Raw genomic sequence first — 288,358 nt, 5'->3', positions numbered from 1 at the left:
CAGATTTACACTAGTTATTGTACACGAGGTATTTGAACCCATAACCCCAGAGCATGAGTCTGGGTCTCTCGATTACAAAGAACAAAGAACAAAGAACAGTACAGCACAGGAACAGGCCCTTCAGCCCTCCAAGCCTGCGCCGCTCCCTGGTCCAAACTAGACCATTCTTTTGTATCCCTCCATTCCCACTCCGTTCATATGGCTGTCCAGATAAGTCTTAAACGTTCCCAGTGTGTCCGCCTCCACCACCTTGCCTGGCAGCGCATTCCAGGCCCCCACCACCCTCTGTGTAAAATATGTCCTTCTGATATCTGTGTTAAACCTCCCCCCCTTCACCTTGAACCTATGACCCCTCGTGAACATCACCACCGACCTGGGGAAAAGCTCCCCACCGTTCACCCTATCTATGCCTTTCATAATTTTATACACCTCTATTAAGTCTCCCCTCATCCTCCGTCTTTCCAGGGAGAACAACCCCAGTTTACCCAATCTCTCCTCATAACTAAGCCCCTCCATACCAGGCAACATCCTGGTAAACCCCCTCTGTACTCTCTCCAAAGCCTCCACGTCCTTCTGGTAGTGTGGCGACCAGAACTGGACGCAGTACTCCAAATGCGTCCAAACTAACATTCTATACATCTGCAACATCAGACCCCAACTTTTATACTCTATGCCCCGTCCTATAAAGGCAAGCATGCCATATGCCTTCTTCACCACCTTCTCCACCTGTGACGTCACCTTCAAGGATCTGTGGACTTGCACACCCAGGTCCCTCTGCGTATCTACACCCTTTATGGTTCTGCCATTTATCGCATAGCTCCTCCCTACATTATTTCTACCAAAATGCATCACTTCGCATTCATCAGGATTGAACTCCATCTGCCATTTCTTTGCCCAAATTTCCAGCCAATCGATATCCTTCTGTAGCTTCTGACAATGCTCCTCACTATCTGCAAGTCCTGCCAATTTTGTGTCGTCCGCAAACTTACTGATCACCCCAGTTACACCTTCTTCCAGGTCATTTATATAAATCACAAACAGCAGAGGTCCCAATACAGAGCCCTGCGGAACACCACTAGTCACAGGCCTCCAGCCGGAAAAAGACCCTTCCACTACCACCCTCTGTCTTCTGTGACCAAGCCAGTTCTCCACCCATCTAGCCACCTCCCCCTTTATCCCATGAGATCCAACCTTTTTTACCAGCCTACCATGAGGGACTTTGTCAAACGCTTTACTAAAGTCCATATAGACGACATCCACGGCCCTTCCCTCGTCAACCTTTCTAGTCACTTCTTCAAAAAACTCCACCAGGTTAGTGAGGCATGGCCTCCCTCTCACAAAACCATGCTGACTATCGTTAATGAGTTTATTCCTTTCTAAATGCGCATTCATCCTATCTCTAAGAATCTTCTCCAACAACTTCCCCACCACGGACGTCAAGCTCACCGGCCTATAATTACCCGGGTTATCCTTCCTACCCTTCTTAAGTAACAGGACCACATTAGCTATCCTCTAATCCTCTGGGACCTCACCTGCGTCCAGTGACGAGACAAGGATTTGCGTCAGAGGCCCAGCGATTTCATCTCTCGTCTCCTTGAGCAGCCTTGGATAGATTCCATCAGGCCCTGGGGATTTGTCAGTCTTTATATTCTCTAACAAACCTAACACTTCCTCCTTTGTAATGGAGATTTTCTCCAACGGTTCAACACTCCCCTCCGAGATACTCCCAGTCAACACATCCCTCTCCTTTGTGAATACCGACGCAAAGTATTCATTTAGGATCTCCCCTACTTCTTTGGGCTCCAAGCATAATTCCCCACTTTTGTCCCTGAGAGGTCCGATTTTTTCCCTGACAACCCTTTTGTTCCTAACATATGTCCAGTGAGGCGGTGGTGTAGTGGTATTGTCACTGGACTAGTAATCCAGAGACCCAGGGTACAGGCCTGGGGATCCAGGTTCAATTCCCACCATGGCAGATGGTGAAATTTGAATTCAATAAAAATCTGGAATTAGAAAGTCTAATAGCGACCATGAAACCATTGCCGATTGTCGCAAAAAAACCCATCTGGTTCACTAATGCCCTTTAGGGAAGGAAATCTGCCGTCCTTACCCGGTCTGGCTTACATCTATCTCCAGACCCACAAGAATAACAGTCCAAACAGGGCTCACAAAAGAAATTAAGGATCGTATTAAATCCATAGAGGAGTCAAAAAAAGTTGAACAAATAGCAAGCCCGAGTATTGGGAGCAGATTAGAATTCAGCAGAGGAGGACCAAGAGATTGATCAAGAGGGGAAATATAGGGGGCGATTCTCCCAAAGAAATTCTAAGTGCTGAATTGGCAGGAAAAACGGTGTAATTCACAATTATTTTTTCAGTGGAAGTTCAGACTCGAATCTCCCACACTCTGTGCATTGCAGAGGTCACAATCATGATTATCATTAAAAGTTTGGGGGGCAGGGCCTATTCACGCTGGAGTCTAACAGCTCTGGAACTCTGCGCACGCACAGTGGCTTCGATCTGTCAGTCTTCCCGTTTGCTGGCCAGCCCGGGACCCCCGCAGTTGAATGGACTTACCTTGCATTAAGTTGATCTTTCTCTACACCCTAGCTATGACTGTAACACTACATTCTGCACTCTCTCATTCCCTTCTCTATGAAGAGTATGCTTTGTCTGTTTAGCGCGCAAGAAACAATACTTTTCACTGCATATTAATACACGTGACAATAATAAATCAAATCAAATCAAATTGAATAAAGGGTTGAGTGAGAAGGAGGAATTGATGGAAATTAGTATTACTAAAAAAAAATGCTGGAGAAATTAATGGGACTGAGAGCTGATAAATCCCCAGGGCGTGATGATCGATTTCCCAGCGTACTAAAGGTTGTGCCAATGGAGATAATGGATGCGTTGGTTGTCACCTTCCAAAATTCTGTAGATTCTGGAAAAGTCCTAGCAGATTGGAGAGTGGCAAATCATGAAACCCCATTATTTGAAAAAGGAGAGAGGGAAAAAAAACTTGGAATTATAAACCGGCAAGCCTAACATCAGGAGCAGGGAAATTGCTGGAGTTTATTATGAAGGATTTTTCTCTCGGACACGGAATTAGACAAAGCCAATCTGGATTTATGAAAGTGAAATCATGTTTGACAAACCTGCTGGAGTTTTTTGAGGACAAAACTAGCAAAATAGATAAGGGAGAACCAGTGGACGTGATGTATTTGGATTTTCAAAAAGCTTTTAATGAAGTCCCACATAAAAGGTTCATGAGCAAAATTAAAGAGCACAATCTTGGGGGTGAAATATCGATTGCGGATTGAGAATTGGTAGCAGCCAGGAAACAGAGAGTAGGAATGAATGGGTTCTTTTCGGAGTTGCAGGCACAGTTGGGTCCCACGGGGATCAGTGCTTGAGCCCCGACTATTCACAATATGTATCAATGAGTTGGATGAGGGAACCAGATGCAATGTTTCCAGGTTTGTTGACGCCATCGCTTGGTGTCGTTTAAAGATATGGTTCGACAAGGCCTGTATTCACTGGAATTTAGAAGAGTGAGAGAGGATCTAATTGAAATGTATAAAATTCTGATAGGGCTGGACAGACTTGATGCAGGGATGTTGTTTCCTCTGACTTTGGCAGGGGTGGAGGAGTGGAGGGGTGGCGCAGTCTAGAACAAGGGGGTCACAATCTCAGGATAGAGGCTGGGCCATTTAGGACTGAGATGAGGAAAAATGTTTTGAATCAGAGGGTGGTGAGCCTGTGGCATTCTCTACCACAACAAGCTGTGGAGGCCAAGTCACTGAATATATTTAAGAAGGAAATAGATATATTTCTGGACTCTGAAGGCACCAAGGAGTATGGGCAAAGACGGGGAGTATGGTGTTGAGATAGAGGATCAGTCATGATCATACTGAATGGCGGAGCAGGCTCAAAGGGCCAAATGGCCTACTGCTATTCCTACTCCTATTTCTTATGTTTCTATGAAGGCAACCTGCACCAAGGAATGAGCTGTTGACCTGTGCCCACATGGTGCAAATTCAGATTGCTCAAGCTCATTTCATGTTAGACGAGTACAGCTGGCAGTGGGAAACTCTGCTGATTAACTGAAAATGAAAAGATTAACCTGTAAACATTCCTCTATTTGCTGATGTTAACGAAAGATAAAACTGGAGCACAAAGTGGGACTCCCACCATTGCTAATAATGGTAGAGTTAATTTGACCACAATGTTATAGCTGATTCCACCCTCCATTCTCCCATATTCGAAATATAATATAATATTGCGTCATTCACCAAGATTTCTTTACTGTATAAAATACAGTTAAGTATGAAGAATATAATCTTTGTCTTCGTTGCCCATTATGTGTGCTGTGAGCTTAATCGCTGGATGCGTTGTCGTCAAAAATCAGAGCTCGATTATAATAAAAATCATAGAATGATTGAAAGAAGTAATACCAATGGAGGCCATTTGGCCCACCAGGTTTTTGCCAGCTCTTTGTGAGACCCATGCAATTAGCCTCACTCCCTTGCTCTTTCCCCACAGTCCTGTAAATGTTTCTACTTAAAATATAGATCTAATTTATTTTTGAAAGTTATAATTGAATCTGCTTCCATCCTCTTTCAGCAGTGAATTCCAGATCAGAACAACTCATTGTGCAATTTTTTTCCCTCCCGTTGCCTCTGGTACTTTTGCCAATTAATTTAAATCCATGTCCTGTGGTTAAAGACCCTTCTACCACTTGAATGGCAGGCTTTGAACTACCCTGGCGAGAGTGGTCCTTGCTAAATAGGTTCAGAACAGGCCAGGGCTGCTGTGCAGTGAACCCCCGCCAGTGGGGCCTCAGTACAAACATCTTATGCACTTGTGGAAATACATAAACAATGCTGCATATTACTGAGGAGGGTCCCCCCTCCGCAGATTAAGTGACGGACTAATCACCTTAAACTCAGCAAATCAGGAGGCCATCGCTTGGCTTCAGGGATTTGCATTCACTAAATAAAATAAACCACTGGAAACAGTTTCCCTTTATTTACTCTATCAAAATGCTTCATGACTTTGAATACCTCTGTCAAATTTCCCCTTAATCATTGAAACAGATTGACAGAATTGGAGAAGGGTCATTTAGATCCGAAACATTCTCTCCATAAATGCTTCCAAACCTGCTGAGTTTATCCAGCCTTTTCTGTTTTTAATTTCAGATCTCCAGTATCTGCAGTATTTTTCCTTTGATAGAACCATAGAATCCCTACAGTGCAGAAGGAGACCGTTCGGCCCATTGAATCTGCACCACTCTCTGATAGAGCATCTTACCCAGATCCTATCCCCATAACCTCACGTATTAACCCCATTGCTGCCCCTAACCTACACATCTTGGGGCACTAAGGGGCCATTTAGCATGGCCAATCCACCCTAACCTGCACATCTTTGGACTGTGGAGGAAACCGGAGCACCCGGACGAAACCCACTCAGACACAGAAAGATACAAACTCCAGACAGTCGGTCGCCCAAGGCTGGAATCGAACCGGGTCCCTGGCGGTGTGAGGCAACAGTGCTCACCATTGTGTAACCATTGTGCCCTTTGCTCCACTGAAAACAACCCCAGCTTTTCTTGTCTCTCCACATAACTGAATGTTTTTCTCATTGGCACCATTCTAGTAAAATCTACTCTTCAGCGTCTCTCAGGCGTAACATCCTTCATAAAGTTTCAGGAACATTATGAAGGATGGGCAGCACGGTGGCACGGCGGTTAGCACTGCTCTGCCTCACAGTGCCAGGGACTCAGGTTCCATTCCCGGCTTGGGTCACTGTCTGTGTGGAGTTTGCACGTTCTCCCCGTGTTGGTGTGGGTTTCCTCTGGGTGCTCCGGTTTCCTCCCACAGTCCAAAGATGTGTGGTTTAGGTTGATTGGCCATGTTAAATTGCCCCTTAGTGTCAGGGGAATTAGCAGGGTAAATACGGGGATAGGGCCTGGGTGGGATTGTTCAGCTCGATGGGCTGAATGGCCTCCTTCTGGATTGTAGGGATTCTATGATTCTAAGTACGGTGCTCATAAATGGGTTCAAGATGCCAGTGTTTTATAAAGATTTACCTTGACCTTGTACTGTATGGGGGATTTTTAATCCCCCAGAATTGGATTTGGGTTGATGGGATGTTCACATTTCTGAAATCTCAATCCCACATTGAAGATTCTCACTTCAGTTTTTATCATAGCAGTGACAGGAAGTGGGGAGATGGCAGAGAATAGGCAACCAATCTGCTCCCAGGAAGTGGATTCATCATTTAGATATTATAATGGCAGTGTATGATCTTGGTTTAACATGTCTCTTCCATGCTCTACTCTGCAGCTAAAGTGAGATGAGGACAGCTTCATGAAAGAGAATAAAATTTACTAGGATGCTACTGGGACTTGATGGTTTGAGTTATATGGAGAGGCTGGATAGACTGGGACTTTTTCACCTGGAGCATAGGAGGCTAAAGGGTGACCTTATAGAGGTCTATAAAATAATGAGGCCATAGATAAGGTAGATAGTCAACATCTTTTCCCAAACGTAGGGGAGTCTAAAACTAGAGGGCATAGGTTTAAGGTGAGAGGAGAGAGATACAAAAGGGTCCAGAGAGGCAATTTTTTCACACAGAGGGTGGTGAGTGTCTGGAACGAGCTGCCAGAGGTAGTAGTAGAGGCGGATACAATTTTGTCTTTTTAAAAACCATTTAGACAGTTACACGGGTATGATGGGCATAGAGGGACATGGGCCAAATGCAGACAATTGGGACTAACTTAATGGTAAAAACTGGGCAGCATGGACAAATTGGACCAAAGGGCCTGTTTCTATGCTGTAAACCTATATGACTCTAAGTGCTTTAAGATACTGCTTGGGGCCAGGATTGGGCAGGAATATTCCCGATGTGGAGATGCCGGCGTTGGACTGGGGTAAGCACAGTAAAAAGTCTCACAACACCAGGTTAAAGTCCAACAGGTTTATTTGGTAGCAAATACCATAAGCTTTCGGAGCGTGCTGCTCCTTCGTCAGATGGAGTGGTATGTTGGAGAACAGAGAACAGAGACCAATCCATCTGACGAAGGAGCAGCACGCTCCGAAAGCTTATGGTATTTGCTACCAAATAAACCTGTTGGACTTTAACCTGGTGTTGTGAGACTTTTTACTAGGAATATTCCCTCCAGACCCGGCAAGCTTACCTGATTTCTTGCCCATCAACCTCGGATTGGTAAACCTCACCAGTGGGTCAGACAACAAGATTAGTGACCACCCCCATGATCAGACTACCAGCCCTTTCCTCGGGATTGGGATCCCCCCATTATCTGATTCCCCACCTCTCCCACACCCCACAACACTCTCAAACCCTTTCTGCTTCTGGGCTACAACCTCCTCTGGGGCATTATGCATTCAACAGAGAGACAGACTTGTCAGTTGAACTACCTTCTGGACCAGGAACCTATGGGGGAAAAATGGCGTGCAATGTGGAGTTAAATTTGACGAGTCAAAATGTCCTGACTCTATGCTCCCCACCCACCACCCACCCACTCACCCACTCAGAAACCTTACCCCAGTCAAATTTGGGGCTTATGACTCCATTTCGAAAGACAAGAATCCTGGATGCCTTTTTAAGAGCCTTCTGACATCGTCCTACCACCTGCAAAGATTTGTGTACATGCCCACAGGCACACTGTTGCTGCAACTCCTTTAAAATTACACCATTTAGTCTATACTGTAAACACCTTTGTTAGAGTCAAAATAATGAGAACATGGATTTATACTTCACATGCAAACATTAAGTTCTATTGCATGCCTCCAACTCGGCTTCATTGGGGTTCCTCTCACCTCGGACAAGGGTCATCTAGACTCGAAACGTTGGCTCTATTCTCTCCCCACAAATGCTGTCAGACCTGCTGAGATTTTCCAGCATTTTCTGTTTGTGCTTCAGATCCCAGCATCCGCAGTATTTTGCTTTTATGTTAGGGTTCAACGGTCGTATTCTTGTCTCTAAGTCAGTAGGTTATGTCCTGAGCATATAATCTAGGCTGGCACTTAGTGTTGTACTGAAGAAGTGCTGCATTCTTGGAGATGTTTCAAATGATCTGCTGAGCCAAAGGTCCATCTGCCCTCTCAGGCAGGTATGGAGATCCTATCACATTATTTGAAGAAGAGCTTTTCTCTCTCTCTCTCTTTCACTCAATTCTCATCCTACATGAGGCAGACTAAGTACATAGTCATCTTTGTTACTGGAACTTTTTTTTTCCTGAAACAGGTCACCAGCCTATGGAGACTACAACCTGAGGGGTACCACTCAGCATCAACATGGCTGAACATCAATTCTTGGAGTGAGACTAGAACTTGGAGTTTCTGGCTCAGTGCTGAAGGACTGGCAGATATAATATACATTCCCTTGCTACCCACCGCGCCACAAGACCATCATCAAACCGATTAGCTGCTCATTATCTATTGCTTTTTGTGGGATCTTGCTGTGCACAAGTTGGCTGCCATGTTTCCTACATCACGACAGTGACTACACTTCGAAAGTGCTTAATTGAGTAAAACAATTTTGAGACTTCCGGAAGTTTTTATTTCGTTTTTGCGTTGAGTAATTCAGCATGAAGAATTACTTCAAAATTAAATTTTTTTTTGTAAGTGCCAATTGAGGTTCCATCTTCCATCCCTGTAAAAAAAAATGATTGCCATCGCACACTGATTGCAGAATTTGCAGGAGAAACAATGTATGCAGCATTTTCTGGAACGGGGTCATGCAGCAGAGGCGAATGCAACACTCCACAGAGGTCTTAATGATACAGAAATTTGAAAAAGGTTAATACCCACTGCACTTAGCGAGTACAGTGCTACATTAGTGGTGGCTGTACTGCACTCATCAACTCACAATTTATAGCACAGGAGAGAGGAATTCAGTCAGCACTAAGTAGGTCTCGATTTTGATCTTCTGACATTTGATAACAATAATAAGCAAATAAATCCCAGAGGTATTGTCTCCACTGCAATGGAACCAGAGTGAAGATTGTTGGAGGCCCCATCTTCAGTGCTGAAGGACTGGCAGATATAATATACATTCCATTGCTACAATCCATTTATAATCCATCCAGCCTAAGTGAACAGGGTTCAGCGGTTAATCTTGTCTATATGTAACTCACATAAAACAGGCAACTACAGTCAAAGAAAAAGTTATCTGAGTTTTTAAAGACTAGTCATTCCTGCCGGCTTTCATTTTTAGATGCTTTTGAACTACATTTAAATGGAGGGCGGTATTACCTATAATAACAATGACTTAAAAACCCTAAGGCACTTCACAATGCATTATCAGACCAAAATTGACACAGAGACAAGAAGGACGCATTTGGTCTAAGAAGTGGATTTTAAACAGCGTCTTTAAAGAGGAGGGCGAGGTGAAGAGGTGGTGAGGTTATGAGAGAAAGTTTCTCAGTTAGGATCTAAGTAGCTGAAAGCACAGCCACTAATGGTGAGGCACTTGAGGGAAACACAAAAAGCCAGAAGCATAGAAAGTTCACAGGGCTGGAGAAGGTTACAGTGATAAAGGCAGGGGGAAAGGGGAAGGTGGCGTAATATTTCTGGTGGGATAACAGCCCAGTCACAGTCAGATGGAATGTCCATTTTATATCACAGTCAGATGGAATGTCCATTTTATATCACAGTCAGATGGAATGTCCATTTTATATCCCTCTAACATTGCCCTTTGTAACACCTTAAATCATCAACTGGACAAAATAAGCTCACTTGTGGCACTAAAATTGAATTCAATAATTCTGGTAATTCGTGGACTGTCACCAAGAGTGGGGAGATGATGGCCCAGTGGTATTATCGCTAGACAATTAATCTGGAAACTCAGTTATAATGTTCTGGGGACCCAGGTTCGAATCCCACCACGGCAGATGATGGAATTTGAATTCAATGTAAAAACATGTCTGGAATTAAGAATCTACTGATGACCGTGAAACAATTGTCGATTTTTGGAAAAACCCACCTGGTTCACTATTGTCCTTTAGGGAAGGAAATCTGCCGGCCTTACCTGGTCTGGCCTACATGTGGCTCCAGACCAGAATGGCTGACTCTTAACTGTCCTCTGAAATGGCCACTCAGTTCAAGGGCGACTACGGATGGTCAATAAATGCTGGCCCAGCCAGTGACACCCATGTCCCACAAATGAATAAAAGAAAATCAAAAATGATTGTGAAAGAGCTTCTAAACTGCTATTAACATCCCAACTGGCTTATTGATGTTCTTCAGTAACTCTAATCTACACTTGATGGTTGTCTCTGAGTGGGTTAGTAAACCAGGTGGCACCGAATACATCCTAACATCGCCACTGGGAAACTAGGATGTGGCTTTGCCAGGAGATACCAGACTTTTTAATGGAATATTTTCTCAGTGCTGAGAAGATTATAAACAGTTGAGGAGCAAAGAGATTTGCGTACCCATATATACAAATCACTAAATGCTAGTGCACAGGCTCAAAACCTCATGAAAAAGGCTACCAGACTGTTGAACTTTATCACAAGAAAAGGGTGGGATTCAAAAGTTCAGATGTCCTGCTTCAGTTGCAGAAAACATTAGCCAGACCCCGTCTGCATTATTTAGTTCAGTTTGGAAACCGCTTGTCAGGAAGTATAGATCAGCCTTAGCAAAGATACAGCACCAGAATTATGTCACGGCTTAACGGGTTAAATTCTGAGGTCAAGTCGCATAAACGTGACTTGTATTTCCTGAGTTTTGAAGGTGGATGGATGATCAAATTGTGGGATTTAAAATTATAAAAGGATTCTCCAGGGTAGATGCAGAAAAGCTGTTTCCTCTGGTAAGGGTGTCCAGAGTAAGTAGTCTCACAACACCAGGTTAAAGTCCAACAGGTTTATTTGGTAGCAAATACCATAAGCTTTCGGAGCGCTGCTCCTTCGTCAGATGGAGTGGAAATGTGCTCTCAAACAGTGCACAGAGACACAAAATCAAGTTGCAGAATACTGATTAAAATGCAAATCCCTACAGCCAACCAGGTCTTAAAGGTACAGACAATGTGGGTGGAGGGAACATTAAACACAGGTTAAAGAGATGTGTATTATGAGACAATACACATCTCTTTAACCTGTGTTTAATGCTCCCTCCACCCACATTGTCTGTACCTTTAAGACCTGGCTGGTTGTAGGGATTCGCATTCTAATCAGTATTCTGTAACTTGATTTTGCGTCTCTGTGCCCTGTTTGAGAGCACATTTCCACTCCATCTGACGAAGGAGCAGCGCTCCGAAAGCTTATGGTATTTGCTACCAAATAAACCTGTTGGACTTTAACCTGGTGTTGTGAGACTTCTTACTGTGTTCACCCCAGTCCAACGCCGGCATCTCCACATCAAGGGTGTCCAGGACAAGGGACACAATCTTAAAATTATAGTTAGAATATAGTTTAAAATGTATTTATTTATGAGTCACAAGTAGGCTTACATTAAAACTGCAATGAAGTTACTGTGAAAATCCCCTCGTCACCACACTCTGGTGCCTGTTCGGGTACACTAAGGGAGAATTTAGCACGGTCAATGCTCCTAATCAGTACATCTTTGGAGTGTGGGAGGAAACCGGAGCACCCAGAGGAAACCCACACTGAATGGGGAGAACATGCAAACTCCACACAGACAGTGACCCAAGTCAGGAATCGAATCCAGGTCCCTGGCGCTGTGAAGCAGCAGTGCTACCTACTGTGTCATCGTGCTGCCCATCAAAGTGAAATCAGGAAGCATTTTTTCACACAAAATGAAGGGGAGATTTGTAACTCTCCCCCAAATGGAACTTTCAAGACTGAAATCAGTAGTTTTTTTTTAGTCAGGGATATGGACCAAAGAAGGGTGAATGGAGTTGAGATACAATCAGCCATAGTCCAACTGAATACGAGCTCTTAGTTTCTCTCATCAACTCTTCTTAAAAAGTAGTTTGAAACCTGGTTGAAGATTGCCCCTCATGAAGCAGCTTTGGCCCATAACCCAGAGGTTGCTGAATTAAAACTACCCTCTGCTATTTATGTTCTTGGCTGACATGGAGTGTAACTGCTGGTTGGGCTGAATGGCCTGTTTCCATGGTGTGTACACTCGATTTAACTCTATCTATGAAATTGGCAATTTTCCAATCCAAGGAAAGGGAAGCCGCACTGATTTTCCTCTACCCACGCTCAGAAGCACCAAAGCCAATTGTAATACCATTGCCCAGACATGGCTGAGGTCAGCTTAACTCTCCTGAGCTGAGCCTGGCAACTCCCTGACCTATATGATTCTTAATAACACATCAAGGGGTGCATTAACAAACGGTGCCATGAGAGGGGGTAGCATTGCTCATGCTTGCACACACTGCCAGGTAACAGGAGCTCCAGGGAGTTTGGTCCTTCGGGGCTTCTGACCAGGAACTGAAGGCAATACAAGTAAATGTGGCCTTGAAGCTGAGTGTCTGTAATATCATATCATCAATACTACAGACATGTTTACAACAGTAAAAATATTGAACCTACGGTGTGAATTAGATATAAAGTCGATGCTCAGATGACGAGAATCTGAAATATAAACAGATAATGGTGGAAATGCATAATTTAGTAGAATTAATTCGGGAGCTGCTCTGATTTTGATTTGATTTATTATTGTCACATATATTAACACACAGTGAAAAGTATTGTTTCTTGTGCGCTATACAGACAAAGCATACCCTTCATAGAGAAGGAAACGAGAGTGCAGAATGTAGTGTTACAGTCATAGCTAGGGTGTAGAGAAAGATCAACTTAATGCAAGGTAGGTCCATTCAAAAGTCTGACGGCAGCAGGGAAGAAGCTGTTCTTGAGTCGGTTGGTACGTGACCTCAGGCTTCTGTGTCTTTTTCCCCACGAAAGAAGGTGGAAGAGAGAATGTCCGGGGTGCGTGGGGTCCTTAATTATGCTGGCTGCTTTGCCGAGGTAGCGGGAAGTGTAGACAGAGTCAATGGCTGGGGGGCTGGTTTGCGTGATGGATTGCGCTACATTCACCACCTTTTGTAGTTCCTTGCGGTCTTGGGCAGAGCAGGAGCCATACCAAGCTGTGATACAACCAGAAAGAATGCTTTCTATGGTGCATCTGTAAAGGTTGGTGAGAGTCGTAGCTGACATGCCAAATTTCCTTAGTCTTCTGAGAAAGTAGAGGAGTTGGTGGACTTTCTTAACTATAGTGTCGGCATGGGGGGACCAGGACAGGTAGAGGCGTTGGCATTTATTACAACATTCTACCATGTCTTTAACCTACAACTGCTTTCCATAAGCTTTTCCTAGGGTTCAGTGTCATGTCTGGCAGCTCCCAACATGTGAGTTATGTGCTGCTGGATTGCCAACTCTAGTTGGACATATTCCTGGAGATTTTATCACATGATCCCCCCCACCTCCACTTGCCCTCTCCACGTTTGCACCATTGCCCACCTGACTCAGGGGGCACAACCTTCCCACGGTCAATCAGAAAGTGGACGAGCGCTACATTTCCCTAATTGATGTTTCTTGATTTCAGACAGACAATTTTTTATGACCCTCATCTCCAACATTTTAACAACTAGTCAAAATGAAAAGAAGATATGCACACAAATGGGGCTGATTCTCTGACCTCGTTGTGCCGTTAGCAGATCACACTGATCCCAGAGAATAGTGTGCGGGCCTAAAAATCAATTTCGCACCCAGCGCCAAACAGTTTGCGATTCTCCCGGTCTCTTTCTAATGGCACAAACTGAAAAGCAGTTGTAGGTTAAAGGCATGGTAGAATGTTGTAATAAACGCCAACGCCTCTACTTTCTCAGAAGACTAAGGAAATTTGGCATGTTAGCTACGACTCTCACCAACTGTTACAGATGCACCATAGAAAGCATTCTTTCTGGTTGTATCACAGCTTGGTATGGCTCCTGCTCTGCCCAAGACCGCAAGAAACTACAAAAGGTCATGAATGAAGCCCAATCCATCACGCAAACCAGCCTCCCATCCAATTTTCTCTGTCTACACTTCCCGCTGCCTCGGCATAGTCAAGGACCCCACGCACCCCGGACATACTCTCTTCCACCTTCGTCCGTCGGGAAAAAGATGCAAAAGTCTGAAGGATGCAGGGTCGATTAGCATATTTAAAGTGGTATTTAAATATGCAAAGCCCATTTGAATCTCAGTGCATCTCCAGCCTTTGGGCACAGCACAATACGCCAAGAATCGCGATTGGTCTCCGCAAGTGGAACCCTGGTGCGATGATCATACTGAGGGGCTCAAGGACCATTGAAGCCCCTGGTGCTCGGGGGCTTGGCTGGACAGTGCCCATCAGGCACACCGAACAGCCCTTCAATGGTCACCGGACAGCCTGGCAGTGGCCACCAGGCACCCTGGCTAGCTGGGCACTGACAGTGTGCGGGGTAGTGCCAAAGGAGTGGGCCTGAGTTGGGGTTATGACGGGGGAGGCGATGAAGAGGGACTACGCAGTGGGACTATGATGGGAGGGCTACGTAGGGGTGGATCATATAGGGGTGGATCATGTTGAGGATCATGATGGGGTGGATCATGCCAGGGGACATCTTGGGGGGGGCATGTTGGGGATCATGATGGGGGGGGCATGTCAGGTGTCAGACAGGGGACCCATTGGGAGGTCCCAACACTCCAGTGCCAGGGATCCATGTCAATGAGGGGTTGGAGGAACATGCTGCCAATGAAGGGGGAGGGTCCCAATGTCCATGGGGGGAGGGGTTCTTCCAGTGCACTATGAAATCAGGACGCCCGAGCGCGCTGAAACCGAGCTCACCAACATGTTTAGACCCCACCACCCCCCAGTAACGGCACAAAACTCCCAACTCTCCAAAAAAATGACCGAGTGTAGGAGGATTGAGGTGTGGAGCATGCCTGAAAGATTGGCATGGATCACTCTGTATTGGCATGGATCACTTTTGCCGTTGTGACACTAAGTAGTTTTTTTGGGAGAATTCTGCCCAATGTTTCCTAATATTCGGGGGTTGCCTCAAGCAGCATCCACAGATTGATCTTTCAATCCTTGAGACTCCAGGAAGATTGACAACCCCCAGCTCAAGACAGCTGGTCTTAGCGAGTCTGAAATCAAAATAGAAAATGCTGGACAAACTCAGGGAGCCTGGCAGCATCTGTTGAGAGAAATAAAGTTAATGGGCGGGATTTTCCAGCCACGCTCGCTCCAAAACCGGAAAATCCCACCCAAGGTCAATGGATCTTTCTATGGTCCTCCCCTCGCCCGCTACGACTCCCGTGGCGGACGGAATGGGAAAATTTGCCTCAATGTTTTCGGTGTAAAATTCCCTTATAAGAACGGAATGTCCTTCAGGGAAGGAAATCTGCCATCCTTACCTGGTCTGATCTACATGTGACTCCAAACCCACAGTTAAGTCTTAAATAGTCCAGCAATTCAGTTCAAGGGCAATTTGGGATGGGCAATAGATGCCAGTGATGCCCACAACTCCCACTACAAATAAAAAAAAGCTTGTATTTATATTCTATAATGTACTTGGAAAATATTTTCCCACGATAAAGGAGCAATATAAACATAAATTGTTGTATTCCTTTCTCTTATCGTGTATTTATCTAATGATATTCACCTCAAATATTCCATCGGATAGCAAATATCACATTCAACCCACTCTCTGAAGGTGCCTGCATTTCTCATTGGATTCAGTAGTGGCTGTTTTGTCTCTATGGCCCCAGGTTTTGCTTTCCCTCCCCCTCCCCCTCCCTGTTAGGTGGGAACACCAAATCTATCTATCACTTTCATAATCTTAAAGGCCCCTATCTAGTTCCCTCTTCTCTTCATCAGAGAATTACTTTTGGTACCACTGCTGTGAAGTGCCGTGGGCCTCTTTGGGCGCTATACAAATGCAAGTGCCTGTTGGATTTCACACAGCACCGACACCCTGGTGTGCAAAATGGAAGATGAATTTTTGGCGAAGGGTAAGCCCAGGATGGGGTGCAAACCAAAAGAGAAAATGCCGGAAAATCTCAGCAGGTGTGTAAGGAGACAAGAGAGCTGACGTTTCGAGTCTAGACAACCCTTTGTCAAAGCTAAAAGGCTTTGTCGAAGCCTTATCTTGTCAGCTTGGATCTAGTTTGTGTCTCTTATGGGGACCATGAATTGGATTCAACTGGATTTTGTATTTGGAGTGAGATTTTCCGGTCTCTCTGCTGCGTGCTCCCCGCTGGCGGGAGGTGGCGTGCTGTTTGCTAGCGACGGGATTCTCTGGTCCTGCTGCTAGCTCACGCTGGCAGGAAACTGGTTCAACAACCAGCTCTTCATCCAGACACACGGAACAGCCATGGGGACCAAATTCGCACCTCAATATGCCAACATCTTCATGCACAGGTTCAAACAAGACCTCTTCACCGCACAGGACCTTCAACCGACGCTATTCACGAGATATATCGATGACATTTTCTTCCTTTGGACTCATGGTGAACAATCACTGAAACAACTATATGATGACATCAACAAGTTCCATCCCACCATCAGACTCACCATGGACTACTCTCCGGAATCGGTTGCATTCTTGGACACACACATCTCCATTAAGGACGATCACCTCAGCACCTCACTGTACCGCAAGCCCACGGATAACCTCACAATGCTCCACTTCTCCAGCTTCCACCCTAAACACGTTAAAGAAGCCATCCCCTACGGACAAGCCCTCCGTATACACAGGATCTGCTCGGATGAGGAGGATCGCAACAGACACCTCCAGACGCTGAAAGATGCCCTCATAAGAACAGGATATGGCGCTCGACTCATCGATCGACAGTTCCAACGCGCCACAGCGAAAAACCGCACCGACCTCCTCAGAAGACAAACACGGGACACAGTGGACAGAGTACCCTTCGTTGTCCAGTACTTCCCTGGAGCGGAGAAGCTACGACATCTCCTCCGGAGCCTTCAACATGTCATTGATGAAGACAAACATCTTGCCAAGGCCATCTCCACACCCCCACTTCTTGCCTTCAAACAACCGCACAACCTCAAACAGACCATTGTCCGCAGCAAACTACCCAGCCTTCAGGAGAACAGTGACCACAACACCACACAACCCTGCCACAGCAACCTCTGCAAGACGTGCTGGGTCATTGACACGGATGCCATCATTTCACGTGAGAACACCATCCACCAGGTACATGGTACCTACACTTGCGACTCGGCCAACGTTGTCTACCTGATATGCTGCAGGAAAGGATGTCCCGAGGCATGGTACATTGGGGAAACCATGCAGACGCTACGACAACGGATGAATGAACACCGCTCAACAATCACCAGGCAAGACTGTTCTCTTCCTGTTGGGGAGCATTTCAGCAGTCACGGGCATTCGGCCTCTGATCTTCGGGTAAGCGTTCTCCAAGGCGGCCTTCACAGCACATGATAGCCAAGTTCCGCACACATGAGGACGGCCTCAACTGGGATCTTGGGTTCATGTCACACTATCTGTAACCCCCACAACTTGCCTGGACTTGCAAAATCTCACTGGCTGTACTGTCTGGAGACAATACACATCTCTTTAACCTGTGCTTAATGCTCTCTCCACTCACATTGTCTGTACCTTTAAGACTTGATTAGCTGTAAAGAATCACATTCCAATCATTACTCTGTAAATTGAGTTTGTGTCACTGTATACCCTGTTTGTGAGCAGATCTCCCACTCCACCTGACGAAGGAGCAGCGCTCCGAAAGCTAGTGGCGTTTGCTACCAAATAAACCTGTTGGACTTTAACCTGGTGTTGTTAGACTTCTTACTGTGTTTACCCCAGTCCAACGCCAGCATCTCCACATCAGGAAACCTGGGGGCAGGGGTGCGCTGCCGGTGGGACTGAAGAATCCCCCCCAGCGTGAACAGCCAGAGAATTTCATCCTTGGTGTTTGGAGCAAGCAAGGAATGGATTTGAGTTTGCCTGGTCCATTCTGAGCGCTGGCTTTGTAACTTTAAGAATGGAGTGAAAAAATAAATAAAAAGCAGACGATTTCGGGTTCGCCCAGTCCATTCTAAGCATTGGTTTTGTAATAATGGGAGTATTTTTTTTAATGAAGACCAATTGAACTGGTGTGCATTCGCAGCAATGTTGTTTGCAACAGAAAAAAGCAACGAGGCTGAAGAACCGTGGCGTTATGATTCGAAACAAAGGCTATTTTAAATTATGTTTGTGAGCGATCATTCGGTGTAAACAGTTGTGGAGGGTCAGTCACCCTCTCTTGCCTGTCATCCTGCCAGCACCAATCGTAGCCCTAGGGGCAGAGCCAGGTTTTATCAACAAGAAAGCATCGCCAACCAATGCAGCAATCGTGAACAGACCGAGCATTTTCCTGCGGCGAAGACGAGGCATTTTTGTTTTAAACAAGATTAACAGTAAAGTACATGCTGTAACAGGACGTTTATTCAGAAATATAAATGGCCTGGATTATTGAATGGTATCTGGTTTCGGTTTTTCCCCCCCTCTGGGGCAACATTCCATCTCAATGTTTCATTTTATCCTCGACCCAGGTTCAGAACTTGGTTACAGAATCTGGCAGCCGTGGCTGCGAATCGCTGCTTTAAAGAATCAAGTCGTTTTTAAAAAAAATACACACACAGCTATTGTCTCGGGGTTGAAATTAAGAAGCGGACAGGGTGAAACAGACAAAGATATGGCGGAACTTAAACAAAAAACAATTCAGAGAAGCCAGATAGAGAGGGGGTTGAGACTTGGGGGCATTTCCTCTGAACGAGAGGGGCTAGAACGTCAACAAATCATCTAATTCTCATTAAATTGGATCACTTAAATCAAACGGAGGTGGGAATTTTGCCCCCCCTGGATAATGTAATTATAAGAGGGGCAAAACTTTGGGGTTTATTCCAGCAACAGAATAAACCCCAAAGTTTTGCCCCTCTTCTCATAAGGGGGGTGGGGGGAGAGGGGGAAAAGACCCCAGGATCAGAATAGAATAATGACCGGCGTGTCCTGAAATTAAATGAGGTTTAATTCCGATCAAATGGTTAATTTTAAAGGCTGGGGAGAGGGTGAAGATTCTTCCCCCTCCCACCCCGCACTGATCAAGCATGCAGCCTGAACCCAGTGCCCCCACGCTGAAGGTGGGTTTAAATTCACCACACACTGCATTGAAAGGCAAAGTAACAAGAAAATGGCAACATTTCAGGACCCAGATTGACAGCTTCCGGCTCGCCCACTTGTTTACCCACAATCCCCTTCAAAAGAATGTATAAAAAAAAATTTTTAGTTTGTAAGATCTACCCTAGCATTTTAGTCAGAGAGAGGCAGTGCGGTCTTTAGCTCCTCTGATCACTCAGAGTGGCCCCACGTTCTCATGTGTTCTTTCCCAGCCAGGATGGAGGGTGCAAGTCAGGGTGCAATGATGCTACAATGTCTCTCCCCACACTTGTCAGTAACACTCTCTCCCCCCCTCTGTCCTTGATAGTACAGATGTTTTGAGATTGAATGGGGCTCCATCTCACCTTCCCACAACTTCTTCCCCCCTTTCCCCAAAGGCACTGGCTCGTAATGGGTTAAAGCTGCTCCCCCTCCCCACTGCTCTCCAGTACCTTGGCCAAGGCTCATTGTTTATGAGTGGGGCTATTTGGCCCTGGCAGGCATCACAGACCAGCCCCACTGCCAAGCTCAATCAACCTCCACACACACATATACAGAGAATCATAGAATTTCTATGATGTGGAGTTGCTGGTGTTGGATTGGAGTAAGCACAGTAAGTAATCTCACAACACCGGGTTAAAGTCCAACAGGTTTATTTGGTAGCACGAGCTTTCGGAGCGGCGCTCGTGCTACCAAATAAACCTGTTGGACTTTAACCTGGTGTGAGACTACTTACTATAGAATTTCTACAGTGCAGACAGGCCATTCAGCCCATCGAATCTGCAACAACTCTCAGATAGAGCGTATTACCCTGGCCCAACACCCCTCCTTCACACCTTATCCCCCCAGTCCTATCCCCGTAAATCCCCCTAACCCGTACATCTTGGACACTAAGGGGCAATTTAGCACTGCCAATCCACCCAACCCGCACACCTTTAGACATAGAATCATAGAATCCTTACAACGCAGAAGGAGGCCATTCAGCCCATCGAGCCTGCACTGACAACAATCCCACCTAGGTCCTATCCCCGTAACCTCTTGTACTTAACCTGCTAACCCCCCGACATTAAGGGTCAATTTAGAATGGCCAATCAACCTAACCCGCACGTCTTTGGACTGTGGGAGGAAACCCATGTAGACAGGGGGAGAAAGTGCAAACTCCACACAGACAGTGACCTGAGGTCGGAATTGAACCCAGGTCCCTGGCGCTGTGAGGCAACAGTGCTAACCACTGTGCCACCCTGCCAACATGTTCCAGCAAAGGTTAGGGAGTGGGACTGCTGGCTAATTTAAAAGAAAAAAGAAAGGTTTGCATTTATATAGCACCTTTCGTGATCACCAAAGTGTTTTCCAGTCAATTAAATAAATAATTTATTCTGTAAATGTGGTCATTGTTGGAGTGGAGGAAATTCAGCAGCCAATTTGTACACAGCAAGATCCCATGAGTAGTAATGGGTTAATTACCACAGAATCAGTTTTTTCTGATGAAGATGGAAGGATAAATATTGGTCAGGGCGTGGGGGTGACTTGGGGAACAAATGTTCTGTTGCTTTACCTACAATGACCACATTTCAGAAGCATTTCATTGGCTTTAAAGCACTTTGGGATGACCTGAGATTGTGAAAGGTGCTATATAAATGCAGATAATTGTATAAGGAAGAGCAAGGGAGTTCTTCCCAGCTCCCGGCCATTACCTATCCCACAAACAATACTTAAAACAGATTAGCTGATCATGACCACATGGCCGTTTGTGGGAGTTCGAACATTTTTGCTTATTCAGTTGTGGAATGTGGGTGTCAATGGCGAGGGCAGCGCCCGTACCCATCCTTAACTGTACTGGAGAAGGCGGTGATGGGCGAGAGTCATGGACTGTGCAAACTGTTTGCCATACTTCCCCACATTGCAACAGTGACTGCATTTCAAATATACTTCATTGCTTGTAAAGCACTTTGGGACATCCCATGGTTGTACAAGGCACTACATAAATGCAAGCTCTTTGTGCAATATGTCTTTTTATTTAATGGGGGTGAAAATGGAACTGCAAAGGAAAGCTGGGGGCATAACAGGCTGCCAATTCGACAAGATCCCCCTTCAAGTTATTTGCGTAAACCAATTTCACCTCCAGTTTTTTCCAAAGGAAGAGGACATATTGATCAATAAGGGGATCAGGGGTTATGGGGAAAAGGCAGGAGAGTGGGGATGAGAAAAAATATCAGCCATGGTTGAATGGCAGAGCAGGATTGATGGGCTGAGTGGCCTAATTCTGCTCCTATGTCTTATAGTCTTATATTCATTCGCTGTGTTCACTGGTGGTGATAGTAAAGTAGTATCAGGAATAGAAGAAGGCCATTCAGCCCCTTGAGCCTGTTCTGCCATTCAATTACAATCGATCACAGATGCTCTGCACCTCAAATCCACTTCCCTGCCTTTGCTCCATATATCTTTGTCACCCTTACCCAACAAAGATCTACCTGAAAGCTCCAAATTTCCCCCAGCACCCACAGCTGTTTTCTACCGAGAGATTTCCAGATTTACTCCCCTTTGTGTGATAACGTACATCCTGATTTCATTATTGAATGGTCCAGCCTAATTTTACAATTACATTCCCTGATTTTTAATCCCCCACCAGAGGAAATGGATTCTTGTTACCTGTCTTATTGAATCCTTGTATAGCAGCCAATCAAGAGACTACTTGAGGTGCTGAGAAAGCTTTCGTAATTACATCTAAAATGTACATTGTGATATTCTTTGGAGCTTCTCTGTAACAGCATTATTTTGTAAGTGCAGTGTAACTTCTTTTACCTGAGCCACAGTCCCAGTGAATATAAGCATAGAATCCCTACCATGCACAAGGTGGCCATTCAGCCCATCGAGTCTGCACCAACTCTCTGACAGAGCATCTTACCCTGGCCCAACGCCCCGGTCTATCCCCATAACCCCACACATTTACCGTGGCTAATCCATCTGACCTACTCATCTTGGGACACTAAGGGGCAATTTAGATATGGCCAATCCACTGCACATCTTTGAAGTGTGGGAGGAAACCGGAGCTCCCAGAGGAAACCCACGCAGACACGGGGAGAATGTGCAAACTCCGCACAGACGGTGACCCAAGCCAGGAATCGAACCCAGGTCCATGGAACTGTGAGGCAGCAATGCTAACCACTGTGCCATTGTGCTGCCGTAACACAGGTGGAGCGGGAGTATCTGCCAGGAATGTGCCTGCTGGGGTTTCCCAACATGCTACTACTTAGCCATCTGGGCAAGAAAGTCTTCTGTTGAATTCTTGTTCTGTACTGAGCCAGCTGATTCCAGTCGGCAAATGGTCGCAGAGCTGAAAGGATAAGAAAATAAATTCATTGTCCACAAACAACAACAATTGCCTTCATGTAGCGCCTATGCCTTAGCAAAGCCATTCCAAGATTCTTCAAAGGGACATTATGAAACAAAAAGCGGCACAGTGGTTAGCACTACTGCCTCGCAGCTCCAGGGACCCGGGTTCAATTCTGGCCTCGGGTCATTGTCTGTGTGGAGTTTGCACGTTCTCCCCGTGTCTGTGTGGGTTTCACCCGGGTGCTCCGGTTTCCTCCCACATTCCAAAGATGTGCAGGTTAGGTGGATTGGCCATGTTAAATTGCCCCTTAGTGTCAGGGGATTAGCAGGGTAAATATGTGGAGTTAAGGGGATAGGGCCTGGTTGGGATTGTTGTCGGTGCAGACTCAATGGGCTGAATGGCCTCCTTCTGTACTGTAGGGATTCTATGATTCTGTGATAAACTTAGCATTAGGCCACAAGGATATATTGGGACACATGATCATGGGTGTAAGCAGGTTCTTATTGGAGGAGAGAGAGCAGGTGCAAGGTGGAGACATTATCAAGGGGATTACAGAACTTAGGACCAAGGCAGCTGAAGGCATGGCTCCCAATGATGGAGGGATTAAAAGCTATTTCTTATGTTCTTATGTTCTTATTTTAAAATCCAAGAATTGTTGAGGTGGGGATAATGCACTTCTTAGCACGAGTACAAGGGTGATGGGTAAATGGGACTTGTGGCAAGTTAGGAAACAGGCAGTATTAACCGTCTAGAAAGCAAATATGTCTGTATGTTAGGTGAGAACAAGGAACAGGCTGAGCCGTGAGGTCCCTCATGTCGAAATCGCCTGTTGACTCTGCTTTCCGGGTTGACATGTGAGGAATAGTCAGTCATCAAAGAGCAGTTTGTATAGCTTTAGGCGGCAGGGTGGCACAGTGGTTAGCGCTGCTGCCTCACAGTGCCAGGGATCCAGGTTCGATTCCTGGCTTGGGTCACTGTCTGTGTGGAGTTTGCATGTTCTCTCTGTGGGTTTCTTCCCACAGTCCGAAAGACATGCTAGTTAGGTACATTGGCCATGCTAAATTCTCCCTCAGTGTACCCGAAGAGGCGCCGGAGTGTGGCGACTAGGGGATTTTCACAGTAACTTCATTGCAGTGTTAATGTAAGCCTACTTGTGACACTAATAAATAAACTTTTCCCATGGTTTATTTTCAGGAGCAGTGCAACGAGGAATATCAGTCAGAAAATGGATGCAAAAATAATTCACTATCACACGACTGTATCAAATTATCCAAACATATCGACAGGCAACAGAAACTTTGCAAGCACTGTTTGCACCACATCATTTCTAGCTTGCCACCCAGTGGTGCTTCACACGACTCAGTCCTGCTGATGCAAATTAGCTTGTTCATTCCATATTGCAGCGAAGCAGAAATTTGCATAAATTGCATCCCGCAGAGCACTACTTACTAGCATATGTTGTGTGTGCTATCAGAAGACACGTTGACCTGTGAGGCTCATTCACACAATCCAATTATTTATGTCGTTTCCAATCAAACAAATTGCTAGGTTAAACATTGTTGTTAATACATAACTGATTCCGAATTGTTCATCGTCACACTCTTTTCTTATTTGACTTCCTAGTGCCACTCACCATGGAAGAAACCAGACAAGCAACCCCCTCCCAATAGGGAAGTTGATGGCCTAGTGGTATTATCACTAGACTATTAATTATTTTCTTTTATTGTTCATTTATGGGACATGGGCATCGCTGGCTGGGCCAGCATTTATTGCCCATCCCTGAGGGCATTTAAAAGTCCACCACATCGCTGTTGGTCTGGAGTCACATGTAGGCCAGACCAGGTAAGGACAACAGATTTCCTTCCCTAAAGGACATTAGTGAACCAGGTGGGTTTTTCCTGACAATTGGCAATGTTTTCATGGTCATCAGTAGATTCTTCATTCCAGATTTTTATTGAATTCAAATTCCACCATCTGCTGTGCTGGTATTCGAACCCGGGTCCCCAGAACATTAGCTGAGTCTCTGGATTACTAGTCCAGCGAAAATACCACTCCACCACCGCCTCCCCATTTCAGAAACTCAGCTAATGTTCTGGGGACCCGGTTTCAAATCCCACCAGGCAGATGTTGGAATTTGAATTCAACAAAAAAAATCTGGAATTAAGAATCTACCTATGACCATGAAACCATTGTCAATTGTCGGGAAAACCCATCTGGTTCACTAATGTCCCTTGGGGAAGGAAACCTGCCGCCCTTACCTGGTCTGGCCTACATGTGTCTCCAAAGCCACAGCAATGTGGTTGACTGTCAACTTCCCTCTGAACAAGGGCAACGAGGGATAGGCAACAAATACTGGCCCAGTTGGCGACGCTCACCCACAGATGAATAAAAAAAAGTGTTGTTGTGGCACCGGATTCATAATGGCAAATGAAGGCATTCTACAGATCTTCACCATATAACTCTGAGCAAGGAGTTCATCAAATGGAGAATTGCCAGCACAGGCCTGTGTCCTATTCATAGGTGACAGCGCCACCTTGGAACGTTCACGCCAACCATCCATATTTTATGGGTTTCCCACTTTAAGTCCACTGAGTATTTTCTGATGGAAAGCAATGCAAGATTGAGATGCTTTGCCACAAGATGATGGGAACAGGTGTGGACCATTCTGGCCCCGAAGCCAGTTTCCCCATTCCATTGAATAATGATTGCTCTGTAACTCCATTTACCCACCTTGATCCAAGTCCCCTGATACCCTTGCCTAATATAGAGATACTGATCTCGATCTTGACAGCTTCATTTGACCCAGAATCCACCTTTTCAGGAAGCAGGTTTCAGATTTCCACTATCCTTTGTATGAAAATGTTTCCAGATTTCACTTGACCCAGCTTTATTTTAAGATTGTGCCCCATTGTTCTGGAGAAGTTGATACGGTTCGGGTGGCACAGTGGTTAGCACTGTTGCCTCACAGCGCCAAGGACCCAGATTCGATCCCCGGCTTGGGCCACTATCTGTGCGGAATTTGCACATTCTCCCTGTGTTTGTGTGGGTTTCCTCCGGGTGCTCCGGTTTCCTCCCACAGTCCAAAGATATGAAGGTGAGGGTGCATTGGCCATGCTAAATTCTCCCTCACTGTACCCGAACAGGCGCCGGAGTGTGGCGACTCGGGGATTTTCACAGTAACTTCATTGCAACGTTGATGTAAGCCTACTTGTGACAATAATAAACTTTAAAACTTTAAAGCTTTAAACTCGATTCTGGCCTTGGGTCACTGTCTGTGTGGAGTTTGCACATTCACCCCGTGTCTGCCTGGGTTTCCTCCGGGTGCTCCGGTTTCCTCCAACAGTACAAAGATGTGCAGTTAAGGGAAATTGGCCATGATAAATTTCCTCTTAGTGTCCCAAGATGTGTAGGTTAGGTGGATTAGCCATGGTAAATATGTGGAGTTATGAGGAATAGGGTGGGGGAGATAGCCTGGGTAAGATACTCTAAGAAGCCTCACAACACCAGGTTAAAGTCCAACAGGTTTATTTGGTAGCACAAGCCACAAGCTTTTGCCTGATGAAGGAGCAGCGCTCCGAAAGCTTGTGGCTTGTGCTACCAAATAAACCTGTTGGACTTTAACCTGGTGTTGTGAGACTTCTTACTGTGCTTACCACAGTCCAACACCGGCATCTCCACATCATAAGATACTCTGTCAGAGAGTCAGTGCCGACTTGATGTGTTGAATGGCCTCCTTCTGCACTATAGGGATTCTATGATACAGAGTGTTGCATCTTTTAAGGGACAAGTATTAGAGAAAGATACAGTGTTTTGAGAAGAGAGCAGAAAACTTCTGCATTGTTCTAACAAAGAGCCAAGTAGCCTCCTTTCATTCTGCAAATATCTGTGTCGCCTCGAGATAACTTCAGCAAAAACACTTCTGCGTATTCATAACCACTTCAGAAACTCTGCCCCACAACATGCATCCGTCAGCCTATTGTAAAGGAAATGGAGGCACCCAGTACCTCAGTAAGAGACACACCTTTCCAAGGGCCAGGTGCCTTAGTTCTGATAAGTGGGGGACACTGCCAGTACTCGAGAATGGGAGATCATACTGGAGAATAATTTGTATTTTATTTATTTCAAATCAGTGAACAGCTGAGGTGCTAAGAATTATAGCCCACAATATAAAACAAACGCAGATCATGATCAGAGATTGCTTCAAACATCACAGTGCTAAAACAGATCATTCAGACCATCGCGTCAGCAGCAATATTTTACTTCTATTGAATCTAACCCCACACTGCTGCTCATTCCTCATTATCCCTCTTACATTTCCTGAAGAACTTATGGATTTGTGGCAGAAAATTCCACCTTTTAACCATCCTCTGTGTTAAAAAAATAACCTCCCCTTTAATCTTTATGTGATAATCTTGAATCAATGTTATTTTATTACTTCAGACTACTAATACATTTTTTAAATTAGTGTCACAAGTAGGCTTACATTAACACTGCAATGAAGCTACTGTGAAAATCCCCTAGTCGCCACACTCCAGCGCCTGTTCAGGTACACCGAGGGAGAATTTAGCATGGTCAAACCACCTAACCAGCACGTCTTTTGGACTGTGGGAGGAAACTGGAACACCCAGAGGAAACCCATGCAGACACGGGGAGAATGTGCAGACAGACCCCGCACAGACAGTTGACCCAGGCTGGGAAGCGATCCCGGATCCCTGGCGCTGTGAAGAAGCAGTGCTAACCATTGTGCCACTGTGCCTTGGACGATGGATCTATATGTCCTATATCTGTGGACCTATATCCATATGGACCTATATCCATATATATATGGATCTATACATATTTATACCATATATACTTATCGGTCAGTTGTTTAACGAATGATTGCTTCATTTAGCAAAATTATTGCAATGAAAATGGACAACTACATAAAGTTAGTAAGTGCAAAACAAGTTTGCATCCACTAAATTGTTTGACAAACTGAAAGATTATCACAATTTGATAATCAACTCAAAGGGCTCCACTCCGGGAAAGGTTCCTTGTGAAAATATTTTTGACTTTTGCTCTTCCTTGAACGCAAATGTTGTCTGTCGTTGGGTCCCACAAGCACCCGGGCCTCTCCCGAGTGACCAAACTTTATGTGCTCTGAGTAGACAGAAGACTGATTGGCTAAACAACAGAGCCAAGTCAAATCCAGCAGGGTGATAGCGACAGCAATCGGGAACAGCAACACTGACTGGTTATTTCCCAATTGCAGCTCGGGGACTCTGAGAAAATCTTTGGGCCCCTTTGACTTCCTACTTGGCCGTTGAGTATGATTTGAAATTTGTAAATTCCGCTGAACAATTTGACTATCGACCTACCATCCTCCCATTATAAATGTAACATTCAGAAAAATAGGCAAATGAACCTGAGTTCAAGGGTGAATTGGGTTTAACAAACAAGGTGAAAGACATCTACAGATCTTAGACTCAGTGGTGAACATATCTGATTATTCTGCATGGCAAAAACCAGTAAACCAAAGCAAAGTTGTCCCATTTAAGCGATGAAATGCTCCCTCTAACATGAACTGGTTCACCTGTCCTAATATATGGCTCTATGTCACATTTTAGAACATAGAACATAGAACAGTACAGCACGATGTTGTGCCGAGCTTTATCTGAAACCAAGATCAAGCTATCCCACTTCCTATCATCCTGGTGTGCTCCATGTGCCTATCCAATAACCGCTTAAATGTTCCTAAAGTGTCTGACTCCACTATCACTGCAGGCAGTCCATTCCACACCCCAACCACTCTCTGCGTAAAGAACCTACCTCTGATATCCTTCCTATATCTCCCACCACGAACCCTATAGTTATGCCCCCTTGTAATACAAAGACAAAGAACAAAGAACAGTACAGCACAGGAAACAGGCCCTTCGGCCCTCCAAGCCTGTGCCGCTCCTTGGTCCAACTAGACCAATCGTTTGTATCCCTCCATTCCCAGGCTGCTCATGTGACTATCCAGGTAAGTCTTAAACGATGTCAGCGTGCCTGCCTCCACCACCCTACTTGGCAGCGCATTCCAGGCCCCCACCACCCTCTGTGTAAAAAACATCCCTCTAATATCTGAGTAATACTTCGCCCCTCTCACCTTGAGCCCGTGACCCCTCCTGAACGTCACTTCTGATCTGGGAAAAAGCTTCCCACCGTTCACCCTATCTATCCCCTTCATAATCTTGTACACCTCTATTAGATCTCCCCTCATTCTCCGTCTTTCCAGGGAGAACAACCCCAGTTTACCCAATCTCTCCTCATAGCTAAGACCCTCCATACCAGGCAACATCCTGGTAAACCTTCTCTGCACTCTCTCTAACGCCTCCACGTCCTTCTGGTAGTGCGGCGACCAGAACTGGATGCAGTACTCCAAATGTGGCCTAACCAGCGTTCTATACAGCTGCATCATCAGACTCCAGCTTTTATACTCTATACCGCGTCCTATAAAGGCAAGCATACCATATGCCTTCTTCACCACCTTCTCCACCTGTGTTGCCACCTTCAAGGATTTGTGGACTTGCACACCTAGGTCCCTCTGTGTTTCTATACTCCTGATGACTCTGCCATTTATTGTATAACTCCTCCCTACATTATTTCTTCCAAAATGCATCACTTCGCATTTATCCAGATTAAACTCCATCTGCCACCTCTCCGCCCAACTTTCCAGCCTATCTATATCCTGCTGTATTGCCCGACAATGCTCTTCGCTATCCGCAAGTCCAGTAATAGCTCCATCCACCTGAGGAAATAGTCTTTGAACGTTCACTCTATCTATCCCCTTCATCATTTTATAAACCTCTATTAAGTCTCCCCTCAGCCTCCTCTGCTCCAGAGAGAACAGCCCTAGCTCCCTCAACCTTTCCTCATAAGACCTATATTTTGTTTGACATCACGTTGGCATGATTTACCACAGGCTCACCTAGACATGAACCTGTCGTGAGGGTCTACCCAGGGAGGAAAGGGAAGTAAAGCCCCCTGGCGGAGAGGGACATAGCCAGGCAGTGGCCTGGCACTGCCATGCACCTGCGCCAAAGGATGGGCCCAGTGGGAGCCTGATTGGAGGGGGGGGAATTAATTGATACACAGTGGTGGCTGGGAGCAGATGGAGGAGCAGAGGATGCCAGTGATGGCCGCTGGAGGGCAGTGGGGGGAGGTGGTTGCTGGTTCCGGTTGTGTAGGGGAGGGTGCAGAGAAGGGACCAATGATTGGGGGGCTAAGAAGGGGCCAATGATTGGGGTGGGGTAAGAGAAGTGCCGACTCGGATCGAGGGTGGGGACGGGAGTCCCTGAGACCTCAGTGGTGGGCTGGGGCGGAGGGGGGGCGGGGAGGGGAGGGGGTGGTGGGCTAGGGGGGAGGGGGTGCGGGAGGTTTAAACATATTCTGATCGGGAAGCCCTTTCAAGATGGTGCCCCGATCTCAGTGTGGCCAGGCTTTGCCAGCATGTTCAGGCTCTACACCCTCCCCCCTCCTCACAACATGACAACATGAAAATGCCCCCTTGATTTTCTTTGGCAGATTGTCATTAGATCCTGAGCGAAAGCTGGCGAGGTTCTCCAGAGAGAAGCATGCCTGTTTCCTTGCTGGCAATAACACACTGCCAATTTTTAGTAAGATTCCCCCCACTGGGTGGAATTTTATGACCCCTCCCACTGGTGGGATTTTCTGTTCCTGCCAAAGTGAATGGACCTTTGAACTGCTCATTCTATTTTTCAGTCCCGTCGCAACAGGGCCCGACAATTCCACCCGTAAACTCTGCTTCCCTCTCCAGAGATTGCCTTCTGGCATCTGCTGTGTTTTCCTTTTAACTTGTTGCTGTTATTGTTGTTCTGCCTCTCCTCCTGCAAGCCATTCAATAAAACCTATTCCTTGGTAATAATCTAGTATTTTTTTTATTTATTAGTGTCACAAGTAGGCTTACATTAACACTGCAATGAAGTTACTGTGAAAATCCCCTAGTCGCCACACTCCGGTGCCTGTTCGGGCACACTGAGGGAGAATTTAGCATGGCCAATGCACCCTAACCAGCACGTCTTTCGGACTGTGGGAGGAAACCGGAGCACCCGGAGGAAACCCACGCAGACACGAGGAGAATGTGCAGACTCTGCACAGGCAGTTACCCAAGGCGGGGAATTGAACCCAGGTCCCTGGCTCTGCGAAGCAGCAGTGCTAACCACTGTGCCACCATGCCACCCCTATCTTTATGTAGTTCCCGTCAAATATTGGGCACGTTGCGACATTTAGGATGCTGTAGGAATTAAGCTGCTGTTGTTGTTGATATAAAACAGCAGATTATAAGTTAGAGGAAGTCACTGATTTAACTATAAAGTATTAGCAGATCACACTTTAAACATTGCATTCTTAGTTATGGCTGTCACACTACGTTCTGCACCCCCTCCTTCCCTCCTCTATGAACGGTATGCTTTGTCTGTATAGCGTGCAAGAAACAATGCTTTTCACGGTATGTTAATAAATGTGACAATAATAAATCAAATCAAATCAAATCAAAACCATTGCAGATCATGGGGAGTCAAGGCAGCAACTTGGGGATAAGACTTCACCAAGACCTCCAAGCCAATCCTTAATTCCAGAGATTTGAAATATGAAGAAAGCCTGGAGAAATGTCGGCTTTTCAATCTTCCCAAGGACTCTGATGGAGCAGAGCTCCGTGTTGTCCAATATGTGAGCCACATGTGGCTAATTGGGAACACAAATGTGGCTAATTAGATTCCTGATTAGTAAATAAAAAATGAGCAGCAGGCATCAATGTTAAACACATGACTTACACTCATATTTACATGCTATTTGCATGTGAACTATGGCTGTCCTGAGTGGTTGTCATTGGAAAGGATAGACAAAAAAAGAGTGTACAAGTGTTTTTTGTCATTGTGAGAGTTTGACTTCCTTGTTTACTGGCTGGTGACAGATGTTTGTTACGTAAATTTGCACACACATAAAGTACAGTGGCACAGTGGGTTAGCACTGCTGCTTCACTGCACCTTGGACCCAGGTTCAATTCCCGGCTTGGGTGACTGTCTGTGTGGAGTTTGCACATTCTCCCCGTGTCTGTGTGGGTTTCCTCCGGGTGCTCTGGTTTCCTCCCACAGTCCAAAGATGTGCTGGTTAGGTGCATTGGCCATGCTAAATTCTCCCTCAGTGCACCTGAACAGGTGTACCTAACCAGCATGTCTTTCGGATTGTGGGAGGAAACCGGAGTGTGGCGACTGGGGAATTTTCACAGTAACTTCATTATAATGTGAATGTAAGCCTACTTGTGACACTAATAAATAAATTTTAACTTTTACTTTACAGTTACCTAGTTTATGTGAGTATATGTAAGGTGTGTTTTGTCACAAGGTATGCCTTTATTTTTGGAAACATGATTCCTCAACCTTCAGCTGACTGGAAATTTTGCAATTTGAACTAAGACATAGCAAATTGCTTAAAAATACAAGGCCACATTTCAAAATGAAGGCAAGAAACAAACAAATCACCCTCAGTGGCATGTAAAGAGAGAGACATTTCCCATTGAAACACCTAACTGTCTAAGGAAGAGACATTAAAAATGCTCGGCATTGGACATTGAAACGATGGCTGCCACAGGCAGACACCCAAAACCTCTTGGAAATAGACAATGGGTGAAGTATTTCGAAGCAGGACAGCCCGGCCCCTGGGAAGAGATTGCAGGTAACCGTCGGGAAAGTCTGCAGCAGAGGAAACAGGCTGTGCTCTCTCTCTCTCTCACTCTTTTGTAATGCGAGTGTCGCTCGGTTCAAGAAGCCAACTCTGCCAGAAACTGACCTGCGAATTGAGATCTCATAATCATTGCAACACCTTCTCCATCTGACCACATCCAGTTAACCTTAATTAGCTGCAGCATTTAAAATCTATGCCTCAAGGACAATCAGGTGACACTGAACTATATATTCTTTTATTTTTTTTATTTGGACTTTAACTCCCCTTATGTGTGTGTGTGTGTGTGCTTGTGTGTGTGGGTGCATGTGTGTGTGGGTGCATGTGTGTGTGGGTGCATTGTGTGTGTGTGTGGGTGCATGTGTATGTATGTGCTTGCATGTGTGGGTGCATGTTGTATATGTGCTTGCATGTGTGGGTGCATGGTCGCCTCACTATAGGAAGGATGTGGAAAAGATTGAAAGGGTGCAGAGGCGATTTACAAGGATGTTGCCTGGATTGAGTGGCATGCCTTATGAGGATAGGCTGAGGGAGCTCGGTCTTTTCTCCTTGGAGAGACGTAGGATGAGAGGAGACCTAATAGAGATATATAAGATGTTGAGAGGCATAGATCGGGTGGACTCTCAGAGGCTTTTTCCCAGGGTGGAAATGGCTGCTATGAGAGGACACAGGTTTAAGGTGCTGGGCGGTAGGTACAGGGGAAATGTTTGGGGGAAGTTTTTCACACAGAGGGTGGTGGGCGAGTGGAATCGGCTGCCGTCAGTGGTGGTGGAGGCAAACTCAATAGGGTCTTTTAAGAGACTCCTGGATGAGTACATGGAGCTTAATAGGATGGAGGGTTATAGGTAGGCCTAGAAGGTAGGGATATGTTCGGCACAACTTGTGGGGCCGAAGGGCCTGTTTTTGTGCTGTAGTTTTTCTATGTTTCTATGTGTATGTGGGTGTGTGCCACGTGTATCTGGATGCATGTGTGTATGGGTGCATGTGTGCATGCGTGTGTGGGTGCATGTGTGTGTGTGCGCATGTTTGTGTAGGTGCATATGTGTGTGGGTGCATGTATGTGTGAGCTTGCGAGTGTGGGTGCATGTGTATGCGGGTGCATGTGTGCGTGTGTGCTTGCGTGTGTAGGTGCGTGTGTGTCTGGGAGCATGTGTGCATGCATGTGTGCATGCATGCTTGCATGCTGCAGAGGGCTGAATGCTTGAGGTTGCATTTTTATCATTTTCCTTGGGTTCAGCGGTTAATAAATTTGCTCTTTCTTTGACTCAAGAAAATCCTGTTTGCTTGGCTCCTTATTGCTCACAGCTTCAATAATAAATACATTCTGATCTGGGAGAGACACAATAAAAAGGCCTCGTGAAAGAGAAATGCAATCATTGTAGTGACCAGCCAAGGAGGTTGATTCGAGGGGAACCAGTGCACCCCCTTGCTCACCCAGCCATAAGAGGTTTAAAATGAGCTTTTGTTGAATCATAGAATCATAGAAACCCTACAGTGCAGAAGGAGGCCATTCGGCCCATCGAGTCTGCACCGACCACAATCCCACCCAGGCCCTACCCCCACATATTTACCTGCTAATCCCTCTAACCTATGCATCTCAGGACTCTAAGGGGCAATTTTTAACCTGGCCAATCAACCTAACCCGCACATCTTTGGACTGTGGGAGGAAACCGGAGCACCCGGAGGAAACCCACGCAGACACGAGGAGAATGTGCAAACTTGAAGCTGGGATGCTCTGGCCACATTCCTCAGAAGCACCTTGGGACGGTTTACTCAATGAAAGATGCTGGACAAATGCGAGTTGCTGTGGTGCCGGTTTTACTGAAGCTTTTGTGCAGTGCTTGGGCCAAATGAGAGGAAGTGACTGGCACATTGTGGGTGGCTGTTTTCCTTGCTTTTCATTCTGATTTCCCTTGCAGCCAGATTGTTACAAATCTGTATACCTCCCACAAGGTCTCCTAATTCCAATTTCTTCTAATAAATAGCCTGTGTGGGAGAGCCGGCAGCCAAGAATCATACCATCAAAACTGAATGTTGGCACAGGCTTGAGGAACTGAATGGCCATACCCTGACCCTAATATTTCTAGAAATTAACTGAATGTTTCTCAAACAGAAATTTCAGAGACGCAGAATTTTTCTCTTTTGCAAAAAAATAGCCAACAATGAAAGATGAAGAGGCAACAGATATTCTAAACAAAATCATAAAATTCCACACAGTTCTATTAAATAAGGTTATTAATAGGAATTATACACCTAATTTACAGGGCTACAGCATTTGCTGACTAATAGGGGAGGTGGTGGCATCGTGGCAGAAACCCAAGGTCACGGGTTCGAATCCTACCATGGCAGCTGCTGGAATTTTGAATTTAATAGAAATAAATCTGAAATGTCTAATGATGATTATGAACCATTGTCGAGTGTCTTAAAAACCTATCTGGTTCATTAATGTCCTTAGGAAAGGAAATTTTTGATTTGATTTGATTTATTATTGTCACATGTATTAACAGACAGTGAAAAGTATTGTTTCTTGCGCGCTATACAGGCAAAGCATACTGTTCATAGAGAAGGAAAGGAGAGAGTTTAGAATGTAGTGTTACAGTCATAGCTCGGGTATTAACAGACAGTGAAAAGTATTGTTTCTTGCGCGCTATACAGGCAAAGCATACTGTTCATAGAGAAGGAAAGGAGAGAGTTTAGAATGTAGTGTTACAGTCATAGCTCGGGTATTAACAGACAGTGAAAAGTATTGTTTCTTGCGCGCTATACAGGCAAAGCATACTGTTCATAGAGAAGGAAAGGAGAGAGTTTAGAATGTAGTGTTACAGTCATAGCTCGGGTATTAACAGACAGTGAAAAGTATTGTTTCTTGCGCGCTATACAGGCAAAGCATACTGTTCATAGAGAAGGAAAGGAGAGAGTTTAGAATGTAGTGTTACAGTCATAGCTCGGGTGGAGAGAAAGATCAACTTCATGCAACATGAGTCCATTCAAAAGTCTGACAGCAGCAGGGAAGAAGCTGTCCTTGAGTCAATTGGTACGTGACCTCAGACTTTTGTATCTTTTTCCCGACGGAAGAAGGTGGAAGAGAGAACGTCCGGGGTGCGTGGGGGTCCTTAATTAACCTGCCTTATCTGGTCTGGCCTACTCCAGACCCACAGCAATGTGATTGACTCTTATAATGACCTCTGAAATGGCCGAGCAATCCACTCAGAAACAATACTTTTCGCTGCATCTCTGTACATGTGACAGCAATAAATCAAATCAAAAATCAGTCAAGGGCAATTAGGGATGGGCAATAAATGCTGGCCCAGCCAGAATTAAAGAATGATGATCCTGTATTGATCACACCTCCAGTCCCGTGCACCCTGGCAGAATCTTACCTTGCTGCTTTATATTTTGTGATACTGTCTGCTTGCTTCTCCTGCTAACCTTTCTTTCATAAAAGGGCTGTCCTCCACTGTCCTCCTCTGATCTAGCTTCTTACTGCATTGATGGTGGCATAGTGGTAATGTCATAGGACTAAAAATCCAGAAGCCCAGGTTACTGTTCTAGGGACACTGGTTCAAATCTTACAATGGTAGCTGATGGAATTTAAATTCAATTAATAAATCTGGAATGCAAAGCTACTCTCGGTAATGGTGACCATTAAATTTTAAATTGATAAATTCTTGATTTCTCAAGGAATTAAGGGCTATGGGGAGAGAGCGGGTAAATGGAGTTGAAATCAACCATGATTGAATGGTGGAGTGGACTCGATGGGCCGAATGGCCTTACTTCCGCTCCTATGTCTTATGGTCTTATGGTCTTATGGAAACCAAGTCACATCCCAACTTCTCCAGGTCGCCCTTTCCCAGGACCCAACTAACTGTGGCTCCTCGCATCTGTAACCTCCCCCTTCCTCCTACAATCTAACAATCTTTAAAACTCTAACTCATTATCGCTACAGCATAACAACCTGCTTTACTCCGTCTCTTCCTAAGTTTTACAAACATAACTGTGGCTGTCAGAGACACCGCCTCATTATGAGAACCATTTTACGTGAGTATGCATTTTATATAATTGCTCAATTATCTGGAAATATTTAATAGTAGGCACCTGCCACAAGCTCAGTGGGGAATTGTTTGTAGTTTGTCTCTCTCTCTCCTCCCCTTGAGGCAGCAAGCCTTGCTGCAGCACAGTGCAACACCAACTCCACATATTCTGAGAATTCTGTATTTCTCCCATTTACATTCCCCACATCCTCAATCCCTCCATTTGCTTCCATGCCTTCAATGGTTTGGACCCTAAACTCTGGAATTCCTTCCCTGAAGGCAAGTTCTTCATCGCTCTCTCCCTTGCCTTCTTTGCAATTCTCCTTACATAGAAGAAGATAGGAGCAGGAGGAGGCCATTCGGCCCTTCGAGCCTGCTCCGCCATTCATCACAATCATGGCTGATCATCCAACTCAATAGCCTAATCCTGCTTTTTCCCCATAACCTTTGATCCCATTTGCTCCAAGTGCTATATCCAGCCGCCTCTCCATTCAATGTTTTGGCATCAACTACTTCCTGTGGTAATGAATTCCACAGGCTCACCACTCTTAGGGTGAAGAAATGTCTCCTCACCTCCATCCTAAATGGTCTACCCTGAATCCTCAGACTGTGACCCCTGATTCTGGACTCCCCCACCATCGGGAACATCCTTCCTGCATCTACCCTGTCTAGTCCTGCTAGAATTTTATAAGCCTCTATGAGATCCCCCCTCATTCGTCTGAACTCCAGCGAAACAATCCTAACCTAGTCAATCTCTCCTCATACATCAGTCCCGCCATCCCCGGAATCAGCCTGGTAAACGTTCGCTGCACTCCCTCGAGAGCAAGAACATCCTTCCTCAGAAAAGGAGACCAAAACTGCACACAATATTCTAAGTGTGGCCTCACCAAGGCCCTGTATAATTGCAGCAACACATCCCTGCTGCTGTACTCAAAACCTCTCCCAATGAAGGCCAACATACCATTTGCCTTCTTTACCGCGTGCTGTATTTGCATGATTACCTTCAGCGACTGGTGCACAAGGACACCCAGGTCCCGCTGCACACTCGCCTCTCCCAGTTTATAGCCATTAAAATCTAACTCTGACATCTGTCCTAAAGTTCCATTATTTATCTGATTACAGTCCAGCAACTTGACTATATTGGGGGTGTTATATAAATGCAGATTATTATTGTTTTTGTTGTTGTATTCCTTCAGTATCTTGCTCAAGATTTTACTCTTTGTGTGAGTTAACTTTCAAACCGTTATCTGGTTGTTTATGGTATTAGTGGGAGCTTGCTTTGCACCACTTTGGTGGCACGGTGGCCCAGTGGTTAGCACTGCTGCCTCACAGCGCCAGGGACCCGGGTTCGATTCCCGGCTTGGGTCACTGTCCATGTGGAGTCTGCACGTTCTCCCCGTGTCTGTGTGGGTTTCCTCCGGGTGCTCCGGTTTCTTCCGACAGTCCAAAGATGTGCGGGTTAGGTGCAGTGGCCATGCTAAAAAAAGTAAAGTTAAAGTTTATTTATTAGTCACAAGTAAGGCTTACATTAACACTGCAATGAAGTTACTGTGAAATTCCCTGAGTCACCACAGTCTGGCGCCTCTTTGGGTCAATGCACCTAACCAGCATGTCTTTCAGAATGTGGGAGGAAACCGGAGCACCTGGTGGAAACCCACGCAGACACGGGGAGAACCCAGGGACTTGGGTTCGATTCCGGGTTTGGGTCACTGTCTGTGTGGAGTTTGCACATTCTCCTCGTGTCTGCATGGGTTTCCTCCAGGTGCTCCGGTTTCCTCCCAAAGTCCAAAGATGTGCGGGTTAGGTTGATTGGCCATGCTAAAATTGCCCCTTAGTGTCCTGAGATGCGTAGGTTAGAGGGATTAGCGGGTAAATATGTAGGGATATGGGGATGGGGCCTGGGTGGGATTGTGGTCGGCGCAGACTCGATGGGCCAGATGGCCTCTTTCTGCACTGTAGGGTTTCTATGATTCTATGATTCTAATGTGCAAACTCCACACAGACAGTGACCCAAGCCGGGAATCGAACCCAGGTCCCTGGTGCTGTGAAGCATCAGTGCTAACCACTGTGCTACCGTGCCACCCTCAGTATACCCAAATAGGCACTGGAGTGTGGCGACTAGGGGATTTTAACAGTATCTTCATTGCAGTGTTAATGCCTACTTGTGACACTAATAAATAAACAAACTTATAAAAAATATTGGAGATAGGGAATGAAAAGGCTGTTTGACTAAAAATCAAAGGGTCTGTTCCCTTTCCAATTAGTGAGGGAAGGTCATAGAATAGAATAGAATCATATAATCCCGACAGTGCAGATGGAGGCCATTCGGCCCATCGAGTCAACACCAACCACAATCCCACCCAGGCCCTGTTCCCGAAACCCCACATATTTACCCTGCTAATCCCCCTGACACCAGGGTCAATTTACCATGGCCAATTCACCTAATCTGCACATCTTTGGACTGTGGGAGGAAACCAGAGCACCCGGAGGAAACCCACACAGACACGGGGCGAATGTGAAAACTCCACATAGACCGTGACCCAAGGCTGGAATTGAACTCGGGTACCTGGCGCTATGAGGCAGTAGTTCTAACCCCCAAGGTGGTGCCCCCGAGGTGGATGTGTCAGATAGCCAACGGTGCGAGCATGAATAGAAGGGCTATTCGGGAAAGAAGGGCATGTGTGAAAATCCCCAGTAAGAAGTCTCACAACACCAGGTTAAAGTCCAACAGGTTTATTTGGTAGCAAATACCATAAGCTTTCGGAGCACTGCTCCTTCGTCAGATGGAGTGGTCTCTGTTCTCAAACAGGGCACAGACACAGAAATCAAATTACAGAATACTGATTAGAATGCAAATCTCTACAGCCAGCCAGGTCTTAAATGCACAGACAATGTGGGTGAAAATCCCCAGACAGGGTTGGCAACCTTAAATAAAGAGTGAAAACCCTCAGGTGAGGAGGATGTGGAGGACGAAAGCACGTAGGAGGAAAAATGAACCTGTCATCGTTTGAAACTAATTTGGAAATCCTCATGGAATTGACTGGCACAAATTGAACTGGGAATTAAAGCCGTGGGAGTGGGAAGAATGTGGATCTTTCCTGAGAAAGAAACAGTTTTTAAAAAAAAGACAAGTAAGCATGTCGAAGACTATACACACTGCGCGTTCAGGGATATCGGAAACCTTTTTCAAAACAGATGCTCCTTCTGAACTCAACACACTCCACGGTTGGGAAACTGATGTAATAAACCACAGATTTTCTGGTGTAATTGTTGTAACTAATCATCTGAGTCATCATATTGTAATCAATTGCTGAATAGATAAGAGATAATTTACATGTTTGTCCAGCACAGGGTAACACAATGAGAATTCAAAAAAGAATTCAGGCATTGTTTGATAAAGATGGCTTGTCCCATGCAAAAAAGTTTGAACAAAGAGATGAAAGGTTATCGGGGGTAGGGAATGTAGAGCGACCTTACTGAATGTCAGAACAACCTTGAGGCATCAGTTATGGCCGACTCCTACTCCTAATTTGTATGTTTGTATGTTTTCTCAAGAAGCAAATGGGGCACGGCACCATTACCACGATTATCTTGGAGCCTCAAAACCTGTCTGCTGGAGTGGTCAATTGACAGGACCCTTCTAAATTGTATTAGTTGCATCTTGTTGGAGTTGGAGCATTCTATACAACTGCAGAGACAAACATTAAATTGAAATTGAATTATCTGCAACACAGATCTGCCTTTAGTTTTGACTCTGGAAACCAGCCAGGCTGCAGTTAAAATGGAGTGAGTGATTTTTAAAAATCGGTTCATGGGAAATCAGAAGCACAAAGGGACTTGGGAGTTCTTGTTCAAGATTATCTTAAGGTTAACATGCAGGTTCAGTCGGCAGTTAGGAAGGCAAATGCAATGTTAGCATTCATGTCGAGAGGGCTAGAATACAAGAGCAGGTACTTCTGAGGCTGTAGAAGGCTCTGGTCAGACCCCATTTGGAGTATTGTGAGCAGTTTTGGGCCCCATATCTAAGGAAGGATGTGCTGGCCTTGGAAAGGGTCCAGAGGAGGTTCACAAGAATGATCCCTAGAATGAAGAGCTTGTCGTACGAGAAATGATTGAGGACTCTGGGTGTGTATTCATTAGAGTTTAGAAGGATGAGGGGGGATCTTATTGAAACTTACAGGATACTGCGAGGCCTGGATAGAGTGGACGTGGAGAGGATGTTTCCACTAGTAGGAAAAACTAGAACCAGAGGGCACAACCTCAGACTAAAGGGACGATCCTTTAAAACAGTGATGAGGAGGAATTTCTTCAGCCAGAGAGTGAATCTGTGAAACTCTTTGCCGCAGAAGGCTGTGGAGGCCAGGTCATTGAGTGTCTTTAAGACAAAGATAGATAGGTTCTTGATTAATAAGGGAAACAGGGGTTATAGGGAAAAGGCAGGAGAATGGGGAGGAGAAAAATATCAGCCATGACTGAATATCGGAGCAGACTCAATGGGCTGAGTGGCTTAATTCTGCTCCATGTCTTATGATGTGGGCATCACTGGCTGGACCAGCATCTATTGCCCACCCTTGAGGGCATTTAAGAGTTAACCACATTGCTGTGGGTCTGGAGTCACATAAGGGCCAGACCAGGTAAGGACGGCAGATTTCCTGAGTTCACATTAGTGAACTAGATGGGTTTTTATGACAATAGCTTCATAGTCGCCATTGGACTTTTAATTCCAGATTTTGTTTTTATTGAATTCAAATTTCATCATCTGCCATGGTGGGATTTGAACCTAAGTCCCCAGAGCATTACCCTGGGTCTCTGGATTACTAGTCCAGCAACAATACCACTACACCACTGCCTCCCACCTGTATTACACACTTAATTCCCACCCCATTCAGACTGATGAAATTTTAAATCTGCAAATCGGGCTCAGATGGCAACATCGGTGCCTCATAACTTGAGGTGGAGATTCCAGCGTTGGACTGGGGTGGGCACAGTGAGAAATCTCACAACACCAGGTTAAAGTCCAACAGCTCTTGTTGAGGCCTCAGCAGGGGAGAAGTAACGGCCTTGTTGATTGGTCAAGCCTCCCAGAAAACAGCAGGCAGGGCCAGAAGAGGCACAGCCAGTGAAGCCTGTGGTTCAGGGGAAACAGGAGTGCTTCTATTAGGAAACCTTGGCACTCCCTTGGGAGTTCCGTCCTTAGGACCTACCCGACTGCAGGGGCCATTCCTGTCACCTGAATTCCTGTTCCTGCCTCATTTCTTTCTGGATTGAAAATGGAAAATGCTGGAAATATTCAACATCTACGCAGAGAGAAAGTTAACTTTTTCTGATCTGTGACCTTTCATCAGATTTATTTCAGAATTCGAGAATCCATAATGGGTTTGATTTTCTTCTGAATTCAGGCGGAAGTCCAATCCAGAATGTGGAAAGGTGAGTTTGTGGCTCGCCCGGTCTCACTGGCTCCACATAGCATCAATCCCACCCCCCGATTAAATTTAAGGCCAGCACCTATGCGATCACACTGAGGAGAATGTGCACACGGTGTTTGGAGCCATACTGGTGAGTGAAGTTTAGAGCCTTTGGTGGTTGCAGGGTAATGCCTTGGTGCAGGTTATATCTGCAAATGCAAAATTAGCCAAAGATTTAATTTACGTGAGTGCCATCATTCAGAAAGAACACATTGTAGCTAGGAATTACTCCACTGGAGAGAAATGAGTTCCTACCACAATCCTTGCACAGACTGGACCTGTCTCTAATACTGTCCAGACCAGAGATTTTGATTTGATTTGATTTATTATTGTCACATGTATTAGTATACAGTGAAAAGTATTGTTTCTTGCACGCTGTACAGACAAAGCATACCGTTCACAGAGAAGGAAAGAAGAGAGTGCAGAATGTAATGTTACAGTCATAGCTCGGGTGTAGATAAAGATCAATTTAATGCAAGGTAAGTCCATTCAAAAGTCTGATGGCAGCAGGGAAGAAGCTGTTCTACAGTCGGTTGGTACGTGATCTCAGACTTTTGTATCTTGTTCCTGACGGAAGAAGGTGGAAGAGAGAATGTCCAGGGTGCGTGGGGTCCTTAATTATGCTGCTTACTTTTCTGAGGCAGCGGGAAGTGTAGACAGAGTCAATGGGTGGGAGGCTGGTTTGCGTGATGGAATGGGCTTCGGGTTCTCAGCCGGAGCTGTGGCATAAAGAAAGGAATGGATACCATCTGCAACCCTCCAAAAATGTTGCATTCCTGACACTCTGACCTTTTGTACATCCTCCATTTCCTTCATCTCAACATTGGTAACCATGTTAACAATCATCTGGTTAACCTGGGCCTCTCCCAGAAGATCATGTCAGGAGGGGATTATCTAAATACAGTGATGCACGAGGTATCTTCCATCAGCATCTGACAAACACGTGACCTCTACCACCTAGGAGGACAAGGACAGCAGACGCATGGTAACACCATGACTTGTAAGTTCCCTTCAAAGTCACACACCATCCTGACTTGGGACTATATCCCCCATTCCTTCACTATCCCCGAGTCAGAATCCTGGACTCCCTCCCTAACCACACTGTGGTGTACCTACACTACAGAGACTGCAGCAGTTCAAGAAAGCAGATCACCACTACCTTCTCAAAGGCAATCAGAGATGGGCAATGAAAAATGTTTGCATGAAACATCCATGAAATAATCAAAAAATGTTGTGTTGAACAAGCTAAGTGAAGCATTTGGTCTTTTTCTGACAGTAATTGTTTGTATTTATATTTGTTGTTAAGAATGCCTTTATAGCATGGTGTCTAGAACATCAAAAATAATCATTAAAATGACCACAACTAGATCTGCAATGAAATGAGGGATTGTGTATCACCAGCTCCATGTCACTTGGTTACAACATCACCTTGGAATGTTAGCATTCATTCCAAGAGAACTAGAATACAAAAGCTGAGATGTACTGCTTTATAAGGCTCTGGTGTGACCATACTTAGAATATTGCGAGCAATTTTGGGCCCTGCATCTAAGGAAGGATATGTTGGCCTTGGAGAGGGTCCAGAGGAGGTTCACGAGAATGATCCTGAGAATGAAAAGCTTGACATACAAGGAGTGTCTGAGGACTCTGGGTCTGTACTCGATGATGGGGGATCTTATTGAAACTTACAGAATAATGAAAAGCCAGTGGAGTGGACGTGGGGAAGATGTTTCCATGAGTCGGAGAGACTAGGATCCGAGTGCACAGCCTCAGGGTAAAGGGAAGACCCTTTAGAACCAAGATGAGGAGGAATTTCTTCAGCCAGAGGGTGGTGAATCTATGGAATTAATTGCCACAGAAGGCTATGGAGGCCAAGTCATTGAGTGTATTTAAGACAGAGGTAGATATGTTCTTGATTGGCAAAGGGATCAAGGATTATGGGGAAAAAGTGGGAGAATGGGGTTGAGAAACTTATCGGCCATGATTGAATGGCGGAGCAGACTCGACGGGCCGAATGGCCTAATTCTGCTCCTACATCTTATGGAAGGCAGCGACATTCTTTGGAGTGTCCCTTTAAGCTGTATCAGCAGCTATCTCTCCACCTTTTTGCCAACAACACTTGTGCTCATTGATCTACATTGGCAAACACCTCTGTGTTCAGATCTTTCCATGGCCTAAGCCTCTCCCTATCTCCAAACCGTACCCACGCCCTCCAACCTTCTGAGAACTCGCAGCTGTGTGGAAGTGCTGGAGATAGTGCCCCTCTCCCTGTGATAACAGAGGTGCTATCGGAGAGGGGCTCTCACAGCTGCTATTGCTTTGTCACTGAGCTCAAGCTGGTGGTTGTCTGATAGCAATTCACCTCCTGAGCTCATTGTGTGAGGAATGTGAGCAGCAGAAAGAGACTCAATAAGCAGTAAAGGAAACACATTCATTTATTGCCACATTCCCCCAGTAAAGTGTCCAAATCAATACTCCACATATACACTCAATCTCCCTGTCTTTAAATAAAGGGCTGTTCTTCTCACTTTACAAGGAATAGTGAGGTGAGTCTCATAGATGCAGATAAGGGGATGCCAAATAAATACACGAGGGAGGAAAGAAATAGAATGGCATGTTAAAAGGGTGCAACGTGGAGTGACAGGAATCTCACGTAGAATATATTATGCACTGTGCTGTAAATAGTATGGGAAACTACAGAAAACAATGATCTTTTCCCCTATTTTCTCCCTTCCTGCTTTCTTGCCCCATGAAGGTGCTGACTCTTGCTCAGGTACAGGATTATATAGAATTTATAGCACAGCAACAGGCCAATCGGCCCATTGGGCCTTTGCAGGAGTCTACGTTCCAAACAAGTCTCCACCCACTCTACTTTTCCTGACTCTAATCATATTGCCTGCTGTACCCCCAGCTTCAGCCCCTCACCGAAATGGCAACGCAATGTGTGCCTGAATGGAACGGTCAGAATTTGTCTGGATGGCTTCTACTATTTCTCTGTGAGTCTGTGCCATGGGGTGAGGGGTCATGCCCTCACAAGTGCCACTCCTGCCTGGCCAAGTGTTAGATGATGCACATGGCCAAATTGGGGGTGCACATCCGGTGCTTTATTATGGCCCTTTGTGGGGACATTTCTCTTCTATGTTTCAACCAGAGGTATTAGTTAACCTACTGCAGTATTAGTCCAAAGATGTGTCGGTTAGGAGGATTGGCCATGGTAAATTGTCTCTTCATAGAATCATAGAAACCCTACAGTGCAGAAGGAGGCCATTCGGCCCATCGAGTCTGCACCGACCACAATCCCACCCAGGCCCTACCCCCACATATTTTACCCGCTAATCCCTCTAACCTACGCATCCCAGGACTCTAAGGGGCAATTTTTTTAACCTGGCCAATCAACCTAACCCACACATCTTTGGACATCTTAGCGTCAGGGGGATTAGCAGAGTAAATCCCTGGGGGTTATAGGGATAGGGCCTGGGTGGGGTTGTTGTCAGTGCTGACTCGATGGGCCAAATGGCCTCCTTCTGCACTGTGAATCTACAGGCTTTGTATGACCATCTATAGAATATAACTACATGTGACTGAGATAAAGAACATTAACTAGCTAGTGGATGGGTGTGCCTTTAGCTGCCTAGGGTCTAAACTCTGAAATTCCATCATTAAAACTCTCTGCTTTTCTACCTCTCCATGTCCTTCTTTAAGACACTCATTAAAACTTAACTCATTGATCAAACTTTTACTTATCTATCCTACTGTGGCTGGGATTTTCTGCACCCTCCCTCCGATCCCCCCCCTTCCAATCCGCCCCCCCTTTCAATCCTTCCCCACTCCCCCCACCCCCCCACCCCACCCTTCCCTCCCATCACCCATTGGAATTTCCGATGGCAGAGATGGTTTGCCATTGGCTGCCCACAATGGCCATTTGAGTTACTGGCCAGCCGCACCACCGGGTAACCTGCTGAAGGGGGGGTCGCCTTTGGCGAGACCGGAATATCCCACCAGCTGGAAGACCCGGAAAATCCAGGCCTATGGCTGGAATTCTCCGCCTGTTCATGCCCTGCTGCTGCTGTCGGTGAGGACGGAAAATTTGACGCTCTGCCAAATCTCTGTTCACTGCAGTGGGACCAAAGATGCCCGCTGGTGTGAAGGGCTGGGGAATCAAACCCTGTGTCTATTCGAGGCTCGGGTCAATTCCTGTCTGATTATGCTCCTGTGAAGTCTTCTAAAGAAAGGAAGAAAATTATTTACGTGTATAAAGCGTGTTTTGCAGCTACGGGACATCTCAGAGTGCTTTGCAAACGGTGAAATATTTTTTGAAGTGTAATTCCGGTTGTAATGTAGGCACAGTGAGCTTTGCCACAAAAAGAGCAGAGGAAGTAAACCAGCCACTACGGCCCTGTATTCACCTCCACATCAGTGAAGATACACCAGAAATCAAGCACAGAAACAAGGAACAGAAACATGTTTCCTGTGCAGACACAAAGACGACAGTAAAATTCTTTGATTTGAATGACCCTCACAGCACCAGGAACCCTGGTTCATTTCCGGCCTCGGGTGACTGTCTGTGTGGAGTTTGCACATTCTCCTCGTGTCTGCATGGGTTTCCTCCGGGTGCTCCAGTTTCCTCCCACCATCCAAAAGTGTGCAGGTTAGGTGGGTTGGCCATGGTAAATTGCCCCTTAGTGTCAAGGGGATTAGCAGGGTAAATATGTGGGTTACGGGGCCTGGGCGAAACTGTAGTCTGCACAGGCTCAATGGGCCAAATGGCCTCCTTCTGCACTGTAGGGATTCTATGGTGCAATGATTCTAACTTGGGGAGATGATGATGTAGTGGCAATGTCCGTGAATTAGCAATCCACAGGCCCAGCTAATGCTCTGGGGTCATGGGTTCAAATCCCACCATAGCAGAAGGTTCAAATTCAATTAATAAATCTGGAATATAAAGTAACAGTGACCATGAGGTTATCATTGATTGTTGGAAAAACCCACCTGCTTCATAATGCCCTCAAGGGAAGGAAATCTGCCGTCCTTACCTGGTCTGGCCTACATGTGACCCCAGATCCATAACAATGTGGTTGACTCTTAACTACCCTCTGAAATGGCCTCGCAAGCCACTCAGTTCCAGGGCAATTAAGGATGGGCATCGAATGCTGGTCTATGCCAGTGATGCTCACATCCAATGAAAGAATAAAGTGGTTGCAGGGGGGGGGAAGCCAATTTATAAACAGCTAGAAATCTCCATCAAACAACGGCGTGATAATAATCAGCTAATCTGATTTTGTGGTCTCGATTGAGGAATGAATATTGGCCAGGACACGCGGGACAACTCACCTGTTCATCTCTGAAATCATGACATGGGATATTTTACGCTCAGCTGAGAGAGCAGGTAGGAACTTGGTTTACCATCTCATGCTGAAGGTGGAATTCCCTCAGTGCTGAATGGAATGTCAGCCTTAATGTTTGTATTCAAGCACTGGAGTTGGACTTGAACGGTAAGAAGTCTCACAACACCAGATTAAAGAAACCTGCTGGACTTTAACTTGGTGTTGTGAGACTTCTTATTGTGCTTACCCCAGTCCAACGCCGGCATCGTTGGACTTGAACCCAGAACTTTGTGACTCAGAGGCAAGAGAGCTACAAACTGAGCCATATAAGATGCTCTTGTTACATTAAAGGCACAGCATAAATGCAAGTTACTGTTAAGTGTGTGGCAGTTAGAAGAAATTAACAAAATTATGGACCACTCAATATTTTACCCCTCAAGCCAAGATTTTCATTTTTAATTATTTACTTGCTATTTAAATAAGGTGAGGACCAAATAATGGGCTCTATTCATGCATGTCAACTGTCAACAGGGAACGTTTTAAAAATTAACCTTGGGAATTAGTGCAGGCTTTCTCACGGATTGTAAATATTTCCCATCCACATGTAGCAGAATGAGGAAAGACAGGTCTAAAAATATCACCAGTGCTGCACCTACGAGCTGTTTATTCGACACAGCTGTTATCGCCCAAGGCTCCAGTGCAGTGCCTATTTAAGTCGCAGTGCAATCTCCGTAACAGCTCACATAACATAAGAAAAGGGCTGTGAAGTATGAAACATTGTGATTGATAAGCTTCCCTTGTCACTTAATGAGTTAAAATAAAAGTTAGGTCCAAGCTGGAACACTTTTAGAAAGACTTGTAGAGGGTGCGGAGGAGCTGTACTGGAATAGTAATTTGCCTGACAGTGCCTCATCAAAGATCAACTACCCAATGAAGTGAATATTGCCTCCCTACCAAAGCTAAGCTGACCACCGTAGACCTACACAATCTACCGTTTGTGGGCGACTGCAGTGCCGTTGCCAACTCTGCACCAGATTTTCAAGTCACCCTCGATCTCTTCAATTCTGTATACAAGAGACACCACATGTCCTTAAAAGTTGCCAAAACTCAAACACATATAAAAGATTTCAAATAGATCTCACAACTGAAAACCGGACACTATGAGTCACTGAGGCCATCAGCAGCAGCAGAATTGTATAACTCCACAATCTGTAACCTCATTGTATATCCCATTATCATCAAACTGAGGGATCAACCCTGGTTCAATGAAGATTGCAGAAGGGCATGCCTTAATTAGCACCAGGCATACCAAAAAAATGAGGTGTCAACCCTGGTGAAGCTACAACACCGGACTACTTTCATGCCAAACAACAGAAGCTACATGTGTTACAAAGCAGAGGCTGATTCCCCCCTCTGCGAACTAACACCAAAGTACCCAAAGAGGAGTACCTCACCTCATAATCTGTAAAAAGTGTGTGTGAAGTGGTGTGACCTGCTCCTCAGCAACTTCTAGTGATTAAATGCAAAATAAATCCCTGACACTCTCTCTCAAATTAACACGTAACAAGTTATTTATCTAATAGTGAACAACTTTACTAAACTAGTAACAAACCAAATAAAACAAGACTCTAATGGTTAGCTAGTCCAATAAATACAATTCCCACTCATTAACAAAAAATGGAATTTAGTTACTCTCCAAATTGCAACCAGGTTTTGCGTCTTCCGGAATATTCTGGGCCTTCTCTGCTGATTCTTCTGTCTGGAACTTCTGTCTTCTTTCTTCTTTGGTACCTTTGCTATGTAGATGGTGCTTTGAGCTGAGAGCTGTCACAGGTGGCAGTTGCTCTCTGCTTTTGTCCCACTGCCGCCCCTTCTTTTATACCTGTGATGATGTATCAATATTTCCCACAATATGATTGGTCCGAGGTTATCAAAACCATCAGATTTAAATTGAATAGCTTATTGGTATCTAAGTGCCTAATTCAAATTGATTGGCTGAATTCCAAAAATTCAAAAGCCTGTTGTCTTGGTAACGCTGCTGCTTGGCCTTTCAATACAAATGTTTCCGTTTGGATCCCTATGGACTTGCATTCGTTTAACTTTCTAAGGACAGAAAAAGCACCACCTTTTAAAGGTTTCTCCCTAGCATTCTACAATTTTACAAACACCAATTTACAATTACTCTGCCAAACTTCACAACATATGTGATAGGCAGAGTTTAAAATTAAAGTTTAAAGTTTATTTATTAGTCACAAGTAAGGTTTACATTAACACTGCAATGAAGTTACTGTGAAATTCCCCTAGTCGTCACATTGTTCGGGTCAATGCACCTAACAAGCATGCCTTTCAGATTGTGGGAGGAAACTGGAGCACCCGGAGGAAACCCACGCAGACACGGGGAGAATGTGCAAACTCCACACAGATAGTGACCCAAGCCGGTAATTGAACCCAGGTCCCTGGTGCTGTGAAGCAGCAGTGCTAACCACTGTGCTACCGTGCCACCCATGATTCCAGAATCAACAGATCATATCTAAGCTCTGCAGCCCCGTCATATCCAGTTGTGAATGGTGGTGGTCAATTAAACAACTCACTGGAGGAGGAGGCTCCACAAATATCCCCATCCTCAGAGATGGGGGAGTCAAATACATCAGTGCAAAAGATAAGGCATTTGCAACAATCTTCAACCAGAAGTGCTGAGTGGATGATTCATCTCAGCCTCCTCCCGAGGTCCCCAGATTCACAGCTGTCAGTCTTCAGCCAATTTGATTCATTCCACATGAAAGAAACAGCTGAAGGCACTGGATACAGCAAAGGCAACGGGCTCTGACAACGTGGGAGCAATAGTACTGAAGACCTGTGCTCCAAAATCAGAGATGAGGAGGAATTTCTTCAGCCAGAGAGTGATGAATCTGTGGAACTCTTTGCCGCAAAAGGCTGTGCAGGCCAGATCATTGAATGTCTTTAAGACAGAGATAGATAGGTTCTTGATTAATAAGGGGATCAGGGGTCATGGGGAAAAGGCAGGAGAATGGGGATGAGAAAAATATCAGCCATGATTGAATGGCAGAGCAGACTCGATGGGCCGAGTGGCCTAATTCTGCTCCTATGTCTTATGGTCCTAAAACTTGCCGCATCCTTAGCCAAGCTGTTCCAGTACAGGCATATATCCGGCAATGTGAAAAATTGCCCTGGAACAGAGTACATGAAAAGTAGGACAAATCCAACTTGGTCAATTAGTGCCCCATCAGTCTACTTTTGATCATCAGTAAAGTGATGGAAGGGGTAATCGACAGTGCTATCAAGCAGCACCTGCACAGCAATAACCTGCTCACAGGCATTCAGTTTGGGTTCCACCAGGGTCACTCAGTTCTTGACTCATTACAGGCTTGATTCAAACATGGACAAGCGAGCTGCACTCCAGAGCCACCGTAAAAGTGACTGCCCTTGACATCGAGGCAGCGTCTTACTGAGTGTGGAGTCAAGGAGCCCAAGCAAAACTGGAGTCAATGGGAATGAGAAGGAAGACTCTCTAGTTGGAAACATACCAGGCACAAAGCAAGATGGTTGTGATTGTTGGACATCAAGCATCTCAGTCCAAGGACATCTCTGTGGGAGTTCCTCAGGGTGGTGTTCGGGACCCAACCATCTTCAGCTGCTTCATCAATGACCTGCCTTCCATCATAAGGTCAGAAGTGGGGATCATAGAATCCCTACAGTTCAGAAGGAAGCGATTCGGCCCATCGAATCTACACCAACTATTCACTTTAATTTTCCATCTTTAAAGTTGATTTAAAGTTTGAAAGTTTATTTATTTATTAGTCACAAGTCGGCTTACATTAACACTGCAATGAAGTTACTGTGAAAATTCCTTCGTCTCCACACTCCGACCCCTGTTCGGGTACACTGAGGGAGAATTTAGCACGGCCAATGCACCTAACCTGTACGTCTTTCAGACTGTGGGAGGAAACTAGAACACCTGGAGGAAACCCACGCAGACACGGGGAGAATGTACAGACTCTACACAGACAGTTACCCAAGCCGCGAATCGAACCTGTCTCTGGAGCTGTGAGGCAGCAGTGCGGACCACTGTGCCACCGTATTTAATCCATAGAATTCCAGTAACATTACCACAAGGCACATTGCACTGTTGCTATGGGGGAGGTATTTCACAGGGCTTCTCTCTCTCTCTCCCATTTGGTTGTGGAAATTCAAGACCTGAAACCAAAACGCAGCCTTCCGGAACACCAGACACTTCTCTGTGGTGACTGAAGGCTGCTCACTTCACTTCTTCACAGTTCTGTCCCAGCACAGAGCACTCTCTCCAGGAAGTCTTATGGTCACAGATAACACAGCTCCCAGTCTGGCTTTATATATGGGTTTTTCTCTTTCACCTTTTCCCATTGTCCTTATCCTTATTTAAATTTTACCTTTCCCAGGATAAAAAATCTTTTATGTTCTGCTTATGGCCACCACCCTTTGAATAAAACAAAATGTAATAACTTTGCCTTATTTATTTATGACGTTTTCCCAACTGTAAACTCATATTTTAATTTAATAACTGAAAACAATAACCTTCTTAAAATGGAATAAACTTTTAGAAGACTTTCAACAAGGTCTCACATAACAGACTACAATGCAAAGTTTGCATATCTCTATGCAAAGTTAAAGCACATGGGATTGCAGGTAATCTATTGAAATAGTCAGCAGATAGGAAGCAAAGAGTTGGAATAAATGGGTCTTTTTCTGATTGGCAGTCAGTGACTAGCGGGTTTCGCAGGGATATGTGCTGGGACCCCCAACTGCTCACAATACATATACATTAATGATTTGGAAGAGAGAACTGAATGTATTACCTCCAAAGTTGCAGATAATACAAAGTTGAGTGGGAGGGTAAGCTGTGAGGAGGATGCAGAGATGCTTCAGCATGATTTGGACAGTGTATGGGCATATGCATGATAGATGCAGTATAATGTGGATAAATGTGAAGTTATCCACTTTGGTAGCAATAATAGGAAGACAGATTATTACTTGAATGTGTGTAAATTGAGAGAGGTGGATACTCAGCGAGACCTTGGTATTCTTGTGCATCAGTCGCTGAAAGTAAGCGCGCAGGTACAGCAGGCTGTAAAGAAGGCAAATGGCATGTAGGCCTTCATAGCGCGAGGATTTGAGTATCGGGATAGGGATGTTTTGCTGCAATTATGTAGGGTGTTGGTGAGGCCACACCTGGAGTATTGTGTCTAGTTTTGGTGTCCTTATCTGAGGAAGGGTGTCCTTGCTATAGAGGGAGGACAGCGAAGGTTTACCAGGCTGATTCCTGGGATGGCAGGTCTGTCATATGAAGAGAGGGTCTGTACATTTAAGACCTGGCTGGCTGTAGAGATTTGCATTCTAATCAGTATTCTGTAATTTGATTTCTGTGTCTGTTTGCACTGTTTGAGAACAGATACCCACTCCATCTGACGAAGGAGCTGTGCTCCGAAAGCTTATGGTATTTGCTACCAAATAAACCTGTTGGACTTTAGCCTGGTGTTGTGAGACTTCTTAATATGAAGAGAGACCAGGTCGGTTAGGATTATATTCACTGGCGTTTAAAAGAGTGAGAGGGGATCTCATAGAAACTTATAAAATTCTAACAGGGTAGATTCAGGAAGAATGTTCCCGATGGTGGGGGAGTCCAGAACTAGGGTTATAGTTTGAGGATAAGGGGTAAACCTTGTAGAACTGAGGTGAGGAGAAATTTCTTCACCTAGAGGGAGGTGAATGTGTGGAATTCACTACCACAGAAAGTAGTTGAGGCTAGAATGTTGTTAGATTTCAAGAAGAAATTAGATATAGCTCATGAAGCGAAAGGGATCAAGGGATATGGGGGGGAAGGGGGATCAAGACATTGAATTCGATGATCAGCCATGATCAAAATGAGTGGCGGAGCAGGCTCGAAGGGCCGAATGGCCTAGACTTGCTTTGAGTTTCAATATCTCCTAATGCAAATTTCTACCCATGTCTTATTTAACTGCAGAACACCAAACTGGCCCTATTCACTTTACATGCCTGCCTTTAACACCTAGCCTCTTTGATGTCCTCAACTTTGTAGAGACCCAGTCCCGAGCTTAATCAAATTAGTTACACACACAAACACACACACACACACACGCACATACACACACACACAATCCTGCTTTATAGAATATCATAGTAGATTCCAGAAATATTAAAAAATAACATTTTCTTCACAGTGTCAAGTGCTATTTTACCATGGAAACTGTCTTAGGTAAGTCTGATCCTTTTTTCAATGTTCACACATAAATACAATGGTCATACTTCAGTCCGTCTCCTCCTTCCTGGGAACTCCTTTGGGATCAAGTATGATTTGTTTCCACTCTGGTTAATGGGTTCCGAGATGGCTGATAATTCCAAGGCCTAACCTTCAGATTCTGCCACATGCAGGGCAGGTGATGAATGGAGTCTCGAGTAGGTGGCTTGTTTGGAGGTTTGTGTTCTCTCCTTACTTAACCTGACCTCTGCACATTCCCCACGACATGTTCATAGAATCATAGAATCTGTGCCTTCCCAAATTAACTTTCTCCATTTTGTTTGTTCACAATCAAGGGACCCCCATGAGTCAGCGGGTTTGCCTCACCTCTGCAGGAATGCATTGAGGACACCCCTAAAGTTTTTCTGCTATCCTCCTGGGCACGTCCTACATTCCCATGTTCCTATCAACACTCAGATAAGTCTTTATGTGACAAACTTGCTTTTTCCCAGGATGTCATCAATGTTGCTATAGAATCATAGAAACCCTACAGTGCAGAAGGAGGCCATTTGGCCCATCGAGTCTGCACCGATCACAATCCCACCCAGGCCCTACCCCCATATCCCTACATATTTTACCCACTAATCCCTCTAACCTACACATCTCAGGACACTAAGGGGCAATTTTAGCATGGCCAATCGACCTAACCCGCACATCTTTGGACTGTGGGAGGAAACCGGAGCACCCAGAGGAAACCCACGCAGACACGGGGAGAATGTGCAAACTCCACACAGACAGTGACCCAAGCCGGGAACCGAACCCAGGTCCCTGGAGCTGTGAAGCAGCAGTGCTAACCACTGTGCTACCGTGCCGCCCCTATGAACCGGCCAGCAAGAGTCTCCAAAGGGCTGGCTTTCCTTTCATAACTTCTCCTGTTCATGAGGCACTCTTGCCTCCTTCCTTACAAAGGCACACCTGAAAACAGTGTTGATGCCTGTGTGGAACATCATAGTAGAACGACACTGGTGCTTTGCCACATTGTTAAACTGCACCTGAGATCTATGACTTTCTCCAATTCTGGCCTTTTGTACACCCCCAGCTTCCATGAGGGAAGGTACTTGCCTGATAGGGATCCAGATCATAAGTTCTGAAATTCCCTCCCTAAACCTTCCTGGCTTTGTATCTCACTCTCTGCCTTTAAGACACTTATAGAATCATTGAATCCCTACAGTGCAGAAGGAGGCCATTCGGCCCATCGAGTCTGCACCAACCACAATCCCACCCGGGCCCTAACCCCGTAACCCCACACATTCACCCTGCTAATCCCCCGACACTAGGGGCAATTTAGCATGGCCAATCAACCAAGCCTGCACGCCGTTGGCCTGTGGGAGGAAATGGGAGCACCCGGAGGAAACCCACACAGACACAGGGAGAACATGCAAACTCCACACAGACAGTGACCCGAGGCTGGAATTGGACCCGGGTCCCTGGCACTATGAAGCAGCAGTGCTAACCACTGTGCCACCATGCCACCCAAAACATATCGTCTTAAAACATATCTCTTTGTCCAAACTTTTGATCACATGTCCCAATCTCTCTTCATCTGTTTTATTCCTTCATGGAACATGGGTGTTGCTAGCTAGGCCAGCATTTTTTATTGCCCATCCCTGATTGTCCTTGAGAAGGTGAGGGCTGCTGCCTTCTTGAACCACTGCAGTCCATTCCTTCTGTCTTAAAGGCACTTTTTTCCAAAAATATATTCTGTTCATAGAATTTGTAAAAGTATATCACAAAAATTTCAACCTGAACGTTATAGAAATTGACATAAAACTTGACTTGTCTCCAGAGAATGTGTTTCACTCATAGATGTCTCAATACAATTGTAATTCTTTTGATAGTTACAACACACATTCCATGTCATGCACACAGCCTGGGGGCAAAACATTTCAAATTGAAAAATTACAAAAAGTGCAAAGAATTCAACTTTACTTCACACGGCATGTTCCTCTCTGAGGTGATTCAAGACGATTTCAATACTCGTGTGTTCATAGTCATTGTTATACATACAGCCAATGAGGTTCCACAAATTTTCCAGCCCCTTGGTGCACTGTGGGTGAAAGGTCTTCGTCAACGACCTTCCCCCATTGCACTTTCGTGGCGGCTTCCCCAATTTTAGTGTGTCCCTCAGCACGTAGTCCTGGACCTTGGAATGTGTCTTTCTACAACACTGGGTCAAGGGCAACCCTTGGCACCGAAAGACCAGCACGCTTCGGGCAGACCAAAGAGCATCTTTCACCGAGTTGATGACCCTCCAGCAGCAGTTGATGTTTGACTACCCCCGGTGTGCATCCCTGAAAGCTTGTTGAGCCAGGAATCCTGATTCAGGGAGCTGTTCAGGCCAAAAAATAACCACGGCATCCTTTTCCGAGCCTGCTTTGCAAAGGCACAAAGGAGGTGAACAACAGTCTCTTATTGTGGACAGTCACCTCACGAGCAACGTGCAGAGGGAGTGAGACTCCGGGCAAGTAAGAAGATCTGACGGGGAAAGCCTTTCTCACCACCAGCCAAGCTAGGTCTTGGTGCTTGTCTGAATGTCAAAGACACTACATAGTTGCAAGTTGCCCTCTGACTGCTTTAATATCTGAAATCGTCCCTGGAGAAACCCAGAGCCCCCGAACCATTTCCAATGGAGACCTGGCGGCTTTGGGAGAGGAGGATGCTGGGAAGGAGGACCGAGCTGGCAAAAGAATGATTCTGTTTGTGAGGAAACCCGAAGAAGTTCTGTTTGCGTTAATAATCACACTAAACCCGACTGAACAAAAACAAACAGGCATTTAAATCACAAAGCAGGCCAAGATTTGCATCTTTTTAGCCGCTATTAAGACTGTGAAATGTCATGTGGTGATGACAACAGCCTGCTACTTGTGGCACTTCCAATGGCTGGGGGCCTCCAAGAGATTACACGATTCTTGCATTTAAATTGCTTTTGATTTACCAATGGCAGGAAGGAAGTGGTTTAGGGACAAAGAGAAAGTTTTTGATGTAATGCACTAAAGTTAAAGTGGCTGAACAAATTTGAAATGGCGAATATATATATATAGAAATACATCTATAATTAATGTTCAAGAGATTAATTTAATACGGTGCTGAAGGTTTTCAGGTTGAATCACTGGTCTGTAATGAATCTTACTTGAGTGTTGCAATTGGCAATTTTCAGTGCATTTGGGCTAGGGAGGGGAAGGGTTAGGGAAGAGAAGAACGAGTGAGGGATCCTTCCCCCCCCCCCCCCCCCCCCACCCCCCAACCTCTGCTGGTACCTAAGAATGCCCGTCTGCATCTGTGATATTGGGTGAAATCAAGGTCAGTTACTCCACTAAGATAAAAGCAAAATACCGCGGATGCTGGAATCTGAAACAACAACAGAAAATGCTGGAAAATCTCAGCACAGCATTTGTGGAGAGAGAATAGAGTCAACTTCTCGGGCGGGATTTTCCAGCCACGCTTGCCCCAAGACCGGAAAATTCTGCCCGGGATCACCAGACCGTTGCATGGTCCCATGGTTTGTGTGGCTTTTGCTACCAAATAAACCTGTTGGACTTTAACCTGGTGTTGTTAAACTTCTTACTGCACAACCCCCACCACCTGCTACAATTCCCATGGCGGGAGAGATGGGAAAATTCCGCCCTTCGAGTCCGGATGACCCTTTGACAGAACTCTGACAAAGAGTCATCCAGACGTCAAGCTCTGTTCTCTCTCCACAGATGCTGCCAGACCTGCTGAGATTTTCGAGCATTTTCTTGTTTTGTTTCAGTTACTCCACTGTTGACGAACGTTCGAGGTCTCAGTGCATGAGATGGATGTATGAAGAAATGAAGAAAGCCCACATGGATGGAAGACGAGAGAGCTCTGGGTGCCTGTCCATATAAACAGGCAAGAAGAAAATCATGTGTTTGGAGTGGATACGGTGGCTCAGGAAATATTTATGGCCCAACAAAGTTTGAACTAGATCTGTTCTTAGCCTACCAAGAACAACATATATGTAGTGCTTTTAATAAATACTGTATCTCGAGGCACTTTACAACTGTGTAGCCCAACAACAGGGCTTATATTTATATAGCACCTTTAACACAATTAAATGACTCAAGATATTTTACAGGAGTGTACTCCAACAAAAATTAAATACTGAACCAAAGGAGGAGACATTACAACAGGTGATCATAAGTTTGGTCAAAGAGAGAGTTTCAAGGAGAATTTTAAACTGTGAGAAAGAGAGAGAGAGAGAGAGAAAAGTAGTGAGGTGGAGAGATATAACAAAGGAGTTCCTGAATTTAGCATCCAGATAGATGAAGACATGGCCCCCAATGGTGAGGTGAGAGAAACGGCAGTTATGTACAAAGGCCAGAATAGGAAGAATCCAGAATCTTAAGATGGGTGTAGGGTTGGAGGAATTTACAGTGATCCATGGCGGAGGGGTTGAGGGAGGGGAGGGGGATTTAAAAAGGAGATAAATGTTTAATAAACTAAAAATATTCACATTTCATTAACACCTTATGTCAAAATAATAAATATTTTTTGAAATGCAGTGATGGGCAAGACACATCTGGTAATAACAATTTCACAAATGGCCACTGGATGAATGACCAAATTAACATTTTTGGGCGCTGTTAAAGGAGGAATGTTGACCAGACACTGGAATTCATACAGTACAGCTGCGTAAAAGGATTCTTTTCATCTTTCCCTGCCACCCCTACTTCTTTGGACAGTGACCTTTAACCTGTGCCCTCCAGTTACCAAATCCTCTGGCAATGGAAAATTGTTCTTTATTTACCAAAACCTTTCATGATTTTTGATTAATCATTTAACCTTCTTGGTTTATGTTATGTATTTGTATTAATCCTTTTTAGCTGACTGAAGCTCTGTTGATTAATATATTCAGGTATTCACCAGAAGTGACGTCACATGTCATAAAAACCCATCTAGTTCACTAATGTGAACTAAGGAAATCTGCTGTCCTTACCTGGTCTGGCCCTTATTTGACTACAGACCCAGAGCAATTACCCTCGGGATGGGCAATAAATGCTGGCCCAGTGTGGTGAACCATAGTTGGTTACCACTATGAGTGCTGAGCCATGGATGGTCAGCACTATGGGGTTTGTAGATATGTTACTGTAATTACTGTTGGTGTTAGGGTTGGGCTGTTCTACCTGTTGATATTGTTCTGTGGTACACTCCAGTTGGCTCCGCCTACCAGGGGAAGTATAAAGGTCACAGCACTGCCTGGAGACCCTTTAGTCTGGGATTGTATTGTATATAGTGTGCTCCATTCTTGTCAGTAATAAAAGCCTTTATTTCCCGGGTACAATCTAGCCTCCCGAGTGATTTAATCGCGCATCAATTTTATTACTGACAAAATTTTGAAAACCATGGAGCAAATGTTGAAACCCGATCGGCTTACACTAGATCCACGTGTGGCAGGAGCGTCGAACACTTTTGACCATTGGTTAAAGTGTTTTCAAGACTACATCGATGCCTCAACAGCCATTCAAAACGACGCCGATAGACTGCGGGTCCTCCACGCGAGGGTAAGCGACACCGTATACTTAGCAATCCGCGATGCCCAAGACTACAAAGGGGCCATCGAACTACTTAAGAAGCGGTACAACAAACCTCCAAACGAGATCCATGCTCGACACCTTCTAGCCACTCGACGGCGGCATCCCGGCGAAACGACAGAACAGTACCTGGGTGAACTCCAGCAGCTAGCCAGAGCCTGCAACTGCAAGTCAGTGTCGGCGGCCCAGTATACGAGCGACTTGATCCGCGATGCGTTCGTGGCGGGAATCGGCTCGTCGTACATTCGCCTCCGGCTGCTAGAGCAAGGTAATCTAGACCTCGCTAAGACAGTAGAATTGGCTGACGCTATGGAGACAGCCTCCAGAAGCCTAGAAACGTACCCCACCGACCACGTGGGAACATCGTGGCAAGTACAGCCACCGACTCTACTTTAGTCAGCGGCTCCGAAAAACTGCGCGATTGTGTTCCCAACCTCGGACCTGACGATGGCGGCAGCCCCAGGAGGCCCGCGGTGTTACTTCTGTGGATTGGCGAAACACCCTCGGCAACGATGTCCAGCCAGAACGGTATTGTGCTCAGCATGCGGAAAGAAAGGGCATTATGCCAAAGTCTGCAGGACCAAACCACCCTCCAAACGTAGCAGTGCGGCGTGTGATTCTCCTGAGCCTGTCTCCTTGTCTCCAGCGTCTTCGAGGTCTTCCACCACGTGCGATTCCAGAGCGCTGCCATTCCTGACGATGGAGACGCAAGACATGTGCGACCTGCAGGGGCCGCCACTTTTAGCGCCACCGACCACGTGTGATCCATGGGCGCAGCCATTTTGGTCGGCACCAACCGTGGACGACCAGCAGGGGTCATCATCATCAACCATCTCAGCTGCCTGCAGCGGCACCCAAGACCCAACGGTGGCGTCAATCATCCTGGACCAGGCCAAGCCTCACAGACTCGAAAAGTCCATGATGGACATAGAGGTAAATGGACGCCAAATTCATTGTTTGTTTGACAGCGGGAGCATGGAGAGCTTCATTCACCCTGACACCGTGAAACGGTGCGGTCTCCGAGTGCGGACTGTCAGACAGACAATTTCGATGGCGTCGAGGTCCCGGTCTGTTACCGTGCTAGGGAGCTGCGTGGTCAATCTGACGGTGCGGGGCACAGTTTATGAGACCCAGCCAGTGATGCCCACATCCCATCAACTAATATTTTAAAAATCGCTCCTTCGACTTAGGGGTGGCACGGTGTACCTGGGACACGGAGAGTAAAAAAATGGATCTTTATTTACAGGTATGTGTTCTCTGACATGGTGGCTCCTTCTCTGCCTGTTTCTTGCGTTAGTCACTTATCATGCCACCCCCCCCCACCCCCCCCCCACCCCCCCCCCCCCCCCCCACAGTCCAAAGACGCGCAGGCTAGGTGGAATGCCCCTCAGTGTCAGGGGGATTAGCAGGGTAAATAGGTGAGGTTATGGGGGATAGGGCCTGGATGGGATTGCGGTCGGTGCAGATTCGATGGGCCGAATGGCTTTGTTCTGCACTGTAGGGATTCTATGATTTCTATGAAGCTTAGGTTCAACAACAACTTACGTTTATAATACTGCACCTTTATCACAGATCGTCTTATAGAGGCTAAAGCTCATGTTGCTGCCTTCTGCAAAGGAAAAATCAAGGAAGCTGCTGGAAACATGTTGTGAAGTGAGCATGCTGGAAACCTCCATTAGTAGAGAAAGTGGCAGGAGTTTCCGGTGTCGTGGGAGTCTTTGATGGAAATGTGCGATGGAGCTCCCATACTGAGCACCTTGACTATTTTGTGCAGGTAAATAAAATAGCTGAAGATATTAGAGTGCCCACTTTCCTGAGCGTGATGGTGGGGGTGTTGGGGGGGATGGGGACATTTTTGCAAGCGTATTTTTTGCCAAAACCCTTGGTGATGACGTATTTTAATCCCTACAGCAAGCTTGTGATGCATCGCCTTATGGTGTAGGAACAGTGGTCTCCCACATCATGTCATTGGTTGAAGAAAGACTCATTGCTTTTAGGTCTCGAATGTTGAGCAAGGCTGAAAGTAGCTATGCACAAATTGAAAGGGGATCATCTTTGGGGTAAAGAAATTCCCTCAGTCCCTGTGCGGGAGAGAATTTACATTCCTGGCAGATCAGCATCCATTAACTACTATTTCTGGACCACACATGGGGATTCTGTCACTTTCAGCAAGCAGAATGCAAAGATGGGCATTGCTTTTGTTTGCACATACTTATACCATTAAATATCGACAGTCAACATGGCAATGCGGATGGACTTTCAAGATTACCACTGTCAGGTAACTCATCAGACTATTCAAGAGGGAATATCTTCCACTTTGACCAAGTAGGCAATACACCTGTCAGTTTTAGAGAAGTGAGGATGCATACTTGGAGAAATCCGATACTCACAGAAGTGATGCGTGTGGGATTACAAGGGAAGACCTCAGAATTAACACCTAATTTGAAGCTGCAATACTCCAGGAGATTGGAGCTGTCAGTATAGTCAGTATGTCTTCTACGGGGGCTCAGAGTGATCATTCCGCCACCACTGAGAAAGCAAGTTCTTCCTGTGGCCTGGACTAGATGCGGACATTGAAGAGAAAGCCAGAGCATGTTCCTCCTGTGCAAAGGTAAGAAACCTGCCACCTTCAGCACCGCTGCATCCAGGGGAATGGCCTGAAGAGGCTTGGCAATGGGTGCATGTGGACTTTGCAGGACCTTTTGAAGGACGTGTGTTCTTGGTAACAGTCGATGCTCAAACCAACCGAACAGAAGTCGCTGTAATTAAATCTACTTCATCGAAGAAGACTATCAAGAAGATAGGAGAAATATTTAGTCAGTCTGAATTCCCTGAACAACTGGTCAGTGATAACAGACCCCAATTTGTCTCACAAGAATTCAAACTTTTCTTGCAAAAGAATGATGTTCAACATGTTAAGTCCGCACCATATCATCCTGCTACCAGTGGACTATCAGAATGTTTCATCCGAACTATGAAACGTAGCTTGAGAGCAACCAGGGAACAAGGTTCGCTGATCAACATCTTAGCACCTTCTTACTAGTGAAAAGGAATATCGCACATTCAATGACCAAGGCCTCTCCTGCATTACTAATGATGAAGAAACAACTACAATCAGCATTAGACCTGTTGAAACATCTGAAAACTAAAGAGATCATACAACAGCAAAAACAAGGACAAATGGAACGGCAGCAAAGCGGAGAGTTTTCCACCAAGGACAAGGAGTTTTGGCGAGGGATTACTCCACAGGAGAGAAATGGGTTCCTTCCACAATCCTTGCACAGATTGGACCCGTCCCTTATACTGTCCAGACCAGAGATGATGTTATCCGGAGGAGACATGTGGACCAGCTGTTAGCTGGGAAAACCGATCCGCCAGAATTGGAACCTGGGGAGAATCCAGGTTCAAACGTACAAAGTCTTGACCTGAACCTGCCTACAACCCCGACACCAACAGACACTGCTGAGGAAAGCAGCACTTCATCAACTGATCAGACACCGAGACAAACTCTGGTTCCTACGTCAATGCCAATCAAACCAACCACCAATGATGGTAGTGGAAAAATGAGAATGCCAGAGTTACCACAAGTGAAAAGAAATCGGGAGAGATTCACCGTCAACTGTTCCGAGAGCGATGACCTCCAGACCATCTGACTTATTGATAGTGACGGACTTATTGATTATTGTTCATGTTGAACTTGTTTTGAACTTGTTGGAGTCATTCAATTTAAAAGGGAAAGGAAATGTTTTGTATTTGTATTAATCCTTATTATCTTACTGAAGTTCTGTGGGCGGCACGGTGGCACAGTGGTTAGCACTGCTGCCTCACAGCACCAGGGACCCGAGTTTGATTCCCAGCTTGGGTCACTGTCTTTGCAGAGTCTGCACGTTCTCCCCGTGTCTACATGGGTTTCCTCCAGGTGCTCCAGTTTCCTCCCACAGTCCGAAATATGTGCTAGTTAGGTACATTGGCCATGCTAAATTCTCCTTCAGTGTACCCAAACAGGTGCCGGAGTGTGGCGACTAGGGGATTTTCACAGTAACTTCAATGCAGTGTTAATTAATGTAAGCCTACTTGTAACAATAGTAAATAAACTTCAAAACTAATGTATTCTTGTATTCACTGGAAGTGCCATCACAAGTCACTAGCGTAGGAAACAGGCAGACAAAAAGCTGCCATGTAAGAGAAAACACACCTATAAGTAAAGCTTCATTGTTTTGACTCTCTGTGTCCCAAGTACAGCGTAAATCCAATATACAAGAGTTCTAGAGAGAACAATCCCAGTTTCTCTGGTCCCACCACATGACTGAAGTCCCTCGCCCATTGTACAATCCTGGCAAATTGTGGGTTTAAGTTCCACATTAAGATTAAGGACTGGAGTTCCCAGTCCAGTTATGTAGTGCTGGGTGTGTGCTGCGTTGTCCATTTGCTAAAGTGTTAATCTCACTCCTGACTGCTCTCTAACAGAAGAAATAATTACACTAGAAGATAACAACGTTCTTCAAAATAACTTGAATTATCACCCCTGAAGTTCCTCCATTTTACACGAAATTTGGACTTGGTTCCTCAGGAAATCCTACTTGAGTTGCAAACTTCCTCCCATGTTACGCCACATCACAATTACTTGTAACAAATAAGCTTGGAGTGCATGCACTACTTACGCTGGTATGGTACAAGGCTAGGACCGTAAAGGACCTGGAATTATGTCAACTGAGACACTGGAGTATTGAGGAGAAGATTCACCAAGATCCTGATTCTAGAGTACTGTCCAGCTGAACCTGCTGGCAGGGTATACACATGGATATCAGTTACAAATAGGGTCATGGACGATTGGGTACTTAGCCTCACTATGGTCAAATTGTCTGCTGGCATTGACCACTGTGCTGGGGCACAAATACAACAACAGAGACTGAGTCAGCACCTTCAGAAAACAAGGGGAAGAGAAAAAGTAAGAAAGGAAGAAAGTGAGGTATAAGGAAAGATTTGCATTTAATGTACCCGCTCTTTTTTGGTAATGCACTGGCAATTTCTCTAAATGTATGTCCCCTTTCGGTTCCTTTTGCACAGTAACTTAAAATGAGCAAATGTGCATGGGCTGCATGAGTGCTTTCAGGTTGCTGCACAACCACATAACAGTCCGAAAGACATGCTGGTTAGGTGCATTGGCCAAGCTAAATTCTCCTTCAGTGTACCCGAACAGGCACCTGAGTGTGGCGACTAGGGGACTTTCACAGATTTTCATCCGCACATCTTTGGACTGTGGGAGGAAACCGGAACACCCGAAGGAAATCCACGCAGAATGAGGAGAATGTGCAAACTCTATACAGACAGTGACCCGAGGCTGGAATTGAACCCGGGTCCCTGGCGCTCTGAAGAAGCACTGCTAACCACTGTGCCACCTTGCCGCCCCTTGTTAGTCACGGCTGTGATGTGGGAAACACAGCAACCAATTCGTGCATTCAAAATGGTGGTATAAATTACCTTATTCATCTGGTTGTAGATATATCGGTGGTCTTGTATCACAGTGATGGTTTTCCTCCCAGAAGCTGTGTGTTCAAGTCCCACGCTAGGGCTCTTTGGCCACGGGAAGAGATTGTATTCATGGCACAGTTCAACAGGCTGATAATCAGCCTGGGAATGCTTCCAACATCTTCCACAATTCCCCAAAGGGAAGAACAAGTCTGTTAAGAAATGATTTTTAAAAATTGCTTGAAGGATAAATATTGGCTAAGGAGTTGGGATAACTCCCTTGCAATGCTGCCAAATCCATCTGAGAAGGCAGTCAGGGCCTCAATTTAATGTTTCATCTGAAAGACAGCACCTCTGACAGTGTAGCCCTCCCTCAGTACTTCTCTGGGGGGGGGGGTCTCAGCCTTGATTATTTGGTTAAGACCCCAGCACGAGATTTGAACCAACAACTTTAACGTGAGAAGACATCTGAAGTGCTTCACAGGAATGTAGTCGGACAAAAATTGCCACCAAGCCACAGAAGGATTTATTGGAAAGACTTGACTCAACATCAATTCCTGCAAAGGCAATTCCTAGAAAAAAGTACTGAACGGGTCAAATATGGTACAAAAATAAATGCAGTGAAGTCTATGATACTCTTGCTGATATCCTTTGCTGTCATTGTAAATGTAGGAGCACGCGGTGGTCTTGCCTTCAGCTGCCTGGGCTCTCAGTTCTAGGATTCATAGAATCCCGACAGTACAGAAGGAGGCCATTCAGCCCATTCTGCAATGAGAACAATCCCATTCTGGCCCCATAACCCCACATATTTACCCTGCTAATCCCCCTGACACTAAGGGTCAGTTTAGCATGTGCAATCTACCTAACCCACACATCTTGGGACACTAAGGGTCAATTTAGCATGACCAATCAACCTAACATGCACATCTTTGGAATGTGGAGGGCGGGGGGACGGAAACTGGAGCACCCGGAGAAAACCCACGCAAACACGGGGAGACTCCGCACTGTCATCCAAAACTGGAATTGAACCCGGGTCCCTGGCACTGTGAGACAACAATGCCAACTGTACCACCCCCTTGGAGGACTCCATGCTTCTTAACTCCCTCCTCCCACTTAATTCCCTCCTCACTCCTGCCTGCCCTCTTATTTCTTCCCTTCCCTTCTGCCCTCCTTAATTCCCTTCCTCTTAACTCCCTCTCCTCCTCTGAGACACTCTACAAAAACTTGCCCCTTTTTTGATTGGCCATGCCAGTCTTTGGACCAGTTGGGTGTAATTTTGCTTTCTCACACTCAGGGGGGGGGGGGTTGTTGTTTTTTTCTAAGATGCCAAGGGCGTTGCATGAACATATTCACGGTGCGAAATATATATATATATAAAAACAGAGGAGCCTCTTTTTTTTAGCGAAATCACCCTTCCCAGCCGCTTCGATCGGCGCTACGTCGGCGAACCGTAGAATTTATTCTCTGCGGCCATAGTTCTCGGAATGAGCAGCGCTTGCGCCTTGGTAATGGTTGCAATGCATTGAGAGAGGGACGGGACTCCCCCTCCCTCCCTCCCTCCCTCTGTGTGTGTGTGAGAGACATGGGGAAACAATGTGTCGGAGAGGAGATGCTGTGGGTTACTTTGTTGTAACTAGTTTTCAGAAGCACATCGGGACGGGCTGGGAATTATGAAGGAGATGGTTGGAGGTTGCTGCGTGTGTTCTGACGAGAGGGGATGGGCTGAGAACCCTTTGGTTTACTGTGACGGGCATGGTTGCAATGTTGCTGTCCATCAAGGTAAAGGGGAGAGGGGGAGAGAGAGAGAGGAGGAAGAAGGCATATTTTTTTTAAAAAGGCTTGCAAGAGGATGTGGTGCAGTTGCTTAACTCCTTAATTTCACACCTTAGAAATTCAACCCCCCCTCACCAAATCGACAATGTTTAAAAAATGCCAGTGATAGCAACATCTTCAAACCAAGAAGTTGCAACAATTAATCCGTCTTTTTTTCCTCCCTATGGCCGGAGGAGGCCACTTGTCAGTCACGTAGACTTGCTTGTGTGTGTGTGGTTTTTTTTGGTCACGTTTTATATTTGCTAATGCTTATGTTTAAATATTTTATATTGTGATCTGTATTTGCGAGCCTATGTTTTTTTAAAAAAATGCAATCTAACTTTTTTCCCCCTCTCTCTGGCGTTTGATGTACTTTTAAGTGCGCCACATTGACCTGTGTGTGATTAATAATCCGTTAGCAGAACTATCAATAGGCGGAGTGCTGGGTGTTCAGTGGGGAGTAACATTGAGGGAGCTTCTTGTTCACCTACACTTGTGATTGACAGGTGACGTTGGTTGTTAGTTGCTGGGATCGCTGTTAGCAACTACTTGTGCTACTGTTTATACAACCATCCAGAAGCTCTAACTTCAGTCCAGTGGGCTGCTGCTTCAGTGCACCACTTAATATGGTATTAAACTACATCCAGTAGAAAATCCCCAGGCTCAACCCCCCCCTAGACTGGCAGAGTGAGCCAAAGTGGCATAGTATGGGTGGCACAATGGTTAGCACTGCTGCCTCACAGGTTCGATTCCTGGCTCGGGTCACTGTCTGTGCAGAGTCTCCCCGTGTCTGTGTGGGTTTCCTCCAGGTGTTCCCATTTCCTCCCACAGTCCAAAAAGATGTGCTGGTTAGGTGTTTTGGCTGTGCTAAATTCTCCCTCAGTGTACCCGAACAGGCGCTGGAGTGTGGCGACTAGGGGATTTTCACAGTAGCTTCATTGCAGCGTTAATGTAAGCCTACTTGTGACTAATAAATAAACTTAGTCTCCTCAATAACATGACTCTGGGTTACAAGGGGTAGCGAAGAGGGAGGGCATTTATATCTTAAAGCATGCTTAAATATGGTTAAACATCTCACGATATGCTGCAGGAAGGTAATTAGACAAAACAGTTGGCACTGGGCCAAGGAAGATGACATTAGGACAGGTGACCAAAAGCTTGGTCAAGGAGTCAGGTTTTAGTGAGTGTCTTAAAGGAGAGAACATTGGGGGAGATTAAAGTGGGACTTCCTGAGCTTGGGGCCCAGATGGCTGTAGTCAAGTTCACCAGTGGGAGGAGGAGGAGGGAGGTGGGGGATGCACATGAGACCAGAATAAGTGGAAGGTGGTGTATTTAATGGGTTGCAGAGTTGGAGGACTGAGGCTGTGGAGGGACCCAAACGTGAGAAAGTAAATTTTAAAATTGTGCATCCCGTTGTGTGTGTGTAATTTGGTTTGTCTGTCTATATCCTCCACAGTTGAATAGCTTGCCAACTCACTGTCCATGCATGTATGGGAAGATGACTGTCTGGTAACTGATTACAACTGGCGGAGACATATCAGACTCGAACGATAGTTTCTCCCCAACTCTCCTCATGATGCTATCTTGTTGCAGGCTGGGGTAATCAGTCCTGGAACTCTCCAACTCTGTACTGTACCGACCAAACAGCCAGTGCCGGACAAAGATGTTTAAAAATAAATAATGAATTAAATAAAATTAATCTTGCGATCAGGAACAGAGTCAGGTGTTTGGATTATGAAAATGTGCAGGTGTTCTTGGCGTTGGGCCAGAAGGCTTCTGTTATCGTACTGTTTATACATAATGTGTGTGCGAGCACAGAGAGAAGGTTAAAGGGTCATCACCAAAGGTACTGCAGCTAGGGTGGGGGTGCTACCAGCAACTCTACGCCAGCACCCTTGAGGAGAGGGAAGGAGATGAAAATGTAGGGTGTGCTGCTCTGACTTGTTAAAAGCTTGTTTGTGTATTATTGTGTATTTATGGTTGCTTTCCCTCTGTTTCTATTTGCAGCTTGTTATGGAATTGTTCACGTCCCAACTGGTCCGTGGTTCTGCAGGAAGTGCGAATCTCAAGAGCGAGCTGCGAGAGTGGTGTGTATTTATCAAATTCCCTCAATTCTGTTCACTTTATATTAACCCTTGAAAACAAAGGGTTCACTTTGTGATGCGTTACCTGTGATGGTTCTAACGTGGAGCTTATGGTGTAGGTAACTTATAAAGTTGGAACTCGAATACAGTTTAGCCGCACTATTGGAATGAAGTGGTCTAATATTGAGCTGCCCTTGGGTTGAAGAGTTGATAAAGCAGACAAAGTCATCAGTCCTGCCCACTGACCTTGCCAGAAGTACACATAGGAACATAGGGGTTAGGAGCAGCAGTAGGCCATTTGGCCCTTAGAGCTTGCTGTACCATTCGATAAGATCATGGCTGATTTGATTGTGGTGTCAACATCACTTTCCTGTCTCTCGCCCCTACTGTTATGGCGGCACAGTGGTTAGCACTGCTGCCCCACAGCGCTAAGGACCTGGGTTCGATTCCCCGGCTTGGGTCACTGTCTGTGCAGAGTCTGCATGTTCTCCCCATGTCTGCGTGGGTTTCCCCCAGGTGCTCCAGTTTCCTCCCACAGTCCAAAGATGTGCGGGTTAGCTGAATTGGCCATGCTAAATTTTCCCTCAGTGTACCCGAACAGGCACCGGAGTGTGGCAACTAGGGGATTTTCACAGTAACTTGATTGCAGTGTGAATGTAAGCCTATTTGTGACTCTAATAAATAAACTTTAACCCTTGTTATGTGGAATCATTGACTGATACGCCACAGAAGGAAGCCAGATGACCTACTGGGCTTGTGCCAGCTCTTTGAAAGAGTTATCCAGTTCATTTTGTTCCCCTGCAATTTTTCCCGTTGAAGTATTTATCTAATTTCCTTTTGAAAGTTTATTATTGAATTTGCTTCCACCATCCTTTCAGGCAGTGTATTCTAAAGCATCGTATTTCACTGCTTAGAATAAATTCTGTTCATTTCCCCCTCGTTCTTTTGCCATTATATTAAATTGGTGTTCTCTGTTTATCGTCTTTCTGCCACAGAAAGCAGTAACCGAACCCCCCTGTTTTTGAATACTTCTATTAAAACTCCCTTGTTGAAGAACAACCCCAATGTTTCTCATCTCTCCAAGTAACTGCTGGATTCTGTGGGATTGGCTGTAGCTGTGTTATTCAGTGGTGTAGGAGGGAAGGGCACGAGAGTGGGACTCGCTGAGTCGCTCTTGCAGAGCCGTGACAAGTGCTCAACAGATTCACGTGGCCTCCTCCTGTGCTGCGAACATTCTGTGATTCCGTTTGCCCCTTTCCCATCCCCAACTCTCATTGATGGAGCTTGCTGACATTCACTGGTTAGGCATCACAGTTTAGGTGTGGCACTGGAGTATTGCCACTGCTTGGTTGGTGAGTTACTGAGAGAACTGACAGCACACTGGTCATTTTATATCCTTGTACATTAAACGTTGTTATTATAAGAGAATAGAATCCCTACAGTGCAGAAGGAGGCCATTTGGCCCATCGAGTCTGCACTGGCCACAATCCCACCCAGGCCCTATTTCCATAACCCCACCTATTCACCCTGCTAGTCCCCCTGACACTAAGGGGCAATTTAGCATGGCAAATCCATCTAACCCGCACATCTTTGGACTGTGGGAGGAAACTGGAGCACCTGGAGGAAACCCACGCAGACACAGGGAGAATGTGCAAACTCTGCACAGACGGTGACCCGAGGCCGGAATTGAACCCGGGTCCCTGGCGCTGAGAGGCAGCAGTGCTAACCACTGTTCTGTTGTTGTGATATCTGTAAGTACTGCTGACTCCTACTGTGACTGTAATTGTGCATGTACATGTTGGCCTGGTGCTGCTGTATGACCTTCCCTACATTTCAAATTTGGCGCATGAGGCAACTATAAGAAAGGATGGAGTATAGAGAGAGAGAATTTCACTTCAAAGCTAAGTGCAGCGAGACTCCCAGGAATGGGACGGAATCAAAGCAATCCTCCATTTTTTTTTTTAACAAGGCTTTATTCAATCCAGAAACTTGGGAATGAGAAATGGACTGGGATGTGGAAAGGATAGGCTGGGGAGATATAATTTGTCCACTCCTGGAAGTCAGAGGGTTCACATCCTATTGGAATTTTGCCTGGCATTAGCAAACAGAGGGTGATATAGTGGCTGCCACCAGTGCCACACTTTTTTTTCCCACTCAGATTTCCACTCCATCTGACGAAGGAGCAGCGCTCCGAAAGCTAATGGCATTTGCTACCAAATAAACCTGTTGGACTTTAACCTGGCGTTGTGAGACTTCTTACTGTGTTGCTGACTGGCCAGCATTTTGGTATTTATGGCATTTGCTACCAAATATACCTGTTGGACTTTAACCTGGTGTTGTTAAAACTCTTACTGTGTTTACCCCAGTCCAACGCCAGCATCTCCACATCATGACTACCAGTGCCACAGAACAGGGATGGATGCAGCTTCGCCAATGTTCCCTGATCACATTCAGCAGAGGCAAAGCCAGTCCTTGGCACCTCCTGGTTACCACTACTTGGACCGCGGAGTTGTAGTATAGGAGCAAGTTGCGCAGCTCAGCGCACAATTTATATCCTGATAGCAACATTAGTACAAAAAAAAATACAAATACAATTGTTACACAGGAAACGGAGCCTATGAGAAACAGATCAGAATCTATTCAGATCCTGTGGCCTTGTGCTTTGTAGTTTAAAGGAAGTTGTGTTTTTTTTTTCATTCATCAAAGCGAAGGATGTTGGGGCCCAGGAAGTGGAACGTTTTCCACCTGCCCGCAATAACATTGCCCTGGGACAGTTTCTGCAGAGCCATGATTATTGAGCAAGGTTGACACTTGCATTTCCTGCACAAAACATCCTTATGGGTTTTGAGTGAGTGAGACGGACTCAACCAAAACTCTGCTGCCCATTTCCTAACCCACACCAACTCCTGTTCACCCAGTATACCTGTCCTCGCTGATCTATATTGGCCCCCAGACCTTGCATATTTCAAATTGAACTATTTGTGCTTTAGATTGAAATGGAGTTATCGTTGTATAACCTGCTTGTCGTGTTCTGAATGTTTCGAGTCTCCTGTTATCTGTCAGATGAGTCATTTAACCCCTCTATAAAGAGGATGCTGCCGTCAACTGAAAGCCTTTAATTTGTACAAGGTACAGTTCCCACAGGTGATGACAGTCTTTTGGTATTGTGCTCAAGTGGCCATGCTCCAAGCATTATTCTGGCTGGTGAATGTTGGCAGGGGGCTCAGCAGTTGACGAAGGGAGGTGTGGGGGCTGTGAATAAATATGCCCACGTCACACTCTGTCCTTAGCTGAAGTAGGGACAGTTTTCTCCTGCTGACTCTGCGTAGCCAACACCTCAAATGAAGCAAGATTACTCATCGAGGGAAATTTTAACACAGCCTAAATGCATGTGTTGGAATGTTTCTAGAAACTATCTCACTGTGTTTACGCAGTCAGTAATTGAACATGAACAGAGGAACTTCCATCTTTGCCTTACTCCTGCCCGCTCTCCTGCTTATTGCATAAAAAGAACACCTTTTATGCAATAATAGTCATTCAGTAACATTCAGGAGTTGGAGCCCTGATTGATTTTTCTCCATCTCTTCCAGTTGAAGTAAAGCTTAGGGCACTTCCAACATTCCTGGTGCCGCATTAACTGAGCAACGGCAAAGGATCAATCCTGAAACCTCCTTGATTTTCTTTAGCTCCAAGTGAGAGTTGGGTTGGAAGCTGCACTCAGCCATTGGGAAAGGTTAGCTGTTTCAGTGCGATTCAGGAATTGGATGGGCTCCACATAAACACTCACAGGAGGTCCTGAGAAGTCTGTGTGTTTTCTTTTTCTTCAGTTCTCCGTCTGGGGGCAGCTTCGACCCACAGCAATGAAACCTCCACCATAAGGCATGGAGACAGGTTCTTCATAGAATCCCTAAAATACAGACGAAGGCCATTTGGCCCATCAAGTCTGTACTGATCACAATCCCACCCAGGCCCTACTTCCATAACCCCACACATTTACTCTGCTAATCCCCCTGACACTAGGGTCAATTTAGCATGGCCAATCCACCTAACCCGCACGTGTCTGGACTGTGGGAGAAAACCGGAGCACCTGGAGGAAACCCACGCAGACACGAGGAGAATGTGCAAACTCCATGCAGACAGTGACCCGAGCCGGGAATTGAACCCGGGCCCCTGGCGCTGTGAAGCAGCAGTGCTAACCACTGTGCCACCGTGCTGCCCGCCAAAGTTCTGAAGCCACCCTGCTCAGAATGGGGATTCAACACCATGCTGTTGGCACCTGTCTAATCCACACTGGTTGCCAGGTGCAGGAGTAGGCCAATCAGCCCATTGAGCCTGCTTCACTATTCAATAAGATCCGATCTGAATGTGACCTTGCTATCCTGATACCCTTTGACACCCTTGTCAATCAAGAATCTGTCTAATTCAGCCTTATAAGTATTCAATGACCCAGCCTACACCACTCTCTGGGGAAGAGAATTCCACAGACTCAACTGTCTGAGAGAAAAAAAAATCTCATCTCAGTCTTAAAAGGGAGACTCCTTATTCTTAAACTGTGTCCTCGAGATCTGGTCTCTCCCACAAGGGGAAACATCTTTTTGGCATCTACCTTGTAACGCCCCCTCGGGATCTTGTATGTTTCAATAAGATCACCTCTCATTCTTCTAAACTCCAGCAGGTACAAGCCCAATCTGTCCAACTTTCCGATAACGTAAACATCCCATTCAAGGCCTTCTCTGAGCTGCTTCCAATAATTTTTATTTCTTAAACAAGGAGACCAAAACTGTACACAGCGCTCCAGATGTGATTTCACCAACACCCTGTAGAACTGCAGTAAAATATCCCTACTTTTATGTTCCATTTCCCTTTCCAATAATGACAACATTCCATTTGCCTTCCTAATCGCTTGTTCTACTCATATACTAACTTTTTGTGATTCCTGTACTAGATCCTCTGTCTCACGGAGTTCTGCAACCTCCCTCCATCTAAATGATATACTGTTATTCTATTCTTCCTACCAAAGTCGCCAAGTTCACGTTTTGCCACATTATGTTCCATCTGCCAAATCTTTGCTCACTCACTTAATCTCCTTATGTCCACTTCACAATTTGCTCTCCTACCTATTTTGGTGCCATCAGCAAATTTAGCAATCATGCATTTGGTCTCTTTGATCATTGATATAAATAGGTGAGGCCCCAGCACCTATCCCTGTGGCACTCCACTCGTTCAACCTTGGATTTGATTTGATTTATTATTGTCACATGTATTAGTATACAGTGAAAAGTATTGTTTCTTGCGTGCTATCCAGACAAAGCATATCGTATATAGGGAAGGAAAGGAGAGTGCAGAATGTAGTATTACAGTCATAGCTAGGGTGTAGAGAAAGATCAACTTAATCCGAGGTAGGTCCATTCAAAAGTCTGATGACAGCAGAGAAGAAGCTGTTCTTGAGTCGGTTGGTACGTGATCTCAGACTTTTGTATCTATTTCCCGACGGAAGAAGGTGGAAGAGAGAATGTCCAGGGTGCGTGGAGTCCTTGATTATGCTGGCGTGTTTCTGAGGCAGCAGGAAGTGTAATCACTGTCAATGGATAGGAGGCTGGTTTGAGTAATGGACTGGGCTTTATTCATGACCCTTTGTAGTTTCTTGCGGACTTAGGCAGAGCAGGAGCCATACCAAGCTGTGATACAATCAGAAAGAATGCTTTCTATAGTGCATCTGTAGAAGTTGGTGAGAGTTGTAGCTAACATGCCAAATTTCTTTAGTCTCCTGAGAAAGTGGAGGCGTTGGTGGGCTTTCTTAACTATAGTGTCGGCATGGGTGGACCAGGACAGGTTGTTGGTGATCTGGACACCTAAAAACTTGAAGCTTTTGACCATTTCTACTTGGACCACATTGATGTCGACAGGGGCATGTTCTCCACTATGCTTCCTGAAGTCTTGGTGTGTGTTGGAAAGGTTTGCAGGTTGATACACAGGCTGTTTGGCTGGGTTTTAAATCTCTATATACATGTATGTTGCCTATCTACTTCATCAGCTGGCTAGATGTTTCACAACTGGGGCCAACTGCTTCACATTAAGGTCAGAATGCCCTAACTCATTGAAAAATGCTGCACTTGAAAAGGCTGTTGGCAATTGTGTTGAAAAGCAGAGATGTTATGTTAAACTTGTATCAAATAAAGATATCGCGGGCTTGGAGAAGGTGCTAAAAGGAATTGACAAGGTGCTACAAATAAATGAAAGTTTATAACTATCAGGAAAGACTGACTGGTTTGGGGCACCTTGGAAAGGAGAAGGTTGAGCTGATACAAATTTTCAATGTTGTGAAAAGGTTTGAAAGGGTAGACATAGAGAAAAAGTTTTCACTTCTGGGTGAGTCCAAAACTTGGGGCCAAAAGTAGAAGATAATCACTAATAAATCCAAGAAATGATTGAAGGCAAATTTCTTCAGCAAGAGGGTTGGTTAGAACATAGAATGTGCTACGTGCTGTGGCATGGTGGCACAGCGGTTAGCACTGCTGCCTCACATCGCCAGGGACCCGGGTTCAATTCCCGGCTTGCATCACAGTCTGTGTGGATTCTGCACTTTCTCTCTGTGTCTGCGTGGGTTTCCTCCGGGTGCTCCGGTTTCCTCCCACAGCCCAAAGATGTGAGGGTTAGGCTGATTGGCCGTGATTAATTGACCCTAGAGTCAGGGGGATAAGCCGGGTAAATCCGTGGGGACAGGGTTTGGGTGGGATTGTGGTCGGTGCAGACTTGATGGGCCGAATGACCTCTTCCTGCACTGTAGGGATTCTATGAGTCCGGTCATGATGGAGGCTCCAATGTTCTTTCCATCATGTGACTGATCAGGAATCTCTACCACTCTTCCTGCAGTCATTGGCGTACAAACATAAATGTCAGGTGCAGGAGTAGGCCAATCAGCCCATTGAGCCTGCTTTGCCATTCAATAAGTTCTGATCTGAATATGACCTTGACTCCACTTTCTTTGCTATCCTGATACCCTTTCACACCCTTGTCAATCAAGTATCTATCTATTTAACTCAGCCTTAAAAATATTAACCCAGCCTACACCACCCTCTGGGGAAGAGAATTCCACAGACTCAACTGTCTGAGAGAAAAAATAATCTCATCTCAGTCTTAAAAGGAAGACTCCTTATTCTTGAACTCTGTCCCCTGGTTCTGGTCTCTCCCACAAGGGGAAACATCTTTTTGGCATCCATCTTGTAACGCCCCCTCGGGATCTTGTATGCTTCAATAAGATCACCTCCCATTCTTCTAAACTCCAGCAGGTACAAGCCCAATCTGTCCAACTTTCCGATAACGTAAACATCTCATTCAAGGAATCGAGTGAACCTTCTCTGAGCTGTTTCCAATAATTTTTATTTCTTAAATAAGGAGACCAAAACTGTACACAGTGCTCCAGATGTGACCTCACCAACACCCTGTAGAACAGCAGTAAAATATCTCTAGTTTTATATTCCATTCCCCTTTCCAATAATGACAACATTCCATTTGCCTTCCGAATCGCTTGTTCTACTCATATACTAACTTTTTGTGATTCCTGTACTAGATCCCTCTGTCTCACAGAGTTCTGCAACCTCTCTCCATCTAAATGATATCCTGTTATTCTATTCTTCCTACCAAAGTACCAAAATAGCCACGTTCACGTTTTGCCTCATTATATTCCAATTGCCAAATTTTTGCCCATTCACTTAACCTCCTTATGTCCACTTCACAATTTGGTCTCCTACCTATTTTGGTGCCATCAGCAAATTTAGCATTTGGTCCCTGTGATCATTGATATATATAGTAAATAGTTGAGGGCCCAGCACCTACCCCTGTGGCACTCCACTCGTTGAATCTTGGATTTGATTTGATTTATTATTGTCACATGTATTAACATACAGTGAAAAGTATTGTTTCTTGCGCGCTATACGGCAAAGCATACCGTTCATGGGGAAGGAAAGGAGAGAGTGCAGAATGTAGTGTTACAGTCTTACCTAGGGTGTAGACAAAGATCAACTTAATGCGAGGTAGGTCCATTCAAAAGTCTGATGGAAGCAAGGAAGAAGCTGTACTTGAGTCGGTTGGTATGTGACCTCAGACATTTGCATTATTTTCCCGATGGAAGAAGTTGGAAGAGAGTATGTCTAAGATGCGTGGGGTCCTTGATTATGCTGGCTACTTTGCCGAGGCAGTGGGAAATGTAGACAGTGTCAGTGGATGGGAGGCTGGTTTGCCTGATGGATTTGGCTTCATTCACAACCCTTTGTAGTTTCATGCGGACTTGGCAGAGCAGGAGCCATACCAAGCTGTGATACACCAGAAAGAATGCTTTCTATGATGCATCTGTAGACGTTGGTGCGAGTCGTAGCTGACATGCCAAATTTCCTTAGCCTCGTGAGTAAGTAGAGGCGTTGGTGGGCTTTCTTAACTATAGTGTTGGCATGGGGGGGACCAGGACAGGCTGTTGGTGATCTGGACACCTAAAAACTTGAAGCTCTTGACCATTTCTACTTGGTCCACATTGATGTAGACAGGGGCATGTTCTCCACTATGCTTCCTGAAGTCTTGGTGTGTGTTGGAAAGGTTTGGAGGTTAATACACAGGCTGTTTGGCTGGGTTTTAAATCTCTATATACATGTATGTTGCCTATCTGCTTCATCAGCTGGCTGGATGTTTCACAACTGGGGCCAACTGCTTCACATTAAGGTCAGAATGCCCTAACGCATTGAAAAATGCTGCACTTGAAAAGGCTGTTGGCAATTGTGTTGAAAAGCAGAGATGTTATGTTAAACTTGTATCAAATAAAGATATCGAGGGCTTGGAGAAGGTGCTAAAAGGAATTGACAAGGTGCTGCGAGAACTGAAAGTTTATAACTATCAGGAAAGACTGAACAGTTTGGGGCACTTTCCTTTGGAAAGGAGAAGGTTGAGCTGATACAAATTTTCAATATTGTGAAAGGATTTGATAGGGTAGACATAGAGAAAAAGTTTTCACTTCTGGGTGAGTCCAAAACTTGGGGCCAAAAATAGAAGATAATCACTAATAAATCCAAGAAAGGATTGAAGGCAAACTTCTTCAGCAACAGGGTTAGTTAGGACATGGAATGTGCTACCACAAGGGATTAAGACAAATAACATAAGCATCCTGAGGGAAACTCAGTTAATGAGGGAGAAAGACATTAAAGGAGTTAAGGTTGGATGATGAGGTGTGGGTGGAGACTTGTGTGGAATGCATGAGAGCGCCAGCAATTCCCCATTCCCCTCCACATCACACAGCAAGTTGAGCTGGAAATATATTGCTGTTCCTTCATCTGGCACAAAACCCTGGGAATCCCGAATAGAATCATAGAATCCTGACAGTGCAGAGGAAGGCCATTTGGCCCATCGAGTCTGCAACAACTCTCCACCAGACCATCTTTCCCAGGCCCTCTGTTCTATCCTGGTAATCCCATACATTTACCTGGCTAATCCCCCTAACCTACACATCTTTGGACTTTGAGGGGCAATTTAGCAGGGCCAATCCATCTAACCTGCACACCTTTGGATTATGGGAGGAAACTGGGGCACTGTGGGAGCACTGTTACCACATGGATTGCAGGAGTTCAAGAAGGCGGTTCACCACCACCTTCCTGAGGTGGCAATAAGTGCCAGTGACACTTAAATAAGCATTGATCGGTTGGGCCAAAGGGCCTGTTCTGTGCTGTAAATAAATGTATTGTTGATGCAGAGCTTTGAGAAAGTGACTCTTAACCATCTTCAGTGTTCAGGTAAGTGTGTGTGTGGCAGCAAAACAATTAGACCAGTAGCTAAGATCACCAGCTTCTTGTGCTGTAGTTTCCATGAACTCTGACACATTGGTAATGGAGATATTGATCCGCACTTGTCCAAGTCCCACGATGCTTTCTGGGACTGGGGTCGTCGCAGTTCTTACAACTGGGAAGCAGGAAGCATTAGCCGAGTGGAAGAAATGGACTGAAATTGTGGCATTGTTTTGTCGAGTATAGGCACCTTAATTGATTGTAATCTTATGCCATGAATTTTTTCAGTGAGAAAATAGATGCTTTGAGCATTGAAAGTTGCTGCATGAATGACTCTTTGTTGGTACCTTTCCCAGTAACAAAAAACAGAGTGAAACAGGCTAGGAAGCTCAGTTTCAGCGACTGTTTGTGATGGCCTCTGTCAGAAATAACCTGTGAGCAAGATACTCAAACCTTGGGGTACGTTGCTCCTGAATCCATAAGGGAGATACTGGGACAAACAGATGATCAAAAACCTGGTTAAAGAAGTAGGTTTTAAAAAGCACCTTCAAGGAAGAGAGAGAGGGGGAACATTCTAGGGAGGAATTCATAAGCCTAGGCCCCAAGTAGTTCACAGAATCCATATAGTGCAGAAAGAGGCCATTTGACCCATCGAGCCTGCACCAACAACAATCCCACTTAGGCGCCACGTATTTACACTGCTCGTCTCCCTGCCACTAAGAGGCAATTTAACACGGTCAATCAGCCTAACCCGCACATCTTTAAACTGTGGGAGGGAATTGGAACATCTGGAGGAAACCCACGCAGACACGGGGAGAATCTGCAAACAGGCAGCGACCCAAGCCGGGAATCAAACCCTGGTCCCTGGCGCTGTGAGGCAGCAGTGCTAATCATAGAATCCTACAGTGCAGAAGGAGGCCATTCAGCCCATCGAGACTGCACCGACCACAATCCCACCCAGACCCTATCCCCTTAGCCCATGCATTTACACTAACCAGTTCCCATGAAACTAAGGGGCAATTTAGCAGGGCCAATTCATCTAACCCGCACATCTTTGGACTGTGGGAGGAAACCGGAGCACCCGCAGGAAACCCACGCAGACACGGGGAGAATGTGCAAACTCCACTGTGCCACCATTCTGCACCCTTATGAAGGCATAGCCATCAGTGTTGGAGCAGTAGAAATCAGGGATGCTGGTGGACAGTACAACAGCAGAAGACATAGCCCAATGCACGAGTCCCCTCAGAATCTTGTATGTTTCAATAAGCTTCTTCTAAACATCAATGGATATAGAACCCAACCTGTTCAAACTTTCTTCATAGGATAAACCCTTCAACCCAGATGGTCAGGATTGGAGGGAGGAATGCAGCATTCCTTAAAGGTTGTAGGGCAGCAAGAGGTTACAGAGCCGCAGTTTGCCTCAACCTCTGAAGTTTTGTACCTTTTCCGCAAGTGTTAAGATTCCAACCCTGCTCCCGTAATTCATTCCAGAGACCGAACTCCGTTTGTGACTCCGCAGCTGTGCCTGTAACATATCAGGAGTGGAAACTCTTAACGGGAGGATTTTAGAAGCCGAGGTTATGTTTTGTAATTTGAAACTTTTAAGTCCTCTGGCATGACGTTGAACTTTGATTTGAAAACACTCATTGACGGCTGCCAATTATTGTGGCAGTCAGTTTATCTGACTGGTTGCAGGCGCTTAATCAAAGAGAAAAATCTCCGACCTGCTTTCAGCAAACATCTTGAGCTTCAGTTGTATAATGACAGCACCATATGTGGCACATGTTGTGAATTGCTGTTATGAGGTCGTGAACAATTCTGCCTTCCAAACAAAAATACTTGCGTGCTTTTTTTTTACATTGTTTGGCTCCCGAATGACCGGGTAATCTTACTGAAGCACCAGGTCATTTGATATAATCATTGCTTAAATGTACTGCTGGTTGCTCCTTTGATCGGGCAATTGGAGATGTCCTATTCATTGATCCTGAGAATCATTGTAAGCCCCCTGAAACACGCACTTTATTTCACACCCGCCGGGAAATCTCAAAAGTCTCTCAAGTCAAAAATAATTTTATCCAAGGGGTTTTCAATTGGAGGGGATTGGCTGAAAATTCAAATCAACTCAACATTTTAATGCTGATTAATAATGCATGGAACATTTGCATGAATTGACACATCAGAGGGATTCCATTAGCTGGAACTGTCACATTGTTTGAAATATTGTGGGGGGAATCAGTGTCAACCTCTTCCATATTCTCCTGGCAGCAGTGACGCGCCCTAACGAACGCTGCATTCCAAGTGACCCTTCCTCACATTGAGTGGGAATTTGACTGTGAAACACTGTCACTGTCAGGCCAAATCCTGCTTTAGACTGACTGAGATGTGCATGTTTTGTAATTAGGGTCCTGACGGCAGTCCCTTCTCCCAGGTTTAGTGCTCTCGGAGTTGAGAGGGTTGGCTTACGAGGAGAGACTGTGTGCTCTGAGACTACACTCATTGGAATTCAGAAGAAGGAGGGGAGATCTTAGATGATTATGAAGGGAATAGATCAGATAGAAGCAGGGAGATTGTTTCCACTGGCGGGTGAAACTAGACCTAGGGGGGGCATGGCCTCAAAATAAGGGGGAGCAGATTTAGGACTGAGTTGAGGAAGAACTTATTCACCCAAAGGGTTGTGAATCTGTGGAATTCCCTGCCCAATGAAGCAGTTGAGGCTACCTCATTGAGTTCTTTAAGGCAAAGATAGATAGATTTTTGAACAGTAAAGGAATTAAGGGTTATGGTGAGTGGGTGGGTAAGTGGAGCTGAGTCCACAAAAAGATCAGCCATGATCACAATGAATGGCGGAGCAGGCTCGAGGGGCCAGATGGCCTACTCCTGCTCCTAGTTCTTATGTTCACTTGGGTCACAGAATCATAGATTCCCTACAGTGCAGAAGGAGGCCATTTGGCGCATCGATTCTCCTACAGAGCATCTTACCTAGACCCTATCCCTCAACCCTATGTATTTACCCTGCTAATCCCCCTAAAGGACACATCTTGGGACACTAAGGGGCAATTTAGCATGGCCAATCCATCTAACCCACACATCTTTGGAATGTGGGAGGAAACGGGAGCACCCGGAGGAAACCCACGCAGACACTGGGAACGTGCAACTCCACATAGACAGTGACCCGAGGCTGGAATCGAACCTGGGTCCCTGGTGCTGTGAGGCAGCAGTGCAAACCATGTGCCACCGTGCCGCATGACTGAAGTCGGCCATTTTATTTCCGACTGGTTCTTAGTGCCTTGGGTATGGTATGTCGTGCTGCATTTTCCAGCTAAGTTATTGGGGGAAGTTGCTACAATTTTTTAATTGTTAAAATAAATGGAATGTCATTGCAGTAAGTTGTAAGCAAGAAAGTTTCACCGTGTCAAATCAACAGAGAATAAATAACCAAACAGAGAGCAGCAGAAGGCCATTTATAGAATCATATACCTACAGTGCAGAATGAGGCCATTCGGCCCATAAAACCTGCACCAACAACAACAATCCCACCAGGCCCTATCAGCATAACCCCATGGACTTGCCCTACTAATCCCCCTGACACTGAGGGGTAGTTTAGCATGGCCAATCAACCTAACCCGCACATCTTTGGACTGTGGGAGGAAACCGGAGCACCCGGAGGAAACCCACGCAGACACGGGGAGAATGTGCAAACTCCACACAGACAGTGACCCAAGCTGGGAATCGAACCTGGGTCCCTGGTGCTGTGAGGCAGCAGTGCTAACCACCGTGCCTTGATCTGATTGAATGGCGGAGCAGGCTCGAAGGGCTGAATTTGCCTTCTAATTCTTACGTTCCACAGCTGACAAAGATGAACAGCATTGGCCTAAGGTGGACGGACACGTTCTGCCACCACCTGTTGACGGAAGAGAATATCAGATTTCTCCTACCCTTTGTGTGTACCAACTGCTCCCTGACGTTGCCCCTGAATGGTCCAGCTCGAATGTAAACATTATGTCCCCTCGGACTTCATTTCCCCATCAGAGGAAATGGAATAGATAGAGAGAAACCATCAAATCACTTCAATATTTTAACACTAGAGGAGACCACGCAGTATCTTCTACACACAAGGAAATAAAAGCCAATCTTATACCTGCTCTGATGATTTGAATCATAGAATCCCTACAGTGCAGAAGGAGGCCATTTGGCCCATTGGGTCTGTACCGACTCTCTGAAGCAGTCACCAACCCAGGCCCTAACCGCGTTACCCACGTGTTTTACCCCGCTAATCCCCCTAACCTACTCATCTTGGGACACTAACCTAACCTGCACATTTGCCCTTCTAATATCTAGTTTTAAGTTTATATATTAGTGTCACAAATAGGCTTACATTAACACTGCAATAAAGTTACTGTGCAAATCCTCTCGTCGCCACACTCCGACGCCTGTTCGTGTACATTGAGGGAGATTTTAGCATGGCCAATGCACCTAACGAGCACTGTCTTTGGAGTGTGGGAGGAAACCAGAGGACCCGGAGGAATCCCACACAGACACGGGGAGAACATGCAAACTCTGCGCAGACAGTGACCCGAGCCGAGATTCGAACCTGGGACCCTGGTGCTGGGAGGCAGCAGTGCTAACCACTGTACCACCGTGCCGCTGTATCTGATGTCGCCCTCAGTCATTCTGATTTTTAAAAAACGTGATTTTACAACTTCTTGAAATCGGGATTTGATCTCATGACCTTTGGGTTGCTGATCCAGGATCATAACCATTCGGCTACTGTTCTTCTAAACATACATAGAATTTGTCCTCTATCGCGACAGAAGTTGCTCAATTTCTTAAACATCACCTGCATTATAACAGCAATGACACTCTCAGTAACTTCATTGCGGTGTGAATGTCAGCCCACTTGTGACTAATAAATAAACAAACTTTATAAACTCTGCAGCATTTTAAGGAAGTGGAGGTGAAAGGTGGTGTTTAATTCTGAGTTTTGTGTTTACGGTGGCACAGTGGTTAGCACTGCTGCCTCACAGCGCCAGGAACCCAGGTTCAACTCCCGACTTGGGTCACTGTCTGTGTGGAGTCTGCACGTTCTCCCCGGTGTCTGCGTGGGTTTCCTTCGGGTGCTCCGGTTTCCTCCCACATTCCAAAGATGTGCGGGTTAGGGTGCATTGACCGTGGTAAATTGACCCTCCGAGTTTTCTGAGTTAAATTTTCCTCCGGTGTTCCGGTTTCCTTCCACAGTCTGAAAGACATGCTGATTAGGTGCGTTGACCCGAACAGGCGCCGGAGTGTGGCGACTGGGAGAATTTCACACTAACTTCATTGCAGTGTTAATGTAAGCCTTACTTGTGACTAATAAATAAACTTTACTTTTTACTTTACTTTTAGTTGCAAAGCAATACTCCTCAGGATTCTATTGGGCACACACCGCTGTGTTCTTGTCTGAAGCAATGGGGAAACGATAGCGTACATTTATCTGCCACATTTTAATGTGGATAACCGTCACACAGAGAGCTACATCAAAAATAAAATGGACACTGACACACCCAAAGGGGGTACAGTTAGAAAGTGTGACTAAAGTTTGGTCAGAGATGAGTTTTAAGGTAGACCCTAAAAGATGAGAGTGAGAAAGGAGTTTAAGGATGGAATTTCAGTCTGGGCCGAGGTGGTTAAAGGCACAGAAAAATCCGGAGTCAAAAGAAAGAAGGTTCAAAGTGGGAGTATAGTCGGGCTGGAGGGACTCTGTGCAGATGGGTTGTGGTGAGGTCAATTGTAACCAGGATGAGAGTTCAAAAGCTGAGGCGTTGGAGGATCTGGGGAAGCAATGTAAGTCAGGGAGTGAGGAGAAGGGCGGGCACAGCTTGGGACAGGTTAAGATATAAACAGCAGTCGAGTGTTGGCGCACTGCTCAAATCCGACATCGGATCCGAGTGCCGATATCCCACATTCATGTCGAGCAAAAGCTCACCCGTGACCTGAGAAAAATGGCAACAGCAGCTGCTTTCCCTTGCCTCTCGTAGAGCTGTCTGTTTACGTTACAGTCAAGTCTCCAGAGCTTTGAATGTGGTGTTACAGATTAACCACTCATTTAAAAAGTAATCTCTGGGAAGTCGCAAGGCGAGTATTTTTAAACTGGAAGGGTCTTTGCCAATAATATGTTTGTCCTCAACGGGACCAGTCACCCTCGCTGAAAGTAAGTGGAGCACCGGAGCTTGGTGGAGATGGTCGACCGAGCGGAAGAGATATTCGCTCTTGAGGGCAGATGGGAAATATCTCTTTGTAATCGTTTCTATTTTATCTACGATTGTGATTTCTGTACTTTTCTACCCTGAACTCTCCAGGAGCACTGGCTCTTTCTGAATTCCTGCCCAACAGCCAGTTGTTCATGTGTCGGACGAGAGCGTGGGTCAAGCTATTCTGTCCTGGAGGGCGTCACAGCTGAGCCCAAGCCTGTTCTGTCCTATCGTCCCCGCAGCGGCAGGGTTCAGCACTTGTTTAGTGCCATTCGGTCCTCGGCATGTTCCAAAATATTTCCGTCCAATAAACTGTACCTGATAGGTTGCCACTTCTATAATATAGGCACTTTGCACACATCCCCTAGGCAGCAAGGAGATGAATGGGCCAGTTAATGTTTCAGCAAAGCTGGATGATACTAGAACAATAAACAGGTAGAAAGGAGCTTGAAGGTTTCTTCTGTCCCAATGTCTGTGTAGTTCAGTGTCAGTGTTTGTCTGAGTATACTACTTGGGGCATTACATTCTCCAATAAGGCCATGGGTATATTTACATTCATTTGAACAGGTGGAAAGAAACTTAAAATCTTCTTCTGTCTTACTCTCTCTCTCTGTTGGCTCAGTGTCAGTGTTCGTTTGAATATTTTCCCAGGGTGGAAATCATAAAATCTCTACAGTGCAAAAGGAGGCCATTCGGCCCATTGAGTCTGCGCCCACCACAATCCCACCCAGGCCCCACTCCCGCAACCTCACCTATTTACCTTGTTAATCCCCCTGACACTAGGGTCAATTTAGCATGGCCAGTCAACCTAACCCGCACATCTTTGGAGTGTGGTAGGAAACCGGAGCACCCGGAGGAAACCCACGCAGACACAGGGAGAATGTGCAACCTTCACACAGACAATGACCCGAGGCCGGAATTGAACCCGGGTCCCGAGTGCTGTGAGGCAGCAGTGCTAACCACAGTGGTTAGCACTGCTGCTTCACAGCTCCAGGGACCTGGGTTCGATTCCTGGCTTGGGTTACTGTCTGTGTGGAGTTTGCACATTCTCCTCGTGTCTGCGTGGGTTTCCTCCGGGTGCTCCGGTTTCCTCCCACAGTCCAAGGATGTGCGGGTCAGGTTGATTGGCTATGCTAAAAAAAAAATTGCCCCTTAGTGTCCTGGGATGCGTAGATTAGCGGGTAAAATATGTAGGGATATGGGGGTAGGGCCTGGGTGGGATTGTGGTTGGTGCAGACTCGATGGGCTGAATGGCCTCTTTCTGTACTGTAGGGTTTCTATGAAAAATGTCAATTACTAGGGGACCTGGGGAACATTTAAGGTAAAAGGGGGAAGGTTGAAAGGAGATGTGAGAGGCAGGTGTTTTTACACAGAGGGTGCCAGGGATGCGCTGCCAGCAGAGGTGTTAGAAGCAGAAAGGCAACATTTAAGAGGCATCTTGACAGATACATGAATAGGCAGGGAATAGAGGGATATGGACCGCATAAAGGCAAATGGTCTTTAGTTTAGAAAGGCATCATGTGTCAGCACGGGCTTTGTGGGCCGAAGGGCCTGTTCCTGTGCTGTACTGTTCTTGGGACGTTTTACCAAGATAAAGGTATTATTTAATATGAGCTATTGCTGGGGATTAATATAAAAACAAACTTCTACAAATACCTGAAGTGACCGCTTGAGTTCTAAGCTCCTGTTCTGGGTTGGAAATCTTTGTAATCTTGAAAATATAATGCAAAATCAGGTTTCCTCTTGCTCCATTTGAAGAGCAATGTGTGTGTCTGTGATTACCCATGTTTGCATTGACAGTTGTTCAGTCAGTGCTGTTTTTAATTGTCCCCTGTCCTGATAGCAGCTTCAACTGAGCAATAGGATTGGCCTCGATTCCTGGCTGCACCAAAGGAGCTCAAAGCAATATCCAATTGAACCATGTTCTTTGTTTCCAGCGCTGCGAACTCTGCCCTCACAAAGATGGTGCCCTCAAGAGGACAGACAATGGAGGTGAGTGGCAAACTGTGACAATTATAATGGCAATTCCAGCATGAAAATGGAGCATTCATAAAATATAGATGGTGCTAAAAGTCATCAGAAGTGCAGAGCGATGAATATAAATATAGTTTCATCAATCATTTTAGTTTGTGACTAATCTAGTCAGATCAAAATAATCTTGTTACTGTGTTTTGCCCCTCGCTCTCTGTCCCTCCTCAAGTTCGGAGAATAGTTAAACTCAATCCTGCTGTAACTTGTATGAATCACCCCCTCTCTCGCACACGGTACTATTTGGGATTTATTTTGTAGCCCTTTCCCAATGCAGCACACTTGTTGCTCTTTTTTACTTTCGGCCTAAAGGTGAGGGGTTTGAGCTCAGAGACAGTGCTAGCCCCCCATCTCTTTCTTAGCCTATTTGAGAATGTTATTGGGAAGGCTGGCCTATCTCAGGTTCCCCTTTATAATGGAATGATCAGCCCTCCAGCTACACTTTTCTTTGCCTTTTCCTCTGCGGAAGTAGCTGGCCTCACTTGGCAGCTGCCCACAGAGCTGAGATTGGAATTGGGAGAGCTGACTGTGAGGACTGGGCAGATGTGATTCCTGTCGCAAAAGTGGCCTTACCAGCATTCACCAGCTCAATCCCTGGGCCCCTATTCTCCAAGTACAGGAAGGTCCCTGGATCCAAGTACGACTCTGCCATTGGATGGCGGAGGGAGGAGGGAGGAGGGGGGGGGCGGAGGGACTGAGAGGAGGAGCATAATCGCGAACTTGAGATTCATGGTTGTTGAATGGTACAGAACCTGAGTGTTGCTGAAAAAAGGGACATGTCGAAGCTTTGTGTCTTGCGCTCATCAGAACACTTCAAGAGGAACGGTGGCACAGTGGTTAGCACTGCTGCCTCACAGCGCTAGGGACCCAGGTTCAACTCCCGGCTTGGGTCACTGTCTGTGTAGAGTCTGCACGTTCTCTCCGTGTCTGCGTGGGTTTCCTCCGGGTGCTCCAGTTTTCTCCCACAGTCTGAAAGATGTGCGGGTTAGGTTGATTGGCTGTGTTAAATTGACCCTAGTGTCGGTGGATTAGCAGGGTAAATATGTGGGGTTACGGGAATAGGGCCTGGGTGGAATTGTAGTCAATGCAGATTCAATGGGCCGAGTGGCCTCCTTCTGCACTGCAGGCATTCTATGATTCTGTGAATAAATGGAAACTACAGTAACCCATCTGGTTCACTGATGTTCTTTAGGAAAGGAAATCTGTTGTCCTTACTTGGTCTGGCCTACATGTGACTCCAGACACACAGCAATATAATTGTCTCTTAAATGTCCTCGGGGATGGGTAATAAATGTTGGCCCAGCCAGCGATGCCCACACCCCATGAAAGAATTTTTAAAAAACAAATTGTTCCCTTCATATTAGTGTTCTTGCGAAATGTCCTGATGAGTGCCAGATGAAAAGCTTCGACATGCCTCTATTTTCAGCAATAAACACCAGATTGAGCAAGGCCTTGTAATGTGTCGTATCTACACCCCACTATGCACACTACTCTTCCATGAGTTGATGACCACATTTGACTGCACAGGTGCAGTAGTATACTCGCTACGCCACTGGACTAATAATCCAGAGACCCACGTTCAAAACCCGTAATGGTAGATACTTGGAATAAAAAATTGAATCAGTAGTAGCGACTGTTAAACGACCGGGTTGTTGCTAAAAAGTCCATCTAATTCACTTGCGCCTTTTATAGATGGAAATCTGCCACCCATACCTGGTCTGGCCCATGCCAAGGGAGCTGAAATTAAAATAGAAAATGCTGGAAAAACACACAGAGTCATAGTCATAGAGGTTTACAGCATGGAAACAGGCCCTTCGGCCCAACTTGTCCATGTCACCTTTTTTTTTAAACCCCTAAGCTAATCCCAATTGCCCACATTTGGCCCATATCCCTCTCTACCCATCGTACCCATGTAACTGTCTAAATGCTTTTTAAAAGACAAAATTGTACCCGCCTCTACTACTACCTCTGGCAGCTTGTTCCAGACACTCACCACCCTCTGTGTGAAAAAATTGCCCCATCTGTGGAGAGAGAGAGAATGAGAGAAACAGTGTTAATGTTTTGAGTCCAAATGATCCTTTTACAGAGACAAGTTGAATTGCTCTTGCCAAGAGCCAGTGTGGGACTGACGGGCCAAATGGTCTTCATGCTGTGTCCATTCTGTGTGTGACTTCAGTTCCACAGCAATGTGGTTCTAAGTGTCCTTAGAAATGGCCATACAATTGTTTAGGGATAGACAGTAAATGCTGGACTTTCCAACAATATCCACATCGTTTGAACGTAGAGAAAATCTAGACCAGTATCCCCCCAAGTCTGGAAGATGATGGAATTGAACTGTTTGAGATAATTAAAGGATGGGGCAGGAATTTCTCTGGTGGAGGGAGGTAGACCGAGGGGCATGACCTTTCCAATTAGAGCCAGGCTGTTCAGGGGTGAGGTCAGGAAGCACTCCTCGCTACAAAAGGTCGTCGAAATCTGAAACACTCTCTGTCAAACGTTGTGAAGATCGATCAACTGAAAATTTAAAAACTGTGATACATTTTTGTTAGTCAAGAGTATTAAAGGATACAAAAAACCAAGGCAGCTTCACTGGGGCGGCACGGTGGCACAGTGTTTAGCATTGCTGTCTCACAGTGCCAGAGACCCGGGTTTGATTTCCGGCTTGGGTCACTGTCTGTGTGGAGTTTGCACGTTCTCCCCATGTCTGCGTGGGTTTCCTCCGGGTGCTCCAGTTTCCTCACACAGTCCGAAAGATGTGCAGGTTAGGTGGATTGGCCATGCTAAATTACCCCTCAGTGTCCTGGGATGCGTAGATTAATGGGGTAAATATGTGGAGTTATGATGGGAGACTTTAATGATGTTGTGATGGGAGACTTTAATTTCCCAAACATAGATTGGAATATCCCGAGGGTAAGGGGATTGGATGGGGATGAGTTCGTTAGGTGTGTTCAGGAGGGTTTCCTGACACAGCATGTGGACAAGCCTACAAGAGGAGAGGCTGTACTTGATCTGATACTGACCAATGAACCTGGACAGGTGTCAGATCTCTCAGTGGGAGAGCATCTTCGGGATAGCGATCATAACTCTATCTCCTTTAGGCTTGCATTGGAAAAAGAGAGGATCAGGCAAGCTAGGAAAGTATTTATATGGAGTAAGGGGAAATATGAAGACATTAGACAGCAATGGCAGTTTTTCAAGGAATGTCTTGTCTAGAGTTCTACAGGACAACGTTCCGAGCAGACAGAGAGGTGTTGGTCGGTTAAAGGAACCATGGTGCATGAAAGCTGTGCGGAACCTAGTCGAGAAGAAAAGGAAAGCGTACAAAAGGCTCAGAGAGCTTGGCGAAGATAGGGATTTAGAAGAGTATACGGCTTGTAGGAAGGGACAAAAGAAGGAAATTAGGAGAGCCAGAAAAGGTCACGAGAAGGCCCTGGCAGGTAGGATTAAGGAGAACCCTAAGGCGTTCTATAAATATGTGAAGAGTAAAAGGATGAGACGTGACGGAATAGGGCCTATAAAAGGTGAAGGCGGGAAAGTCTGTACGGAACTAGTAGAAATGGCAGAGGTGCTCAATGAGTATTTTGCCTCGGTTTTCACAGAGGAGAAAGACCTGGGTGGATGTACTGCGGGCATGCGATGGACTGAAAGGATTGAGTATGTGGACTTTAAGAAAGAGGTTGTGCTGGAATCTTTGAATGGCATCAAGATAGATAAGTCGCCGGGTCCGGATGGGATGTACCCCAGGTTACTGTGGGAGGCGAGGGAAGAGATTGCAGAGCCTCTGGCGATGATCTTTGCGTCGTCGATGGAGACGGGAGAGGTGCCGGAGGATTGGAGGATTGCGGATGTGGTTCCTATTTTCAAGAAGGGGAATAGGGATAGCCCGGGTAATTACCGACCGGTGAGTCTAACCTCAGTGGTTGGTAAACTGATGGAGAAGATCCTGAGGGACAAGATATATGAGCATTTAGAGAGGTTTAGTATGCTCAAGAATACTCAGCATGGCTTTGTCAAGGGCAGATCGTGCCTTACGAGCCTGGTTGAGTTCTTTGAAAATGTGACTAAACACATTGACGAAGGGAAGGCGGTAGATGTGGTTTATATGGATTTTAGCAAGGCGTTCGATAAGGTCCCCCATGCAAGGCTTCTGGAAAAAGTGAGAGGGCATGGGATCCAAGGGGCTGCTGCCCGGTGGATCCAGAACTGGCTTGCCCAAAGGAGGCAGAGAGTGGGTATAGATGGGTCTTTTTCTAAATGGAGGTCGGTCATCAGTGGTGTGCCCCACGGATCTGTTCTGTGACCCTTGCTGTTTGTCATTTTCATAAATGACCTGGATGAGGAAGCAGAGGGATGGGTTGGTAAGTTTGCCGACGACACGAAGGTTGGTAGGGTTGTGGATAGTCTGGAGGGATGTCAGAAGTTACAGAGGGACATAGATAGGATGCAAGACTGGGCGGACAAGTGGCAGATGGACTTCAACCCAGATAAATGCGTCGTGGTCCATTTTGGTAGGTCAAATGGGATGAAGGAGTACAATATAAAGGGAAAGACTCTTAGTACTATAGAGGATCAGAAGGACCTTGGGGTCCGGGTCCACAGGACTCTAAAATCAGCCCCGCAGGTGGAGGAGGTGGTTAAGAAGGCGTATGGTGTGCTGGCCTTTATCAATTGAGGGATTGAGTTTAGGAGTCCGGGGATTATGATGCAGCTATATAAGACCCTCGTCAGACCCCACTTGGAGTACTGTGCTCAGCTCTGGTCGCCTCACTATAGGAAGGATGTGGAAAAGATTGAAAGGGTGCAGAGGAGATTTACAAGGATGTTGCCTAGATTGAGTGGCATGCCTTATGAGGATAGGCTGAGGGAGCTCGGACTTTTCTCCTTGGAGAGACGAAGGATGAGAGGAGACCTAATAGAGGTGTATAAGATGTTGAGAGGCATAGATCGGGTGGACTCTCAGAGGCTTTTTCCCAGGGTGGAAATGTCTGCTACGAGAGGACACAGGTTTAAGGTGCTGGGCGGTAGGTACAGGGGAGATGTTGGGGGTAAGTTTTTCACACAGAGGGTGGTGGGCGAGTGGAGTCGGCTGCCGTCAGTGGTGGTGGAGGCAAACTCAATAGGGTCTTTTAAGAGACTCCTGGATGAGTACATGGAGCTTAATAGGATGGAGGGTTATAGGTAGGTCTAGAAGGTAGGGATGTGTTCGGCACAACTTGTGGGCCGGAGGGCCTGTTTGTGCTGTAGTTTTCTATGTTCTATGTTATGGGGATAGAGCCTAGGTGGGATTGTGGTCGGTGCAGACTCAATGGGCCGAACGACCTCTTTCTGTAATGTCGGGTTTCTATGATTCTATTTCTATAATTTTCACAGTAACTTCATTGCAGTGTTGATGTAAGCCTACATGTGACTAATAAATAAACTTTACTTTTTTTAATGATATTATTGAAAAAGATTGAAGAACTGAATCACCTACTATTCTCCTACTGGGTACAAGACAAAACTAGTTTCTCCCCCAGTGTGGCGATTGGATTATGTTAACTGACGCAGGTCGATACAGATCATAGAATCCCGACAGTGCAGAAGGAGGGCATTCGGCCCATCGAGCCTGCACCTACAACAATCCCACCCAGGCCCTATTCGTGTAATTCCACGCATTAATCGTGCCAAGATGTTGCACAGCTGTACGAAATGGCTGTTATTGATGGTCTATAGGGGCTGATCCAATGGGGAAGAAGGAGAAACCGATTTAGAGAGCGGAGAGGAAGTGGCAAGGGGCTCACTCTGTAGCACTTCTACCATTCACTCAGAAAGTTATGATATCAAACCCCAGGGGAGGCAGTGGAGTAGTGATATTGTCACTGGGCTAGTAATCCAGAGACCCAGGGTAATGCTCTGGGAACCAGAGTTCAAATCCCACCATGGCAGATGGTTAAATCTGAATTCAACAAAAACGTGGATGGCCGTGAGACCGTTATCAACTGTCGTAAAAACCCATCTGGTTCACTGATGTCCTTTAGGGAAGGAAATCTGCCATCCTTACCCGTCTGGCTAACATGTGACTCCAGAGCCACAGCAATGTGGCTGATTCTGAAATGCCCTCAGGAGTGCCCAGCCAGTGACGCCCACACCTCATGAACAAATAAAAAAGACTTTAGACAATATTTTAAGGTGGAATCTAGTGCCCCCCTCAGTGGGGTGTTTAGTGGCCTGGGCCATTTAGTCAAGCTGGGATCGAGATGCTGCCTTGAATAAGTCCAAGGTAGGAAGGCTCATGGGCAGCTTTCCTGCCCTGCTGCCAATTGAAGATCTAAACTGGGCAATTAATGCCCACATGAGGGTCTCATCCTGTTGCTGCCAGCCAATCGCTGGTGATGGAGGCTCCATTGCAGGAAGCTGGAACACAAACCGATGGCTTTGTTTGCAGGTTCCAGGGTGAAGGCGTGGGCCGGGTGATCCTGGACCTTGGTAGGTTGCATTACCAGCAGCGACCACTTGTGGCATTGCAGAACAGTGCACAGCTGCCAGCCTCTACCTGGAGGATGGGATTCCGGCCAGCTGGGTCCTTTGATCACGGGGTAGGTCCGCCACTGCCCGGTTGAGTGTATGATTGCACTTAATTCAGCAGAAAGGAAGCACAGTGGGGCTCTCGCTGGCTCTCCAGCCTATGGGTGAGAACCCTGTCGCCTACATTAAATTGTGCCCATAATCTAGGCTGACACTTGTGGTGCCAGTACTGAAGGCATGCTGCATTGTCTGAGGTGCTGTCTTTCAGATGAGATGTTTAAATATGTGCCTCTCAGGTGGACATAAACAGCATTATATTATTTATCTATTTTCACAAGTAGGCTTACATTAACACTGCAATGAAGTTACTGTGAAAATCCCCTAGTTGCCACACTCCAGCGCCTGTTCGGGTACACTGAGGGAGAATTTAGCACGGCCAACGCACCTAATCACGTCTTTCAGATTGTGGGAGGAAACCGGAGCACCCGGAGCTAACCCACACAGACATGGGGAGAATGTGCAGACTCCCCACAGGCAGTGATCTAAGCCGGGAATCGAACCCGGGTCCCTGGCACTGTGAGGCAGCAGTGCTAACCACTGTGCCACTGCCAAGAAGAGCTGGGAGAGTTCTACCCCACGCACTGATCAAGGCATAGTGCTCAATCATAGAAAGAAACCCTACAGTGCAGAAAGAGGCCATTCGGCCCATTGAGTCTGCACCGACCACAATCCCACCCAGGCCCTACCCCCATATTCCTACATATTTACCCACTAATCCCTCTAACCTACGCATATCAGGACACTAAGGGCAATTTTAGCATGGCCAATCAACCTAACCCGCACATCTTTGGACTGTGGGAGGAAACCGGAGCACCCGGAGGAAACCCACGCAGACACGAGGAGAATGTGCAAACTCCACACAGACAGTGACCCAAGCCGGGAATCAAACCCAGGTCCCTGGAGCTGTGAAGCAGCAGTGCTAACCACTGTGCTACCATGCCGCCAATCAACAACACAAGACAGGTTATTTGCTTCTGTGATGAGCTGGCATTGCTGTTCTGTGGGAGCTTGCAAAGATTGGCTGCCACATTTCCCACATTGCAACAGTGACTACATGTCAAAAATAAAACTACCCCATTGGTTGTAAAGCACTTTGGGAAGCCCTGAGGTTTTGAAAGGTGCTATCTAAATGCAAGTTATTTTCTGAACAGGTAAAATGAGTACAATGCCTGTCTTCATGCTGCTTTTTCTGTCTCCTTTCTGTAGGTTGGGCCCACGTAGTCTGTGCTCTGTACGTACCAGAGGTACAGTTTGCCAATGTTATCAGTATGGAGCCCATTGTGCTACAGTATGTTCCCCACGAACGCTTCAACAAGGTAATGGCGCCATGCTCTCCAAGCTGAGGGCTGTGGTGATGCTGTAGTGTCATGCAAGGATGATGCTGTTTCCGTGATCCGTAAATGATTTCCATTTGCCGCAACTCTGTAAAGAAAAGTCCTGGGCCACTGTTAAAAAGCAGAATCACAGAATTGTTACGGTGCAGAAAGAGGGCATTTGGCCCATCGTGTCTGTACTGGCTCTTCAAAAGACCATAAGACATAGGAGCAGAATTAGGCCACTCGGCCCATCGAGTCTGCTCCGCCATTCAATCATGGCTGATATTTTTCTCATCCCCATTTTCCCCTTGAACCCTGATCCCCATATTAATCAAGAACCTATCTATCTCTATCTTAAAGACACTCAATGACCTGGCCTCCACAGCCTTCTGCGGCAAAGAGTTCCACAGATTCACCACTCTCTGGCTGAAGAAATTCCTCACCTGTTTTCAAGGATTATCCGTTTAGTCTGAGCTTGTGCCCTCTGGTTCTAGTTTTTCCTACTAATGGAAACATCCTCTCCACGTCCACTCTACTCAGGCCTCCCAGTATCCTGTAAGTTTCAATAAGATCCCCCCTCATCCTTCGAAACTCCAACAAGTACAGACCCAGAATCCTCAACCGTTCCTCATATGACAAGCATCATGACTTAGTGCCATTCCCCTGCCTTTTCCCTGTACCCCTGCACATTGTTTCTATTCAAATGATCATCTAAAACCTTCTTGAATGTAGTGGAATTTAAAAATATCCCACCCCTTCAAATCGTTGGTCTGTTGAGTGTCCCTGCCTCTTAACAGACTGACTAACTCTAAATTCTTGTCATTTTTTTTCCCTCCTCACTTGAATGTGCTCATTCTTGGAATGTGGTTGAATGTAAGTTACAACTTTGCTGTTCTCTTTGTATGTGAAGTCTCGATGGTGATTGGAGCTAGACCATTTGGCCCATTGTGCTCATCCAAAGAGCTATCCAGTTAATCCCTGTTTCTTCTGCGTTGTCCTGCAAACCTTTCCCCTTGAAGTATTTGTCCAATTCTTTCTTGAAAGTTTTTATTGACTTGCATAAATAACTTGCATAAAAAAGTATTTTGTCATCTTGATTCCCATTCCTGTTACCAATACCCTAAATGTGTGACCTTTGGTTACTGAACATTCTGTCACTGGAATCTATTTTGTCCAACTAAATCTGACCCTGTCCTTCCTGATGTACATTTCCAGCACTAACCATTGGATAGTGAACTCTGGACAAAGCTCCTTCCCCTAACCAAGGAGCTTCAGCAAACAGTAGTTTTCTTTTATGACATCTCACTGAGATAGGTTTTCACTGCTGAAGCCATTCATTGCACAAGGACCAGTGGTTGGCTCAGCTCCTGACTACACCTATCGAAGGCCATGCTTTCAGCTGCTAAGGCCCGAAGAGCAAAGAACAGTTCAGCACAGGAACAGGTCCTTCAGCCCACCAAGCCTGTGCCGACACATGGCACCTTTCTAAACTAAAGACCTTTTGCCTCCACGCGGTCCATATCCCTCTATTCCCAGCCTCTTCATGTATCTAAGCTCTGCAATTCCCTCTCTAAACCTCTTTCTTTTTTAAACCGACCTCTTTGATTGCCCTTTTGAACACTTGCCCTAACACCACCTTGTAGGGCTCCTGCGAAGTATCTTGGGATATTTTACGATGTTGAAGGTGTTATATAAATGCAAGTTGTTGTTAGATGACGACGACGACACCACCCCCCCCCCCCCACTTCCTGGACCTCCCTCCCTAACAGCACTGTGGGTGTACCTACACAACACGGACTGCTCACCACCAGCTTCTCGGGGGACAATTAGGGAAGGGGAATAAACACTGGTCTAGCCAGCGAAACAAAAATACTTTGAAAGAATTTAAAAGATGATCACTGACAGTTTTGTAGTGACAGTGAGATATGGCGGAGACGCTACTAGGGCCTCTGTTTTAAAGATTTAAGTTATTGGGTGCGTGACCTTCAAAGCTACTTGTTAGCGACCAGTAGTATGACTGGAAATGTCCTGGTATACGTTGGGAACATTTCTCGCTGATTACCTCAGTTTTATTTTAGTGTGGGAATGAAGTCTGATGAGTTGAAGTTAAGGGCAGCAATTCGATTGCAAGGGAATGAAATGCATTCGAGTCTTCCCAGGTCAAGTGTAGAGTGAGATATGAAGTTAAGCTGCTGGTATTCTATGGTAAGCTCCCCAGTAATGTACCTCAAAGCAGTGCTCGCCACTGTACCAGTGAAACTGAGAGAGAGCCTTGCAATTCTACAATGCCGTTTTTAAAATTCAGAGCATTGCAAAGCACTTTCCAGCCAATTAAAGTGTGATAGGAAAGGGATGGCAGAGTGGTTAAGACTGCTGCCTCACAGAGCCAGGGACCCGGGTTCAATTCCCGCCTCGGGTCACTGTCTGGAGTTTGTACATCCTCCCCGTGTCTGTGTGGGTTTCCTCTGGGTGCTCCGGTTTCCTCCCACTGTCTGAAAGATGTGCCAGTTAGGTTGACTGGCGATGCTAAATTGACCCTGGAATCAGGGGGATTAGTAGGGCAAATATGTGGGGTTATGGGAATAGGGCCTGGGTGGGATTGTGGTCGATGCAGACTCAATGGGCCGAATGGCCTCCTTCTGCACTGTAGGGATTCTATGATTCTATTCTATGAAGGAAATGGTAGCAAGTGTGAGTCTCTTTCGTTCCCCGTGATCTTGTGTTCCTGATGATCTAATGGTTGAATTGAGGACAGTTTAATGATGTAGCTATTCTCGGGTGTAAGTACTGATGAACCTTCTGCCCAAGGAGCTGTTGAGCACAAGACAGACAAAGGCTGCTTTACAGGCCCAGTGGCATGACTGGAAATGAAACTCGTGGGTGTGTTGACGGAAAGGAATTGAGAATGGGTGGCATTGTGGTTAACACTGCTGCCTCACAGCGCCAGGGACCCGGGTTCAATTCCTGGCTTGGGTCACTGTCTCATTCTCCTCGTGTCTGCGTGGGTTTCCTCCGGGTGCTCTGGTTTCCTCCCACAGTCCGAAAGATGTTCAGGTTAGGTGGACTGGCCGTGCTAAATTGCCCCTTTGTGTCCCAAGATGTGTTGGTTAGATGTATTAGCCATGGGAAATGTGTGGGGTTACGGGGATAGGGTTGGGGGAAGAGGGCATGGGTAAGGTACTCTGTCGGAGAGAGTCAGTGCAGGCCCGATGGGCTGAATGGCCTCCTTCTGCACTGTCGGGATTCTATGATTTGATTCTATGAATTAAGGTGTTGATTAACAGTTGTCATTCCCTCTTCTCTTTGGTTTTTAGACCTGTTACCTCTGTGAAGAGCAAGGTCGGGAGAGCAAAGCAGCCACGGGAGCCTGCATGACCTGTAACCGGCACGGGTGTCGACAGGCCTTCCACGTCACTTGGTGAGAATATTTTTGGAAAATCTCTAGAATCTTTTTCACCTCACGAAGCCCAGTTTTTACCCCTCGATGTAAAGCTGATGCCTCCAGGCACGGTTGAACTCCACAAGAAGTACAGAAATGATGATACATTCCTGAAGAGTAGGAACAAAGAGCCACACAGGGTAGATAGAGAGAGATTGGTGTCACTTGTGGGAGAATTGAAGACTCAAAGGTTCCATAAATACAAGATAGAATCATAGAATCCCTACAGTGCAGAAGGAAGCCATTTGGCCCGTTGAGTCTGCACTGACTTTCCCACAGAGCATCCCACCATGGCCGTGTGAGAGTGTATAACCCCATAACCCCACACATCTTTGGGCACAAATTTAGCATGTTCAATCCACCTAACCTGCATATTTTTGGACTGTGGGAGGAAAACCGGAGCACACGGAGGAAACCCACGCAGACACGGGGAGAACATGCAAACACCACACAGACAGTGACCCAAGACTGGAATTGAACCCGGTCCCTGGCGCTGTGAGGCAGCCGTGCTAATCACTGCCGCCCTTAGATTGTTATTGTGAAAGCCAATGGGAGTTTAAGGAGAAATTTCTCTACTCGGAGTAGTTAGAATGTAGAGTCTCTACCGCGGGGAGTGGTTGAGGCAAATAGACTAGATGGTTTCAAAACGAAATAAGATGCGTACACGAGAGTGTGATGGAATATAAAGATTTACTGAACTGCTGAAATGACCCGGATGAGATAAGAAACTGAATTATTAGCGTCTGTGCAGACTAGTTTGGCCAAATCACTTGACCCTATGTTGTACAGTTTTATTATTCATATAGTATGCCATCAGTGTAGAAGGAGGCCATTCAGCCCATTAAGTCTGCACTGACTCTCCAACAGAGCATCCCATCAAGGTCCTTTCCCTATAGCCCCATGTATTTACTCCCCTAACCTACACAGCTACACAGCTTTGGACGCTAAGGGGCAGTTTAGCATGGCCAATCCACCTCACCTGCACATCTTTGGAGTGGGGGAGCAAACCGGAGCACCCAGAGGAAACCCACGCAGACACGGGGAGAACGTGCAAACTCCGCACAGACAGTGACCCAAGCTGGGAATTGAACCTGGGTCCCTGACACTGTGAGGCAGCAGTGCTAACCACTGTGCAACCTAATCTTGATATCTCAGGATTCATGGGGAAGACGCTGACCTTTGCTGTCATGGAACTGGCTGTCCGTATTAACTAGCTCCACCTGGCCTGACAAGCCAGGTTCATGTAGAGTGGTGGACCCGTTCACTCCTTTCACACTCCAATCTGACAACCCCAAGCCGATGTGTCCCCTTTAAATATTCAGATTGGGTGACCCCTTCAGTTCAAAGGCAGCACCACCACCCATGGGTAGGATAAGGAGAAAGGTTCTGAATCCACCCCATCTGGAATTGGCACCAAACCCCTTCTAGTTGGCACCAACTGGAACCACATCAACCTGGAGACAACAGGCCCCCTACCCAAGGGAGTCCGAGTTACTATGGCAACCTACATTTTTACCTGCGTGCTGTAGTCTGGAGCTATGGATAGCGATGCAGAGGCTCCGATTTCTTTCCATCACATGGGCTGACCAGGAATCTTTCTCCCTCTTCCCGTTGGCGTACGGTGGAAAGGTTTCCAAGTTGGTAGCTGTTCGGCCGTGTTGTGAACTTGCCCTCCTTGACCATTGAGTCCTGGAGTAGGAGTTGAACCCCGGGTTTCTAGCTCAGATACTCACCATCCACTGACGTCCTCTCTGATTGGGCTCCAGTGATGTAATTGGCTCCCGGCTCTGCTATTTTAACAGATGTTTTGAACAAGGGGAGCAGTGGTGTCTACCCCAACAGGCCAGAGCTGCCGGCAGCTGGAAGAAAGGCCAGAACAGCACCTGTCATTTGCATTGTGCAGCCCCACATAGAAGGCTTAGGCCTCCCTTGCCCTGGGGTTGCCTCACCCAGCACTCCTATTCTCACTGGCTTCATTAGCTCTTGGGCCCACAACTCATAGAATCCCTAGATACAGAAGGAGGCTATTCAGCCCATTAAGTCTGCACCGACTCCGATGGAACATCTTACCCAGGCCCACCCTATTCTTGTAACCCCACATATTTACCCTGCTAACCTCCTTAACCTACACACCTTGGAACAGTAAGGGGCAATTTACAATGGCCAATCCATCTCACCCGCACATCTTTGGGCTGTGGGAGGAAACCGGAGCACCCGGAGGAAACCCACGCAGACACGGGGAGAATGTGCAAACTCCACACAGACAGTGACCTGAGGCCAGAATTGAACCCGGGTCCCTGGCGCTGAGAGGCAGCAGTGCCAACCACTGTGCCACACCTCAATTTTATAACTTTTACGCTCAGCAATCACAGTTACATGACACGGTAAATCGAGCCCAGAATCCTGTAAATCAGATAGGATCAATGATGGAGAAAGGAGCAGCAGGTTGCAGTGCCATGAAGGGAGGTTGGAGGCAGCTCCACAAATCATAAAACATCAAAATAGATCTGGCTCTCCATACTTAACATAGAAGCAGGAGGAGGCCACTCGGCCCTTCGAGCCTGCTCCGCCGTTCAGTTTGATCATGGCTGATCATCGAATTCAATATCCTGATTCCCACTCTCCCCCCCCCCCCCCCCCCCCCCCCCCCCCCATATCCCTTTAGCCCCAAGAGCTATATCTAATGTCTTCTTGAAATCACACTATGTTTTGGCCTCAACTACTTTCTGTGGTTGTCAATTCCACACATTCACCATCCTCTGGGTGAAGAAATTTCTCCTCGCCTCAGTTCTAAAAGGTTTACCCCTTATCCTCAAACTATGACCCCAGTTCTGGACTCCCCCACCATTGGGAACATTCTTTCTGAATCTATCCTGTCTAAACCTATTCGAATTTTCTAAGTTTCTTCTAAACTCCAGTGAATATAATCCTAACCGACTTAATCTCTCCCCATGACAGACCTGCCATCCCAGGAATCAGCCTGGTTAACCTTTGCTGTAGTCCCCCTATAACAAGGACATCCTTCCTCAGATAAGGACAACAAAACTGCAGACAATACTTCTGCCCCCTTGGTGCTTCCTCAATTTTAACCATTCCGCCATTGATGACCGTGCCCTCGGCTGTCTATGCCCCAAGCTCAGAATCCTTGCCGAGAGCGCTCTGCCTCTCTCCTCTCTCCGCCTCCACAAAGATGGGCAGCACGGTGGCACAGTGGTTAGCACTGTTACCTCACAGTGCCAGGGACCTGGGTTCAATTCCAGCTTCGGGTCACTGTCTGTGTGGAGTTGCACCGTTCTCCCTGTGTCTGCGTGGGTTTCCTCCGGGTGCTCCAGTTTCCTCCCACACTCCAAAGATGGGCGGATTAGGTTGGCCATGCTAAATTGTCTTAAGAGTTCAGGGGTTTAGCAGGATAAATGAGGTTTACGGGGATAGGGCCTGGGTGGGATTGTGGTCAGTACAGAGTCAATGGGCTGAATGGCCTCCTTCTGCACTCTAGGGGTTCAATGTACCTTTTTAAGCTTTGCTCACCTGTCCTAATGTAGCTCAGGATCAAATTTTGTTGGGATAGCTCCTGTGAAGCACCTTGGGATGTTTTACCATATTTAACGCCGCTATATAAATGCAGGTTGTTTACTTGACCTCCGAACTAGTCCTTTCGTTTCTCCGCAGTTGCCTTCATACCAGCCTCTCCCCACCTGTCCCCCTGTTCTGTCACCCAGACAGATACTAAGTACGAGCCCACTTCAGGCCTTGGGAGTTAAAAATGAACCTTATTGCTCCCTTGCACAGAAGGATCTCTCTTCCCTGGTAATTAGTATTTGAGCTCTGCAATCAGATCCAGCACACAGCAACAGGTATGGAAAGTTTAAGCGTGGAATTAATTAGAGTTAATTGAGGCCCTGTGGGCCCACAGCACAAACCCATCCTTCATTCAGCTGCAGATTAGTGATGGCGGGTGATTGACCAGTGCAGGGAATTAAAGAGTGTCGCACTGGCAGGTTGGGCAGTGTTGGTGCCCCGAGGTCAATGCTGAGGTACGTTATTGGGAAACTTAATTCCTCAACTGGTCTGGGCATGATTTACATCTGTTTCATTCCCGAGCATACAGTCGCTTTTCTTGCGCTCCAGCAGTGCGATCGCCCGCGCTCTCTGCGCCCGCCCGCGCTCGCCACGCCCACCTGCGCTCTCCGCCCACGCCTGCCTGCCCGCGCCGCGCCCGCCCTCCAACACCCACGCCGGACCCAGCATCCGCACCCGCCCTCTGTGCCTGCCCCATGCCCTCCGCGCCCACCCTCCGCGCCCGCCCTCCGCGCCCGCCCCCCCTCCGCGCCCCCCCTCCGCGTCCGCGCCCGCCCCCTGCCCCCCGCGCCTGTCGCCCACCCCGCAGCCGCCCCCCCCCCCCCCAATATCCCTTTAGCCTCAAGAGGTATCTGTAATTTCTCATTGAAATCAGACAACAGCTACATTCTGTGGGAGTGAATTCCACACATTCACCAGCTTCTGGGTGAAGAAATGTCTCCTCACCTCAGTTCTAAAAGGTTTACCCCTGACCCTCAAACTATGATCTCTATTTCTGGACTCCCCCACCATTGGGAACATTCTTTCTGAATCTACCCTGTCTGACCCTGTCAGAATTTTATAAGCTTCTATGAGTTTAAAAGTTTATTTATTTATTAGTCACAAGTAGGCTTACATTAACACTGCAATGAAGTTATTGTGAAAATCCCCTAGTCGCCACACTCCGGCGCCTATTCGGGTACACTGAGGGAGAATTTAGCATGGCCAATTCACCTAACCTGCACATTTTTGGACTGAGAAGAAATCGGAGCACCCGGAGGAAACCCACACAGACACGGGGAGAATGTGCAAAGTCCACATAGACAGTGACCCAAGCTGGGTACCTAACCCGGGTCCCTGGCGCTGTGAGGCAGCAGTGCTGACCACTGTGCCACCCTCTCACTCTTTTAAACTCCAGTGGATATAATCCTAACCGACTTAGTCTCCCCTTATATGACAGATCTGCCATTCCAGGAATCAGCCTGCTGAACCTTCACTGTGCTCCCTCTATAGCAAGGACATCCAAACTGCACGCAATACTCCAGATGTAGCCTCACCAATGCCGTATACAATTGCAGCAAAACATCCCTATCCCTCTACTCAAATCCTCTCGCTATGTCGGCCAACGTACCATTTGCCTTCTTTACTGCCCGATGTACCTGTGCACTTACTTTCAGCGACTGATGCACGAGGACTCCAAGATCTCGTTGAATATCCACCTCTCTCAATTTACACCCATTCAAGTAATCCAAGGAACTGTGATGGGAATCTTCTGCCTTTAGCTGTCAGTTTTCCAAGTGTTACACATTTCAGCAATGATAGTGCATCAATTTGTCTGCACCTACTTAATGATAAACCCCAGTTTCAACCGCAGCATGCATTTATATAGCGCCTTTCTAAGGTAAAAAAATGTATTCCGAGCAAGGCCGATCATTTAACCAGAGAGTATTGCTAAGTTGGCAAAGGGATATCTGTCTGTCTGGATCTGTTGATATGAGACTTACTAACTAAGATAGAAGCCTATGGAATTGAGGGCAAATTACTGACCTATCTGGGAAATTGGCTGAGTGGCAGGCGACAGAAAGTAGGGATAATCGGTACTCAAATTACTGGGATGTGACTAGTGCTGTTCCAGAAGGATCTGTGTCCAGGCCTTAATTGTTCACATGATTTATTAACACTTTGGATAATGGAATAGAAAGACATGGATCCAAATTTGCTGATGACACAAAGTTAGGCGACATTGTGGACAGTGTAGATGATGGCGTAACATTACAAAGGGACATTGCTGAGGAACATTGCACAAAACTGTGGCAGATGGATTTCAATCTGAGCAAGTGTGAGGTTATCCACATTTTGGACTGTAAAAGTACAAGTCAAGGTACTTTTGTAGATGGTATGAAGTTAGATACAATAAATGTCCAAAGAAACCCGAGGGTTCAGGCACATAGATCTTTAAAATGCCACGAACAGGTGCAGAAAATAATCAAGAAGACTAATGGAATTCTGGCCTTTATATCGAGAGGACTGGAGTATAAGGACGCAGGAGTTGTGTTGCAGCTACACAAAACCCTGGTTAGACCCCACTTGGAGTTCCTGTGTGCGGATTTGGGCACCACGCCAAAGGAAGGCCTTGGAGGGAGTACAGCATAGGTTTACAAGAGTGACAAAGGCTGGATAAAAGTTTTGACAAAGGGTCGTCTGGACTCAAAGTCAGCTCTTTTCTCGCCTTACAGATGCTGCCAGACCCGCTGAGATTTTCCAGCATTTTTTCTCTTTTGGTGTACAAGAATGATACCTGCGGTTCCACTGTGAGGAGAGATTATACAAATTAGGCCTGCTTTCCATAGAATTTAGAAGGTTAAGGGGTGATCTGATCAAAGTCTTCAAAATACACTAACAGGAAAAGACAGGGTAGATAAAGGGAAACTGTTTCCACTGGTTGGAGATTCTAGAACTAGGGGACATCGTCTAAAACTTAGTGCCAGAGTGTTCAGGAGAGATGTTAGGAAGCACTCCTAAAGAAAGAAGAGTGGTGGAAGTTTGGAACTCTCCTCCACAAACGGCAGTTGATACTAGATTAGTTGCTCATTTTAAATCTGAGGTCGATAATTTTTGGTTAAGCAAAGATATTAAGGGATATGGGCCAAAGGCAGGTACGTGGAATTAGGCCACAGAGCAGGCATGATCTCATTGAATGGCAGAACAGGCTCGAGGGGCTGAATGTCCTGTGTCTACCGTTCTATGTCTTTGTGGCCTAATGTAGTCTCCCTGAGAATCCTGATAGGTTCATGTGTTATCTCCAACCTCCAATTTGTCTTGGATCACAGCTCCCTGAGTCAGGGATCCTCTCCACATCAGCCCTCACCTTCCCACTACCTCAACCCTGTTACTAGATTCCCTTCCTTTGTTTCTCCATCTTCTTCCAGGTGCATCCACGCACCTGCCCTAATTCTCCTCCGTTCACACAAACATGTGAACTAGGAGCCGGAGTAGGTCATTCGGTCCCTCGAGCCTGCTCCGCCATTCAATGAGATCATGGCTTCTCTGCGTATGGCATTAACTCCGCATTCCATCTACCTCTGATGACCTTTGACCCCGATGTTAATCAAGAATCTATCTACCTCTACCTTAAGACTATTCATTGATCCTGCCTTCCTCCACCCCTCTCTGGGGAAGAGAATTCCAAATATTCTTGATGCTCTTGAGAGATTTTCTGTTCAGCATCTGCAAATCACCATCTTGGGACATGGGGAAAGCGGCTATCGGGTTTATTTTCTGATCACGCTCCTGTATGGTGTCCCGACATTGTTTTGCTGCATTGAGGTGCTATATAAATGCAGGTTATTCCTGGAATGAATGCATTTTTGTTCAGGGTACTATGTGGTTTTCAACAACACAGAGTAATTGAACTTGTGAAAACTTTCTTCTTAGCAATTTAATCACTCGTGGAGGATCTCGCTCACTTGCGAGGTTGCTCTGTGACGTTCGTTTTGGAGACCGTTCCACAACAAGCAGTGAGGGATCATGATCTCGGACTTGCTAAAGAGCCACCGAGTGTCCGGTTGACCTGGGATGTTCTGTGGTTTGGTGTTTTGTGAAATCTAGATGTGTAACTGACATGTGATTATCTTTTCCTCAGTGCTCAGATGGCTGGCCTGCTGTGTGAAGAACAGGGCTCTGAGATTGACAACGTGAAGTACTGCGGTTACTGCAAATACCATTTCAACAAAGTGGTAAGCCCACAGTTACATTTTCTCTTTCCAGCTTTCTCCTTTGCCCCTTTCCCCAATCCTCCACTCTCGAAGATTTGACTGACTGCTGCTGTAGGTTCCACAAGCATCCTTCATTCACTTGAACAAGTGGCCAATACTTTCAACTTGGCTATGAGTGTTGCCAAGAGATTAGTCCTCTGGTCCATACTTCCATCTAAGTTTACTGGATAGTAATTTCGAATGAGAATTTTCCTTCCCTAGCCCAGCAGTGTTGATACCAAGTGCAGTAACCCGACTTGTAGGAGGCGGTGGTGCAGTGGTATTTCCATCATAGATCCCTACAGTGCAGAAAGAGGCCATTCAGCCCACCAAGCTTGCACTGACGACAATCCCACTCAGGCCCTACTCCCGTAACCCCATGTATTTACCCTGCTAATCCTCCTGACTTGCGCACGGCCAATCAACCTAACCCGCACATCTTTGGGAGCGTGGGAGGAAGCCCGTGCAGACACGGGGAAAATGTGCAGACTGCACACAGATAGTCACCCGAGCCCAGAATTGAACCCAGGTCCCTGGTGCTTTGAGGCAGCAGTGTTAACCATTGTGCCACCGTGAATCCAGAGATCCAGGGTAACGCTCTGGGGACCTGGGTTCGAATCCCACCTTGGCAAATGGTGAAATTTGAATTCAGTAAAAATACAGACTTTCACGATGAGCATGATGATACCATTGTCGATTGTCATAAAAACCCATCTGGCTCACTAACATCCCTCAGTACTTCCCTTAGGGAAGGAAATCTTCTATCCTCACCTGGTCTAGCTGGCTTGTGACTCCACATCCACAGAAATGTGGTTGACTGTTAAATGCTATCTGAAATAGCCTAGCAAGTCACTCAGTCCCGGGCAAACAGGAACGGGCAACAAATGCTGGCCCAGCCAGCGAAGCCCACACCCTGTAAATTATTTTTTTTTAAACTTGGCTGAGATTTAGGATTTAGTGTGATGCAGTCTTGACCTGTTTGGCTAAGCTTTCAAAAACCATTGGAAGAACACATGGGGGGCTTCTTTACATTGTCCTGTTGTTCTCATACATTCCCTTACAGGAATGAACTCTTCCAAGTGTGTGTCCTTCTTGCTGTGGCACTGTTCTGGAGAAAGCCTTGGCATTTGGCTGAAACTCACGAAATATCTACCTCGTTGTGAGCCCAAGAGTGTTAAATGCACATCATTGTTTGGATAGATGGTTTTCGGTATGCTCTGTGATCCAGTGGCAACAGCATCTGGCACTGGATGAGCAGACGTTTTCTCCAGCTAGATATTGAGAAGGCTGAAGCCTTCAGTCCCCGCCACAGATTCCATTCCCTGAGTCCATCCCTGTCCCTGGCACCTGTCTGATGCTGACCCAAACTGGCACATTTTCCCCCGACATGAGCTTCTGCACACTTAACCTGCCCCATCACTAAGGCCACTTGCTTCCACCTCCGTAACGTCATCCAATTCTGTACCAGTCTCAACCCGTCTGCAGCTGAAGGCCTATTCCAGGCCTTTTGTTGCTTCTCGCCTTGTCTGTTGCAACACGATCTCAGCGATCTCCCACATCCTATCCTACATTAACTTAAAGTTAAAGTGAAGTTTATTTATTAGTCACAAGTAAGGCTTACACTGCAATGACGTTATTGTGAAATCCCCCAAGTCGCCACACTCCGGCGCCTGTTCGGGTCAATGCACCCTAACCAGCACGCCTTTCAGAATGTGGGAGGAAACCCACGCAGACACAGGGAGAATGTGCAAACTTCACATGCACAGTGATCCGAGCCGGGAATCGAACCAGGTCCCTGGCGCTGTGAAGCAGCAGTGCCAACCATTGTGCCACCGTGCCGCCCACTTGAAGTTGAACTTGAAGTTATCCAAAACTCTGCTGCCCTTTTCTTAACCTGCTGTAGGCTGCATTCCCCTATTACCCGTGCTCACTGATCTATTGGCTCCTAAGTATGGAATCTCAATTTTGAAATTCTCATCCTTTTTCAAATCCCTCCATGGCCTCATTTCTCCCTGCAATCTCCTGAAACTCTTTGATACATCTGTATTCCTCTAACCCTGGCCTCCTGAGAGTTCCTGACATTGACTGTTCCACCATTGGCAGCCTTATCTTCAATTGCTAGGCCTGCAGCTCTGGAATTCCCACCGTAAACCTCTCCACCTCCTTCCCATTATTCCTCCTCCATGATGCTCACTAAAACCTACATCTCTGACCATTCCAAACAGACCCAATATTTTCTTGCATGGCTTGGCAGCAAATTTTGTTTGAAAATGTTCATGTGGAGCACCTTGAGACATTAAACTATGTTAAAAGGCGCTATATAAATGTAGGTTATGTGGAATCTTTACCATAGTAAAACATCCCAAGGCTCTTTTTAAGGACTGGAATGATGGAAATCGACACACAGCCATGTTAGGACAAGTATCGGAAAAGCTTGACCTTCAGCCGCTGAAGGTAAGCGTGCAGGTCCAGCGTGGGTTTCCTCCGGGTGCTCCGGTTTCCTCCCACAGTCCAAAGATGTGCGGGTTAGGTTGATTGGCCATGCTAAAATTGCCCCTTAGTGTCCAAAGATGCATAGCTTAGAGGGATTAGCGGGTAAATATGTGGAGATGTGGGGGTAGGGCCTGGGTGGGATTGTGGTCGGTGCAGACTCGATGGGCCCAATGGCTTCTTTCTGCACTGGAGGGTTTCTATGATTCTAGGCGGTAAAGAAGGCAAATGGTATGTTGGCCTTCATTGCGAGAGGTTTCGAGTACAGCAGCAGGGATGTGTTGTTGCAATTATGATGTGGAGATGCCGGCTGGGGTAAGCAATTATACAGGGCCTCGGTGAGGTCACACCTGGAGTATTGTGTGCAGTTTTGGTCTCCTTTTCTGAGGAAGGATGTTCTTGCTCTCGAGGGAGTGCAGCAAATGATTACCAGGCTGATTCCGGGGATGGCGGGACTGATGTATGAGGAGAGATTGACTAGGTTAGGATTGTTTTCGCTGGAGTTCAGACAAATGAGGGGGGATCTCATAGAGACTTATAAAATTCTAACAGGACTAGACAGTTAGATGCAGGAAGGATGTTCCCGATGGTGGGGGAGTCCAGAACCAGGGGTCACAGTCTGAGGATTCGGGGTAGACCATTTAGGACGGAGGTGAGGAGACATTTCTTCACCTAAAGAGTGGTGAGCCTGTGGAATTCATTACCACAGGAAGTAGTTGATGCCAAAACATTGAATGTATTCAAGAGGCGGCTGGATATAGCACCTGGGGAGAATGGGATCAAAGATTATGGGGAGAAAGCAGGATTAGGCTATTGAGTTGGACGATCAGCCATGATTGTGATGAATGGCGGAGCAGGCTCGAAGGGTCAAATGGCCTCCTCCTGCTCTTATCTTATATGTTTCAATGTTAAGAGATAGGTTTTACCGAGCATCTTAAAAGGATGAAGGAGATGCGGGGATCGTTAGGGAGAAAATCCCAGAGATTGGGGCCCAGACAGCTGATGGCAGGGCAAGGTGGGGGGGTCTTGCAAAAAGGGATGTGGAGTTTGCCACAGATCATGGGGCTGGGGGTGCTACAAAGGTTGGAGGAGACAGGTCATGGTGGGGTGATGAGAAAGTCTGAGACACAGGGTCTTGCTGCTTGTGCAGTTCAGCTGAATTGCTGGAAGCAGATTGACTCAGTTGGACTGTCCATATAGCTGCATAATGGGCTTATCTAAGCTGGATCCACACTGAGTGTGAATCCCGTTTTGGGTTTGGTGATTTAACATTCTGCATGGCCGGGTTCACTGGTCTGATTTCCAGCCTTTGAATGAACAGATCCCAGCCAGGACTACACTTGGCTTCACGATATCTGTGTGCAATGGAGGTGACCGTGAAGCTCCTGAGGATTTATTTTACCGTTGGTGCTTATACACGAAAAATGGTACGTAGACCGTGCTCGTTCTTCCTGTGTAAGTCGAGAGATTGAGTCAAATGTATATTAAGCTCTGCGGGGAGGTATAACTGTTGATAGCATTTTCATCTGTTCTCCTGCCATACTCCCCAACACATGTCAACTCTCCAGCATCGATCACAGAACTGGGAACAGAGGCAGCGAAATGATGATTGTTGCCTCTCAGGAGGACAATTGAACTTCAATGAAGCCTGAGTTCAGCTAACTTGGCACTGAACAGGGGAGTGAACCAGGGACCTTCTCGAGAAGTGCATTTGGCGTCTCCGCTGAATGGAGTGTGTACACAAGACCCCTGTGCAATGAATGAGCTACTTATTTGCTGCAGGGTAGATTGATGAACGCGTGACTTGGCGAGAGTGATTGAGGGGGGCGGGGGGGGGGGGGAAACAGGGAGTGGAGCAAAGTGACTTGGGATCATACATGGGAGTGTTTTTTCAAAGTATCTGCTGGAAGATGTGGCTGTCTTGAGATTAATGACTGCCATACCCCACCATCTGCAGGGAAACCTGTTCATTCTCTTGAAGCTTGTATCTGAGTCCATTTATTATCTTTGAATTCCAAAATGCCAAACCATTTCCTATTCACTTCGTACAGATTACCAGATGGCTGAGTGTTAAGAGGTCTGCAGCACAGATACAGGAGATTCAGCATAACTGCAGCAACAAGGCTTTTCAGGTCAATTAACAACATATGAACCTCGAAGATTTTGTGTGACAATGCACAATTGTATTTTTTTCTCCTTGGATTTTCATTCCCCCACTTTCCCTCCCCTCTCTCTCTCTCTCTTTGTTGTGACAACACTCTGATGCCTTGATGCCTGACAATGGTTAAATATAATTAAGGTGGCACAGTGGTTAGCACTGCTGCCTCGCAGCGCCAGGGACCCAGGTTCAATTCCGGCCTTGGGTCCCTGTCTGTGTGGAGTTTGCACATTCTCCCCGTGTCTGTGTGGGTTTCCTCCGGGTGCTCCGGTTTCCTCCCACAGTCCAAAGATGTGCATGTTATGTTGATTGGCCATGCCAATGTGTCAGAGGGGTTAGCAGGGTAAATATGTGGGGTTACGGGAATAGGGCCTGGTTGGGATTGCGGTCAATACAGACTCGATGGGCCAAATGGCCTCCTTCCTACTGTAGGGATTCCATGATTCAGTAAACACATAGAATGTGCAGCACAGCAACAGACCATTCGGCCCAACATCTCCATGCTGTTATTTATGCTTCACTTGTGTCTCTTCCTGTTCATCTTCATCTCATCCTACCAGCAATATCCCCTCATTCATTTCTCCCACATGCTTCCCTTTCAATGCATCTCTACTATTCGCCCCAGTGATCCGCGTTCTAATCCTTTCCTGGCTACAGAAGTTCCTCATGTCTACCCTATCAAAGCTGCCCTTTCATAATTTCTATTAGATTGGTTTCCCTTTCTTTCCAGCGGGGAAAGTGAGTTCAGTCTTCCCTGAATGTTATAACTCTCAGTTCTGGTATCGTTGCTGCAAATCTTTATTCAGTATTTCTATTTATGGGCCCAGACTAGTGGGTACGGACAAGCTAACCACCTACAGTTGGCGTTACATCCCAGTGCTCTCCAAAGCTCCAGGTGTATTTCAGCCAGGCGTTACTGCATGATGATGAGGAGCCGGAATCCTGGCTGATTTGTGTATTTTCCCACTCAGGTCTTGGTGCTTCCAATGTCAGACACAATCCTGTCATTCTGGCAGTGACCAGACCCTCCTGCCCTCTGTGGTTGAGTTCTTTATTTAAGAGTGCTCTTACCAACTGAGTTACAAGTGCTATAATAAGCCTCGGTTATTCTGCAAATGTGCAAATCCTTGCCCCACTTCTCTGTAAGCGTCTCATTACCGCAGGAAGTAGTTGATGCCAAAACATTGAATGTATTCAAGGGGCGATTGGATATAGCACTTGGAGCGAATGGGATCAACGGTTATGGGGAAAAAGCGAGATTAGGCTGTTGAGTTGGATGATCAGCCATGATCGTGATGAATGGCAGAACAGGCTCGAAGGGCCGAATGGCCTTCTCCTGCTTCTATCTTCTATGTTTCTATGAAGCTGGAATGGGATCATATTGGGTCCATTGACTAGAAATGTTAGCAAGATGTTCCCACTTGTCCAAGACAGAAAATCCATATCGTCATGTTTTGATGAAGCTCCGCGTTTTGTGGAAGATAGCGTGAAAAAAAACATTTTTCAATGTTACCTCAAATATAGAGAGACAATCACTAAAGGAAGACCTGCATTTCTATATCACCTTTTGTACCTTCAGGGCATCTCAAAGCACTTTTCGGACAGCACGGTGGCACAGTGGTTAGCACTGCTGCCTCATGGCGCCAGGGACCCGGGTTCAATTTCTGGCTTGGGTCAATGAGTTTGCACGTTCTCCCCATGTCTGCGTGGATTTCCTCCGAGTGCTCCAGTTTCCTCCCACAGTCCGTAAGACGTGCTGGTTAGGTGCATTGGTCGTGCTGAATTCTCCCTCAGTGTACCCGAACAGGTGCCGGAATGTGGCGACGATGGGATTTTCACAGTAACTTCATTGCAGTGTTAACTTGTGACACTAATAAAAAAAAAACTTTTGAAGTGTAGTCACTGTTATAACGTAAGAAATGTGGCAGCCAATTTGTGCACAGCAAGCTCCCACAAACCATGATGTGATAATGAGATTATAATCCACTTCTGGGGGTTAGCTGAGGGATAAATTTGGGCTTGGACAGCAGGCTGAACTCCCTGATCATTTTGAAAATGATGCAATGTGATCTTTTGGTCCAGTTGGGAAGATAGCAGGTCTCCGTTTGATGCACCAACAGAAAGAAAACACCTGTTGACAGTGCAGCACTCCCTCAGTAGTGCAATCCAGTGTTCACCTGAATTTTACATTCGAGGGACTTCCCTGAAGTTGGGTTCAAACCCACAATCTTCTGACTAGACTCGAGTGTGCTACCAGGCTGATAATGTTCACTTTACGACAGAAATCCTAACTTTTCTTGGAGGGGGTTAATTGGATAACTCTTTCAACGAACTGGCACAGGCTTGATGGGCCAAATGGTTTCCTTTTGCGATTCTATGATTTTAAGCATCGGGAAATATTCACTCGCGCGGTTGTTTTAAAATAGGAGTTTGCCGTTGCCACCCTCATTGGCTGGATGTGTTGGCGTCAACCTCGGTGTTGGAGGGGTTTGTGGAGACGGGAACCATTCAGACCGTTTTGTTTTGGTAATTGTATTTTTTTGGCTGGCCTCTGTTTCCTGTATTGCTACTGAGGCTGAGGTAAGCCGGTCTGTTTGTAATCCTGTCTCTGTGATGGTCCTCATTGCTTCTTCAAACAGGGGTGATGCCACATGAGTGTTGTATCACTGCTCGACGCCAGATCCATGATATAAACGGGATATAAGTTGCATGCATTTTCTGTTCTTTCAGCGTCACTTACGCCATCATAACCATCCAGCCGGACACCCAGAGCTACTGAAAATACAAACTCTGGTTTGGACAGTGCAATGAAGCCATATGGAGTAGGATGTTGATTGGTTTAAGACTCTGCTATGGTTATTTGCTGGTAGTCAGGGTGGGGTTTGGGCGCTGCAGTTGGTTTTTGGAGAGCATTACAAAGTCGGGGGGGGCGGGGGGGGGGGGAGAGAATCAGCCAGGGTACCTGCTCCTGATCCCTGAAGCCCTTCAGCAAATGCAGGTATGGGGTAGAGTGAGAACAGCCTGCTTAAACCGTTGCCACACAATGAATGACTATCCCAGTGAGGCAGTAAGAATGTGGCCACAGCACATATAACTGAACCTCAGAAACAATGGGTGTGCTAAAGAGAGCAGGGAATTTTTTTAATAGAAAAAAACCTTCACGAAAGCAGTTTGCTGTGTTGGATTTATTTTGGTGGAAAAAAAAAATCCCTAGATTTTTATTTAACTTTGAACTTTTTTAAATTCCGCAGAAGAAATGTCGGCATTCGGCTAACACTGCCTATGACCAAGGCCTCAGTGATTCATCTTCCCATTCTCAAGATAAGCAGAGCTCCCTATATGACAAACAGAGAAAGGTTTGTGTAAATCTTGTACTAATCTCTTGCTAGGACAACTCTAATGAAGGATGGAGGGTAGCGTATGTAGTCAGTAGCGTTGCATCAGTTGTAAAAATGAGAGACTGAATTTGGGGATGGAGAGCTAGGGACTTGCGAACAGGAGTTGCCTCTGATAACTACCATGTGTCCCCGATTGGGTATTATACATGTGGAAACTTTGAGTGAGGGAAGGATTCATGTCAACTGAGACCCATCACGCATCCGCGTCTGACCCGAACAGTTTTCCAACGCTCGTTATCAGGGTTATATCTTTAAGAGAGAACATTGAAAAGGAAAATAATAACAGATGGAATAATAGTCCAGCATCAAGAGTCCCTGCCAGTGCATGCTATTTGTGTTTGGAGAGAAGGTGTTCGTGTCTTGTTTCACTTTTTTGCTGTTTTATGTTGTTTGCGGATCTGCCAAACAAGGCGGGAATGTTACATACGGTGTGTCAATTATTCTACAGACGTGAATCTGTTTAATTGGCCTATCCCTTTATTACTGTAAATCAGCACGGCCTTTGGTCAATTAGAGGCTATTTGCTGCTGCTGATTTTATAGTTTTTTAATACTTTCAAGATGACACTTGTTCACTCAGATTTTTCCAGTTTGGTTATGCTTTTTTAATGATATATATATATACATATATATTGGGTTTTTAGCCAAACCAAAGCAAGTACGACATGCAGGTTTAAGCGTAACACTTGAAATTTGGCAGTATTGTACTGGCAGGATGACATTGGATGCAAGAGTTCCAATCTGTTTCCTTATTTGTGTGGATCTTGCTGGTAATGTACTGGTGTCATAACTATATTTACGATGCAATACAAGAAGAAATTGGAAGAAGGGCAGTGTCATTTTACGATTTCCTTTTACTGGCCAGGAGCTAAAAGATCAGAAGTGGCCACAACACAATTGCTCTCTGACCCTCGGAATTAACGAGGGGATACAGATACCAGTATTTGTCTATTTCAGTCAGTTGCCTTTAGGACTGTAGTGCCTTGGGTGTGGCCTCAGATCCATCAGCTCAAGTTAGCAGTCAAGCCATGTTCTAGAACGTGGTTCACCCGTACACAACTCCACCACGCTGGTGTGGAAAATGTATGTTGAACGGCAAGATTGACTATTAATTATTTCTATTTGAATGTTCCCAACTACATGAGGAATATTCATCCTTTATTAAGATGTGCATAAACCTGACAATATCCCAATACAATTGATGATATGAATTAAGGCCCACCTGTCAGGTGCAGAATGAATATAATCCTTCAAGAAAAGAATTGCATCAGATTGACGCATATTTTTGAGTTTGAAAGATTGTGCCTTCATCTTGCACTTTCTGCCAACATCTCAAACTGTGAATGAATAACTTCCGGTTATGCTTTCTACTCAGTATAATAAAGTCAAAATAGTCTGGCAATGTTGGAACCCATCCAAGGTGTGGGGGGGGGGGGGGGGGGGGGGTGCGGGAGATCTTTTATTTTGATGCTGTTTTCATTCAGGTCTGTGTATAAGCTTCACCCAGTGTGTTGGTGATTGTGGTAATGGCTTGCCGATTGTATGAGTGATTTGGTGTGGTGATGGTGTTGGTTGTTGTAATAATGCCTTCTGGCTTTCTGATGTGTGGTCTTGCTGATTTATGGATTGTAATTGTTGTAACAAAATAAAAGCAAATCACTGCAGATACTAGAATCTGAAACCAAAAGGGAAAATGCTGGAAAATCTCAGCAGGTCTGGCAGCATCTGTAAGGCGAGAAAAAAGCTGAGGTTTCGAGTCCAGATGAGCATTTGTCAAAGCTTTGACAAAGGGTTGTCTGGACTCGAAACGTCAGCTCTTATCTCGCCTTACAGATGCTGCCAGACCTGCTGAGATTTTCCAGCATTTTTTCTTTTGGCAATTGTTGTATCGATGGCATGTGCCAAATTGATAATTAATTCATCTACATAGTTGTCATGATGAACTGATTTGTGTCAATGATGTCCTTGGTTTTATGGTTCTTTTTTGCAGTACGGTGATCTAGGTGGTCTGTTTACCTCACACTGCGTGACTGGGCTCCTGGATTTGCTTAGTTTATACGGGCTTGGGTTGGTGTTGTTTAATTTTGTTGGACATTGTTGTGTTCCCAGTACTTCACTCCATCTTGAGAACTCTGTCTTTGAGTAATGTTGAATTATTGACTCAGTTATTTTCTTAAATACAGCAGAGGGAACAGCTTTGATTTTAAATTTCTCATCCTTGTTTTCAAATCTCTACATAGCCTATTATTACTAAACGTTTTGAGCCCTACAGCGCTCAGGCAACTCTGCGCTCTTCCAATTCTGGCTTCTGGCGTATCCCTGATTTTCCCACCTCTGTTGGCAATGTGCCGTTTCGGCGCTAGGTTTTGGAATTCCTCTGTAAACCTTTCCGCTTCCTTCTCCACCTTTTAAGATGCTCCTCAAAGCAGCATATTTGTTTTGCAATAAATAGTGGATAATGTCTTGAAACATCTGCTTGCAACACACCGTGGGGAAGAGGCCACAATTGCATTGCGATGCAGCTAATGAAAGCAGATTCATTCTCGAGTGCCTCAGCTTGTTCACAATGGGAGGACAGTCCATCAGAGATCAAATTGAGTTTCCTCTCCTCAACATCCTGCCCCGCAATCCGTCAAATCGGATTTAAAACAGTGACAGGCATAAAATGGAAAATATTAAAACTGAGACACACCTTCCTTAATTCATAGGGTTCAAATCTGGGTTGACTGAGTTGGGAACTGGGTTGCTGAGTGTGTAACTCATCCTATATAGACCAGGAAGATAGAGCACCAAGTATCATGGTGGCACAGTGGTTCACGCTGCTGCCTCACAGCTCCAGGGCTCCAGGTTCAATTCCGGCCTTGGGGCATTCTTTGACCAAGCTTCTGGTCATCTGCCCTAATATCACTTTCATAGAATCCCTACAGTGCAGGAGGAGACCGTTCAGCCCATCAAGCCTGCACTGACAACTGTCCCACCCAGGCCCTATCCCCTTAACCCCATGTATTTACCCTGCTAATCCCCCTGACACTAACGGGCAATTTAACATGGCCAATCAACCTCATCCACATATCTTTAGAGTGTGGGAGGAAGCCCACTCAAACACGGGAAGAACGTGCAAACTCCACGCAGTCACCCAAGGCCAGAATTGAACCCGATTTCCTGACGCTCTGAGGCAGAAGTGCTAACCACTGTGCCACCGTGCCGCTCCTGTGAAAAGGCACTGGCTGAATTGTTTTGTGTGGCTCAGGTACAAGGTAATGTTCCTATGAAGTATCTTGGCATGTTTTTACCATGTTAAAGGTGTCGTATAGAAATTGCATTGAAGGTCCCCCCCCCCCACAAAACCAGGATACATGTTCCCTTTTCACTTCCGCCCCAAAGTAGTGGGAAGTGTTCGCGGCTATGTAACGTTCCTTGTGATTATCATTTGCCCAACGGCCTGGCACAGTGGTTAGCACTGCTGCCTCACAGCGCCAGGGACCCTGGTTCGATTCCTGGCTTGGGTCACTGTGCGAAGTCTGCACGTTCTCCCCGTGTCTGCGTGGGTTTCCTCCGGGTGCCGGTTTCCTCCCACAGTCTGGAAGACACGCTGGTTGGGCGCATTGGTCATGCTAAATTCTTGGGTCACTGTGTGGAGTTTGCACGTTCACCCTGTGTGCTCCGGTTTCCTCCCACAGTCTGAAAGACATGCTGGTTAGGTGCATTGACCCGGAATGTGGCGACTAGGGGAATTTCACAGTAACTTCATTGCGGTGTTAATAGAACATAGAACATAGAACATTACAGCGCAGAACAGGCCCTTCGGCCCACGATGTTGCACCGACCAGTTAAAAAAAAAACTGTGACCCTCCAACCTAAACCAATTTCTTTTCGTCCATGAACCTATCTACGGATCTCTTAAACGCCCCCAAACTAGGCGCAATGTAAGCCTTACTTGTGACTCATAAATAAACTTTACTTTGATATGACTGCTAACTAGTCAGGAGTAAGAGTTCCTAGTGCATGTTAAATGCATGTTCAAAAGAGCAAAGTGGCCTGGTTATTTTTATTCAAGAAGCTGTTTGAAGATAATTATTCACAAAAAAACCCTGCCAGCTATATGGTTTACTGCACTCCAACCATCAACTGTAATCTCTCTTGTAGGAAAATCAGTTTGTTTTTGCAAAGGCAGCTGTGAGTTGAGGAGGGTGTGTCTCAGTTTTAATATTTTCCATTTTATGCCTGTCACTGCTTTAAATCCGATTTGACGGATTCCGGGGCAGGATGTTGAGGAGAGGAAACTCAATTTGATCTCTGATGGACTGTCCTCCCATTGTGAACAAGCTGAGGCACTCGAGAATGAATCTGCTTTCATTAGCTGCATCGCAATGCAATTGTGGCCTCTTCCCCACGGTGTGTTGCAACCAGATGTTTCAAGAAATTATCCACTATTTATTGCAAAACAAATGTGCTCTGCTTTGAGAGTAAACCTGGGTTGACTGAGTTGGGAAGTGGGCTGCTGAGTGTGTGTAACTCATCCTATATAGACCAGGAAGACGGTCTGTCACGGCGGCACAGTGGTTAGCACTGCTGCCTCACAGCGCCAGGGACCCAGGTTCAATTCCGGCATTAGGTCACTGTCTGTGTGGAGTTTGCACGTTCTCCTTGTGTCTGCGTGGGTTTCACCCGGGGTGCTCCGGTTTCCTCCCACAGTCCAAAGATGTGCAGGTTGGGGTGGATTGACCATGCTAAATTGCCCCTTAGTGTCCCACAAGGTGTAGGTTAGATAGATTAGCCTTGGGAAATGTGTGGGTTTGTGGGGATAGGGCGGAGGAGTGGGTCTGGGTAACGTACTCTGTCAGAGTGTCGGTGCAGACTCGATGGGCCGAATGGCCTCTTCTGCATGTAGAGATTCTATACTTCTTAGACTCTAAGATCCCAAATTTAGTCCAGATCTTGAGTTTGTAGGTCACAATAATGGAAGCAAGGGGGCATTAAAAGAAACATGACATTGGTGACTAAAGGGAACGTTCAGTTTATTTTGGCTGCAGAGCACAAGACCATAAGATGTAGAAGCAGAAGTAGGCCATTTGGCCCATTGAGGCTTAAGGTTTGGGTTGTTTGAGAGCGTGGTTAATAAAGCAAAGTACATCCTGGGCTTCATAGATTGAAGTATAGAACATGGAAGCAAATAAGTTATTATACAAAGTACTGATTCAGCCTCAATTGGAGTAATGCATCCAGATCTGGGCACCAAACGTCCGGAAGGAGGTGAAGACATTCGAGAGGGTGTGGAAAGAGGCAACAGAATGGTTCCAAGGATGAGGAACTTCAGTCATGTGGGTAGATTGGCAAAGCTGGGACTGTTCTCCTTGGAGAAGATAAGGTTGAGAGGAGATTCCATTGAGGCATTCAGAATCTTGAGGAGTGTGGATAGAGTAGAGAGGCAGAAACTGTTCCCATTGTTGGAAGGATTGAAAACCAGAGCACATCTTAGGGCGGCGCAGTGGTCAGCACTGCTGCTTCACAGCTTCAGGGACCTGGGTTCGATTCCCGGCTTGGGTCACTGTCTGTGAGGAGTTTGCACGTTCTCCTCGTGTCTGCGTGGGTTTCCTCCGGGTGCTCCAGTTTCCTCCCACAGTCCAAAAATGTGCGGGTTAAGTTGATTGGCCATGTTAAAAATTGCCCTTCGTGTCCTGAGATGCGTAGGTTAGAGGGATTAGTGGGTAAATATGTAGGGATATGGGGGTAGGGCCTGGGTGGGTTTGTGGTCGGTGTAGACTCGATGGGCCGAATGGCCTCTTTCTGTACTGCAGGGTTTCTATGATTTCTATGACATCGATTTCAGGTGTTTGGCAAAAGAAATAACGGTGACATGAGGAAAATGGATTAGCGTACCTTTAGTGGTAGTCACTTTCGGTACAGACTCGATGGGCTGAAGGGCCTTCTCTGCACTGTGTGGCTCTGAGGAGAAACCTTTTTACACAGCGAGTGGTCAGGATCAGGAATACACTGCCTGAGAGTGCGGTGGACGCAGGGTCAGCTGAGGCTTTCAAAAGGAAATTGGATCACGATCAGAAGAGGAAATATTTGCAGGGTTGTGGGGAAAAGTGAGAGAGTGACACGAGGTGAATTGCCCTTGCAAAGACGCAGCACGGACACAATAGGTCAATTGATGACTTCCAGAGCTGTAACGGTTCTACAATTCTACGATATTCCCAGTTTAGATCACTGCTCGGTGAGTGTACACATGTTGAGGGCAATATTGGGGTTGGCGATGATGACAGCACAGGCCCAGATTCTTACATATGTGAAGAGCGACGGTGGGGGGAGTCCAGAACCAGGGGTCACAGTCTGAGGATTCGGGGTAGACCATTTAGGACGGAGGTGAGGAGACATTTCTTCACCCAGAGAGCGGTGAGCCTGTGGAATTCATTACCACAGGAAGTAGTTGATGCCAAAGCATTGAATGTATTCAAGAGGCGGCTGGATACAGCACTTGGGGCGAATGGGATCAAAGGTTATGGGGAGAAGGCAGGATTAGGCTATTGAGTTGGACAATCAGCCATGATCGTGATGAATGATGGAGCAGGCTCGAAGGGCCAAATGGCCTCCTCCTGCTGCTATCTTCTATGTTTCTATGACCGTTGGTGTCCAAGTATATCGCCAGGGACAAGGGAGGCAAAATAAAGCTCATATTTGTGTCGATTCTGGTTTGGAATATATTGTGCAATCTCCATTGACGCGACCTCTGGCACCTGACCAGCTGCTCTGTCATTCAGACTTGCTGCAATCATTTATTTTTTTTTAAATGTGTTTAATTCTGTACCAAACTTCCCACGCTCCAGCATAAAGATTCCTCCCTTTCAGCTGATAGCATGACTCTGTGTAATTAGCTTCACCCAGCCAGTGCGGCCTCACATGATATGAAGCTCTCAAGGTTACACTCAGCAGAATTAATGGCACCAGTGGAGGGTAAAGCCTTAGAAAAGTAAACTAGACGACCAAATCCTAAACTAAATCCACAATCCCTGGGAGCACGCACAAGAGTAACACTGAGTTCAATGGAGTGGAAAAATGGTTTGTGGTATAAGCCTGCGGTTAAATTTGTAGTCAGTAGTTCTAATGCACCATCTGCCTGTTCTTTATACAAATGTACAAGTTTCTCTGGTAGATTAGATTCAAAACCAGAGCCTCATAACATGCATTTTTGTGTCAGCGGATGCAGATTATTTTTGCTGTGGTTTACATCTCGGGAACCAGGATTGCCACATGATCAGTCCTGTCTCTACCCGAGCTTATCTGCTGCTGAGCCTTTTTAGGTTCCAGACTTGGCAATGCCACTACTTCCCCAGCTTACCTGGAGCTCAGCCTGAACTCCGTTATTTGTATTCTAACGAGTATCAAGTCCTACTCGCCCATCACCCTGTTTTGAGTTTTCAGAATTGACTGAGGGCGGCATGGTGGCACAGTGGTTAGCGCTGCTGCCTCACAGCACCAGGGACCCGGGTTCAATTCACTATCTGTGTGGAGTTTGCACGTTCTCCCGTGTCAGCGTGGGTTTCCTCCGGATGCTCCGGTTTTGATTTGATTTTTAAAAAAATTTGATTTATTATTGTCACATGTATTAACATACAGTGAAAAGTATTGTTTCTTGCGTGCTATTCAGACAAAGCATACCGTTCATGGAGAAGGAAAGGAGAGAATGCAGAATGTAGTGTTACAGTCCTAGCTAGGGTGTAGAGAAAGATCAACTTAATGCAAGGTAGGTCCATTCAAAAGTCTGACAGCAGCAGGGAAGAAGCTGTTCTTGAGTCGGTTGGTACGTGACCTCAGACTTTTGTATCTTTTTCCCAAAGGAAGAAGGTGGAAGAGAGAATGGCCGGGATGCGTGGGGTCCTTAATTATGCTGGCTGCTTTGCCGAGGCAGCAGGAAGTGTAGACAAAGTTGGGAGGCTGGTTTGTGTGATGGATTAGGCTACATTCACAACCTTTTGTAGTTCCTTGCGGTCTTGGGCAGAGCAGGAGCCATACCAAGCTGTGATACAACCAGAAAGAATGCTTTCTATGGTGTATCTGCAAAAGTTGGTGAGAGTCATAGCTGACATGCCAAATTTCCTTAGTGTTCCGAGAAAGTAGAGGTGTTGGTGGGCTTTCTTAACTATAGTGTCGGCGTGGGGGGACCAGGACAGGTTGTTGTGATCTAGACATCTAAAAAACTTGAATATCTCGACCCTTTCTACTTCATCCCCGTCGATGTAGACAGGGGCATGTTCTCCTTTACGCTTCCGGAAGTTGATGACATTCTCCTTAGTTTTGTTGACATTGAGGTAGAGATTATTGTTACTGCACCAGTTCACCAGATTCTCTATCTCATTCCTGTACTCTGTCTCGTCATTGTTTGAGATCCGACTCACTACAGTGGTGTCATCAGCAAACTTGAAAATCGAATTGGAGAGGAATTTGGTCGCACAGTCGTAGGTGTATAAGGAGTATAGTAGGGGACTGAGAACATGCCTTGTGGGGCACCGGTGTTGAGGATGATCGTGGAGGAGATGTTGTTGCCAATCCTTACTGATTGTGGTCTGTGAGTTAGGAAGTTCAGGATCCAGTCACAGAGGGAGGTGCCGAGGCCCAGGCCACGGAGTTTAGAGATGAGTTTCATGGGAATAATAGTGTTGAAGGCTGAGCTGTAGTCAGTAAATAGGAGTCTGACATAGGTGTCCTTGTTATTTACATGTTCCAGGGTTGAGTGCAGGGCCAGGGAAATGGCGTCTGCTGTGAACCTGTTACAGCAATAGGCAAACTCTAGTGGATCCAGGTTGTCCGGGAGGCTGGAATTGATTCGTGCCTTTCGAAGCACTTCATAATGATGGATGTCAGAGCCACCGGCCAATAGTCATTAAGGCACGTGGCTTGGTTTTTCTTAGGTACCGGGATGATGGTCATCTTCTTGAAGCAGATAGGGACCTCAGATTGTTTCCTCCCACAGTCCAAAGATGTGCAGGTTAGGTGGATTAGCCATGCTAAACTGCCCCTTGGTGTCAGGGGGATTGGCAGGGTAAATATATGAGGTTACAGGGATAGGGCCTAGGTGGGATTGTTGTCCATGCAGGCTCAATGGGCCAAATGGCCTCTTTCTGCTCTGTAGGGATTCTATGATTTGGCTCCCAATCCATCAATGCCACCATTTAAAAATTCTCATCCTTGTTGTCAAATTTTTGTAAAGTCTTGTCCCTCGCCCCTCTCTCTCTCTCTCTCTCTCCAACCGCCCCCCCTTTCTCTCTTTTTCTTCCTCGTGCTCTCTCTCTCTCTAACGTCCACCAACCCTACAAATCTTTGGCATCTGCTCCACAAATTCTGGCTGTCTCTGCATTCCTGATCTTCACTGTTCTGCCAGTGGTGGCTCTCTGAGGCCCAAAGCTCCTTAAACCTGTTCATTTCCCCCCTCCTTTAAGGTGCCCCTTGAAACTTCCCTCTTTAACCAAACTTTTTGGCTATCTGTCCCAATAACTCTTTGTGTCTCAGTGAAGTTTTGCCTGCTAACATTTCTTTGAAGAGCCTTGGGACATTTCACTATGTTAAAAGTGCTATGTAAAAGCAAGTTGTTGTAAAGAGTGCAGTCTCAGCATGTCAAAGTCAATGGGGTGAAATGAACTTTTTAAAAGAGAAAATAAAGGGATAGTGCCTCTTTGCTGTGGCTCAGTGGATGAATGCATCACGTTGTGTGGCACTGGATTGTTCAGAGGAGACCAGGGAGCTTCAGATCCAAGGACTTCACTAAGCCTGGATTAAGTTGCAGAAATAGTTGGACCATCATGCCAATACTTGCATTGTGTAGTGCTTGTTGCACTGAAAGTACTCCAGTTCTCTGCTCACTAAGGTAATGTAACAGAGAGAAGGCCATTCAGCCTCTTGAGCCATTTGAGGCTAACTTGTGCCTCAGATCGATTTATTCCCCTTGATCCATAAAACCATAAGACATAGGAGCAGAATTAGGCCACTCGGCCCATCGAGTCTGCTCCGCCATTCAATCATGGCTGATTTTTTTTCTCATTCTCCTGCCTTTTCCCCATAACCCCTGATCCCCTTATTAATCAAGAACCTATCTATCTCTGTCTTTAAGACACTCAATGACCTCCACAGCCTTCTGCGGCAAAGAGTTCCACAGATTCACCACTCTCTGGCTGAAGAAATTCCTCCTCATCTCTGGTTTAAAATTTTGTCCCTTTAGCCTGAGGTTGTGCCCTCTGGTTCTAGTTTTTCCGACGAGTGGAAACATCCTCTCCACGTCTACTCTATCCAGGCCTCGCAGTATCCTGTAAGTTTCAATAAGATCCACCCTCATCCTTCTAAACTCCAACGAGTACAGATTCCGTAATGCACCAAAATCTATTGATTCAGTCTTAAATTTCAGGTGACTCAGTGTCAACTGACTTATGGGGGTGCAGGTTCCACATGTTCACTGGTCCTTGGGTAATAATGTACTGGCTGAAGATTCAGAGCCTTGAGAGGTGGGGATGGTATTGTCTGGGGGAGGTGGTGGTGCAGGGGTTGAAGTGATGCAGGTTTCTATGTGCAAGGTGCATGCTTGGATTGGTCCGAAGTCTATTGATTCAGACACTGCAGCAACCCAATCGCAGCTCCTGGCAATGGGTGGCAAATAATTTTCTTCTCAAGACAGACCCTCCTGTTGTAGTCCTGGCTTTGCAGCCAAAAGGTTTCATCTCCGTGTGGTTTGCCCTGTACATTTCATGTCATGTGACACATCATAAGGGCAACTTCAAACAGCCTTGAGCAGTGTGACCACATTAAAGCAATATTTGTCATGGTAACTTGAAGCATGCAACAGAGGAAAATAGTATTTTTTTTAAAAATGGAATTAGTACAGGAACTAATTAAGAATGGAATTGCTATCTTTGCGAAAGTTGCTAGTGAGTTTAAGCTACGTGAAACTTGCTTCTGGGGTAAATTCACCGAGGTAGAGTTTTAAAGTTTACTTATTAGAGTCGCAAGTAGGCTTACTGCAATGGAGTTACTGTGAAAATCCCCGAGTCAGCACACTCCGGCACCTGTTTGGGTACACTGAGAGAGAATCGAGCATGGCCAATGCACCTAACCAGCACGTCTTTCGGACTGTGGGGGGAAACGGGAGCAGCTCACCCAGACACGGAGAACGTGCAGACTTCGCACAGATGGTGACCCAAGCTGTGATCGAACCTGGGTCCTTGGCGTTGTGAGGCAACAGTGTTAACCACTGTGCCACCGTGGCACCCACCAGAGAGTTCTGCCTTTGGAAACAATCAGCACTCAAAAATATACTTGAAGTGGTATTTTTACTCCTGATCTACATTCTGTTCAAGCATAAGTTGCACAATTTTCTTCCTGAACTAGCCCAATCAGACAGCATGATAGAATGTAACTGTTTATTTTGTAATCCTTGCATTAAAACATATTCCTGGATGCAATTGAGAATGGTAACCCTGTTTACTTGCATCAATACAGATAAAAACAGCATTTCTATTAGTATCTAGTAGTTGATAACCTGTGAATAACTCGATTTTAAATCACTAAGTTACTTAAAGACTAGATTGAGTCAATTGCCAGCTTCATCGATGCTGGCGCGGTGGCACAATGGTTAGCACTGCTGCCTCACAGTGCCAGGGAGCCCGGTTCGAATCCCGACTTGGGTCACTGCCCGTGTGGAGTTTGCACATTATCCCCATGTCTGCGTGGGTTTCCGCCGGGTGTTTCCTCCCACAGTCCAAAGATGTGTGGGTTAGGTGGATTGGCCGTGCTAAATTGCCCCTTAGTATCAGGGGGACTATCCAGGGTAAATGCATGGGGTTATGGGGATAGGTCCTGGGTGGAATTGTGGCTGCTGCAGACTCGATGGGTCGAATGACCTCCTTCTGCACTGTAGGGATTCTATGATTCTATGAAAAGCAGCCAACATAATCAAGGAACCTGCACACCCTGGACACACTCATTGGCTTCTTAGTAAATTAGATACTTTTTATGTTTAAAATGTTACTATGGAACTCTGCCTTAGAACAAGGTGGAATTGGGATCAGTGAATATTTTTAAGGAAGGGAATCAAAGGTTATTAAGGGTAGATGGGGTATATGGAACTCAACATGAACAGATCAGTCATGATCTTATGGAATGGTAGAACAAGCTTGAGGGGCCGAATGGCTTACCTCTCCTACTTCGTACGTACGTATGTTCGTATGTTTTTAAACATACCCGCTAGTGTGTGTGACAAATGGCTCAAGTTGGAGACCTCTAATGGGTGGAAGTAGTGGGATCTTGCCATCCTTCTTACTTTGAGCTGGGATTATGGGTGAGACTGGATTCCAGCGTGATGTTTATCAAACGAGTGTTAAAAGATTTCAGAAAGTCCATTTGCGTGTGATGTAACTTGCACTTAAAATTCTGTGACCGTCTGGTGAAGTAAATCCTAGCCAAAGCCTGGGTACCTTTTTTTTTTCAAAAATCAATCTCTCATTGCCAATCATTTCCATCCCGAATTCCCCTCCCCACCGGCCCTGACACATGTCGCCTGCCCAGGTGCTGCCCAAACATATCCCCTTGTCACCGATGATGAGCCAGTGATATCATCCAATTACATTTTTTAATTAAAGTGTTTGTCGGGGATGGAGAATGTTGCCCACAGCGCAACTCACTCAGCAGCCCTCGTGATCAGAATATGTTAGGTTCAAGTCGAGGGCCAGAGGGCATAATCTCATTTGACACGCTATACCGAGGAGGTGCAGCATTATCACTGATGTAACGATGGGGATGCCAACACTGCAGGACTGCCCTGGAGTCTCCCAGAATGAGAGGCTAATCTCCAGGACGCTGCTGTGAGTAACCCTGGAGAAAAATGGTGTTTTACTGTTTTTCTTTCCTGATTTTTACCGTAAAATATTGGATGATTTGATTTATTACTGTCACATGTATTGGAATCCAGTGAAAAGTTTTGTTTCTTGTGCGGTTATACACTTCCCGCTGCCTCGGCAAAGCAGCCGGCATAATTAAGGACTCCACGCACCCCGGACATTCTCTCTTCTACCTTTTTTTCCGTTGGGAAAAAGATACAAAAGTCTGAGGTCACGTACCGACCGACTCGAGAACAGCTTCTTCCCTGCTGCCGTCAGACTTTTGAATAGACCTACCTCGCATTAAGTTGATCTTTCTCTACACCCTAGCTATGACTGTAACACTACATTCTGCATTCTCTTGTTTCCTTCTCTATGAATGGTATGCTTTGTATAGCGCGCAAGAAACAATACTTTTCACTATGTTAATACATGTGACAATAATAAATCAAATCAAAGGTATATAGACATAACATAGCATTCATAGAGTACATAGGGGAGAAGGAAAGGAGAGGGTGCAGAATATAGTGTTACAGTCATAGAAAGATCAACTTAATATAAGGTAGGTCCAATCAAAAGTCTGATGGCAGCAGGGAAGAAGCTGTTCTTTTTCAAAGTTTTAAAGTTTATTTATTAGTGTCACAAGCAGGCTTACATTAACACTGCAATGAAGTTACTGTGAAAATCCCCTAGTTGCCACACCCCGATGCCTGTTCGGGCACACTGAGGGGTAATTTAGCATGGCCAATGCACCTAATCAGCACATCTTTCGGACTGTGGGAGGAAACCAGAGCACCCGGAGGAAACCCACGCAGACACGGGGAGAGTGTGCAGACTCCACACTGACAGTCACCCGAGGCCGGAATTGAACCTGGATGCCTGGCGCTGTGAGGAGGCAGTGCTAACCACTGTACCACCATGCCGGTTGGTACGTGATTTCAGACTTTTGTATCTTTCCGTTGGAAAGAATGTGCCCGGGGTGCGTGGAGTCCTTGGTAATGCCGGCTGCTTGTGCGAGGCAGTGGGAAATGTAGACAGAGTCAATGGATGGGAGGCTGGTTTGCGTGATGGACTGGGCTATGTTCACAACCCTTTGTAATTTCTTGTGGTCTTGGGCAGAGCAGAAGCCATACCAAGGTGTGATACAACCAGAAAGGATACCTTCTATGGTGCATCTGTAAAAATCGGTGAGAGTTGTAGTGGACATGCCAAATTTCCTTAGTCTTCTGAGAAAGTAGAGGCAATGAGGGAGAAAGACAGTTGACCACCTGTCCGACAAAGGGCAGTTGGGACTGTAGCTGAGTCTCGCACTGTAACCCAGTTTAGAAGTATTGTCCTGATGACTGCAGCAGCCTATGAATTTGGAAGCCAAATTTGAACAAGAATACTGGGGTTATGCTGCAACTGTACAGGACCTTGGTGAGACCACATTTGGAATATTGTGTGCAGTTCTGGTCACCTCACTATAAGAAGGATGTGGAAGCACTGGAAAGAGTGCAGAGGAGATTTACCAGGATGCTGCCTGGTTTGGAGGGTAGGTCTTATGAGGAAAGGTTGAGGGAGCAAGGGCTGTTCTCTCTGGAGCGGAGGAGGATGAGAGGCGACTTAATAGAGGTTTATAAGATGAGGAGCCCCACTGAGGGAAGCAAAGAGCGGGGGAATCATTGGGGGATAGGAAGCGCCAGTTTCAAACTGCTTTTTTCATTTACTGCAAATGAAAGAGTTGTAATAATTTGCTTGCCAAAGATACTCTCTGCAAAATAAGGCAGCTTCCTGGATCAAACAGTAACGTGTCAAACTGGCACCAACATGTAGCAGGAGCCTGTCAACATTTAGGCTTGGATTGGATAAGTGGCAGTATCATTCGCACCACAGAAATGCCAGGCAATGACCATCTCCAAGATATAACCACCTCACCGTGGCAGTCAGTTGTATCACCATTGCTGAATCTCCCATCTTCCACATAGAATCACTACAGTGCAGAAGGAGGCCATTCGGCCCATTGAGTCTGCACCGGCCACAATCCCACCCAGGCCCTATCCCCATCACTCCATGCATTTACCCAAGTGAGCCCCCCTGACACTAAGGGGCAATTTAGCATGGCCAATCTACCTAACCCGCACACCTTTGGACTGTGGGAGGAAACCGGAGCGCCCGGCGGAAACCCACTGCGGTTTTAGAACATAGAACAGTACAGCACAGTACAGGCCCTTCGGCCCACGATGTTGTGCCGGGCTTTGTCCGAAACCAAGATCAAGCTATCCCACTCCCTATCATCCTGGTGTGCTCCATGTGCCTATCCAATAACCGCTTAAATGTTCCTAAAGTGTCTGACTCCACTATCACTGCAGGCAGTTCATTCCACACCCCAACCACTCTCTGCGTAAAGAACCTACCTCGGACATCCCTCCTATATCTCCCACCATGAACCTTATAGTTATGCCCCCTTGTAATAGCTCCATCCACCCGAGGAAATAGTCTCTGAACGTCCACTCTATCTATCCCCCTTCATCATTTTATAAACCTCTATTAAGTCTCCCCTCAGCCTCCTCCGCTCCAGAGAGAACAGCCCGAGCTCCCTCAACCTTTCCTCATAAGACCTACCCTCCAAACCAGGCAGCATCCTGGTAAATCTCCTTTGCACTCTCTCCAATGCTTCCACATCCTTCTTATAGTGATGAGACCAGAACTGCACCCAATATTCCAAATGTGGTCTCACCAAGGTCCTGTACAGTTGCAGCATAACCCCACGGCTCTTAAACTCAAACCCCCTGTTTATAAACGCTAACACTAACAATAAACGCTAATGTTTTCTGGGGAACTTAACTCACCAAAGCCTTAACTGGACCAGCCGCACGAGTATTGTGGCTATGAGAGCAGGCTAGAGGCTGGGAATTCTGCAGTGCCGATAACTTTCCTCCTGACTCTCCAAAGCCTGTCCACCATATATGACAAACAAGGTAGAAGTGTGATGGAATATCCTCCACTCGTCGATGGACCGAATGGCCTCTTTCTGTGTTGTAGGACTTTAATGCAACATTGTCTTATCAGGCACTCTAAGCATTTCATTATTTCTCGGGTTTAAAAAAAGCAAACCTGCAAGGTTTAAAAGTATATATTTTTACGAGTCTTTTTTTTCCCTGACACCTCTCGTTCTTCATTTTTGAATGAAATCATTGTAATCACAGGTTATACACAAACCCTGGATGGTTTCCAAACATTTAAACGCTGCAGGAAATTTCCCAGGCAACCGCAGTGTAGTGCCAAGCGATTTATTTTTAGCGAGCAGCTGTTGTGATTTAGAAGTGGTTCTGTAAAGATTGTGTGTGTGTGTGTGCGTGTGTGCGTGTGTGTGTGTGTGCGTGTGTGTGTGTGTCGATGTCCCAGTGCTGTGGATGCTGCTGCAGCTCGCCAGTTGCTGTGTTGGCCACTGTCCAGAGCGCTGCGTTTCTGGATAAAGAAACCTCTCCTCTCCTGGTCTTATCCCTGACCACGACCAACAGGAGAAACACCCCCTGCCTCCTCTCTGTCCTCCACTTATACACACACACCCGTGTCTAGCAACAGCAGCCTGGAAACCTGATCTACAGAAATTGGCTGGGATAACGGGATAGGCTCTTGATTCATGGCAGCCTTGCAAGCAAGTGAGCTCTGATTGATTAATATTAGCAGGGGTCCCGCAGGCTCTTTAACCCTTCTAGTGCTGGATGCCTTTCTCTGTTTTAGTCGATTCCCAGCGTGGGTCACTGTCTGTGCGGAGTCTGCACGTTCTCCCCATGTCTGCGTGGGTTTCCTCCGGGTGTTCTGGCTTCCTCCCACAGTCTGAAAGACGTGCTGGTTAAGTGCCTTGGCCGTGCTAAATTCTCTCTCCGTGTACCCGAACAAATGCCGGAGTGTGGCGACGAGGGGATTTTCACAGTAGCTTCATTGCAGTGTTAATGTAAGCCTACTTGTGACACTAATAAATAAACTTAAACAAAGGCGCATTATTGACTGGGACTGTCAGTGAGCTGTTTGTAGCGGGCAACATTGCCAAACCGGTTGCTCTTCCCAACCCTCACGTGCGCACGCAGTCACGCGCGCACACACAAGCAAGCGCTCGTGCACACATGCGCACGTTCATGTACGCATGCTCGCTCGCACGCACGCTCGCACGCACTCTCGCACGCACGCGCTCTCATGCACGCACGCACGCACGCACTCGCGCATGCATGCACACACAAACTTTCTAGTAGGAACACTGATGAACAAGATTGAGGACGAGAATCTTGACTGATTTTCAGCCCCATTCCCCTCATTTTCCCAACCCCAGTGCCGCTGTAACCCAATTAGAAACAGTTTAGCTGAAATCTGCTCATTTATAAGGAGTAACGCCTGGGTCGGCTAATGTTCCTTGTACCCCAGACTTTTTTTTAAAGTTTAATTTATTAGTGTCATAAGTAGGCTTACATTAACACTGCAATGAAGTTACTGTGCAAATCTCCTAGTCGCCACATTCCGGCATCTGTTCAGGTACACAGAGGGAGAATTTAGCATGGCCAATGCACCTAACCTGCACGTCTTTTGGAGTGTGGGAGGAAACCGGATCATCCGGAGGAAACCCACGCAGACACGGGGCGAATGTGCAAACTCCGCATAGACAGTGACCCGAGCTGGGAATTGAATCCAGGTTCCTGGAGCTGTGAGGCAGCAGTGCTAACCACTGTGCTAACCACTGTGCCACCCCATTTTGTCGTGATGATGTTGCCTATTCTCTGAGCGTGTTGCAGTGGTACTTTACAGGTCAGTGAGATTTAATTTTCTTGCTTTTCCTCCAGAAGGAAAGACTTGCATTTATATAGCACCTTACACGGCCTCAAAGAATTTTTACAGCTGGTGAAGTTCAGTCACGGTCGTAGTGCGGGAAATGTGAGAGCCAGTTGGTGCACAGCAAGCTCCCAGAACAGCAGTGTAAGATAATGACCAGATTATTTGTTTTATGGATCATAGAATCCGACAGTGCAGAAGGAGGCCTTTCGGCACCAACAACAATCCCACCCAGACCCTATCCCCGTAACCCCACATATTTACCCTAGCTGGTCCCCAGCTAGGGTAAATATGTGGGGTTACGGGGATAGGGTCAATTTAACCTGGCCAATCCACAAGGGTCAATTTAACCTGGCCAATCCACCTAACCTGCACATCTTTGGACTGTGGGAGGAAACTGGAGTACCCGGAGGAAACCCACACAGACACAGGGAGAAAGTGCAGACTCCGCACAGACAGTGACCCGAGGCCGGAATTGAACCTGGGTCCCTGGTGCTGTGAGGCAGCAGTGCTAACCACTGTGCTGCCCGTGCCGCGATGTTGTTTGAAGACCTCCCATGCCACTAAGATGTGTTCTGCGAGGGCTGGTAACTCTCCTGTCCCTCCCCAGATGACCGCTTTCACCTATAAACTCAGACACTTGAGTGAAGAGCAGGTCACATTACATTGTGAAGCTGGATTCAGCCTCCATTTAACAAGCACTTTCTGGCAGTCAGAAAGCTGGCTCACTATTTAGCCAAAGGCATTAACCCAGCCTCATCCGCTGATGACCTGGAAATCTTGAATCCCACAGGCAGCGAGAGCTGTAGCTGATCTTCCCCCCCTCCCTAACGGAGCCCAATTATAGCTCCATCGCTATGGCCCTGGCTACCATCTGCTAACTGGTCTAACAGCAAGATTGCATTTGTGTAGCGCCCGAGTTCCAGCAGCGGCTCAATTGGTAGCACACTCCCTTCCGAATCACAAAGTCCGGGTTCCATTCCTACTCTTGGGCTTGAGCACAAGAATTAAGGCTGGCCCCCCAGTGTGCTGCTGAGGGAGTGCTGCACTGTCGGAGGTGCCATCTTTTGCAGGAGGCATTAAACCAAGGTACCTGCACGGATGGAAACAACAGATCCCGCGACACTATTTCAAAGAAGAACAGGGGAGTTATCCCTGTTGACCTGCCCAATATTCAATCAGAAATAGATTATGTTATCATTATCACATTGTTGCTGTGGGCGCTTGCTGTGTACAAATTGGTTGCTGCGGTTCCTACAATACATACAGTGCTGGTTGCGGTCAAAGTTACTTCGTTGGTTGTGAAGCACATTATGTAGTCATGAAAAGCGCTATTATAAATGCAAGCCTTTATTTATTTTTTTCATGACACAAGGGAACATCTCAAATTGCTTTTGCAGCCAATACAGCATTTTTGAAGCATAATCACTCTGTATCACGGCAACCATTGGGCACCAACCCTGCCTACGGAACCATTCGAGGAGTGCTGAAAAAATTCCGCCCTCCATAGGGTTAAGAATCCTGCTTTTTAGTTGTGGAGTGTGTGTGTATGTGTATATATTCCTTGTTGAGTCATCTGCTGAGTGACTCAACCTGCAGATCCATTAATCAGCGCTTAATGCGCAATGCAAAGTTCATTATAGCACAGTCATAATCACGGCTGATTCTGGCTCAGGGCAAGCTGCCAGAAATAGCAGTGTGTTCTAATTACTCTAGTAGGAGAGAGAGAGGTGACCATCATTTTGTTTGTTTCGTGGCTTCACTGTGCCAACTTTTAGTTAAAGGTCTCCTCGGATAACGAATAGGTTTTGGTCGTGGGGGGGAAAAGAAAATTGGGTCTAAAATCAGCCGATGCTTGTGTGTTATGTGAGTAATGCCTGGGGTGGATTAGGGAAGAGGGGTCTTGTCAGCATTGGCTCAAGCTGTCAGTGGCACGAACAAATATCTAATCCGCACAACCTGAGCACTGAACTTTCTAGGTCTTCAGATGGGAAGCCAGTACTGCGAGCTCCCAGTCTGTCTTGTGAACGCAATGAACAACTTGCCATGCAAGTGTACCTGTGAGTCACTCAACTGGCTGGCTGCCTGTTCCTTGGGTCATGTGTTGATTTGCTATTTATTATTACTTAACATTATTTTAACGCAGAAGTTGTAGAATGTGGTGCCTGTCACCACAATCTTCTGTTGGACAAGGCTGACTCACTTGTGTAGGGGCGGCACGGTAGCACAGTGGTGCTACCGTGCTGCTTCACAGCTCCAGGGACCCGGGTTCGATTCCCGGCTTGGGTCACTGTCTGTGCGGAGTCTGCACCTTCTCCCCGTGTCTGCGTGGGTTTTCTCCGGGTGCTCCGGTTTCCTCCCACAGTCCAAAAGATATGGGCGGCATGGTGGCACAGTGGTTAGCACAGTGGTTAGCAAGCTAACAGTGGTTAGCTTGGGTCACTGTGCAGAGTCTGCATGTTCTCCCCATGTCTGCATGGGTTTCCTCCCACAGTCCGAAAGATATGGGTGACACGGTGGCACAGTGGTTAGCACTGCTGCCTCACAGTGCCAGGCACCCGGGTTCGATTCCCGGCTTGGGTCACTGTCTGTGCGGAGTCTGCACGTTCTCCCCATGTCTGCGTGGGTTTCCTCCGGGTGCTCCGGTTTCCTCCCACAGTCCGAAAGATGTGCGGGTTGGGTGGATTGGCCATTTTGAATTGCGCCTTAGTGTCAGGGGGATTAGCTAGGGTAAATGAATTGGGTTATGGGGATAGGGCCTGCGTGGGATTGTGGTCGGTGCAGACTCGATGGGTCAAATGGCCTCCTTCTGCACTGTAGGATTCTATGATCTATGTGCTGGTTAGGTACATTGGCCATGCTAAACTCTCCCTCCGTGTACCTGAACAGGCACTGGAGTGTGGCGACTAGAGGATTTTCACAGTAACTTCGTTGCAGTGTCAATGTAAGCCTACTTGTGACACTAATAAATAAACTTTCACCAATGTAGAAAGGTTAGTGAGCAGAAACCCCAGGCAGGGCGTAAATGCATACTCCCACAGTCTGGGGCAAGTGTCCAAATGTCTAAGGTGATGATGTATAAAGAGTGGAAGCTCAGATTACAGTTAATTTTACTCACCTTGCTCCAGAAGCTGTAATGTTTACAGGAGTGAAGTTCCATCACATTGCTGCCTCCTTCATTCTTCGAGTGGGTTCTGAACGCGGCAACTGGTCTTGGCCCAGTTGTTTCCTCACCTATTATTGACAAATCTATCTTCAGCAGGTGCTCACACAAGTTGAGAAGATTTGCCCTCTCTGCCCAAGCTCTGGGTTGCTAAACTCAATTGTGCTGTTTCCTCGAAGATTAGCTAATGCAGCACAGAGAGGGTTGACGAGGGAACCTTTTGGTCTATATGGCTTAGTGCCACACCACATATCTACTCACCGGCCTACATTAAAGTCTCAATAGTCTTGAAGTAAGCTCTTGCTTTGAGATTAATTACATAGACTTGTACAGTGGCAGCATAGAAATAGGCCATTTGGCCCATATAGTTGATGCCAGAGTTTATGCTGCGCATGCGCCTCCTCTCAGCCCTTTTCCTCTAACTGGTCAGCACATCCTTCGGTTTCTTTTTCCCTTTTTTGCCCTGAAATGAATCTTTGTTATTTGTCTCGGACACGCTTTGCAGCAATTTCCACATTCCCGGTACTCGGTGCGTAGTTTCTCCTGAATTCCCAATTGGATGTGTTTGCAATTGTCGACTATTGATGACTCATTCTGGCCTCACACCCCCACCAGAGGGAATATCGACCCCATTAAACCTCTGAAATAGTTCGCAAACTTCTCTTTGGTCTCTCCTCTTCCCAATTTTCGAGAGCAAAGAGCCCCAGCCTGTTCAATCTTTCCTGATCAGCAGAGCCTGTCAGTTCTTTATTGCTGTGACAGCGGTAAAAGGATATGCCCAGCAAACTGTGCCAGACTGTACATGGCTATCATGTCTGAGTTTCTCTGCCCTGGTAGTGCCTGATTTTTCTGTCGGCTGTGCCTCAGTGCGCAGCACTCTCACCTCTTTTGAGTCATGATGTGGAGTTGCCGGCGTTGGACTGGGGCAGGCACAGTAAGAAGTCTCACAACACCAGGTTAAAGTCCAACAGGTTCGTTTGGTAGCACGAGCTTTCGGAGCGCTGCCCCTTCATCAGGTGAGTCCAGAATTTGTTTCACAAACAGGGCAGAAACAGACACAAACTCAATTACAAGATAATGGTTGGAATGCGAGTGTTTACAGGTAATCAAGTCTTCACAGGTGCAGACAATGTGAGTGGAGAGAGCGTTAAGCGCAGGTTAAAGAGATGTGTATTGTCTCCAGCCAGGACAGTTAGTGAGATTTTGCAAGTCACAGGGGTTACAGATAATGTGACATGAACCCAAGATCCCGGTTGAGGCCATCCTCATGTGTGCAGAACTTGGCTATCAGTTTCTGCTCAGTGATTCTGCGTTGTGTGTCGTGAAGGCCACCTTGGAGAACGCTTGCCCGAAGATCAGAAGCTGAATGCCTTTGACTGCTGAAGTGTTCCCCCGGTAAGAGTTTTAACAACACCAGGTTAAAGTCCAACAGGTTTATTTGGTAGCAAATGCCATTAGCTTTCGGAGCGCTGCTCCTTCGTCAGATGGAGTGGATAGGAAACATTCCTGCCTGGTGATTGTCGAGCGGTGTCCATTCATCCGTTGTCGTAGCGTCTGCATGGTCTCGTCAATGTACCATGCCTCGAGACATCCTTTCCTGCAGCGTATCAGGTAGGCAACGAGTCGCAAGAGTATGTACCGTGTACCTGGTGGACGGTGTTCTCGCGTGAGATGATCGCATCTGTGTCGATGATCCAGAGTGTTGTGGGTTCGAGTCCCAGTCCAGGACTTGAGCACAGTGGTGCTTGAGCACAGCACTGCTGCCTCACTGCGCCAGGGACCCGGGTTCAATTCCGGCCTCGGGCGACTGTCTGTGTGGAGTTCGCACATTCTCCCCGTGTCTGCGTGGGTTTCCTCCGGGTGCTCCGGTTTCCTCCCACACTCCAAAGATGTGTGGGTTAGTTTGGCCATGCTAAATTGCCCCTAGTGTCGGAGGATTAGCAGGGTAAATAAATGGGGTTACGGAAATAGGGCCTGGGTGGGATTGTGGTTGGTGCAGAATCAATGGGCCAAATGGCCTCCTTCTGCGCTGTAGGGATTCTATGATTCTATCAAAAATTTCAAAGCTGACAGTCCAGTGTAGCACTGAGGGAGTGCTGCACTTCCAGAGGTGCCGTCATTCACACGAGCCATCAAACTTCTCTCTCAGATGGTCGTAAACAAATCCCATCGTACTGCTTTTGAGAAGAGCAGGGGAGTTATCTCCAGGGTCCTGGTCAGTATTTATCTTTCAGTAAACAATGCAAAAACAGATTAACTGCAAGCTATCGCATTGCACTGCCAGCCCCCACAAACAACACAAATTGCCTCCCACACTTAGAATCATAGAATTATAACCCCATGCATTTACCCTAGCTAGTCCCCCTGACACTAAGGGGCAATTTAGCATGGCCAATCCATCTAACCCGCACATCTTTGGACTGTGGGAGGAAACTGGAGCACCCGGAGGACATTCTCCCCGCGGACACAGGGAGAACGTGCCATCTCCTCACAGACAGTGACCCAAACCGGGAGTCGATCCCTGGTGCTGTGAGGCAGCAGTGCTAACCACTGTGCTACTGTGCCGCCCATTTCCTACATTACAACAGAGACCACACTTCACAAGTACTTAATTGGCTGTAAAGAGCTGGGGGACATCCTGTGCAGTAAGAAGTCTCACAACACCAGGTTAAAGTCCAACAGGGTTTATTTGGTAGCACAAACCACGCAGACCAGCTGCAAAATATTGCCAAGCAGACGGGACAAAGGAACTACGCCAAATGTGACATCCTGTGGTCATGAAAGGCACTATATAAATGTAAGTTTGTCTTTGATCTTAACTGTTCTGATTAGGGTGTGGTGCATCCATGGTTAGACAGGGATATTATAATCGGACCACCCCTGAACGATTCCTGCCCGTTGTCACAGGCGGAGGAGAAGATTCAATTTTCATTGCTCACATTATTCTTTCTCTTGATGGTTCTAAGCAATAGCTAATTTCACCTGGCTGTGAATGTAGCCCAATCCATCACGCAAACCAGCCTCCCATCCATTGACTCTGTCTACACTTCCCACTGCCTCGGAAAAGCAGCCAGCATAATTAAGGACCCCATGCACCCCGGACATTCTCTCTTCCACCTTCTTCTTGGGGAAAAAGATACAAAAGCCTGAGATCGCATCCCAGCTGACTCAAGAACAGCTTCTTCCCTGCTGTCATCAGGCTTTTGAATGGACCTACCTTATATTAAATTGACCTTTCTCTACACCCTAGCTATGACTGTAACACTACATTCTTCACCCTCTCCCTTCTTTCTCCCTGTGTACTCTATGAACAGCATGCTTTGTCTGTATAGCGTGCAAGAAACAATACTTTTCACTGTATACCAATACATGTGACAATAATAAATCAAATCAAATCAAGGTAGAGGGGCAGAATCTTTTGCTATTCTGAAGTGCAATGAGATTATAAACATTTTGTGTTTCTGCATGGTACAGAATTGCTGTAAATAGCGAGCAGAACAGTTCCTTTACCACTCAGTGTTTTGGCAGGCTATTTGACTATGGAGCCATCACAACCAAGATCAGGAACCCAGCCAGTTCCCACTTGTTGGTCATAGAGTTTTCCAGACAGGGACGAGGAGTTGGAACTGACATTTCTTTCCCTCCCATGTCGAGGGAACCTTGAGCTTTGTGGTCGTCCCGTTGCCTCTGCCCTGGTTGATTTATTTTGTAGGACGGGGTGAGAAACATTGTGTAAACTTGCACAGACTTCCCTTGTGGCATTTCTTGTGACAGTCCAAAGATGTGCAGGTTGGGTGGATTGGCCTGGCTAAATCGCCCCTTAGTGTACCGAAATGTGTAGGTTAGATGGATTAGCCATGGTAAAAATGTGGGGGTACAGGGAGAGGGCCTGGGTGGGATACTCTGTCAGAGAGTTGGTACAAACTTGATGGGCCGAATGACCTCTCCTGCTCTGTAGGGATTCTATGATTTGGCTTTGGGTCGCCAGTGGATTTTCTGGCCCTTCCCGTCGCTGGGATTTTCGGTCCCGTTGAAGACCCCCCCCCCCCACTGGGGTCAACAACACAAATGGCCGTTAACGTCGGCAGGACTGGAAGATCCCATCAGTGGTCAATGGTGAGACGCCTCCGTCAGAAAACCGCTCGCACGGGTACTGGAAAATCCCAGCCTGTGTCTCAGGCTCAGATAGAGAAAAGTCACCAACGATCCCGGTCACTGTTTGTTAACTGGCTAAAAGGTCATGATGTGGCGATGTCGGAGTTGGACTGGGGTGGGCACAATAAGAAGTGGCTAAAAGGTGATGGAGGTTGAGATAAGGATGGTGCTGAGTGGGATGTCGGGGTCAGTGTTGGGCCCTCTCCTGCCTTTGATTGTCCATAAAACGGGACTTGTAGACTCTTTGCAAACGAGTTTAATCCCTAAATGAGACGGAGCGGAGGAGCTTTTTCAAAGAGGGTTTGACAGGATTCACACTTGGGTAGGTCAGAGACAAATGAAATTCAATACAGATAATGCAAATCATCTCACACACACATCATGGGCATTGAAGAATGTTAAGGGAAATTCTGCAAGATGTCAAAGCAATGTTTTAAATAATGTATTCTCGGGATGCAGGTGTGGCTGGCATTTCTAGCTAATCCCTAGTTGCCCTGAGAAGGTGGTGATACAACCAGGTGACTTTGTGGGCCACCTCCTTTTCCCACCTGTCCTGCTTGTAGCTGTTCCTACCGGGGGATCTGCTGTCATGACCTGTCACACTTGTCAGCATTGTGCCATCACGCATCATCTGCAACCACTCGGTGACTTCCAGCATCCAACTATCCCGAGGTCGACCCCTCTTTCTGCTGCCTTCCACTTTGCCCTCCAGATGGGTTCTCTGTAGCTTTTCAGCTATTTGAATAGAGCTGAATGCTGACATCTTCTTTACTGGGTGTTCATAGAATCCCAGCACGGTGGCACAGTGGGTTAGCACTGTTGCCCCACAGCGCCAGGGATCTGGGTTCGATTCCCGGCTTGGGTCACTGTCTGTGCAGAGTTCAACGTTCTCCCTGTGTCTGCATGGGTTTCCTCCGAGTGCTCCGGTTTCCTCCCACAGTCCGAAAGACGTACTGGTTAGGGTGCATTGGCCGTGCTAAATTCTTCCTCGGTGTACCCGAACAGGCGCCGGAGTGTGGCGACTGGGGGATTTTCACAGTAACTTCATTGCATTGTTAATGTAAGCCTGCTTGTGACACTAATAAATAAACTTCATTTTTTACAGTGCCGAAGGAGGCCATTCGGCCCATCAAGCCTGCACCAACAACAACCCCACCCAGACCCTAACCCCATAACTCCACGTATCTACCCTGCCATTCCCCTGACACTAAGGGGCAATTAACCATGGCCAATCAACCTAACCTGCACATTTTTGGAGTGTGGGAGGAAAGTGGAGCACCCGGAGGAAACCCACGCAGACACGGGGAGAATGTGCAAGCTCTGCACAGGCAGTGACCCGAGGCCGGAATTGAACCTGGGTCCCTGGCGCTGTGTGGCAGCAGTGCTAACCACTGTGCCATTGTACCATCCTACTTCTAGATTTTTCTTTTCGCTCTTGTAATTTCAAGCATCGCTTCACTTGTCTTGTGAGGAATTTTTAGCATAGATCTCAGCATCCAGATTTCAACGACACCTATTATCTTCCACAGATCTTTACTTGTTGTCCAGGTTTTGGAGGCAGACAGGAATGTGGCTGGGATGTAGCATCCTGAATTGTTTTCCTTGTTACAAGCTTGAGTTTTCTTGTTGTTAACACATTCTTCACCTTCACAAAAATTACTTGACGATCTCTATCTCTATCCAAATTGTCAGGATGGCCGAGTGGTCTAAGGCGCCAGACTTGAGCAGTGTGGTTGGTTCCCTTGTGTTGTCCTGATGAATTCTGGTCCCTTATGCCTGGAACTTGCTGCCGGGGGAGGTCGTGGAAGCGGATACGGTAATGGCTTTGAAGGGGTGCCTTGACAAATAGATGAATAGGATGGGAATAGAGGGATATGGTCTCCGGAAGGGTAGGGGGTTTTAGTTCAGTCGGGCAGCATGGTCGGTGCAGGCTTGGAGGGCCGAAGGGCTTGTTCCTGTGCTGTAATTTTCTTTGTTCTTTGAAGTTTGATGCTGCATCGAGCATCTTCTGGTATTGTTTGTCCTGTAGAGCCAAATGTAGCTATCTGTTTGAATGTGACGCCATCCATTTAGATCTTCACTCCAGTTTCTCCTGATGTTTTCCCTCCGACTGCTATTGTTTTTGGTGTTCACACTTGATCCATGTTCTAAACGTTGAGATTTACCATCTTCTGATTCTGCGAATAGCGCCAAGTCATCTGGAAGTGCATCGACCGCTGAAAATGAGTTCTTTGTGCAGACTGAATAGGCCCCATCACAGAGCAGTTAACCACTTTGATTTGATTTGATTTATTATTGTCACATGTATTAACATACAGTGAAAAGTATTGTTTCTTGCGAGCTATACAGACAAAGCATACCGTTCATAGAGAAGGAAATGAGAGAGTGCAGAATGTAGTGTTACAGTCACAGCTAGGGTGTAGAGAATGATCAACTGAATGCAAGGTAAGTCCATTCAGAAGTATGACAGCAGCAGGGAAGAAGCTGTTCTTGAGTCGGTTGGTACGTGACCTCAGACTTTTGTATCTTTTTCCCGTCGGAAGAAGGTGGAAGAGAGAATGTCCGGGGTGCATGGGGTCCTTAATTATGCTGGCTGCTTTGCCGAGGCAGCGGGAAGTGTAGACAGAGTCAATGGATGGGAGGCTGGTTTGCGTGATGGATTGGGCTACATTCACGACCTTTTGTAGTTCCTTGCGCTCTTGGGCAGAGCAGGAGCCATACCAAGCTGTGATACAACCAGAAAGAATGCTTTTTATGATGCATCTGTAAAATTTGGTGAGAGTTGTAGCTGACATGCCAAATTTCCTTAACCTTCTGAGAAAGTAGAGGAGTGGTGGGCTTACTTAACTATGGTGTCGGCATGGAGGGACCAGGACAGGTTGTTGGTGATCTGGACACCTAAAATCTTGAAGCTCTTGACCCTTTCTACTTCGTCCCCTTTGACATTGACAGGGATATGTTCTCCTTTACGCTTCCTAAAGTCGATGACAATCTCTTTCGTTTTGTTGACATTTGAGGGAGAGATTATTGTTGCCGCACCAGTTCACCAGATTCTCTATCTCATTTTTGTACTCTGTCTCGTCATTTGGAGTCACATGTAGGTCACCCAGGGTAAGGACAGCTGATGTCCTTCCCTAAGGGTTGCATTGGTTAACCAGTTGGGTTAAGACAATCTGACAGCTTTTACTGATGCCAGCTGTTTAATCTCCAGATTTAAGATATATAATTCTCAGATTTCCATGATGTAATTTCAGTTCTTGCATTCTGGATTAAGTGTAAATCTTCATAAATCTAGTTGAAGCTGTGAAATGGCCTGGTCAGGTCAAATCGTGAGAGTGGTTGGGGTCAACTAGGTCTCCGCCAGCCTGCAGGAGAAACAGTGAGGGTGAGATTCCCAGTATGAGCAGTGAGGCACAGCATGGTAAACCAGGCTGTGCAAACCCAAAGGGAGACGTCTCAAAGAAGACCACGTGGGGGCCTAATCCGTGTGGTGGGGACGAATCACCTCAGACCAGGCAAGATGGCTAAACAAGAAGTTGTGGGTTAAGATTCTGAAAGAGGAGCTGAGCGTTGGGCGGCACGCTAGCACAGTGGTTAGCACTGCTGCCTCACAGCACCGGGGACCCGGGTTCGATTCCCGACTTGGGTCACTTTCTGTGTGGAGTTTGCACGTTCTCCCTGTGTCTGCGTGGGTTTCCTCCGGGTGCTCCGGTTTCCTCCCACAGTCTGAAAGACATGCTGGTTATAGGTGCATTGACCCGAACAGGCGCCGGAGTGTGGCGACTAGGGGATTTTCACAGTAACTTCATTGCAGTGTTAATGTGTAAGCCTTACTTGTGACTAATAAATAAACTTTACAAGAGCAATTTGCATTTATATAGAACCTATTTTCACCTTTCATCATTGTCTGACCCTCACCCCTACCCCACCCCTTCTTAGAATGCTGTCGCGATAGTTTCCTCGAACAATATGTTACAGAACCTACGAGAGAGCAAGCTATCTTGGATCTGGTCCTGTGTAATGAGACAGGTAAAATTAATGATCTCCTTGTGAGGGATCCTCTTGGAATGAGTGATCACAATATGGTTGACAGACAATATGGGCGGCACGGTAGCACAGTGGTTAGCACTGCTGCTTCACAGCTCCAGGGTCCCAGGTTCGATTCCCGGCTCGGGTCACTGTCTGTGTGGAGTTTGCACATTCTCCTCGTGTCTGCGTGGGTTTCCTCCGGGTGCTCCGGTTTCCTCCCACAGTCCAAAGATGTGCGGGTTAGGTTGATTGGCCAGGTTAAAAATTGCCCCTTAGAGTCCTGAGATGCGTAGGTTAGAGGGATTAGTGGGTAAATATGTGGGGGTAGGGCCTGGGTGGGATTGTGGTCGGTGCAGACTCGATGGGCCGAATGGCCTCCTTCTGCACTGTAGGGTTTCTATGATTTCTATTATTTCTTTCTATGAATTTCTAATACAGATGGAGGGTGAGAAAGTAGGGTCCCAAACCAGTGTCTTCTGCTTGAACAGAGGGGTTACAATAGGATGAGGGCAGAGTTGGCTAATGTAGACTGGGAACACAGACTAATTAGTGGGACAGTTGAGGAACAGTGGAGGATTTTTAAGGAGATTTTTCTCAGTACTCAGCAAAAATATATTCCAGTGAAAAAGAAGGAATGTAAGAAAAGGGATAACCAGCCATGGATAACTACGGACGTAAAGGAGAGTATCAAATTAAAAACCAATGCATACAGAGTGGCCAAAATTAGTGGGGACCTAGAAGATTGGGAAGGCTTTAAAAAACAACAAAGAACTACTAAGAAAGCAATAAAGAAAGGAAAGATAGATTATGAAAGTAAACTAGCACAAAATATAAAAACTGATAGTAAAGGTTTTTACAAATATATAGAACGGAAAAGAGTGGCTAAAGTAAATGTTGGTCCCTTAGAAGATGAGAAGGGGGATTTAATAATAGGAAACGAGGAAATGGCCGAGGCCTTAAACAAGTTTTTTGTGTCGGTCTTCACAGTGGAGGACACAAATAGCTTACCGAAAATTGACGGTCGTGGGACTGTAGGGTGTGAGGACCTTAAAACGATCACTATTACTAAAGAGGTAGTGCTGGGTAGGCTAATGGGACTAAAGGTAGACAAGTCCCCTGGTCTGGATGGAATGCATCCCAGGGTACTAAAAGAAACGGCAGAAGTAATAGCAAATGCATTAGTTGTAATCTATCAAAATTCACTGGACTCTGGGGAGGTGTCAGCTGATTGGAAAACAGCTAATGTAACGCCACTGTTGAAAAAAGGAGGCAGACAAAAGGCAGGTAACTACAGGCCGGTTAGCTTAACATCCGTAGTTGGGAAAATGCTGGAATCTATCATTAAGGAAGAAATAGCAGGACACCTGGAAAAGAATGGTTCAATCAAGCAGATGCAGCATGGATTCATGAAGGGAAAGTCATGTTTGACTAATTTACTGGAATTTTTGAGGATACAACGAGTGCGGTTGACAGAGGGGAACCAGTGGATGTGGTGTATTTAGATTTCCAAAAGGCATTTGATAAGGTGCCTCACAAAAGGTTGCTGCATAAGATAAAGGTACACAGAGTTGGGGGTAAAATGTTAGCGTGGATTGAGGATTGGCTATCTAACAGAAAGCAGAGAGTCGGAATAAATGGGTGCTTTTCCGGTTGGCAATCAGTGACTAGTGGCATGCCGTAGGGATCGGTGCTGGGGCCTCAACTATTTACCATATACATAGACGATCTGGAGGAGGGGACCGAGTGTAGGGTAACAAAGTTTGCGGATGACACAAAGATGAGTGGGAAAGCAAATTGCGTGGAGGACACAGAGTCTGCAGAGAGATTTGGATAGGCTAAGTGAGTGGGCAAGGATCTGGCAGATGGAGTATAACGTTGGTAAGTGTGAGGTTATCCACTTTGGAAGGAATAATAGTAAAATGGACGATTATTTAAACGGTGAAAAATTACAACATGCAGAGGGGCCTGGGGGTCCTTGTGCATGAATCACAAAAACTCAGTTTGCAGGTGCAGCAGGTAATCAAGAAGGCAAATGGAATGTTAGCCTTTATCGCGAGAGGGATGGAGTATAAAAGCAGGGAGGTCATGCTGCAACTGTACAGAGTACTGGTGAGGCCGCACCGTGAGTATTGTCTACAATTTTGGTCCCCTTATTTAAGAAAGGATATATTAGCTTTGGAGGGGGTACAGAGAAAGTTCACCAGGTTGATTCCGGAGATGAGAGGGTTAGCTTATGAGGAGAGATTGAGTAGACTGGGCCTGTACTCATTGGTGTTTAGAAGGTTGAGGGGAGATCTTATAGAGACGTATAAGATAATGAAGGGGCTAAACAGAGCAGAAGCAGCGAGGTTATTTCCACTTACAATGGAAACAAGAACAAGGGGGCATAGCCTCAAAATACGGGGGAGTCAATTTAGAACAGAGTTGAGGAGGGACTTCTTCTCCCAGAGGGTAGTGAATCTTTGGAATTCTCTGCCCAATGAAGCAGTAGAGGCTACCTCGTTAAATGTATTTAAGTCACAGATAGATAGATTTTTAACCATTAAGGGAATTAAGGGTTATGGGGAGCGGGCGGGTAAGTGGAACTGAACCCACTATCAGATCAGCCATGATCTTATTGAATGGCGGAGCAGGGTTGACGGGCCAGATGGCCTACTCCTGCTCCTATTTCTTATGTTCTTATGTTCAGCTCATCAACTGGAGAAGTCCTCATCTATACCTGTGTTATCCCTAGACTTGAGTATTCCAACACACTCCTGCCTGCTCTCCCACATTCTGCCCTCTCTAAACTGGAGGTCATTCAAAACTTTGCCTGCATCCTCGCTCTGACCAAGTCTTGTGTTCTGTTGTCCGTGTGTTCGCTCACCCACACTGGTTCCTCTGAAATAATCATCTCATTTAAAAACTCTTATCTTTTGTTTTCAAATCCCATCATGGCCTCGCCCTCTAACCTTCTCCAGCCCCTCAGCCACACCCCCTACCCCGCCCCCAAGATATTTGTATCTCTGTAATTCAGGCCTCTTGAACATCCCTGACTTTAATGATTGGTGGCCATGCCTTCAGCTGCCCAGGCCTGAAACTCTGCAATAACCTCATACATTTCCCACCCCCGCCACCACCACCATTCTGCCTCCCTACCTCCCCGTCTCTCCTTCTTTAAGGCGGTCCTCAAAACCTACCATGAACACATGGATTGGGAGCAGGAGTAGGCCATTTGGCCCCTCGAGCTTTCTCTGCTGTTCAATAAGATCATGGTCATCTGATGCACCATAGAAAGCATTCTTTCTGGTTGTATCACAGCTTGGTCTGGCTCCTGCTCTGCCCAAGACCGCAAGAAACTACAAAAGGTGGTGAATGTAGCCCAATCCATTACGCAAACCAACCTCCCATCCATTGACTCTGTCTACACTTCCCACTGCCTCGGCAAAGCAGCCAGCATAATTAAGGACCCCACGCACCCCGGACATTCTCTCTTCCACCTTCTTCCTTTGGGGAAAAAGATATAAAATCCTGGGGTCACGTACCAACTGACTCAAGAACAGCTTCTTCCCTGCTGCTGTCAGACTTTTGAATGGACTTACCTTGCATTAAGTTGATCTTTCTGTACACCCTAGCTATGACTGTAACACTACATTCTGCACTCTTTCATTTCCTTCTCTATGAACGGTATGTTTTGTCTGTATAGTGCACAAGAAACAATACCTTTCACTGTATGTTAGTACATGTGACAATAATAAATCAAATCAAATCTGCTCTAATATCTCCTTTTGTGACCAGCTATTTTTGTTTTGAAACACTCTTGCATAATGTAGTGAAGATTTGTTATGTTGAAGGCGTTATATGACCATAAGTTGTTGCTGTCAAATTGATGTAAACCGTGGAGGGAGAGGTATCCCAAAGCTTTGTTTGGACCTTACAAGGTAGAGTGCACAGGGCACAGGGGTTTAGGGTCAGAGTGAAGATGAGGCTAAAGTTTAAAGTTCATTTATTAGTGTCACAATTAGGCTTACATTCACACTGCAATGATTACTGTGCAAATCCCCTAGTCGCCACGCTCCGGCGCCTGTTCGGGTACACTGAGGGAGAATTTAGTATGGTCAGTGCACCTAACCGGCATGTCTTTTGGACTGTGGGAGGAAACCGGAGCACCCGGAGGAAACCCACGCAGACATGGGGAGAACGTGCAGACTCCGCACACACAGTGACCCAAACCAGGAATCGAACCCGGGTCCCTGGCGCTGTGAGGCAGCAGTGCTGATCACGGTGCCACCATCAAGGCTGAAGGCTGTGGTACCAATTATGCAAAGTGGCCAGTGTCAAATGCCTGATGGTATGAAAGTGGACATAAGGCTGGAGGAGCCAGTGCAAGTTGGTAAGGGTTTGTTCATCAGCAGTTGAGTTTGGACATGTTGGAGTTATTGAAGGAGAATGTTAGGCCAGCAACAAAGGACAGTGAAGGAATGTCATTACAACGTCGAAACATATGAGGTCTTTGATTTTGATTTGATTTATTATTGTCACATGTATTAGTATACAGTATTGTTTCTTGCACGCTATACAGACAAAGCATACCATTCATAGAGAAGAAAAGGAGAGAGTGCAGAATGTAGTGTTACAGTCATAGCTAGGGTGTAGAGAAAGATCAACCTAATGCAAGGTAGGTCCATTCAAAATTCTGATGACAGCAGGGAAGAAGCTGTTCTTGAGTCGGTTGGTACGCAATCTCAGACTTTCGTATCTTTGTCCCAACAGAAAAAGCTAGAAGAGAGTATGTCCAGGGTCCTTGTTTATGCCGGCTGCTTTTCCGCGGCAGTGGGAAGTGTAGACAGAGTCAATGGATGGGCGGCTGGTTTGCGTGATGGATTGGCCTTCATTCACGGCCCTTTGTAGGTTCTTGCAGTTTGGTCAGAGCCTTTGGTTGGTTGGGTAGCAGATGCTTCGTGTTTGGCACGGGCCTTGGAAGTTTGAGACCTTGATCATGCTGAGGGTCTGCTTTGAAGCTAAGAACATGAACAGATGGCTGAATTCAGACCATTGGATTTGTTTAAGGAAAAGCTAGATGGTGGATTGGGGGAGGCAGGTAGGGCGAATGTTCTGAAAAGAGGGGATTAAAGAAGCCAAAGGCCATTTTAATTCAGAAACCCATCTTGTAAGCTGCCTAGCGAGGAAGGCAAGGCAGCTTCACTCACCCATCCATGTGGAGTCAATTAGCGAACAGCAATTACTGCCGAGTAAATGAAGAACAGTGTGTTTAAGTCTGGCTTCAGAGGAACCAGCTCCACTCTGCCAGCTGGTTCCATTCCCCACACGTTCATCCTCCTGACCTCCTGAGTGAGACTGATGGATGGGGCCCAGGTGTTACCAATAGGAGGACAGTTTACATGCCGAGGTTCTCCAGCCTTCTTGGAGGATTGAGGCTCCCTCAACTCTCATCACTCAGGCATCAGATGGAAAAGACCAAAATAACAAAACAATCCAGCCTCTAAATTTGAAAAAAAAAACACTGTTGTATTGCAGTGTGGCAGCCTGCCTCTGACATTGTTAGATTCCATGAAGAAGACTTTGTTTCTCTTTGCTCACACTGGGACTGAGCTGAGGACAAGTGTGAGACGTGCAGGAACTGTGCCACTGAGAAGGGGGGGGAGATGTGTGCAGGGAGTGGTGACAAAGTCTTGCAGAGCAATGAAGTGATGACATGTGAATTCTTCTTTAGTCATTTATGAAAGCCAATTGTAATCCCTGAGAGAGAGAAAAAACATTGTGAAGAATTGCAACGTGTTCCAAAATACACACAGCCCTGGAACCAATCTCTACTTGTGCTTTTTCACAATTAATTTGGAGAAATTACCCTGGATATTTGTTTGAAATTTTCAGTCCTCCCCTGTAGGAATTTACCTCCATCATTCCCGTTACCGAGGTAACGCCTCAAAGTTTAATTTATCTGTTGCTTTTTGACAGTTATATTTAGAGAAAGTGTGTTTACCCAGTGGTGGGAGCACTTTGACAATTCAGTAGCCAACTAAAGCCAAAAATCTGCATTTACAACTTGAAACTCTACGTTCAATTCAAGTGTGGGAACTTATTTTGCACTCTGCACACTGTGTCACTTGGGGCCCAGCTAACACTGTAAATAGTTTCATGTATACTGCATTCACGATAGGAAAATGGGTGTCACAGATTTCTTCAGGGTTTGTTCCATTCTGTTCGTTTATCATCGAATCATAGAATCCCTACAGTGCAGAAGGAGGCCATTCAGCCCTTCGGGCCTGCACTGACAACAATCCCACCCCGGCCCAATCCCATAACCCCATGTATTTACCCCCTGACACCAAGGGGCAATTTAGCATAGCCAATCAACCTAATTGTTGGACTGTGGGAGGAAACCGGAGCACCCAGATGAAACCCGCACAGACACGGGGAGGACATGCAGACTGTCACCCAAGGCCGGAATTGAACCCGGGTCCCTGTCGCTGTGAAGCGACAGTGCTAGCCATTGTGCCACCATGCTGTCCGTTCAGTGGGAAATCCTGATTATGCAGCAATAGGAATTCCCATGGGATGAGCTTCTCTACATCTTAGCTGTGACCATAACGCTACATTCTGCACTGTCTCGTTTCCTTCTCTATGAACGGTATATTTTGTCTGTTTCGCGCGCAAGAAACAATGCTTTTCACGATGTTAATACATGTGACAATAATAAATCAAGTCAAATCCCAAGTTGCTGCACTGAGTGGGGAAAGGTCAAGAAGGTTCCTGCTGGAGTCGGAGAGTCATAGAGCAATACAGCACAGAAACAGGCCCTTCAGCCCAACTAGTCCATGGCAACCATGGTACTCTCCCCGCTAGTCCCAATTGCCCGCGTTTAGCCCATATCCCTCTAATCCTTTCCCATCCATGTACTTATCATGGAGGCCTGGAAATAAACCTCAAAATCTCTTCTTTGAGTGCAATATATGTACTCATTTGCCCTTCCTCACTGTCTTGCACACTTGTTCCCTTGCTCACTCCTTTCTCTGTATTCTCACTCCCTCTCTCACTGATTGCACACTCAAATGCTCACTCTCTCTTGCACACTACCACCCCCTGCCCCCCCCCATTGTATTTTACTGTCACCCCTCACATAGCTGGGATGACGGGTGCCAGGCGGCCAACAGCACCTCATCCAATTGTCTTCATGATGTTTGTGTCCTAACCGTGAGTGCGCGGTGGCAGGCTATTCAACTTTGAATGTGTCACAGCTCAGCCCACTCCAAAGCCAACAGCAGTCAGTCAATCAGTGATGGGAGCTAGAATTTCCGATCCTGAAGGTGGCTCAATGGGGCATGTTCCTATGGCCCTGTTTATCCGTCATGGGCTTCGTTCGTGTGTCAGGGGCAACTGTTCTCTTCTCAGCATTCCTCCATCAGTGCCATCCTGAACCCATCTGTGAATGGTCTTAAGCCTGTGGTTCCTTCTTCAGTGCTTATTCAAATGAGCTGGTTTGCGTTTTTGGATTAAATTTACATCAGTGAAAGTGTCGGCTCTGAAGCTTTAATTTCACTGAATCGATGATGTGGAGCAGAAGGGAAATAGTCCCAGTAAAAGCTGCAAAGATTTGTTTCCCTGCAGTGAGTTATGATGTGGAGGTGGCGGATTGTTGTATCGTTCAAAAAGCAATTGGGGGGGAAAAAATCTTTGTTAACATGAAGCATTGGATCAAGCCCAGGAAGTGCCTCATCTTGTCAGCTTGTGCGGACAAGGAATTGGATTGAATCTGAATTTGTTTTTTGGAGCCAACAAGAAGATGGATTTGGGTTTGAAACCAAAAGAGAAAATGCTGGAAACTCTCAGCAGGTCTGGCAGCATCAGTAAGGAGAGAAAAGAACTGACAGGGTGGCATGGTGGCACAGTGGTTAGCACTGCTGCCTCACAGCGCCAGGGACCCGGGTTCAATTCCAGCCTTGGGTCACTGTCTGTGTAGAGTCTGCACGTTCTCCGCGTGTCTGCGTGGGTTTCCTCCGGTTTCCTCCCGCAGTCCAAAGATGTGCGGGTTAGATGGATTGGCCCTGCTAAATTGCCCCTTCGTGTCAGGGGGACCAGCGAGGGTAAATGCATGGTGTTGTGGGGATAGGGGCTGGGTGGGATTGTGGTCGGTGCAGGCTCGATGGGCCGAATGGTCTCCTTCTGCACTGTAGGGTTCTATGATACTCTTTTGGTTTCAGATTCCAGCATCCGCAGTAATTAGCTTTTATGATGGATTTGGGTTTGCCGGGTCCACTCTGAGCTTTGGCTTGGTAACTTTAAGAATGAAGTTAAAAAAAATTTTTTAAATCAACATTGCAGGGCTATGGGGAGATAGCAGGACAAATCTGAGTTTTTTTCAGAGACAGGACTGAATGAAGAAGGATGCCTTCACAATCCAGTGGCCTTCCGATCTGTACAAACATCACAGAATCCGAATTCCACCCACAGAAACAAACACTTCAATGGAAGCAGTTAAAAATAAAGACAATTGAAAATAATAATAGCAAAGACAAGCCCATCGAGCTCGAAATGTGCCATGGTGCCAGCAGTAGGTAGCACCATCGGGTTAAAGTTTATTTATTAGTCACAAGTAGCCTTACATTCACACTGCAATGAAGTTACTGTGAAATTCCCCTAGTCGCCACAGTCCGGCGCCTGTTCAGGTACACTGAGGGACCGGTGGCAGGGTGGCACGTTGGTTAGCACTGCTGCCTCATAGCGCCAGGGACCTGGGGTTCGATTGACAGCTTGGGTCACTGTCTGTGTGGAGTTTGCACATTCTGCCCATGTCTGCGTGGGTTTCCTCCGGGTGCTCCGGTTTCCTCCCACAGTCTGAAAGATGTGCTGGTTAGGTGCATTGGCCGTGCTAAATTCTCCCTCGGTGTACCCGAACAGGCGCCGGGGGGATTTTCACAGCAACTTCATTGCAGTGTTAATGTAAGCCTACTTGTGACACTAATAAATAAACTTTAACTTTAATTGAGCATGGCCAATGACCTAACTAGCACGTCTTTTTCGCATTGTGGGAGGAAACCGGAGCACCCGGAGGAAACCCACGCAGACATGGGGAGAACATGCAGACTCCCCACAGACAGTCACCCAAGCGGGGCATCAAACCCCATCCCTGGTGCTGTGAGGCAGCAGTGCTAACCACTGTGAACAGTAGCCTCGGGCTCAGGAAGTTGTGGGTTCAAGTCCCGCTGTAGGAGCTGAGCACATAATCGAAGATGGCACAACCAGTACAGCCCTGAGGGAGCACTACACTGTCAGAGGTGTCATTTTCCAGGTGGGACATTCAACCGAGGCCCTGTCTGCTTTCTGGGGTAAATGGCAAAAATTCCATGGCATTATTTAAAGAGCAGGAGAGCTTCCCCCTCCCCAACCTCCCAATGTCCTGGTCAAAGTTTGTTTCCCAACCAATATTATTGAAACAGGTTATCTGGTCATTATCACATTTCTGTTTGTGGGAGCTTGCTGTGCATAAATTGTCTGCCACATTTCCTGTGGCACATTAGTGGCTGCATTTCCAAAGCACCTTTTTGGCTGTAAAAAGCTTTGGGATTATTGTCATATGTATTAGTTTACAGTGAAAAGTATTGTTTCTTGCGTGCTATACAGACAAAACATACCGTTCATAGAGAAGGAAATGAAAGAGTGCAGAATGTAGTGTTACAGTCATAGCTAGGGTGTAGAGAAAGATTAACTTAATGCAAGGTAAGTCCATTCAAAAGCCTGACAGCAGCAGGGAAGAAGCTGTCCTTGAGTCGGTTGGTACGTGACCTCAGACTTTTGTATCTTTTTCCCGACGGAAGAAGGTGAAAGAGAGAATGTCCGGGGTGTGTGGGGTCCTTAATTATGCTGGCTGCTTTGCTGAGGCAGCGGGAAGTGTAGACAGAGTCAATGGATGGGAGGCTGGTTTGCGTGATGGATTGGGCTACATTCATGATCTTTTGTAGTTCCTTGTGGTCTTGGGCAGAGCAGGAGCCATACCAAGCTGTGATACAACCAGAAAGAATGCTTTCTATGATGCATCTGTAAAAGTTGGTGAGAGTCGTAGCTGACATGCTAAATTTCCTTCGTCTTCTGAGAAAGTAGAGGCGTTGGTGGGGCTTTCTTAACGATAGTGTCGGCATGGGGGGACCAGGACAGGTTGTTGGTGATCTGAACACCTAAAAACTTGAAGCTCTCGACCCTTTCTATTTCGTCCCCGTTGATGTAGACAGGAACATGTTCTCCTTTCTTAAGATTTCTTAAGATTGTGAAAGGCGCTATACAAATGCAAGTTCTCACTTCCCTGCTGCCATTCCTTTTCTCCCTCTCACTCCCACATTCCCGGCCTCTAGTGTGGTGCTGGGCTTGGGGGCACGGGGAGGGGGGGGGGGGGGGTGGGGTGTGATGTGCTACCTGGCCTGCATGCTACAGGAAGGCCTTTGCCCCCAGGCTGGTAAACAGCAGCTCAGCACAGGCTGTGAAAGTTTCACATGAAACCCTTGGAGCGTGAGATAAAGCAGCCTCATTCATCAGACCCAGCTGGCTTGTCACTGAGCTGGAGATGTGCAGGATAACTCAGCAACAAGTCCAAACTCCATTGTGTAGTACAAACTCTGTTCCGTGTCATGTGGCTCTGGAATTTGAAGTGATTGGATTAACGAGGCGGAGATTAACGAGTCTTTTACCTGGCCTTGTATTTGCCGTTCTGTCGAGCATGCGTTATTTATAATTGCAGCTGCAGCAGTTAACGAGTATGTTGTTGATAAAAGGATTAATCTCTCCTCCTGCTTCTAATATGCAGTCGCCTTCGGTGATGGTGAAGAGGCAGAGTTGCCATCTTTCTACCCATCCTTCTGTACCGAGTAGCACACGAGGTATTTGTATAGAGCTCATAGAATCCCTACAGTGCAGAAGGAGGCCATTCGGCCCATTGGGTCTGCAACGACCACAATCCCACTCAACCCCTATCCCCATACGTATTTACCCTGTTAGTCCCCCTGACACAAAGGGGCAATTTAGCATGGCCAATCAACCTAACCCGCACATCGTTGGACTGTGGGAGGAAACCGGAGCACCCACGGGGAGAACGTGCAAACTCCACACAGACAGTGACCCAAGCTGGGAATTGAACCCGGGTCCCTGGCGCTGTGAGGCAACAGTGCTAACCACTGTGCCACCCATCTTTGGCTTTTAACTCTCTTTATCAGGAGGTGTGGCTATATTTGATGGGGTGTTGTGGGCAGAGGGTAATGGTAGGATTGAGGTGCCTCTTCACTCCTTTTACGGTGCCAATATCTCATTCAAAGACAGCCCACTGTTCAGGGAACACAACTGTCTTCTCGGCAGGAGTACCGAGGCGTTGAGGGTGGCACAGTGCGTAACACTGCTCCCTCACAGCGCCAGGGATCCAGTGTCAAAAATTCCACGGCGTAATTTGAAGAGCTGCAGCACTCCCTCAGTACTGTATTTAGTGAGTCATCCTAGATGTTCTCAAGTCTTTGGAGTGGGCTTGAACTCTCAACCTTATAGCTTTGAAGTGACAATGTTACAATTGAACTATAATGACACCCATAGGTGCCAGTGCTTTCTTTCAAGTGCATGGGACTGGCAATACCAGTTCAGATATGAAACCAGGAGAGTGTTGTGCCAACTGATTGTCAACTCTGCCCTTGGCGATGGATATACCTGACAGGTTTGCTCTCCTGGATGTAGTCCAATGGTAAGCCACATGTGTAGACATTGTTTCAAGATAACACCCCAGAGTTGAATATTCTGCCAGCACTCCCTGCCAAGGCTGTCTCTGGGGAGTGTTAACAGACTCTACCCCACCTGTGAATGGCCCCAAGTCCCATTTACCAATCACTGTTGGCAGTGCCTGGTATCATCTCAAAACTTCACATTTTCATTCTTGTTTTTCAAATCCCTCCATGGCCTCGCCCCCCTCCCTTCACCTCACCATGTGCAGCCATGCCTTCAACTGAAACCTCTCCACGTTTACCTCTCCCACTTGCATGTAGCCGTCAAATCTAGACTTTGGGTTTCAAAGGCATACCGTTTGACCAAGCTTTTGGTTACCTGTCTTAACGTCATCAAACATTTCAATGTCAAGTTTGGTTCGCTAAACATCCAGTGAAGGGATTTGGGATGTTTCGCTACATTTTCCAAAAAGGGAAAAAAGTTAGATTGCAAAGGCAGGGAAGTCATGTTGGAGTTGTATAGAACATTGGTGAGGCCACAGCTGGAGCACTGGGTGCAGTTCTGATCGCCACATTATCAGAAGGATGTGATTGCACTGGAGGGGGTGCAGAGGAGATTCAACAGGATGCTGCCTGGGACGGAGCATTTAAGTTATGAGGAGAGGTTGGATAGACTTGGGTTGTTTTCATTGGAGCAGAGAAGACTGAGGGGCGACCTGATCGAGGGGTACGAGATTATGAGGGGCATGGACAGAGTGGATAAAGAGCAGTTGTTCCCCTTTGGTTGAAGGACCGGTCACAAGGGGGCATAGATTCAAGGTGAGAGTCGGGAGGTTTAGGAGGATATGAGGAAAACTTTTTTTACCCAGAGGGTGGTGAGGGCCTGGAATGCGCTGCCTGGGAGGGTGGTGGAGGCAGGATGCCTCACATCCTTTAAAAAGTACCTGGATGAGCACTTAGCACGTCATAATATTCAGGGCTAGGGGCCAATTGCTGGTAAATGGGATTAAGTGGGAGGTCAGGTGTTTCTAATGTGTTGGTGTGGATTCGATGGGCTGAAGGACCTCTTCTGCATTCTATGATTCTATTCTGGATAATTGTATTTATGTCGTGCTATTCATGACCATTCGATGTCTCAAAAAACTTTACAGCCAATTTTTTTGAAGTGTAGAAATGTAGGAAAAGGTGCAATATAAATGCAAGTTGTTGTTGGAGGTCCTGCAGAAATGTGGAGGGAAGAGTATTAGATATATATTGAAGGTTCTTGGTCATTTTACAGAAGATTTTCCTTTTAGATGTTTCAAATTGCCTTGCATGGACAGTACAGGGTTAACAAGTTCTGCCCTGTAAAGGCAGCGCTGACATAAGTTGCTAATTTTTGCGTTCTCTGGTGATCACTGAACGCAGCAATCCATCAGTGTAATTAGGTGCGATGCATTCTGCCTCTGATACTGTACTCCGGCTGCTGTCGGAGGAGGAGGACAGACCAGTCTAGTTGATTGCAAACTTGCTGAGCCAGCGGTCAGAGAATTTAGCAAGGCATTCGCTGCCATGGGCGAACAGCACTGGACCCCTGCACAGCGGAGATTAGAGCGACTCAGTCATGTGATACTGTGAGAGGTGAGCTGTGTGTAAATGGTGTGAATAGTTTCCTGTGTGTGTCATCCCGAGCAACAAGTCACTGATAATCCCCTTTCCTGTCCCAAGGATTTACAGATCTGTTAATTTGGTAATTACTTGGGTGTGTATGTGTGTGTTTGTCTGTGTGTCTGTCTCTGTGTCATTCTGTATGTGTGTGTGTGTGTGTGCGTGCGTGTGTGTCCTTCCGTGTAGAATGGTGTTTCTTTCTGGATGGCAGGAAGAGAGATCTTGCCCCTTGGTGAAAATGTAGCAAATGGAATGAAAGCTGCTTTTGTCGAAAGAGCCACTTGTTATAAAGTGAAACAAACCCTTGTCTCTCGTTGCAGACTCCAGCCTCGAGTCTCTTTAATGGCCACTCTGGTTTGTCTTGTTTGCAGTGAGTGAGAGAGAGAGAGAGAGAGAGAGGTTTAAAACAAGTAGAAGTTTACTGTTGCTTCTCGGCAGTGGTTGGGGGAAGGGTTCGAGGGATCTCGATGCGGTGAGTTTCAGTGCCACAGTTTAAGCTGGAATGTGAAAATCAACGCGTAGCTTGGTTTAGCCTTCAAGTTATGGAGAGATATCGACGTGCTTTGCAAGAGGGGGAGAGAGAGAGAGAGAGAGTTGAAAGCATTCGAAGGATATCCATTTACTGAGCTGTAGCTGGGGTTTCACAGGGACGTGTTTAATGCAATGTTGGTCACGCCCCTACGTCTGGTGTTCAGGTTTTGCCAGATCCCCAACCGTTTGTAAGCAGTTTTTCTCTCCCAGCTGTTTTAAAGAGACGACTCACTCGCAGGTTGCAAAAGAGGTTTTGCTCCTCCTGATGTTACAGTACTTTTTTCTCACTGTAAATAAGGGAATGTATCGATGCAGCTTTAAAGAGAGGCTCCTTGCCTCCAGGTGAAGTCTTGCAACACCCCCTCCTTCCCTTGCAACCCACCTCACTCCACCTCCATCACTCCTGCTGCACCTTTCTGTGAAGTTGTGATGGTTGTTAAGGTAAATTATTTTTTTGGTGTGTCTTGTGTGTGTGTGTTAACCTGCGCTAGCGCCTTGTTGTCGTGACCATGGCTTCAGTGTTTGGTTTTGGGGTGGAGTTGGTCTGCTTATGTATTATTTAAACTGCTGATTTGGAGTTCTTGTCGAAACCAGAAAACCGTGCGTGAAAGCAAATCTGAAAGGTGCACACCTCCCATTACAGGGGAGCACAATTGCATTGGACTTAAAAGCTTGGGACATTCTGGCCTCAGGTGACTGTGGAGTTTGCACGTTCTCCCCGTGTCTGCGTGGGTTTCCTCCGGGTGCTCCGGTTTCCTCCCACCGTCCGAAAGGCCTGCTGGTTAGGTGGATTGGCCATGCTAAGTTGCCCCTTAGTGTTAGGAGGATTAGCAGGGTAAATACATGGGGTTATGGGGGATAGGGCCTGGGTGGGATTATTGTCGGTGCAGGTTTGATGGGCCGAATGGCCTCCTTCTGCACTGTAGGGATTCTATGAAGTCAGGGCAGCATGGTGGCTAGTACTGCTGCTTCACAGCACCAGGGACCTGGGTTCAATTCCTGGCTTGGGTCACTGTCTGTGTGGAGTTTGCATGTTCTCCCCGTGTCTGTGTGGGTTTCCTCCAGGTGCTCCAGTTTCTTCCTACAGTCCAAAGATGTGCGGGTTAGGGTGCATTGGCCATGCTAAATTCTCCCTCAGCGTACCCGAACAGGCGCCGGAGTGTGGCAACTGGGGGATTTTCACAGTAACTTCAATGCAGTGTTAATGTAAGTCTAATTGTGACACTAATAAATAAACTTCAGTGGGAACTGAAATTCCATGTTTGTCAATTTTATATCTTGATATATTGGATGGATTTAATAAGTGTGTTTCATACTCACCCGAAACCACCTGATGTTGATTTTTTTTAATATATGAAAGTGGTTGTCCGTTTCCAGAACCAGTGTAGCAATAACAAAGCTACGGATCAAGTGTTGGAGAATGAACTTAGAATAGATAGGTGCTTGATGGCTGGCACATATATGATGGGCCGAAGGGTCTCTTGCTGTGATGTTACATTCTCTGATGAACCGTAGCAGAGTTTGAGGGGTGGTGACAGGATTTATTTACTTCCAATCAAAGCAGAGAATGCTGGAAGCATGTAGCAAGCCAGGCGGCAATGACTCTTTATTCATTTCAACCTCTCACCCGTTCTTCCTGTTTCCTCCCACAGCCCTGGTTCCAGGGCTGCATTTACCCCCTCCGATTAATCACCCCAGTTGTGAACCAAGATGTTCGCTCACGAAGGCCAGCGCACCAAGTCTGACCCCATCCTGACTCGAAGCCTCACACCAAGCAGGGTCACTGGATTGTGAATGGTTGATGCATACTGACCACTAATTGGAGCCATGGCTGATGACCACCTCTCCTCCCCACTCACTCCGTTCAGTATAGCCCCTGTCCACCCTGTTGCCTGAAGCTGTTAGTAAATGTTGGTTTAAAATCAATGGATTTTTAAGTTCATTTATTAGTGTCACAAGTAGGCTTACGTCAACACTGCAATGAAGTTACTGTGAAAATCCCCTAGTCGCCACACTCCGGCGCCTGTTCGGGTACACTGAGGGAGAATTTAGCATGGCCAATGCACCTAACCTGCACGTCTTTCGGACTGTGGGAGGAAATCGGAGCACTCGGAGGAAACCCACTCAGACACGGGGAGAAAGTGCAGACTCTGCAGAGATAGTGACCTAAGCTGGGAATCGAACCTGGGTCCCTGGCGCTGTGAGGCAGCAATGCTAACCACTGTGCCACCGTGTCACCCACGGTGAATTAAGAGGCCATACGTATGAAATAATCATTGCTAACTGCAGGAGATTTTTTTTTACCCAGAGAGTAGTGAGAATGCGGAACTCTCTGCTGCCTGGAGCGGTTGAGGTGAATTGTGTTGAAGAATTTAAGGGGAAGTTGGATAAGGGCGAAAGGAACAGGCGGTTATGCTGATAGTGCAACGTTCTGGCTGGGACAAAGTTTGCATGGAGCATAAACACTGGCGTAGACCTGCTGGGTAAATGGTCTATTTCTGTGTTGTAATTACGATATAATCCTCATGCTCGCATATTTAAAAAAGATGTGCATTTATATAGTACCTTTTACAACACTTTCTAACTAATAAAAGCAAAATACTGCGGATGCTGGAATCTGAAACAAAAACAGAAAATGCTGGAAAATCTCAGCAGGTCTGTCAGCATCTGTGGAGAGGGAATAGAAGAGTGAGGGGCGACCTAATCGAGGTGTACAAGATTATGAGAGACATGGACAGAATGGATAAGGAGCACCTGTTCCCCTTAGTTGAAGGGTCAGTCTCACGGGGGACATAGCTTCAAGGTGAGCGGTAGGTAGTTTAGGGGGGATGTGAGGAAAAACATTTTTACCCAGAGGGTGGTGAGGGTCTGGAATGCGCTGCCTGGGAGGGTGGTGGAGGCGAGTTGCCTCACACCCTTTAAAAAGTACCTGGATGAGCACTTGGCACGTCATAACATTCAGGGCTGTGGGACAAGTGTTGGTAGATGGGATTAGATGAGAGTTCAGGAGTTTCCAATGTGTCGATGCAGACTCGATGGGCTGAAGGGTTTCTTCTGCGCTGTGTGATTCTATGAATAGAGCCAACATTTTGAGTCTCAATGACGCTTTGTCTGCTCTGACAAAGGGTCATCTAGACGCGTAACGTTGGCTCTATTCTCTCCCCACAGGTAGAATCATAGAATCCTCCAGTGCAGAAGGAGGCCATTCGGCCCATCAAGTCTGCACTGACCACAATCCCACTCAGTCCCTATCCCCATAACCCTATGCATTTACCCTAGCTATTCTCCCTGACACTATGGGTCAATTTAGCTTGGCCAATCCACCTCACCCGCACATCTTCAGACTGTGGGGGGGGGGGAAACCGGAGCACTCCGGAGGAAACCCATGCAGGAAAGAAAGGGTGAGAATGTGCAAACACCCACACAGACAGTGACCCAAACCGGGAATCAAACCCGGATCCCTGGTGCTGTGAGGCAGCAGTGCTAACCACTGGACCACCGTGCCGCCCAGACCTGCTGAAATTTTCCAGCATTTTCTGTTTTTGTTTCGAACTTATAAAGTCTGTTTGAAGTGCCGTGGCTGTTGTAATTCAGGAAATGTGGCTGCCAATTTGCCCACAGCAAGCTCTTGCAAGCTGCAGTGTGATAATGACTGGACGGTGTGCTGTTACATTGGTGTTGGTTGAGGGATGAATATTGGCCAGTGAGAACTCCCCTGCCCTTCTTTGAAGAATCATCGTGGAACCGTTGTCCATCCACTGGGAGTGAGCAAATGGGGCTTTGGTTTAATGTTTCACCTCTGACAGTGCAGTGCCCAGGCTGTCGGCCTAGATTTCAAGGTTTGGAGGGTACCCAAGATTGAGAAGCAAGAGTGATACCACCACAGCCACAGCTGACACTGACGCCAAGAGGCGGTTACTGCACTGACGGGAGCTAATCGCCAACTTTGCTTGCTCAGTGAAATACGAGTTGGCTGTTGTGAATTAAACAAAATCTGCAATGTATCCATACATCGTTATTATGCAGAGAATAATGGAATTGGCAAATTAACCCTGCAGGTACTGAGGTGACATTCTGAATCCTGAGCTGTAGCCTTGCGGAAGCAATCAGTTGAAACCAGATCCCAGCTATGAAATCACTTGGGGTGCCTGGTATTTTCCTAATTCTGTTGCCACACCGTGAGGCGAATATGGATAATTTTATTTTAATCTGTCTTGCTGGCAGCCCTGAATCGTTGCCATGACGAATGCAGCAACTTTATTGAGCGGGATTATTCTCGACTTGTGGCATAATCCACTGTGTTTATTTCTGAAGAATTGATGTTTGGTTGCCAGGGAAGACTAATGTTCTCAATTTACCATGCAACACCACCCCCCCTCCCCCCCCCCCGCCCCCCCCTCCCCCCGGGCCTGCCCAATGTCTCATTGATGGTCCAGGGTGTCTCCTGGTGGGTTTGAGTTGGGTAGATTGGCCCATGTTAGCTCAGTCGGTAGCACTTCACTCTGGCGCCTTGAGTACATAATCCAGGTTTGACACTGTCAGTGCAATACTGGGTGAATGCGGCACTGTCAGAGGTGCTGCCTTTTGACTATGACCCCCTTGTACCCCATGTAAGAGATCCCATAGCATCAATCAAAGGAGAGCAGGAGAGTTCTCCCCGGTGTCCACAGATTATGGGGGTGGCACAGTGGTCAGCACTGCTGCCTCACAGCGCCAGGGAACCGGGTTCAATTCCGGCCTCAAGTCACTGTCTGTGTGGAGTTTGCACGTTTTCCCCGTGTCTGCGTGGGTTTCCTCCGGGTGCTCCGGTTTCCTCCCACACTCCAAAGATGTGCGGGTTAGGTGGATTGGCCATGCTAAATTGACCGTAGTGTCAGGGGGATTAGCAGGATAAATATGTGGGGTTACGGGAGTAGGGCCTGGGTGGGATTGTGGTCGGTGCGGACTCAATGGGCCGAATGTCCTCCTCCTGCACTGTAAGGATTCTATTATCTGGTCATTATCACATTGTTGTTTGTGGGATCTTGCTGTGTGCCAATTGGCTGCCACATTTTCTACAGTACAGCAGTGACTGTGAAGCATTTGGGATGTTCTGAGGTTGTATAAGGTCCCGTATGAATGGGAATCTGTCTGCTAGTTTACCTTTGCTCTTTTCTGTCCCAGGCTCCGATCATATTCCATTCTTGGGAAGTGGGAGCGGCTGACAAAGCCACATTTATTACCCATCACTGATTGCCCTGAGAAGGTGGGGACATGGCTCGAACAGCTAATTTTTTACAATTGAGTGGTTTGCGAGGCCGCTCCAGTGTCAGAGGGAATTTAGGGTCAACCGCAGTAGGCTGGGTCTACTTGCACACAGAAACATAGAAAATAGGAGCAGGAGGAGGCCATTCGGCCCTTCGAGCCTGCTCTGCCATTTGTTATGATCATGACTGATCATCCAACTCAGTAGCCTAATTTCACACCCCCTCCATGTCCTTTGATTCCCTTCAACTCAAATGTTACATCTAATTCATAGGCCAGACTGATCCAAACTCTATCCTAACTGGAACCAGGTCCCGTTTTCCCATTGTTCCTCGGCTCACAGAATTCTGATCTGACGCACAGCTCGATTTTCAATTTCTCATCCTTGTTTGAGCCGCCTCTCTGGCCCCGGCCATATCTCTGAATCCTCCCACGGCTTCACAACGCTTCACAATTCCTCTTCTCCAATTCGAGCCTCTTGCATCTTCTCAGTTTGTGTCACTCCATCACTTGTGGCACGCTGCCGAGACTCCATAAGCTCTGGAATTTCCTCCCCAAAATCCTCCAACTCCCTATCTCTCCTTTTTAAGACACTTCTTAAACCTCTGACCAAACATTTGGCCGTTTACCTCCTTATGTGCCTGATGTCGACTGTTGTCTGAGGACTCCCCTGTGGAGCCCGCTGGAATGTTTTGACTAAGCTTTAAAGATGATATATAAATGCACACTGTTGCTTTCTGTGATAAAGTATACCATGATGCTTTGATTCCCCATTTCAGACTGAACAATTTAACTGGGCAAGATATTCAGATAGTTTCATGGGGATGTTATATTCAGCTGTACCCAGCCAAGAAAATTCCCAGTCTTTTTTGACCCGGAGAATCTCAACTAGGGATGGGAATTAAACCTGGCCAGGGTTCCTGATCCTGATCATTATCCATTCTTCATTATTGGGGAATTCTTGGATGAGCTCATGATAGGTTTGGCTCTGAGACCCCAGATAGCACCAGGCTAACGTCAGAGACAAATACTCAGACCTGTCGTCCCACCGGCTTCCTTGACTGGTGGACTTAATCGCAGAGCGCCGTCGCTTTTTATAGTCTACTTGATATCTCGGAGGATCTGATCAAGTTCTCATGCCCCTGGCTTAAGTGGGAGGTGTCCCACAGTGTGGAGATGGAGTGGGAGCAATCCTCTGCTCGACCTGTGAAGGCTGACTTCTCTTGAGTTCCCTTCAGCCTGGGGGTGGGTCCTTTTGGAAATTGTCCAAGAAATGCAGCGAGTTAAAGGAAGATATAACAAAACAATCCAACGAGAGACAGCGCAGCAGGATGTGAGGTTCAAGATTGTGAAGGTCAAGTTTAGGACAGATGTCAGGAAGTGTTTCTTTACACAGTGATCAACAGCTGGCCCGGGTTTCCAGGAAGAGTGTTTAAAGATCGGACATGGGAGTGTGTGTGTCGGTGTGTGTGTGTCGGTGTGTGTGTGTCGGTGTGTGTGTGTCGGTGTGTGTGTGTCGGTGTGTGTGTGTCGGTGTGTGTGTGTGTGTCGGTGTGTGTGTGTGTGTCGGTGTGTGTGTGTGTGTCGGTGTGTGTGTGTGTGTGTGTGTGTCGGTGTGTGTGTGTGTGTCGGTGTGTGTGTGTGTGTGTGTCGGTGTGTGTGTGTGTGTCGGTGTGTGTGTGTGTGTGTGTGTGTCGGTGTGTGTGTGTGTGTGTCGGTGTGTGTGTGTGTGTGTGTCGGTGTGTGTGTGTGTGTGTGTCGGTGTGTGTGTGTGTCGGTGTGTGTGTGTGTGTGTCGGTGTGTGTGTGTGTGTCGGTGTGTGTGTGTGTGTCGGTGTGTGTGTGTGTGTCGGTGTGTGTGTGTGTGTGTCGGTGTGTGTGTGTGTCGGTGTGTGTGTGTGTGTGTGTGTATGTCGGTGTGTGTGTGTGTGTGTGTCGGTGTGTGTGTGTGTGTGTGTCGGTGTGTGTGTGTGTGTGTGTGTGTCGGTGTGTGTGTGTGTGTGTGTCGGTGTGTGTGTGTGTGTCGGTGTGTGTGTGTGTGTGTGTGTGTCGGTGTGTGTGTGTGTGTGTGTCGGTGTGTGTGTGTGTGTGTGTCGGTGTGTGTGTGTATGTCGGTGTGTGCGTGTGTGTCGGTGTGTGCGTGTGTGTGTCGGTGTGTGTGTGTATGTCGGTGTGTGTGTGTCGGTGTGTGTGTGTGTGTGTCGGTGTGTGTGTGTGTCGGTGTGTGTGTGTGTCGGTGTGTGCGTGTGTGTGTCGGTGTGTGCGTGTGTGTGTCGGTGTGTGTGTGTGTGTCGGTGTGTGTGTGTGTGTGTGTCGGTGTGTGTGTGTGTGTGTCGGTGTGTGTGTGTGTGTGTCGGTGTGTGTGTGTGTGTGTCGGTGTGTGTGTGTGTGTGTCGGTGTGTGTGTGTCGGTGTGTGTGTCGGTGTGTCGGTGTGTGTGTCGGTGTGTGTGTGTCGGTGTGTGTGTGTGTCGGTGTGTGTGTGTGTCGGTGTGTGTGTGTGTCGGTGTGTGTCGGTGTGTGTGTGTGTCGGTGTGTGTGTGTGTCGGTGTGTGTGTGTGTGTCGGTGTGTGTGTGTCGGTGTGTGTGTGTGTGTCGGTGTGTGTGTGTGTGTCGGTGTGTGTGTGTGTGTCGGTGTGTCGGTGTGTCGGTGTGTGTGTGTGTGTGTGTCGGTGTGTGTGTGTGTGTGTGTCGGTGTGTGTGTGTGTGTGTGTCGGTGTGTGTGTGTGTATGTCGGTGTGTGCGTGTGTGTGTCGGTGTGTGCGTGTGTGTGTCGGTGTGTGTGTGTGTCGGTGTGTGCGTGTGTGTGTCGGTGTGTGTGTGTGTGTCGGTGTGTGCGTGTGTGTGTCGGTGTGTGTGTGTGTGTGTCGGTGTGTGTGTGTGTGTGTCGGTGTGTGTGTCGGTGTGTGTGTGTCGGTGTGTCGGTCGGTGTGTCGGTGTGTGTGTGTCGGTGTGTGTGTGTGTCGGTGTGTGTGTGTGTCGGTGTGTGTGTGTGTGTCGGTGTGTGTGTGTGTGTCGGTGTGTGTGTGTGTGTCGGTGTGTGTGTGTGTGTCGGTGTGTGTGTGTGTGTCGGTGTGTGTGTGTGTGTCGGTGTGTGTGTGTGTGTCGGTGTGTGCGTGTGTGTCGGTGTGTGCGTGTGTGTCGGTGTGTGCGTGTGTGTCGGTGTGTGCGTGTGTGTCGGTGTGTGTGTCGGTGTGTGTGTGTGTGTGTGTCGGTGTGTGTGTGTGTCGGTGTGTGTGTGTATGTCGGTGTGTGCGTGTGTGTGTCGGTGTGTGTGTGTCGGTGTGTGTGTGTATGTCGGTGTGTGCGTGTGTGTGTCGGTGTGTGTGTGTGTCGGTGTGTGCGTGTGTGTGTCGGTGTGTGCGTGTGTGTGTCGGTGTGTGCGTGTGTGTGTCGGTGTGTGCGTGTGTGTGTCGGTGTGTGCGTGTGTGTGTCGGTGTGTGTGTGTGTGTCGGTGTGTGTGTGTGTGTGTCGGTGTGTGTGTGTGTGTCGGTGTGTGTGTGTGTGTGTCGGTGTGTGTGTGTCGGTGTGTGTGTCGGTGTGTCGGTGTGTGTGTCGGTGTGTCGGTGTGTGTGTGTCGGTGTGTGTGTGTCGGTGTGTGTGTGTCGGTGTGTGTGTGTGTGTCGGTGTGTGTGTGTGTGTCGGTGTGTGTGTGTGTGTCGGTGTGTGTGTGTGTGTCGGTGTGTGTCGGTGTGTGTGTGTGTCGGTGTGTGTGTGTGTGTCGGTGTGTGTGTGTGTGTCGGTGTGTGCGTGTGTCGGTGTGTGTGTGTGTGTGTCGGTGTGTGTGTGTCGGTGTGTGTGTGTCGGTGTGTGTGTGTGTGTGTGTGTCGGTGTGTGTGTGTGTGTGTCGGTGTGTGTGTGTGTGTGTGTCGGTGTGTGTGTGTGTGTGTGTGTCGGTGTGTGTGTGTGTGTGTGTCGGTGTGTGTGTGTGTCGGTGTGTGTGTGTGTGTCGGTCTGTGTGTGTGTGTCGGTCTGTGTGTGTGTCCACGAGGTAGGGTGAGTGTGTGGTTGAAAGTGTGTGCGCGTGTGTATGGGAGGTATGAGTGTGTGCAAACGAAGTGGGGGTGTGCTGTGTGTGTACAAAGTGGGGTGTGCGCGTGCACTGCGCCAGTGTGTATGTGTGTATGTTGTATCCTCAGCAGCTTGTCTGTGTTGAGCTGATGGATTTCGGCAGCTGCTGCAGGGATACATGCCGGACCCCCAGCCTATCCAAGCTGTATTTACAGAGGATCTCTCGCTTGCAGCTCCTTTTCTCAGTTAGCGCTGAATCGGGAACAGATTCAAGTCTGGGGTAGTAAACCTCGTATAAACAGTCGCAAAAAGGGTTGTGTTTTCACTGTAGCCATTTTATAACGCATTCTCTCTGACCTCTTCCATTCCCTGATCTTCTGAAATCTCCATACTCTTCACATGCTGGCCTCTTGCACATCACTATTTCATTGTCCCCCCACCCCCCCCCCCCCCCCCCCCCAGCAGCATCGAAACTAAGCTCTGGAATTTTCTCCCTAAACTCCTCTTCCTTATAACCTTCCTCTGCCATCTGTGCTGGGGGGGGGGGGGCACGGTGGCACAGTGGTTAGCACTGCTGCCTCACAGCGCCAGGGACCCAGATTTGATTCCTGGCTTGGGTCACTGCCTGTGTGGAGTTTGCACATTCTCCCCGTGTCTGCGTGGGTTTACTCGGAGGGGGGGGGCTCCGGTTTCCTCCCACAGTACGAAAGACGTGCCGGTTCGGTGGGTTGGCCATGCTAAATTCTCCCGAACTGGCACCAGAGTGTGGCGACTGGGGGATTTTCACAGTAACTTCATTGCAGTGTTAATGTAAGCCTACTTGTGACACTAATAAATAAACTTAATATCTCCTTATGTAACTCGGTGTGACATTTTGTTTGGTATAAATCTATGAAGAGTCTATGATTTGGTCAAATACATTTTACTCGACAGTGCAGGAAGAGGCCTTTTGGCCCATCGAGTCTGCCCCATCTCTCAGAAAGAGCATCCCGCCCAGGCCTCATTTCCCCTGCCCATCCCTGTAACCCTGCACATGTACTGTGGCTAATCCACCTCACCTACACACCTGTAAAGCACATTGTTGTGTATTGCTGTCCTTTCAATCACCCCTCTACTATTTATTGTAATATCCTGGGCGACGTTTCAAAACCTGTTTTCACTGGTTGAGTTTCAGAACTCTGGGAAAATTAGAAATGTTAGAAACTGCCGGGGGTGTGTTTCTGAACCCTGAAGTCTCTCTCCCAGGTGCCCTGCCACCTACACCACTGTGAGCGCAAGGTGGTGTAAAGTAACCTTTTGTTTGTTTTGAGCTGTTGGAATTATCTTGGGGCTAAATTTGTGAAGCGTCATCGTTCGTTCCAGTTGTTGCTGGCTGCACTCTCGTTGTGCTTCCTTCGGGATAATTAAATCCTGCACCTGTACAAGGCGGGGGAGGGGCGAGGAGGAGGCGGAGCTTGGAGCTGTGTGCGCCGTGGCCCAATAGATTGTCAACACCTCCAGCTTCTAACATGACGAGGCAGCCTTTTTGTGTGCGGCGCTGTGCTGTGCTATCTTTGGTGTGTTTACCCCAGTCCAACGCCAGCGTCGCCACATCATGACTATCTAGGTGGGCCTTCGCAGGGCGTGTGATCCTTCAGTTGAGTTTGCGAGCCCTGTTGCTTATCTTATCGAGTCTTGTGTGGGAGTGCAGGGTTCCAGCCACTGCAACAAGGACCTTGCTGAGCCCTGAGGGTAAAGCAAACAAGAACAAGATTGATAGGCCCCACCCACCCCCCCTCCTCCAACTTCTCCGTGTGACATAGGAGAGCCGTGAGGAACAGTCTGTAAATATGTGCTGTTCAACCGTGTGTCACTGTCTGTGTGGAGTTTGCACGTTCTCCCCGTGTCTGCGTGGGTTTCGTCCGGGTGCCCTGGTTTCCTCTCACAGTCCAAAGATGTGCAGGTTAGCTGCATTGGCCATGCTAAATTCTGTTTATTTATTGATCACAAGTTGTCATACATTAATACTGCAATGAAGTTACTGTGAAAATCCCCTAGTCGCCACACTCCGGCGCCTGTTCAGGTACACTGAGGGAGAATTTGGCATGGCTAATTCACCTAACCCGCACACCTTTGGAGTGTGGGAGGAAACCGGAGCACCCAGAGGAAACCCACGCAGACATGGGGAGAACGGGCAAACTCTACACAGACAGTGACCCGAAGTCAGGAATCAAACCCGGGTCCCTGGCGCTGTGAGCCCCTTAGTGTTCCAAGATGTATCGATATGGGAATTAGCGGGACAAATATGTGAGGTTTCAGCGATAGGGCCTGGGTAAGATGCTGTCAGAGAGTCAGTACAGACTTGAAGGGCCGAATGGCCTCCTTTTGCACTATAGGGAATCTATGAAAGGAGATATCTTGGAGGAGCAATGTGGAAATGTGGAACATTTTTAACTGCACCGTGTTAACCTGTCTTAGGAAACTCTAGGATGGTGGGACAGGAAGGTACAGGTTAAGTTTAGGATATATGGCAGGTAGCATTCTTTTAGGCAGAGGGGGATGAGGGACCTGACGGGAGTGCAGAACAAGGGAGCAAAGAACTAGGCCAGTGAAGGTGATGTCGAGAAGACATGTAGAGAGTATGGAAATCGGGACACTTCTCCCCCAAAGCTGTTGGGGCTTGGGGTCTTCTGAAAATCCCAAAACTGAGATTGATAGATTTTCTTTGCTTTTTCAAGGGTGGAGCAGGCTTGAGAGGCTGAATGGCCTCCCAGGCTCCTGGGCCAGGCAAAGTGAGCAGTTAGGAAGCTTTATGAGGAATGGGTACTGTGAATCATTCAATCCCTACAGTGCAGAAAGAGGCCATTCGACCCATCAAATCTACGCCAACTCTCTAAAGAGCATCTTACCTTGGCCCACTGCCCCACCCTATCCCCAAACCCCCCACATGACTAATCCGCATAACCTTTGCATCTTTGGGCATTAAGGGGCAATTTAGCATGGCCAATCTCCCTAACCTACACATCTTTGGTCTGTGGGAGGAAACCGGAGCACCTGGAGGAAACCTATGCAGACATGGGGAGAATGTGCGAACTCCACACAGACAGTGACCCAAGGCTGGAATTGAACCCTGGTCTCTGGAGCTGTGAGGCAGCAGTGCTAACCACTGTGCCAGCCTAATGTGATGGGAGGTGAAACTGATGTGACTTGAGCTGATGGGTTGTTTTGCATCCAGTCCGCCCATGTGAATTTGGGCATCACGCTAACTGATTTGACCGCTTGTTCTGCTGTTCCGCTTGTTGCTTGTATCCTCACCTGAGGTCTGGTTGTCCTGTGATGGAGCACTGTGCGCTGCTCCAGTGCAGTCACAATGTTAGTTGGTCCATGCAGGAAGGGTTGGCAAAGAAGGACATGCGTTTGCGCACCGCGCAACTTCTCTGATGCTCGTGCTGACGTGCACAGCTCGAGTGCAGGCGATTCTGGTGTTGAAACAGTTCACAAGAAGAGTGGGGGCAGGGGTGAGGTACTGGGTTCATAAATACCCGCTGTTAACTTTCCACTGACATCAGCTTGAAGGCACCTGAGAACATTGTGTTTATTCCAGCAGTGAGACACATGCCCTGGGATTTGGCGCGATTGACTCATGCCTTTAAGTTTCAGCTGCGGCTCAGGTAGCACTTTCACCCCCTGGGTTCCAAACACTGTTGGATTTCAGTCCTGCCCCAGAAACTTGAGCACAAAAATCCAAGTTGACATTCCAGGGTACCAGTAACTGTCAGAGGTGCCAGCTTTCAGATGAGACCATGAGCAAAGTCCCATCTCGGGGAAAGCTGAGCTTTCCTGGTTTTGCGATCTGTTGTCACACTCAAAGCTCTTGAAGAACGACCACTTGACAAGACAGCTTGATCATAGAATCATAAAATCCCTACAGTACAGAAGGAGGTCATTCGGCCCATTGAACCCACACTGACCACAATCCCACCCAGGCCCTATCCCCCATAACCCCACATATTTACCCTGCTAATCTCCCTGACACTCATGTCAATTTAGCATGGCCAATCCACCTAACCCGCACATCTTTGGACTGTGGGAGAACACCGGAGCACCCGGAGGAAACCCACGCGGACACGGGGAGAATGTGCAAACTCCGCACAGACAGTGACCTGAGGCCGGAATTGAACCCGGGTCCCTGGCGCTGTGAGGCAGCAGTGCTAACCACTGTGCCACCTTGGACGAGTGGAAATTTCAGGAAAAAGTGGGAGAAATCTTTGAAGGAAACAAAAACTTGAGTGTGTGTGAAAGAACCTAGAGGGTTAATAGAACATGTTGTACAGAATAATGTTAATATACAACAGCTGTCTGAATCATTCTTTAAAAGGTTTCAGTGGGTTTAAATCCGTCACAATTTAAAACCAGCGTAACGAGTTCCACTGCTTTTGGCCAGCTAGATACTCCTGTGTGTCCTTTTCACTGAGAATCCTGTTCAACAACAACCCGTATTTACACAGCACCTTTAATGTGGTAGAAATATCCACTTCATAGTTAAACATTGGCCGGATATATGAGGAGAGAGAGGAGAAGTTTAGGAAGCAAACTCTAGATCTTCGAGCCCAGGCAGCTAAAGGCATGGCTACCAGTCAGGGAAAAAGGCACAAAAGTCTGAGGTCACGTACCAACCGACTCAAGAACAGCTTCTTTCCCTGCTGCTGTCAGACTTTGGAATGGACCCACCTTGCATTAAGTTGATCTTTCTCTACACCCTACACCACGAGAATGCCGAGTGTCACTGTTTTTTTTTGTGTTTGATGCCCACCTGAGAGGGCAGGTGGGGCTTGATTTTATGTACTAATCTCGAAAAGTTGCACCTCCAACAGTGCAGCACTCCCTTAGAACTGGCACTGGTGTGCCAACCTGGATTTTGTGCTCCCGTTTCAAGTTGGGTTTGAACCCACGACCCTCCGACTCGGGTGAGGGAGTGGGACTCACTGAGCCATAACTGACATTGTCAGTTAGTTACTGAGAGTAAGAAAGAATGAATAAATGGATAGTGAGTAACCAAATTTGTTTGAAACTCAAAACAGGAACACCGCTGTGATTATTGCAGTTGACATCTGAATAATTGACGTAATAACTTTTTAACCAATACTGCAGATCAAGTTGCAGATAACTGCTAACGACTGATTAGCCAGTTCCAGGATATTTGTCCACTCGATCAGATCACTTGTTGGCCAATTCTTGCTGAGCTCTCAATGACCCGGGTAAGGAATCAAACCCAAATTGTTGCAACTGCTTATAAGGAGTTTTGCTGGCCGTAATTGGTGGCACAGTGGTTAGCACTGCTGCCTCACAGCGCCAGGGACCTGGGTTCGATTCTGGCCTGGAGTCACAGTCTGTGCGGAGTCTGCACGTTTTCCCTGTGTCTGTGGGTTTCCTCCGGCTGCTCCGGTTTCCTCCCACAGTCCAAAGATGTGCAAGAATCACAAGGAGTTGGTTTGCAAGTGCAGCAGGTAATTAAGAAGGCAAATGGAGTTTTGTCCTTCATTGCTAGAGGGATGGGGTTTAAAAACAGTGAGGTTCAGTTGCAGCTGTATAAGGTGCTGGTGAGGCTACACCTGGAGTACTGTGTACAGTTTTGGTCTCCTTACTTGAGAAAGGATGTACTGGCACTGGAGGGGTGCAGAGGAGATTCACTAGGTTGATGCTGGAGTTGAGAGGGTTGGCTTATGAGGAGAGACTGAGTAGACTGGGGCTATACTCATTGGAATTCAGAAGAATGAGGGGAGATCTTATAGAAACATATAAGATTATGAAGGGAATAAATAAGAGCGTGGTTAGAATGTGGAACTCGCTATCACCAGGAATAGTTGAGGGGAAGGTAGAATTAAACATAGGAGCAAAAGAACTGGAAGATTATGTTGATGGCGTGAGATGGAGAGAGGTGGGCGGAGGTTGTGTGGAGCATGAGCTGCAGTATATATCTTCAGGGCTGAATAGCTAGTTTCTGTATTCGATGTAACCCACTGAACCATTACCGCTTTGGGTTTCTCTGCTCCTCGTCTGTTGTGCCTGTACTGTGGTCTTCTGCACTTTATACCACAAAATGAGACGTGAGGAAATATTGCCCTCAATCATTACTGGTAATTACTGATGTCATTATTACCACTTCCCTAAAGCTTCTCAATAACTGAGCACACTGGCAAATGCCTGTTCTTCGTAACTGTGGTTTTCTTGCTTTCAATTCCTCAGAATTAGCTGATGCCAACCAGGGTAGGTAGAGACAGCACCTCCCAAAGCCACGGCCACTGCCATCTAGAAAGACAAGGGCAGCAAATACCTGGGACCACCATAAGACATAGGAGCAGAATTAGGCCACTCGGCCCATCGAGTCTGCTCCGCCATTCAATCATGGCTGATATTTTTCTCATCCCCATTCTCCTGCCTTTTCCCCATAAACCCCGATCCCCTTATTAATCAAGAACCTATCTATCTCTGCCTTAAAGACACTCAATGACCCGGCCTCCACAGCCTTCTGCGGCGAAGAGTTCCACCACCTGGAGGTTCCCCTCCAAGTCACTCACCATCCTGATTTGGAAATATATCGGCCGTTCCTTCACTGTCGTTGGATCAAAATGCTGGAACTCCCTTCCTTTCAGCGCTATGGGTGTTCCTACACCACATGGACTGCAACAGTTCAAGAAGGCAGCTCACCACCACCTTCTGAAGGGAAACTAGGGATGGGCAATAAATGCTGGTCTAACCAGCGACACCCACATCCTGTAAAATGAATTTTAATGAAAAGACACCTCAGCCTGATTCTGAATAAGGAAGTCGATAGTTTCCCCATCCTGACCACTGTTTGTGGATATTGGGTGAGGCTTGATAAAATAAATTAAAATTTGCATTTATATAGCACCTTTATGTGATCCCTTGATGTCTCAAGTTACATTACAGCCAATTAGGTCATTGCTGACGTTGGTCGCTGTTGTAATGTCGGGAAACGCGGCAGCCAATTTATGCACAGCAAGCTCCCACAAACAACAATGACTTTTTTGTTGTTATGTTGATTGAAGGATAAATATTGACGAGGGCACTGGGGATAACACTCTTCAAAATAGCACCCACCCGAGAGGGGAGGAAGGGCCTCAGTTTAACATCACATCTGAACAATATCATCCCAGCTGTTCGCCACTGAGAGTGTGAACCAAGATTTTCCCTGGAGTGGGACTTGAACCCACAACCTTAGGAGGCAGAGATGAAAGCACCACCCACTGAGCCATGGTTCACACAGGGATAGCCTGTCAGTCAAGGTTCACTGGTGAATAATAGATCGAGGGCGAGACAGTTAGATTTTTCATTCGTGGGACATGGGCATCGCTGGTTGGCTGGCATTTATTGCCCGTCCCTAGTTGCCCGAGGGCAGTTGAGAGTTAGCCATGTTGCTGTGGCTCTGGAGTCACATGTTGGCCTGACCGGGTAAGCACAGCAGATTTCCCTCCCTAAAGGACATTGGCGAAGCAGATGGGTTTTTCCGACAATCGACAATGGTTTCATGGTCATCGGTAGGTTCTTAATTCCAGATATTTTTTATTGAATTCAAATTCCACCATCTGCCGTGGCGGGATTCGAACTCGTGTCCCCAGAACATTGGCTGAGTTTCTGGATTAACAGTCTAGCGATAATACCACTAAGCCATCGCCTGGTGAGTGAGCTGCCAGTTGGTTACCTGTGGCAGCTATTTGGCTACACTTTATGAGGTCAGTAATAGCTTGTTCTTGTTGTTGTCCATTGCAGCCATGGTGATATCGACCGTTCTGCAGACGCGTAGCCCCAGCAAGCGCAAGGGATCAGGCATCACCACTTGGCTCTGGTTGTCTTTGTTTGAACTTGCTATCTGCTATTGAATGGTGAACTAGGCAAGCCTCATCAGCAATCACATGCTCCATTCACTCTCTTTAACAGGAGACTTTCACTGCGTAGTGTGTATGATGTGATACTCGATGTTCCAGACTTTTCAGATTCTCCGATGCCTGCGCAGCCAAGCACGGGTCTACACGCATGTGTTAGGAAGTAGTCCACCCATTTCCTTGGTCACTGAGAAGTATTTTTCACAAAAGTTTAACAAAACAAATCTGCAGAGGCTGTTGTGTACTTCATCCTCTTGTTGCTGCAATGTGCTATACGGAGTATTTCAGAGTAAACTCCATGGATTTACATGTCATAGAATCCCTACTTTATAGAAGGAGGCCATTCGGCCCATCGAATTTGCACCTACTCCCTGAGAGAGCATCTTACCCAGGCCCACTCCATCCCGTAACCCCACACATTTACCCTGCTCATCCCCCTCATTTATACATCTTGGGACATTAAGGGGCAATTTAGCATTGTCAATCCACCTAACCTGCACATCTTTGGAGCGTGGGAGGAAACCGGAGCACCCGGAGGAAACCCGCGCAGACACGGGGAGAATGTGCAAACTCCACACAGTCAGTCACCTGAGGCCGGAATTGAACCCGGGTCCCTGGCGCTGCGAGGCGGCAGTGCCAACCACTGTGCCACCCTGCCACCCAGCTTTCACCAGACAGCATGTTGAGAAATTGGCAGAATTGCCAGGCATGGCTCAGTGGGCAGAACACTCACCTCTTAGTCAGAAAATCTTGGATGCAGGATCCACTCCAAGCGACCTGGGCCCATAATCTTGCCTGGCACCCCCAGTGTCCGAGGGTACACTGTTGCGAGATGAGGCATTGAACTGAGGCATCATCTGCCCCTTCGAGTGGATTTGGGTCAGAAGGCAAGTTTGCGCCAGGAGCACTGGCTAATTTTTATCCCCCAACTAACGTCACTGAAACAGATTACCTGATCATTTATTACATTGTAATTTGTGGGATCTTGCTGTGCCTAAACTGGCTGTTGCGTTTCCTACGTTACGACAGTGACAGCGCTTCAATAGTACAGCATCGGCTGTGAAGTGTTTTGATGTTCTGAGGCTGTGAAAGGCACAATTTAAATACAAGTTTCTCTTTTTCCGACTTCAACCTCCCCCAACATTGTGGCGTGGGGCTGAGGGCAACATTCAGTGGTTGTTTGCCGGGAAGATGTGAAGTCAGGGGACTTGGGGGTAGGGTTGGTGTTTGCCTGCTGGGAGCTGGAGGAGCTGTCATGGTTAGTGTTTTCCTAATGGGGATGCAGGCAAAGGTCCAGTTTGGGTCTCTGTATTCTAATGGAGAAATCTATTACTGGGGCACCTTGGGGCTTTGCACACTGGCGCGGAATACAGGTCCTTTTGCAACAGTTAATTTGCACACAGCAAGCTCTTTCTTAAACCTCTTACGGGATGCGAGTGTCGCTGGTTGGACCAACATTTATTGCCCTAGTTGCCCCTTGAGAAGGTGAACCACCTTCTTGAACAACTGCAGTCCCTGCGGTGTAGGTACATCCACAGTGCTATTAGGGAGGTAGTTCCAGGATTTTGTCCCAGCCAAAGTGAAGGAATAGCGATGTATTTCCAGGTCACGGGGGTGAGTATCTTGGAGGGGAATCTCCAGGTGATGATGTTTTCAGGTATCATAGAATCCCTACAGTGCAGGAGGCGGCCATTTGGCCCATCGAGTCTGCATCGACAACAATCTCACCCAGGCCCTATCCCCTCAATCCCATATATTTACCCAGCTAATCCCTCTAAACCTATGCATCCCGCAACACTGAGGGGCAATTTAGCATGGCCAATCAACCTGACCCGCACATCTGTGGACTGTGGGAGGAAACCGGAGCATCCGGAGGGAAACCCACGCAGACATGGGGAGAATGTGCAAACTGCACACAGTAGTGACTCAAACTGGGAATCGAACTCAGATCCCTGGGGCTATGAGGCAGCAGTGCTAACCACTGTGCAGCCCCTGCTTGTCCTTCTAGATGATCGTAGTTGCAATGCTGCCTCAGGAGCTTTGGTGAGTTCCTGCAGTGCATCTTGTAGATGGTGCACACTGCTGCCACTGTGTGTCAGTGGTGGAGAGATTGTACCACAAACAGCAATGGGATGATGACCAGACAATCCATTTTAGTGAGGTTGATTGAGGAATATACATTGACCAGGACACTGGGGACAGCTCACCTGCTCTTCATCAAAATGTTGAACTGATGCATTCACTTGAGAGGGAAGATGGGGCCTTCATTTAACATCACATCAGAACTGTACACAGTGGTTAGCACTGCTGCCTCACAGTGCCAGGGACCCGGGTTCAATTCCCGGCTTGGATGACTGTCTGTGTGGAGTCTGCACATTCTCCCCATGTCTGCGTGGGTTTCCACCGGGTGCTCCGGTTTCCTCCCACAGTCTGAAAGACGTGCTGGTTATGTGCATTGGCCGTGCTAAATTCTCCCTCAGTGTACCCGAACAGGCGCCGGAGTGTGGCGACTCGGGGATTTTCACAGTAACTTCATTGCAGTGTTAATGTCAGTCTACTTGTGACTAATAAATATACTGTATAAACTTGAAGGGGAGAAAGCTCAAAAGGATGTGTTGACAGAGTGAGAAAGGGATGGAAAGAGTTTCATGTGGAGCATAAATAATGACGGGGACCAGTTGGCCTGATGGATTCCCGGAATGGGATGGCAGGATTGTCGTAGGAGGAGAGATTGGGTCGGTCAGGCCTATATTCACTGGAGTTTAGACAACTGAGAGGGGATCTCATTGAAAGGTGCAAATTCCTGGCAGGGCTGGACAGATGCAGAGATGTTGTTTCGTTTGGTCTGGGGAGTGAGCTCACTGAGTATATTTTGAAATGAAACAGGTGGATTTCTAAACTCGCAAGGCATCAAGGTGTGTGGGAGTAGGGCCGCAGTGTGATGTTGAGATACAAGATCAGCCATGATCACATTGAATGGCAGAGCAGGCATTATGGGCCGAATAGCCTATTCCTGCTCCCGACCTCTGTTTCTTTCTGCATTTGTGCTAATCAAGTGTCAGCCGCGGCTCACTGGGTCACACTCTTAAAGTTTAAAGTTTATTTATTAGTGTCACAAGTAGGCTTACCTTAGCATTGCAATGAAGTTACTGTGAAAATCCCCTCATAACTCCACTCCGTGCACCTGTTCGGGTAACACTGAGGGAGAATTTAGCACGGCCAATGCACCCTAACCAGCACGTCTTTCGGACTGTGGGAGGAAACCCACGCAGGGGAGAATGTGCAGACTCCACACAGACAGTGACCCAAGCCGGGAATCGAACCTGGGTCCCTGGCGCTGTGAGGCAGCAATGCTAACCACTGTGCCACCGTGCCGCCCCATCATGTACTCATATCTTGCTTCACTTTAAATGCGTTTATACTCTTGGCTCCAAACAATTGTTTTTCCGGTGAGTTCCATATTCTAACCACCCTGAATAAAGAATTTCCTAAAGCTCTCCATCACTGAGGGTTTTCCTTGCCTTGCGCTTGGCCTCTTGTGGATTAATTGATAAGTGGCTGGTTGCTGTGATTAGTCCAAAAGCTCCCATTATCCTGCTCCGCAGTAGAAGGTGAACTATTCTCATCTCGCCATTTATATGATCCTCTGAAATCTTAATGTGGCAATGTTCAGTTAATGTGGCCATTAGCTCGAGCGAATCAATAATTTATATTCAAGTGAGTTTCCAAATGCTTCATCTCCAGACGCTCTCAAATCCGTTTATTGCTTGGAACCTCCTCCCCCACCCCCACTCTAGTTGCTGCTAACTCTTACTCTGTTGTGTGTGGTATGATTCCACGCATTGGCTCCGCCGAGCGTCTACATTGAGTGTCAGCAGGCTGTTTGACTGGGGAGGGCTTCACAAATGGATCAGAGCACTTCCTGATGCACTGGGCGGCATGGTTGCACAGTGGTCAGTGCTGCTGCCTCACAGCGCCAGGGATCCGGGTTCGATTCCCAGCTTGGGTCACTGTCTGTGCGGAGTTTGCACGTTCTCCCCGTGTCTGCACGGGTTTCCTCCAGTTTTCTCCCACAGTCCACAGGTGAGGTGGATTGGCCATACTAAACTGCCCCAGAGTGTGCAAAGATGTGAAGGTTAGGTAGATTATCATAGAATCCTTACTGTGCAGAAGCAGACCATTCGGCCCATCGAGTCTGCACCGACAGCAATCCCATTCGGGCCCTACCCTTGTAACCCCATGTAATCCCCCGACACTGCGGGGCAATCCCACCCAGACCTGTTCCCTGTGATTCCAAGTAGTTACCCCGCTAATCCCCCTAACCTACACATCTTGGGACATTAAGGGACAATTTAGCATGGCCAATTCACCTAACCTAGATTACCCATGGTAAATGCGCAGGGTTACGGGGGATAGGATGGGGAGAAGATTGGCCATGCTAAATTGCCCCTTAATATCCCAAGATATGTAGGTTCGGGGAATAGCATAGTAAATATGTGGGGTTAAGGGCATGAGGCAGCGGGGGGGTGGGCGTGGGTAAGATGTTCTGTCAGAGAGTCGGTGAAGACTTGATGGGCTGAATGGCCTCCTTCTGAACTCTAGGGTTCTATGATTCTAACTGAGGGGGGTATCTGGAAGATGGCACCCTGACAGTGCAGCATTCCCTCAGCATTGCAATGCGTGCGTCGGCAAGGATTTCTGTACTCGCGTCTCTGGAGTGAGAATGGATGGCACAACCTTCTGACCTATGGGGCGGCGGGGGAGGGCTTGTTGCCTACTGAACCATGGTGGCCATGGCCCGGTATATTGTATCATTCCCTTGTACTGTGTGTCCCTGTCCATCATATACAAGATTCCATTGACGGTTGTTTCAGGAGCTTTATCATGTTTCCGAGGAAACAAACTCCTTTTATTCCATCCACTTCTGATGATTCAGTGAGTATGTACAGATCAGAATGTGCCAAGTGTTCACCCCCTGGGCTCTGCCAAGTTAGCCGATGAGGGTCAGGGTGGCAGTACATGGGCTATGCTTTGTCTTGGTGCTCAGAGAGCGAAAAGAGGTAAATGTCCCAGCTTCCCACACCCGCTGATGCCTCAGTGACCCCCTGGCTGGAAAACGCCCATGGAATTGCGGGAAGAACTGGATCAGACTCTGTGCCCTCAAGGTCACAGAGTCTGCCCACACCAACCGTCGAAGCCTGATGAATGATTATGAATAACATCCCCTTGTGTACGTTACCAGAGTGAATCTGATGCCCGTAAAATTATGTACCAGTATGAATCAGTGTCTTCAGGGGAAAAGCAAATCAGTTCTATTAAATAAAAATTGCCTGTTCCCATCACCCCTGTGCTCGCTGATCTGCATTAGTCTCAGATCAGTGACCACTCGAGTTTAAAATTTCCATCCTGTGCTCAAATCCTTCTATAGCCTCCCAATCTTTGTATCCTTCTCCTGCCGGCACAGTGGTTAGCACTGCTGCCTCACAGCGCCAGGCACCCAGCTTCAATTCCCCGCCTTGGGTAACTACTTGTGCAGAGTTTGCACGTTCTCCCCATGTCTGCGTGGGTTTCCTCCCACAGTCCGAAGGACGTGCTGGTTAGGTGCATTGGCCGTGCTAAATTCTCCCTCAGTGTACCCGAACAGGCACCGGAGTGTGGCGAATAGGGGATTTTCACAGTAACTTCATTGCAGTGTTAATGTAAGCCGACTTGTGACACTGATAAATAAACTTTAAAAAAACTGCCCTCCACCCTTCACAGTATTCTGTATTTCTTCAATTCTGGCCTCTTCTGCAACCAGATTTTAATCGCGCCACCAATTGGCAACTGTGAATTTAGTTGTCTGGACCCTAAGCCCTGGGATTCCATCCCTCAACCTCTCCCTTCTTGTTTTCTTTAAGATCTTTACAAACTACCTCTTTGACCAAATCTATCCTGCTATCTCCTGATCTGCCTCGGTGTTGAGTTTCACCTGATACCGCACCTGAGAAGCGCCTGGGAGAGGGAGGGGGTTTAATATGTTAAAGATGTCGTATAAATGCAAGTTTTGTGAAGCAGATTGTGCACTTTTAATCTGCAGAGTCGGAAGGACAGGGAGCGGCCAAAGCAGAAACTGAAGAAAGCTACAGAATCTTTGAACGCAGTTGTTAACACGGTTACTGTGACAACAGAAAAGGTGAGTGAGTGTTGATGCTACAAAGCAAACAGCCCCTAGGCCCATTGAACTTCAACCCGCCCAAATGAAGACATGTATCATCAGTGCCTCTCAGTTTACTTCCCTACACCTGGTGTTCAGGCAGCTGAAGACTTGTCAAACTTGTCCTGAAAGATTGAAATGTTAGCTCCATAGGAGACCAGTTGACTGAGAATGGCTCTGGTTCCGCATCAAACTTAAGTCTCTACTCCCTTTATCTGGCCTATTGGCTGTATCCATTAGCATTCTTCCCCTTCAAGTGTTTATCTAATTGGCTGGTAAATACTGTGACAGTCTCTTCCCCTCTTGATAACCCATTCAATATGTGAAAATATTCCTTCTTATTACCCCATCTAAGGTGGAACCTATTGCTGGTGCCCTTGTGTCCCGGTGCTTTGGCACCTGTTGTAAGATACCTTGTACCTTCATTGTCATTTTCATCTTGCTGTGTGTGAAAATAGAATCCCTACATTGCAGAAGCAGGCCATTCAGCCCGTCGAGTCTGCACTGACTACAATCCCAGCCAGGCCCTATCCGCATAACCCCATGGATTTACCCTACCTAGTCCCACTGACACTAAGGGGCAATTTAGCATGGTCAATCCACCTAACCAGCACATCTTTGGGACTGTGGGAGGAAACCGGAGCACCCGGAGGAAACCCACGCAGACACGGGGAGAACGTGCAGACTCCGCACAGACAGTGACCCAAGCTGGGAATCGAACCCGGGTCCCTGGCGCTGTGAGGTAGCAGTGCTAACCCACTCTGCCGCCCCTTAAATGTGCAATCCCTTAAACTGTCCAACATTTAATCTTTATTTGGAAGAAATATCGGAGGTTGTTGGGAATCAGACACAACAGCCAACTCATTCTATCGACAATGATGCATGTAACACATGGAAGGAAAGAGATCTTTGGGTTCTGACTGTACAAAACCTGAGTAACATGAAAATATCCAGCAGTGGGAATGTCTTCATACTGTCTGTCCAATAGACTATGTACAATGTTGTATGTTGTATTGGAGAGTGCCGTAATGATGCTTATAAGAATGCTTCTTTCAGATGTTACCTGGTGAAATATATGCACAGAATGCAATTTAATATAACTATTGACGTTAGTGAAAGTGGATTCTCAGGGCTATGGCAGGGGTTGGTGGGGTAACACAGTCAGGGTGCCAGGTCCTACAATGGCTCAGGAAGGAAAAGCACCAGTTGAGATGTTTATTGAACTGCACAGATGAGGCAGCCTGAATTTGAAACTTTGGTTTGTGCTGGGTTAGTGAGAGCCTTGTGCTAAGTAGGCTGAGGAATAATCTAATAGAGGCTTTTAAGATTATGAGGGGGTTGGGTCAACCATAGAGATGTTTCCACTGTGGGTAAGCAGTGTAAGCTGGTGGTAGTGTTGTCTTACAGTTCACTCAGGGTGTCCGAGGATGCTGTGGCAACATGCACTTTTACCTTTATGGGCGGCACGGTGGCACAGTGGTTAGCACTGCTGCTTCACAGCGCCAGGGACCCGGGTTCGATTCCGGCCTTGGGTCACTGTCTGTGTGGAGCCTGCACATTCTCCCCGTGCCTGCATGGGTTTCCTCCGGGTGCTCCGGTTTCCTCCCACACTCCAAAGATGTGCGGGTTAGGCGGGTTGGCCATGTTAAATTGCCCCTTAGTGTCAGGGGGACCAGCAGACAAATAAATACATGGGGTTAGAAGGATAGAGCTTGGATGGGATTGTTGTTGGTGCAGGCTCGATGGGCCGAAAAGCCTCCTCCTGCACTGTAGGGATTCTATGATGCCTGCATGTTGTAGCCAGGAGCTATGAATAGTGATGGCGAGACTCCAACTTTCATTCCATCACTTGGATGATCAGCAGTTGACGTTGCTCTTACTGCCTGAGTTTGAAGGGATTTGCAGGCTGATGCTTAACCTGTCTGGCTGCATTATGTAAGTTCACCTTCCTTGGCCAACAAGTCCTGGAGTTGGACTCGAACCCGGAGCTTCTGACCCCGAGGCAGTTGGGCTACCCACTGTGCCACAAGGTGCCCCCCCTTCAATATAAGAGAGTCGCCAAAATTTCAATTGGGAGTTCTGAAGAAACTTCTATGCCCATAGGCTGGCTAGAATGTGGAACTCATTACCACAAGCAGTAAATAGTATCAATGCATATTGAGGGGAAGTGAGATAAACACGCAAAGGGAACGGAATAAAAGGTTATGCTGCTGGACTTAGATGAAGGCAACTGGCAGGAAGCTCATGCAGAGCGTGGAGCAAGTGGCCTGTTTCGGCTCTGTTCACTTCATAGAAGTTACTAAAGATGGAACTGTTGAGTTAATTTTAAAATCGATGGGATAAATTCACTGAAATTTGCCCTTGCGTGCCAGTGGGCTGTGGTTCAGAGAGAAGGCTACACCTCTGTTGTGCCATCTCCCTTGCCTACACCCTCTTTGCAGGCTGCAGGCTACAGGACAGTGCGATTGGACAATTAACCCGTGCTCCTCTTGTGTCCCCCGTGTCCGAGAGGGAGGTGGGAGCTGATTTAACAGTAAATTTCGAAAAGGAATTGGATACATATTTGACGGGGAAATATTTGAAAGGGGACTGGGAGGCTGTGAGATTCTGTGGGCCGATTAGCAACCTTGTGATTCTGTGCAAAATTGATCCAGAAATACGACAGGTATAAGTTTTCACCAAGGTATTTGATAATGGGTATAATTATAAAGTAGCCTTTTGTAGCGCAGTTCATTCACGGCACTCTCCTGCAACAGCTTTTACTCATCAGTGACTTACCTGTTTGACAAGAGATGCTTTAATCTTATGGCGTAAATCAAAACTTCCTTATTTAAAATTTTGCTTGAATTCTTCCCCTGAAATTTTAAAGTGCCTCTGGTGCATTGCACATCTGTTCTGTTTGGTAATTCCAGCTGTTTCTCTGGCCCTACAGGCCAATTCTAAGACTGAAATTATTTTCTTTTTTAAAAAAAAAGAACTAATGAGAAGTTTCTGCGCTGTTGTTTTTGTTCCCCTTTTGTTTTATCTAACTAATAACTATCAGACTTGCACAACTGCTGGCAGCAGCAGCAGTCACAACTACATGTCAGGGACCTTGAGAGGTTTGGATGAAACCACAGCTCCCTTTACCAATAAACATTTCCAGGGAGCATCTGCGACGCACACGAGCGGGAAGGAGACGGCAGAGGTCGCCAGGTCGGAGGTCAAAGGGAAGAAGGCTCCCAGTCATGGCTCCAGCCAAAGGGGACGAAAGCCAGGGAAGAGCACGGCCGGTGTTGCCACGGTTTCATCCGCAAGTCCATTTCAGCAAGGTACCATCTGCAGTTGGAATTTCTTTTTAACTCGTGGGATGCAGGTGTCGCCGGCAAAGCCAACATTTATTGCCCATCTCTGATTGCCCCGTGAGAGCAACCCGATGTTGTTTGAAACACTGCAGTCCATGTGGTGTAGATGTTAGGGAGGGAGTGCCAAAGTTTTGATTCAGTCTGCTAAGGGGTAGTTGGAAACAACTCGTGCGACATACTGGGCCACTTTGGGGGACATTTAACACCTGCATTCATTTATATAGCACCCTTAACGTCCCAGATCATTATGAAATGGTCTGTAACTTGGACTTACACGTGGGTCTGCACCTGCTGTAAGTGAGAGGTTTCCTTCCATCAAAGGACGGTTGAACCAGTTGGGTTTTTATGACAATCTGACATCTTCATGGTCACTTGTTTACTGAGCTGGTTTTTTTTATTTCCAGTTTTCTTTTTTAACCAAATTCAAATTCTCAAGTTGTCACAGCAATGATGTGAACTCCCATTCTCTGAATTATTGGGCGAGGTCTCCAGTTCGCTAGCCCAGCAACATAAGGGCTGCCACGTACACGAGGGCAACTAGGGATGGGCAATAAATGCTGGCCCAGCCGGTGACACCCATGTCCCACAAATGAATACAATTTTAAAAACTCCCAAGAAGAATGAAGAAAAAGGGGGAAAGATAAAATGAAATGGGCATTAGAATTGATGATATGTAAGGATGGTACACAGGGTAGAATGGGATTCAGCATATCGACGAGGTTGTGCGAATGGATGGAAATATCAACAATAGGAGCTGATATTTATAAAATATCTTTAATGTAGTGAAACATCCAAAGGCATTTTGTAGGATGTTGTAAAACAAAACTTGACATTGAGTCTTGGAAGGAGAAATTAGGAAAGATGATCAGAGCTTTGGGCAGGGGAGAGGGTCAGAGCCCTGGGCAGGGGAGAGGGTCAGAGCCCTGGGCAGGGGAGAGGGTCAGAGCCCTGGGCAGGGGAGAGGGTCAGAGCCCTGGGCAGGGGAGTGGGTCAGAGCCCTGGGCAGGGGAGTGGGTCAGAGCCCTGGGCAGGGGAGTGGGTCAGAGCCCTGGGCAGGGGAGAGGGTCAGAGCCCTGGGCAGGGGAGAGGGTCAGAGCCCTGGGCAGGGGAGAGGGTCAGAGCCCTGGGCAGGGGAGAGGGTCAGAGCCCTGGGCAGGGGAGAGGGTCAGAGCCCTGGGCAGGGGAGAGGGTCAGAGCCCTGGGCAGGGGAGAGGGTCAGAGCCCTGGGCAGGGGAGTGGGTCAGAGCCCTGGGCAGGGGAGTGGGTCAGAGCCCTGGCCAGGGGAGAGGGTCAGAGCCCTGGCCAGGGGAGTGGGTCAAAGTGGACACTGGCCTCTCCAAATCCAAATCAAAAAGTAAAGTGAAGCACAAAGTGTGTGACCATTACCTGGGCTTCATGACCTGGATGAGGAAGTGGAAGGATGGGTTGGCAAGTTTGCTGATGACACAAAGGTTGGAGGTGTTGTGGATAGTGTAGAGGGATGTCAGCAGTTGCAACAAGACATAGATAAGATGCAAGACTGGGCGGAGAAGTGGCAGATGGACTTCAACCCAGATAAGTGTGTGGTGGTTCATTTTGGCAGGTCGAATAGGATGGAAGAATATAATATTAAGGGTAAGGCGCTTGGCAGTGTGGAAGAACAGAGGGAACTTGGGGTCCGGGTTCGTAGGATGCTCAAAGCGGCGTCGCAGGTAGAGGCTGTGGTTAAGAAGGCGTATGGATTACTGGCCTTCATCAATAGAGGAATTGAGTTTAGAAATCGGGAGATAATGCTGCAGCTGTATAGGACCCTGGTCAGACCCCACCTGGAGTACTGTGCCCAGTTCTGGTCGCCTCATTACAGAAAGGATGTGGAAGTCATAGAACGGGTGCAGAGGAAATTCACGAGGATGTTGCGGGATTAAGTGATGTGCCTTATGAGGATAGGTTGAGAGAGCTAGGTCTATTCTCCTTGGAGAGGCGAAGGATGAGAGGTGACCTGATAGAGGTGTATAAGATGTTGAGAGGTATTGATAGAGTGGATTCTCAGAGGCATTTACCCAGGGCTGAAATGGTTGTCACAAGAGGACACAGGTTTAGGGTGCTGGGGAGTAGGTATAGAGGAGATGTTAGGACTAAGTTTTTCACTCAGAGGGTGGTGGGTGCGTGGAATCGGCTGCCGGTAGTGGTGGTGGAAGCAGATTCGATTGAGTCTTTTGAGAGACTTTTGGATAGGTTCATGGAGGTTAGTAAGATAGAGGGTTATAGATGAGCCGAGAAGGTAAGGAAATTGTTCGGCGCAACTTGTGGGCCGAAGGGCCTGTTTGTGCTGTAGCTTTTCTATGTTCTATTCCTGAACTATGTCAGAAACAGATGAAATGCATCAACACTCTCCTGTCTACCTCCTTCAACCAACACATGCACAAACGCCCCGGTACGTACGTGAACACACGCACAGTCACTCACCCACACAAATTGAAACAGAAGTTTGCAGCTGCCGGCCCAGCTGAGAGAAGCCACACTGCTGCGGCAGGAAGCCCCGAACAGCCTCCCCAAAAATATCTTTAAGGCCTTCTGCAAAGTCTAGGAAATCAGCAGTGTGAGCGTCATCAGTGTCAGATCAGACTGCCTGCGTCTGAGTCAGAAGGTTGTGGGTTCAAACGTCACTTATAAACACCTAGGCAGTGCTGCCGCAGTACACTGAGAGGCTGCTGCACTAATGGAGGTGCCGTCTTTCTGAGATATTAAAACTGACATCCCAGTGTCCCTCCAATATTTATTAACATCACTGAAATCGATTATCTGCTCACTATCACATTGCTGTTAGTGGGATCTTGCTGTGCACAAATTCTCCGTCTTTCCAGGGAGAACAACCCCAGTTTGCCCAATCTCTCCTCATAGCTAAGACCCTCCATACCAGGCAACATCCTGGTAAACCTTCTCTGCACTCTCTCTAACGCCTCCACGTCCTTCTGGTAGTGCGGCGACCAGAACTGGACGCAGTACTCCAAATGTGGCCTAACCAGCGTTCTATACAGCTGCATCATCAGACTCCAGCTTTTATACTCTATACCCCGTCCTATAAAGGCAAGCATACCATATGCCTTCTTCACCACCTGTAGCCCTGGAATTTCTGCAGACGTGAACTAGCATCGATTTTCACCGCTCCTCACCTGCAATCGTATCGGGAACTGAGTCACAGTTCCGTGTGTGGTCACAGTTGCCCTGCACTCAGTAAAAATAGCCATTCCTCATGTGTTTGGCAGTAAATCTCAATTGCTGTTTGACTGTAGTTGGCATCACTTTTTGAATCCAGTTCTCGTCTAATGTCAAGACTTGGGCATTTTGCAAAGTTGTTGTTGTCAATTGGCTCATGTCTATTGCTGCCCTGGTTGAGATCAGCTAACTCGATATATTTGGTGGGTCGAACCTAATGTGATCCAGTCTGTCCGTTTCAGTTAATATTTACAAACTGCGTCACTGCTGCAGCAGCTACTGAAGTTGACAAGAGTATCAGTCATAGAAAATGCATAACCTCATTCTAATTGCTGTCTGTTGGCCAGTTGCGGCTCGGTAGAGTTATGAAAATGTAGGGTAGTATAATTCAGTTCTTCCAGCCAGCTCCCGCCATTCAATAGGATTATGTCTGATCTTCTACCTTAATCTCACTTTCCACTCTAGTCCAATAAACCTTAATTACTTTCGTGCCTAAAATTCATCTCCATCTTGAGTATTCTCATTGAGGATTCACAACCCTCTGGGGTAAAGAATTCCAAAGACTTATCACCCTCTGATTGAAGGACGTTCTTGTAATCTCAGTCTTAAATGGCCAACTTCTTATCTTGAGACTGTAGGAACAAGAGTAATTGTGGGAACAAGTGCAGCTTGCCAGAACTAGGGGTCATAGTTTGAGGATAATGGGTTAAACCTTTAGGACTGAGGTGAGGAGAAATTTCTTCACCCAGAGGGTGGTGAATGTGTGGAATTCACTACCACAGAAAGTGGTTGAGTACAAAACATTGTCTGATTTCAAGAAGGAATTAGATGTCGCTCTTGGGGCTAAAGGGATCAAGGGATATGTGGTGGGGGGGGGATCAGGGTATTGAATTTGATTATGAGCTATGATCCTAATGAATGGCGGATCAGGCTCGAAGGGTCGAATGGCCTACGCCTGCTTCTGTTTTCTATGTCGAAGTAGGCCATTTGGCCCCTCAAGCCTGCTCCGCCACTCAGTAAGATCATGTTTGATCTGATTTTCTCCCGCATTCCACTTTCCTGCCTGTTCCGCATAACTCTTTGACTCCCCTATTGTTCAAGAACCAGTCCGTCACAAGCTTGACTTTATTCAATGACTGGACCTCCATATCTCTCTGGCGTAGAGCATTCCAGAAGATTCACAACCCCCTGAAAGAAGAGACCCTCAGTTCTAGATTCTTCAACCAGAGAAACATTCTTGACAAATATGGGGTGGCATGGTGGCACAGTGGTGACACAGTGACATGGTGGCACTGCCTCACAGCGCCAGGGACCTGGGTTCAATTCCAGCCCCGGGTCACCATCTGTGTGGAGTTTGCACATTCTCCCCGTGTCTGCGTGGGTTTCTTCCGGGTGCTCTGGTTTCCTCCCAGTGTCCAAAGATGTGCAGGTTAAGTTGATGGGCCATGCTAAATTGACCCTAGTGTCAGAGGGATTAGCAGGGTAAATATGTGGGGTTACGGGAATAGGGGCTGAGTGGGATGTGGTCAGTATAGACCCGATGGGCTGAATGGCCTCCTTCTGTACTGTAGGGATTCTATGAATCTGTGAAATACTCCGAAAGTCCCGTTAAGAATTTTGTATGCTTCAATGAAATTCAATTAAGATAAATTTCAATTGAGATACAGATCAGCCATGATCTAATTGATTGGCAGAATAGACTTGAGGGGCTGAATGGCCAACTTCTACTCCTGTTTAAGAAAACAGAAAAAGCTGGAAATTCTCATGGGGTCTGGCAGTGTCTGTGGAGAGAAAGTGGTAATGTTTCAGATTGATGACTGAACAGTTGTTGAAGGGTCAGAGTTCCAGCTTCTAGCAGTCTTTTGGTTATTGTATTAGTTCCTGCTCTGATGTTCTGTCCTTCACAACACAAGAATGCCAGAAATAGAAGCAGGAGTGGGCCACAAGGCCCTACAAGCCTGTCCCGCCATTCAATACGATCATGGCTGATCTATGCCGGCCTCAACTCCTCCTCTCTGCCATTCCACAATACCCCTCTATTCCCTGATCTATCAAATATTTATCCACCTCCACTTTAAATACTCCTAACGATCCAGCCTCCACCACCCTTTGGGGCAGAGAATTCCAGAGATTCACCAGTCTCACAGGAAGAAATTTCTACGCACCTCAGTTTTAAATGACCAGCCCCTTATCTTGTCGCTATGTCCCCCCTTGTTTGAGACTCTCCCACGAGTGAAAGCATCTCACAATCCACCCTATCAAGCCCCCTCAGAATCTTAATAAAAGCAAATTACTGCGGATGCTGGAATCTGAAACCAAAAGAGAAAATGCTGGAAAATCTCAGCGGGTCTGGCAGCATCTGTCAGGAGAGAAAAGAACTGACGTTTCGAGTCCAGATGACCCTTTGTCAAAGCTTTCTAGTCTCAAAACGTCAGCTCTTTTCTCTCCTTACAGATGCTGCCAGACCTGCTGAGATTTTCCCCTCAGGATCTTGTCTGTTTGAATAAGGTCTCCTCTCACTCTTCTAAACTCCAAGGAACACAGACCCACAGCTTTGACAAAGGGTCGTCTGGATTTGAAACATCAGCTTTTTTCTCTCCTTACAGATGCTGCCAGACCTGCTGAGATTTTCCAACATTTTCTCTGTTGGTTACAGACCCAGACTATTTAGCATCTCGCGATGGGATTCAAGATGAGGGGAAAGTATAACGCAGCATGTGACTGTGAGAGAATGCAAATCTTGCTATAATTCACACCTCCCAACATAAGCAAGGAGCTGTGTGGTCCAGCTCCATGGCTTTCGAGTTCAGTGCAGAAGGAAGTTGCATTGTTTCTTAAACGCTATGTAATTGAAGTGTTTGGAGATGTCTGTCAGGATTGCAGGCAGTAATCTCGTCTCGAGACCCGGCTGATGAACAGACGGGTTGAAGTTTCATCTCGTGGGATTCTTGTGATGTCATCTGAGCCCTTTGATTGGATTACGGTCCTTGTAATCCGCTGTCAATCAGCCTCTGTCCTGTCTGCAGTAAGCGCTCAGGCAGCATTGCATGGCTGAGTTGACATGAACACTGTTCTGTTCTGAGGTAGAATGGAGCTGGAGGATCAGTGAGGGGCCGGGCTCCCTCCACAGCTCGCTGTTCCCAGCCCAGCTGCTTGTAGGGGGCTTCTATTTAGTCATAACTCCAGGGGGGTTGAGACGGGGAGGGAAGGGGATTAAGCAGAATTCCCACTACTTTTCTTCAGCGTAGCTTCACGCACGAGTTTTTTCCTTTGGGGAATAATGGTGAGGCGATGGATGGATTATTGGCCCACTGAACCACATCCTGAACACTCCTCGCATGGCCAACCAGTCCTGCCTTGGGACTTGAACCTGGAGCTTCTCACCCAGAGGTAGGGACGCTGCCACTGCACCACAAGTCCTTCATTCCTGCTCCTGATTACTATACAGGGCAGCACGGTGGCACAGTGGTTAGCACTGCTGCCTCACAGCGCCAGGGGCCCGGGTTTGATTCCTGGCTTGGGCCACTATCTGTGCAGAGTCTACATGTTCTTCCCATGTCTGTGGGTTTCCTCCGGGTGCTCCAGTTTCCTCCCACAGTCCGAAAGACGTGCTGGTTAGGTGAATTAGCCATGCTAAATTCTCCCTCCGTGTACCTGAACAGGCACTGGAGTATGGTGACTGGGGGGATTTTCACAGTAACTTCATTGCAGTGTTAATGTAAGCCTACTTGTGACTAATAAATAAACTTTAACTTAAATTACGACCGTAACACTACATTCTGCACTCTCTCCTTTCCTTCTCTATGAATGGTATGCTTCATCTGCATAGCGCACAAAAAACAATACTTTTCACTGTATACTAATACATGTGAGAATAATAAATCAAATCAAAGAAAGATGGGCTGGTTAGGTGCATTGGCCGTGCTAAATTCTCTCTGTGTACCCGAACAAGCGTTGGAGTGTGGTGACTAGAGGATTTTCACAGTAACTTCATTGCAGTGTTGATGTAAACCTATTTGTGACACTAATACATAAAAATAAATCGAACAACAATTACTGTAAACTAATCAAGCATGCAAGTCCAATCAACTTCCCTCTCCAACGCAGAAGTGTTGAGTCAATCCCGCAGAGTCGGAATGTCCTGACTGTGGCTCACATTTGACAAATTGTCCTTTGATAACTTGCTTCCTCAGCGAGGAGCTGATAGAGAGCGTCACAAAGGATCTGATAGGGTAGACATAGTGAAGATGTTTCCGTGAGTGGGCAAGGCCAGAACCAAGGGCGGGTACAGTGGTTAGCACTGCTGCTTCAGGGACCCGGGTTCAATTCCCAGCTTGGGTCACTGTCTGTGTGGAGTTTGCACATTCTCCCCGTGTCTGCGTGGGTTTCCTCCCACAGTCTGAAAGACGTGCAGGTTAGGTGATTGGCCATGCTAAATTGCTCCTGAGTGTCAGGGAGACTAGTGAAGGTAAATGCATGCGATTATGGGTTAGGGCCTGGGTGGGATTGTGGTTGGTGCAAACTCGATGGGCTGAATGGCCTCCTTCTGCACTGTAGGATTCTATGATAAATATAAGATTATCACTGGTAAATCCAATTCGGAATTCAGGAGAGAATTCTTTACTCCGAGTGGTTAGAATGGATTAGAGTGGGGCGGCACGGTGGCACAATGGTTAGCACTGCTGCCTCAGCGCCGGGGTCCCGGGTTCAATTCCGGTTTCTGGTGACTGTGTGGAGTTTGCACATTCTCCCCGTGTCTGCGTGGGTTTTCCTTCAAGTGCTCCGGTTTCCTCCCACAGTCCAAAGATGTGTGGGTTAGCTGGATGGTCACGCTAAATTGCCCCATAGTGTCAGGGGATTAGCAGGGTAAATGTGTAGGGTTTCAGGAATAGGGCCTGGGTGGGATTGTGGTCAGTACAGACCCGAGGGGCCGAATGGCCTCCTTCAGTACTGTAGGAATTTTATGATTCTATTCTATGAATGTAGAACTCGCAACTTCAAGGAGTAGTTGAGGCAAATAACAGAAATTCAATTAAAGGAAAAATAAATAAAAATATGAAGGAGAAAGGGACAGAAGCGGGTGTTAATTGAGGTGCGGGCTGGGAGGAAGCTCATGTGAAGCATAAACACCAACGTAAGCTAGTTGAGCCAAATGGCCTGTTCCTGTGTTGCAAACCTTTTGCAACACTTGGTAGAAAGATAGTTGTCTTTTAGTTTGTTGTCACTGTTTCTTAAAAACTTCCCAATTCAGGTCTCCTCAGAGGATTTGAATTGTTCCACTGTTGTGAGTCCTGTGTGCTAAAAGCTCCGTTGGAAATCCCGAACATTGGGATCTTAGCCATCCATTTGCTGACCCTGATGTGTTTGGGCTGGGACACCCCATCACTTAGATGGTAGACCGTTCAAAGGGTCTGTGGCCATTCAGTTACTGCACTCATAATAAGTTCATAAGATATAGAGGCAGAATTAGGCCATTCGGCCCATCGAGTCTGCTCCGCCATTCGATCATGGCTGATATGCTCCTCATCCACATTTTTCTGCCTTCTCCCTTCAACCCATTACCAGTTAAAAATCTGTCTAACTCCTCCATAAATTTACTCACTGTCCCAGCATCCACCGCACTTTGGGGTAGCAAATTCTACAGATTCACAACCCTTTGGGAGAAGTAGTTTCTCCTCCAACTCTGTTTTAAATTTGCTACCCCTTATCCTAAGACTGTGACCTCTCGTCCACAGAACCAGAAGTCAAATCCCACAATGTCCTTTTGAAAATTTGGATTGAAGTTGAAACAATGACCGGATATTAGTAAAGCTAGCCAGGGAGCCGTTAGATTGTTCAAAAAGCCCAGCTGGTTCGCAAATGTCCTTTTAGGGAAGGAAGCCTGCCCCGGGCTGACCTATATGTGACTCCAGCCCCACACTAACATTGTTGATTCTCCCTGAATTTGCCCAGCAAACCACACCAGTTAAACTTGGGGGATGGGCAATAAATGCCCACATCCTGTGAATGAATAAGAAAATAAAGGACAAACAATATGATATATTGGGTGGGACGGTGGCACAGTGGTTAGTTAGCACTGCTGCCTCACAGCGCCAGGGTCCCAGGTTCAATTCCGGCCTCGGGTGACTCTCTGTGTGGAGTCTGCACGTTCCCGCCGTGTCTGCGTGGGTTTCCTCCGGGTGCTCCGGTTTCCTCCCACAGTCCACAGTGTGGGTTAGGTGGATTGGCCATGCTAAATTGACCCTTAGTGTCAGGAGGATTAGCAGGGTAAATGTGTGGGGTTATGGAAATAGGGCCTGGGAGGGATTGTGGACGGTACAGACTCGATGGGCCAAATGGCCTCCTTTGTACTGTAGGGATTCTATGATTCTATATAAATATCAGATTCAGGTTTTGTTGCTTGTATTATTGAATTATAAAATGGTAACCGCACAGGAGAAGATTGCTCATCCTGTCCTACCCATGCCAGCTCTCAGTAAGAATGGGTGGCATGGTGGCACTGTGGTTAGCACTGCTGCCTCATAACTCCAAGGACCCAGGTTCAATTCTGGCCTTGGGTCGCTGTCTCTGGATTTTGCACATTCTCCCCGTGTCTGCGTGGGATTCCTCCAGGTGCTCCAGTTTCCTCCCACAGTCCAAAGATGTGCAGGTTAGGTGGATTGACCATACTAAATTGCTCCTTAGTGTCCCACGATGTGTAGGTTAGGGGGATTAGCCATGGGAAATGTGTGGGCCTATGGGGATAGGGCGGGGGGAGAGGGACTGGATAAGATACTCTGTCAGAGGGTCAGTGCAGACTCGATGGGCTGAATGGCCTCTTCTGCACTGCAGGAATTCTATGATTTCTATGAAGAACAACTCCCTTTCCCTGTAACTCTGCAAAGCTTTTCTGTTCAGGTGTTTATCGAAATCACTTGTGAAAGTCGTTCTCAGGCGATGTGTTCCAGATCCTAACCACTCGCTGCAGTTTATTTTTAAAGAAAAGGTTTTCCCATGTTGCCACCAGCCCTTTGCCAAACCCCTTAAACTGAAGAAGGATCCTGAGGACTCGAAACGTCAACTCTGTTTCTCCCTCCACAGATGCTGCTGAGCTTTTCCAGCGTTTTCTGTTTTTAATCCTTTAAATTGGTTCTCAACCCTTGTACCAAATGGGAACAGTTCCTCTGTATGTTGTGTTGACTCTGTTTTAATTCATACCTGATGTACTCACTCAGCCCTTTCCCCTGACACTTCCTTCACCTGCCAGGCATTCGTGCTCCGACAGTTCAGTTGAAGGAATTTGCATGGAACTCCTTTCACACCCCGTGGGCCTTGCAGAGCAATTGGCAGCTTGTGAACTACTTATGAAATGTTGCAAGCAAAGCCATATTAGTTTGGACAGGAAAATATCTGACCAGGATGTTTGCAATGGGAAACTTCAAAGTTAAAAGGCATACATCATCTGATACTTTATTTTACCTTTCCGATGACGAACCATGTTGAAGTGCAGTTTTTTTTTTTACTTGTTTATTTGAGTCAAGTAGGCTTACATTAACACTGCAATGAAGTTACTGTGAAAATCCCCTAGTCGCCACACTCCGGCGCCTGTTCGGGTTACACTGAGGGAGAATATAGCACGGCCAGTGCACCTAACCAGCACGTCTTTCGGACTGAGGGGGGAAACCGGAGCACCCAAAGGAAACCCACGCAGACATGGGGAGAACATGCAGACTCCGCACAGACAGTGACATAAGGCAGGGAATTGAACCCGAGTTCCTGGCACTGTGAGGCAGCAGTGCTAACCACTGTGCCAACCTATTATGTAAACAAATGTAGTGGCCGTTTAGAACACAGATCAGTGATTTTTGATTTGATTTATTATTGTCACTTGCGTTAGTGTACAGTGAACAGTATTGTTTCTTGTGCGCTAAAACAGACAAAGTATATCATTCATAGAGAAAGAAAGGAGAGGGTGCAGAATGCAGTGTTAAAGTCATAGCTGGGGTGTAGAGAAAGATCAACTTAATGCGAGATAGGTCCATTCAAAAGTCTGGCAGTAGGGAAAAAGCTGTTCTTGAGTCGGTTGGTATGTGTCCTCAGATTTCTGAGTCTTTTTCCCGACGGAAGAAGGTGGAAACAGAGTATGTCCGGGGTGCATGTAGTCCTTAATCATGCTGGCTACTTTTCCGAGGCAGCGGGAAGTGCAGACAAAGTCAATGGATGGGAGGCTGGTTTGCGTGATGGACTGGGCTTCGTTCATGACCCTTTGTAGTTTTTTGTGGTCTGGTAGGAACATTAGGAATAGCTATTAAACCCCTCAGGCCCACTCTGCTATTCAATCCGATCATGGCTGGTCTGTACCTCAGCTTCATTGTCCTGACTTGGCACTAGGTCTGTCAATACCCTTAGCCAGTAAATATCGACTGATCTCTGTTTTAAAAGCATTATTTAACACTCAGCATCCACAGCCTTTTGGGGGAAAGAGTTGCAAATTTCTATTGCCCTTGGTGTGAAGAAGTGGTTCCAGATTTCCTTCACGAGCTGTAATGTTAAGCTTCTGCCACCTTGTCTTGGATCCCTCCCACCAGAAGAAGTGGGTCCTCTGTATCTCCTCAATAAATCCTTAAGCTCACCTCTCGCCTGGACTCAGTTCCAGAGTTAGGTCAGCAAAGGCACTCACCTCTGAGTTACAAGTTCCTGGGTTCAAATCTCCTTCCAGAACTTCAATGCAAAGATAAAGGCTTATACTCCAGTGCAGTCTGGGGGCGGGAGGGGGGGCGCGGGGAGTGCTGCACAGTCAGGTATGTTGTCTTTCAGATAAGACATTAAACTGAGGTTCCATTTACCCCTCTCGGGTGGACAAAATGTCTCTATTTTGAACAAGAGCAGGGGAGTTACCTCCATCCTGATGGACAATATTTAACTGTTAGTCATAGAATCCTTCCTGTGCAGAAGGAGGCCATTTGGCCCATCTCCGATGGAGCATCTTACCCAGACCCACCCTATTCCCGTAACCCCACACATTTACCCCACTAATCCCCCTAATCTACACAGCTTGGGACACTAAGGGACAACTTAACATGGCCAATCCACCTAACCAGCACATCTTTGGACTGTGGGAGGAAACCGGAGCACCCGGAGGAAACCCATGTAGACACAGGGAGAATGTGTAAACTCCACACAGACAAACACCCAGGGCTTAAATTGAACTCGGGTGCTGCGGGGCAGCAGTGCTAACCACTGTGCCATCGTGCCACCCTCAACATCACTAAAACGGATTATCTGGTTGTTATCAAATTATTGTTTGTGGGAGCTTGCTGTGCACAAATTGGCTGTCACATTTTCTTAAATTGGAACTGTGGCTACATTTCAAAAGTACTTCATTTGAAAGCCCAGTGGTAATGAAAGGTGCTATATAAATGCAAGGTTTGTAGTGGAGTTCCCCAGGGTTTGGTACTGGGATCCTTGCTTTACCTGATATAGCTCAATGATCTAGATTTTGGTGCCTGGGATAGTATCAAAGTTTGCAGATGATACAAAAGTTGGAAGTATTGTAAACTGTGAGGCGGACGGTGTAGAACTTCAAAAGGACATGGACAAGTTGGTGGAGTGGGCAGATGAAGTTCAGTTCGGAGAAGTGTGAGATGATACATTATGTTAGGAAGTAATGGACAGGCAATAGAAAACAAAGGGTACAGTTCTTAAGGGGGTGCAGGAGCAGAGGAACCTGGGTGTATAAGTGTATAGATTATTGAAGGCAGCAGAACAGGTGGAGTGGGCAGTTAATAAAGCATTTAGTATTCTGGGCTTTATTAATAGGAGAATAGAGCAAGGAGGTTATGCTGAAATTATATGAGACACTAGTTAGACCTCAGCTGGAGTATTGTTGTGTACAGTTCTGGGTGCCACTCTATAGGAAGGATGTGAACACATTGGAGAGAGCGCAGAAGAGGTTTACAAGAATGGTTCCAGGGATGAGAAACTTCAGTGATGAGGATGGATTGGAGAGGTTGAGACTGCTCTCTTTGGAGAGAAGGCGGCTAAGAGGAAATTTGATAGAGATGCTCAAAATTCTGAGGGAGCTGGAAAGAGTAGATAGAGAGAAACTGTTCCTGCTTAGAAAGAGAGGGCACAGATTTAAAGTGATTTGCAGGAGAAACAGATGTGATGTGGAAAATAACCCTTTTCACACAGCGAGTGGGTAGGTCAGGAAAACACTGCCTGGAAGTGTGATGGAGGCGGGTTCAATGGGGTTCAAGAGGGCGTTAGATTGAATAGAAACAATGTACCGAGTACGGGAAAAAGACAGTGGCATTAAGTCATAATGCTTATTTGAAGACATGATGGGCCAAACGGCCTCCTTCCAAAGATGTGCAAATTGTGCGGATTGCCCATGCTAAATTGCCCCTAAGTGTCCCAAGATGTGCAGCTGGATTAGCCATGGTAAATGCATGGGGATAGGGCCGAGGGGGGAGGCTGGGTAATTTAGAATTTAGAAGGCTGAGGGGGGGATCTTATAGAGACCTATAAGATAATGAAGGGGCTGGATAGGGTAGAGATGGAGAGATTCTTTCCACTTAGAACGGAAACTAGAACTAGAGGGCACAGCCTCAAAATAAAGGGGGGGTCAGTTTAGGACAGAGTGGAGGAGGAACTTCTTCTCTCAGAGGGTGGTGAATCTCTGGAATTCTTTGCCCACTGAAGTGGTGGAGGCTACCTCGTTGAATATGTTTAAATCACAGATAGATGGATTCCTGATCGGTAAGGGAATTAGGGGTTATAGGGATCAGGCGGGGAAGTGGAAGTGATCCACTTCAAATCAGCCATGATCTTATTGAATGGCAGGGCAGGCTCAAGGGGCTAGATGGCCTACTCCTGCTCCTATTTCTTATGTTCTTATGTAAGATGCTCTTTTGGAGAGTTGATGCAGATTCAGTGGGCCAAATGGCCACCTGCTGCACTGTAGGGATTTTCTGGTTCTGCGCCTGAAGAATTCAGTGAAATCTTTCTTTTGACTCGGGAGATTTTCACAGTAACTTCATTGCAGTGTTAATATAAGCCTGCTGTGACATTAGTAAATAAACTAAACTAAAACTAGTTCCTTCCCTCCTAAGTTGCACAACAACCGAAAGTGCCTGTCAGGCCAAGCCAAACATGAGTCACTGCAGACGCACAGACGTGCAGTAGTGTTTAAAGGACCCTACGTTTCAGCAAGTCATCCGCACACAACATGAAGAAATCGCAGATTATGTTGCTTGGTGCCCTACATCCCGTCAGTAACTATTCTTCAAAAAGTACTCTGTTGGCTGTAAAGAACTGCGGGACATCCAGGGTGCCGTCGATATAAATACAAGTTTTTTGAGTGACACTCTCATTGTTTTTGAGGGAACATTTCAAAACCTTTCTACCTCTTATTAAAAAAGAACGATGCAGTGTGAAAATACAGTGGCGGTTCCAGGCACGTGAACAATCTTGTGCAATGTTTCCAGTCTTGCAGCAGTGTTTAACACATGGGCTAAGCCAGTAACAGGCATACAATAGGGTGTTCTGTTGGTTTTAACACACACATTTTTTTGAGAGAGAAATTATATTTACATTAATAGCGCCATTTAAAATGATTGAAAGCTCTTAAAAGCGCGAGGTGACACTTGGAATAGCTGGGCGCTGATAATTACCAGTAATGAGGTGCTAAAGCGATCCACTTAGACAAACAGTTAGAGATTAGCATGTGTTTTAAGGTGAGAATGGGACATTAATAAGCTGCTTTAATGACCCCACTGTGAGTGAAACACAAACTGTACACTTTGAAGAAAAATGGCCCTCGTTATTAAACGGAAGGCGGCGGATTTCTGCCGGTGGTGTTTGGGGTGGGGGTGAGTTTGGATCAGAGGGGGGGGGGCTTGTGTGTTGTTTACTGTGTAGCTGCATTAATAAACTCTGCAAACGTGAAATACTGTGGACGCTGGAAATCTGAAATAAAAACAGAAACTGCTGGAAATATTATCCTTAAAATGTTGTGTGTCTGTTATTCCATTACAGGCAGTCTCCTGAGCACCTCCAGTAGTTCACTGCCGCCTGCCCAGGAGGTTGGAATATTTAGCAAGCCTGAACTCCGAGGGGACACTTACACGGCAGGTCGCAACTCCTCGCAGAGTCCCGCCACCTACGACACCACCAAAGGGGACGTTTTTGGCACTGAAGGGACCTTGTCGGGCTTTAACTCTTTGATCCGCTTCTCCTCCGCCCCTCCGGCCCCGAAGAAGGCCTCCGAGAGCTCACCCGGGGAGTTCAGGACTTCCGGTGGGATGGGCGGCCCTTCCAGCAGCAGCGCTGGCTACAAGCGGCCTCAGCCGGTCACCGGGATGGAAGAGGAAGAGACGGTGAAGGAGAAGAAGCACAAGGCCAGCAAGAAGAGCAAGCACGGACGGGGGAGGCCCAAAGGGAGCAAAAACGAGAGCAACCCGAGCCTGGTGATCCCCATCTCCCTCATAACGTCATCGGCAACTGACCCGAGTGGGTGCATCACCAGCCCTGCACTCCCAAAGCTAACAGCATCAACAAGTCACAGCGGAGCAATCCCAAGCCTGTCAATAGAATCTTCACTTCTGGGTTCAGGTACCAAAATATTTACCTCCCAACACTTTCCTGTTGTTCTTTCAAATAGATGTTGCTGCAGCTCCCCCAGTGGCTCAATGGGTAAATGAAGCAGCAAGTTTAACGCCTTAAGGCTACCAGATCCATACTGAAGTGGCCAGTCACTGGCAGCTTTATTGCACCAGGTTTCATTGCCCCATGGTTCAGAGTAGAGAAATCAGTCAGCCCTCTCTTTACTGCTTTCCTGATCCATTTTATTTATTTATTTTTTATTTGAGTGTCACAAGTAGGCTTACATTAACACCATAATGAAGTTACTGTGAAAATTCCCTAGTCACCACACTCCAGCGTCTGTTCGGATACACTGAGGGAGAATTTAGCACGATCCAATGGCCTAACCAGCACTTCTTTTGGACTGAGGGAGGAAACCAGGGGCGGCACGGTGGCACAGTGGTTAGCACTGCTGCCTCACAGCTCCAGGGGCCTGGGGTTCGATTCCCGGCTTGGGTCACTGTCTGTGTGGAGTTTGCACGTTCTCCCCGTGTCTGCGTGGGTTTCCTCCCGGGTGCTCCGGTTTCCTCCCACAGTCCAAAGATGTGCGGGTTAGGTGCATTGGCTGTGCTAAATTGCCCCTTAGTGTCCCGGGATGTGTAGGTTAAAGGGATTAGCGGGGTAAATGTGTGGGGTTGTGGGGATAGGACCTGGGGTGGGATTGTTGTCGGTGTAGACTCGATGGGCCGAATGGCCTCCTTCTGTACTGTAGGGTTTCTATGATTCACCCGGAGGAAACCCACGCAGGCATGGGGAGAATGTGCAAACTCCACACAGTCAGTGACCCAAACTGGGAATCGAACCTGGGCCCCTGACGCTGTGAGGCAGCCCCGCCCCTTGTGTATGCGGGTCCATTTTAAATGTGATGCTGCCAGAGTTGAATAGCCTGTCAGCTCACATGTAGTGAGATTACCAGTGAACAATCGGGAGCTGTATATTGTGAATTGGTAGCTGTAGGGTTATTTCAAAGTTAGAGGCATCTGGGCAAGTGGACTAGGTGTGGCAGGTTACACATGAACATGATGCTGTGGGATACATGTCCAGCCCAGAGGGAAGGGGAGCTGCAAGTCATTCCTAGCTGTTGGCTTCAGGCATCCTACATAAATGACTTGAGTAATCTCAGTCCAGATGTTAGCAGTTCCAAGGTATGCAAGAAAGAGAGACTTGCATTTATATGGCACCTTTTATGACCACAAGGCTGTCCCCAAAGCACTTTTCAACCAATGAAGGGCTGTTGCAGTGCAATTACTGTTGTAATGGAATCACGACAGTCACTGGGTGCACAGCAAGATCCCACAGGCAGCAGTGTGGTAATGACCAGAAAAGCTGTTTTCAGTGATGTTGAATGAAGGATAAATCTTGGTCAGGAAATTGGGGTAACACCCCTGCCTTTCTCCAAAGAGCCGCTGTAGGATCTTTTCCGCCCACCTGAAAGGGCAGGCAGGGCATCGGTTTAGTATCTCATCCAAAAGCCAGCACCGCTGACAGTGTAGCATTCCCTTAGCATTCGAAATCTCATTCAAGAGTTCATGGGGAGGACTGTGGGAGAAGTGGAAACGCACATTTCTCTGAGACACAAAAGCCCAACAGGAAAGGTAAATCAATTGTGGCTAACAAAATAAGTTAAAAGATTGCATTCGATCAAAGGAAGCGGCTTATAAAGTCACCAAAAAAAGTGATGAGCCTGAGGATTGTGAGTCATTCAGAATCCAACAAAGGAAGACAAAGAAACTGATGAAGAAAGGGAAATGAGAACATGAATGTAAGCTAACGAGAAACATAAAGGCAGTCTTTAGGTATGTGAAAAGAAAAAGATCAGCAAAGATAAATGTTGTTCCATTAAGAGATAGAGTCATAGATCATAGAGTCATAGAGGTTTACAGCATGGAAACAGGCCCTTCGGCCCAACTTGTCCATGCCATCCTTTTTTTTAAACCCCTAAGCTAATCTCAATTGCCCGCATCCCTCTATATCCATCTTATCCATGTAACTGTCTAAATGCTTTTTAAAAGACAAAATTGTACCCGCATCTGCTACTACCTCTGGCAGCTTGTTCCAGACACTCACCACCCTCTGTGTGAAACAATTGCCCCTCTGGACACTTTTGTATCTCTCCCCTCTCACCTTAAATCTATGCCCTCGACTTTTAGACTCCCCTACCTTTGGGAAAATATATTGACTATCTACCTTATCTATGCCCCTCATTATTTTATAGACCTCTATAAGGTCACCCCTCAGCCTCCTACGCTCCAGAGAAAAAAGTCCCAGTCTATCCAACCTCTCCTTATAACTCAAACCATCAAGTCCCAATAGCATCCTCGTAAATCTTTTCTGCACTCTTTCTAGTTTAATAATATCCTTTCTATAATGGGGTGACCAGAACTGCACATACTATTCCAATTGTGGCCTTAGCAATGTCTTGTACAACTTCAACAAGACATCCCAACTCCTGTATTCAATGTTCTGACCAATGAAACCAAGCATGCTGAATGCCTTCTTCACCGCTCTGTCCACCTGTGACTCCACTTTCAAGGAGCATGTACCCCTCGATCTCTTTGTTCTGTAACTCTCCCCAACACCCTACCATTAACTGAGTAAGTCCTGCCCTGGTTCAATCTACCAAAATGCATCACCTCACATTTGTCTAAATTTAACTCCATCTGCCATTCGTCAGCCCACTGGCCCAATTGATCAAGATCCCATTGCAATTGGAGATAACTTTCTTCACTGCCCACTATGCCACCAATCTTAGTGTCATCTGCAAACCTACTAACCATGCCTCCTATATTCTCATCCAAATCATTAATACGTAGATGTAGAGATGAGAGAAATTATAATGGAGAACAGGGAAATGATGGATAAAATGAACATTTAGTTTGTGTCTGTCTTCACGGAGGAAGATACAGAAAATCTTTCAGAAATACAAAAGAATCAAGGGGCTTGTGAAAGTGAAGAACGGAAAAAAATTATTATTAATAAAGGGATAGTAATCAAAAGTAAAATTGGATTCCATGTTGATAAATACCCAGGATCAGATGAGCTAAATCCCAGAGTGCTGAAGGAGGCGGCTATAGAGACAATGGTTAAATTGGTGGTCATCATTCAAAATTCTGTAGATTCTGGAAAGGTTCCTGCAGACGAGGAAGTAACAAATGTAAAAAAAAAGAGGGAAAATGTTAGAATCTATTAAAAAGCATGGTATAATTAGAACATAGAACATAGAAAAGCTACAGCACAAACAGGCCCTTCGGCCCACAAGTTGCGCCGAACATGTCCCTACCTACTAGGCTTACCTATAACCCTCTATCTTACTAACTTCCAAGAACTTATCCAAAAGTCTCTTAAAAGACCCTATCGAATCCGCCTCCACCACCACTACCGGCAGCCGATTCCACGCATCCACCACCCTCTGAGTGAAAAACGTACCCCTAACATCTCCTCTGTACCTACTCCCCAGCACCCTAAACCTGTGACCTCTCGTGGCAACCATTTCAGCCCTGGGTAAAAGCCTCTGAGAATCCACTCTATCAATACCTCACTTAGACACTTAGAAAATATTAATGTGCCCAGGCAGTGTCAACATTGATTTATAAAAGGGAAATTATGTTTGACAAACCTGTTAGAGATTTTTGAGTGTTACTTGTAGAATGGAAAAAGGAGAATCAGCGGATGTGGTGCATTTGGATTTTCAGAAGGTTGGATAAGGCCCCACACAGGAGGTTAGTAAGCAGAATTACAGCACAAGAGATTGGGGATAACATACTGGTTTGGATTGAGAATTTGTTCACAGACAGGAAATGGAGTGAAGGAATAAATGGGTCATTCTCGGAATGACGGGCTGTTACTACGAGTGGTGTACAGAAAGGATCAGTGTGGGGGCCACAGCTGTTTACAATCTATATCAATGATTTGGATGTGGGGACCAAATGTGATATTTCCAAATTTGCCGATGACACAAAACTGGGTGGGAATGAGGGTTGTGAGAAAGATGCAGGAGGCTCCAAGCAGACTTGAACAGGCTAAGTAAATAAGCAAGAACATGACATATGGAATATAATGCAAATAAAGTGGAAAGTTACCCACTTTGGTAGGAAAAACAGAAATGAAGAGTATTTCTTAAATGGTGAGAGGTTGGGGCGGCGCGGTGGCACAGTGGTTAACACCGCTGCCTCACAGTGCCAGGGACCTGGGTTCAATTCGGCCTCGGGTCACTGTCTGTGTGGAGAGACAACATTACAGAGCTAAGAGGGGGGAATGGGGAAAAATACAAAAACCAACCCGCTTTTGGTGTCCCTGTAGCTTTGAACTGTTGGAAAAAGGAAATGAACAGAGGCCTTTACTCGGTTTCACTGCCGTAAATGTGCTGCGGTACCAGATATAAAGACGTCCAGTACTGGGCGGTGGCCAGACCAACTCAAAACCAGATTATGCAGCACCAATCCAGGCATCTGGCCATCCTACTCTTGCCTCTGAAGGTCATGGGTTCAAACCTCACTCCAGAGACTTGAGCACATAAAGTCTAACACACTCCAGTGCAGTACAGAGGGAATGCTGCACTGTCAGCGACGCTGCCTTTCAGATGAGATGTTAAACCCTTTCAGGTGGGTGGGAAAGATCCCGTGGCTCCTCAGAGAGGAGAGAAGTCCTGATATAAAAATAGAAAATGCTGGAGAGAGCTGGCAGGTCAAACAGCAGTCATAGAATCCTTGCAGTGCAGAATGAGGCCATTCAGCCCATCGAGTCTGCACCGACAACAATCCCACCTAGACACTATCCCTGCAATCCCACACACTACCCCGCTAGTCCCTCTAGCCTACGCATCCCGGGACACTAAGGGGCAATTTAGCATGGCCAATGCACCTAACCAGCACATCTTTGGACTGTGGGAGGAAACCGGAGCACCCGGAGAAAACCCACGCAGACATGGGGAGAATGTGCAAACTCCACACAGACAGTGACCCAAGCTGGGAATTGAACCCCGGTCCCTGGTGATGTGAGGCAGATGTGCTAACCACTGTGCCACCGTGCCGCCCAGTCTGACCATTGATCAGAACTTCAGAAGTGGGTGGGCGGGTGGGAGGGGGTGGTAGTTTCTCCCTTGTGTCCTGGTCAATATTTTATCCCTCAACCAACATCTCTATAACCAGATTATCTGGTCAATATCACATTGCTGTTTGTGGGAGCTTGCCATGTGCCAATTGGCTGCCAAGTTATAACAGTGACTACACTGTGAAAAGTTCTTAATTAGCTATAAAGCACTTGGAGAGGTACTCAAGGTTATGAAAGGTCTAAATCTTTCTGCCCTCTGATTGTAACAAGGATGTAGGGTTGGGGGAGGTATGGGGGGAGGCGTGGGGGAGGTGTGGGGGAGTGCAGAGAAATGGGGTGCGTGTGACCCACCGGACGCTCCAGCATACAAATTGTAATCCAGTCAACAAAGGGTTACTTTTCAGAGGGATCGGCGCTGCAGTGATGTTTTGATTCGCTCAGCTGCTCGAGTACTGAGGCCTTGCTTATAAGAGGCGGTTGTGTTAATTCATTCAGGCAAAAACAGCTGGCGGGCTGAGGATGCAAGAGCAATGGATGGATGAGTTATGGCCAAATAAATTTATAGTTTCTCCTTATGTTGGGTAGGCAGAAAACCTTTGAGGGAGGGATGATGTAATATTTCAAAGAGTACACTGAAATGTAAAGAGCAGTTAAGATGGCGCAGTGTTCAGGGAGGGATATTTTGGCCGAAACTTTCCCGTCTCGCCACAGTGAACGGAGTCTTGGCTGGCCGCCACATTCTCCGACTTCGCTGCAGCGGGAACGTGGTGTGAATGGCCGGTAAAATCGCGCCCAAAGTATGTTGACACTTTTAAACACTTTTAATCTAAAAATGTGCCACAACATTGCTCAGGTAGACATGGCAACAACAACTTGCATTTAGGTAGTGTCTTGAACGTGCCATTGTCAAACAAAATTTGCCACCAAGCCATGTTGGGTTCGATGACCAAACGCTTGTTGATGAATGAGGTAAGAGGAGAGAGAAGCAGAGAGGTTTCGGGAGTGAATTCTAGAGGCTGGGGCCTAGGCAGCCGAAGAAGGAACAAGATAATTATTTGTGTAAGTGAAAAGTCTCGGAAGCAAATGTTAAGAGCAAACTAATTATCTGTGTTTGCAAAGACCTGTTAGATTGTGTCAGGCGTACCTCAGTGGGTGGGATTCTTGCCCCTGAAACAGAAGTTTGCGAATTCCAGTCCCACTCCAGGAGCAGAATTTTACGGGCACCTCCCCAATGGGCGTGTGTCTTGCGCGGGGTGGGGGTAGTATGTAAAATTGGGTGGGGGCCCACCACACCACACCACACCACCATCCCACTGACCCCCATAAAGCCCAGCAACTCCATTCTATCAGGACCAGGGTCAGGAGCATTGAAAAAGCTTCATGAGATTTTTTTCCTAAAATTCGAACTCTTGACAGAAATCTATTGTGCAACAATTACATTTTATTAAGACTAACATTTTCCTGCCCTATTCCGGGTTCCAGCTCTCCATGTCCTTTGGCCAATTTGAAGAAGGAGGTTGTCTCCTGTTTTTTTTAAACCATGCAAAAGGCCATTACCGTTCAGTCAGGCCAGGACGTGGCCCACTTCCCTGGTGTGTTCCCCCTCCCCTCCCCCCTCATGGCCTACCCCTAACGCCTTGGTTGCCAGACCCATCCCCTACACCTATCTCCGGATTTCTGCCTGTCACGCTAAAATTTGGTCCCAGGCCTTTGTTGCACCATCTTCTACTCAAACCCTTGCTTTCCCATCTCACTGCCACTTCTCTTCCAGGAATGCCGACCCTGAAGTCGTACTGCTCTTCTCTCTCGACAGGATTTCCATTTGTCTCTTTCACCTTCTTTATCTTCATTCTTTTGCATTTTCCTCCTGGTGTCCGCTCCTAATGGCCGCAATCAGCGCCCTTCTTAGCCATGATTGCTGCCATTTACACTCCCTTTGTCTTGTTGTCTATGACATCTTTGTCAATTCCACCCTCCTTCACCCCAACAGTATAAATCTCATCCCATTTCCATTTGTCTTCTGCTCTGAAGAACGGTCATCCAGACTCGAAACGTTGGCTCTATTCTCTCTCCACAGATGCTGTCAGACCTGCTGAGACTTTCCAGCATTTTTCTGTTTTTGTTTCAGATCCCAGCAGTAATTTGCTTTCATCTTTCTTTCCTATATTTACTTCATTCAATGACAACCTGTTGCATTTATATAGCACCTCCCATAACCCATCCAAAGCCAATTAGGTACTTTATTTGCCGTTCAGTTTCTGTTTTAATGCAAGAAATGCAGCAGCCAACTTGTGCACAGCGATATGGTTGGCACATTGGTTAGCATTGCTGCCTCACACAGCACCAGGGACCCAGGTTCGATTCTAACCTCGGGTCACTGTCTAGGTGAAGTTTGCATATTCTTGCCGTGTCTGTGTGGGTTTCCTCTGGGTGTTCCGGTTTCCTCCCATTGTCCAAAGATGTGCGGTTGATTGGTCATGCTGAATTGCCCCTCAGTGTGAGGCAGACTAGCAGGTTAAATATGTGGGGTTATGGGGAGAGGGTGGGATTGTTGTCGGTGCAGGCTCGATGGGCCAAATGGCCTCCTTTAGGGATTCTATCATTCTAAGCTCCCCCAAACTGTAATGAGGTAATGACCAGGTGATTTGTTTTACGAATGTTGATTGGCCGATGTTGATTAGTTAAGACACTGGGGCGAACTGCCTCCTGGTTCTTCTTTGAAATAGGACCATTGGACCTTTTAGGTCCCCAAGAGGGCAGTTAGGGACTCAGTTTAGTGTCTCATCCAGAGCACTTCCTCCGTATCGCACTAGAGTGTCAGACCTGGACTGGAGCTTGAACCAACCTCCACCCTGCCTAGAGACAGGAAGCTACCGCCTGAACCACACTGACACTGCACGTGGCATCTTCAACGTAGGAAAACATCTCAAAGTGCTTCACAGTCGTAATACTGAGCAAGGTGGCCAAGGTGCCTTTATTAGGATGGAGTGAAGTCGAAAGATTCTGGAAGGAAAGTCTAGAATGTGGGTAAAGCTAAAATACTGCGGATGCTGGAATCTGAAACAAAAACAGAAAATGCTGGAAAATCTCAACAAGTCTGACAGCGTCTGTGGAGAGAGAATAGATTTGATTTGATTTATTATTGTCACAGGTATTAACATGCAGTGAAAAGCATTGTTTCTTGCACACTATAGAGACAAAGCATACCGTTCATAGTGAAGGAAAGGAGAGAGTGCAGAGTGTAGTGTTACAGTCATAGCTAGGGTGTAGGGAAAGATCAACTGAATGCAAGGTAGGTCCATTCAAAAGTCTGATGGCAGCAGGGAAGAAGCGATTTTTGAGTCAGTTGGTACGTGGTCTCAGACTTTTGTGTATTTTCCTGGACGTAAAAAGGTGGAAGAGAGAATGTCTGGGGTGCGTGGGGTCCTTGATTATGCTGGCTGCTTTGCCAAGGCAGTGGGAAGTGTAGACAGAATCAATGGATGGGAGGCTGGTTTGAGTGATGGACTGGGCTTCGTTCATGACCCTTTATAGTTTCTTGTGGTCTTGGGCAGAGCAGGAGCCCATACCAAGCTGTGATAAAACCAGAAACAATGCTTTCTATGGTACATCTGTAAAAGTTGGTGAGAGTCGTAGCTGACACGCCAAATTTTCTTCGTCTCCTGAGAAAGTAGAGGCGTTGGTGGGCTTTCTTAACTATAGAGCTAATGTTTCAATTCTGGATGACTCTTCATCAGAGCTGAATGTGCACCCTAATCTCTTATACAATCTACAGGCTTTCAAAATCCAACTTTGGAATCACTAAATACCTATACTTTGATGCACCTTCTCCATCCTTCTTCTCAATCTCTGTGCCTGCCGGTACTGTAATAGTGTCTTTAATTACTTCCCATTTCACTCATGATCAGAGTACTTAACAACACAATAGAAATGAGAGAACATTTTTAAGGTACAGAATGTTGACTGATTTTTGAAGAATCCATAAGCAGTGATTGATTGCTTTGTATTTCTGGTGTGAGGGGCGATTCAGTTTGATCGGGAAGAGAGGGAAGTCTTTGTTGTAACTTGACCTTTAATTGCAGCCGATGTATTTAAGAAGCTTGTTCAAAGTCACCGGGCAAAGCTGGTGTACTGCAGCCCCTCCAAATCCTCCCCTCCCCTCCCCTGCTGAGCATAAAGAACCAGTGTCACCCCAGAGAGATCCGGCGGGGCTGGCGGGGGGGTGGGGGGGGGGGGGTGGAATATCTGGTTGCAGAGAGGGCTTAAAATGGCCTTTGCTGTTACCGTAGCAACAGATCAACCCAGTAAAAGGCCATTGCCATTTTAACAAGAATAAATTGAGAGGTAGGTTAAAAACAAAAGGTTATTTTGAGACTTTTAGTTTAATTCAACAAGAAATGATGCCACATTCTATCCACTTTCCTGCCAGCCTCGGAATCCTGGACAATATACAAGGGTCTGTGGAAGAAAATAGGGGCCTTTGAAACTTGGCTGCTAAGACGCATGCCAAAATTTCCATTTATGGACCATCCGGCAAATCGGGATGTGCTTTGAAATTGCCTGAGCAGAAATTAACTCTTTTAAAAAGTGTTATTCAGAAAATAAGTTGTCAGTATTTCGACCATTTGATCAGAGCTGAAAAGCTACAGAGGTCTCCGCTAAAGGGATAATGGAGGGCAACAGAAAGAGTTGCCGAGTTAGGCGTGGCTGGATGAGGGATGTCACAGAGCGAATGCAGACAGGTGGGTGTGTGAGGATGACGCAAGTTTTTTTTAAAAAATTCATTCATGGGATATGGGCGTCGTTGGTTAGCCAGAATTTATTGCCCATCCCTAGTTGCCTGAGGGCAGTTGAGTGTCAACCACATTGCTGTGGATCTGGAGTCAGATGTCTGCCAGACCGGGTAAGGATGGCAAGTTTCCTTCCCTCAAGGGAACCAGATGGTTTTTCTGACAATCGACAATGGTTTCATGGTCATCAGTAGATTCTTAATTCCAGATTTTTTTTAATTGAATTCAAATTCCACTAGCTGCCGTGGCGGTATTCGAACCCGGGTCCCCAGAACATTAGCTGAGTTTCTGGATTAATAGTTTAGCGATAATACCACTAGGCCACTGCAAGTCGCAAGTGTGACAGAGGCAACAGATCTCCAACTCAGAAGCAGCAGCAGTTAGGTTTGAAACGCGAGAACAGTAGGAGGCCATTTGGCCTTCAAACCTGTTCCGCCATTCCGTGTGATCACAGCCGATCTGTATCTTGATTCTGTTTACCCACTCTGGTTCCATATTCCTTCGTACCCTTGCCTTACTAAACTCTGTCCACCTCCATTTTAAAGTTCTCAATTAACTCCAGGCCTCAATAGCTTTTGTGGGAAGAGTGTTCCGGATTTCCACTTCGAGTCATAGAGGTTTACAGCATGGAAACAGGCCCTTTGGCCCAACTTGTCCATGCCGCCCTTTTGTTTTAAAACCCCTGAGCTAATCCCAATTGCCCGCATTTGGCCCATATTCCCTCTATACCCATCGTACCCATGTAACTATTTCAATGCTTTTTAAAAGATAAAATTGTACCCGCCTCTACTACGACCTCTGGCAGCTTGTTCCAGACACTCACCACCCTCTGTGTGAAAAAACTGCCCCTCTGGACACTTTTGTATCCCTCCCCTCTCACCTCAAACCTATGCTCTCTAGGTTTAGACTCCCCTACCTTTGGGAAAAGATATTGACTATCTACCTTGCCTATGCCCCTCGTTATTTTATAGACCTCTAATAAGGTCACCCCTTCCGGTGTGTTTGGAGAAGAGCCTCCTCTTATTCCCCCTGAACAGCCCAGCTCAGACTCCAAGGTTTAGGCCCCTTGTCCTGAACTCCGCTCATCAGAGGAAATAATTTCTCTCTCTGCACAAATGCAATCATCTTAATCAGCTCCAATTCATCAAAACTCAACAGAATACAAGCCCAGTCACTGAACTTATCCTCCTGATTCAAACCTTTTGGCCCTGGTTTCTTTCTGATGAATTTGCCCTGCACTCCCATAGGTCCCAATATATCCTTCCAGAGAAGCAATACCTAAGTCCAAAGATAAGATCATAAGACATAGGAGCAGAATTAGGCCACTCGGCCCATCGAGTCTGCCCCACCATTCAATCATGGCTGGTATTTTTCTCTTCCCCATTCTCCTGCCTTTTTCCCCATAAACCCCTGATCCCCTTATTAATCAAGAACCTATCTGTCTCTAATGTCCAGGTTAGGTGAATTGGCCATGTTAAATTGACCCGTAGCATCAGGGGGACTAGTGGGGTAATTATGGGGGGGGGGGGGGGTGGTTTACAGGGGTAGAGCCTGGGTGGGATTGTTGTCGGTGCAGGCTCGATGGGCCGAATGGCCTCCTTCTGCACTGTAAGGATTCTATGATTCTCAATTGGAACACAGCACACCCGATGTGGTGAATCAGAATTTTGTAGAATAACAATGTAAAAATCTCATGGCACTTATTATGAGGAAGACCGGGGTAGTTATCCCTGGCCAATATTTATCCCTCAATCAGCATTATGCCAAAAGAAAATCCCAGTTTATCTGGTCATTATCACATTGCTGTTTGCGAGAACTCGCTGTGAAAGTTGGCTGCTGCATTTCCTAAAAGAGTGAACACGAAAAGCGTCGTGCGAACGCAAGTCTTTATTTCAGTGTAACACCTCTGATGCAGCAAAAATATTCAAGATCCTTTATGGAAATGCTGACAAACAAACGATTGTGACAGAACAACTCCCTAATGAGGAATCAGTCTGCACGAAGATGCATAAATTGTCTGGTGGACAAATTAGTGTCATTTAGCCAGAGGGCTGGTGACACCTGGTATTGGAGGGAACAGGAGAAAGTTAGCCCCTTGAGAAACTTGTCCCAGTCTGTATCAGAGAGTTTCAATAACCCCAACAACGGGTGAGTCATGTACTTTGCAGCAACTGATATGTAAATGAGGTACTCTTAACTGGGAGCTTTATAGAACCTGAGTTAGGCCGCACTTGGAATATAGTGTTCAATTCTGGTCGCCACACTACCAGAAAGATGTGGAGGCTTTGGAGAGGGTACAGAAAAGATTTACCAGGATGTTGCCTGGCATGGAGGGCATTAGCTATGAGGAGAGGTTGGAGAAACTTGGTTTGTTCTCACTGGAACGACGGGGATTGAGGGGGGTGACCTGATAGAAGTCTGCAAGATTGAGGGGCATGGACAGAGTGGATAGTCAGAAGCTTTTTCCCAGGGTGGAAGAGTCAATTACTCGGGGGCATAGGTCTAAGGTCGAGGGGCAAGGTTTAAGATGTACGAGGCAAGTTTTTTACCCAGTGGGTGGTAGGTGCCTGGAACTCGCTGCCGGGGGAAGTAGTGGAAGCGGATACGATAGTGAGTTTTAAGGGGTGTCTGGACAAATACATGAATAGGATGGGAATAGAGGGATATGGTCCCCAGAAGGGTAGGGGGTTTTAGTTCAGGCGGGCAGCATGGTTGGAGGGCCGAAGGGCCTGTTCCTGTGCTGTAATTTTCTTTGTTCTGGGGGCTATCCAAGGCTGAGAAATGGATATCGTCACAATGTATCCTCTCTGGAATTTCCTCACTAAACCCCTCCGCTCCTCCACCCCCTCTCTCTGCCTATAAAACCCTCCCCTTTGACCCAAGCTCTTAATCTCTCCCCTAATTTCCCCAGTAATCGTTGTGTTGTAATCGGAGGGTCTGCAACTGATTTGTTCCTTTAACACTGATGGAAATGTGGCGCGGTTCCAGAACTTTTGACATTAGTTTCTAAAAGAGAAAATGCTTTAATATTGCCCATTTGTCAAACTACGTGAATCGGACAAAGAAATCTGCAGGTTAGAGTTTGTTAATCTGAACAATTTGCACTCAAGTAGCAGCATCTTGTAAAAATGTAAACTCAAGGTGCTTTGCAACTTAAGTTTGACACTGACCCATGGAGGGGATGTTAGAACATGTGACCAATAGCTTAGGCTAAGAGGTAGGTTTTAAGAAATGTCTCAGAGGAAGACGACATCAAGAGGCGATGAGGTTTAGGGCCTAGGCAGCTGAAGGCTGATGTGTCGTCAGTGTTGGGAATCAGAAATGCAGAACATTGTCAGACTGTTTCTGTGCTGAGCCTATTCCAGTTTGTGCGCTAGTTTTTCGATACTCGAGTATGGCTTTTCAAGAACACAAGAAATAGGAGCAGGAATAGGCCATCTAGCCCCTCGAGCCTGCCCCGCCATTCAATAAGATCATGGCTGATCTGAAGTGGATCAGTTCCACTTACCCGCCTGATCCCCATAACCCCTAATTCCCTTACCGATCAGGAATCCATCTATCCGTGATTTAAACATATTCAACGAGGTAGCCTCCACCACTTCAGTGGGCAGAGAATCCCAGAGATTCACCACCCTCTGAGAGAAGAAGTTCCTCCTCAACTCTGTCCTGAACTGACCCCCCTTTATTTTGAGGCTGTGCCCTCTAGTTCTAGCTTCCTTTCTAAGTGGAAAGAATCTCTCCACCTCTACCCTATCCAGCCCCTTCATTATCTTATAGGTCTCTATAAGATCCCCCCTCAGCCTTCTAAATTCCAACGAGTACAAACCCAATCTGCTCAGTCTCTCCTCATAATCAACACCCCTCATCTCTGGTATCAACCTGGTGAACCTTCTTTGCACTCCCGCCAAGGCCAATATATCCTTCCGCAAATAAGGAGACCAATACTGCACACAGTATTCCAGCTGCGGCCTCACCAATGCCCTGTACAGATGCAGCAAGACATCTCTGCTTTTATATTCTATCCCCCTTACGATATAGGCCAACATCCCATTTGCCTTCTTGATCACCTGTTGCACCTGCAGACTGGGTTTTTGCGTCTCATGCACAAGGACCCCCAGGTACGTCTGCACAGTAGCATGTTGTAATTTTTTTCCATTTAGATAATAATCCAATTTGCTATTATTTCTTCCAAAGTGAATAACCTCGCATTTGTTAATGTTATACTCCATCTGCCAGATCCTCGCCCACTCACTCAGCCTGTCCAAATCTCTCTGCAGACCTTCTACGCCCTCCACACAATTCACTTTTCCACTTATGTTTGTGTCGTCTGCAAACTTTGTTGCCCTACACTCAGTCCCCTCCTCCAGATCGTCTTATTTATTAGTGTCACGAATAGGCTTACATTAACACTGCAATGAAGTTACTGTGAAAATCCCCTAGTTGCCACACTCTGGTGCCTGTTCGGGTATGCTGAGGGAGAATTTAGCATGGCCACTAACCAGCACGTCTTTCAGACTGTGGGAGGAAACCGGAGCCCCCGGAGGAAACCCATGCAGATACGGGGAGAATGTGCAGACTCCACACAGACAGTGACCCAAGTCGGGAATCGAACCTGGGTCCCTGGCATTGTGAGGCAGCAGTGCTAACCACTGTGCCACCTCCAGCCAGCATACAGGACACCACAAGATGTCAAACTCCTTCAGTTTCAAATACTCGATGACCTACATTCACTGTGCAACATGAAACTGAACTCCATAAACAATCCCACCTCGGCTCTATCTCCTGTAACCCCTCATATTAAGCCCGCTAATCCCTCTGACTTACACATCCCGGGACACTAAGGGGCAATTTAGCACGGCCAATGCACCTAACCCGCAAATCTTTGGACTGTGGGAGGAAACCAGAGCACCCGGAGGAAACCCACGCAGACACGGGGAGAACGTGCAAACTCCACACAGGCAGTGACCCAAGCGGGGAATTGAACCGAGGTCCCTGGCGCTGTGAGACAAGCAGTGCTAACCACTGCACCACCGTGCCGCTGCTATGAAACTGAGAAAAAGGGATTGATTGCATCAGTCTAATGCTGATCTTGGCGGATAGGTGTGTTGGTTTCAGGTCTTTGTTGCTCCCACAGATGGTAAACTAAAGCTCTCGTTTGTGATTGTTTGATCTGCTTTGACTGTTTGGAGCTTGCGCCTGTCACACTGGGTGTTCAGGTTGTTCGGGCCAATGGTATGTCATGGGGCTGTGTGGCCGTCACCCAACTTGACTGATTGGTTTCTTAAGCTGCAGCAGATGATCTGGGAGCAGGTACGAGGAGTTTAGGATGATTACAAAAAATGATGGAGCAGATAAAGAGAAGCGATTTCCTCCGGTAGAAATGAGCTCAGGGATGATGTCAGGGAACACTTTTTGAACACAAAAATGGAAATCTGAAAATCTCTTAACCTCAGCAGTTTTGTTTGGGGGGGGGGGGGGTGCTAAAGTCATCAGATTGCTGTATCATAGTGTGATGTAGGACAGTAAAGGAAGCCATTGCATCTGTGAGTGGACGGCACGGTGGCACAGTGGTTAGCACTGCTGCCTCACAGCGCCAGGGACCCGGGTTCCATTCCCGGTTTGGCTCACCGTCTGTGTGGAGTCTGCACGTTCTCCCCGTGTCTGCGTGGGTTTCCTCCGGGTGCTCCGGTTTCCTCCCACAGTCCAAAAGCCCTGGTGTTGTGCCTGCCTACCCCAGTCCAACGCCGGCAATTCCACATCATGAAAAATAATTGAATGCAGGAACAGGCCCAAAGGGCTAAATGAACTCATTTTTTAGTGACCACCTTATACTTGTGGTCCCTTAGCGAGTGCATACCGGCAGATCTGGAAAGAATGGAGCAAATGAATGTGTTTTGCGATGCTTGTTACTTTACAGATTGCAGCTTCACATTCACCTCCTACAATTGAAGCTGAATAGAAAATTTTGGCGCATAAAACTGTGCCACTGCAGGGGGTGGGGGTGGGGGTGGCCGGGTGGGGGGGGGCAGCGAATGTTTAATTGATCTCTTTATCCCTGTGAATGCAACACTTAAAAGTCCTTGTCGGGCTCCATTTGCACATTTGGAAAATGTTTAATGAATTAAAATTGACAGGAGCTGTCAGTCATAAAATGACACACTCGGCTTAATTGTTTACAGTCCTGACGTACTCTGGAGGAGTGGAACACGGGCTCCCTCAGTCATTCCCTTCAGCGTTAAAGGAAGTTCCTGGGCGACATGTTCCACATTAAATGTGATTGGAGAGTTGAAATCAGATTCCTTTCCTCTCTGGGTCCTGGGGTTTTCCGTGCAACTCCGATCTATCTCTGGAAGGTCTCCTTCCTCTGCTAGCTTGGAGAGTATGTACGATAAACGGGTTTGAGCAGTCTGAATCCTGTTCCGACTTTGCAGAGCCCACGGCAACAAACTGTCCCTATTATATTTGGCTTCTGGGTGAGATTGTCCCACATACAGTTCCATTCGGAATGACAGGTTGGGGCCCACACAAGCAAGGCTTTGGCCCATGATTATTCTCATTCATCTTTCCTTCACACTCTCCCTGTCTCTCCCTTTCTTTCATCTTTTTTTCCTTCCCTTCCCCCTTTCCTCTTCCCTCGCCCCTGGGGCAGCACGGTGGCACAGTGATTAGCACTGCTGCCTCACAGCGCCAGGGACCCGGGTTCGATTCCCTGCTTGGGTGACCATGCAGACTCTGCACGGACATTCTCCCCGTCTCTGCGTGGGTTTCCTCCAGGTGCTCCAGTTTCCTCCCACAGTACAAAAGACGTGCTAGTTAGATGCATTGGCCGTGCTAAATTTTCCCTCAGTGTACCCAAACAGGCGCCGGAGTATGGCCACTAGGGGATTTTCACAGTAACTTCATTGCAACGTTAATGTAAGCCTACTTGTGACACAAATAAATAAACTTTAAACTTTTCTTATTCCCTCGGCCCCCCCCACTGCCCCCTCCCCTCGGCCCCCCCACTGCCCCCTCCCCTCGGCCCCCCGCTGCCCCCTCCCCTCGGCCCTCCACTGCCCCCTCCCCCCTCCCCTCGGCCCCCCACTGCCGTCTCCCCTCGGCCCCCCACTGCCGTCTCCCCTCGGCCCCCCACTGCCGTCTCCCCTCGGCCCCCCCACTGCCGTCTCCCCTCGGCCCTCCACTGCCCTCTCTCCTTGGCCCCTCCACTGCCCTCTCCCCTCGGCCCCTCCACTGCCCTCTCTCCTCGGCCCCCCACTGCCCCCTCCCCTCGGCCCTCCCCCGCCCTCTCCCCTTGGCCCCCCCACCCCCCGGCCCTCTCCCCTCGGCCCCCTGTCCTCTCCCTTCCTGCCTCGCCATATGACTGAGATAGTTATTGATAAGCCCAGTGAGGATTTCAGGAGCAGCGCCTTTTCGCAGAGTGTGACGAACTTGCTGCCACACGGCGAGTAGTCGAGGCGAACAGCATCGATACGTTTAAGTGGAAATTCAGTAAGTCTGGGCAGAGGAAAGGAATAAAAAGGATTAGATGAAGCAAGGAGGGTCGAGGCGCTATGTGAAGCATGAAGACCGGCGCAGACATTCTGTGTAATTGAAAAGTGCAGTAGGAAGCTGCTTTTATAGGCAGGTCACTTGCATTAAAGAGAGAACTGTAAACAGTTTGTGAGATACTGGAGCTCTCAGTTTAGCAGGGAGTGCTGCATTGAGGTGTGTAATAGAAACAGTCTCGATCCCCCCCCCCTTGGTGACTCTGCCTACATCCCTTCAGAGTGTGACAGCATGGGGCGTTTTATAGAAAAGCTGTTTAAATGGTTTCTCCATTAGCGAGGGAGCTATAAAGCCCCTGTCTGTGTGCTAGGTGAGTTTTACAGTGGAGGGGAGTGTGTTTCAGGACAGTAGTTTTATATGGTTTCTCCTATTTGTGATGGAGAAATAAACAGTGTGGGTTCTCTCTGTGCCGGATAATTATCTCTTGTATCGGGAGTGGGGGGGGGGGGGGGCGGGGGGAGGGTGGTGGTGGTCACTGTGCTTGGCTATCAGCCAGCCCTTTAGATTTCAACAAAGGAAGCCAATCTCTCTGGCTGGGGTTGAGGGGGTGGTGGGGAGCTGGTGGAGGGTCCGTCACTCCAAAGGGAGCGATAGGACCCTTAGATCACCACAAGTGCTGGGTGGTTGCTGGGCGACCAAGTTGACAAGCTTGTGTAAATATGCTAATTCCATTCTGGAGGGCACTTGGAAATGGCAAGTGCGTGGTGTCATTTAAACAGGGAGGGGGGGGGGGGGGGGTGGGTGGGGGGTGCTCGAGGGGTGGGGGGTGGTGGGAGGTGGGTTTGAATCAGGAAGAGGAGCAGCAGGCCCCATGGTGCAACCTGACCTGGGTCACTGACACTCATTATTCAGAAAGCTTTCATGAACCACGCAGCAGTTTGTAATTGCTTCATCTCCTGAACTCGCCACAGGACCACAGAACGTTTCCCTCTTCACTACCCCCGCCACCCCCACCGACGGGTTGCCAACTCTCCAGGCCTGCCCTGGAGTCTGCAGGACTCGCAAGACAAATCCTCAGGCGCAAACGCCCAGGGGAAATTAAAAAGGAAAACTGCCTCAGCTTAAAATATTTTCTACAGTTTGGCCCTTATTACTGAAACAGTAAGAGGTGGCACAGTGGGTTAGCACTGCCACCCCACAGCTCCAGGGACCCGGGTTCGATTCCCGGCTCGGGTCACCTTCGGTGTGGAGTTTGCATGTTCTCCCCCGTGTCTGCGTGGGTTTCTTCCAGGTGTTCCGGTTTCCTCCCACAGTCCGAAAGACGTGCGGGTGAGGTTGATTGGCCAAGCTAAATTGCCCCTCGGTGTCCTGGGATGTGTACGTTAGAGAGATTAGCGGGGTAAATATGTGGGGTTTTGGGGATAGGGCCTGGGTGGGATTGTGGTCGGTGCAGAACACGATGGGCCGAACGGCCTCCTCCTGCACTGTAGGGATTCTGAGGTGGGTGGAAAGGCTGCGTTGTGAACAGTCTACCAGTTCACAATGGTCAGGATGACCATTGTCTGAGGGACGGTGGCCACGTCCTGAGGGATGGTGAGTGGGTCAATGAGACCACGTTATCGCACTTGAGGGGTTTATCCACCACAGCTAGGGACCCACTGCACCCCAACAATTCCCAGTTGGAGGCAAGGGTGTGTTTCTAACTGGGCCGGGGGCGGGGGGGGAGGGGTGGTTAGGTTGGCGGGGGGAGGGCGTGGTGGATGTGCTGGGGGGCAATGTGACGAGGGAAAGAAGTTGTGAAGGAGAATTCACAGCAATGATTTTTTTATATGTCATGGGCGTCATCCAAAGAGCATTTTTCCTCTCTGGTCTGCTTTCCTTCTTCCCCCACCATCGCAGTGCAGCTCCCCCACCGGGACCATAAGACATAGGAGCACAATTAGGCCACTCGGCCCATCAAGTTTGCTCCGCCATTCAATCATGGCTGATATTTTTCTCATCCCCATTCTCCTGCCTTTTCCCCATAATCCCTGATCCCCTTATTAATCAAGAATCTATCTATCTCTGTCTTAAAGACACTCAATGACCCGGCCTCCATAGCCTTCTGTGGCAAAGAGTTCCACAGATTCACCACTCTCTGGCTGAAGAAATTTCTCCTCATCTCTGTTTTAAAGAATCGTCCCTTTAGCCTGAGGTTGTGCCCTCCCACTAGTAGAAACATCCTCTCCACGTCCACTCTATCCAGGTCTCGCCGTATCCTGCAAGTTTCAATAAGATCCTCCCTCATCCTTCTAAACAAGTACAGACCCAGAATTCTCAACCGTTCCTTATACGACAAGCTCTTCATTCCAGGGAATGGAATGGTCATCCAATTGGTAGATTGCTCACACGACCACTCTTGAGGACTTGCTGACAGTGAGCGGCAACCTGCCCTTTGCAGCAGGTGTGATTGGACGAATCCTCAGCTACAGCGCTGTGTCCGATTGTGGGCACCGCCCGGTAGGAAGGATGTGGAAGCCTTGGAGATAGTGCAGAGGGAATGGACCTCAATGGTAGTAGGGGGGTGAGGGAACACAGCTACAAGGGGAGACTTAGAGAAGCTGGAATCGTTCTCCCGAGAGCAGAGAAGGTCAAGGGGAGATTTAATAGAGATGTTCAAAATTTACGAATGGTTTTGATAAGGCAAATCGGAAGAAACGAACAGGAGGGAACAAGAAGACACAGATATAATGTACTGGGCAAAAGAGACAGCAGAACAAGTGAGGAGCATTTTGTTTACACATGGCAAGTTATGATGCGAGATGCATTAGTTGTGAAAGGGTGTAATGACTTTCAAAGAACAAAGACAAATACAGCACAGGAACAGGCCCTTCAGCCCTCCAAGCCTCTGCTGGTCATGATGCCCTATCTAAACCAAAGAAAACACCTTCTGGTCTTACTCAGTCTGTATCCCTCTAAAATTCCCTCCCTATTTATATACCCATCCAGATGCCTCTTAAATGTTGCTATAATGTGCCTGCTTCCACCACCTCCTCTGGCAGACAGAGGCTGAGGGGAGACCTGATAGACGTCTGCAAAATTATGAGAGGCATAGACAGGGTGGCTAGTCAGAGGCTTTTTCCCAGGGTGGCAGTGTCAGTTACAAGGGGACACAGGTTCAAGGTGAGAGGGGGTTCAGTTTAAGAGAGATGTGCGGGGGAAGTTTTTCACACAGAGTGATGGGGGAAGGGGAATTGGATAAATATTTGCAAAGGAGAAATTTGCAGGGCCTTGGTGATGGAGGAGGGGAGTGCGAGTAATTGGATAACTCTATCGGGCAGAGGCATGATGGGTACCTTCTATGCAATTTCAGTCAAATCCGCAGGTCAAGGCTGATATTAACCCTTCATTGTCTCTCATGATCAAACAATTCCACACTGGGTAGCTTCTTCTGGTCAGTGTAGCCCAGGACCTCAGTAAGAAGCCTCACAACACCAGGGTAAAGCCCAATAGGTTTATTTGGTATCACGAGCTTTCAGAGCGCTGCTCCTTCCTCAGGTGAGTAAGCTCCAAAAGCTCGTGATACCAAATCAACCTGTTGGACTCTAACCTGGTGTTGTGAGACTTCTTACTGTGTCCACCCCAGTCCAACGCTGGCATCTCCACATCGCGGCTACCACCGACACCGCAAACCGCCGCCTCAAAGTGGAGAGGATCTCCAAGAAGATCACGCATATGACACAGGACTCACCTGATGAAGGAGCAGCGCTCCGAAAGCTCTTGGTACCAAATAAACCCATTGGACTTTAACCTGGTGTTGTGAGACTTCTTACTGTGCCCACCCCAGTCCAACGCCGGCATCTCCACCCTGGGACCTCAGTTACTGCTCAATCCTGCATTCCTCCCACAGTCACCTCACCTTCAGAAACCCACCCAGGTACCACCCACTTCCTGATTTATCTCCTCTCCTCTCTTTCCAAAAACAGTGCGACCAAGGGTAGCAGCACAACAAATCCTCTTGCTTTTAAGAGTTTCACATCTTGTGGTGAATTTTACCAACTCAGCCTTGGAGAAATCTGTTCCTGAACAGATTTGAGGAAACTTCTGTAGATTTTGGTGTACTGTGGAGCATTCTGATACTGGAATCTCCCTTTCCCCAAATAGTGAGTTCCCAATCTCTGCCAGGCTGCCCTGGGTGGCCAGGGAGACACAGAGTGGAAGCGAGGGACTTTCTCACAGAGAAGGAGAGATAATTTGAGGGTGGGTCGCTGGCACCTCTGGGCACTGACCCATTTGCCAAACACTGAGCAGTAATTGGTTGATGGTCTTGGAGACGGGATGGGAAAGATGGGACCATCTTCGGAAACCAGGGACAACAGCAGAGGGGCAACCAGGAGAGAGGTGAAATGAACAGAGTACAGCACAACAAATCATTCCTTATTCACCCCACGGCAAGCACACATCATTAGGAAGCTGTTGGCATAGTGGTAATGTCACTCGGCTTGTAATCCAGTAATTAGCCCAGGCTAATGCTCTGGGGACACAGGTTCAAATCTCACTGAGGCAGCTGGTGGAATTTAAATTTAGTTAATAAATCTGGAACTATGAAGCTAGTCTCAGTAATGATGATCGTGACAACAATCATTGATTGTTGTAAAAAAAACCATCTGATTCACTGATGTCCTTTAGGGAAGGAAATCTGCTGTCCTTACCTGGTCTGGTCTACATGTGACTCCAGAACCACCACAATGTGGTTGACACTTTATTGCCCTCTGAAATGATATGGCTAGCCACAAAGTTCAAGTGAGATTAGAGATGGGCAACAAATGCTGGCCGTGCCAGTGACACCCACATCCTGTCAAATAATTTTTAAAAATCATGCTTCTCCTAATCATAGAATTTGCATTACAGACACAGCCAGCTGGTGTTTATCTGCTCCCCACAAACCTCCCCACGTCCCATTTTATCCAACCTTCTCAGCACATACTTTCTAATGCTTTATCTCTCACGTATTATCTTAAATGCATCAATGCTATTCGTCTCAACCACTCCCTGTGTTGGTCATAGAAATCATCATAGAATCCCTACAGTGCAGAAGAAGGCCATTCGGCCCATCGAGTCTGCACCAACTACAATCCCACCTAGGCCCTATTCCCGTAACCCACACATTTACCCCACTAATCCCTCTAACCTACACATCCCAGGTCACTAAGGGACAATTTAGCATGGCCAGTCAACCTAACCCGCACATCTTTGAACTGTGGGAGGAAACCGGAGCACCCGAAGGAAACCCACGCAAACATGGGGAAAACGTGGGGTAAACTTCGCACAGACAGTGACCCAAGCTGGGAATTGAACCCGGGTCTGGATTTATCAATAACAAGTTATATTCCCCCTTATATGCCCCCTTCAAAGACCACTTTATAAATGTAATTCTGCACCTATTTAAATTCTTCATGCATTGAAACTTTGACTTGCCTTGGTGACTGTACGGTGTCCCCTTCTCAATTCCACTCGCTGCCCCACAGAGATCATCATAGAATCCCTACAGTGCAGAAGGAGGCCATTCAGCCCATCGAGTCTGCACCCACCACAATCTCACCCAGGCCCTATTTGAATTTTCTAATTTGAATTTTCTTGAGTGCTCTCTTTAATAAAGTTTGCTTCTGCTCAAGTTGTTTTCTAAGAAAGAAGGGGGCGAATGTTACCGTCCCACCTGCCCGCCATGGGAATCGGAGCGGGCGAGGGGCGGACCACGGAAAGGTCTGTTGACCTCGGGTCACCCAAAATGTTCCTTTCCTCCATTCTTTGTTTTACCTGCTTTGTTCAACTACTTCCCGTGGAATTCATTACCACAGGAAGTAGTTGATGCCAAAACATTGGATGTATTCAAGAGGCGGCTGGATATAGCACTTGGGACGAACGGGATCAAAGGTTATGGGGAGAAAGCAGGATTAGGCTATTGAGTTGGACGATCAGCCATGATCGTAATGAATGGCAGAGCAGGCTCGAAAGGCCAAATGGCCTCCACTCCTATCTTCTATGTTTCTATGTTCAGTTCCCAAGGCTTCGGTGAGTTTATCTGAACCTTGTGTGTTCAGTTTCGTTCTGACGCTGATAGTTTCCGATGGAGCTCATCACCGACCTTGGCTTTTGTTGTTGGATTTTTGATGGTCAGTTTCTTTCCCCCCTCTATATTTGATGATCCCTGTCCCTCCCCCAAACAGCTTGAAGACCAGGTTATTCCTGCTATTCTCCTGGTGTGTACATCCGGCAATGGCCACTGGCCAGAAACTGGCGGCACAGTGGTTAGCACTGCTGCCCCACAGCTCGAGGGACCCGGGTTCAATTCCCGGCCTCGGGTCACTGTCTGTGTGGAGTCTGCACATTCTCCCCGTGTCTGCGTGGGTTTCCTCCGGGTGCTCCGGTTTCCTCCCACAGTCCAAAGACGTGCTGGTTGGTGCATTGACCGTGCTAAATTCTCCCTCAGTGTACCCGAACAAGGGCTGGACTGTGGCAACTAAGGGATTTTCACAGTAACATCATTGCAGTGTTAATGTAAGCCTACTTGTGACTAATAAATAAACTTTTTACTGTGCGGGGACCGTTTTAACCTAACCCTCGTCTCAATCCCAGTCTGGGAATTTAACAGGATGAGGTGCAGTGATCAGTCACTCTCAACTCCAATTGATTCACCATTGAAACCAAACCTACTGTTTCTGTGGGTTTCCTGACCAAATTGGTTGAAGATTAAACCCTTTGTTCTTTACTCCAGACTCTCCCAGACCAAGCAGAGCTAGGATCCAGTGAACGTTTCAATGGGTAGCACACTCACCTTTGAGTCACAAGGTTTAGGTTCCACCCCATGGCTTGAGCACAAAATAAGAAGTTTAACAACACCAGGTTAAAGTCCAACAGGTTTATTTGGTAGCAAAAGCCACACAAGCTTTCGAGGCTCTGAGCCCCTTCTTCAGGTGAGTGGGAATTCTGTTCACAAACAGAACTTATAAGACACAGACTCAATTTACATGAATAATGGTTGGAATGCGAATACTTACAACTAATCCAGTCTTTAAGAAACAAAACAATGGGAGTGGAGAGAGCATCAAGACAGGCTAAAAAGATGTGTATTGTAAAAGAGCACAAAAACCAAGGCTGCCTCTGCAATGGAGTATTGAGGGGGTGCCTCATTGTTCGAGGTGCCATCTTTCAGCCGAGTTGGTAAACCAGGGCCTTCTGGGTCCTCAATGGTGGACCCAAAGAATCCTAATACACTATTTAGAAGAGTTCTTCCGAGTGTCCTGGCCAATAGTCATCCCTCAATCAACTTCACCAATCAAGATGAAATGGCCATTATTGCGTTGCTGTTTGTGGGGGCTTGCTGTGTGTAATTTGGCTGCCACATTTCCTGCATTACAACTTTAAACAGTATATCAAAGATTGTAAAGTGCTTTGAGACATCCGGTCCAGTGCTTTTTAAATGCAAGTGTTTTCCAGTTTTTTTTGTTAATTCAGCAAAGATCTGGGATCAAACCCAGGAATTTTCCCACTCTGTGCAAATCAACTACTCAACAGGAAACATTCACAGAGAGATTGGGAAGCTTGTTTTGTTTATTAAAAACAATATTTTGGAGTAGGCCATTTAGGAGGGAGATGAGGAGACATTTGTTCCCCAAAGAGTGATGAGCCTGTGGAATTCATTACCACAGGAAGTAGTTGATGTCAAAACATTGACTGTATTCAAGAGGTGGCTGGATATAGCACTTGGGGAAAATAAGCACTTCATAGAACCCCTACAGTGCAGGAGGCCATTCGGCCCATCAAGTCTGCACCAACCACAATCACACCCAGACCCTATTCCCATAACCCCACATGTTTACCCTGCTAATCGCCCTGACATTCAGGTCAATTTAGCATAGCCAATCCACCTAACCCGCACATCTTTGGACTGTGGGAGGAAACCGGAGCACCCGGAGGAAGCCCACGCAGAGACAGGGAGAACGTGCAAACTCCGCACAGTGACCCAAGGTTGGAATTGAACCCGAGTCCCTGGCGTTGTGAGGCAGCAGTGCTAACCACTGTGCCACCGTGCTGCCAATGAGAATGGGATCAAAGGTTATGGGGAGAAAGCAGGATTAGGCTAATGAGTTGGATGATCAGGCATGATCGTGATGAATGGCGGAGCAGGCTCGAAGGGCCAAATGGCCTCCGCCTGCTCCTAATTTCTAAGTTTATTTTTTTCCCCCTGGGGAAGTACATTTTGCTCCATCCGGGTGGTAAAGGGGGATGCAGTCATGTTGCTGCGCGTGTAATCCAGAGAAATTGAGTTCAGATCCCACTGTGGTTGCTGCGGAATTCAAATTCAACTTGGTCAGTAGATCTGGAATCAAAAGTTGGTTTCGGCAACAGTGACCACGAAATGACTTCATTGTCATAAAAATCCATCTGGTTCACTCGTGTCCTTTAGGAAAGGAAATACGCCGTCCTTACCCAGTCTATAGGTGACTCGAGACCCACGCCAATGTGGATGAGACCTTGCCCCTCCCCCCTCTGTACTAGCTCAGCGAGAAACTTTGCAATTCCGGATGGATAATAAATAAACACTGGCTTCCCCAGTGATAGTTGAATAAATTAGTCCCACACTGAGCAACGTTCAGTGCTGAGTTACTCAATGAAGGTAAGGAGTCTCTCAGCAGGTGAAATTCACAGAGAGCCATCACACTTGGCTGGTCCCTTGTGCCTCTAAGCAGCCAGTGATCAGTGCATCTGTGGGGCGTGGACATGAGAAGCTGAGGGGAAAAATTGTGTTGGACATACTATTACAGAGAAAGGTGAAATATATCACTTTGCACAGCTTAAAAACTTCAACAATGTTCCACGGGCAGTTAGGTTTAAGATGATAGTCCACTGTTACTTTCATCATGGTGAGGTGAAAGGTTTTGGGTGTGAGAACAAAGACTCCAGTAGGGGTTCAGCATGTCCTGTGTGCAGTGTGTGGGTCAGGGTGGGATTGGGGGGGGGGGGATGTTTTGGGGTGGGGTTTCTCCTGATCTTCCAGGACTTGAGGTTTGTCATCCTCCAGCCTGTACTCCCAATGAGAGAGGTTTGAAACTGGAATCCTTCCCTCACTCTTTCAGCAGCTCCACATTGTTGCATCTGCACAAGTAGGGGAGATGGTAGCCTAGTGATATTATCGCTAGACTATTAATCCAGAAACTCAGATGGTGGAATTTGAATTCGATAAAAAATATCTGGAATTAAGAATCTACTGATGACCATGAAACCATTGTCGATTGTCGGAAAAACCCATCTGGTTCACTAATGTCCTTTAGGGAAGGAAATCTGCCGTCCTTACCTGGTCTGGACTACATGTGACTCCAGAGCCACAGCAATGTGGTTGACTCTCAAATGCCCTCCAAGGGCAACTAGGGATAGACAATAAATGCTGGCCAGCCAGTGACACCCATGCCCCATGAATGAATAAAAAAAAGTTGCTTCATTTGGCCCAAAGCTTGCGTTATCCCCATTCTTTCAGTTTTCTACTGCAGCTAATGGACTCTGGCTCCAGGAGAATCCCACTCCCATTTCGAGAAGTGGGGAAGTTTGTGAATAAGGCCCTCAATCAAATTCCATCTTTGGCAAATCAATAACCAGATTGCAACATAGGTTAGAACGCAGCAGAACCCACGAGCCTTCTTCCAGCGTATTAATCCCTCCATCTTCCTATCCCAACACCCAGCAAGTTCCTCCAGAGCAAATCCCGCCAGCCGGCCTCAGAATTCAAACCACAATCCCACATGCAATTAGCTAAGTGACGACCCTAATGTAACAAACCTATGTTTGAGTGGGGGTTTGGTCATCAGTGGCAGTGGGGTTTCCCCTCTGTTGGGTTTAATCCAGGGCTGTTCTCGTGTTACCAGCAGATGTCAGTCCCTGATGCTCTTCTCTGCCCTGACAGGTGTCTATGCGAATAAGGAAATTCCCTTGACTCTGAGTGGTGGAATGTTAGGAGCTGGATGCAGCACCCCTCTCTCCTCCAACATCCTCCCCCATCACCGGATGATGCACCTCAGCCGACCGTCGCTGCCTGGGAGCATGACTGCAACAGCCTCCATCACCTCCTCACAGGTAAGGCCCTTACTCCTGAAAAACTAGCTTCAGTTTTCCGTTCTCTCCGTGTGGTTGTTCCCTGATGTCTCTGCTCAGTAGGTAGCACTCCAACCTCCCATCCATTGACTCTGTCTACACTTGCTGCTGCCTCAGCAAAGCAGCCAGCATAATTAAGGACCCCACGCACCCCGGACATTCTCTCTTCCACCTTCTTCCATCGGGAAAAAGGTACAAAAGTCTGAGGACATGTACAGAAGAATGATCCCTGGAATGAAGAGCATGTCGTATGAGGAACGGTTGAGGACTCTGGGTCTGTACTCGATGGAATTTAGAAGGATGAGGGTGGATCTTATTGAAACTTACTGCGAGGTCAAGATAGAGTGGACCTGGAGAGGATGTTTCCACTAGTAGGAAAAACTAGAACCAGAGGGCACAACCTCAGGCTAAAGGGACGATCCTTTAAAACTAAGATGAGAAGGAATTTCTTCAGCCAGAGAGTGGTGAATATGTGGAACTCTTTGCCGCAGAAGGCTGTGGAGGCCAGGTCATTGAATGTCTTTAAGACAGAGGTAGATAGGTTCTTGATTAATAAGGGGATCAGGGGTTATGGAGAAAAGGCAGGAGAATGGGGATGAGAAAAATATCAGCCATGATTGAATGGCGGAGCAGACTCGATGGGCCGAGTGGCCTAATGCTGCTCCTATGTCTTATGGTCTTATGGTCTAAAACAGCTTCTCCCCTGCTGCCATCAGACTTTTGAATGGAACTACCTCGCATTAAATTGATCTTTCTTGACACCCTAACTATGACTGTAACACTGCATTCTGCACCCTCTCCTTTCCTTCTCTATGAACGGTATGTTTTTGTCTGTATAGCATGAAAGAAACAATACTTTTCACTGTATACTAATACATGTGACAATAATAAATCAAATCAAATCACTCTCCCCTTGGGGTCAGAAGGTTGTGAGGTCAAATCCCACTCCAGAGACTTGATCCAGGCTGACACTCCCAGGGCAGTACTGAAAGAGCACAGCACTGTCAGAGGGCTGAATTTCAGAGGAGACATTAGACTATTAGCTGGCCACAAAACACCCCATGGCATTATTTCAGAACAGAAAGAATTCTGTCTGTTGCTTGATTCAATATTGGTCCCATAACCAGCCTCTGAAAAAGTTTGTCCGGGAGTCATCACATTGCTGCTTGTGGAAGCTTCCTGTGCACACATTGGCTGCTGCATTTTCTGCTTGACACCAGGGATGACAGTCTAAGAAAGACTCTACAGGTTCTGAAGCACGTCGGCACTTCCTGGTGTTGTGGTCGGCACTATGTCAAGGTCAAAGGACTTTCGTTTGTAAAGCAGCAGGAAATAATCGCAGAAACCTACAGCAAAGGGTGGCGCAGTGGTTAGCACTGCTGCCTCACAGCGCCAGGGACCTGTGTTCAATACCGGCCTCGGGTGACTGTCTGTGTGGAGTCTGCACATTCTCCCCGTGTCTGTGTGGGTTTCCTCTGGGTTTCCTTCCACAGATGTGCAAGTTAGGCGGATTGGCCACAGTAAATTCCCCATTGGTGTTCAAAGATGTGTAGGTTAGGTAGATTGGCCTGTGGTAAATGATGTGGAGATGCCGGCGTTGGACTGGGGTAAACACAGTAAGAAGTTTAACAACACCAGGTTAAAGTCCAACAGGTTTATTTGGTAGCAAAAGCCACACAAGCTTTCGGAGCTCCAAGCCCCTTTTTCAGGTGAGTGGGAATTCTGTTCACAAACAGGGCATATAAAGACACAAACTCAATTTACATGAATAATGGTTGGAATGCGAATACTTACAACTAATCAAGTCTTTAAGAAACAAAACAACGTGAGTGGAGAGAGCATCAAGACAGGCTAAAAAGATGTGTATTGTCTCCAGACAAGACAGCCAGTGAAACTCTGCAGGTCCAGGCAACTGTGGGGGTTACAAATAGTGTGACATTAACCCAATATCCCGGTTGAGGCCGTCCTCGTGTGTGCGGAACTTGGCTATCAGTTTCTGCTCAGCGACTCTGCACCGTCGTGTGTCGCGAAGGCCGCCTTGGAGAACGCTTACCCGAATATCAGAGGCCGAATGCCCGTGACCCGTCACAGATTTTCACTCCATCTGACGAAGGGGCAGCGCTCCGAAAGCTTATGGTATTTGCTACCAAATAAACCTGTTGGACTTTAACCTGGTGTTGTTAAACTTCTTACTGTGGTAAATGCACAGGGTTCTGGGAATAGGGTGGAGGCGAGGGCCTGGGTAAGATGCTCTTTTGGAGAGTCTGTATAGACTGGATGGGCCACATGGCTTCTTTCTGTGCTGTAGGGATTCTATGGGAGGGACCGTTCAACCCATTGTGTACCAACAAGTAGCCATTCCCCGAGTCCAACTTTCTGGCTGTTTGTCCATAGCCTTGTAGGTTAAAGTTTATTTATCAGTGTCACAAGTCGGCTTACATTAACACTGCAATGAAGTTACTGTGGAAAATCCCTTAGTCAGCACACTCTGGCACCTATTCGGGACACTGAGGGAGAATTTAGCATAGCCAATGCACGTAACCAGCACATCTTTCAGACTGTGGGAGGAAACTGGAGTACCCGGAGGAAACCCACGCTGGCACAGGGAGAATGTGCATTCTCCGCACAGAGTCACCCAAGCCGTGAATCGAACCCGAGTCCCTTGCGCTGTGAGGCAGCAGTGCTAACCACTGTGCCAGTGTGCTGCGTGGACTGATGACCTGAAACCATGGTCGATTGTCGGGAAAACCCATCTGATTCACTAATGTCCTTTGGGGGAGGAAATCAGCCGTCCTTACCTGGTCTGGCCTACATGTGACTCCAGAACCACAGCAATGTGGTTGACTCTGTGATTAGGGATGGGCAACAAATGCTGGCCAGCCAGCGACGGATGTGTCCCACAAATGAATAAAAAATAAAAATTTCACTTGCTCATCCCGAAGTGGACAGTTAATTTTCCTCTTCACTTCCCTGAGAGTCCCACTCTGTGGCCTGGTCAACATTACATTAACACTGCAATGAAGTTACTGTGGAAAATCCCTTAGTCGGCACACTCTGGCACCTGTTCGGGGACACTGAGGGAGAATTTAGCATGGCCAATGCACATAACCAGCACATCTTTCAGACTGTGGGAGGAAACCGGAGCACCCGGAGGAAACCCACGCAGACACAGGGAGAACGTGCAGACCCCGCACAGGGTGCGCAGTGGTAAGGGAGCTCCGAAAGCTTGTGTGGCTTTTGCTACCAAATAAACCTGTTGGACTTTAACCTGGTGTTGTTAAACTTCTTACAACATTTACCCCTCAGCCGACACCACCAAGTGAACAGGTTGTCTGCCTATTTACGTCACTGATTTTGCGGGATCAAAATCACGTACTTTGCGGCACATGATTGCCACGTTACCAGCGAGGCTGCCCGTCAGTAATGTTTCAGTGGCTGGGAAGTGCTTTGGGAAGTCTTCGGGTTGTGAGCGGCGCTATATAAATGCGAGTTGTCCTTTTGTAAGGCCGCCTCCTGTACTGTTCAACTCGGTGGCGAGTGACGCTGGCCAACTTATCAGCTGTTTTCAGCCAGACCCATATCAGAGCATGAGCTGTGAAGAGCTCCCCAAGCAATCCTAATGTTTTAGCGTTTTGTGTGTTGATTTTCTAGCCCTCAGTGAGTTGGGTGAGGATTTAATGGGTTGGTGAGTGGGGAAGGCGGAGGTTACACTGAGCTGGGTTAGAGTATGGGGTGCCACCTACTGGTTAAACGAAGCTGTGGGTTCAGGAAGTGCAATTTCAATACATGACCCTCCATCTGACCTGCCTCAAAACCACGATTAACCCTTACTTTGCTGGGAAGTGAAGGTGCAGAGAATGCGAAAGGCAGTCTGGGCAATCAGCTGTGATACTCGGAAGTTCAGAAGAACGAGAGGTGATCTCGTTGAAGCTCACAAGATTTGGAAGGGGCCTTGACAGGATCGATACTGAGAGGGTTGTTTCCCCTGGCTGGGGAATCTCCGTAAGAAGTCTAACAACACCAGGTTAAAGTCCAACAGGTTTATTTGGCAGCAAATGCCACTACCTTTCGGAGCGCTGCTCCTTCGTCAGGTGGAGTGGGAGATGTGCTCACAAACAGGGCATACAGAGACACAAACTCAATTTACAGAATAATGAATAATGGGGGGGAATCTCCAACATGGGGCAGTCTCAGGATAAGGAGATAATCATTTAGGGCTGAAATGAGGAGAAATTGCTTCACCCAAAGGGTTGCGAATCTTAGGAATTCTCTACCCCAGAGGGTTGTGAATGCTCCATCGTTGAATATATTCAAGGCAGAGTTTTTTAAAGTTTATTTATGAGTGTCACAAGTAGGCTGACATTAGCACTGCAATGAAGTTACTGTGAAAATCCTCTAGTCGCCACACTCCGGCGCCTGTTCGGGTACACTGAGGGAGAATTTAGCATGGCCAACACACCTAACCAGCACGTCCTTCAGACTGTGGGAGGAAACTGGAGTACGCGGAGGAAACCCACACAGACACGGAGAGAGAACGTGCAAACTCTGCACAGATAGTGACCTAAGCCAGGAATTGTACCCAGGTCCCTGGCGCTGTGAGGCAGCAGTGCTAACCACTGTGCCACCGTGCTGCCCTGTATAGTAATCAGTAGCAGGAGTGAAGGACTTGTGGTGCAGTGGCAGCGTCCCTACCTCTGGGCGAGAAGCTCCAGGTTCAAGTCCCAAGGCAGGACTGGTTGGCCATGGGAGGAGTGTTCAGGATGTGGTTCAGTGGGCCAATAATCCATCCATCACCTCACCACTGTTCCCCAAAGAAAGAAACTCGTGCGTGAAGCTACGCTGAAGAAAAGTAGTGGGAATTCTGCTTAATCCCCTTCCCTCCCCGTCTCAACCCCCGTGTAATTATGACTAAATAGAAGTCCCCTACAAGCAGCTGGGCTGGGAACAGCGAGCTGTGGAGGGAGCCCGGCCCCTCACTGATCCTCCAGCTCCATTCTACCTCAGAACAGAACAGTGTTCGTGTCAACCGAGCTATACAACGCTGCCAATATTTTGGCAAATGCAGAGACAGAAGTGCTGTGGGGTGTTTGGGGTGTTGGGTGGGTGGCGGGAGAGGGGATGGATTGGCTGCATGGTGGGGAAGAAGGAATGAGAGGGTTAAGGTCTGTGATTGAGAGGGGGACAGAATTGGAGGAGCCACATTTGCCTGGTCTCTGCTGACCTCAGAACAAGGAAAGCAAATCCATCTGCTTTGTGAAGTGTCGTTAACTCGAGTACGGTTTTAAAAAGAAAAGCCTCAAAGTTCGTGGAATAAACTTGGGTGATTTGCAGCAGAGATGTAGAGAGAGAGAGAAAGCAGCCCTCGACGCAGCAAGAAGCGTGCAATTGTCCCCCCAACCCGCTGCTCAGTTTAAAGAGGTGTTGGACAGGAAATGATGAGATGTGGTCGCAGTTCGTAAAGCATCCTGACGCAGACTCCTCAAAGGAGTTTGTAAAGTACAGTTTAAAAATAAAAGCCTTCGCAAACATCTGGAAGCCATTTACAAGTCGGGGAGAGCTTGTGGACTCTTTTCGCATTTTATGGTGCTTTAGCTCGAATCAGTATCACCGACTTTGAGACTATAACTTTACCCGGGGCTAGTGGGGCCGGGGCTAGTGGGGCCGGGGCTAGTGGGGCCGGAGCCGGGGCAAACAACAATGACCACTTGCCTGTATAGAGAGAGAGGGTTTTCCATGACCTCGGGACATCCCAAAGTGCCTCACAGCCAAAGATGTACTTTTGAAGTGTAGCTACTCTTGCAGTGTCATAAGTGTGGCAACCAATTTGTGCACAGCAAGCTCCCACAAGCAGGAATGTGATAACGAGCAGATAATCTGTTTTTGTGATGTTGATTGAGGGATAAATATTGGCCAGGACGATCTTTCTCTGTACCCCAGAGGAAAGACGGGGGGGGGGGGGGATTCGATTTAAATTCTCATCTGAAAGACCATAGCTCCGATGTAGCAGCACTCCCTCAGCACTGCACGTGAGTGTCAGCCTTGATTTTTGTGCTCCGATCTCTGCTACGAAGGCTAAATTCTCAACTGTTTAACTAGGACACGAGTGCCAACAACTGAGTAACAAGAAAAAGAACAAGGAGGTCTACTGGCATCGTGGTCAACATTCATCCATTGACTAATATCATCATCATAAGTCAGCTAGATACTTATCGCCATGACTATTTTGTGATATTTACTGGATTCCTAGATAACATCAGTGACTGTAGTTCAAAGATAATCAATTGACAATAGCCTCGGGACAGCCTAAAGATATAGAAAGCACGAGATTAATGCACGCCATCCACTTTGAAGCAAAGCGGACAATTTCTGAGTTTGTAAAGCCACCCTGTTAAGAGGAGTGATTTATATATTGACAAATGCACTCACACAGATGTAAGCACATTCATCTCCGATGATGATGTGAAGAGGAATGTCCCATATACCGACATGCAACCACACACGCGTGTGTTTGGTTTATTGTAAATGCTTTTCAGTTTATGAATCATGAATCTATTCGTGGGCCTGTGAATGCTTCTTTCTAGAAAGAGCGGGTAATACACGGTGTCACTCAGGAGATTAAATGGGTCTGACGTGAGATTTATTGTTGGCTGTGTAACTTCGAAATGAAAGCTGAAATAGAACTCGGGGTTGAGCAGTCACCGACCAGGATAGTTCAGATGCTGGGACGTCCCTCCCCATCATCAGGAGAACAGGTGGGGAACACACCCCAGCGACTACCAGGCCAGAAGTTTAAAGTTTATTTATTAGCGTCACAAGTAAGGTTTACATTAACGCTGCAATGAAGTCACTGTTAAAATCCCCGAGTCGCCACACTCCGGCGCCTGTTCAGGTACACTGAGCAAGAATTTAGCATGGCCAATGTATCTAACCAGCACGTCTTTCAGACTGTGGAAGGAAACTGGAGCACCCGGAGGAAACCCAGGCAGACACGGGGAGAACGTGCAAACACCGCAAGGACAGTGACCCAAGCTGGGAATCGAACCCGGGTCCCTGACGTTGTGAGGCAGCAGTGCTAACCACTGTGCCACCGTGCTGCCCAGGGAAGTGGCGGCAGAAGTTAGTTGAAAAGGGGGCTTCTCATGCAGACCCCCAACCCTAAGCCTAATCCCGAATATTTTCAGGTTTTCCCGTATCTGGAAAATCCTCCCGCCCGCCTAAACATTCCGGCTGGGTGAGAAACGGACCGTACGTAACTGGCCACTTGAGGGCTAACTTTGGGCAAAAGGGCTGGTGGCCCATCTGAGACCTCACCCGCCCCGGCGTGAGGTCACGGAGAGGTCGGAGCGGGCAGGAACCCAACGGGAAACCCATCCGTGTTATTTCACACTCCTGCCCTACTCCTACCCCCACCTAAAAACCTGCTGACGGGGGAGGGTGAAATTCAGGCCACTCGGACACTGGTCAAGCTTCTTACAAAAAAAAAGAAGCAAGATGGATGAAATATTGACGCACAATATCATAATTGGAGCTACTGAACTGTGTGGGATTCTGGCAGTTTGAGATTTTTGAAGATCGAGGCACATGATAGCATCCCTTTAGTGAGCTGGTCCTCAATGAGAGAGTCTCTCTGCATTTCTGTTTTGAACTTGTGATTCTGGAGTATCTGGGACTTTACACGGTAGTTTTGAGGATCACGTTCCGTGATTCCATACATTTTTCCTTGACAACTTGCTGGACTCACTGATACGAAAGCAAACTTTGGCCTGGCTCTTAAGAATATTCTTTCACTGAATGGAATTTGACAAAATTGTGCTTGAAGATTATGGCCGGAATTTTGTTCGTCCGTCCCGCCTGCCACGGGAATCGGAGTGGGCGAGGGGCGGACAATGGAAAGGTCCGTTGACCTCGGGCGGGATTTTACGGTTTCGGGACAAGCGAGGCTGTAAAGTCCGGCCCAGTGTGTTGAGATGGACCAACTTGGAAAAGTAATAAGTCGAACTAAAGAAACGAAATATAGGCTTGCATTTACATAGCGCCTTTCACCTGGATTTGTGCTCAAGTCTCTAGAGTGGGATTTGAACCTACAGCTGCGTAACTCAAAGTCGAGAGTGCTTCTCTGAGCCAGGGTTTTCAAAAGCAGTGGATCAGTAAGTGCTCGGGTAATGTGCAGGAAGATGCATTAAACAGAGCCAAAATTGGGCGGCATGGTGGCACAGTGGTTAGCACTGCTGCCTCACAGTGCCAGGGTCCCAGGTTCAACTCCAGCATTGGGTCAGAGTCTGCGCAGATGGCACGTTCTCCCCTTGTCTGCGTGGGGTTTCCTCTGGGTGTTTCCTCCCACAGTCCAAAGATGTGCGGGTTAAATTGATTGGCCAAGCTAAATTGACTGTTGTGTCAGGGGTATTAGCAGAGTTAATGTGTGGGGTTGCGGGAATAGGGCCTGGGTGGGATTGTGGTTGGTGCAGACTTTATGGGCCAAATGGCCTCCTCCTGCACTTTAGGGATTCTATTCTATGATTGGGCTCTGAATGGACTTGGTTCGATGGGCTGAATGGCTTCTTCTTGCTCTCGATTTTATTGCCTTTCCTGATGAAAGTGGATGGGACGGTTACATCAGGCGAGTTACTATTTCTGCCTTCTCACTGCCTCCTATCACCCTGCAATTAACACTCTGTTAGTTTTGACACAAGCAGTTCCAATGCCATCTCCTTGCCTGAAAATAATATGCAATTCTGTTGGAGTATTAATCCCATCTCCAATTGGTTGCCTTGCCTATTTTTTTTCTAACGTGCAGCCAGTACACAGAATGTATTTAAACGTTTATAGCAGGGTCAGATTTATAACCTTTTTATGTAGCTTGTGCAAGTGTTTTATTTTTATTGGCGCTACTGAACGCGCAGATGAGAGACTGCTGCAGTGGGGAAACCTTTGATTGAGAGCAATCCATTATTTACAAGGGAGTCCATCCCAAACCTGCCTCTTAAAAGGGAAACCTCACCGTCAGGGTTCCACTTAAAAGTCAAACGAAATGAAACACAACTGCAAACGAGCTAATCTATTCTGAGTGCACTTCCCAATTTAAAACCAAGCCATAAACGAACGGTTACTGCTTCTGACGCACACCCAGTGGCTCGTGCAGACTGGCACCAGGTCTGGACTGCCGCAGTTGGGGCCACAAGACAGACAATTAGCTTCAGTGCTACTGGGCCCAGGGCCGGGGGTGGCTTAACCAAGGGCCGGGGGTGGCTTAACCAAGGGCCGGACTCCCTCGCTCCTGATCATTAGCCAGTGACCACTGAGGAAAGAGGAGATGATTCCATCATTAGTCATGTAGATTATTACTGCCTCAATCTGTATATTAAAGAACGGCTCTCCAAGATGCCTTCCCAAGGAGGCACAGTGGTTAGCACTGCTGCCTCACAGCGCCAGGGACCTGGGTTCGATTCCCGATCTGGCTCACTGTCTGTGTAGAGTCTGCACGTTCTCCCCGTGTCTGCGTGGGTTTCCTCCGGGTGCTCCGGTTTCCTCCCACAGTCTGAAAGACGTGCTGGTTAGGGTGCATTGGCCGTGCTAAATTCTCCTTCAGTGTACCCGAACAGGCGCCGGAGTGTGGCGACAGGGGATTTTCACAGTAACTTCATTGCAGTGTTAATGTAAGTCTACCTGTGGCACTAATAAGTTTAAAATATTAAACTTAAACAGTGCTACTGAGCATAAGGTTGGGGATGGCTTAACCAATAGAAAGAATGGGCTCTTAGAACAATAGAACCCCACAGTGCAGAAGGAGGCCATTCAGCCCATCATGTCTGCACTGACCACAATCCCACCCAGGCCCTATTCCCATAGCCCCACATATTTACCCTGCTAATCCCCTGACACTAGGGGCAATTTATCATGGCCAATCTACCTAACTTGCACATCTTTGGACTGTGGAAGGAAACCGGAGCACCCGGAGGAAACCCACGCAGACTCTCTCGCTCCCGATCATGAAACAGCGACCAGTGAGGAAAGAGGAGATGATTCCATGCTTAGTCATGTAGACTGATACTGTCTCAACCTGCATATTAAAGAACAGGTCTTTAAAATCCCTTCCCTTAGTGAAGAGAGGAATAATTAACGTCAAGATTTGTTTTCTCAACTTCAGTTACTTTTTTGTTCAGAGGTTTTCGATCAGTCAGAGCGATGAGGATGTAATGAGTGTCAGCAATGAAGCGAAATACATCTCCAAACAACAATTTGGGAGATTTTTTTCGTAATGAGTAGATTGTTGGTTTTTCTGTCTGCTCAGTTCATGCCTACATAAGGGGAGTTTTTCTGTTGTCTGAAAAGGAAGAATGTGCAGGGTTGCGGGGCGATGGTGGGAGGAATGACACCGGGTGAACAGCGCAGTTGGAGACCTGGGTGCGGAGACAGTGTGCCGAATGTTGTGTCACAGTTCTGTGATTCTTTTTTCAAATATATAAAATGGTGGAAGCATTTGGAGAGACCTCGGAAAGTTGCTCCACAGAGACATTTAGTGGCCAATGATTGCAACTACATGGTGATGGTTGAAAATTTAAATGGGAGCGTTTGATGTGGTGATTTCACAATCGAAAATGTGACAAGCTGTGAACAGACAACAATTTCTGTAAACAGGAAATGTACGGCCCATGAAAAATTTTAAATGTCAAGATTTTTCAGCATTTACAAGGGAATTGTACTCAATGAAAACATTTTCTTCCGTGTGTTCTTGGGTCTCCTTTAGAGGAGATTGAAGAGTGTTGGAAGGTGCATGGAGAGAGAGCTGTTCCTCACTATAGAAAAAATAAAATGAGATGTTCCATCAACACCTTTACTTGGCAATGTCACACCCTAACACTGGAATGCTTTCTTTATGCAGGTGTTTTCCTTACCTGGTTCATCATATAATCTCACTCCTTCCAATGTCTTTGGAGGACCGATTACCCCTGGTTCTTCCATTACGTCGCTGCTAAACCCAGTGGAAAGCAGTCAAACAGGTAGGTGGCAATAATAGAATCGCCGGAGTGCCGAAAGAGGCCATTCGGCCCATCAAGTCTGCGCCGACTCTCCAAACGAGCAGCTTACCCAGGCCCACAACCCTGCCCTATACCCGTAACCCTATGCATTGTATCATGGCTACTCCATCTAATCTTCACATCTTTTGGACACGAAGGGGTAATTTTAACAATTTATCTGTTTGGACTGGGGGAGGAAACCCACGCAGACACTGGGAGAACGTGTGAACGCCATACGGACAGTCACTCACATTGAACCCAGGTTCCTGGCGCTGTGAGGCAGCAGTGCTAACCACTGTGCCACCTTGCCGCCATGTTTCACATTTCTCCTGAACACTGTGCTGCTCCAAGAGAGGCGTTTCGGGCCGGATGTGCTCCCGTCTTGGCATGTTTGAAGGTCGGGCAGCTTGTCAGGGCATCATGCCCACTGCCTGCCCCTGCCCCCACCCCAATTAAATGAGGAACAGGGGAGCCGTAGGGGAGCCGTTGGGCAGCTCAGTTAAAGAACACTGAAGAGCCTGAACCTGCTGCCCCTTCCTCCCCCGCCCCCCTCCCTCCCCCATTCGCCAAAGCCTGCCTTGGACCTGCCTCGTGCTGTGTTGGACTGCCTGTAGTTCTACCAGTGGCCACCGCTTCCAGTGGAGCTGCAGGGACTACGGAACTGTTGACCATCCAATGTCCCGGCAGCCCTCTAAGGCGGGACGTCCTCACGAGAGAGTGGAGGGGAAGTCCCACCTCCAACCACTTCATGCTGTGGGGCAACCACTGGGACTGTGGGTGGACCCCCCATTGATCGTGGGTACTGCGAAATCCCATTAAATCCAGGCCTTTGGAGCAGAAATGGCCCAACTGCAACAAGCTCAAAACGCTGAGGCAAATCTCTTCTGTTTATAGTTAGCCTTTCTATTTTGTGGTTTGTCTCTTTGATTTTTATAGGCCTGGAGGTTTGGAAAAGATTCATTTGTGAATAAATCCTAAATCAGAACATCTGTTGGTCTCGGGGGCTAGAGATGTCTACACACATGGATGGTGGTTTAGTGGTGAGGTCACAGGGCTAGTAAACCCCGACTAATGCTCTGGGCAGGTGGGCTCAAAGCTCACCATGACAACTGGTAGAATTTAAATTCAATTAATTAATAAAATTTGTAATTAAAAACTAGTCTCAGTAGCTATGGAACTACTGCTAAGTGCCCTCCAGGGAAGGGAGCCTGCTGTCCTTAACTGGTCAGATCAGCAGCAGTGTGCAAGCTGCCCTCTGATACAGCCTAGTCAAGGACAATTAGGGATGGGCAACACATGGGCCTTGCCAGTGACACTAACATCCCATGAGATTTTTAAAAGCACTCATAGTAACATAAATTTAATTTTTATATGCAGTTAAGTGGTCTTTCCTCTCCCTCTCCCTCTCTCTCTCTCTCTGCTCTCCTCCTACCTCTTCTTTGCTCCCAGAGTCCTGGCCCAATGATCTGGAGATACTGGCTGGAATTCTCCAATCTCGCCGACAGCTCAGATTCTCCAGTCCCGCTGCAGTGAACAGAGATTTGGCTGAGCCAAATTCTCCATTCTTGCTGGCAGCAATGGTGGGGTGTTCGATATTGGAGAATTCCGGCCATCAGTTCAAATCCTACCTGATTTACCCTGCTAATCCCCTGACACTAGGGGCAATTTATCATGGCCAATCTACCTAACCCGCACATCTTTGGACTGTGGAAGAAAACCGGAGGGTCATTTCCCAGCGGGAAAGGTAAAACTCAGTCACATCATATTGAGAGATGGTGGCGTGTTGGGAATGCCACTGGAGTAGGAATCCAGAGGCCCAGGCATGGGTTTAACTCCCATCATGGCAACTGGTGGAATTTAAATTCAATTAGTAAATTTGGAATTATAAAGCTAGTCTCAGAAATAATGACCACGAACAACTGTCAACGATTGTTGTAAAAACCCATCTGGTTCACTAATGTCCTTTAGGGAAGGAAATCTGCCGTTCTTGCCCGGTCTGGCCTACATGTGACTCCAGACACACACAAATGTGGTTGACTCTCAACTGCCCCCCTGAAATGACCTCAGAAGCCACTGAAAGCAAGGGGCAAATGGGATGGGCAAAAAATGCTGGTCTTGCCAGCAATGCCCACATTCCATCAAATAACCAAAATACACATTCAATAAAATTAGAATCATAGAATCCCTACAGCGCAGAAGGAGGCCATTTGGCCCATCAATCCTGCACCGACAACAATCCCACCCAGGCCCTATCCTCATAACCGTCATGTTTACCCTGCTAATCCCCCTGATACTACGGGACAATTTAGAATGGCCAATCCACCTTACCAGCACATCTTTGGACTGTGGGGGGAAAACGGAGCACCCGGAGGAAACCCACGCAGACACAAGGAGAATGTGCAAACTCCACACAGACAGTGGCCCGAGGCTGGAATTGAACCAGGATCGCTGGAGCGGTCAGGCAGCAGATTAAATTAATTTAATCTTAGATGCAGCTAATTGGTCTCGCCCTCCTGCCTTTCTTCTTTGCTTCCTCCTCTCCCCTAGTTCTCTTCTCTTCCCTGTTCCCTTGTGCACCTCTGCAATCGCCGCCACTCTCCATCTCCGAGCACCGCCGCTCTCCCCCGGCGCCCGCCGCCGCTCTCCCCCGGCGCCCGCCGCCGCTCTCCCCCGGCGGCACAGGCTGGCACTGTCAGGCTGCGCATGCCCAGGGGCACCACCCCCCTCCGTCACCCAACCCCCTGGGGGGGCCCCAATTGCCCCCCACCCTTCACTCCGGCGGGGTCTCCCTCGGGTTCCCCGGACGCAGGGAGCTAATCTGAATCCCGCCAAAATGAAGTATTCCTGGCGGGGTGGGAGATGCTATTGGGCCCGGCAAGTTCCGTGCCGGACCCCGATAATGACATTAAAATAGATTTAAAATAACTTTAAAACAGATTGAAATCACTTACCCCTCTTCCTGCCAGTTTCCAGCACAGAACGCATGTGCGGATCCCGCAAAATGACCGAGACGCTCATCTCCCGACCCGACCCGCCAGAAAATGTGCGGGTGGCGATGGGAGAATCGCCCCCCTCGTGTTCACAGGGCAGTCACTCTGCTTTTGCTTCACTTCCATGATTTATGCTGGGCCCCACAAGGAAATAGTTTGGACCTGATTTTTGTCCAGTTACAAAATTCATTCTCCTCACACGAGCACCTTTTCAAACAGAATTTTGTTTTGGAATTTGGCAGCTCATCCTTGTCTATTGCTACAACGAACCGGGGAAATCATAGAATCCCCACAGTGCAGAAGGAGGCCATTCAGCCCATCGAGTCTGCACCAACCACAATCCCACCCAGGCCCCATTCCCGTAACCCCACATATTTATCCTGCTAATCCCCTGAAACTAGGGGCAGTTTAGCATAGCCAATCAACCTCGCCCTCACATCTTTGGACTGTGGGTGGAAACCGGAGCACCCGGAGGAAACCCATGCAGACACGGGGAGAACGTGCAAACTCCACGCAGACCCAAGCCGGGAATTGAAACCAGGTCCCTGGCGCTGTGAGGCAGCAGTGCTAACCACTGTACCACCGTGCCACCCCATTATGAATACTTGGGACCGAGTAAAAAGACTGTAATTTATTCCAAGGGCTGAAATAATGGCATCGGCCACCAGGGTGAAATGCACTTACTGTAAGCAGCTCTGTAACTTTCTCCAGCCCTTTGAGGTATCTACACTAATACAATCCTGTCATCTTGCGTATCCTGGATTTTCATCGCCCCACTTCTGGTGACCAGGCCTTTAGCTGCCTGAGATCCCTTCCCTAAATATTGTTACAACCATACCTCTCCCTTAATAAACCTACCAGCTTGACCCAGCTTTTGATCACCTGTCCTAATGTGGCTTGGTGTCAAATTGTCATTGACAATACCTCCCTGAAGCATCTTGGAATGTTTATACCACATTAAAGGTGCTATATAATTGCAAGTTTTTGTGGTCTGAGAGACGGTGGCACCGTGGTCAGCACTGCTGCTTCACAGCGCCAGGGAGCCGGGTTTGATTCCCGGCTTGGGTCACTGTCTGTGCAGAGTCTGCACATCCTCCCCGTGTCTGTGTGGGTTTCCTCCCATAGTCCAAAGATGAGCTGGTTAGGTGGGTTGGCCATGCTAAATTGCCCCTTAGTGTCAGGGGGATTACTAGGGTAAATGCATGTGGTTATGGGAATAAGGCCTGGATGGGATTGTGGTCAGTGCAGGCTCGATGGGCTGAATGGCCTCCTTCTGCACTGTAGGGATTCTATGATTCTGTTCTATGATTCTAATTTCTTGGCCTTGTGTTCTGTTCTCCGTTTTTGTTCTCTCTGTCACTGTCCATGTTACGGTGATTCTGTCTGTGCTTTGCACTGCTGAGTTAAAATGGACAGACTAGGAAATCCCAGAAGTTGGTGATGAGTTTGCTTTTCTCCACCTTAGCAAATAATCCTAGCTGACACTCTGACCGAGAGAACTGTTGGAAGGGCTGTCCTTCGCCTGAGCTGGTAACCCAGGTCCAGTCTGCCTCCTCGTGTGGATATAAGAGATTCCATGGCAGATGTTGAAAGAGAACAGGGCAGTTCAGTGTGCTGGGTAACATTGGTCCCTCGATCAACATCACTGTTTTATCATTACTGTTTGTGGGTGCTTGCTGTGCATATTTTGGCTGCTGCATTTCCTACTTTATAAACAGTGATTGTACCAGTCTTTAACTGACTGTAAAGTACTTTGGGACATCCTGAAGGTGCTGCAGGAATGCAAGTTGCTTTTTTAATCAGCCTATACACAATTAGGATCAAGAGAGGGGAGAAAACAGCCCACATTTTCCCCTTTGAGCATTATTCAGCACCATCCTGACATTTAAGGGACAATTGGGGAATTAATTCCTGGCATTTTCCCTACCTGAGCCCAGGAAATTGAAATGAATTTGAATTAACCATAAGTGGGCATGGTAATCCTTCAACTGGACTCGACATAGACCGGTGAACAACTCTGGAAACAAAACTGGTTCTGTTTTGAACTCATCTTTGTACTGCATCCTCGGGAACTCCGAATAATAATTGTTATTGAGTTGATAAACAAGGAAGGAAGGTTTCAATTTGCCTTTAAGTCTTTATATAACCTTCATGTAACAACTTTGACGTAACTTAATGCTTCAAGGTGCATCTCAGGGGTGATTTGAAACTAAAATTGATTCCCAGCCAAAAGAATATTAGGATCAGAAGATGATTAAAGATGTTGGTTTTAAGGAGGAGAGAGTTGAAGAGGCAGAGGGGGTCAGGAATTCCAGAGCTTGGTGCCTAGATAATTAAAAGCATTGGAACCAATGAAGGGGTGATGGAAGGTGTGGGGGGGTTGCAAAGTGGGGGATACAGAGGTGAACAAGAGTTCTCAGAGGCTTGTTGGGTTGGGGGAGCAGGGATAGCTCCCAATGTAAACTCTGAGGCTGGGTGGATGTACAAACTTCTGCTGTAAGGATCAGAGTTGACAACCTGCTGTTGTTTTGTCTATTTTTCAGAACCAGACCTGGATGACAATGATTGCAGTTTTGTCTGCAGAGGAAGTTCTTCCAGGGGAAGTCTATCTCCAACGTAAATCTTTCTTTACTTCGTATCCCTGTGTTTTAATATGTAAGAATGCATGTCAAGCATAATCACATAAAAACTAGGCAGGGCATTCAGGCAACATTGGTAACTTAAGAACAAGAGAAAGCCATTTGACTCTTGAACCTGCCTTACCATCCAGTTGGATCTTGGCTGATCTACATCCCAGACCTATTGATCTGCTTTTGCTCCATATCCCTTGATAGATTACCTAAAACTTCAGTTTTAATGAGATCACCTCTCATTCTTTGAAACTAGATTGTATAGGCCCAGCTGACTGCCAGCACGTCAAGGTCCCGTACATCTTTCCAGTTTAAGGACATGTGCCACAATAGGTAGAACACAGATCTCTCCTGGTGTCCTGCCAACTACCCTTCCCTTAACCAAGCACCACTTAAGTAAGAGTATAAACTAACTGGTTATTCGCTCATTATTGCTTCTGGGGTTCTATTGTTGCTTAGCAAATCTTGCAATGGCTTCTCCTCCCACTCCTGCACCTCTGAAGCTCCCTAAGGATCCTAAATAACATTTGCGCCACACAAATGCCAGACAATGACCATCGCCAATAAGCGACACTGTAACTACTGCCCCTTGACATTCAATGGTGTTACCATCACTGAATCCCCCACTGTCAACATCCTTGGTGTTACCATTGACCAGAAACTCAACTGGACTCGCCACATAAACGCAAGAGCAGGTCAGAGGCTAGGGATACTGCAGCAAGTAACTCAACTCCTGGCTCCCCAAAGCCTATCCACCATCTACAAGGCACAAGTCAGAGGTGTGATGGAATACGCCCCACTTGCCTGGATGGGTGCAGTTCCAACATCACTCAAGAAGCTCGACACCATCCAGGACAAAGCAGCCCACTTGATTGGCACCACATCCACAAACATCCACTCCCTCCACCACTGACGCTCAGTAGCAGCAGTGTGTACTATCTACAAGATGCACTGCAGCAATTCACCAAAGATCCTTAGACGGCAACTTCCAAGCCCATGACCACTTCCATCTCAAAGGACAAGGACAGCAGATACATGGGAACACCACCACCTCCAAGTTCCCCTCCAAGCCACTCACCATCCTGACTTGGAAATATATCGCCGTTCCTTCGCAGTCGCTGGCTCAAAATCCTGGAATTCCCTCCCTAACGGCATTGAGGGTCAACCCACAGAACATGGACTGCAGCGATTCAAGAAGGCAGCTCACCATCACCTTCTCAAGGGCAACTAGGGATGGGCAATAAATGCTGGCCCAGCAAATATTTACTCCAACTAAATATTGGGAAGACCAAAGCCTTCGATTTCAGTCCCAAGCACAAGCTTCATTCCCTCGCTGCTGACTCTTCCTCCTCTCCGGCACCTGCCTGAGGTTGGGCTAGACCATTTGCAACCTTGGTGCCGGGTTTGACAGGGGAAGGATTGAAGGGGTGAGGATGAGCTTCCGAATTACATTCCCACCATCACCAGGATGGCTAATGTTCATCTCCGGAACGTCAGCGACTAAACTTTGCCTTATCTCATCTGCTGAAATTCACGTCAATGCCTTTGTTACCTCTGGACTTTAGGGGAGTTTGTGGCCCGGTGTTATTGCCACTGGACTAGTAATCCAGAGACCCAGGGTAATGCTCTGGGGACCTGGGTTTGAATCCCAGCACGGCAGATGGTGAAATTCAATTTAAAGAAATCTGGAATTAAGAGTCTAATGATGACCGCGGAACCATTGCCAATTGTCCTAAAAAAAACCAACCTGATTTACTAATGTAATTTAGGGAAGGAAATCTGTCGTTCTTACCTGGTCTGGCCTACATATGACTCCAGATCTTGACTTTTAGCAAGCCACTCCGTTCAAGGACAATTAGGGATGGACAACAAATTTTGGCCTTGCCAGCGACGCCCACATCCCATGAATGAATAAAGGGGAAATTCATAACAATTCAAACACAATCCTGGCCAGCCTCCCATTCTGTATTCAGTTGATTGCATCCAAAGCTCTATTGCCCATATCAGAACTTGTTCCTTTCAAGTTTCAATTCTAACTCTTATCTCTTTCTTCCCCCAACATTACAGCTCACCCATTGGTGGCTTGTCCATGCTCTATGATCAGACCATGCCCAATCAGCTGGAGAATGTACCTCAAACAACGTCCAACATAGAGGAACTCCTGGACAAGCACTGGAGTGGAGAGGGAGGCATTGATAGTAAGTACTTACTCGGTGTTACAGACAGGGCAGCGTCAGGCCATTGTTCTGTGAGCCCAGCTCTCAACTGCGCGCCTGCGTGTAGTGAAGTCAGGTGAAATGTGTGTTGATGGGGATTATTTAGCCTTACTATTCATAAGATTAAGGATAGATGTAGTAGAGACGCTGAAAATCATGATGGATCTTTGTCAAATAGATGTGAGTGGCACGGTAGCACAGTGGTTAGCACTGCTGCCTCACAGTGCCAGGGTCCCGGGTTCGATTCCCGGCTCGGGTCACTGTCTGTGTGGAGTTTGTACATTCTCCCCGTGTCTGCGTGGGTTTCCTCACACACTCCAAAGATGTGCGGGTTAAGTTGATTGGCCATGCTGAATTGCCCCATGGTGTCAGGGGGTTAGCAGGGTGAATAAGTGTGGTTGTGGGGATAGGGCCTGCATGGGATAGTGGTCGGTGCGAACTCGATGGGCCAAATGGCCTCCTTCCGCACTTTAGGGATTCTATGATAAAGAAAAGTTGTTCCAATTGGTTGTAGATACAGCAACCAGAAGACAGAAGTAATTGACAAAAGAGCCAGGATGAGATGAGGAAAGATTTTTCTGTGCTGTGAGTGGTTATGATCTGGAAAGCACAGGAAAATCTGAAAATAAGTCACTGAAGGCTAACGTGCAGTGCAGCAGGCAATTAGGAAGATTAATGGTGCCTTCATCACAAGATAGTTTGTTTACAGGAGCAGCAAAATCTTGCTTCAATTGAATAGAACCCAGAGTACTGTGTACAGTTTTGATCCCCTTATCTCAGGAAGGATATTATTGCCAGAGAGGGAATGCAACGAAGGTTCACCAGACCAGGAGGTGAGATTGGGGCAACTGGGACTTTACAATCTAGAGTTTCTCACTAAAATCTTCAAAATACTTGATGAGATAGACAGGGTGGATGCAGATAAGATCTTCCCCCTGGCTGGGGAGTCTAGAACCAAGGGACACAATTTTGAAATAAGAGGGAAGTGACTTAGGACCGAGGAAAGGAGATTTTCTTATCACTCAGAGGGTTGTGAATCTTTGGAATTCTCTACCCCAGAGGACTGTGGAAGCTCAGTCACTGACTGTGTATGAAGCAGAGACTGAGAGATTTCTAAATCACAATGACCTAAAGGGATATGGGGATAGTGTGGAAAATGATCAACCATGGTCATAGTGAATGACGGAAAAGGATTGATGGGCTGAATGGCCTACTCTTGTTCCTATGTTCCTAAAGGTTGGTGGCCACAGATTTGATAGTAGATTTTAAAGGGGAATTGGATAAATGCTTCCAGGAGAAACCTTTACGAGGCTATGGGAAAGGAACTGGGGGTGGGACTAATTGGATAGTTCTTTGTGCAAGTACGCCCAGGTCTCGTGGAATCATAGAATCCCTACAGTGCAGAAGGAGGCCATACGGCCCATCGAGCCTGCACCAACCACAATCCCACCCAGACCCTATTCCCATAACCCCACATATTTACCCTACTAATCCCCCTGACACTAGGGTCAATTTAGCATGGCCAATCAACCTAACCCGCACATCTTTGGACTGTGGGAGGAAACCGGAGCACCCGGTGGAAACCCACGCAGACGCGGGGATAATGTGCAAACTCCACACAGACAGATACCTGAAGCCTGGGTCATGAACCCGGGTCCCTGGCGCTGTGAGGCAGCAGTGCTAACCACTGTGCCACCGTGTCGCCCCTGTCCTTTGAACAGCAACGGTAAGGAACGCTTCTCTGTGACCGCAAGAGCGTGACTGAGCAACGCGCATTGTGAAGAATCAGATAATATTCTGATTTTCTATTGTTAAAGTAAAGTTTATTGATTAGTCACAAGTAAGGCTTACATTAACATTGCAGTGAAGTTACTGTGAAAATCCCCTAGTCGTCACACTCCAGCGCCTGTTCAGGTCAATGCACCTAACCAGCACATCTTTCAGAATGTGGGAGGAAACCGGAGCACTCGGAGGAAACCCACGCAGACACGGGGAGAACGTGCAGACTCCGCACAGACAGTGACCCAAGTCGGGAATTGAACCCGGGTCCCTGGCGCTGTGAGGCAGCAATGCTAACCACTGTGCCACCCTGTCACCCCAAAAAGAATGACCTCTCACTTCCTCACATTATGCTCCATTCTCCACCTTGCTGCCCAGTCACTTAACATGTCTATATCTCTTTACAGACTCCCTGTGCCCTCCCAGCTTAAATTCCCACCCAATTTTGTATTGTGGGAGACAAAAGTTTCATCTAAATGTTAAATCTTTGTGCTGCCAATGCTCACTGCGCCACTCGAGCAGGCTTACGTTTGCCCCTCAGGAAAGGGCAAGGTATCGTGAAGCTGGAATGAGTTGCCAGTGTTGGGATTTGGTGGATTCCTGGGGTGAGAGGTAATGCACTAAAATTAATTTCCTTTTCATCCCCCAGTTGTGGACATGTTAAAATCACTGCACCTGCTTCAGTTAGATAACCGGCGTTTACAGGAGCAGATCATGAATCTCTCTGCAAAGAAAGAGCGTCTTCAGCTGCTCAACGTCCAGCTCTCCGTCCCCTTCGCCAGTGTGACATCCAGCAATGGCCCCTCTTCCCATTTAATCAGCTCCCAGAACGGTAAGGAACGCTTCTCTGTGACTGCAAGAGCGTGACTGAGCAACGCGCATTGTGAAGAATCCAATCTGGGTCATCATTATGAGCTCTCGATGCCAACCAAGACATCATTGGGGGCGTTGGTGTTGGGAGTGGGGCGGGGGGAGGGGGGCGGATTCTGGAGTTGACCCCACTGGGGGTATTGGCTACAGGTAGGAGAAATGGCCAGACTTTAGAAACAGGTGGACAGGAAAAGACCCACTGGTCCATCCGGCCTGCCCCACAGGATATGCGCATATGTACACCACACACCTGAGATGGAAACAGGAGCGTAGTGGTTATTTTGCAGGACGTGTAATCCAGAAGCCTGCCCTCCACTGATCCAGAGACATGAGTTCAAATCCCACCACAGCCACTAAGGAATTTAAATTCAATTAATGAAACGGGTTTGAAATTTTAAAAAACCGAGTCGCTGTAATGGTGACCGTGAAACTATCGGATTGTCACAAAAATCCAACTCACTCACCAAAGACGTTGAGGGAGGAAATCTGCTCCCTTCCACATGTGAATCCATATCAATTTGTGGTTGGCTCCTGCCTGCCCTCTGAAATGTGCTAGCAGGCCACTCAGGGCAGTGGATAACTAGCACGCTTTCAAGGGCGATTACGGGAGGGCAATACATGTTGTCCTTTCTCGCGGCATTAACATCCTAATTAAAGAAAAGAAGCCCAGCCTCGTAACCTTGGGACAGATAGAAACCCAGCTTCAATCTGGAGGAAATAATCTAGGAAACCCCCCCCCCCCACCCCCAACCACTCGCTTCCACCACCATAAGCAATGGAAACTAGCCCCGACCTTGCTTTCAGTTGTTGTTCATTGGCTGCATTGAAAGTTTGAGACTAGATTCAGGGCAGATGCTGCTCCATCTCACACATTGAACTCTTCAGTCTTTGCGTAGGAATTGTGACCCATTGGAGGCTGACTGGGCCACACCACAGGAGGCCCGAGTCCTGGTGTGCCACCGCGGTGCCAGAATAGCTGTCACCAGGTGCACACTGAACCATTAGAGTAACCCTCCTCGCTCCTGTGTTCAAGTGTGTCCGTCCAATAAAGACAGTTAACTCCCTTTTGAGCTCATTCTCTCTGACTCAGAGCTGAGTCTGAGTCACGGAGGTGGAACGTTCCCAGACTGCCTTCACTAACCTCACCTGAGGGTGTTCTAGTTGATGGCAACGTTCTCAAATTAGAAAGAAGGAAATCAGCCGGTGCTCCTGCTCTTAAAATGCTATTCAGCATCCCCGAAGCCTGTACAGGACCCCAGTGCGATGCCCTCCTCAGTCTGATAGCCTGGCAGCACTCGCTGTTGAGGTTCGCATGTTAGGTAATGGTCAGTTGCAATAGGTAAGCCCGGTTCAGGAGGGGAGAGAGCATTGAAAAGATTTACAGAGGAAAGAGAGCAGTACATTTATCCAATGAAATCTAACACAGAAGTAGTGTCGTTTTTGAAAGTAGACATTGCATGAAATTGTATAACCACATGATAGTCAATCGTAAATTCAGTAACGCATGTATAGGTGAAGCCTCCCTTACCCCAAGAGTGGTTAGACTGTGAAACTCACTACCACATGGAGTAGTTGAGGTGAATATAGTAGTGTATATTGTAATGACTTCAACAAGATGCATGAGGTCGGCCTCTTGGAGAATGAGCGCCATGGTTGAGGTCATAATTGCCTTGCCTGTACATAGATATGGGAGTGTCAGGGCCACTCACACTTTGAATTCTGGCTTTGTAACTGAAACACTCTAGGAGTGGAATTAAGTTTGTAAATAAAGAGAATCTGGTTGGCCGATACTCTCTGGAATTTAGAAGGACGAGGGGAGATCAAATTCAGGTATACAAGATGATAAAAGGTATGGATAAAGTAGACGTGGAGCGGATGCTTCCTGTTGTGGGGCATTCTAGGACAAGAGGTCTTAGGATAAGAGGTAGCAAACTTAAAACAGTTGAGGAGAAACTACTTCTCCCAAAGGGTTGTGAATCTGTGGAATTCACTACTCCAAAGTGCAGTGGATGCTGGGACAGTGAGTAAATTTAAGAAGGAGTTAGACTGATTTTTAATTGGGAATGGGTCGAAGGGTTAGGGAGAGAAGGGAGGAAAATGGGGATGAGGAGCATATCAGCCAGGATCGAATCGTGGATCGAATGGGCCGAATGGCCTAATGCTGCTCTTATAGCTTATGAACTTATAGTGTAGGGACGCTGGCCTCTGGAGTTATTTCAGATACATGCATTAAAGAGAAGTTAGTTAAACGCAATGAGGGAGAAAGGAATAGATGATTCTGTGGACAGGGCAAAGTGAGATGCTGTTTGTGTGCAGCAGAAACACTTCGGCATTAACCTGTTACTGTGCTGCCAATATTTACACATCACTGGTTTGCTCTTAGCTGGAGTATTGTGTCTAATTTGGGGCAATGTGTTTCAGTTACGCAGGGAGATAAGAGAAGATGCTATTGGTCTCCCTTAAACAGCAAGGTTTAAAGGAGATCGAACTGAGATGTTCCAAATTATAAAGACTTTGATGTATCATTTGTTCAATCAGCATAAGGGCCAGAATTCTCCCAACTCCACCCGCCACTGAAATTCTAGCAGGGGGAGGGGGGTGCGGACCACCTAAAGGTCCATTGAAGTCAGGCGGCAATCTCCGGTTATCAGGTGATCGTGGCCGGAGAATCCCGCCGAAGCTGTTTCCATTGGCAGGAGGGTGAATAACCAAAGGGCAAACCTTTAAGAAAATTAGTAAAGGAACCTAAAGGAAGGCGAGGCGGGTTTTTCTTTATGCTGCCAGTTGTTTAGATTAGGAATGCACTTCCTGAATGGGTGTGAAAGCAGATTAAGTAATAATGTTCAAAAAGGGGATAGATAAAAGGAGTTATGGGAGAGGCTGGATAGACTGGGACTTTAGGAGACTTAGAGAGACCGTAGGAGACTTAGGGGTGATTTTATAGAGGTCTATAAAATAATGAGGGGCATCGATCAGCTAGATAGTCAACATTTTTTTCCAAAGGTAAGGGAGTCTAAAACTAGAGGGCATTGGTTTAAGGTGAGAGGGGAGAGATACAAAAGAGACCAGAGGGGCAATTTTTTCTCACACAGGGTAGTGAGTGTCTGGAACGAGCTGCCAGAGATGATAGTAGAGGTGGGTACAATTTTGTCGTTTAAAAAGCATTTAGATAGTTACAAATGCGGCAATTGGGACCAGCTTAGTGGTTAATAAAATGGGTGACATGGACAAAACAAACAAAGAACAAAGAAAATTACAGCACAGGAACAGGCCCTTTGGCCCTCCAAGCCTGCACCGACCATGCTGCCCGTCTTAACTAAAACCCCCTACGCTTCCGGGGACCATATCCCTCTATTCCCACCTCATTCGTGTACTTGTCAAGACGCCCCTTAAAAGTCACTACCGTATCCGCTTCCACTACCTCCTCCAGCAACGAGTTCCAGGCACCCACCACTCTCTGTGTAAAAAATCTGCCTCATACATCTCTTTTAAAACTTGCCCCTCGCACCTTAAACCTATGTCCCCTAGTAATTGACTCTTCCACCCTGGGAAAAAGCTTCTGACTATCCACTCCGTCCATGCCTCTCATAATCTTGTAGACTTCTATCAGGTCTCCCCTCAACCCCCGTCACTCCAGTGAGAACAAACCAAGTTTCTCCAACCTCTCCTCATAGCTAATGCCCTCCATACCAGGCAACATCCTGGTAAATCTTTTCTGTACCCTCTCCAAAGCCTCCACATCCTTCTGGTAGTGTGGCGACCAGAATTGAACACTATATTCCAAGTGCGGCCTAACTGAGGTTCTACAAAGCGGCAACATGACTTGCCAATTTTTAAACTCAATACCCAGGCCGATGAAGGCAAGCATGCCGTATGCCTTCTTGACTATCTTCTCCACCTGCATTGCCACTTTCAGTGACCTGTGTACCTGTACACCCAGATCCCTTTGCCTATCAATACTCCTAAGGGTTCTGCCATTCACTGTATATTTCCTATCTGCATTAGACCTTCCAAAATGCATTACCTCACATTTGTCCGGATTAAACTCCATCTGCCATCTCACCGCCCAAGTCTCCAACTGATCTATATTCTGCTGTATCCTCTGATGGTCCTCATCGCTATCTGCAAATCCACCAACCTTTGTGTCATCCACAAACTTACTAATCAATCCAGTTAGATTTTCCTCCAAATCATTTATAGATATTACAAACAGCAAAGGTCCCAGCACTGATCCCTGAGGAACACCACTTGTCACAGCCCTCCATTCAGAAACGCACCCTTCCACTGCTACCCTCTGTCTTCTATGATCGAGCCAGTTTTGTACCCACCTTGCCAGCTCACCTCTGATCCCATGCGACTTCACCTTCTGCACCAGTCTGCCACGAGGGACCTTGTCAAAGGCCTTACTGAAGTCCATGTAGACAACATCCACTGCCCTACCCTCATCAATCATCTTTGTCGCTTCCTCGAAAAACTCGATCAAGTTCGTGAGACACAACCTCCCCTTCACAAAACCATGTTGCCTTTCACTAATACGTCCACTTATTTCCAAGTGGGAATAAATCCTGTCTCGAAGAGTCCTCTCCAATAATTTCCCTACCACTGATGTGAGGCTCACTGGCCTGTAATTTCCTGGATTATTCTTGCTACCCTTCTTAAACAAAGGAACAACATTGGCTATTCTCCAATCCTCTGGGACCTCCCCTGTAGCCAGTGAGGATACAAAGATTTCTCTCAAGGCCCCAGCAATTTCCTCTCTTGCCTCTCTCAGTATTCTGGGGTATATCCCATCAGGCCCTGGAGACTTGTCTACCTTGATTTTTCTCAAGAGCCCCTATACCTCCTCCTTTTTGATCTCAACATGACTCAAACTATCTACACATCCTTTCCCAGACTTATCATCCACCAAGTCCTTCTCTTTGGTGAATACTGATGCAAAGTACTCATTTAATACCTCGCCCATTTCCTCTGGCTCCACACATAGATTCCCTCCCCTGTCCTTGAGTGGGCCAACCCTCTCCCTGGCTACCCTCTTGCTCTTTATATATGTGTAAAAAGCCTTGGGATTTTCCTTAATCCTGCTGGCCAATGCTTTTTCATTATCCCTTTTAGCTCTTCTTACTCAAGTTGGGCCGAAGGGACGGTTTCCATAGTGTAAACCTCTATGATTCTATATTGCAGGGCTATAGGGAAAGAGCTTGAAATGGGACTAATTGGGTAGCTCTTTAAAAGTAGCAGCATAGGTTCGATGAGGCTGAACAGCCCCTATCTGTGCTGTCTCTATAAATCTAGAAGAGGCGACAGAACTGAATGAAAATGAGAAGTAATTTTAAGATTGACTGTGTTGGTCCATTTGCTTTCATTTGCCAGTGCATGGACTGGCAGATTATGGTCCCAATAAAACACTGACAATTTTGCCATGTAATAGAACTGGAATTGGCCTTGCTGAGTACTATAAACATGTAGAGTTCACCAAAGGCACTTTCAACCTTACAAGCGAGGCTGCTAATTTTCTGTTTTCACAGACGGTTGAACAGAATGTTTGTAATGTAATGCCCAATACCTTGGGTTAACTGGCAGGTCAGTGACCAGCGGACACAGACTGAACAGTATTGGCTAGAGAACCAATGAGGATTTTTTTGTGGGAATCCCACGTCGTAATAACTGGCTACTTAGCCTCGCCAAGGTTGGGGCTTCTCAACTTGTTCCAACATTAGAGATCTTGTGGTTTCATTCATAGAAGGATCTTTCCCGAATTCACATTCCCTGCCTGACCCACGCACGCACTTCAACTAAAGAAGCAAATATTCTGACCACAATGAGCCACGAGTGAGATCTTGCTGTGCACAAATTGGGAGCTGAGTTTCCTTACACGGTAACATTTACATTTCAAAGATGTGTTCATTCGATGTGAAACCTGTTAGGATGTCCTGGCAGATGTGACGTGAGCTTTGCCTCAGTGGAAGTTTGATCTCAGCTGGGTTCTTTGCAATTGGATTGAGTTTTCGCTTTGGTTGATGGGTTCTATTGCTCTGTCCTAAGATGGGCAGGCACGGAGACATTCTGGTCAAGTGTTTCTGATCGACTGTTAATCAATGTCTTGTTTCTTCCCCTGGGTGTAGCTTGTAGTTCTGAACTACTGAACAGCACTAAGAGTCCCCCTTCGAAGAACAGCTTCATAACCGAGAATTCACTCTCCGCGTCATCAGAGGTACTTACTACATGGCCGGGGGGATGTCAGATGCTTTCTGCACCTTGGGGGTCTAATATTTTTTGCAATATTCTGCTCAAATAGATGCCCTCAGGCTGCACCAGACTGTTTTATATGTAAATCACCAAATTTCTCAATGAATGTCATCAGGTGGGGGGAGACAGACGGGGGGGGGGGGGGGGGGGGGTGGGGGGGTGGGGGGGTGTAAGTGACAGTCATGGAGCTTAACAGTACACAAAGGCCCTTCAGTCCATCGCATCTGTGTCAGTCAACACCTAACTATTCCACAGCAACCAGACATAACCTTAAAGTGACAGTCAGGCTGTTCGGGGATGTTGTCTGGAAGCACTTCCTCACACAAAAGGGAGTGGAATTCTCAAACTCTTGCTACCAAAAAGTTTGAAGGGATGGAGTTGTGGGGACGGGGCAATTGAAAAACATCAAAACTGAGATTGATAGATTTTTGTTAGGCAGCGTGTTTAGGTAAATGGGAGCTAGACAGGTAGGAGGAGTTAATGACACAAATCAGCGATGATAGAATTGAACGGTGGAACAGGCTCGAAGGATTGAATGGCCCATTCCAATTTCAATCTTCATAAAACAAACAGTGGTCAGAAAATCTACACCTTTTAACATTCAAGGAGATTGCAGTGAAATTTCCGAGTTAAGTTTAAGAATGACACTCCATTTCCCTTTAGGTAAAACTTTGGTGTAACACTGGGGGGGGTGCAGCATTGTCCAACGAACCAAAGATCAAATGTTAAACTCCGCTCCCATCTCTCATTTTTCAGAGATGTGGCTTCTCCCTCTTCCCTGGGAGGACAACGTGTAGAGGAAGGATTTGCAAGCTGATGAACAGTCTTGATACAACAACAACTTGCAATTCAATAGTGCCTTCAACCTAGTAAAATATCCCACTGGAGGAGGGTTACTGTGTAAAACTGGACAATGAATCACCTCAGGAAATATTAGGACAGGTGACCAAAATCTCGGTCAAAGAGGTAGATTTTACAAAGCACCTTAAAGGAGGAGTGAGAGTTAGTGATGTAGAGAGGTATAGGCGGGGAATTCCAGGACTTAGTGCCCAGGCAGCTGAAGGCATGTCCACCAAGGGTGAGGAAATGAAAATGGGGGATGTGCACGAACTCTAGGAGGGTTGTGGGGTTGGAGCTGGTTACACTAATAAGGCCAAATGAGGCCTTGGATGGGTTTGAAAATCCAAAGACATGGATTTTAAACTCGAGGCGTTGCTTAACCGGGGGTGGGGGGGGGGTCAGTGAGCACAGAGCTGACGGTCAAACAGGATTGAGTTGGTCAGTTATATATGGACGAAGAATTTTATTGGTTCCCACAACTCTACTGGCCATGAGTATCCCTTTGGATATCCACCCTGAATTTGGAGATGGAATTGTCTGGAGTGGGGTTCGAACCCTCGACTGCCAGATGCAGAGGCAGAAGTGCAAATAATGAGTGAAAGGTTTGTTCTCTTTTTGTTCTGGTGTGCGTAGTTACATCAAAGATGCCATGGTGCTCCAGTAGGTTTTTTGTCGATCTAGGCTGGCACTCTTCTCTGAATTAAGACCAGATTAATGGGTCATCCAGCCTTGCTGTGTGGGATCTTGCTGTGCATAAAACAGCGCCATCTGCCTGAATAGCAGTCATTGGACTTCAGAAGTGATTCAATGCATAAGAACAAGTAGCACAGGAAATGGCCATTCAACCTGTGCTGGTTTTGATGCTGTGCACGTGCCTCCTCCGGCCTCACTTTATCCCACCCTATCGCCATGCCCTTCTACTGCTTTCTCCCTCTTACCCTTATCCAGTTTTAGTAAAGTGCCTCCATCCTATTCCATATGAGTTCCATATTCTCCTCACTCACTGCGTGAAGACGTTCCTCCTGCATTCCTTATTGGATTTATTAAGAACTGTTATTAGGAACTAGGTGGCCCAGTGGTTAGCACTGCTGCCTCACAGCGCCAGGTTCGATTCCGGCCTCGGGTCACTGTCTGGGTGGAGTTTACACGTTCTCCCCGTGTCTGCGTGGGTTTCCTCCGGGTGCTCCAGTTTCCTCCCACAGTCCAAAGATGTGCGCGTTGGGTTGATTGGCCGTGATAAATTGGCCCTTGGTGACAAGGGGACTAACAAGGGTAAATAGGGATTACAGGGATAGGGCTTGGGGTGTTTGTAGTCGGTGCAGACCTCCTTCTGCACTGTAAGGATTCTATGATTTAATACTGATGGCCAAAGCTTTGGATTCCTCACAAGTCTTTATGTCAACTCTATCGAACTCTTTCATAATTTTACAGACCTTGGTCATGTCATCTCTCAGCCTCTGTTCTAGAATAAAGAACACTTTTTTTCAATAGACTGAATTGTGATGAAGTATTCTAGAAATGCATAGATTATTAATATTTCTTGTTTGAGGGTCAAATCAGATAATTAATTCACTCTCCGCATGGAGCTAAATTGGATTCTTCTCTCCCTTTCTGCAGGATCTCCGCTCCGGTTGCCACAGTCGAAGTAGTTCATCTTCGTCCCTGCAGAGTACTCCCCCTCCTGCCCTGCCTCCATTGCAGCAAAGTCCGGTCTCACTCCAGATCCCCGGGATGCCTGGAATTCAGCAGCAGGTTAACGGGCTGACCAGGACCTGCATGGGAACTCTGGTCTCCAGCACTTCCATGGCAACAACCGCGTTCTCCACCACGCCAACGATGGGCGGGATGATGGGATGCCCTCCAGGGAACCAGTTGGCCAGCAACGGTATTGTCGGTCCCTTGAATGGTGTCAACCAATCGTCTGCATCTGTGGCATCGATCCATAACTCCCTCCCACATTCGTCTACATCCCTTAATGTTCCACCGTCAGCCAGCCTCTGTAACAGGTCAGATTACTGCAATTTTCTGTGGGCAGATAAGCCTCCCTCGCAAGGTGCTGCCTTGCGAGGGAGGCTAGATAACCGTGTCTTAGCTGTGCGGACAGCATCCAGTGCAATAGTTTGGACAAAGGAACAGGCTGTTTCTGAACAGCTCTGCCATTGTGTAGTGAAGGAAGAAACGACTTGTAATTACATCTTTCATGCCTTAGGATGTCCCAAAGATTTTTGAAGTGTCGTCACTCTTATGGTCATATGATCACGGAGGTACAGAATTGTTACAGCGCAGAAGGAGGCCCAATGTGTCTGCATGGGATCTCCAATTATCATCATGATTTAGCACCATTCCCCTGCCTCTGCTCTCTCTCTTTTCCCCCCCCCCTCCCCCCACTCGACACCCGCCTTAACCCTGCACATTGTTTCTATTCAAGTAATTATCTAACGCTTGAACCTGCCTCCACCACACTTCCAGACAGTGCAATCCAGTCCCCAACCACTCGCTGTGTGAAAATATTTTTTTTCTTTCGCAAATCACTTTAAATCTGTGCCCTCTCGTTCTTGATCCTTTTACAAGCGGGAACAGTTTCTCCCTCTCTACTCCATCCAGCCCCCTCCTGATTTTGAACATCTCTATCAAATCTCCTCTTAGCCGCCTTCTCTCCAAGGAGAACAGTCCCAACCTCTCCAATCTATCCTCATAACTGAAGTTTCTCACCCCGGAACGATTCTTGTGAACCTCTTCTGCACTCTCTCCAATGTGTTCACATCCTTCCTATAGTGTGGCTCCCAGAACTACACACAATACTCCAGCTGAGGTCTAACTAGCATCTTGTGTAAGTTCAGCATAACCACTTTGCTCTTGTGCTCTATTCTCCTACTAATAAAGCCCAGAATATTAAATGTTTTATTAACGGTCCTCTTCACCTGTTCTTTTGCCTTCAATAATCTATACACATATTCACCCAGGTCCCTCTGCTCCTGCACCCCCTTAAGGATTATACCCGTTGTTTTATATTATCTCCATTTCTTCCAGACAAAATGCATCACCTCACACTTCTCTGCTTTGAACTTCATCTGACCACTCCACCAGCTAGTCTATGTCCTTTTGAGGTTCTACACTGACCTTTTCACAGTTAAAGTTTAAAGTTTATTTATCAGTCACAAGTAAGGCTTACGTTAACACTGCAATTCCCCTGGTCACCCTAACCCTAACACTCCGCTCCCTGTTCGGGTCCATGCACCTAACCAGTTTACAATGTTTCTAAGTTTTCTGTCATCTGCAAAGTTTGGAATTGTTCCCTGAGCACCAGAATCTGGATCATTAATATATATCAGGAAAAGCAAGGATCCCAATATCAGCCTCGGAGAAACGTCGCTACAAACCTTCCGACAGTGCGAAAAATATCCATTGACCATTATTCTCTGCTACCTAATTTTCAGCCAATTTTGTATCCACGTTGCTACTGTCCCTGTTCTGCCATGAGCTGTAACTTCTCTCGCAAGTCTGTTGTGTGGCACTGTATCGAATGCCTTCTGAACGTCCATGTACACCACATCAGCAGCATTATCCTCGTCAATCCTTTCTGTTACCTGCTCAAAAAACTCTTAGCAAGTTAGTTGAAGACAATTTCCCCTTTAGAAATCCATGCTGACTTTTCCTTAATCGACCGACATTTTCCCATGCGACTAATTCTATCCCAGATAATTGCTTCCAAAAGCTTGCCTACCGCTGATGTTAAAACGCCTGGCCTGTAATTGCTGGGCCTATCCTTACAATCTTTTTTGAACAAGGGCATAATATTTACAATTGTCCAGTCCTCCGGCATCTCCCCTGAGTCTAGGGAAGATTGAAAGATTATGGCCAACGCCCCTGCAATTTCCACCCTCTCTTTCTTTCTCGGATGCATCTCATCCAGTCGCAGTATCTTATCAACTTTTAGTATGACAATCTATTCAACACTTCCTCCTTATTAATTTTGAACATTTCTAGGGACAGAGTTTCCATAGGAGCCCTACAATGCAGAAGGAGGCCATTCAGCCCATCGAGTCTGCACTGAATCTCCAAATGAGCGTCTTACCCAGGCCCACCCCCCTGGCCCTAACCCCGTAGCCCCGTGCAGTTACCATGGCCAAACCACCTAACCCGCACATCTTTGGGAAAGGCAAAACACTGCAGATGCTGGAATCTGACCTGAACACCCTGACTCAAAACATTGGCTCTATTCTCACTCCACAGATGGCAGTCAGATCTGCTGAGTTTCTCCAGCATTTTCTGTTTTTGCTACACATCTTTGGAACGTGGGAGGAAAGTGGAGCACCCGGAAGAAACCCAGACAGACACGCAGCGAGAATGTGCAAACTCCACACAGACAGGCACCTAAGGCTGAAATTGAACCTGGGACCCTGATGCTGTGAGGCAGCAGTGCTGCCACTGTGTTTGCTCATCTGTGTCCATAGTCTGGGTAACGTCCAGCTCCTTGGTATTCACTTAATACCTCAGCCATGCTCCCTGTCTCCACGTGGTCCCTTTTAGATCCCTTAATCGGTCCTACTCTTTTTACCATCCTTTTACTATTTATATGCCGGTTGAAGAATTTGGGATTCCCCTTTATCTTGGCTGCCAATCTTTTCTCATAATCCCTCTTTGCTTCTGTAATGTGCTTTTTCACCCTCTATATTTCTCTTGGTTCTCAACTGTACTTTCTACCTGACACTTGTCACAAGGACACTTTTTCTTCCCTATCTTAATTTCTATCTCCTTTTTCATCCAAGGAGCTCTGGATTTGTTTGCCCTACCTTTCCCTTTTCAGATCATACACCTTGATTGTGATTGGAGCATCTCTGTTGTGAAGGTAGCTCATTGTTCTGTTACGGTTTTCCCCACCAACTTTTCATTCCGGTCTAACCAGCCCAGCTCCATTTCTGCCCCATGGAAGTCAGCTCTTATTCTTCTTACTCTGGATTGCCTATTATCCTTTTCTCTCGCCATCCTAAACCATACAATATAATGATTCCCTCCACTGACACTCAATTCCAAGAACCAGGTCCAACAGTGCATCCTCTCTTGTTGGACTGGACACATACTGTTCTATTCCTGCTCAATATGGAGTTTGCTGATCTTGTCTAGGTCCGCAGCAAGGACGCTGGAGTTGGGGTTCAGGTTGCTGGACCAGAGTGTGGCTGACGTTAGCCACAGTACCCGCTCCTGGGCACTGGCGTTAGCCACAGTACCCGCTCCTGGGCACTGGCATTAGCCACAGTACCCGCTCCTGGGCACTTTGCAGTGATTCCTGTTGGAAAATCTGGTTACCTGGATTGTGGATGGGGACATGACTAGGCTCACTTGCCATCTGCTCCCTCTAGCCCATTAGTCTGCTGTCTAAACACCTACTTCAAGAGCAACTAGTTGGGTGAATTATTGCGGACAGTTCACACAAACATGGAAAGACCAAGAGGATGACTGAATATGTGAGGCTTTGAATTTGAGAAATATTGGTGTTTTCTTCAGACTTGGAACTGTAGAGAGCTGGTCTGAATAAGGCATATTAGTGGTGGGGCCAGGTGTAGCATTAGGAGTTTAACAACAATCGGCATTGGGTTTGGAACTCTGGTTAGCCAGTTCCTGACATGACCTCCCACCTCCAACCGCAGCTGTGTCCCAGAGATGAATACATTTAAGAGAAAGGAAGTTTTGCTTTTGCAGTGTTGTACCCCCTCACTGAATGTCAGGATAGATTTTTGTGCTCAAGTCTCTGGCTTGAAGTCCACAACTTGGAAGGTGAGTGCGCTACCTACCGAGGCATGGCTGACATCTGTAATACTGGAAAACTCCTGGAGCAATCCTGGAAGTTTGGAAAAGCGAGCTGGCTCGGAACAGAGGTGTACAGACCTTCAGATATCCAGGCACGTCCCTCTCAGGGTGCCTGATTCGCCACCTGTGTTTCAGCTCATTCCCCATCCCCCCGCTCCTCCCATGGCCATTCACCTTCATCAGTCGCTTGGCTTGCAGGCTGCTACACATTGCTTCTGACCGTCTTGTCTTCTTGTGTTTTGCTTAATGAGAGGAACTCACTGTGTAGGGTGAATAGGGATGGGGGGATGTTTCACCTTTGTCACATTGCTTCTCCTCGGACACAACAACAGCTTGCATTTATATAGCACCTTTGTATACATCGCAAGGCGTTTTAGAGGAGCGTAAGCGGAGAAAAATGTGACACCAGGCCAAAGAAGGCGACATCAGGACGGGTGTCTAAAGGCTTGGGCAAAGTCTTGGAGGAGGACAGAGAGAGGCAGAGAGGTTTAGTGAGGAAATTCCAGAGCTTGGGGTCTCACCAGCAGAAGACATGGCCACAAATAATGAAGAGAAAAAACGTTTAAGTTTATTTATTTATTCATTAGTCACAAGTAGGCTTACATTAACATTGCAGTGAAGTTACTGTGAAAATCCCCTCGTCGCCACACTCCGGCGCCTGTTCAGGTACACTGAGAGGGAGTTTAACACAGCCAATGCACCTAACCGACATACCTTTCGGACTGTGGGAGGAAACCGGAGCACCCGGAGGAAACCCACACAGAGACGGGGAGAACGTGCAAACTCTGCACAGACAGTGACCCGAGCCGGGAATTGAATCCGGGTCCCTGGCGCTGTGAGGCAGCAGTGCCACCGTGCCAGTGCGCAGAAAACATGAATTGCGTGAGCACAGTTTTCGGAGTGGGGGCGGGGGGGTGCGGTTGGTGGTTGTCGGGCTGGAGAAGGTTACGCGAGTAGGACAGGGCAGGATGATGGAGGGATTTGAAAAGATGGATGAAAATATTCAGCATGAGGTTGAACCGGGGGCCTGTGCAAGTCCGCAGTGACGGAGTTGATGGGTGAATGGGACTGGGAGTGAATTGAAATATAGACAGCAGGGTGTTGAATGAACTCAAGTTCATGGAGGGTGGGAGATAGGGAAGCATTGGGGTATTTGAGACTGAAGTGTACAAGCATTATCTTTGGTTTAAATTAAAAGAGATGGATTGAATATTCGAGAATGGTTGACAAAGATGGTCCAGTATTTTTAATCATCAAGCTAAGCTGATGATTCAGTGTTTAATATGGAACTGCGATCCGTCTTTCTCAATCTTGCTGCTGGCCTAGCCTGCTTTAATTTGAATTTTTTATCAGGAATGTGTGTTGCTGCCCCTTGGCAAGGCTGCTGATGTCACATTATGCAAATGAGAGTCTGTATAATTTGAAATAAATTATGACTCGGGAACGAGCAAAGCTGGATTTGTGTCCTCGCTGTGCTGTCGGTGCGGGAAGTATCTGAATAGAATCAGTAAAAACCTCAGACACTGCTTCCACCAGTCACATGTTTGGACTATAAGGAGAGGCTGGATAGGCTGGGACTGTTTTCCCTGGAACGTAGGAGGATGAGAGGTGGCCTTATATAGGAGGTTTATAAAATCATGAGGGGCATTGATAAGGTGAATAGCCAAGGTCTTTTCCCCAGGGTAGGGGAGTCCAAAACTAGAGGGCATCGGTTTCAGATGGGAGGGGAAAGGTTTAAAAGGAACATCAGGGGCAATTTCTTCAAACAGAGGGTGGTGCGGGAGTGGAAGGAGTTGCCAGCGGAGGTGGTAGAGGCGGGTACAATTTCGACCTTTAAAAGACATTTGGACAGGTACATGGATGGGAAAGGTTTAGAAGGATATGGGCCAAACACAGGCAAATGGGACTAGTTCAGTTCAGGAAACCTGGTCAGCATGGATGAGTTGGGCCGAAGGGCCTGTTTCCGTGCTGTCTGTATCTCCATGGCTCTATGTGAATCTGCTGCCTGATCCCCTGTGCTATAAAGCAGAAAATAGCACTTCATAGAACTGCAAGGGACAGAAGGAGACCATTTGGCCCATTGCCCCTGTGCTAACTCCATGAATGTGCTAAAATATTAATCTCGCCTTCCCGTTCTTTCCGCAGAGACCTACATTCTTTTCTCCTTCACTTGATTATCCAAATCCTGAGAGTTCCGATTGAATCTACTTCCACCTGCCCTCTCAGGCAGCGCCTTCCAGGTCACAACAGCTCGCTGTATCAAGAATGTTTTTGTCGTGTTGTCTCTGATTCTTTTGCCCAACACCTTACAGGCTCTCCCTCACTGGCAGGGGGGCAGTGACCAGATAAAATATACATGTGGCTTACCCGCCCCTGAACTGTCCCCCCCACGCAGCTCTGAGGGAAGGAAAAGAAAGACCTTTTATAGCTATTTTCATGACACTCTGAAGCACTTTACAACCAATTAGGTGCTTCCAAAATGGAAGCACTGTTGTCAGCTGGGAAACCCAGCAGCCAATTTAAAGCAGCAATATGCTGATCAAAGAACCTGTGGTGTTGATGGTGGGGTAAATATTGACCAGGACTCTGGGTGGGGAATCTCCCCTGTTGTTCTTTGGATATTGCGTGGCATCTTCTATGTCCACCTGAGGGGTTTAATGTTCCATCCGAAATATGGCACTTCTGACACTGCAGCAATCCCTCAGTACTGCACTGAAGTGTCCACCGACTTAATAAGCAAAATAGGGCAGCACGGTAGCACAGTGGTTAGCACTGCTGCTTCACAGCTCCAGGGTCCCGGGTTCGATTCCCGGCTCGGGTCATTGTCTGTGTGGAGTTTGCACATTCTCCTCGTGTCTGCGTGGGTTTCCTCCGGGTGCTCCGGTTTCCTCCCACAGTCTAAAGATGTGCAGGTTAGGTTGATTGGCCAGGTTAAAAATTGCCCCTTAGAGTCCTGGGATGCGTAGGTTAGAGGGATTAGTGGGTAAAATATGTGGGGATAGGGCCTGGGTGGGATTGTGGTCGGTGCAGACTCGATGGGCCGAATGGCCTCCTTCTGCACTGTAGGGTTTCTATGGTGGGTGCTGGAACCTAAAACGGAACAAAAGAATGCTGGAAAAACTCAGCAGGTCTGGAAGAGATATCTCTACAGGTGCTGCCAAACCTGTTGAGTTTCTCCAGCATTCTCCATTCCTGTTTACCTACAAATCGTCCTGCCTTCAAGCAACCTCTTACAGATGCAAAGATTTCAAACCACTGCCTGCCGAGGGTTGAAGCTGTGCTGCCATCCTGATTAACGAGCACTAGAAGACTTTGATTTTTGGCAAGATGCTGCAATGTTGCAGTACCCGCTGCAACCAGCAGAGGCTCATAATGAGCTAACTGGAGAGCAGACCTCCCTCTAATGGTGCCAAGTGGTCATGGCAACAGCGACTTGTTACTCAAAACCTGTTTGAACAGCACCTCAAATCTGTGGGGCTTCTAACTTCCATCTTCAACCTCTTGTAATTTACAACTGCCAATCCAATGGCCGGAACTCTACCACCCCACCCGCCAGGGAATCAGAGCGGGCGAGGGATCCGACAATGGAAACCTCCATTGACCCCGGGTGGAAATTTCCAGTCTTGCCCGAGCGAGTTAGCAAAATCCCACCCAATGTTTGGGCTGGATTTTCCAGCCACTCTCACCCCAAGTCTGGAAAATCCCGCCCAAGGTCAATGGATCTGCTCATGGTCCCTGTCCTGCCCGTGGCGGCAGGAGGGGAAAATTTGTCTCTTTGTCCCTTTCCTTCTGCACCTAATGCCTAATATGGGTGAGGTAGCTTCATGGTCATGCTACTGGGCTAGTAACTCAAAGTTTTCGGCAAATGACTTGAAGAGACGCATTCAAATCCCACCGGCAAACCGGTAGAATTTATATTCAATTAATGAATAAATATGAAATAAAAAAGCTGGTATATTAGTCAGTGGTAGCTACCAGATTGTCATAAAACACACCTGGTTCAAGAGCGCTCTTTGGGGTAGGGAGATGTGCTGTCATTACCCAATCTGGCCTACATGTAGCGACACACTCTGAGCTTGGTTCTGAAACTACCCTCCAGTTTTCTCAAGTGCAACTATAATTCCAGCTTTTTCAGTCATGTTCCCATCCCAGAAATGGATAGCGCTGAAACTTTGGAACAAATAATGTCAATCCCAAGTCAAGGTTTGTGTCTCTTGATTGCCAGTTCCTTTATTTAAGATGATTGGTTTGTGCAGGGTAAGCTTACGTATTTACAGAAACAGTGTGCTTGTGTGATATGAGAATTCTGTATCCCCCCCCCCCCCCTCCTCCCTCCCTCCCCACAATGCTCCAACACTCCAATACTGTTCTCTTGTGGATCCTCAACTCTATTGTCCCACCGTTGGTGGTTGTGCCTTCAGCTGCCTAGGCCCTAAGCTCTGGAATCCTCGGTCTAAACCTCTCCACCTCTGTTTCTTCCTTAAAGACACCCTTTGAGACCCACCTCTTTGATCAAGTCTCTTGTCATCTGTTCTAATATCTCTTTATGTGTCTCGGCGTCAAATTCTGTTTGGTGATGCTCTTGTGAAACACATTCGGGTGTTTTCCCATATTAGAAGGTGCTATATAAATGCAGTTTGTTGTTCTACTGCTGTGCCTTTGAGTGGGGGTGGGGGTGGGGGGGGGCGGGGGGGGAGGGGGGAAGGGGGGAAGGGGAGTCTCTTCTCAACCTTTGGAATCCAAGTCCACTCTATGATGCAGAATCACTTTGTTCAGAGAAGCTGAAAATTCCAAAATAGGCATTTTAAAAACACTTAACTTGCTACTTCACAATTACTTAAATTGTTTAACTCAAAGTAGTGCAAGAAATGAATTATCAGAAATATTCCCATGAAAGACTATAATGAAAGACTTTGTGTCGTGTCTGAAGGTACTTCTGAAATGTAGTCAGCAACATTGAAATGAGGAAGACTGTGCACAGTAACCTCCAGTGAGCAGCAATCAGGGAATCTGTTTTCCTGATGTTGGTGATTGGATAAATATTGGTCAGGTCACGAGGGAGAACTCCCCTACGCTTCTTCAAATAGCACACCTACCTGAGAGAGCAGACAACGCTTTTGTTTACTGCCTCATCAGAATGGACAATATATCCAACCGCGTCAGCCTGGACTAGCTGCTCAAGGTTCTGGAGTGAGACTTGAACCTGCGACCTTCGGATTCAGAGGCGAGAGTGCTACCCACTGAACCAAGGCCAACACCTACGGTGCTGTATTTGATGAGCTTTCCATAACACTGTACGCACGCACACCCACACACTCAGGGACACAGGAAGTATAGCTTCCAGATCTTACAGAAGTTCAGCTAATTGTGCGCGTGTGTGTCAGTGGGGGTGGGTGTGTTGGTGTGTGTGTGTGTGTGGGTCAGTGTATGTGCATGTGTGTGGTGTGGGGGGGGGGGGGGTCAGTGTATGTGTGGGTGGGTGTGTATGGGGTGGGGTAGAAGAGTGCAGGCAGGTGAAGCAAGCAATGCGTGAAAGTTGTTCTATTGGTGACAGGTCAATTAATCTTGCAGGAAAACAGGAGAGCTAACCCTCGCTCCTGTCTCATCCTCGCTTCCCCCCCCTCTCTCCTTGCCCCTGGCTTTCCTCCCCCTTGCCCTTGGCTCCCCCCCACCTCCTCCAATCCGTTGTCCGTGGAATGCCCAGACGTCTGTGTTTTACCAGATTCCTAGGGATTTTACCAGTTGATGTCAATGCTCCAGGTTCCTGCACCTCCAAACGCCCCCCTGATCAATGTCATGCAACCAGTCATAGTCACCGCAAAGAATGAGCTTTCATCTGTGCATCAGCTGTGTGATTCCACCCAATGTAGAAGTCTGCCTTTACTATAGCCACTTACTTCTCCCAGAAAGGCTGAGCTTTCTCTCTTTGTGTCTTTGTACAGCGGCATCTCCAGAATGGGGCATATTCCTGAGCAGCAAAGACAGTTCCTGTACCAACAGCAGCAACTACAACAGCTACTGACCTCTCAGCAGCTCACTCCGGTAAGATCCGCTGCATTTCTGAGTCAAAAGTGACCAAGACGGCGCGTGACACAGGGGCGGCACAGTGGTTAGCTGCTGCCTCACAGCGCCAGGGATCCGAGTTCGATTCTGGCCTCTGGTCACTCTCTATGTGGAGTCATGGTCATAGAGTTATAGAGATTTACAGCATGGAAACAGGCCCTTCGGCCCAACACGTCCATGCTGCCCTCTTTGTTTTTAACCACTAAGCTAGCCTCAATTGCCTGCGTTTGGCCCAATTGAACCACAGAAACATTACAGTGCAGAAGGAGGCCATTAGCCCATTGAGTCTGCAACGACAACAATCCCACCCTGGTCCTATCCCCATAACCCCACAAACTTACCCCACTAAACCCTCTTATCTGCGCATCCCAGGACACTAAGGGGCAATTTAGCATGGCCAGTGCACCTAACCTGCACATCTTTGGACTGTGGGAGGAAACCGGAGCACCCGGAGGAAACCCATGCAGACACGGGGAGAACTTGCAAACTCCACACACAGACAGTGACCCAAGCCGGGAATCAAACCCAGGTCCCTGGAGTTGTAAGGCAGCAGTGTTAACACTGCGCCATCGTGCCACCCCTGAGTTTAAATGCCGACACTGAGAATGAGTTTGCACATTCTCCCCGTATCTGTGTGGGTTTCCTCTGGATGCTCCGGTTTCCTCCCACAGTCCAAAGATGTGCAGGTTAGGTGCATTGGCCATGCTAAATTGCCCCTTAGTGTCCGGGAGATTAGCAGAGTAAATATGTGGGGTTATGGGAATAGGGTGGGTTTGTGGTCAGTGCAGACTCGATGGGCCGAATGGCCTCCTTCTGCAGTGTAGGGATTCTATGATTCTATAAGACTGAGATGTGTTGTTCAGACAGAGTCACGGTGCTTTATTCTGGATCTAACCATGTCAGACCCCCAGCAAGAGGGCTTGATGATAACATCAGATGGCTAAAATGGCAGGTGGTGGCGCAGTGGTAATGTCACTGGATTAGTAACCCTGAGGCCCAGACTAATGCTCTGGGGACATGGATTCAAATCCCACCATGTCACTGGGTGGAGCTGAAATTCAATTAATTAATCTGGAATATCAAACTAATCAGCAAATCTTGTAGAAAGGAAATCAGCTAGTTTCAGAAATAATGACCACGACTGCTCGCAACGAACCCATCTGGTTGACTAATCTCCATTCGGGAAGGAAATGTGCCGTACCTTACCTGGTCTGGCCTACATGTGACTCCAGAGCCACAGCAATGTGGTTGACTCTCACCTGCTCTATGAAATGCCTAGCAAACCACTCTGTTCAAGTTAGAGAAGGGCATCAAATGCTGCCCTTGCCAGCGGCACCCACATCCCATGAAAAGATAAATGAATAATAAATGGATCATAACGAGCACCACTTTTGTGGGGCCTGTAACTTGCTTAAAAACAGCCAAATGTACTTTCACCAAGCCACTGGGATGCTGAGCCAAAGGTGAAGATATTCGGGGGAAGGGAGAGAAGGGTGAGCGCAAGTTTGGCCAAAGCAGTGGTTTTTAAGAAGGGTTTCCAGCGGACAGGGAGAGCTGGAGAGGGAGAAGAGTTTTGTTCAGGAACTCCAGTGTGTGGAGCCTACACTGTGGAAAGCATAGCTATAGGGTAAAGAGATTAGAGAGGGTGGATACACACAAACCTGGGAGAATGGTGGCTTTGGAGAACTGAGTTGTAGTGTAGGACAATGGGGAGGGAGGTGTCACGCCGTGAAGGTATGCAATCATAAGGGTAAGAATTTTAAATTTGAGTCAGGGAACTAAGGCCGGAATTTTCCGGATTCGTTGCGGGGGACGTAGCAGGTCAGCCGTTGACTATTGACAGGACTAAAGATCCTGGCGGTGGGTGGGGTCAGATAATCGCCACTCCCCCACCACCGAGTTTCAACATAATTTTTATTTATTAGTCACAAGTAAGGCTTACATTAACACTGCAATGAAGTTACTGTGAAAATCCCCAAGTTGCCACAATCTGGTGCCTTTCGGGTCAATGCACCCAACCAGCATGTCATAGAATTATCATCATAGAATCCCTACAGTGCAGAAGGAGGCCATTCGGCCCATCGAGTCTGCACCGACCACAATCCCACCCAGGCCCTACCCCCACATATTTTACCCACTAATCCCTCTAACCTACGCATCTCAGGACTCTAAGGGGCAATTTTTAACCTGGCCAATCAACCTAACCCGCACATCTTTGGACTGTGGGAGGAAACCAGAGCACCCGGAGGAAACCCACGCAGACACGAGGAGAATGTGCAAACTCCACACAGACAGTGACCCGAGCCGGGAATCGAACCCGGGACCCTGGAGCTGTGAAGCTGCAGTGCTAACCACTGTGCCACCGTGCCGCCCATAGGCCAGTGAGGGCAAGAGTGATGGGTGAGTGTAGGTTATGTTGTAAACAGCGGAGCTGTACGCTGTGCAGTTTATAAAGAATGGGAAACCAGTCAGGCAAGCATCGGGATAGTCTGAAAGTGACAAAGGAGTGGAGGGGGATGTCAGCAGCAGATGTGTTGGGCTGGGGATGGAGGAACACCAGTGCTGGAGAAGGTGCAAAGAACATTCACAAGGACGAGAGCAGAACTAAGATGCTGTAGCTGTCAAGAAGTGAACAGGTTGGGATTTTTCTCAAGAAGAGAATGTTTGAAGAGTGACTTAAGAGAGATATTCACGAAGAGGTCTGAGAGCACTGATCTAGACTTGTTTCCAATGCTGTGGAGGTGCAAACTAGGGGCCATAAATGTAAGATCTCCAATAAATAAGATCACCAATAAATCCAGTAAGGAAGTCAAGAGAAACTTCTTTAAACTAACAATGGTTAGAATGTGGAACTTGTTACCACGTGGAGTGGTTGCGATGAACAGCAGAGATACAGTAAAGGGGAAACTAGATGAGGGAGAAAGGATCTGCAGATAGGGTTCGATAAAGGGAGTAGAAAGAGACTCCTGTGGAGCATAAATACCGGCATAGACCAATTGTACCTGTTCTGTAAGTTACTAAATAATTATATAATCAGGATACATGTGCTGTGAATTAGAGCAAACAACAGCAATTGAGGGAAGTTAAAGCATATTTTAGTTGTGGCTTCAGCTAGCTCAGAATAGGTTAGGGATTGAACCTGAAATGTCTCTGGGTTTTGTTACTCAATTTCACACTGAACAATATCTTTGCCAAGCAAAGCTATCTGGACAGCTTAAAAACCAGGGCAGACTCCTGACTATTTCAGCCAGCAATGAATCATATTTCTAAGGGTTATTTATATAATAGTGTCTCCTGTAACCTGACCCAGGATCAGCAAGCATTGGTTTATCAGATGATGCAACAGCAGCAGCAGCACAGACAGCGGGAGCACCAGCGGTTACAGATGTCCGCAACGTCACAACTCCCCATCAACAACCTCGCACAAGGGTCTCCATCCCTCCCTGTTCACTCGGGCCCAACCAACTCTTTCCTTTCTGTTCACACCGACAGCAATGTACAGAAAGCTCAGGTAAGTGCTGAGCTTTCATACATAATGCATACCTAATCCCCAGACCTGTCTCTCTCCACTACTATTTTTCGCTCACATTTTTTCCTTTTTCTCTCAAACATACTTTCTATTCTCTCACTCCTCTTTCTCACTTTCGTTCTCTTCCCTCTTTCCTTTCTTCCTTTCTCTCTTCCCTTCCTTTCTTTCTCTCTTCCCTTTCTTCCTTTCTCTTTCTTCCTTCTTTCTTCCTTTCTCTTCCCTCTTCCTTTCTCTCTCTTCCCTTTTCTCTCTCTTTCTCTCTCCCCTCTTATTTCCCTCTTTCTCTCCTCTTTCTTCCCTCTCTCCCCCTCTTTCTCTCTATCTCCCCCTCTTTCTCTCTCTCTCCCCTCTTTCTCTCTCTCCCCTCTTTCTCTCTCTCCCCTCTTTCTCCCTCTCTCCCCCTCTTTCTCTCTCTCTCCCCCTCTTTCTCTCTCTCTCCCCCTCTTTCTCTCTCTCTCTCCCCCTCTTTCTCTCTCCCCTCTTTCACTCTCTCTCCCCTCTTTCACTCTCTCCCCCCGTCTTTCTCTCTCTTCCCCCCCCTTTCTCTCTCTCTCCCCCTCTTTCTCTCTCTCTCCCCCTCTTTCTCTCTCTCTCCTCCTTTTTCTCTCTCTCTCCCCCTCTTTTTCTCTCTCTCTCCCCCTCTTTCTCTCTCTCTCCCCCTCTTTCTCTCTCTCTCCCCCTCTTTCTCTCTCTCTCTCCCCCTCTTTCTCTCTCTCTCTCCCCCTCTTTCTCTCTCTCTCTCCCCCTCTTTCTCTCTCCCCTCTTTCACTCTCTCTCCCCTCTTTCACTCTCTCCCCCCGTCTTTCTCTCTCTTCCCCCTCCCTCTTTCTCTCTCTCTCCCCCTCTTTTTCTCTCTCTCTCCCCTTCTTTCTCTCTCTCCCCCTCTCTCTCTCCCCCTCTTTCTCTCTCCCCCCTCTTTCTCTCTCTCTCCCCCCCCCTCTTTCTCTCTCTCTCCCCCCCTCTTTCGCTCTCTCTCCCCCCTCTTTCGCTCTCTCTCCCCCCCTCTTTCGCTCTCTCTCCCCCCCTCTTTCGCTCTCTCTCCCCCCCTCTTTCGCTCTCTCTCCCCCCCTCTTTCTCTCTCTCTCCCCCCCTCTTTCTCTCTCTCTCTCCCCCTCTTTCTCTCTCTTCCCCCTCTTTCTCGCTCTCTCTCCCCTCTTTCTCGCTCTCTCTCCCCTCTTTCTCGCTCTCTCTCCCCTCTTTCTCGCTCTCTCTCCCCTCTTTCGCCCCTCTTCCCCCACTCTTTCTCTCTCTCAATATTGTCCAGTTTTATTTGTTGCTGTGATGTTTCTTTTCTGGTCAAATTGGAAGGGATATTTCTGACAACTCGCTCCTAATGGCCAGACCCTATAATTCTATTGTGACAGTTGACATACCAAAATTAAACAGGAACTGTTAACGTGATTTTTGGTCATACTTTTCTGTCAGCAGGAAGTAAGGCTCATGACCAAGAAATGTGCTTTACATGAGATTTCATCTAATATAAATGCTTAATTTAAAAAATGACAAAAAGTGATTTGAATTTATTGCAAAATGCGTATCTATCACTCCCCGAGACAATGGTGGGTCTGGTTTAATAATAAATATTCTGCCATAAGACCATAAGACATAGGAGCAGAATTAGGCCACTCGGCCCATCGAGTCTGCTCCGCCATTCAATCATGGATGATATTTTTCTCCTCCCCATTCTCCTGCCTTTTCCCCATAACCCCTGATCGTCTTATTAATCAAGAACCTATCTATCTCTGTCTTAAAGACACTCAATGACCTGGCCTCCACAGCCTTCTGCGGCAAAGAGTTCCACAGATTCACCACTCTCTGGCTGAAGAAATTCCCCCTCATCTCTGTTTTAAAGGATTGTCCCTTTAGCCTGAGGCTGAGCCCTCTGGTTCTAGTTTTTCCTACCAGTGGAAACATCCTCTCTACGTCCACCCTATCCAGGTCTTGCAGTATCCTGGAAGTTTTAATAAGATCCCCCCTCATCCTTCTAAACTCCAATGAGTACAGACCCAGAGTCCTCAACCGTTCCTCATATGACAAGCTCTTCATTCCAGGGATCATTCTTGTGAACCTCCTCTGGACCCTTTCCAAGGCCAGCACATCCTTCCTTAGATATGGGGCCCAAAACTGCTCACAATACTCCAAATGGAGTCTGACACAGCGTAATCACAGCATAAATATGAATCTTGTAGATGCCTAATGATATTCTTTTTGCCTTTTTTTGCAAGAGGCTGAATGATAAAGTCAACCAAGAGAAGAGCTGACGTCCTGTACCACATCGTGTCTGCATGTTGGACACAACAGTGTTGGACCTTGCTCCTTCACAACTTCTTTCCTTGAAGTCAAAGGTCATGGGTCAAGAGTCGAACCGCCTTGGATACCTGCTGCTGACTGACAGTCTCTTGCGCGTGGAAGACAAAACGCAACAAGCTGGAAGCACAAGGGAACTCGTTGCATCTTCTCAGGAAAAGACAAATAATGCTTCTTGGCGGGGTGGGGGTGAGGGATACTGAAGCTTTTGGGCATCTTTAATCTATCAGCAGTGAGGGGCTGTCCCTGATCTGTCGTGAGTCATTGGAATCCAAGCAGTGGAAATTCAACATCACTATTGTGGTGGAAATTAGGAAAATGGATCATTGCTGCTGTACAGAAACTCAAAGAACTATCTTTAGACGCAAAGTCAGAGGATGGGAACAACTTTTCACTTACCATCCACCCATCTGAATTTGTGGTTAGCAATATCTGTGGTATGTGAGTGACTAACCTTTCTCTCGCAGAGTCTTCTGTGTCAACTATTGTAACTTTATTTTGTGTGTGTATGGATATTTGTGTTTTCTTTTCAATTTACAAAGCAAGCCTCTGTCAACAGAGTGAGATCCAAATTGGTATCTTTAAGCAGACAAAACTGTGAGGTGGAGGATCGGATTGGGTTTGCTGGGGAGAGAAGGTTGCTGCTGTAAGCACCCTGAACTTGGACTGAGAAACCCTCCTCTCTCTCTCTCTCTCTCCCCCGCATCCCCACCCCCTCCACCACTCCCCTCATTTCAAAGTCAACAACACCCCAAAGTGGTCCATCTAGAATTGGTTGTGCTTGGGCGACATTGCCAGGGTGTTACCATTCGTACAGTTTTCACCTGGGATATTCGGGAGATGGCTGGCAAGCAATATTTTCACACAGGGAGGGGGTGTTCCTTTTTTAAATTTTATCCATTCAGCATTTACTTGTCCCTTGAGAAGGTGTTGGTAAGATACATTCTTGAACCATTGCAGTCCGAGTGATGAAAGTGCTCTCCCAGTGCTGTTGGGTATTTCGTTCCAGGGTTTTGACCCAGTGTCATCCCTCACACCTCTGGGTAACTCGTATTACAAACCACCTTCAACAAAAGCCCAGTGAGTGCTAACCTGTTCCTCTTGATTAGGGGAATGAGCAGCTATGGGAGGTGAGGACGGCATGCATGGAATAAAATAATGGAGATTCAAGATAAGAAGGTTTCCTCAGACAGAGGAGAATGCAGGAAACCTGAAATAAAACGAGAAAACGCCCTGCTGGATTGGAAAGAGAAGATTTATTACATTCAAGGCTCTCACAAACCTACTTTCTCTTTCAAACACTGAGCAGCCTGTAGACATTTCTAATAACTTTTTGTAGGATTTGGTGTTTTGCTTCGCAGTGTGTCTTGTTCTTCAGTTTGAAGAGAGTAGGTCAGAATTTGGGTTGTAATCATTCACATTCCAGATTAGTCCCTTGGATTTCCTCATTATGGACATTCCCGCTGACGGGAATGTGAAGCCACATTTTCCCCTTGCATCTCCCCTTCCCTTTCTTCAACAGACTTAGAACTACAAACCTAGACCCCATAGACAACCACCTACCCCCAAACCCTCCCCCTATCACTGAAAGTGTTAATTCAACCTCACATTTCACTGCATTTATTTTCGATTTGACTATTCCATCCCCACAGAACCACGTTTGTTTTTTTTTGAATTGTTTAGTGCACTGGTGGGTCCGGTCCGACATTTCACCAGATAGGAAATTATATTTTCTTCACGAAAGCTTTTGAGTGTTGTGTGGAACCCGGTTCAAAGGCTACCTGAGGGAACTGGAGTTTGGGGCTTCCCCAGAGACTTGGGTCTGTGAGCATCCCCAAGGGAATCAGGAGTCTGGGAGTTCCCAGGAGATCAAGAGTTTGGGGGCCTCCCACAAATGAGTAGGATTTTGGACCGCTCAATGTTATATTGGCGAAACTCAACATTTCCAAGAGTTTTGCCAGCTACCCTTCAATCTGAACAGAGTGACAGCTGGAATATATAACGTTCTACCATATCCGTTCACAGCTCAATGAGCCCAGTTACCATTGCTCTGGTTACGTTGCATTTCTAATTGGGTCAACCTCACCAGCTCCAATCCAACTGCCTGTCCCATAGCCAGTGGCAAGCTCGGGTGGGAGGATTGGCCGGCAAGCCAGGAAATTCTGTTTAATTTTACTTAATTAAAAAAAAACTTCTGGATCTTTCCATCGATGAAAGATGATGACACGCAGCAAACAATCCATTTCAGACCATGTCTTCAGATAGTGCACCTTTGTTGAAGAGGCCACTCCTTGAGAGGCAGGTTCTGCTGCCAAGTGCCTCACATGAAGCTATCAAGTATCGTGGGTTGTTGATTTCAGCGTTGGTGTCTGTGGCCAAGTCGCTGTAGCCTCTGGTCATCGTGGTGACACGCACCAGTCCACAGGAGGTGTCGCCATTTTCCTCTGTTAACAGTAACCACTCCCAGGTGCGATAATCAACGTCTAAGGACATCATGGCGAGTTTTCAAGCATCATTGAAGAGGAGCTTTGGGCGTCCTACTGGCTTCAAATACCTCATCGTATAGAAAGTCCTTGGCTATGTGACCATCTTCCATCTTGCAGACATGCCCGAATCAAGGAAGCTGCCTCCATTTTGAGTTGCTAACAAACTGGGGGCTCTGCCTTTGAGAGAACTGATGCTTTTGTGACTTTTCCTTTTTTTTTCAAAAAAAAACTTCCAAGTATTGCTGTCAAAGTCTTGAGCCAGCCTGTCGAGTTTATTTTCACTGGTTTCTCATCCACCGTCCAAGACCCGGGATGTACTATGGGCCTCGCTCAAGGTGGCGACAGGCAAAGAAAAATAGTTGTAGCAAGAAAAAAACAAACTTGTACTTTTCCAGTCGGCAACCAGTGGTGGTTACCTGTCCAACCCAGTCAGCTAGAAATTCCAGACTTTGGATAATCTGGGCTGATATATCGTGGGGTGGAATGCGGTGCTGATTTGTTGCATTCAACAGAAAATTACCTTGCACTTTATCTGAAAGCTATGCATCATTGAATGAGGATAATTTCTCGAACTTTTCCCTCTTAAGCTCCCGATCCAAGGGAAAATTCCCAATAGGTTCTGATCTGGTGCAGTCTAGTTGGAGAAAAGGAATAAAAGCTACCTTATGGGTGCTTGGAATTAGAAGAAGAATTGGTGACATGAAACTTCCGATCCCCCTTACCATCAGTTGTGAAAGGGCCCAGCTTGGGTTGCCAACCTTTCAGGATTTCTCTCCATCTCCAGGAATTGAAGATTAATTACTACTGTGAGCAAAGCAAGGAGAAAAATCAGAGGAGGCTGTATGAAGTTGAGCCTTTCCAAATTATTAATACACTTTTTATTTGTAAATGAGATATTAAAAACAAAATTGGACATGGGAATGAAAGGATTGGTTTAGCGACAGTCAGAAAATGGCCCAATTGGATAGCAAAGAGGCTTTTATAGGCTTTCCGATTGGCTGTGGGAGGATGGGCCTTTGCAATGATGCAGCCAATGGCAGCATTGTGCGGGAAGGCGGTTTGGAGGTCATATGATGAAATCCCCAGGAAAACATCCAACCTGAATGGGAATTCCATTGAGATGCTTCCCAAATTCTGTTGGGCATGCGGGGAGCATCCTTTGGAGAGTGGCAGATTCTGCCAAAAGGGATTTCAAGAATTTTTCATGTAAATTTTTTTTTTGTTAGCAGCAGCTTAATCTGTAAACCATTGTAAATACAATCTGCAGGAACTGTACAGAAGAGTAGGTGCTATTGAGGGGTGCTGCAATAATAAAGAGGGAGTTGCCTGGTTAGTCCTGCAGATGAAGAAGAAGGTGAATTAGATATTCGCAGTTGTATATTGATAGAAAATTTCCCCTTTAAACAAAAGTAAAATTATGAAGTTCAACTTGCATTCATGTCAAGGAGAGAAATGTTAGCTCAGGGTCCTAACCGCCTGCAGTTCTTTGTTATTACCCAAGCAATAGGAGTTCAAACTGTTGGGTTTGTGATGCTCATTGTAAGACACCTTTCTAGTATCATTAACATCAGACTCTTAACAGCTCCATCACTTCCATTTATGCCGCTGAAAGTGTTAAATCTGGTGTTTATAGACTTTTTTTGGGACTTCACTGTGTGATTGGGTTTAAGGAATGGTTTCTGTGATATCCCTTCAGAGAGTCATTGGCTTGGATGGTGCTGTTCCCTCGGGGGTTGGGGAGGGGTGGAGGAGCTGTGGCGTAGGGAGTTGTGACTGGGTCATGTGGGAAATGAAGGCGAGAGTGTCAATGGCTTAAGGCCACAGGACACCACTGACTGAAGGGGTGGCTGGAAGTGTGCAGATTTCAGCTTCTAATGTCACCCCTAAATATTGGATAAAGAAGGGGGAGGGCTTCTGTTCCTTTCAGGTGGGGGTTCTGAGGCTCAATCCTTGGCCTTGGTTTTAATCAAAGGTTGGGGCTTGAAATGGTCTTGGTGTCCCAGGATTAGGAAGCTCAAAGTCAACCAGGGTTCACCATCGAACAAATTCTGGAAGGGATGTGTGTGGGTGTGTGTGTAGAGGCTGGCCCTCAGTTTCTACAGGTAGAGAAGGGATACAAGGACAGTTGTTTGCTCTGGTTGTTTCTACAATCTTACCATTGACATCTTTGGTGTTCTGAATCAAGTACGGTGGATCAATGTGTCATTGAATGCAAGTGCCATCTTTCTCTTTAGCTTTTTGAATCAGTACGGCGCTCAGAGAGTGACTCCTTTCTCAAAGCGATTCAGAAAGTTGCAGTTGAATCCAGGATGGAACTTTGGCATCAAATCCAATCTTTTCATGGCTTTGATTTCTGTTGGAGGAAACCTGATTGATTGGTGACTTCACCCCTTCAAAGTAAGTTGTAAGTCAGTCAGATAAAATAAAAGCCTTTTGTATATGCAAGTAATATAACCTATTCTCCACGATTCCACTGATAAAAATGATGGAGGTGCAATTTTGGGCAGAGTTTTTTTTTTATATTAATAGTGAGAAGCACATTGAGTGGCGGCAGAGGGAAATTTTCTTGTAGAGATGTTATGTACAAAAAGGGACTCGGGTGGCTAATAATTCCAAGAATTGAAGTTAATCTGCAGGACACTTGTGAAAGAAAAAGAAACCCTATGAAAAAACGATAGGGACATTAAAATACAACTTTACTTTTTTTTCCCATTTTCTTTGAGCTCTTTGGTCTGTTTGGGGATTGGAGTGGGGTGAAGCTCTTCCAACTGAAAGTCAAGAGTCAGCACAGATGTATGTATCTTCCTTTCTCCAATTAGTGGGATTCAGGCCGGGCATCCTGAAAGGACATTTTGGAAAAGCAAAGGCAGGAAAATGGGGACAGGACAATTAGGAGTTAGGAGGTCATGTTCTCCAGGAATGTGTCCTGCCATAGTTGGCGACCCTACACGTACCAAGCAAAGAGGAAACTTCCCGTGGCCAGGAGCTGGGGAGGTGAGGGGTATATTCGTAGGCAGTCGATGTACAAATCCAAAACACAATCACCAGAAATGTCAATGCCATGTGTCAACTTGGTTCAAAAAGAGGGGTGGGTGAGGGTGGGGTGGGGGGGGGGGGGCAGAAGGGGGTAGTTCTGATTGTAATTCTCCATTGCTTTTAGAAGTAGATAATCCAATAAACATGTTGGAGTGGGGCCAGACTTGGATGATCGAGTTTTGGTCTCCGTTGTAATGGGTTATTGTTTTCCTATGCACTTTTTAAACGTGGGAGCGGTGGCCGTCTTGTGATTGACAGTCATGTTGCGCACTGTAGTCTGGTTTAGCTGTTTTTTTGGTAGAGTTTGTGGCAAAGTCATATAAACCGGTGTTAAACCGTAGCTGCAGAGGCTTGGACACATGATGTAGCATCAGGATACTGTGCAAGTAATGTAAATAATTGAAGAAAAAGCATCATTGTGAAAACATTTCCTTTTTAGATTACAGCACATTTATAAAATGTACCATGCTTTTTTTTTTAAAAAGAAACATGTTTTTGTTTTACATTCAACTTGTTAATCTTGTGTAGAGGCTTATCTTAGGGTAACACAACACCCTCTGTGACACAGTGCAATGGCCAGTGTGTAACTTGAGGAGTCACGCACACACCTGGAAGATCTTAGTTTTGGGGTCACCCATCTGTGCCCAGTCAGCTGATTGCAGTTGGCACAGAGAGGTAGGGATGCGGCAATATCTCTCGTGCACAATTTGGAGGGTTCCTGCTTCAGAACCCGTGACTCCTCCCCCTCCCCCCCCCCCTCCCTCCCTTGCCAGGAGAAACATGCTTGTGTGCCCGTTGGGAGGAGGATGGCATTGCTCAACGGTGAAGCCTCCCACAGTTGAATTGCCGTCCGACCCCCCCCCCCCCCCCCCAAACTCGGGGGAGGGAGATCATGTAGCAGTTTGCATGAAGGGGTAGTTTGTCAAATGTCCTGTAGAGGTGAAGAGACTATTTGAGAGAGAGGATTTTTTTTTTAATCCACAGTCCTATCGAGGCAAGTAACAAATGGTCTAATCTGCAAATGGGACCTGTTTGCTTGTGCGTTTTTTTAAATAGTCTGATGTTTGTAACTCTGGGTATAAGTTGTACAGGTGCTTCATCTGATTTGTAAATAAACTTATTTCAAATATTATTTGTCAAAAGCAGAAAAAAAAGAAAAAAATCTAAATATTCTCATTTGTAATATTTCTATGGAAACATTTGCCTTAGAAAGAGATTTATCTGTCTGGGTTTGTTTATTTATTTGTTTTTTTAAAAAATAACTTTGCAATTATTCACAGAACTGTTTAGAAGATCCCTGGTGGCCGTGTTGCCTTTGTGCAACATGTGAATTGAGTTAATGTCAGAGAGATATTTTGCTATGAAGGATTACATTTTTACTAAAAAGCAAATTGTTCAAAAGAAAATAATTTATCTTGTTTATTTGCATCAGAGTGTGGTGTCCATTTTGTTTGTGTTTTGCGTGGCAGCTGTGGCTCGGTAGCTGACACTCTTGTTTCCAAGTCAGTAGGTGATGGGGTTGGGTCCCACTGCACAGAATTTGAGTACATAATCTGGACTGACACTCCACTGCAGTGCAGAAGGAGTGCTGCACTGCCGGGTGGCATCTTTCAGCCCAGGTGTTATACTGACCGTTCTCTCTCGCAGGACACATGAAGGCGCGGCATTATTTAAAAGTTTATTATTGTCGCAAGTCGGCTTACATCAACACTGCAATGAAGTTACTGTGAAAATCCACACTCCAGCGCCTGTTTGGGTACACTCAGGGAGAATTTAGCATGGCCAATGCACCTAACCAGCACATTTTTCAGAAGGAAAGCGGACCACCCGGAGGAAAACCACACAAATACAGGAAGAACGTGCAGACTCTGCACAGACGATGACCCAAACTGGAATCGGACCTGGGTCCCTGGCGCTGAGAGGCAGCAGTGCTAACCACTGTGTTGGCAGAAGTTTACCCCAGTCCAACGCCGGCATCTCCACATCATGACTACCATTGGCAGAAGGAACAGGGGAGTTATTCCTGGTGTTCTGGCCGGTATTCATCCCTCGATTAACACCACAAAAAGCATTGTCTGAACAGTCGTTGCTGTTGGTGAGAGTTTGCTGTGTGTAAATTGGCTGTCGCATTGCCCATTTTGCAACAGTGACTACACTTCAAAATTAATTGGCTGTAAAATGTGAATGAGAACACTGGTCGTTACAAGATGTGATGCAAACACGAGTACTTTTGATAATCCCTCAATACTCCCGAGTATTGAGGGATCTCTTCGTGATCTAAACAAATCTTTCTCACGTAACCCCAAATGCAATCTTTTCAAAGGTGACTCGGAAAACGCTTGTTAAGATGAGGCCAGGTAAGAATGCACAGAATTACAGAGCATAAAACACACAAACAGGCCATTCAGCCCTACCATGTGGGTCTCCCCATCTATCCAGTTCATCCCAACCTTTCAATATATCTTTTTTATTGGTAATATATAATTTCTGCTGAATTCACAATTAAGTGAAACTTGTATTACACTGCGGCTGGACACGTGGAGCAAACTTCACGATTGATTTCATGGAAAATAATACAAAAGTTGGCTAAGGCTACTGGTGAGACTTTAAACTAGAAAGGTTGGGGGGAGGGAATCGAAATGAGGGGACTGAGAGCGAGGAGGTTAGCTCGCAAATAGATAAGGAATGTAGACAGGGTAAGAGGGAGGTTAGACGAGTGAGGGAGAAGGGAAGTGCTCAGGCTGAAGGTCTGAGATGTGTCTATTTTAATGCCAGGAGTGTAGTGAATAAAGTGGATGAGCTTGGAGCGTGGATTGCTGCTTCGAATTGTGATGTGGTGGCCATTACGGAGACTTGGATGTCTCAGGGACAGGACTGGGTGCTTCAGGTGCCGGGTTTTAGATGTTTCAGGAAGGACAGGGAGGGAGGCAAGAGAGGGGGGGGAGTGGCACTGTTGATCAGGGATAGTGTCACGGCTGTAGAGAAGGTGGACGCCGTGGAGGGACTGACAACGGAATCTCTGTGGGTGGAGGTTAGGAACAGGAAGGGGTCGGTAACTTTGCTGGGTGTTTTCTATAGGCCGCCCAATAGTAACAGAGATGTTGAGGAGCAGATGGGGAAACAGATCCTGGAGAGATGTAGGAATAACAGAGTTGTCGTGATGGGAGATTTTAATTTCCCAAACATAGATTGGAATATCCCTAGGGCTAGGGGTTTGGATGGAGAGGAGTTTGTTAGGTGTGTCCAGGAGAGTTTCCTGACACAGTATGTGGATAAGCCTACTAGAGGAGAGGCTGTTCTTGATCTGGTGCTGGCTAATGAACCTGGACAGGTGGAGGATCTCTCGGTGGGTGAGCATCTTGGGGATAGCGATCATAATTCTATCTCCTTCACGATAGCATTGGAAAGAGATAGGGTCAGGCAGGCTAGGAAAGTGTTTCTCTGGAGTAAAGGGAAATACAGTGTCATCAGGGAGGAAATTAGACGGGTAAATTGGAAGGAGGCATTCTTGGGGAAAAGTACCGAAGGAAAGTGGAGGATTTTCAAGGAATGTTTGTCTGGAGCTCTGCATGACAACGTTCCGATGAGACAGGGGGGTGTTGGTAGGGTACGGGAACCGTGGTGCACGAAGGTTGTGATGAACCTGGTAAATAAGAAAAGAGAGGCGTACGGAAGGTTCAGAGAGCTAGGAGGTGTTAAGGATTTAGAGGAGTATACGCGATGTAGGAAGGAGCTTAAGAAGGAAATTAGGAGAGCGAGAAGGGGTCATGAGAAGACCTTGGCGGGTAAGATTAAGGAGAATCCCAAGGCTTTCTACAAATATGTCAAGAGTAAAAGGATGAGATGTGAAGGCATAGGACCCTTAAAAGGTGAAGGGGGAAAAGTTTGTGCGGAACCGTTAGAAATGGCGGAGGTGCTTAATGAATACTTTACCTCGGTATTCACGGTGGAAAGGGATCTGGGTGGTTGTACTGCTGGATTGCGGAGGACAGAAAGGATCGAGCATGTGGACATAAAGAAAGAGGATGTGTTGGAACTATTGAATGGCATCAAGGTTGGTAAGTCGCCGGGACCGGATGGGATGTACCCCAGGTTACTGTGGGAGGCGAGGGAGGAGATTGCGGAGCCTTTGGCGATGATCTTTGCATCGTCGATGGAGACGGGAGAGGTTCCGGAGGATTGGAGGATTGCGGATGTGGTCCCTATATTCAAGAAAGGGAACAGGGACAGCCCGGGAAATTACCGACCGGTGAGTCTAACCTCAGTGGTTGGTAAGTTGATGGAGAGGATCCTGAGAGACAGGATTTATGATCATCTAGAGAAGTTTAGTATGATCAAAAGTAGTCAGCACGGCTTTGTCAGGGGCAGGTCGTGCCTTACGAGCCTGGTTGAGTTCTTTGAAAATGTGACCAAGCACATTGACGAAGGAAGAGCGGTGGATGTGGTCTATATGGACTTCAGCAAAGCGTTCGATAAGGTCCCCCATGCAAGACTTCTTGAGAAAGTGAGAGGGCATGGGATCCAAGGGGCTGTTGCCTTGTGGATCCAGAACTGGCTTGCCTGCAGAAGGCAGAGAGTGGCTGTGGAGGGGTCTTTCTCTGCATGGAGGTCAGTGACCAGTGGAGTGCCCCAGGGATCTGTTCTGGGACCCTTGCTGTTTGTCATTTTCATAAATGACCTGGATGAGGAAGTGGAGGGATGGGTTGGTAAGTTTGCTGACGACACCAAGGTAGGTGGTGTTGTGGATAGTTTGGAGGGATGTCAGAAGTTGCAGCGAGACATAGATAGAATGCAAGACTGGGCGGAGAAGTGGCAGATGGACTTCAACCCGGATAAGTGTGTAGTGATCCATTTTGGCAGATCCAATGGGATGAAGCAGCAGTATAAAATGAAGGGTACCATTCTTAGCAGTGTAGAGGATCAGAAGGACCTTGGGGTCCGGGTCCATAGGACTCTTAAATCGGCCTCGCAGGTGGAGGATGCGGTCAAGAAGGCGTATGGCGTACTAGCCTTCATTAATCGAGGGATTGAGTTTAGGAGTCGGGAGATAATGCTGCAGCTTTATAGGACCCTGGTTAGACCCCACTTGGAGTACTGCGCGCAGTTCTGGTCACCTCATTACAGGAAAGATGTTGAAGCCATTGAAAGGGTGCAGAGGAGATTTACAAGGATGTTGCCTGGATTGGGGGGCATGCCTTATGAGGATAGGTTGAGGGAGCTTGGTCTCTTCTCCCTGGAGAGACGAAGGATGAGAGGTGACCTGATAGAGGTTTACAAGATGTTGAGGGGTCTGGATAGGGTGGACTCTCAGAGGCTATTTCCAAGGGCTGAAATGGTTGCTACGAGAGGACACAGGTTTAAGGTGCTGGGGGGTAGGTACAGGGGGGATGTCAGGGGTAAGTTTTTCACTCAGAGGGTGGTGGGTGAGTGGAATCGGCTGACGTCGGTGGTGGTGGAGGCAAACTCGTTGGGGTCTTTTAAGAGACTTCTGGATGAGTACATGGGATTTAATGGGATTGAGGGCTATAGATAGGCCTAGAGGTGGGGATGTGATCGGCGCAACTTGTGGGCCGAAGGGCCTGTTTGTGCTGTGGCTTTCTATGTTCTATGTTCTAAAAATAATAAGCATACTCTGTTCGCTGCATCAATCATGGGGCTTGACTTAAAACACAATGATTTCTAACTCCTGTAGCCTGAACAGAGGCGTCAAGGAACAGAGACGGGGAGAGAAGGACACAGTGAGATACACACTTCATAAACAACGACAAGTTGTGTTTGGGATCCTTGCAGGCTGATGGTTGCTAAATGTAACATTTATTTATTGTCACAGTTATAAGTACCAAATGTACGCGACAGAATCATTTTGATGCATCTGTTGCCTGCAGTAAACGGAAAGCTGTGTTCATTAACAGAACACGTTTCTCCTAATCACCCCTCTATCTGTGTCTATTATATATGCTCCAGATCCGAGTGCGTTACTTTATCTCCCTTTCTTTTCACTATCCTTTCCTGCCAACGCCAGTCGCTGGAATCCAGCAGCACGTTATTCCTACCTCCAACCTGTGTCTCCCATTTCTCCCACCTCCCCTCTCCTGCCGTCACCCAGTTTCAAATATCCCTCGATTAAGAATATCTCCATTCTGTGTCCCTCCTAATCATTTCTAAAAGTTCCCAATCCCTGCTTCCATCGGGAGCAGAAACCCCAAGTTACCCCATCCATTTTCGGTGGCACAGTGGTTGGCACTGCGGCCTCACAGCGCCAGGGACCCAGGTTCGATTCCGGACTTGGGTCACTGTTTGTGTGGAACCTGCACGTTCTCCCTGTGTCTGTGTGGGTTTCCTCCGGGTGCTCCAGTTTCCTCCCACAATCCAAAGATGTGCTAGTTAGGTTGATTGGCCATGCTAAATTGCCCCATATGTGGAGTTATGGGGATAGGGCCTCGGTGGGATTGTTATTGGTGCAGGCTCGATGGGCCAAATGGCCTCCTTCAGCACTGTAGGGATTCTTTGATTCTCAACGCTTCCTTAACTTCTCATTCTGGCTGGGAATAGTATATATGCTGCCCAAAGGTTGGTAAATATTATTGAATCGTACAGCACAGAATGAGACCATTTGGCCCCTCTTGCCTGTTCCTTTGAAAGAGCTATGTCCTACTCCCCTATTCTTTCCCAATTCCTTTGTAAATCTTTCCTCTTCAAGTAATTATCCAATCCCCTTTATTTACATAATTAAAATCATCATAGACAAATCGTCCAAAGAAAAATTTTGGATGGGGAAGCGCAGAGCTCAATAAAATAAGGTAGGATCCATCCAAGTTAGATTGGGAACAGCTACTTGTGGGGAAATCTACAGAAGAGCAGTGGGGGGACGTTCTAAAAGGAAATGGAGAGGGTACAAGCCATCAAGAACAGCTTCTTCCCTGTTGTCATCAGACTTTTGAATGGACTTACCTTGCATTAAGTTGATCTTTCTCTACACCCTAGCTATGTCTGCACTATCTCATTTCCTTTTTTATGAACAGTATGCTTTGTCTGTACAACGCGCAAGAAACAATACTTTTCACTGCATACTAATACATGTGACAATAATAAATCGAATCAAATCAAATCAGTTCTCTCTCAGGTGATAGGAAGGTGTAACAAGCCCAGAGAACCATGGATAACCAGAGATATTCAGGATACGTTGAGAAGAAAATACTTTTAGCAGGTATGAGGGGAACAAATCAGCAAAAGCATGAGTGAAGTACTGAAAGTGTAGGGTGGAGCTTAAGAAAGCAGTTAGGAAAGCAAAGAGGGGATATGAGAAAGCTCTGGCTGGTAACAGTGGAGAAAATCCCAAGACATTCTCTAAGTATATCAATGAGAAGAGGATAACCAGGGAAAGAGTAGGGGCTATTAGGGACCAAGAGTGCAATCTGTGGGTGGAGCCAGAGGACATTGGTAGAGTGTTGGATGAATACTTTACACCCAGCTTCACCCAAGAGAATGAGGACAATGGTGTGAAATTCAGGGAGACACACTGCAAGGTTCTTGAGCAAATTGACATAGGGAAGGACAAGGTTTTGGAGGTGTTGGCTGGCTTAACAGTGGACAAATGACCAGATCCGGATGAATTGTGTCCCAGGTTACTTTGGGAGGCAAGGGAGGAGATTGCAGGGGCTCTGTCCCAAATTTTTAATTCCTCTCTGGCCATGGGGGAGGTGTCAGAGGACAGGAGAACAGCTAATGGGGTTCTTCTATTTAAGAAGGGTTGCAGAGATATCCCAGGGAACTACAGACCAGTGAATCTCACATCAGTGGTAGGGAAACTATTGGAGAAATTTCTGAAGGAGAGCATCTATCTCCACTTGGAGAGGCAAAGCTTGATCAGGGATAGTCAGAATGGCTTTGTCAGATGGAAGTCATTCCTAACAAATTTTTTGATGAGGTGACCAGGTGTGTAGATGAAGGTAGTGCAGTTGATGTTGTTCATTTAGATTCCAGCAAAGCCTTTGAAAAGATCCCACGTGGGAGTCTTATAAAGAAGGTAAATGCACATGGGATACAGGGTAATTTGATAAAGTGGATTCAAAATTGGCTCAGTCGGAGACAGAGGGTGATGACAGAAGGCTGCTTTAGTGACTGGAAGTCAGTGTCCAGCGGCATATCACAGGGATCTATACTGAGTCCTCTATTATTCATCATTTATATAAACAACAAGATAACTATATGGGGGGTAGGATTAGCACATTTGTGGATGACACAAAGATTGGCCGGGTGGTTAACAGTGAGGTTGAGTGTCTTGGGCTACAAGAAGATATAGACAGAATGGTCAAATGGGCAGATAAGTGGCAGGTGGAATGTAACCCTGAAAAGTGTGAGGTGATGTGCTTTGTAAGGATTAATTTGACATGGACGCATTCAATGAATGGTTGGACAATGGGAAGTTCTGTAGAACAAAGGGACCTTGAATTGTTTGTCCATAGATCTCTGAAAGTGGAAGGGTGTTAGCAGGGTGAGATTGCTCACCCTGCTAGATTGCAAAAGCAGAGAAGTCATGTTGGAATTGTATTGAACTTTGGTGAGGCCACAGCTAGAATATTGTGTGCAATTCTGGTCGCCACATTATTGGAAGGATGTGATTGCACTGGAGGGGGTGCAGAGGAGATTCACCAGGATGCCGCCTGGGATAGAACATTTAAGTTATGAGGAGAGGTTGGGTAGGGTTGGGTTGTTTTCTCTGGAGCAGAGAAGACTGAGGGGCAACCTGATCGAGGTGTACAAGATTACGAGGGGCATGGACAGAGTGGATAAGGAGCAGCTGTTCTCCTTAGTTGAAGGGTCAATCACGAGGAGACACAAGTTCAAAGTGTGGGTCGGGAGGTTTAGGGGCGGGTGTGAAGAAAAACCTTTTTACCCAGAGGGTGGTGACGGTCTGGAATGCGCTGCCTGGGAGGGTGGTGGAGGTGGGTTGCCTCACATCCTTTAAAAAGTACCTGAATGGGCACTTAACCCATCATAACATTCAAGGCTATGGGCCAAGTGCTGGTAAAGGGGATTAGGTGGGAGGTCAGGTGTTTCACACGTGTCAGTGCACACTCGATGGGCTGAAGGGCCTCTTCTGCACTGTATCACTCTATGATCCCGTAAAATCAACATTGCATTGTGCCTTCCCTGCCAACTTCACCCAGAGCATCTCACTGAGGGATCCTCTGTCAGCCTGGACGCAATTGACTCCTAATCTCCACCTCACTCCTGTTGTCCGTTCTGTTCTAAATTCAGCTCAATGATCTGGGTAATCTCTCCCATTTTATAAACTCTCCGACTCATATTAACAGCTACACCCTCCATCTTGGTGCCACCCAATGCCCTTGCTCCCGCCTTGATCTTAATCACAAACAAGAGTGTCAGTAACTGCTTGTATTTCTCAACCACACCACCCTGTCAACACTGCGTCCATCCCTGTCAGTTCCAAACCCCACTTTCAAAAACTCAACTGCCTTGCATTGCGATTTGCTGCAACACTGATGCAGCTGATTTATCTCAACTGCTCTCTCTCCGCATCCTTTCATTTGAATAAAGCCCTTATTGTCTCTCCATTACAAGGGAGGAAGTGTTAGGTTTGTTAGAGAATATAAGGACTGACAAATCCCCAGGGCCTGATGGAATCTATCCAAGGCTGCTCAGGGAGACGAGAGATGAAATTGCTGGGCCTCTGACGCAAATCTTTGTCTCGTCACTGGACGCAGGTGAGGTCCCAGAGGATTGGAGGATAGCTAATGTGGTCCCGTTATTTAAGAAGGGTAGGAAGGATAACCCAGGTAATTATAGGCCGGTGAGCTTGACGTCCGTGGTGGGGAAGTTGTTGGAGAAGATTCTTAGAGATAGGATGTATGCGCATTTAGAAAGGAATAAACTCATTAACGATAGTCAACATGGTTTTGTGAGAGGGAGGTCATGCCTCACTAACCTGGTGGAGTTTTTTGAAGAAGTGACCAAAATGGTTGACGAGGGAAGGGCCGTGGATGTTGTCTATATGGACTTTAGTAAAGCGTTTGACAAAGTCCCTCATGGTAGGCTGGTGAAAAAGGTTGGATCTCATGGGATAAAGGGGGAGGTGGCTAGATGGGTGGAGAACTGGCTTGGTCACAGAAGACAGAGGGTGGTAGTGGAAGGGTCTTTTTCCGGCTGGAGGCCTGTGACTAGTGGTGTTCCGCAGGGCTCTGTATTGGCACCTCTGCTGTTTGTGATTTATATAAACGATCTGGAAGAAGGTGTAACTGGGGTGATCAGTAAGTTTGCG

At 46.9% G+C, this 288,358-nt stretch overlaps 1 protein-coding gene across 8 annotated transcripts; it reads left to right on the top strand.

Annotated features, from left to right (window-relative positions):
- The first annotated feature begins 65,810 nt into the window (after positions 1 to 65,810).
- On the top strand, positions 65,811 to 279,471 carry LOC144500760 (protein AF-10-like). 8 transcript variants are annotated; one of them, XM_078224164.1, is made up of 21 exons: positions 65,811 to 66,123; positions 68,164 to 68,243; positions 86,169 to 86,223; positions 94,030 to 94,139; positions 97,454 to 97,557; positions 105,278 to 105,371; positions 107,769 to 107,843; positions 113,289 to 113,393; positions 179,533 to 179,628; positions 182,795 to 182,960; positions 198,207 to 198,782; positions 226,074 to 226,243; positions 237,141 to 237,258; positions 242,810 to 242,882; positions 244,964 to 245,094; positions 247,541 to 247,723; positions 253,884 to 253,972; positions 256,465 to 256,853; positions 266,598 to 266,697; positions 270,029 to 270,229; positions 272,473 to 279,471. In XM_078224164.1, exons 1-21 carry the CDS (start codon positions 66,015 to 66,017, stop codon positions 272,506 to 272,508), a joined length of 3,060 nt encoding a protein of 1,019 aa, XP_078080290.1. In that variant the 5' UTR covers positions 65,811 to 66,014; the 3' UTR covers positions 272,509 to 279,471. The 8 variants fall into 8 exon arrangements, with proteins under 8 accessions (XP_078080290.1, XP_078080287.1, XP_078080288.1 ...); XM_078224161.1 differs by having other exon boundaries at positions 182,693 to 182,960; XM_078224162.1 differs by lacking the exon at positions 107,769 to 107,843 and having other exon boundaries at positions 182,693 to 182,960.
- The last annotated feature ends 8,887 nt before the right edge of the window (positions 279,472 to 288,358 follow it).

This window comes from Mustelus asterias, chromosome 11 (genome assembly GCF_964213995.1).
Source record: "Mustelus asterias chromosome 11, sMusAst1.hap1.1, whole genome shotgun sequence".
NCBI classification, from domain to species: domain Eukaryota; kingdom Metazoa; phylum Chordata; class Chondrichthyes; order Carcharhiniformes; family Triakidae; genus Mustelus; species Mustelus asterias.
The sequence above is the reverse complement of the archived record's forward strand: the minus strand, read 5'-3'. Positions and strand labels throughout refer to the sequence as shown.

Bases quoted from the DNA above. Each gene is read 5' to 3' on its own strand.
- LOC144500760 (XM_078224161.1), top strand. From the start codon at position 66,015: ATGAAGGAGATGGTTGGAGGTTGCTGCGTGTGTTCTGACGAGAGGGGA. The intron at 97,558-105,277 runs GTGAGAATATTT...TCTTTTCCTCAG, and splicing joins CAGGCCTTCCACGTCACTTG to TGCTCAGATGGCTGGCCTGC. The intron at 256,854-266,597 runs GTCAGATTACTG...GTCTTTGTACAG, and splicing joins TCAGCCAGCCTCTGTAACAG to CGGCATCTCCAGAATGGGGC.